Raw genomic sequence first — 242,790 nt, 5'->3', positions numbered from 1 at the left:
AAACATGTCCTTTAGGTATCTATGGAACTACCGCCGCCACAGAGTGAACGAAACAAAGATGCTACGAGGGCGGGTCAATAAGTCCGTGACTTTTTGAAGTAAATACTGGTTTTTGGATAATTTTATTTTTTATTTTTCAACGTAGTCTCCTTTGAGCTCTATACACTTTGTCCAAAGTTTCTGCAATTTTTTTATCCCTTTAAAAAAAATAGGTTTCTCGAGGTCATCAAAATAACTACCTTGGCCTTCTTTGGCGCCGATTCACCCCGAGAAACCCACTGTTTAGACTGATGTTTGGTCTCTGGTGTGTTGTGGTGGATCCACGTTTCGTCCACGGTTACAAAACGGCGCAAAATCTCGGCGCGAATTTCGGTTGAACAACGCCAAACACTCTGCGAAGTTGTCATTCGATTGCGTTTGTGAGCAAACGCGGCACCCATCTTGCGGAAAGCTTTTTCATACCCAAGTGATCATTCAAAATTGAAACCACTGAGCCACGTGATATCCCTGTGGCTTCCACTATCCCTCTCACTTTCAATCTCCGATCGGCCAACACCATGTCGTGAATTTTTTCAATCATTTCAGGTGTAGAGACCTCAACTGGGTGCCATGAACGTCCGGCATCTTCCGTACTTGTACAGCCACAACGGAATTCAGTAAACCACTTTTTACCATAGATATTGATGGTGCAGAGTCCCCATAATCTTTATCAAGCTTCACCTTGCTTTCAGTGATGGGTTTTTTTCGTAAAAAATCATGCTTAGTGAGCACACGAAATTCCGTTTTTTCCATTATGTTTTTAAATCACGCGGTAGTTGCTAAGAACGGGTGTAAAACACAAATCAAGTGACGTAACTTGTCCAAATTTTGACAGCTGTCAACTGACAGTTGCCTGTTGGCAGGAGCAATGTTGTTCTTTCAGTTAAGGGCCCGTACAGGGTGACGTGCCGCGCCAATTTTGGGTTTTCAATGCTCTTCACACAGCACACGCAGTGACACGCACACATGTAAGTTTGCACAGTGGGTCGATAAACTTTTACTCGCCAACTTTATTGACAATTATGTTCAAGTACATTTTGGGTGATTTTAGGGTAAGTAAGTATAATTCTTACTTACACTGGTAGGCACCAGGAAAGAGTAGAAATTAATAGGGGTGCCACTTTACTCTATACTCGGAACCCGATTAGCTTTCTCAAACAAATGTGGTATTTACTTGTAGAAAGGTAACTAAAAGTATTAAAGTGTAGATAATAAGTTTCGGGCATCCTCCAGCCAACTGAACCCCGACGACAAAGCAAAGTAAATACATAGTGTCGCAAAAGGGCTATACTAAGCCAAAAGGGGATGACTCAAGGGGTCATTCTGAACAACTTTTGTTCTACGAGATTTGCAAATTCGCGAAAAAAAATATTCGTTTTCCATGGTAAAAAGTCACATGTCCAACAAAGTTTCTATGAAAAAGGTTTTTTTTTTGTTAATTTCCAATACTCGTAGAGCAAAAGTTCAGAATGACCCCCTGTCTTACTCCTTTTTACCCTACTGCCGAAGGAGGAGGGTAATGTTTTTTGATTGTATGTATGTATATATGTATGTTTGTCTGTTTCTTTGTTCCCTCCTGTAGCCTAAACGGCTTGATAGATTTTGATGTATGAGGTATTGTTAGAAGCGTATTGATGGCGCGATGGCTATAGGCTATGTGACGTTCCATTAAAATGTACATAGCGCCCTCTTGAGGACATAACGTGATGATCGAAAAAATAATAATTCAACTTTGCCGTGTAAGGTATCAAATGAAAGGACTTGATTTTCACATTACAAAAATATGCATATTGAAGGTATTTAAATAACAACACCAAAATTATTGAAATAAAAAATGATCATGAACTACCTACCGACGTAAAATTTCATAAAATAAAAACAACTAAAAAGTTACAAATAAAAAAATACAATTATAAAAAACTAAAAACCTGACTGTACGCTAAAAACATGAAAACGAGTCCCAATGTTAATGGAAAGTATCGCAGGCGGGGACCAACTTGACCGCCACTCAAGGCCGTTTTCTAAGTAACATTCAGCTAAATGGTGAACCCTCTGCTGGTATAATTTGTTTATATACCGCTTTTTCAATACCTGTAAGTACGGTGGCCTGCGCCTAAAAGTATACAGGCGGAGATTTTAAAATAGCGATCTCAAGCTCACATGCTGCTCAAGCACATCCACATAAACACCACTGCTACACACATCACTCACAACACGTCCCCGGATTTATAACAGATGTAGCAGGTCCCTTCATCATCAGGGATCGCTATTTTAAAAACTCCGCATGTATACTTTTAGGCGCAGGCCACCGTACATTTTTTGGCAGCATAATATTTTTACTTAATTTTAGGGTTTCGAACGTCAAAAGAAAAAAAGCAACCGTTATAGGATCTCTTTGTTGTCCGTCTGTCTGACTGACTGTCTGTCACCGCCCTTTTTCTCAGAAACGGGTAAAGATATCAAGCTTATATTTCGCATAGATGGGGAGTACCCCAAAAAAAAAATTATGGTACTCCCTGTCCCACACAAGTAAATTGGGGCTTATATTTTTTCCAGTTATTTTGATGTGTATCCTTTTTTTTTCTTTGTTGTTTTGTATAAGTATGTGTTTCTTTTCTTTAAATCTGTATTTTTTTTGTTGTTGCTGTCTATGTGTCGAAAAAATGTATCTTTATCTTCAAATCACGCCATCTATCGTTTGTTTTTTTTGTGGCTACTGTCTATAGAAGAAATTCCGTCATTGACAATTTTACGTTACGAATTTATTTTTATTTATTTTATTTTTATTTTTACATTTTCGTGGAGAATCAACAGCATTTTGTTAATAAATAATTATTACTTATGAACACATAACAACTTGATGCCATTAACAGAATGAACTTAGTAAACCCAGTAAACCTAACACATCCAGAGGAAAAACAAAATCTCTTTCTCTCTCTCTGAAAAACATACTTAATAGCCCAAACTCGATGCTTTTAGCTATTAACATCTTTGAAATAAAATTGAGCCACCACCGTGTTACTGCCCTCATCAGATCCTCACGAGACCATACCTCAACCAGCACCAAGAGACTGTATTTTTGATCCCTAACCTAATGTTCGTGCGTATTGTCATCACTTAGATCCATTCGCTATATTCCTGCTCCTCATCAGACCTTTACGAGACTGTAATATCACGAGAATATTGCACACTATCTAATTTAATTTAATGTATTGAATATACTGGAAGAATTATGCTTCCTCAATTTCAAATCAAATTATGTTGGTGTCATAAAAGTTGAAAAAGTGCAATGACAACCAATGTGCAGTGATTTTGTATCTGTACACGATAAGATCGCGAGCTGTCAGTGCTGCCTAAACCGACGTGACCCTTCTTTGGAGGCCAGCGGCCAACTGAGTCAAACGTCACTTGTGTTTATGATTTTATAACACAGAAAGCCGCCATAGATATTTGTATGAAGATTTGAGGGAAAAAAATTGCTCAAGTTTGGGATTAATTTACACAAAATAAGTGTGTGTTTATTAAAAAACAAGGTATTTAGCGCCTAGTCCAAGCCTTTAACTTTATAATATGATAAAAATCATATGAAAATTCTTTATAATTACGACACAGTTGTTACAATACGGGAGTGTGATTGACTGGTTTTTCTTGATATTCTGAAATTAATTTACAGTTATCCATAATCATTTACTTAAATTCGAATGATTCAGCACCTAGCTAGACTCTTCAACTACCTGTGTGATTTTTTTCAAGGCTGTAGAGCATCATTTACTACATAATTCTATGACAATGCCAACCCTCGATTCCCTATTGCAGACCCTTAAGTGGCGGGAAATTATAAGTCACTGACTTATTGACCCGCCCTCGTACCATCAACCATTACTAATTACTATTTCTATGCCTTTACCATTAATTATTTTATTCGGGTATTTTTATACTGAATTTATCAAAACCTCAATACCTACATTGTGTTTGTGATGTATTTCATCAATCGTTTGTGCGAATTACGAGTATACTTCGTTTCATAAATCTCCTTCTTGTTTATGGCACACAATCGTTTCTAGAAATTAGTATTTCTGATTTATATAGATCATTATTTCACCACAGTATATATACAATATTTTGGACAGTCTCACGGTTTTTCATCAGTACATTAAATACTTATATCAATTACTTTTCTAGACAAGAATTAGTTACAGTACAAAGAAAGTTAACTCCAGTAAGTACAGCTTAATAACCAAACACATAATATATGATTTTGGGAGATTATGAAGTTATTAAGTACCTAATTATTACCAATATTCCTTAGATAATATTCCTTAGATATTTCACTACCGCGATTTTTTTAATCATTCGACAATCTTGTCGGAATTATAATTATTTTTTGTTTTTATGCAATTAGCAACAAGCAATAGATAAATGGTTCGAACCAGGTTAGTAACTTTGTAATACATTCGAAAATTACAATATTATCTTAGATAAAATGTGAACCTAATGTAATTAAGTACCATAACCTAATTAATGAAATAAGTAATTATATACCTATTATATTATTTTATATGAACATAAATATTTTTGTAACGTGTACCAGTAGTAGTTAGTATGATCGTTTATGCAATTTATTTTGCAGTAACATATACACAATATTTTATCCCATAAAAGAAAATAAAATATGTAAATTTTATTGGGATTAACGTATTATAAGAAGTAGAAATTGTAAAGTGCTTTAATTTGTTTACTAATTTATGGCTAAAGTGACATAACTTTAAATTGTTGATAAATATATATGTTATATCTATTTTAATTGGTTCTACGTACGGAGATCGATATTATATATTTAGTTAAAGATTTTTTTAGAAAAACTATTCTTTTTAAGAGGCCTATTAGTATTGGAAAAAAACTTATGTTATACTTTACAAAAAAGAAGATAAAGAGTAATTTTGTTAAAAAATATATACAGAATGGAGAATTGCGTAACCTTTTAAAGTAAGAGATTTTATGAAATATTTTTGACAGATTTGTACATTTAATTTAAGGCTGTCTTCTTTATTTCTATGTATTTAACAACTGACATATTAAAAATATATAATGTATCTTGATGATTTCATTGCAACTATACTCAAACTACTGACATATAAATATTAAAACGATGCTAAAAGTCCCATATTACTCTATTCTCTATTTACCTACATATTGGTAAAAACCTTATTACTCTCTTGAGTCCATCCAAGTTGTTATATATTTAACTTTAAATTTTGTGCAGTTACAAAGGGAAGACTTAAATATAATGATTATTAATATAATAACTGAATTAAAACCCTAAATATACATAATTATTATGTGATGTTGATGATCCACAATCTTAAACTAATCAAATGTAAATTAAAAAAGCAAAATTAAAATTGAATAAAGAAATAAGAATATTATGAAATAATTATGTCATATCGAAAATATATTATACTGTTTTTTTTAACTATTGTGAATAATTCATTGGCACGACATCAACAAAAGTAAATAATTTTCCTGTAAAAGGGGTAAGTAATAACATATATTTTGATTATTTGGCGGATGAGTATTATACCTCCAAAAAAGCTGTACAAATCATTATTATATACCTATTATATACTTTGATTGGCGGTTTTATTGACCTAAACTACTTAAATTTATATATTAATAAGTATTTGACACAAATGCGTTGGCAATTATTGGTGTTCCTGATTTTATTGTATTACGGATTTTTATAATTATATATTAACATTAAAATATTTGTAATTGTCAAAATTAATCATTAGTACTTTTTAAAAATCAAGTACAATAACAACATTAATAAATATATCAGTTTATTGATGTATAAGCGCGCTTATTTTCATATTTATGGTCACTTTTTGAATATATATCTCGATATATGGCACTTGTTTTATATATTGTATAAGTCCATTTAATTTGCTTTTCCCTAAACCTCTAATGAGTAATGTTAAAATAACAACCACTATTATACTAAGTACATAATCATTTCAGTTACTATACCATTTATGATGCTAGCCTCAACAATTTACCCCTTTCGTTAACACATCTGAGTTACTAAGTTGAGGATACACCTACATAATAAATATTTAACTATAAACAATGTTTACACATTCTGTATTGTGCATCCAAGTTATCCGCCTGGAGTCTGGTGACGATTTCATAAATGAGTACAAATACATACATAATTATGCTCAAGACTGTAATCCCTGAAGGGTTAGTCAGATGTAACTCGCAAGCGAGCCACCCGCTCGTTGTACATAATATAATTATATACTCACCTGATAAGTCACGATAAGGGGTGACTCCTCGTCATTCTGCACTACATTTTCATCAGACTGTATTTAAGAACCTTTGTGGTGTTTGATACTAATATACTTTATAGAGACATCCCTGACGCATCCACATTATCAGCTAAATTTTTAAATCTACATATATTATATAAACATAATAACATACCCATACCCATTTTCGTCAGCCTGTGTGAAACTTTTTGGCTTTTGATACCAATATACTTTATAGGGACCTATCCCTGTCGCGTCACCATTAGGGTCTTCGCACATTAAAACAACTCCACGCCAACGCGGCAGCACCTCTACTCACACTCCTTTAGTTTTTCTAGACTTTTAGTGTACGATGCGTTGGCCACTCGTTGTACACTACTTTATAATCATTTTTTGAAATTAAACCTTGAACATATGACACAGGGCTTAAATATCAATGTCTAGCATAGAGTCGAGTCACCGGTGAGTTGTTATAATGTGCGAAGTCCTTTACCGGCACAATTTATAAATCTATACAATACAATATAAACATAATAACAGTAACATTACTTCCCAACTCGGCCGTATTCTCACGTGTGGTGCGAGCCGTAGGTGCCGGGCGGGGGGCGGTAATCCGCCGGCAGGGCTGCCACTTGACGCTTAGTGAACGCGTACTTACGCACGCCGATGTTCTTGAACGTGTTGTCGCGGCGGCAACCCTCACTGTAATGTGTCATATGTGTGGAGTTAAATATGGGGATGCCAAAGCGATGTAGGTAATAACATTTCACCAAATACGTCACTATAAGAACACCATCTCTGACAAGGCAAGAAAAAGTCCATGTCTTTCTAAAAATGCAACCACGCGGAAACTATTAAATAATTCATTTTCATTTATTCTCTTCCTCATCACATCCGTACCGTACAGTAAAATATCAGATTTTCATTCCATCACATTTCACATTCGTAGCACTCACCTCCTCTGCACGTCCTTACCCTACAATAAAATTTCTATTCCTATTTTCATTCGTTCACATTTCACACTCGTCGCTCTCACCTCCTCAGTATGTCCTTGGCCTTGCCGATCTCGGTGTCGGCTAGATGGTACTGCTCTGCCAAGATGGCACTCTGCTCCATCGTCACCGACATGGCGGTGCGGTCCTTAGCGCTCTTACATGACGTGAATCTGTGGTGGGAGATCAAACTGTTAGTTCAGATGTGTATGGGCCTCCGGCACAGAATCTACCGCTAGATATAATACACATAATTTTTTTTTAAGATTTTCGTAAAGGGGTTTCGTTCTGTGTAATAGCAATTTGTGCGGCAGATTTGATTCCAATCATATTTAACCTTTTAACAGTCTTCTTGATTGTTGGAATCATGGTAGAGTAAGTTTCTGCATTATTGTGTCTTTGAGGAGCAGTAATCGATAAGGAGATCTACATAGGAAATTTCTGCGCGGTGAGGCGGCGGCAGTGTGTGTACCGCCTAAGGCCGTCGGATTCGTTGGTCCAACGGGACAAGTAACGCTTGCCTGCTGGTGGTCTCACAACTGTATCTGTAACCTCGTGTTGCGTAGTGGTCTCACCTGATCCCGTTCATCTGTCTGGTGGCGGCGGCGGCTAGCAGTAGTACGTCGGGGTCGCGCGACGCCTTGCGCGTCACCGCCGCGCGCAGCGCCTCCATCACCTCCTCTAGCGGCATGCAGCGGGGGGACGACGCTGGGGTGGGGAGTTTAATTTAAATACAGTTACAAATACGTTTTGTGTTGGAAAATATGGCTCTACTAAATCATGTGGGGGTCACCAATATCTTTAGGATAGTGTATAGCCAACGTATAGCTGGTGCTGATACATACACTCAATGGCGTCACAGTTAAATATTAGCTACTAGATGTTCCCGCGCGCTTCGCTTCGCTTTAAAAAGTTTTTCCGTTGGAATTCCGGGATAAAAAGTAACCTATGTTCTTTCCCGGGGTCTACCGTATGTATACCAAATTTAATTCAAATTCGTTCAGTAGTTTTGGCGTGAAAGAGTAACATACAAAGAGACAGACAGACACAGTTACTTTCGCATTTATAATTACCCGACTTCAAAAAAAGGAGGAGGTTCTCAATTCGTCGGGTAGTTAGGATATTGTTAGAATTCCGAAGCCACCCATTAATACCTATAATTAATTGTACCTCTCTCATTTTCGGATGGGTAAATTCGTGAAAATGTAAGCTTTGACAGACCTAAAATAAAAGAACCTGCTTTTTTTAGGTCGCCAGTCACCAAGTCAGCATTCGTGAACACTACTGTACCTCTAGCCGGGTGAGTCTTCTTATAGGGATGGTAGTACTAAGTGAGCTACAACCCGCGTCATCATTCGTGAACGGACTGTACCTCGGGCAGGGTGCGTCTTCCTATAGTGGTGGTAGTAGGTGGTGAGCCGGCCGAGGTTGTCGCAGTTGGACTGGTGCTGCAACCGGCGTCATCATTCGTGAACGGACTGTACCTCGGGCAGGGTGCGTCTTCCTATAGTGGTGGTAGTAGGTGGTGAGCCGACCGAGGTTGTCGCAGTTGGACTGGTGTTGCGGCCGGTCCTCGCCCAGCGCCGCCGCCGCCGTCGCCTTCTCGTTGATGCCCATGTTGAAGAACACGCACGTCAAAGTGAATGACAGGTGCTGGAAAGAAATGTATAGACGTGCTTAGGCGCGAATTACACAGATAAGGCATGAGGCGAAGGCGCGGCACAGGCATGTTTCCGCTTCAAAACGTTTCAATACAAAATGTAGGTAAACGGTGACGAAACGACGTGCCTGTGCCGCGCCGCTTGAGTATACTTTAGAACTTTCCGCTTCTAATCCAGTCCGATGACATAATATGACTACTCTTTATGCGTAACAAGATTAACATAATGGTGTACATAATAGGAATGCTGTTGCTGTCCTATGGTAGCAGTGTCCACTCCACTTGAATGCGATGCTTGCTTTTTTCTCGCCTGAGTTTGTCTTCTAGGGACGCAGCCTTTCAACAGCCTCAATCCTCAGGCTTCATAATCCAGTCACTACGGGCCACCAAACAACCGAAGAATATCATAAACCAGCGGATAAGGATAAAAAACATGCAAATCCATGGCTTAATTAAACCAACACCACAATGATAACTCTTACGGATATTACCTAAGCTAGCGAGCAACGTACCTGTTTGTTAGTGAACTTGTTGTAGAGTGAGTCAGACACGGGGACGTGCACGATGACCGCGCCGCGCGTCCCCGACACTTGTGGGATTCCGGTGGGGCTGCAACAATATGAAACATGGTATTAACATCTTCGGGGTGAAGCCTTCCACAGTCAAGGCCTACTCGTATACATATTCGGTCAGAAAAGTTGCGTTTAATATTTTAACATTAACTAATCATCTTGAGGAGAGGCCTTTGCCCAGCAGTGGGAAACTAAATAGGCTAATAAAAAAAAAACTAATCATCTTCTGCTGGCCCTAGCTCGTTACCAAAGAGATACACAAATAATCTAATCTAAGTGCATCGGTCTAGTTTCCAAGATCGCCAGTGTTTTTCCAATGTTAACCAGTTGTTCACCACTTCCCTACCACAAGTGATACCTGTTACGAATTGTCAATGTCAATTTCTTGTCTCTTTCATCCAAGGGTTGTCTGGTAGACCGCCTTTTGTACTCTTTTATTTATAGGTTGTCATAATGTAATTTTTCTGTAATGAAGGAACCACAATTTCTTCAGATCATCTAAAATATATCCTCACACACATAAATGTCTCCTTTTCCTTCCAATTCCTCTCACCTCTGCGAGCTCTTGACCAGCGTGAAGAGCACAGTCTGCAAGTCCTCGATGGCCACCACCATGTCGCCCCACATGGTCTTCTCTGCCAGGTACAGGCTGAGCAAACCCTCGAACCCGCACAGAGGGCCCAGACCCGAGGTCAGGAGCTTCACGATGATGTCTGTGGCCGTTGTGGAGAGCCAGCAGACGAGCCCGGTGATCGCTGTTGTTAGCTGATGGAGGGATTGTAAGGTGTTATTATTTAATGGTAGTAAAGGTTCTATGTACCTATATGGGTGGGTGGGAGGTAGACACATATAGAATAGAATATTATGTAAACAGCTGCGTCAGCTTCACAATGACGTCTGTAGCGGTGGTGGATAGCCAGCAGACCAGCCTGGTGATCGCTGTTGTTAGCTGGGGGAGGGGATGAGGTGTTATTGTTGACTGGTAGTAAAGGGGCGAGTGGGCTAGGTTCACACAAAGAAAATAATATTGGTCAAAAACTTGTGTAAAACCAAAGTTTCGGTCCTTTTTTTCCAAATTAGCGCCTTTGTCACAGATCTTTTTTACTTCTTTTTTTTTTTTTAACGTCCAAAAGTACTATTAACCCGTCAGTGAATCATAAAATTTAGGTGTTTGAGAAATGCATACAATGTACGTTTTTTGCTGACTGTACAGATTATACATATTGTGCTTACGCTGCGGTGGTACACATATCTTTTCTGACTGTACGTGACTACTCACGGCATGCGTAAAGCAGCAGTCCCGGCGCAGCTTGGTTTTCATAGAATAAATGATTTAATTTAATGTGTGCATTTGTGGTGTTTATCATCTGTCCATCTTATCAATGCTTCTTTGACATTCGCTTATGTATGGTAAGTAAAGTTGGTTTTCCTTTGCAGTCATCAAATATCTTTGGGATTTCGAATATCAAAAAAGCATTTATGTATTTTGGCTTGGCCACTGGGCCTTAAAGCCATCAAAAAATCATTTATAAAATGGACATAGTATAGTATAACAGCTGTCTGTGTCTCGCCGGTGCAACTCACGGCCTGCGTGAAGCAGCAGTCGCGGCGCAGCTGCAGCTCGGCGGCGGCGCGGGTCCACGCGGGCGCCTCGTGCCGCAGCCGCAGCGTGGCGTGGGACACCCCCAGCCGCGCCGCCAGCCACTGTGCGCGGTCGAGGAGCGTGGAGCAGTGGGATAGGAGAGCGGAGGCTGCGTCTGATGAGTCTGGAAGGAAAACGGTTGGTATTTATGAATGTTAAATCACGAATTATGTTTAAATTTTTTATGCCATCATAAGGGTCTGATTGCAAAAACGGCGATATGGTTCGCAACCTACAAATGTGCTGCTAAAAATGGGTGGCTCGCTTTGTGAGTCACCTCTGACTACGCCTTCGGGGATTACAGTCGTGAGTGCATATGTATGTATGTATGTAAGGGTCTGGTTCACCATTTCTGGTTATGGGCTATCTGTGGGATAAAAGACATGCTTTCACAGTCTAAAACATAATCACAGAGAGTGACAGCATGTCTTATCCCACAGCTAGCTATTATCCAGATATTATAAAACAGGCCCTAAATGTTATGCATTATTTCGTAGTTAGTGCACACTGATATGTCAACTAAGTTAGTGCACCACCCGCTACATCATATAATTAAATTGCGGTATAAACGTACCATTAGGTAAATAAAATTTTGCCAGCTCTTAACCAAGGGATTTTTTATAAGATAATTATAGTCCTCACCAGCATCACCCTTACACCGCTGGCCGGCGTCCACCACGGCTGCCAGAGCGGCCTCGAGCTCGCAGGGGGCGGCGGCGGGGGCGGGGGCGCGAGCGGGGAGCGGAGACGGGAGCGGGGACTGAAATGACATGGAGATGGGGTTATAATAATTTGGCAATTATTATAATTATTATAAAATGGCAATAGGCCCGCCCCCTATTACATTGGGACTAACATAACACTCTGGCGAAAAGTGGGTGCAGCAATGCATCTCTGCCTACCCCGCAAGGGAGTACATTAGTACAAGGCGTGAGTGTGTGTGTGTTTTTTTATAATAATTTGATATGATGTGTAGTGGAGTTACAATAGAATAGAAATTCTTTATTTGTACACAAAAAGCATGGACAAAATTACAAAAAACTTTATCTAAGACACATGTACAAATGGCGGTTTCATCGCTTAAAGCGATTTCATCCGACAATCTTTGGGTGGAAAGATATTTCGATGCAAATAGATGTTAATGGTAAATATAAGTTAAGCTATACAGTAACATAGACGATATATTATTATAGATTGAATAGTGTTTTGTGGACTGAGATATATGTATACATGTAATGTGTAGCTGGTAGTGGATGGGTGAGGATGATGGCCGAGGTCAGAGTGTTGTAATCTCTTTGGGAGAGGCCTTTGTCCTACAGTGGACTACTACGGCTTGATGATGATGCATGCTATTGCACTCATGGTGAAGGAAAACATCAGGTATTGTGCAACAATTTTTGTAAACCCACTCGCAGTAAACACACACTTTTTTGGTATGGTAATAGCTTTTTGATATGGCCAAAGGTTCCAGCCAGAACAAATTTTATCGTCGCGTAGTGACAAAATCGCAAATCGTCGCTTAAGGGCCCATACAGGGTGACGTGCCGCGCCAATTTTGGGTTTTCAATGCTCTTCACACAGCACACGCAGTGACACGCACACATGTAAGTTTGCACAGTGGGTCGATAAACTTTTACTCGCCAACTTTATTGACAATTATGTTCAAGTACATTTTGGGTGATTTTAGGGTAAGTAAGTATACTTAATTCTTACTTACACTGGTAGGCACCAGGAAAGAGTAGAAATTAATAGGGGTGCCACTTTACTCTATACTCGGAACCCGATTAGCTTTCTCAAACAAATGTGGTATTTACTTGTAGAAAGGTAACTACAAGTATTAAAGTGTAGATAATAAGTTTCGGGCATTCTCCAGCCAACTGAACCCCGACGACAAAGCAAAGTAAATACATAGTGTCGCAAAAGGGCTATACTAAGCCAAAAGGGGATGACTCAAGGGGTCATTCTGAACAACTTTTGTTCTACGAGATTTGCAAATTCGCGAAAAAAAATATTCGTTTTCCATGGTAAAAAGTCACATGTCCAACAAAGTTAATTTCCAAAACTCGTAGAGCAAAAGTTCAGAATGACCCCCTGTCTTACTCCTTTTTACCGGACTGCCGAAAGAGGAGGGTAATGTTTTTTGATTGTATGTATGTTTGTCTGTTTCTTTGTTCCCTCCTGTAGCCTAAAAGGCTTGATAGATTTTGATGTATGAGGTATTGTTAGAAGCGTATTGATGGCGCTATGGTTATAGGCTATGTGACGTTCCATTAAAATGAACATAGCGCCCTCTAGAGGACATAACGTGATGATCGAAAAAATAATAATTCAACTTTGCCGTGTAAGGTATCAAATGAAAGGGCTTGATTTTCACATTATAAAAATATGCATATTGAAGGTATTTAAATAACAACACCAAAATTATAGAAATAAAAAATGATCATGAACTACTGACGTAAAATTTCATAAAATAAAAACAACTAAAAAGTTACAAATAAAAAAATACAATTATAAACAAACGAAAAACCCGACTGTACGCTAAAAATATGAAAACAAGTCCCAATGTTAATGGAAAGTATCGCAGGCGGGGACCAACTTGACCGCCACTCAAGGCCGTTTTCTAAGTAACATTCAGCTTAATGGTGAACCCTCTGCTGGTCCCCGCCTACGATACTTTCCATTAACATTGGGACTTGTTTTCATATTTTTAGCGTGCAGTCGGGTTTTTTGTTTGTTTATAATTTGTTTAGTACTATATACCGCTTTTTCAATACCTGTAAGTAAAATGTACATTTTTTGGTAGCAGCATAATATTTTTACTTAATTTTAGGGTTTCGAACGTCAAAAGAAAAAAAGCAACCGTTATAGGATCTCTTTGTTGTCCGTCTGTCACCGCCCTTTTTCTCAGAAACGGGTAAAGATATCAAGCTGATATTTCGCATAGATGGGGAGTAACCCAATAAAAATATTATGGTACTCCCTGTCCCACACAAGTAAATTGGGGCTTATATTTTTTCCAGTTATTTTGATGTGTATCCTTTTTTTTCTTTGATGTTTTGTATAAGTATGTGTTTGTTTTCTTTAAATCTGTATTTTTTTTGTTGTTGCTGTCTATGTGTCGAATAAATGTATCTTTATCTTCAAATCACGCCATCTATCGTTTGTTTTTTTGTGGCTACTGTCTATAGAAGAAATTCCGTCATTGACAATTTTACGTTACGAATTTATTTTTATTTATTTTATTTTTATTTTTACATTTTCGTGGAGAACCAACAGCATTTTGTTAATAAATAATTATTACTTATGAACACATAACAACTTGATGCCATTAACAGATTGAACTTAGTAAATCCAGTAAACCTAACACATCCAGAGGAAAAATAAAATCTCTTTCTCTCTCTCTGAAAAACATACTTAATAGCCCGAACTCGATGCTTTTAGCTATTAACATCTTTGAAATAAAATTGAGCCACCACCGTGTTACTGCCCTCATCAGATCCTCACGAGACCATACCTCAACCAGCACCAAGAGACTGTATTTTTGATCCCTAACCTAATGTTCGTGCGTATTGTCATCACTTAGATCCATTCGCTATATTCCTGCTCCTCATCAGACCTTTACGAGACTGTAATGTCACGAGAATATTGCACACTATCTAATTTAATTTAATGTATTGAATATACTGGAAGAATTATGCTTCCTCAATTTCAAATCAAATTATGTTGGTGTCATAAAAGTTGAAAAAGTGCAATGACAACCAATGTGCAGTGATTTTGTATCTGTACACGATAAGATCGCGAGCTGTCAGTGCTGCCTAAACCGACGTGACCCTTCTTTGGAGGCCAGCGGCCAACTGAGTCAAACGTCACTTGTGTTTATCCTAACTCATATTATAAATGCGAAAGTAACTGTGTCTGTCTGTCTGTCTGTCTGTCTGTCTGTCTGTCTGTCTGTTACTCTTTCACGCCAAAACTACTGAACGGATTTGAATGAAATTTGGTATACATACGGTTTAGACCCTGGGAAAGAACATAGGCTACTTTTTATCCCGGAATTCCCTCGGGAAAACTTTTTAAGGCGAAGCGAAGCGCGCGGGAACAGCTAGTAGTATATATGCGAAAGTTACTGTGTCTGTCTGTCTGTCTGTCTGTTACTCTTTCACGCCAAAACTACTGAACGGATTTGAATGAAATTTGGTATACATACGGTCTAGACCCTGGGAAAGAACATAGGCTACTTTTTATCCCGGAATTCCCGCGGGAAAACTTTTTAAGGCGAAGCGAAGCTCGCGGGAACAGCTAGTGATTTTATAACACAGAAAACCGCCATAGATATTTGTATGAAGATTTGAGGGAAAAAAATTGCTCAAGTTTGGGATTAATTTACACAAAATAAGTGTGTGTTTTTTAAAAAACAAGGTATTTAGCGCCTAGTCCAAGCCTTTAACTTTATAATATGATAAAAATCATATGAAATCTCTTGATGATTACGACACAGTTGTTACAATACGGGAGTGTCATTTACTGGTTTTTTGTCATATTCTGAATTTAATTTACAGTTATCCATAAGCTTTTACTTAAATTCGAATGATTCAGCACCTAGCTAGACTCTTTAACTACCGGTGTGATTTTTTTCAAGGCTGTAGAGCATCATTTACTACATAATTCTATGACAATGCCAACCCTCGATTGCCTATTGCCGACCCTTAAGCAACAACACAACGCGCATTGACATTTGAATGCCGTTAGATGCAGCTGTAAAGTAGGCAAAAGCACTTACGCAACGAAATGTAACATATGATCCAACAGCTAACAAATAATGTTCAGTACATTATAAACATAGACATATGGTCATTATGCATAAAATTTACAATCAGAGGCAATATTTGTCAATTTATTTATGTCGCTTAGCTAATAGTTGGTTATATTGTACGCATTGTTTAGCCTTTTGTTGTTTATATAACTTAATAAACGCCAGCAATAGGTAAGCACTATAGTTGTTAACGCCTGAGGCACATACAAGACGCAATAACAAAGTTCTATGCTAAATCTGGGATTAAAGGCCAGGATATTCGCCTTCAGCTTATGCAGCACGCTAAATTATTTTGTACAAATATCATAAATAAAAGTACAAAGGTACTGGACTTAATGCTAAAAGCAATTATATTGGAACTAGCAGTTCCCGCGAGCATCGCTTCGCTTTAAAAAAAAACCCGTGGGAATACCGGGATAAAAAGTAGCCCATGTGTTAATCCAGGGTGTCAGCTAATTCCATACCAAATTTCGTTGAAACGGTTCAGCCGTTTTGACGTGAAGAAGTAACAAACATACACACATACTCACAAACTTTCGCATTTATAATATTAGTAGGATAAGTGTGTTTGTGTTACTCTATATATTATGCTTACGTTTTTTATTACGATATCTGAACTATTCTTGTTATTCGACTAGTATCGGTGATAAATACAAGTTGAGTTAGATCAGTTTGCCACCGTAGTGACAGGATTGACCAGCCATATATGGGATTATATTTTGGGGCAACTCAACAGACAAAGAGAGTGCATTTAAAGCTCAAAAAAGATGTGTCCGAGCAATTTTTAGACTAAAGCAAACTGATACATGCAAACCACATTTCAAAAAACTTAAATTGATGACATTACCAAGCTTATATATTTATGAAGTTGCAGTATTCGTCAAATCGAATTTAAATAGATTTACAACGTTAAAGAGTAGAAGGCACGAACATAAACTATGTGCGTTCTCGAGGAGGACAGCTCTCTTCGATAATAGTATATTTGGAATGTCAACAAAAATCTTTAACCACTTACCGCAAGATATAAGAGAGACGAATAATATGATACAGTTTAAAAATCAATTAAAAAAACTTCTTGTAGAAAAGACATATTATAATGTACGTGAATTTTTTGCTGACAATTTGTAATATAATATATTATGACTAGCTTTGTATTTTGTAATTTTATTATTAATGGTATGCATGCACCAAATACTCATGTAATAATATTTGTACGCCCCCAAAGGGCAGGATGTAGCTGTACTTATAATTTGTAATAACTTGCCATTTACCTACATTCATGCAAATAAAAAATATTCTATTCTATTCTATTCTATTCTATTCCATATAATGCAAGCATAGTAAAAATATGATTTTATACGTAAAGCTAAAATAATTTGCATAGACACGCAAGCGGGAGAACAAGCAAAATACTTCACAAACAACAGAAAAATTAATAAACTTTCATTAAAAAACGCTAGCAAATAGGTAAATTTCCAAGTTAAACCTCAATTAACCTTCAAATATCTAATCGAATAGGTCAATTTTATTTTTACACGTTTCCAGCATATAATTTAAGTAGTTACAGTCGTCATTTTTAGTTTCGCACAGCTTTGCCATAAGATGCTTCGCTTATTATATTACTTATTAATAAAAATCGGTTCGCACGGCAAATTCAAAAAGTTAATTCATAACGTTTTGTTTTGTTACAGCGCTACTTGCAGATGCTTTATATTATCTAAATACGCATAACCAGATATCAAATATATTCACAGCTAGACTTATGTAACATTTATGGATTTCACAATATTTCTTGCAGCTTATTTAAAAAGGATTTCAAACCTAGAGATAATAACCGCAACCATCGCCAACAATACACAAAATAGGTACAATCTCCTACAAATTTTCTTTTACCACAGCTTTATAATGAAAATCGATAGTTACCTGACCATTCCTGGGCTCTGCATCGTTCATGAGACTCTTGTACGACACCAGCTCCAGGGAAGTGGAACTCTTGAACTCGGGCTTCGGGTGACGGTCGAGCCGATTGAACGATCGATTCTGCACGCTCGTTCTAGAACGATCCACGACCTCGCTTCCAGATTCAAAATAATCGTTATGGAACTGCAACTCGTCTCCTTCTTTTATCGTTCCATCTTTGAAAACGTTCGTTGTGGTTTTATTGTTGCTTATGTTGGGGACACTGGCGGAAAGGGGCGGGGCTTCGGCGCAGGGAGAGGCGTCTTTCGAACTGCAACTTGACGCGTCGAAAGATTCGCTGTCGGCGTTCAGTTGTTCGAATTTTGAAAGTTGCTCTGTCAGTCGCTGTATTGTGGATGGCTGAAAACAAATGAAAATGGGGTTTTAACAAATTTCCATACAGTTTTTAATGTATCATCACTATCATCTATAAATTCTTAATCGCGCTCAAATTAAGAGGCAATATGAAAATACATAAGTGGAAGTTGGAAACCGAAATTACGAACGACCAGATTCCATTTTTGTATTGTTTCTTTATCTGTTGTACGTAATTGCATCATCATCTCACCTGTGTTTTCCCGTCGACGACTCCATTCTCTTTCGCCTTGTGCCACCGTACGAACGAAAGTGCCTCATCCACCGCACTTTTATTCCACAGTTGCATCAAACTCCTCGTCTTGCCGACCAACAATTCTAGGGACTCAGAAATGTCAGTTCTTGCTTCTAATTCTGCCGCCATTTTGTCAATGATTTGCGCGCTTTCGTCTCGAAGTTTCTTCGCGAGAACTATGTTGTCGTAATCTGCTTGTATCTTGCTTGCCGTGGCCGAGTTGAACGCTGCCTTTGTGCTGTTTATGTCTTTCACTTGTTGCACCAATCTGTTGGATAGATAAAAAAATGTGTTGTACACTGTGTTTATTTACTATCAATTTTTTAACATTCGTTTATTACTCACTCGTTGTTACCCGCGTTGTTACACAAATACGACCAGCCGTTCTTGAGAAACAGTGTAACTAACACGTCTTTCTTTTACATCATCATATAGATTACAGCTGCTAACTAGCGCTAGTGTCGTCGTGCCCCCACACGCCCGTGGTGCACGTACCTGATGAGGCCGCCGCTGCGCGCGTCGCGGTGCGCGGTGAAGGCGCCGGCGGTGACCGCGTGGTGCACGCCGCTGCGGCTCAGCGTGTCGTTGTGCACCCACATGCGCTGCAGGTGCAGGTTCACGGGCGCGAACTCTAGTCCGACCTCGTCTGGGGAGGAACGTGGGTTTGGTACAGTTTCATGCGTGTACCAAACGAGCGTTGTGAGTCGCGTATTCCGGAAGAGATATGTGGGCGGGTGCCCGCGCATCAGAATAAGCGAATCACAAGTCACAACTATCAAAATTACGCTCGTCTGGCCTCATCCTAAAAATTTATTGAATCAGAATCCGTAGGATATTTTTTTCCGTAGTTTGATACAGCATCACTGTGTTTTTTGATAAATCAAAATTAACCGAAAGTCGACGAGAATGGCCGATGTTAGGCTGCATGTGCCGTTATATGCTTAAAAATACCTACAAAACTCCAATATTAAAGTCAGGGACTGACTTTACTAAAAAAAACAGCATATTGGTCACAGCACCTAAATGTAACGACACCACAATACACAAACACGTACCTTTCCTACAGCTCTGTTTGAAGGTGACACTAGCCGGCAGGCTCAGAAGCGTTCTCTTCGCATGCCAGTAGTGCTTCAGCAGCGCAATATGGCAGTGCACCAGCCCTAGTTGCTTGCTCTTCCACTGCCCGTTCATCTCCCCGATTGAGAGCATCTCGTGGAGGAGGTCCTTCTCGCGCTTTATGAAGATGTCTCTGAAAGAGGGATGGTATTAAAGTTTTAATTTTTTGTTATAAGTAGAAATAATTCTTAAAACGAAATTCAAAATAAACTACTGTCCATTCGGAAAAAGGGCTCTCATATTCATGGCAAGAAACTCCTCGTCAGAGTGAATGAGTATCAAACGCCTGGTGTCAGCACCACACTCCAGAAGAAGAAACGTCTTTCTAAATTTGTTCTAAATCTCTAAATAAGACTTGCTGTGAATGTCATGTAACTGACGATGACGGTTGAAATTCTGATATTTTATCTACGACTTTGATGATTCAATATGATTAAACACATCTATGCAGCAGATGCAGTAAAAGTGCGAGTTTTTATTTGTGTTCTTATCTAAAGATTATTTGTCTGTTTTATAGCTAAACTAGCTGTGCCCGCGAGCTTCCCGTGGAAAAGATTTTCCCGTGGGAATTCCGGGATAAAAAGTAGCCTATGTTCTTTCCCAGGGTCTAGACCATATTTATACCAAATTTCATTCAAATCCGTTCAGTAGTTTTGGCGTGAAAGAGTAACAGACAGACAGACACAGTTACTTTCGCATTTATAATATTAGTTAGGATATTCGTAGACACTCACAGCATGGCGGTGGGCACGAGGAAGCAGGCCCGCGGCTCCGCGCAGACCTCGTGCACGGTGATGTCGCCTCCGAGCCCCGAGTGGAAGCGGTACGTCGCGTGCTCGCCCAGACAGAAGTTCTGACGCATCACTGTGTTCACTGACGGGAACTTCATCTGAGGGAGATGGGTGCTCGTTAGTGAATGTAGGAGAGAGACAGATTGATAGTCGTTGTGGAAATTAGAAGATTATAAATTAAGTGTTCTATTTAGTGTTTTTTAAAGGCATAGTTGGCAAACTGATCGTGATATGAACATTCTATTCTATTCTCTGTGGGGGTGTAAGTACCTGCACCTGGCTCTGTCGAGTGGAACCTTTGTGCATATCCCCAAGGTCTAAACTGCGTTCCTAAGCTTGGACCATTTCCCACCATGCTGGTCCACTGTAGGTTGGTGGGTTCACATATCTAGAAGTGCTAAATCTAGATATGCAGGTGTCCTCACGATGTTTTCCTTCACTGTAAGAGCGATGGTATACATTGTACTTAAGTTAAAAGAACTCATTGGTACATGTCAGTGCCGGGATTCGAACCCGCATCTCTTTTGCGTGAGAAGCGGGCGCTTACCCGACTGAGCTACCACCACTCCAAATGAACATTAATTCAAGACAGTTTTTTTTTCGAATAGCTTTAATAATACCTTGAGTCCAAGCCGAGGCGGTAGGGACTGCGACCGTCGATGACAGAGCACCTTCTGCGGTATGTCCACACTATTCCTGTCAGTACAGTGAGTCGGGCTCGTGCCGATGTATGACGGCTCCAGACTCCAGGCATTCAGAGTGATGAAGCCAACTGTTTTCTTGTTGTAGTTTGTTAAAGCTATCCTTAGTCTTTGGGCTTCCTGGAAGAGCATATTGTTGGCATACAGTGATAGGAAGTATAGTACATGAGGTTGAGGTTTTATCGTGCTTTTCCATCAGACATGTGCTATGCTACATTGCTATGGATGGATTTAATATCCAACAATCAAGTTCATTGGTCCACACAGGAACAATTTCGAATGACTGACATTTTTATTTTACTTTTTTTTTTTTCTTTTGCTAGCATATAGGAATATATAATAACATATTAAGGGAGGTTTGAGACATACCTGTATTGTGCTAAGTGGTACAGATGTGTACCCCATGGGTACCATGGTTTCTGATACCTTTTCTTTCACATCATAAACTATAATTTTCACCAGAGTATCACTGTTTAAACCGTCGCACGGCCTGAAGAGTATTGTCTTTGAAAATGAAGGATTACTGCATGTCTGAAAATAAATAATACATTTTTTTATTTATTTAAATTATGAAAACTTCAATTCATAAAGGAATTCAAATGAACAGTCAACCCAGGAGAGAAGACATAGCCATGTAGTTCCATTGCAAATAGTACATTGAATGAAGCTACTTACATCTACAATTTCCGTGTTTCCATATCGCACACAGAGTCCCTTAGCGAAGGTGATGTTGACAGCTATCATCGGAGATGGTGGCCGTCCGTGCGAATCACAGAGCAGGTTGTCACAGGATAGAGCCAGCTCACACAGAGGGATCTCATTCATATCTGTACATAAAAATATGTTATATAAATATAAATTTGCAGAAGAATAACAGAAACACTAAAGCCTTTTTAGGATAATAGCTGGTAAAGCTGCTGGAGTCGACGACATCATGGTGGAGCAAATAAAAGAGTTCGGCCCTGGGACTGTGTCCTGGTTACTTGCCCTTTGCAACAACTGCACTGATTCGGCAAGAATCCCTAAGCCATGGAGGAAAGCAAAAGTTGTAGCGCTCTTAAAGCCGGGTAAGCCTGCTTCTGAAACTAAGAGCTACCGACCAATATCTCTTCTGTGCCATACATATAAGCTGTTCGAAAGGCTCATCCTTAACCGTCTCACAAGCGAAATAGAGCCTAAACTTATACCTGAACAGGCTGGCTTTAGACCCGGAAAGTCCTGCACCAGTCAGACCTTGAATTTGACTCAATCCATTGAGGATGGTTTTGAAACTGGAAAGGTGACTGGTGTGGTATTTGTCGACCTATCAGCCGCCTATGACACAGTCAATATAAAGAGACTACTGGTGAAGGTCGGTGCACTCACTAACGATAACAACTTCGTCAAACTTTTAAGTGAGATGCTCCACAACCGCCGTTTCCAAGTTTGCATTAACTCGGAAAAAAGTAGATGGCGCTCTCAGAAAAATGGACTGCCTCAGGGAAGTGTGTTGGCGCCAACTCTTTTTAACATATATACCAACGACCAGCCCCGCGATGCAGGAACAGCTCGATTCCTCTACGCTGACGACCTTGCACTGGCATCGCAGGCAGCTACGTTCGAAGAAGTGGAAGGCACGTTGACTGCAGCTTTGCGGAAGCTGGGTGACTACTACAGTCAAAACGCTTTGAGGCCGAACCCATCAAAAACTCAGTCATGTGCTTTCCACCTACGCAACCACCAGGCAAATCGAGAGCTGGACATAACATGGGAAGGGGTAAAAATCCAGCACTGCTCGTCACCAAAATACCTCGGAGTGACCCTGGATAGATTCCTCACGTACAAAACTCACTGCCAAATCACCAAGAAGAAAGTCAGCTCCCGAAACAACCTTCTGCGACGGCTTACGTCTACCAGCTGGGGCGCCTCTCCGCAAGTTCTACGAACAAGTAGCTTAGCACTCTGCTTCTCAGCTGCCGAATATGCCTGCCCCATATGGGCAAGGTCCGCGCATGCTAGAGAAGTAGATGTTGCTCTTAACGACACAGTTCGTATAGTTACAGGATGCCTCAAACCGACACCGCTCCACAAACTCTACTCTCTGGCTGGGATAGCACCCCCTAGCATACGGCGTAAAGTGGCATGTTCTGTAGAGAAAGCCAAACAAGAATGCGACTCCAGACATCCACTTTACTCACATACTGCCGCACCTTCCCGCCTTAAGAGCCGCAAAGCGTTTCTAAATAGTGAGGTGTCCTTAACGGATGAAAACCCACAAAACGCAAGGCTAAGGCTCTGGGAGGAAAAGCAGCCCCAGGATCCTTTCCTACCTCTTGAGGAAAAACTTGCTCCCGGTAACAGTCTTCCCTGGCACATCTGGAAGACTCTAAATCGGTTGCGGGCAGAGGTAGGCTGCTGCAAGGACAATCTCTGTAAGTGGGGCTATACCGTTGGTACCAACCTATGCGACTGTGGTACCGCCCCCCAGACTATGGAGCATTTACTCTCCTGTCCCCTGTGCCCTTCCACCTGCACACGGGAAGACTTACTCTAGGCCAACCAGAATGCTATCAAAGTTGCTTCTTTTTGGTCTGGACAAATATAAAAAATCGCATTTCACTGACACGAAAGAAGAAGAAGGATAATAGCAAAACATTGGATTATTTTCTTCTCTTTTTAGGGTTCCGTAGCCAAAATGGCAAAAACGGAACCCTTATAGTTTCGTCATGTCCGTCTGTCCGTCTGTCCGTCTGTCCGTCTGTCACAGCCGATTTACTCGGAAACTATAAGTACTACAGTGATGAAATTTGATGGGAATATGTGTTGTATCAACCGCTACAAAAATATGACACTAAATAGTAAAAAAAAGAATTGGGGGTGGGGCCCCCCATACATGTAACTGAGGGATGAAATTTTTTTTTTCGATGTACATACCCGTGTGGGGTATCAATGGAAAGGTCTTTTAAAATGATATAAAGTTTTCTAAAAAACATTTTTCTTAAAGTGAACGGTTTTTGAGATATCAGCTCTCAAAGTCGTAAAAAGTATGTCCCCCCCCCTCTATTTTTATAACTACGGGGTATAAAATTCTAAAAAAAATAGAGGTGATGCATGCTAATTAACTCTTTCAACGATTTTTGGTTTGATCAAAGTATCTCTTATAGTTTTTGAGATAGGTTGATTTAACTGTAATTTTGCTGCTACGGAACCCTTTGTGCGCGAGCCCGACTCGCACTTGGCCGGTTTTTTCTATCTATAGTGATAAATCTCTTACTGGAGCAGTACTTCCCTATAGAGCACATAGGAGCACCCTACAGTGGTTTTACTGTATTCTATACAACTGACCATAGTCTACATATTGTTCAGGAGAAATTTGGGATCTATAGTTTATATTATGATATAAGGAGGATTATTGTGTAAAAAGAGTTCATATTGAGATTTATTTGTAATAACAAAATAATACTAGTGTAATAAGTATAAATGTCAATATAAGAGCTTACCTAAAACTATACCCCTTTGTTCCCTCCATTTAGATATATGTAGTACAGGAGGCACTTTGCTCAGCTTCTCTTTTAAGGTGGCTATTTGAGTCTTCAAGACATCGTAGGGTGCTGACTGAATAGCCTTCAGCCATAGTGTGCGTTCCGATTCCAGGAATGTAGCCATCCGGTAGCACACACCATTATCCCAAACTAGAAATAAAATAGAAGTTATCATTTTATTAACAGATAGACCAGATAGACAGATAGAAGTAAAAGCATTTATTTAATGTTGGAAATAAAACCTTATCTACTTAAAACTTTAAAGCAGGGGTCGGCAAGTAGTTTTAGGTAGAGTCCGGAAATTGGTCGAAAAATTTTAAAAGGTCCAGAAAAAAAAAACAACTGATAATAATTAAGTACAGCTATTTATTATCCAAAATTAGTGAGAAAAATTACATCGGCGGTCTTGAGCCAGGTTTTTAAAGTTTGGTTCCCGTGAAGAACAGCTAATTCGAAGAGTGTCTTCTAAGTGAGCGTCTGTTAATCTCGAACGATATTTGTTTTTCAAAAAATTCATTTTTGAAAAAGATGTTTCGCATATATATGTCGAACCAAACATAGTCGCCAAATTGATAGCAAGTTTTTTGCAATTTTGATATTTTTCTGGGACATGTTTGACCCAAAATTCTTCAGTTGGCACCTTTTTATATATTTGCAAAGACACATCTTCTTGCAGATCGATTATTTCCATTTGAAGTGACGCCTTTGGCAGATTAAATAACTTGGCAGCCACATCTGTCCATTCGGCGGCTGCATCCACTTCAAAGGGTGACTTAAGAAACAGAGATAGTTTGCCCATCTCTGCAAAGTCTTGGAACCTTGTGGCGAATTCTTTGCTAAGATCAGCCAAAAATTTTGTAAACATTACAATGTCTTCTTCAGAGTTCTCCTTATTATATTCCAGAATTGTCGGAAAATGAACAAATTCTTGCCTCGCAATATCTTTTTCGAAGATATCTAGCTTACGACGAAAAGCAGATACGCTTTGAATAAGATCAGATATTAATCTTCCATTTCCTTGTAAATCTGTGTTGAGCGCATTCAGATATTTTAAAATATCCTGTAAGAAAGCCACAACCAACATATTGCGCTTATTTTTTATAAACTCAAGGTGCTTCTTAGCTGCCTGCGTGTCTAAGTTTTGCAAGAAGGAGGTTACCTCTTCTTTTAACGACCAAAAACGTTCAATAACTTTACCTTTACTTAGCCAACGAACATTGTTGTGTTGCAGTAAGTCAGAATATGCTGAATCACATTCAAAAAGAAACTCCTTGAAATGTCGGTGCTGAAGAGCGGAATGAGATCTTATAAAATTTATTAACTTCACCAAGCTGTCCATCACTTCTTTCAGTGTATCGCTAAGTTTTCCACAAAGGGATGTCTGGTGGATAATGCATTGATATGATATTAGGCCTGAATTTTTATCCCTGATTCTCTTGACGACACCTTTTTCTTTGCCAATCATAGCTGGTGCCCCGTCAGTAGAAAGAGACACCATTTTGTCGTAACTGATGTTAGACTTAGTAATAAATTCATCAATTACCTTGAATAAATCCTCTCCTCGAGTGTTACCTTTTAACGGCAATATTGTTAGCAACTCTTCCCTAAAAGTTTTAGACTCAATGTCAAGAAATCTGACAAAAATTGACATTTGTTCATCATCAGTAATGTCACATGACTCATCAAGTGCTATGGCGTAGCAAGGTGCCTTTTGCAGAAGTTTAAGAAGAGTGATCTTAATATCAGCAGCTAAAACTTCAGTCCTTCGTGTATTGCTTCTTGCTGATAATGGAATACTTTGAATTCCAGCGATAACATCTTTTTTTTCTTCAAAAAGTGTTGTGACTACTGCCAACATACATTCCTTCACTACCTCCGAATCCGAAAATGGTTTCTGATGTTTATTAAGCGTCCAGCACACACGTAACGCTGCTTCTGTGGATTTTTCTTGGTCGCTCATGCAACGAACTAGTAATTTTGTGCTTTTATTGTAAGAACTGAGATGTGCCTGAAGTTTTTCTTTACGAGCCTCACTGCCAGGAGGGAAGCTTTTGTGGAATTGCTGATGAGTTGTTTCATAGTGTCGCTTCAAATTTCCACTTTTAACAAGAGCAACAGTTTTATTGCATATAAGGCACACTGGAACTGCTTGAGGCCTATCAGGCAGCGTAAAACAATATTGTTCAGTCCATTCTTCTAAAAACCTCCTATTTTCACTGTCCACTTTTCGCTTTTTAGGATCCATATTACACCTATATAGGTATAAAAATATTATTTATTAAACGAACGAAAACGGAAGAAATTACTAAATAAATAAACTGATTTTCCACAATTTGCGAAGCGACTGACCGAGCGAGACCGACTGGCAGTCTGTTTTCCCCCGCCGCCGCCCCCCGCGCCCTAACCGAGCGCGCCGTAGTTAGGTAAGTACGCGAAATATGAAATGCTTTCCCTCAGAATATTATGATACGTTCCCAAAAAAATATACTTACGTTCAATCTACTGATGTTTCGTGGCGAATGGCTAAATCACATGTACATACAATAACTAATTCGCGCACGCTGTTGCTACTGCATGCGGTCTCACTCTCGCTCGCGTCGTCGTCGGAGAAGCTGTAAGTAGGTACTTACCTATGAACAGAGCGCGCGCGGCGACTCGACGGCGCGGGCGGCGCGGCGGCGCGATGTTTTTGATCGACGTCGATGTTGTAAAACAGACTAATTAGATTAGGTAGGTACTAAGTTAGATTGGTTTAAAATATTACGTATTTATTTATACTTGACATTCCTACATTACAATATTTGGCGGTCCGAGGTTCAACCTTTCGCGGTCCGCAAACGGACCGCGGTCCGCCTGTTGCTGACCGTTGCTTTAAAGTATCCACACACACAGTAACATAAGACAACAAGGTTCACATATAGCTTCAGTAATGTAGACAAGCCGACCTAGTTCCACATACAAGCATAAAAGATCCGAAAGAGCAAACCATACATGAGGCTTACACAGATCACCATAAACAAATATATGACATCAACCCACTAACCTATTTGGAAAGGCCAGTGTCCGTTTTCGTCCTGGGGCTGTACCTTGACCTGGTGCCGGCCGAGGACCACCACGCCCATCGGCTCCGACAGCTGCTCCGAGCCTCGCAGGTAGAACAGCAGGTTGCCTCGGAGGCGAAACCAACGTGCTGAATATCCTAGTGAAACGTTTCGTTAAAATGTATGTTTATGTTATTCATGTTAAGGTATAAAGTTAGTGAGTTATGTAAATGTGAAAGAATATATCTTTACTTAATTATTCAATGGATTGATTCTAGAATAATAAGTAATAAGTTAAATTTTATAACAAGAATGTACTCACCCTCTGCCCTTCGAAAAAACCCATCTTGCCGTTCTTTTAACACCAATATACCTTCTCTATCAAAATTTTGAGGAGTCTGAGAAGCGATTGTAACAAGTTCTTGCTTATTAAATCTCATATTTGGGAAAATATTAATAAATACATGATCAACAATAAATTTCTACAGCACAGTCTTCACTTCAGTCAGTGTCCATAGACAACTAAGCTATGGCTAAAGTGAAAAAAAAAACACATAGATGACAGCTTGACAACATTTATTGACATACAGTAATCTGTGGATTCCGTAGAATCGAGTAAATCCTTAGAATAATAAGTTAACTTAGAACAATAGTATATTATAGTAAAACCAAAATATCTGTTCACAAGTTATAAACTGATCACGCTAAAAATATTTTTTTTATTTTGTTATTACTACATTAATTGTATATAAAGAGACAAAATTGAAGTAACAAACCAGAAAATATATGGGCATATAAATCCTGAGGACACAATGAACAAATGTACGAACGTAATAGAACACACTGAAAGACGCAGCATAATTTATTTTGCATTTTTATGATAAAGCCCTAATTAATTCTAGAACATTAACCACTTCTGTTTACAATAAATAATTTTAAAACAGTTACGTATTTAACATTAATCAGTACATGTAGATAAACAAAAAGCCATAAAAAATGTTTTTTTTTTTTATATTTTTTGTTCCATTCACTAGTCTAAGATGCTTTAGCATGTAGGGAGATTCCGTGTAAATAACGATAACGGGGAAGAAATTGTTTTATAGTCGATATTAAATTCATAATTCAGTAGGTAAGTAAATATTCATCTAAATATAGGTTTAATAATTTAATGTTTCAATAAATACTAATACAATAGGTATACGTAGTTTGTAAGATTATCACATTTATCACACAACACTAATACGAGTTTAATTTTTATAAGTAAGTACTTATCCTATAATTGTACACCAAGAAGAATAATAAAATTTAGTTTTACACAGTTTACAGTTTTACAAGTTGTAACTTACCTAATTAGGGTCCAAAAGGTGGTCTCATCACTTAAAGCGATATCTGCCACATAATCTTTGGATGGAGCGAATAATACCTACATAGAATATGATTAAGTGCAGTTTACATGTTAAAAATTAATGTAGTTTAATTTATAAATATGTATAATAACTACAAACTAACAAAAAATTCAAAAATTGTTATTTAAGTACTTAATTCGTATTTTAAAGAACCTCGAGAGAGCACGATAAAATAATATGTTTTCGTTTACATCCTGAATTAATTTATATGATTAAGTACCTATGTAATCATAGCGTATATTTGTTAGAACAGACACTATTTTGCAATATTATTGGAAGGTACTATCGATTGTGTGATCAACACAGTTCAAACTGGTATTCGGTATAGAAATTTAATGAGGGTTTCCAAGCCAAAACTGTATACATAATTATATTATTAATGCGATGTGAAATGTTGTGTAGGGTCCAGCGGCCTGGCACTGGCATCAGTTCAATCCTTACTGTAAAGACGTTTTTTTTTTTAAATGAAATTCTGTCAAAATTGTTAATTTGGTTTTGACCGTTACTAATATAAGTAGATTAAAGTTTATAATTTGGCGGAATTTACTGTGCTAGTCACGCACAGTACAAGTGCCATACAAAACAAGAATAATAATAAAGTTTATAATTTATGAATTAATCTACCTGTCCTGGGGATGAAGCGGGAGCCTTACGATCATCTGGTTTTGACTGCTGCGGTCGCTGTTGCTGACTCTCTCTCTTGACCCTTTTGCGCGCTTGTAATCGAGGCGTTTGAGGACCCTGTAGAAAAACAGAATATTGAGGGATAAATGATATTTTGATTATTGTCAAATGTTTTGCTGCGATGCGATAGTGAGTGGCCGACCTCTACTTACAAAGGTAAAAAAATATTTATTCCAGTCGCTTGATATCTTGGTCAAATTAAATGTGATTTAATTCTTACTATCTTGTTAAGTACTACTTATACTTGCCTTTTTTTCATTATGCAGGTACCTACTTAAAGTACCTATTTTTTACTTATTTACCTGTGCTGGGCCTGGAGCAGCAGCAGCAGGACGAGGCAGCAGTTGCTGCAGCTGCAACTGTAGGTGTGGCGGCAGCTGTTCCGGATGTATTACTTGTACTTGTGCCAACTGATGCGGGTGTATTATTTGTGCTTGTGGCAACGGCAACGGTTGCGGCTGTATTATTTGTACTTGAGCCAACGGTTGCAGCTGTATAAGTTGTACTTGAGGCAACGGTTCCTGCTTTATTATTTGTACTTGAGCCAACGGTTCCTGCTGTATTGGTTGTACTTGAGGCAACGGTTCCTGCTTTATTGGTACCTCTGGTGGCGAATACGGTGGCATCTTCAGAAATGCTTCCATTTCCTGGTCTATCAATTTCATTATTTGACGTGTCTGAAAGAAATTGAAGAATGTAAACTTGATGGTGATAAAATGTTTAGTTTGATTTAACGTGTTTGTGTTGGAATGTAGAGTGAATGCCTAGTGAGGCGCTAGCCTACCTAAATAATTAAAACTTGTAAGTAATTGAATACTGCCGTGGATAAATGACTTACGATAGCATCCTCTTGTTCCGTATCCGTTCCACTCGTCATGATCCGATTATATACCCAACGTAACCGCTGCCTGTTCAACATACTCATCTTCTGGGCACGTTGCAAATAGATAGCTCGCGTCTCTTCATCAGTCAAAAACATGTGCCGGTTGTCTTGTTGCACCAACATATTGGCTCTGTTGTCACCTTGCCTCATAATGTTGGCTCGATTCTCTTCTTCCCTCAACAGGTTGGCTCCATTGTTTGCTTCCATCAACATGTTGGGTCGGTTGTCATCTTGCATCAACATGTTGGCTTGGTTGTTATCTTGCATCAACATGTTGGCTTGGTTGTCTTCTTGCTTAACCATGTTGGCTCGGTTACCACCTTGCCTCAATATGTTGACATGGTTTTCACCTTGCCCCAACATGTTGGCTGGGTTATCTTCTTGCCCCAACATGTTGGCTTCGTTGTGTTCTTGCTTTACCATGTTGGCTTGGTTGCCACCTTGCCAAAACAAGTTGGCATCGAGGTGTTCTTGCCCCGGCATGATGGCTCGGTTGTCTTCATCTTTCAACATGTTGGCTTGGTTGTCTTCTTGCCTAACCATGTAGGCTCGGTTACCACTTTCCCTCAATATGTTGACATGGTTTTCACCTTGCCCCATCATTTCGGCTGGGTTATCTTCTTGCCCCAACATGTTGGCTTGGTTGTGTTCTTGCTTTACCATGTTGGCTCGGTTACCACCTTGCCTCAATATGTTGACATGGTTTCCACCTTGCCCCAACATGTTGCCTGGGTTATTTTCTTGCCCCAACATGTTGGCTTCATTGTGTTCTTGCTTTACCATGTTGGCTAGGTTGCCACCTTGCCAAAACAAGTTGGCATCGAGGTGTTCTTGCCCCGGCGTGATGGCTCGGTTCTCTTCATCTTTCAACATGTTGGCTTGGTTGTGTTCTTGCTTTACCATGTTAGCTTGGTTGCCACCTTGCCAAAACAAGTTGGCATCGAGGTGTTCTTGCCCCAGCATGATGGCTCGGTTGTCTTCATCTTTCAACATGTTGGCTTGGTTGTGTTCTTGCTTTACCATGTTGGCTCGGTTACCACCATGCCTCAACATGTTGACATGGTTTTCACATTGCCCTAACATGTTGGCTGGGTTATCTTCTTGCCCCAACATGTTGGCTTTGTTATCTTCTTGCTTAACCATGTTGGGTGGGTTATCTTCTTGCCCCAACATGTTGGCTTGGTTATCTTCCTGCTTCAACATGTTGGCTCGGTTATCAGCTAGCCGGAGCAATGGGGCTTGGTTATCATCGTTTTGCAATATTTGGACTCCGCTGTCTTCGTCGTCGGAACTTGAGATCTCAATGGTCATACAATCCCTGAAAACAAAAAGTACGATCAACCTTGTCTGCTGTTAGTACTTGGCTAAAATTGTTCAAACCAAGAACTGTCATGCAATCGGTGCGATTTTTGCAACGGTAGAGTCGTGTTAAACTTTCTTATTAGTTAGGTAATCTAAAGAGAGCCAACACCAGAATACCCCTTTTCTCAGAAACGGGTAAAGATATCAAGCTGATATTTCGCAAAGATAAACAAATTTACGGCCCCGAAAATGTAGTAAAAAATATACTTAGTTTTTTTTTTGGGTTACAGAGTACAGACCACCCAAGCCTCCCATACATGTAAAGAGGGGATGATTTTGTTTTTCCCACTGTTTCGATGGTATGGGGTATTGTTGAATAGGTCTTTCAAAAATATTATAGGTATGCTCAAACAATTTTTTGATTCAGTGATTGGTTTACGAAATAATATTAGCCCCAAGTATCCCCCCCCTCCCCTCTGCTGGCTAAATGGTTGGTCCACAAAATATAAAAAAACTCACAGATTCAGTACATAGGACGAAATTAAAACGAAAACTATCTCAGGTAGGTAAGTAGACTTTACAAGTTTACGAGTAATAGTCAATATTGTTGCAGAATTGACCATGACGTATATCGATTTATGGCAAAATATAATTTCAACTGCAAAGTTAAGTTTGTTTTTTGAGTGAGCTTATCTTTGTACGGAACCCTCAGTGCGCGAGTCCAACTCTCACTTGACCGGGTTTTTACGTGTAGGTAACTGTGTCACGATATTTAGAAAAACAGATCTAGAAATGCTGTAACTATTAGTGACTGGCTAGCCTAGCAAATGTATGCGAGCATGCTCCGAAAGGGCGTAGTTAAATAAAACTGCTACGGCGTCGTAGCAGATGAGGATGAGACTATGATGTGTGTGCGACAAATTATGTACCTACTTAGTATTAATAAACAATTAAACATCATAATCATTAATAGATCTACTAAATATGCTATTTAGGTTTTATTAGGTAAGTATGAGTGAGTTATATTTAAAATAATATTTAAAATTCTTGAAACGGACAAATTGGTGAATTTAGGATTATTAAAAACTGTGGTGCAGGCTAAAAATTATGATGATTTTGGAAGATAAATCTAACTTGTGGTATTATTATGCCGTTCCATTAAAAGAGAAATAATTACTCACTCAACCATGAGTAACACGTCGGGCGACACGCACTCTACATCCACCGCCATCGCCTCCCCAAGCTGCGCAGAACACTGAAACAAATATTAGGCAATGCTAATTAATAACATAGGTCCTTAATATATCTTGTATTTTTTACGCAAACGGTTGTTCAGTTAGTTATATCTGACAACTATGTTCCGATAAATACTTATTCAGGTAGAGACAGGGAGAGAGATTACTAGAGGTCGCAAATAGTCAAGCAATATCGAATATAATTAATTATTATTTTTCCCTAAATACACGCTAAGAACAGATTTTTTTTCATCATTTTGATTGAGGAAATAAAAAATAGTTACCTAATCAATAGAAAAAAACAATAATATTTTTCACTTACACTGGCGCCAGCTTCCTCCTTCTCAACAGGTGTGGGACGAACCCCGGCTTTCTCCGAAAGATCCATGGCGTCATCCATGGTTCTAGAACATCAAAGCTCCCGGTAATATGCACTCAACCTTACAAATGAATCGAAAAAGTAATATACCAAACTACAGCAGTTAATAAAGTTACACAGCAATGGCTGATTGATTCTCTCGGTAAATACCTACCTACGCAGTTGGCGCGCGAGCTGCGCAGTTCGCAAGGATGCGCCGACGTGCAGCCCCCGCGAACGGTCTAGCCCTCAGAGAGACCTAGCCCAGAGTAGTCTAGACCTAGCCCGGCCGCCCGGGCGTCGCGCAGGTAGGTACTGCAGGCGAGCTTTCCTAGACCAGGAGCTGTAACTACGCGTTATGAACTTGTTATAGAATCTCTAAAATAAATTATTGTGATAACTATTGTCTACGTATAAGGCCATTGAAGTTTGCAAAATCAAGTAAATAACTCTCTCCTGAAAAGCGCAAAAACTGGCTGATGATGACGTATAGGAAGGTAAGTTGAGTAACTACTTACCAAATTTCAAGTTCATCTCATAAAATATTAAGTTTTACCACCGTAAAAAATTGCCTTTTTTCTTATTAAGTATAATAAAGCAACGATACATTTTCCTTGTGGAAGAAATTCAAATATGTAAGGATGAAATAAGGTAAAAATGTCATGCGAGCGAAACGACATTTTCATATGGTTGAAGTTATTGCACGACAAAAACGCATCGTACGATCGCCAGCAAAGGACGCCACCTATGCAATGAGCAGCTCCCGGTCTGGCGGCCCGGGGGTTGCATCCACCAATCACAGCATCGCGTGCGACATAATCAATGTAGCTATAACTCAGATTCACCGGAATACCTGGGCCAGGTTGCCTAGCAATCCTTTGTTCCCAGCCAGTCACACCTCAACCAGTCACACTGTTACTCGTTAGGAATTTTATGTTAAAAATTCCCATCAGTCCACACTCTGTTACTCGTTGAAACACCTTTTTCCTTCATTCCCAACGTGTCACATACAACTGTAACACTGTTACTGGTTGGGATTATGAAATTGAAAATTCCCAACCAGTCACTGTAACACATCGCCTTCCGTCCGTCGTCACCGTGTAAAGATAAATTACCGAATTTCATAAAATGAATATAATTTCTAAAGATATTCATAATCACAACTAACTGTAGGTACTATCGAACAAAAAAGTGAGCTCCCCCTTAAGGATCATTTTCCTTTGCAGGCATCAGCTATCAATAACTCGCTTTTGACCAATGGGGTACAAGTTGACCAAAAGTTACTGTCTCTATTGCCACCACATGTGCAAACACAAAACAACATTGCATTGTCTTAAAGGTGCGAAAGTCCGAAAGCAATAAATAATACAAAGGAATAAATTTTAAATAATGGTGTTGGTTAAAAAAAAGACAGGCAAAGGGAAATTTGGGATTGCAAGGGATTTGTTTTAAAATTGGCAACTTACTTTTTTGTTCGATAGTACATATTATTTCGAAGCCAGTGCAGTACCTACATACGCACTATACTCTTGCGACATATATTTGATTATTCGGAATATTTCTTTTTTTATAACTACCTACTTGCATCGAAAACTTTTCCAACTAACGAAAATATAAATTTTCGTTAAAATAAATACCAATAAGTATCAGTATCACTGGTTGGGCATCTATCACTGAACAAATCCTAACGAGTAACGTGTGAACAGTTGGGAATTTTTTAGTTCATTTTCCCATCCAGTCACAGAGGCTGGTTTGGAATTCAGAAATAAAGCATTCCCAACGAGTAACACTCCCATCGAGTAACACTGTGACTAGATGGGACACTTTTTGTGAAGAATTCCCAACTGTATACAGTGTGACAGGTTCGTTGTGTGACTCGATGGGAACAAAGGCTAGCAATAGCCCGACGACCCTCCATTGATTTATGTTCCCCCGATGTGATGTGAATGTTTGCTTTCGACATATCAATTTTAGGCTGTCACTCACACAATATGAGTTTCGGATTGTTTCGGTTACAAAATTAAATAGGTACTTTCGGAGCAGAATTATGAATAACTATGCATTGTATTGGTAGTTATGTAGGTAAAATATTAGGATGTCACTGTCACCTATCCTCCTAGACAGGTAGGCAGTAATTTCATAGGTATAACAGAAAGGAATTTAATGATATAGAGTACTTATTAAATTGTTAACTATATATATATACAAAGTTCTAAGTTCATTAAAAATAAGTTTGGTTGGGTGAAATCGCTTTGAGTGATGTTCTGTCTTTTCTGATTTACTGCCGGTTTAATGAAACCATTGAATTAATTAAAGATACGGGGCTCAAAAAATATTTAAACTGAACGTTTTGTTTGTGTTTTTATTATTTCGATTTTAAAATATTTTGTTTAAAGAAACATTAGATATTATCGTAAGTTCAAGTTCCCCGATACTGGTTCGCCTTGTGTGTAATTTGCAAACAGAACACATATAACAAACTAGCTGTTCCCGCGCGCTTCGCTTCGCCTTAAAAAGTTTTCCCGTGGGGATTCCGGAATAAAAAGTAGCCTATGTTCTTTCCCAGGGTCTAGACCGTATGTGTACCAAATTTCATTCAAATCCGTTCAGTAGTTTTGGCGTGAAAGAGTAACAGACAGACAGACAGACAGACACAGTTACTTTCGCATTTATAATATTAGTTAGGATTAGTTAGGATTTGGATTAGGATTTGACAATAGACTTTTTTACTTTTATCTTTTTAGGGTTCCGTAGTCTGCTAGGAACCCTTAGGTATAGTTTCGTCATATCTATCTGCCCGTCTGTCGTGGACCGTTTTGCATCGATTGCCATGAAAATAGGTGGAGAGATATATACTTACTGATAATCAAAAAAATTTATTTTAAAATTATTAAAAAATGATTATTTTTAGGGTTCCGTACCTCAAAAGGATATTTTGACTATTGTCAAATATTTTGCTGCGATGCGATAATGAGTGGCCAACCTATCCAAAGGTAAAAAAATATTAATTTCAGTCGCTTGTTATCATGGTCAATTGATTCGGAAAAAAACGACTTAGTTACCCCATTGTGTGTGGTACTTATTGTTAAAAAGGTATCTTTAAATACAATAAAAATGCCTGCAAACATGTGGATCAAACCCCCCAGACTCGAGATATATTAATAGAAAGTTAAAATTAGAGTGCCCCCCCCTCTAAACTTTTGAAATACTATTAAGTAAATAATGTATGCTGTATACCTCCAAGTAAGTACATTCAATGAAAACTATAACTGACTTTGTATCATATATAGTCATTTTTATACTACCCGACCAACTTATGACGTACAGTTGCCCTAAATAAATGGTAATGTATGGATTTTTTTGGGCCAAACGGTCGGCCGATCGTATGGCTACGGATCCCTTACATGTGCGTGTCCGACACGCTCTTGGTCGGTTTTTACTATTTTATTACACTTGAGTCCTTATTTTGTAATAAAAAAAAACAGTGCTACCCTGTTTAGAACGTGTGTAAAAATAACGTAGTCTATTAAAATAATAAATACTTTCAATCGTCTATGCGGCCAGCATGGAAGGTACAAAGTATAAATCACCAGCCTAAGCACCAGCCACACTCTTTTCCGACAGAACAACGCGGCATCGATTTTTCCTCACTCATGACGGAATATTTTTGGTCTTGTCTATGACTATGATGACATATTCTCTTTGGTTGCTTTGCTTGCTGTCACTTTCGTCTTGGTTTTTTTTCTGTAATTTAGTTTGGTTGGCTTTTGATTTATCCGTATTTTTTCCATTACAATGAATTGGCCTAGTGATTTAAAGCTATGAAATCAATAAGACGTGTTTATTTAATGTCCATAAAACGATTTATGTAATAATATTATAATTATTATATGAATACAACTGAGGCGACTACCAGTACCGAATATTGTTTACCACGAAATCAAGGTATTGTTCTGGATCTTATTTATTTTAAACACTGCTATGTACACTATAAATAGAATATAATTACATCAAATAATAAAAATTATAATTGGGAATGTAACTTATCAAACAGATATTTATTGTTACATTTCATAAAGATAACCTCTTTGATCACCAAAAGCATTTTTATATTTTATGTGATTTCCATTTTATAATATTGAATTCAATGAAATCTTTATTGCATTCCATAATTAGAGTTATTTACATAAGGTGTTAAATAATAAACAAGCAATCATTATGGACCCGGGAGGGCACAGCAATTTCCTATTAGGAGAAGGAAGGAGGAGGACTTAGCATTTGCATAAATAAATACATTGAATAATTATGCTGGTGCACACCATCACCTCAATATTATACCATTTTGATGTACAAGTACTTGTTTATGGTGATGCTTTTATCAAATTAGCAATGTACTTACAACACTTAACTGTGCTCTTAGTTTAGTGTCCTCATAGATAACACAAACATAACCTACATATTTACTGATGATTGAGGCAAGACAAGAGGTGTAACATGGCATGAATTGACATTGTACAGGCTCTTTTCACCAAAAATTTGCTCCATAAGTCTTCTGCTCAGATAACTAAAGTCATAATTCTAAATCCTCTGTAAATGGAGCTACTAAAAGTAATGATTCTGAAATGTAAGACACTGGGTAGGTATATCATGTTGTAGAGTTGTTTCTTTACTCAGACCTTCCTTTAAGCAGCTGAACATACACCACTTGAGCATCCACACTTATCTATGTTTTTCGCCTTTACAGTTATCTTAATATTACCTGGTTGGTGTTCTGATACAACTAAGCAATGGATTCAGAGTAAGTCAAAGTTTTGTTCTGTTTGTTCTATTCTCTTTGGGGGTGTAGGTACCTGCACCTGGCTCTCTCGAATGGAACCTTTGTGCATATCCCCTAGGTCTAAACTGCCTTCCTAAGGTTGGACCATTTCCCACCACGCTGGTCCACTGCGGGTTGGTGGGTTCACATATCTAGATGTGCTAGCTCATTCTGTTTGTAAGAATTGTGTATTAAGAGTGGTGGTAGCTCAGTCGGGTAAGCACCCGCTTCTCACGCCAGAGATGCAGGTTCGAATTAAGTACAATGTATACTATGGCACTTACAGTGAAACCTGCATATCTAGATTTAGCACATCTAGATATTTGAACCTACCAATCCGCAGTGGACGAGCGTGGGAAACGGTCCAATTTTAGGAAGGCAGTTAACACCTTGGGAATATGCACAAAGGTTCCATTTGAGAGAGCCAGGTACACAGGTACAGGTGCTTACATCCGAACAGAGAATATAATAGAAGTATTTGAACAAAGGATAATATTGTTCTAAGTATATTTATTTTTAATAAATGTAAAACTTTCTTTATAGAGAGCAAACTAAATCAGAGAAATCTATCAAAGATGATTACAAAAGTGACGATGATAAAAAGAAGAAGAAGAAGGCCAAAAAGCATAAGAAGCGCAAAAAGGAATCTGGTGATGCTGACAGCAGCAAGAAGAGGAAAAAGTCCAAGAAAGAAAAAAGGAAGTCACCTTCACCAGACAGTGAGACTTCACTATCTGATGTGGAAGAGCTGCTGAAGCGAGCCCGTCCTCACAAGAGGGCCCCCGCCCAGACAGAGTCACACAAGTCCAAGAAACAGAAGAATGGGGAATCCTATGCTGAAAAAACTAACAGCACCACCCGCCCCAAAAGCAAATCTAAAGAGAAAGAGCCAGCACAGCCTTTAGAAATAGTATCATCAGACTCTGAGACAGAAAACTACCAAGAAGACTGTGCAAGTCCCGAGCTGGGGCTGATCGAGGACGACCTGAACCTCGAAGAGCTGATGAAGCAGAAGGAGCTGCTGCAGGCGCGCCTCGGGGCCTACTACTCAGACGAGGGGGAGCCAGCCAAGGAGGCCTCTGAAGTGATCTGCATCAAAGATAAGTCACCGCACTCAAAGAAGAGCAAAAAAGACGAGCGCAAATCGAAGCACTCCAGTAAAGACCGCAGCAAAGACCGTTCACTGGACCGGGAGCGCGAGCGGCGGCGAGAGAAGCAGCGGCGGAACGACGAGGACCTGCGCAACATCATCAACAGAGAGAGCAGGAAAGAGATGGATCGACGTCAAGAAGAAGAGAGGAAGGAGAGAGCCAGGCGGAAAATGGAGTTGGACCGAGAGAGGGATCGCAGGCGGGAGAGATCGCCGGTCAGGCGGGACCGGTCGCCCGTCCGGCGGGACCGACGCTCGCCGGACCGGCGCCGCGACTTCCGGGACAAGTCGCCGGTGCGGCGCGACCGGCGCCCGGACCGCTCGCCGGACCGGTACCACCGGATGCGGGATCGCTCTCGTGACCGCCGCTCGCGGTCTCGCAGCCGTGATAGAAGGAGACGGGTGAGTCATGCTTTAGTACCAGGTAATCAGTAAGCCTGTACATCAACAACAACCTGATTGTTGACTGACTAGGTATTACTATCACTATAACTTCACTACATAGTATTTATAGCCGCTTCCCGCATCTTGCTGTATGTATCTATGCTTAGATCTTTAAACTACACCACGGATGTTGTTTTTTAATAGATAGAATGATTTAACCTCTATGGACTCCGAGACCTCATACGATGACATAATGAAGAGACCCAACAACATATTTGAAGAAGGTGAATTTAAAGCGTGCTAGGCCGCAGGCGTACGTTGTTCATTAACATGCCTGAAAGTGGGTTTCAGGGCGAACGCGCTCCGCCTAAATGTCGTCGCTCGCGCACTAATCACTTTGTTTCCCCCGTAGTTCCTTGGTTTTTTATTTTTTTTATCAAAGACCTACGCGTAGTGCGTCACTATAAGGCTTCCACTGAAAACCAGCGCAGTGTCCTTTAAACCAACCAAAGGCGCTGCAGTAGCTGAGTGGACACCATTTTGACGACGACAGCAATCGCATTATATTTATTATTATCTATAACCATTATTTTTTTTATTATTAGATTTATATATATTTAGATTGATTAGATTAATTACCTATATTTATATTTCTTTGCATGTAAATTAATATTGCTGTCTAAGACAAATAAAGTTTTTCTTTCTTTCTAACAAAAACCGCTTTCTCGGCAGCACGCGTCGTCCAACGAGGTGGCGCAGGTGGTGGAGAGCTCGTCGGACGGGGAGCTGGACATCGACATCAACTCGGACGACGACGAAGAGACGGAGCAGCAGATCATCGAGCGGCGGCGCCAGCAGCGCGAGCAGCTCATGAAGGTACAGGAGAGTTACTCTATAGCAGTGTTTTTCAACCTGTGGGTCGCGACCCCCTGGGGGGTCGCGAAGCTTCTGTAGGGGGGTCGCCAGAGGTCGAAAAAACTGGATACTTTAGTGAAAAAAACCCCCATAAAGACAATTAATTAAATTAATATTTTATCATTAATTGAATTAATATTCGCAACAAAAAAGTATTCTATTCTATTTTATATTCTTATTCGATTTAGCGTTCATAAGCAATTTGCTCCATCCATTTTTACAGCAAACTACTAAATCTGGCCAAAATCTGTATTTTTCCCGAGAAATACTACAGAACCTACTACATACAATTAGCTCGAGTCTACTCTTACTTCCTCTTGCCTTCCACTGTAAATTATTAAATAAGAGGAGACTTTTTGGTTGATTCTTGCTTTAATAGGTCATGTTTGCTTCCAATCAGTGCAGATAAATGTTATCACGAACCGTCTTGCCTAAAAGTTAGACGAGTTTCAGCCCCCAGAGCAGGCTGGGTTTCGAATAGACCACATCCACACAGTAAGGCAGATTATACAGAAGACCGAAGAGTATAATCAGCCTTTGTGGACTATGAAAAAGCCTTCGACTCCATCGAGACCTGGGCAGTTTTGGAATCCTTGCAGAGATGCCAAATCGACTGGCGCTATATTGAGGTGTTGAGATGTCTGTACAATGCCGTTACTATGACTGTCCAAATACAGGACCACAAGACAAGACCTATCCAACTGCAACGTGGAGTGAGACAGGGGGATATGATATCTCCGAAACTGTTTACCAATGCATTCGAAGATGTCTTTAAGACGTTGGACTGGAAAGGACATGGCATATGTATAAATGGCGAGTACTTACATGTCACACCGCCGCTTCGCGGACGACATCGTTATTATGGCAAAATGTCTGCAGGAACTCAGCTAAGTGGCCTAAATGCTATTCCCGACGTGTAGGCCTCGGTATGAACTTGGACAAGACGAAAGTCATGTACAATGCTCACATCAAACCGGAGTCGGTCGCCGTTGGTGAGGCAACAATAGAAGTTGTGCAAGGATATGTGTACCTCGGGCATACTATTCGGCTAGGCAGAAGCAACTTCGACAAGGAGGCTGCAAGGCGCATCCAACTGGGTTGGGCTGTATTCGGGAAACTTCGTCACATATTCTCCCTCAGAGCCTGAACGCAAAAGTCTTCAACCAGTGCGTCCTGCCAGTGATGACGTATGGTGCAGAGACGTGGACACTGACGGTAGGACTGGTCCACCGATTTAAAGTCGCTGAGCGTGCTATGGAGAGAGCTATGCTTGGGGTTTCTCTGATGGATCGTATCAGAAATGAGGTTATCCGTCAGAGGACTAAGGTTACCGACATAGCTGTCAAAATATGCAAGCTGAAGTGGCCGTGGGCTGGTCATATCTGCCGAAGTACCGATAAACGTAGGGGTAGACGAGTTCTCGAAATTTAGGAGTCCTAAATCCTAACTATCCTAACTAATCCTAACTAATCCTAATCCTAACTAATATTATAAATGCGAAAGTAACTGTGTCTGTCTGTCTGTCTGTCTGTCTGTTACTCTTTCGCGCAAAAACTACTGAACGGATTTGAATGAAATTTGGTATACATACGTTCTAGACCCTGGGAAAGAACATAGGCTACTTTTTATCCCGGAATTCCCACGGGAAAACTTTTTAAGGCGAAGCGAAGCGCGCGGGAACAGCTAGTATTAAATATAGTGCTACCATTTAAAAGGTCCTACATTAGGACATTTTAAATTGTAGCCAAAAAAAAAAAATTTTTTTATGGCCCCCTTAAGCATACTCAAATGTTAAAAAAATCGAAGGGTCAAGGGGGTCGCGAAATATTTTTTGATACCAGGGGGGTCGCATCATGAAAAAGGTTGAAAAACACTGCTCTATAGCACTCTATAGTACCCTATACTGACGAAAAACTAACGGACAATAGCTGTCGTGCCATCGGCCCGTTTAATACAACGAGAGGGTCGTGGCTCGAGCAGCGCTGCTCCGAAACATACTTTTTCGTCATACAGCTAGGCATCAGCCATCCCAGCGCAAATACTTTTAATTTCACGACCAACTGACGGGTGATATGTAAATGTAACATGAAAAGTTCTTAACCTATAGAGATTGTTTGAACGTATCGATAAAATATTATTTGATTGGTCTATCTTCTGAATCTCACAAGATCGAACTGTTTGCCCTAACTGGTGGCATACCTATCTCTTTTGCTGACTGTACCAGTCCTCTAATGTGGAGGTGCTAATAGTTAGCAGCGGTTGCAGCTGCAGCTATTAAAAGTAACTTTAACTGACCTAAAAGATACTTTCTTTATGTGATCCTAACCTTACCACAAAATTTCAGAGACTTGGTGCAGCCAAGAACCCAGAGGAAACAAAAGAACCCGAGCCAAAGCCGGAAGAACCAGCCCAGACTGAGAAAAAAGAAGTCATTGCCATTGACAGCCCCGGCCATGAAACCCCGGACCTTATCAAGGAGACTAAAGATAAAGACGGTCAGAAAGCAACCAAAGATGTTCAAAAGTCCGAAAAACCTCACAAAGACAAAGTGAAGGATGATGATGAAGATGATGACGGGACAAATGATGGAAAGGAGAAAAGTGGTAAAGAGGAAATGTCGGGGAAGACCGGTGACTGGGACATGTTTGCTGAACAGGACAACTTTGATAGTTATGATGTAAGTGTATTTTTCAGCTATTAAACAACCTCTGCTATGTTCTAGAAAAGCTGTAGCTATCGAAGAACTTAGTTAAAGTTTACATCATTTACAAGCCCACTTGTAAATGATGTACTTTAGGATTACTTGCTTCCATTTTTTCTACTACCTAACATGCGTGTTGTTTTCAGTCTCCGACGACGGGCGTCCCACGGGCGAAGGGCCAGCTCGAAAACCCGTCTCTCACTGACAACTGGGACGACGCTGAAGGATACTACAGGTTTGTAACTTTATTGTACACACTATTAACTAATACAATAGCATTTTAAAATTCTATATCATGCTTGTCGTTGGTAATCCAGCCATTGTTGGCTATCTGTCTAGCATATTTTTGTTGTTCTAAGAAGAATCCCTTTGTCTCAAAAGATTTACACTCATATCATAATATAGTGGACTTCATTTTTCATAATATATGTTATTTTTCAAATTATAATAAGCCATTTATTATAACTGTTTCTGCTCAGCACCAATTCGGTCGTATATTTTCATAATCTAAGGAGAATATAAACATGAAAGTGTTCATAAAAATAACAATGATTACTCCCCCTCGCAACAGGGTCCGCATCGGCGAGACGCTGGACAGCCGCTACACGGTGTACGGCTACACGGGGCAGGGCGTGTTCTCCAACGTGATCCGGGCGAGAGACCAGGCAAGGGATAATACCGACGTGGCCGTCAAGATTATAAGGAATAATGAGATCATGTGAGTGCATTGTCAAGTGTTTTTGGAGATCTTAGTGGCTTGTGAAGTGAGGTAATGGTGTTGGTGGAGATTCAAGTGAGACGTTTGGTAGATGACGAAATTGAGGCTCTTCTGAGAGGCCTTCATACTTGTAGTAATACAACATACACATTTCTGGACCTTATTCCTCAAATTAATACCAATATACTGTAAGAGATCTGGTATGATCATCATCAGGCAGTATTCGTTCTCTGCTGAATATAGGCTAAGCAACGCCACAACTCTACTTAGATTTTGAATAAATCATAAAGAACTACAATGACCAAGAGTTATCTGACCTCAAAATAGCTTGCCTCACCTGGACTTCCACCTACAAATCCACCACCCTTACTCATAAACCCTCCTCCCCGCAGGCACAAGACGGGTCTACGCGAGCTAGAAGTCCTGAAGCGACTGAACGAAGCCGACCCCGAAGACAAGTTCCACTGTCTCCGCCTGTTCCGGCACTTCTTCCACAAGCGGCATCTCTGCATGGTCATGGAACCCCTGTCTATGAACCTGAGGGAGGTTCTCAAGAAGTATGGAAAGAATTCAGGGATACACATTAAAGCTGTGCGCAGTTACACGCAGCAGATTCTGCTGGCGTTGAAGCTGCTGAAGAAGACGGGAATTTTGCATGCGGGTGAGTTACTAAACATTGTTTTTATCTTTATCGACAAACTACTAAACATTTGCTTCGCCAAGGAGCGCCACAACACTGTGACTCGTAATATGCTTTTCCCATACCATCCCTATCAGACGAGATACCAATCTATAAATCTATAGATCCTATTCTCATTTACAATTCCTTTTCCAGACATAAAGCCAGACAACATCCTAGTAAACGAGAGCAAGTTAATACTAAAACTGTGCGACTTCGGCGCAGCGGGTCACGTGGGTGACAACGACATCACGCCCTATCTGGTCTCGCGGTTCTACCGAGCTCCAGAGATCATCCTCGGAGTCCCATACGACTATGGCATCGACATGTGGTCGACAGCGTGCACCGTCTACGAACTGTCCACAGGAAAGATCATGTTTAGTGGCAAATCAAACAATGAGATGCTGAAATACTTCATGGATCTGAAGGGAAAGATCCCGAATAAGATAATAAAGAAGGGCTTCTTTAAGGAGCAGCATTTTGACCAGAACTGCAACTTCTTGTATCATGACGTCGATATTGTTACTGAGAGGGTGAGTGGATATCTAATTACTTTCTTACATATATTTTTTTACTATATCTACTTCGGGTATGTATAGATGTGTAGGATGGAAGCAACTCATACTTAGTTATTCAAACAGTTAAACTAGTCTTTATCTCAGCATCAATAATCTCAAAGATAATCAACCAAAAACAGATATATTTTTTTCGTGTTTCATATCTAAGCATGAAATGCCCAGCGATAATAATGCTATGCATCATCCGACCATAAAGAAACAATAAGCATGACCCCCATCCCCATCTTAGTTCCCCTAAACTCTTCCAAAACTTCTATTCTAATCCTCACATTTCTCCCCAGGAAAAAGTGGTGGTAATGTCGAGCATAAAACCCGTGCGTGACCTGCAAGCCGAGCTGTCGCCGCCGCACCACCGCATACCGCCCGCCGAGGCCAAGAAACTGGCTCAGCTCAAGGACCTGATTGAGCGCATGCTCACACTGGACCCGGCCAAGCGAGCCTCCGTCAACCACTGCCTCACGCACCCCTTTATACAGGAGAAGATCGTGTAATTGTTCTGAGTACAACCACTGTCTCACCCACCCCTTCGTACAGGGTGGTACAGGAGAAGATCGTGTAATTGTTCTGAGTGATAGTGCGGTTGGTGAATCGAAGATCGTGTAATTATTCTGAGTGTAAGTGCGTGTGTCGGTTGGTGAATCAACGAAAAGTTTCCAGGTTTTATGCTGGCGCCACACTTGGCTATTCATATTTGTTATATTGAATGTTTCTACGCAAAAATGTACGCAAATTCGGCAATAATTTTGGTGAATATACTGACCACACATGGCAGTTTTGACAAATACGAATAGCCAAGTGGGTTGGTAGCATTATAACTTTTTAGTTTGAATTTTATCTATGGATAGTCGTTATATATGCGTCTTTAAAATGGTTTCTCTCGTTTGCACATAACGTTACGTGGAAGATTATGAAAATGGGTCGTCCGTAGCTGTCCAAAGTATAGTTTTCTATTATAGTTAAGAGACTCGCTATGGATTGTATATGTTTTAAACATTTCCATTGTCTATATCATAGCTGTGTATTGTATACTTTACGGCTGAGATTTGCGGCCAGTGTTGCATTCATTGACGTAAAAAGTTATATTTTTAATATTTGTCGAAAATAGCGTAAGTATAGGTAAGTACAGGTAAGTAGTAACTAGTAAGTCTAGTTAAGATTTTGGTTTTAATACATATCCACATTGTGTTGTGGTAGTTTACTTGCTACTACCTACTACTATCAATTTGCTAATGAGCAATTTATATTGTGTTTTAACTTTTAAGCACTCGAATGTTTTATTGTTTTAAAGTAGCAGTTAATACGCAAATAACGTGCATGGATTATGCAGCATGCCATGTGCAATTTGTGCAATACAAAATTTATCCCTCCTCCTACCGACAGAAAGAAAGACATAATAATTATGGGTTAATTATATCTTATATCCAAATTATGAATTAATAAAAAAGTCTCAATAGTTTCGGGATTGTTTATATTATATTATATCAAAGTAGAAAATGAGTAATTTAGGGCACAGCTCTGATATTTTTATTCCAATGTGGGAGAGGCCTATGTCCAGTTGTCCAGCAGTGGATGATTATTGGCTGATGATGATTACAATGTGTATTTGCTAATACAAACAACTCCCAACACGGACAGAGGCTTCTGGCTATTAACATATTTTTTTAATTTTAAAGCTTTGCATGTCATTTTTTTATATCGGAATAAAATAACGAAAGATTCCTAAAATGGCGACTTTAGCTGCTCGTTAGACGATCGCAGTGGATGTTTAGACCATGAAACGCCACGTTGTATTTTAGGCGACATTATAAATCTGCTGTCGTTTGAAAGAAGCCGATTATAGCCTAGGTCCTAGGTATAAACGTATAAATGAAATATAAACAATACACAGGAAATGTTGTAAAGTTACGTTAATCTAACTGTACAATAAGAGAGCGCCGTTTTTAAAACATCGTTATAATGATAAAATTAATCATGGGAATTATTATAAAAGACGATTGACAAATATTAATATTAAATAGATTGTCTGTTTCTTTCATTACGAGTGCACATGATTCCACAAGATTCGCATGATCTTATAAGTAGGTAATTAGGTAATGTTAAGTCAAGGTAAACACACTTAATAAAATAAAATATATTTTAGAGCCGTTGTAAATTCATAAAATAAATGAACTTCTATGGTGAATGTTATTGTAGCTGAGAGATTCTAGTTTTTTGATTGCGAGAATGCTTTTAACGAGAACATAGACTTAAGTGGTGAACTATCTGTGGTAGGTATAGTAGTTTTAAAACAAAAAAATATTGGTGTTATACTTACGTTGAACATGTAGGTAGCTCTGTAAATCTTGTTCAAAATAAAAGCTTTTAATTTAACATGGTGACTTTCGTAAATAAATTATTTAATAAAAATCTTTACTATTTTATTTTCTTTATACCTTTACTACAGTCCATCTATAAAATCGTGACTTTAAAGAATGTGATTTTGCAAAGACTTTTTACCATTATCATCAGTTATTTACTTACATTTACATACATTTAATAAATAAAATACCGTATAGCAATAACTTTTTAACGGATTTGTCCTTTAATAAATAAAATACATCGATTAAATACGGTCTGTAACAATTAGTAAGATCCACTTCCGTTTTCAGGAGTTTCTAGTTTTACTGTAACTCAGCTGGCGGTAAATAGTTTGCATACTCGTAACCGGTTGCCACGGTACCTTCTATAAATTATTTTCCAGCACTGATTAACATTATTATTTTTAACTCATTATTGCACGAGCATAAAAAATAAATTATCAGCGCTGGTTCGGCAAATGTATGAAATTTACTGATCGGCTTTGTAGCCAGAGCTCTCTATATCTGCGATATAGGTACACCCTACGCTCAGTTTAAGAACATATCTTTGTGAAAAATATAGGTAGGTACCTATGTACTTTGTAGTTGTCTTTTACCATGGGAATGGGAAGTGGTATCAAAGACCGAGATATTTATTGAACCACGATAAATGCCTGCTGGTCCACCAGAGCGGAGGATAGCGGTGCAGACGTGCGGTCGGGTGTTGATTTGGGCGTTTTATTCGGAGTTGTTATAAGGTAGTTCAAACTAACATGGTACCTACTACCTACGCGAAGGCATTCTGATCAGATATGGAATCAAAAACCCAGCACGCTTTTTAGCCATTATTCTGAGATTAATCTACTCTATGTACCACAGAGAAAGTAAATAAACTCTCGTTGTTATTGTTATTGACGTTTGACGAAAATGGTGTATTGATTTTCATTTCCCAGTTCAACAGAGTTTCCATTTTCATTTCGAAACTAACAAATTTATTAAAAATCTACTAAAACGATTGAAGTTTGTGACCAGTGAAATTATTGGCTAAACTGCAGACAGGTATGTAAGTTTTGAACGTATGGTAATCGCCCGAAACCGAAACTCCACTTTACAGAAGTTAGAATTAAGTATAGCCTTAAATAAAATACTTGTATGTAAGTAAGTACATTGTACAATATATCTTATATCCGTCGCACGGCATACATTCAAATTTTCCATTGGCCGGCAACAGCACAGCGCGCAGGAAAAACAAAGTGTATGAGAATGTACGGCTCGCTTTTCCACTCGCCGCCGCCGCTGGCGCTGCCGCCGCCGTTGGTCGGCATCGGTATTGACCGGGGCCTGCGCAGTTGCTGTCGCCAGGGTAGTAGGATTAGTAAGAAACTCTGTCGGTATACTCGGTAATCGGTACGCAGTACGGGCGCGGTTGTGTGTCGAACATGAATTGCAGCCGTGTGCATGTGTCGCCACCGGCGCGGGCGACGCAGTGGAAAACCGCGATGCCACAGTGTCGATGTCGGTACCACCGGCCAGAAGTAGGTAAGCACCTTAAATACTGAAGATATGGAATAACATTTTTGTTTTAAATCATTAACAAACTGTATTCAAACAGTTTGACATAATCACATGGCTGACCCTTTCTCCTGTTGTGGGAATTTCTATATTATGGAGTCTATGTAAGATAATTTTATATTACTTCATGTAAATAAATAGGTACTTTAACTACTTTACTTTCTTGCACTCCTTTTGCACTCCATTACTTTCTGCTCCTTGAATCTCCTGCAGGTTGACTGGCAGAAAATGCACTAAGCATTTTTCTGCTTTAAAACATTTCTCACTGAAAATCTTTTAAAGGCTGAAAAAGGCTAGGCTAGTTAACTCATGAAGGTTGTTAAGTAGGTAGGTACTCCCACTGGAATGAATTATCCAGTTATAGGTACAGGCATGTCTCAGGTAAGCAACAGCATTTTCACCAGACCACAACCTTGTTAGAGTCACTTGGCTTCTCTGGTTGGCTCAATGTATGTAATCTTAGTGCCAGATCATGCATCATGCCACTAAGGTGAGTAAGCACAGCACCTGATCCAGCAATACCTGCTCAATGAAGGACATGAGGCATTGGCAGGGACATCCTGTAGATGTTATTCTGTCATCAGCCCAGGTCTCAAGTTAACTCTTGTGGGTAGTCCAACTATGATAATGAAACATAAGGAACTCAAAACAATAATGTATGTAATCAGAGTTGCCTGTATTTGAATATGGTGGTGGCTTGCATTGCAACAAAAAAATATGTTATGAGAGTATTATAATTTCAAAGTAGTTAATAGATTCCAATAATTTTAAACTGTAGACTCTGATCTAATTAAGCTAGTTACTGTTTTTCTAGCTCAGACTTATTCAAAAATTTGGCAGTTTTGGACTTTAAATCAAAGCATACTGTACTTACATGTTTTGATTAATTCAAACCTGCTTAAAAATATCAATTTATATCCGCTAAATCCTCATTAGGTAGGTAAGTAAGTACACAAAACTGAATGAAAATCGTTTTTTTATGTCTATGCTATGTTACAGTAGGTATGTACTTATTTATACTAAAATGTTATAGGTTTCACAATTTGTTTAGTAGATTTGATCTTTGCTTCGCATCCAAGCAGAATCGCTTTTAAATCGGTTCACTTTTCAACACCCCTATTTTTCGGTTAGGTACAAACAAAAGTTCTAGTCGGCCTGAACCGACGTAGCTATGATCTATGCGTAGACGGGGTAGTGAGCGACGACGCTCTTGGTCAAAAGATTTCAGCATGAGCTGATTTCTTGTAATAGTTGTGAATTTGCAACAGCTTAATAAAGTCGCAATAGAGCGCGGTAAACTACAGTAGTCCGCGTAGTTCTAAATATTATGCTATTATTCTAGCTGTTCAAAAATCTAACGATTGTGAGCTATCATCCACTCCGTAAGTTAACAAAGTGCAACGAGATAAAATCGATAGCGCAGCAGCGCCCGGAAAGTTCGTAAACTAAAGTGGCGCCATTTGTCGTATGTAAATCGACCTCACAGCAGTTGCCCTGCCTAGTTACAGGTGGGCAGGTGCGCAGGGGGTTGCGCGCGCCCCCTCCCAGCCTCCAGTAGGTTCTATTTCTAGAAGCGGCGCGGGGGCGGGCAGATTTCTCTTTGTTCTATGTACCTGTTGAAAGCGCGTAGGGGCCAGGCCGCCCCGGGGTAGCGCGCGCAGGGGTCCCGACCCGCGGCCTGGCACCAGCCCTATATATAAAGAGGTCTGAGCTCTGCCATCACACTTTTCCGAAATCCGTCTGTCGTTCAATACCAGCCGCGATACAATATTGATCAATCGCGAGTGTAATTTAGTATCGACGTCAATCAGAGAACAAAGTAGGTAAGTTGCACGTATTGGTTAAAAAATAATTTCACATTGTTATTGCGTCCTAGCTCATCATGGCAGCCGATGGTAGAAAGCGAAGCTCCATGGCTAGTTTACCAGCGATAGAAGTTTTACAAAGAAATGTCTTTAAAGTTCCAACACATTACTCAAGGTAAGAATATTTCCACCATCTAATACCGTAATTAATAAATTATTACGACAGATAAATTAATCCTAAAAAAAAAACTTTGGTCCCCGTTCAAATTTTTTCAAACAATTTTTAGGAAACCGCGCGTTATTCCCTTTCATCTACCACACAGAAAATTACTGGAAAAAATTGAATACACAAAAGAGGAACCCGAGCCGCTGGTACGTATTTCGGTGGTTATTATTATTTTTCCATAAAATAAAAAAAAGATGTTTTTCATCTGCAAATTCCGCATAAATATTACTAGTATTTTTCCAAACTTAACCACTACACTTTTGAGCCCAGAAGTGGTCGACTCCGGCCTGATGATGATAAGTACCTAGACAGGGGCGCTAACAACACGTATTTCCTCAAAATCCCAAAAAAAAATCTTTTAGAAAAGTAATTTCTTTGCTATTCCACGTGGTAACGAACTAGTAACTGTATGTATTTAGTATTTATACACATTATAGTAAGATCTATGTATGTACTTTAGACTGGGTTTGCGGCAGCGCAAGAGGAGAGGTTCAAAAGAGAAGTCAAACCGTCGAGACTGCAGTTAGAGCCACTGAAAGTCGACGAAAGTAACTATCATTTTACTTAACTAACTAATTGTACAACTTTTATTACATTAAAAAACAGATTTAACATCACAATCATATCTACAGACTATTTTTTAATTGTTACGTAGGTATTTCAAATATTCTAATTAGGTACTTACATAAAGTTAACTCTTTCTTAGACAAAAAGAAACAGACTAAATCAAAAGTGGTACTTATTGAAGAGGAGTGTCCAACAGAGGACCCCCTAAAGATCAAACCGATCGTGGCCTCCCAGAATGAAGTTATAGCTGAAATGAGAAGGCACCCTGAGCAAGGGTTCATATACATGATATATGTCGTGCCCCCAGAGAATGTGTACTTCACTCCGTACTATCTTAAGTGAGTATTCATCACAGACATATAATAAATATGTATTCATTTTGTTTCATGTGGCGTAGGCAACTTTGTGACTAGTAAATTGGTAGTAAAATTAAAAAAAAACCGGCTAAGAGCGTGTCGGACACGCACATAAAAGGGTTCCGTAGCCATAAGATGGGCCGATTGCTTGACATTAAAAAAAAACATAATTAAGTGCACATCATAAGTTGGTAGAGTTGTATAAAAATAACTATGTAGGATACAGAGTTCGCTATAGTTTTCGTTGAAAATGAAGGTATAAAGCACATATTTTTTTTTCAGAATTATTGTAATAGTATTTCAAATGTTAAGGGGGGGGGGACGCTCTAATTTTAACTTTTGTATTAATAAGTATATATATATATATTTGTTGTATTTAAAGATACCTATTTAACGATACCCCACACGATGGGGTAAGTTGTTTTTTTTTCAAATTAACGTTTCGCTTTAAAGGATAATATTTTTTCAATAATTTTAAAAACCGATTTTAGGATTATCAGTAGGTATATATCTCGAAAGGGCGGAGAACGAGCCAGGACAGACAGACAGACATACATGACGAAACTAGGGTTCCTAGTAGACTACGGAACTCTAAATTATAAAAGGTTTTGGGCACACACACAGTTTTTATGGATTTTACAGAAGAGCTTATTGTATTGTCCTTGTAAAATTTGAGAAAATCGCAATAAACGAATCTTAACTTCATACTAAAAAGTCAAGCAGGTAGGTAGGTAATAAAAAAGTTAGTTTAACTTAACTTTGGTTTGGGTCCGTTAGCGGTAATTAGTGTAAGATCACATACCTGATGAATCGGAGTATTAACACTAATCTTCAATTCGCAGGGTGGTCCCATACGACCAAATCGACAAACACAACTACTTCACGCTCAGTCCGTGCGGCGTCACTCACTACACCAACGAAATGGTCTTCACTAAGCTAGATGCGTGGGAGCAAGAGTACAACATCTTCGTCAAACTAACCGAGGTAAGTGTTTAAATCCTTTTAAACTTAGTCGATGTGCGTATGATGAAGTGAATACATTGAATATGATGAAAGGTTAAACCTACATTAGTTGCGGGACGTTGGGAGTATACTTAGGGCCGGCGCTCACTGCCGGCACGGTATGGCATGGCAGGGCAGAGGTTTTTATTACTAATGAAGTTATTTTGAATCTTATTTCAATCAGTTTAGAATTCAAGTTACTTTATTTCGATGCCACGAAGCCGCGACGTGTCGCAGACATGGCATGACATGTCTTGCTGTTTCATTCCAAGGGATGCCACGGCGCGCCATGACATCCCGCGAGGAGTATGGGTCACTTTGGGGTCGAGTAATTATGATTGCTAGCTAGTTGAAATAAGAGTGAAACTTAGCTTCGAATACGCGCGGAGCAAAACTGATGGAAGCCAGAGTGGCTGGGCTTTCACCAGGATGCCATGGCATGCCACTGAACGCCGCGGAATGCCACTATACAACCTTCCGTGCCATGCCATACCTTGCCGGCAGTGAGCGCCGACCCTTAGATAGATCTGCCATATTATATAATAGATCATACACCGAGATAGTAGGACGACGTCATTATTACTGGTTTTATTTTCTTTTCCGCCCGTGTTATCGGTACTTACCGAGAAAATTTCATTAGGTATATAATAAATAAAAATAATAGGCTACTTGACTCTTTTTTAAAGAAAGTCTAATATGATTAACAATTGCTTTATTAGACAAAAAAAAATACTCCATAAGTTTTTTGGACCTTGCAAATCTTTAACTTAAAAGTTCTACTTTCATAAACAGGCGAAAACGGTGTGAAAATGAAAAAATCTTTATGTGTTACTGTGATCCTCACACTTGGTAACACCTGTATCGTGAGAAATCAGGTTCGAACTTACACAAAAACAAGCCGTAAAACACAGTTTGTCACGCAGGACGCAAAATCAAAAGATTTTTTGTATTAAACTTATTTAGGCATGCATATAAAAATAAAAATAATGACCTATGCCAAAATTGAAATATATATAACATATAGAATACATAGATACAAATATAAAATAAGAATAATATAATATATACAAATGATTAATAAACGCACATAAACAGGTTCTCTGCATTGAAGTAGGATGATTCGGTCAACCAGCGCAGGACTACCACTTTGGCTTCTCTAATGGATAAATGTTTGATATTACATTGCCTGGCGATTTTATTAAATATGTGAGCTGTTATAAAGTTTGCTAAACGCCTGGCAAAAGCCGCTTTCATTTTAGGCAAATGAATTTTAAACTCACGTTTCTCTAGAATGTCTACGTAATTATTTGAGTTTACAGTGTCAGCTAGTGTATGCAATTGTGAAGGATTTTAAAATAAATAACTTACGTACACTTAGAACTGCCATTTCCTCATAGAGCGTTTTTCTGGAATATCGACACAGCTTTTTCAGTAATACCTTTAAGACAGAACGTTGTGCTCTTTCGGCTGCTATCAAACTTGTTTTATGGATTGACACAGAGCAAAGTATATGGTTCTCAGTAGTTCCAGGGTAGCTACATGTCTGAGGTGCTTAAAAATGGGTACATAATCCTTCTGATTCTGGCAGACAGTGTGTTGATATGTGACTGAAAGTTTAACTTTTCATCTATTATAACACCAAGGTATTTAATCTCTTTGACATTCGCTATTCCCTCACAAACACACATGGAGTCAGTATGGTTACAGATATTTACTTTTATTTTTTTGTTCGAAGGAGTTTGCGAAGCCTGAGTAAATTCGAAATGCCAGATATTTGATTTTATTGGTATTTAGGGTTAGTAGGTTAGTCTGCAGCCATTTTGCCACCAATTCCATACCAGCTTCAGCATTTGCAAAGGTTTGGTCCCACGAGTTACCATGAAAAATGATTGCAGTATCGTCAGCATAACATTATAAATCTGCATTTGTAACGGCTAGCGAATGGATGTCGTTCATGTAGAGGATGAATCTATTGAACTGCAGTTACCAACTTTGATTGAAGAAGCAAGCTCATTTTCAGTGGTACCCAAAGTGCCCAGAGTATTATTAGCCAAATCTAGTCCAACATTAGTAAAAAAATCATCACATAATCTAAGAAATTGGGCAAGGGTAGATGTACCTGTTATGTTCAATAACTCAGCCGGTTCTTTATTTGCTCGAGAGAGACAGATTGCAGATTTCTTTAACTGCTTTCCATAGTTTTTTAGGTTGACCGCAACTGTCCTTTAATTGTTTAGATTCATATTCTGTTTTAATTTTTCGAAGTAATTTGTTGCAGAATTTTCGATATCTCTTGTATGTTATCTGGAGGTTGGATTATTTGGACTTTTTCTGGCTTTGTTATGTAGACGATCACGATGTCTTATACACCTCATTAAGCCTGGAGTAATCCATGGAGTCAAATTTAATTTCGAGCGACTGATAACTACCATTCATGTGTGTTTTTCAACGATATTCGTCAAAACCTCAGTGAATATTTTTACAGCATCGTTCACATCATTTTGGTTATAGAGTTCATTCCAGTCGGTGTTATTTAGGGCCACTTTAATAGGCTATGTCTGAAAAAATTAAACAACGCTCATAATTTTTCTGATGATAGGAATAACCCTCCGTATCATCCTAAAAAAATCTCAGATTTTTCAGATTTTATAAAAATAAAAACATTTTAAGATTCACAAAACGGGGATATGATGGAAAAAGTCCTGAAATGCCATCATATCCCCGTTTTGTGAAACTTGAAATGTTTTTATTTTTATAAAATTACTGACGCATAGGAAAAATCTGAGATTTTTCAGGATGATACGGAGGGTTATTCCTATCATTAGAAAAATTATGAGCGTTGTTAAATTTTTTCAGACATAGCCTATTGTTTCATAATAATAATCAATCAAATAATCCCTTATCAATCTTTTACGTTTAATAGATTGCACATTTAATTTCTTTGTAACCAGACCAAGCATTGTCATAGAGTGATCTGTCACATCAGTCCTATAAACTAGAGCAGTAGAAGAGCACTGGGATCTTATAAATATGTGGTCCAGACATGATTGACCTCTAGTGGTTTTGGTGATTGTTACAGGTGTCAGCCATATTTGTTTATAAATTATCACTTTGTGACGTCACAAGGGTAGAAAACTATCATTTGACTTAAACTAATGACAACGAAGAGAATATATAAAATGTCAGAGTGACATTAGTTATTTTCAACCTTTCTGACATCATATCCTGTCGTAATGGCGGATAGCGTTTTCAGCATAAATTTTTGTTTATGTATTTTTTGGTTTTGTAATTCAATTTATCTCAGTCATTTATTTCGTGAAATCGATATATTTCGGTTTTGTAAGATAAATAATACAGCAAATACTTGCTCATTTATGGCGCCAAATTTGATATACTTAAGTCAAGTAGCCTATTGAACGTTATATGCATTATGATTAGTTTGTATTGTATACTTCTCTTGAATCTAGAGCGATGCAATTACTAGGCGCCAGACCGTCGCACGACAAGGCTGTGTTATTCGCTCAATATGATGGCGACGAGATTTTTCTTTGAATTTACTTTAATCAATCCCGCAGAGCAGTCGTTTCAAATTGGCTATTCAGAATGATTTCTCCTCCATCTATAGAAATATAATCACTAAGTACTTCTTCTATAGAAGTATAATCACTAGACGACAGACTGGCGGAGAACTAGATAAGTATCGAAACTAATGATGGGATATCGATCGATATGATGGCGGCGCCATGTTTCTTAGACTTACCTTCAGTTACTGACGCAGCAGTCCTAATCAGCTGCTATTCAGGTATATTTGTTCCATTATCTATAGAAATGTTATCACTAGGCGCCACATAGACGGACTACTTGACTAGTGTGAACAAAGGGATGGAAAATTGATCAATTTCATGGAGCGAGGTTTCTCTGAATTTATTCCATTACGCCCACTTAGCAGTCTTCTTAGATTACCTATTCAGCTGCTAATCAGGTCTTATTTATCAGAATCTATAGAAAAATAAAAATATAACGCGCCAGACCGACGCCGACGCTTTCAGTATCTAGACATGTTAACAAAAGATCATGTGATATTGGCGACGAGAAGATTCTTTCAATCCGCTCCAATCACGACCTCGGGAGGTCTGGTTAGATTTCTATTCAGGTGTTATTTAAGGAACAATGAAACCTTGCTAATGGGAGCTAATGGAAAATATTATGTTTCACCTTTCATTACTAATATACCTAGAAAGGTAACAAGGCGCCAGTCTGGCGGCAAATAAGACATTTTACCTAAACAAAAGGATGGGATATTGATTGATATGATGGCGACGCCAGGTTTCCTTGAATTTGCTTCAATTACTCCCACAGGAGGTCATATGTATTAGATTTCATATTCAGGTGTTATGAATAGCAAAATGAGAATCTGCTAATGGAAACTAATGGAAGGTATTATATGTCACCTTTCTGGCGCCAGTCTGGCGAAGAACTAGAAAAGTACCTAAACAAAAGGATGGATTATTGATGAATATGATGGCGACTCCATGTTTCCTTGAATCAGGTTCATTTATGCCAATCAACTGCTATTCAAGTGATTTTTATACAGAATCGAGAGAAATGTAAAATGATACCTAGGCGCCAGAGCGACGCTCCAAGTACATAATAGACCTGCATACAAAAGACCATGGGATATTGATCGATATGATGGCGACTCCATGTTTCCTTGAATCAGGTTCATTTATGCCAATCAACTGCTATTCAAGTGATTTTTATACAGAATCTAGAGAAATATAAAATGATACCTAGGCGCCAGAGCGACGCTCCAAGTACCTAATAGACCTGCATACAAAAGACCATGGGATATTGATCGATATGATGGCGACGCAAGGTTTCTTAGAAATTGCTTCCATTAGTCGTCTCAAATTACCTAATCAGCTGCTATTCAGGTCTTATTTATCCAGACATCAGAGAGATGCAATTATTAGGCGCCAGACCGGCGGACATCTAGACATGTTAACAAAAGACTATCGGTAATGGGTATTGATGGATATCATGGCTTCTTGGAGAGATTCTTTGAATTTATTTCAATTACGCCCACGGGGGTTGTATTAGATTACTTATTCAGGTGATATTTTCAGTATAATGAGACTCCGCTAATGAGAGCTAATGGAAGGTATTACATTTCACCTTTCAGATAAAGTTCTTCAATGTTTACCGTTACTGGAAAGCCTTCTACGTATGGAGGAAGTCTATATTGTTTAGAAAGTTCAGCAAAATGCGCAATAAATTGGCTAAGAACCTTTTCACACTGACTCCGGTGCTTGGGAAGGCTCTGCTGAATATTCAGGCGATGTGTTGTGAAATGTACATGAAGAGTTTTGCCGATGTGACAATAGACATGGATACAGCTTTCTTCTATTTCATTGAACTGCAGGTTTGTATATTTATTTAAAGTAACTGGGTACTTGCTAATACAATCCAAACAATGAAAAAGTTCCACTTACTGCCATTGCCGTTCCAAATATCATTTTAACATAATCATTACTCGCGAGGGCATTAAGTATGGTATAGACATGGTATGTAGGTTCTACATGTACAATCGTGCAAATTTCTGCCTCAGACTCAGACCCTCAAGTTCTATAGGTACCTATAGCTATGCAACAGGGGTTGCAGGCATCAAACATCAGTCTTGTTTTTGTTTTGAAAAGGGTCAGACGGAAAGTTTGCGGATGCATATGTACAATATTATATTACCAGTGTGTTATGCGTTTATTGTGGTAAGCAAATCCAGACAGATAGGGTCGGGAGAGTTATCAAAAGGACCCTCGCCCTAGCACATAGGGATTAATTAGTTCACCGGCGAAATCTAGCTGGTTATTTTCGACTGTGCTCTAGGCCACCCATCTCTGCCACCCTTGCCACCCCATAGTGGTGAGTGAATATCAATTAGGGAATTTAATTGAAACATTGCAACGAGCATTCGCTGCTTTTGCCGACCTTAACTAACTGTAGTTAAAACTTACAGATGAAGCGCGTGGAAATTATGCGTGAAACGCTTACGGAATACCGCTCAGTAGTCTTGGATTTAGTCACGGCGGCTTGCCACGCGGCGCTTTATCTACAAGGGTTTATCTACGACGATAGGAACATACCACCGTTCCAGGTCATCCGTGGTAGGCCCACTGGCGGAATGTCTTACACTGAGAAAGCGAATAAGCGGAAGTACTGCGAACGTTTGGCTTGGTACGTAAAGTTTATGTATAATGTTTCAATCAGTGTTCAGTTTGCATGAAATGGTAGCTTGTACATTTGCGTCATAGACGTTACAGTTTAATTCGAGGGCGTGGACATGCGCAGAAGACAATGTTCAACCCCTTGGAGGTAAGGGGTGAGGCGCGGGAGGGGGAGGCTTGGGCCGGCTATATAACGGGGCACCGTGATGGAGCCGGTCATTCGGTATTCGCCTTCTGCATCATGCAGTCGCTTCGACTACTCTCTTACCCTTTAATCATGGGGGTTCTACATATGGCCGCCATTTTAGTGAGCTCTCGTGCACTGTTCTGTACTTATACTTGTGATATATTAACCAGGTACGGTCCTTCTTCTTTATCTTACAATTCAACATTTTGCTATTTCATATTTATATCAACTTTTAATTTGAATTTATTTATAACTGTCTTTCCTATACTTTATATAAGACTATCTTTACTTAAGTAAAGTTTGTATGATTCTTTCATTTAATTTATTTATTTTTAAATTAATTAATTTTATTTTTAAGTTAATTGATTTTATTTTAATTTTAATAATAGTCAGTACTTACATATACACAGCTTTGTTATTATAATTCTATTGGAGGAGCGCTGATGCCTGATGTACAGGTCTCTGGCCTTGTTCAGGCACAGATCCAATTTTGTAATTAGATTTAAGCTTTTTTGGAATAAATTATTTATTTATTATTTTATTATACTAATCTTCCGTAACCCTTGCAGCTTCATCAAGCTCGTGGACTACATGACCAACTATATGCTGTACCGTCTGACGCGGAGGTCCAACTACATGTTAGCGGGTCTGCTGAGGGTCCACTACGGCTTCACTCCTGAGCTCAGCTTGCTGCAGGGCACCGCAGTAGACCAGGTCTTGGAGGCGGTGCCGAGAGACACTGATACTTGCCAGGTGAGTTGATTCAATTGTTTTATTTTCAATTGTTTAAGGCTCGAGGCCCACCTTTCGGAATCGTATGCAACGGACGCGAGGCATTCAGTATTATTTGTATATAAATTAATACAAGTTGTGTGTCTACTCAAATTGGCATTGCCGACGCCGTTTCTCTATACATTGATGACCTACGATACCGATAGATGGACGCTCACCTTTAATTTAGCGGTGGACTATATGGGGTTGAAATAAATTTAGCAGCTAGTTTAGAGTAAGTTATGGAATAAATTTGGCAGCTAGTGACGCTTGATGATCAATGTCTGTTGCGAGGCGATCTCAGGTCGTAATCCATTTTCACCCTTACCTTACGTTAAGTATATGAATTTACATGGTGGGCTAATCTAGACCAAACTTTCAATTGAAAAAAAAATAATATTTCCAATAAATAAAAGGGATGCAAATTAGTACATTGACATTGGTGCGTTTGGCCTGGATTGGTCCATTCATGGCCAGTATGTAAAAGCCATATTGAAAATTCAGTCGCTGTGTTCACGATATGACATGACTTTTGTATGAATTTTCAATTTGACATTGATTGACATCCGTCCTGATCTGGTCGATGAATTTTGTATTGTGGATTTTGATGGAGCCTGAAGGGTACAGTATTACAGTAGTCGACAACTGAAGGTGGGTTTCCATCGACAAAGCGAGGCGAGACGAGGATTTAATTGAAATTTCATGAAATATTGATACTTAGAAAACTATAAATTTCCTCCTATTTCATCTGTCAAAATTTAAAAATGCCCATACAAAATTCATAATTTCTTATTTGTTGGAACACCACCAAGAGCTGATGATTATCATGATACTTACTAAAATTTAAAGGTGAATTAGATCTGTCATGTCTATTGGTTTGTTTGTTTTTACGTCTACACTGCAATTTTAGTAATAAAATTGCGAAACCTTTTGAGTTATAGTCATAACTACGTACGTAGTTGCTGTAGGTAAAGTCACGAACGTCCCCATCCATACATCCTAACTTCTTAACTAATATTATAAATGCGAAAGTAACTGTGTCTGTCTGTTACTCTTTCACGCCAAAACTACTGAACGGATTTGAATGAAATTTGGTATACATACGGTCTAGACCAGGGATGCACAGACTTATCAAGACTAGGGGCCACTCGGACAAATTATGAACTGATGGCGGGCCGCCAGAAGTATAGCTCGTAATTAAAGACAATAAAGAATTGATAATGATGTTCAAATTGAAAAAGAATTGATTTATTTTGCGAGAATCGTGGCACTGAATAGTGCTTACAATCGTTTTTTTATTTATTTGGCTGAAATTTACATGTAAAACTGCTTCCAAACATTCGTTTGCAAGGCGGTTTCGATTTTTTGTCGATTTAGTATTGAAAAGGTATGTTCACATATATAGGTACAAATTTCAGAGCAGAGTTTATACGCAACTCTTTGTATGTGTTTTATCAATCCAGCGGTAAGCAGCAATTTTCTTTCGTTGAATTTGTTGCGTAAATCTTGGTCGTTTTGAATATTGACAATTTCTTAGTGCATTGATCAGGATTTTTAAGTTCCTGGAATCCCTTTGCTTTTTTGCCAGAAAAATTCCAATTTCTTCTACTTATTAAATTAAGAAATCGTTCTTCTGTATAATACAATAAATCTCTATATTCAGTTTCGATGTCATCAAGGAACTGTTTGAATTGCCTGTGATTGAGTACTTTTCGAACATATTTTTTTAGAATTAAATATTATTTGAATGTACGACAATAATTTTTGCTGTCGGCGGGCCACCAGTATTCGATCGGCGGGCCGCATGCGGCCCGCGGGCCGCGGTCTGTGCATCCATGGTCTAGACCCTGGGAAAGAACATAGGCTACTTTTTATCCCGGAGTTCCCACGGGAAAACTTTTTAAGGCGAAGCGAAGCTCGCGGGAGCAGCTAGTTTTATAATAATACACTATTGAGCAGATTTGTTTGGAAAAGCTCCACATGCCATTGCCGTTCCATATATCACTGGAACTTTTTCATTGCTCGTGAATGTATAACAAAATAAATTATTAACTATATTATTAACATATTTTGTTTCCTGGCGATATCTAAACTATTTATTAGAGAGTGATTATACATTCTCTCTTCCCTAATATACAATTATGCTTGCGACTTATACTTAACTCTCACTTAGCTACTTCTGTTATTGTACACTAGAATTCAAAAATAAATATTAATAGGCACACTTTTGAACCTTGTCAAAACCAATCTTCACACACGCTTATAAAGTTGTTTTTAAATTTATATGTAGACAAGGTACAGTACAAGACAAAATAATGCTAACTTACATATTTATTTATGGACTCTTCTGTACATAATGTATTGATTTTCCCATCAAAATGTCGGAAAGCCTCGGTGCATTTCCGAGGCTGCGTTCGGCTCGATCGATGATCGACGCCGATCACTGTGTATATAATATTTATGCGTATTGGGTCTGTCTGTGAATCTGTGCTGCTGGGCAACACCCTCTCCCCTTAATCCCTCCATGCGAACCCCCGGGGCGAGATCGAAGGTCACTCTGTCTATATACATTGCTATGTTTACTGTCTGGAGTCTGGACCTCAGAGAATTAGCCAGTGTTTACAAAAAATAAAAGAAGTTTTCAGGCGTTTTGCATACATTTTCTGTCAAATGTTTCACGACCGTTTTCGCTAGACACAAATAACTTTTATTTCAAAAATATTTAGGTATGTATATGTTTGATTTTTTTTATTTTGTGACCAAGAGATGTTTTAATTCGAAGCGAAGCTCGCGAGCTTAAGCTTTTGTGCGTTGAAACTCATTATGTAATTTTATGCTGGCGCCCTGTGGTATCGATTTGATAATATTGATTTGATTAGACCAATCATGGTCCAATCAAATCAATATCAATACTGTCTGATTGTGTACATAATCTCAATTTGCGGTAATCCCGTCTTTAAAGCTGTCTAGACTATACTTATGGATAATAATTGTAGACATCAGACAAATCTTTTAATCCTCTTATACCTTTACCTCTCATCGTTACCTATTGGTGGGGTACTCTTGCTAATGTGAACTTGACTTTATTCATGAAGCCAAAAAGCTGCGATTGTTAAAGCGAATTAAATGATCGTGTCTATATTAAAACCAGCGGGGTTTTATGATGTACCTACTGTCTGCTCTGCTGGTCACATTATTAAGTACTTGCTTGATGTTGGATAAAAAAAGTTTCCCTCCTGTCTGCATCCCTTTGTGCTTTGCAAATTATTTGAAATGGACATGCATTTTTTTTTTTTTTTTTTTTTTTTTTTTTTTATATTTTATTGCCATCAAGTGTACATTAATGATCTTAAAATAATATAGTACTTACAACTTGATACCCATAGTGGGCACTGCAAATTCCCTTAAAGCTAGTAGGAACCAATTTCACAATAATACTAGGTTCTTATTCATAACTCTTAAATCAATAATATTAAGCTTATAATTAACTAACCAACAAAACAATAATAAAGTATTTATTTAGATCAGAACATCATATTTCTGAGCAATTTTTAGGTTCATAAATTCTTTAATGGAATAAAAGCATTTGATGGACTGACCCTTGTAATCCCTGGATCAATAATGGGGGAAAATTTAATCTGGCTCAGATTTCTAGACTTGTGTGTTGCGTCACTGGAGCCTGGAGCGCTTTTGAAATGCAAATACGATATCCGCGGCGCGCTATTTACAGCACCCTTCATTATTCACATTATGTAAAATCTGGTTACCTTTGTTGACGGCCCATTGCTCGCGGCGGTTTGATAAGATCATGCATAATTTCGCAAGACGTGTTCAATAGGTGTTTGTTCTGCCTTGATTTTATCATGTGTTTACCTGGCAATCCCATTATTCAAACGCCGTCACTCTTCCAGTGGGCGTTGTTCCAAGTGGACGCATACGTGCTCCCGACCGGCGAAGTGGAACTCAACCCGAGCGAGAAAGTCATATCCGAGTACATGGACAAGATCACCAGCTACTGGGACGAGTTCGTGAGAACTTTCCGCAACTACCTGAACGACGAGGGTCTACAGATATTCGTGCAGCCCACGATCATGGGCAAGCAGGTGGACTGGTCCGCCGGAGTGGCCCCGAACCTCTACTTCCTGATGCAGCAAGACAAGCAGCTTCTAGACGACATTGAGTTCATCCCGCTGTCCATAAAGCTGGCTTACGAGTCTGTGGGCGTATTCCTGGGTCGCATGCAAGGGTTCATGGAGAACTTTAGAGATGCCCACGAGAAAGATGTGGAGGAGATCCGTCGGGAGAGGGACTTAGCTGTGTTCAGGGCCCTGGCGGAGCAGTACATCAGGCAAATGGATCAGATCGAAGAGCTGGTGAGCTACCAACCCTTGGGCCTGCTGTTCCTGAGCCTGGTTCCCTTCCAAGAGCTGTTCCGGCCGCAGCCGCGCCGCCTGCTCGACGTCATCACGAATGTTACTCCTGAGTAAGTTGCATTTTATGTTTGAGTTTTTGTTGTTGTTTTAATCTATAGTCAATATTATAATAGCTTATTTAGTGCTGGACATAGGCGTTCGTCCTATTGACAAAATAAAACTCTGCCCTCGGCATTCCTCACCAAGCTAAGTTGGTTGGTCCCTGTAGACAACATTGTTTTCCGTTTGACCAAAAGATGGTGTGCGTTAGTCCACATTAGATACCCGGCACTATAATGATTTTGTGTATAACTACTGTAAAGATTATTGTGTCTAAAAGATTATTTCCACCTTCACCATACAAAACCTAAATTTTTTACAAACCCTCACAACTAACCCTCCCCAGGATCGGCCACGAGTGCATAGAAGAGATCGTGTCCGGCATCAAGGCCGTCAGAGAGGACATAGACAAGGAGCCGGAGACTGCAGCCGAGCTGGTGGCGTTCCACTTCATGTTAGAAGACCTGGAGGGCCGAGTGGCTCAGCTCGAGGACCGGCTCGAGTATCTACGGGAGCTGTACGACATGATGGCCGAGTTCAACATGCCCGTGCCGCCCGACGATATGACGGAGTACTTGGGTCAGTATTTGGAAGAGATGGTTGGTTGGCTTGGTTAGAGAGTTGTGATTTGTTGGATTGATATTAAATCTGATTAGCATAGAGTGTATACGATTGTTAAAACATAAAAATTATACATTATTTTTATTTACCTATTGTACAATATTGTATACGGTTTTTAATATTATGTGTATATTTAAACTAGTAAATATGTGTAATGTTAAACTAGTAAGTAAGCTGTATGACATGAAATATCGCCTCGCGTCGTCGCCTTTATTGCAAAATGTTCCTTAATTTTAGGTTTTTCTCTTGTATATCTATTATCTGAAAAGTATAGATACAAAGGCTAAAACCTACAATTGCGACTGCACTACCAAGAAACTAAACATTACCAGAACTCTACACGGAAGATTAGGAACCTGACGTCCTACGAAATATTAAAGCTCGGTGCCTTAGTGGATATGACTATTTCTTACAAATAGTTATATGCATTGAGGTAAAGATGCTACATGCCAGCAAGCGACTCCTGCGTCCCAAATCTGGCTGTTTTAGCAATAGTGAGAGCAATTCATGTTGCATTCATTGTACCTACTTAATAAAATTAAACTCATGTGAATGGTCAAATTAATTTAAGTAATATACGTAGTTACGGATAAATTTTCAAAGAAATGTATACGTTTTTGTTAAAATGTATTATTTTAGTTATTGCTAAAACGGCCAGATCCACAACACTCAAGACAACAGCCGTGCAAGAATAGCTTAGTTTCATTTTCCATATCACCGGGTTCATTGTCTTCATTCATATAGTTGGTAGAGATATTACAATGTAGGGTAATGGGGGCTGAACTGAGCAATGCTGTTTTGAAGCATCATCGAAAGATTTACCACTCATGGTCAAAAATGCTATTATATTGTGCTATTGCTGTTGTGTTATGTTCGACGTGTACTTATTTCTTTTATGTGCAATAAATAATTTTATGTGTATTTTAATTACCATGTATCTTATGTGCCATGAAATTTGCTGTGACTGTGTATTTATGTGACTCTCCCTTTTCCAACTATCTCTATCCCCTACCTCCGCTCCCTCCATTCCCCTTACTTCTATGAACTCCCATGCTGCCCTTCCCTCTGCTTGCTTTTCGTCCCATGCCCCTATCCCGTCCCATCTTCCTCCTCACTTCCATTTCCTTTTATACCTCCTGTCCCATTATTTCCCCATTCAAATACCGTCGGACAAGTAATTGTTAATTTATTATTGTTAACCTAAAGTCCCACTGCGTTGCGCCGTCGCTTGATAGAGTCAGCTCCAATAAGTCTACTTCAGCCGTCAGCCTATAGCAATCCACTACTGGACTTTGGCTTCTCCAAAGATCCATAAAATACGATGTTGTTGTTGTTGTCGTCCTAAGGTACCCAAGTGGTACAGAGGGCCTTCACGAGAGTGCGCCACGCCGTCCTGTCCTCAGCAACCGCTCAGGCCTCCGTCCAGCTCAGGCCTTGCGCTCGCAGCTCGCCGTCCACTGTGCGCAGCTATGTGTGCACAGGGCGACCGCGTCTCCGATGGCCTCCTAGCGGTTTCCACTTGAAAGCGATGCTTGCCATGTTATCGGCCCCCCTTCTTATAGTGTGACCGATCCATCTCCATTTTCGCAATGCGATTTCTTGCTCTATGGGCGACTGTTTGCACACCTTCCACAGGTCAACGTTCTGGATTGTGTTCGGCCAAAAGATGCGAAAGATCGACCTCAGGGATTTGTTGACGAACACTTGTATTTGGTTCATCAATCCCCTAGTCACTCTCCATGTTTCACAACCGAACAGCAGAACCGACTTCACCACGCAGTTGACCTGACTATGGCGCTCGGTATTCCTCTGTGTTACAGGCTGGACCACAGCGCGCTCTACTTCACGGTGTCGAAGGCTTTCTCAAAGTCTACGAACGCGAGATATAGTTCGGATTGCCATTCGACACACTGTTCTATCAGGATGCGCAGGGTGTTGGTGTGGTCAGCGCAGGAGCGGCCGGGGCGGAATCCGGCTTGCTCTTCCCTAAGAGTGGGCGTTACTTTTTTCAGCAATAGTTTTGCTTAAACTTTGGCGGCAGACGGGAGTAGAGTTATGTATGCCGCGCTAGTTATCGCACTGAGATAGATTCCCTTTTTAGGGACTTTCACTAGAAGGCCTTGCTTCCACTCGGCAGGCACCAGTCCAGTTTCCCAAATTCGGGTAAGAAGGGGATAAAGTAACGTGGCAGTTGTTGGGGCGTCAGCTTTAGCATGTCCACATGGATATTATCTATCTTCTTCTTATAGTGCCTCTCCATCATTGGAGGTTGGCAGTCAGCTTTTTGCAGCGCTCTCTATTCCTGGCTGTTTTAAAGATTTCTTCCACGGTTTTTACACCGGTCCACTCTTTGATGTTGCACAGCCACGTCAATTTTCACGTCGTAATATTATCTATACCAGGAGCTTTACCGTTCTTCAGCTGCTTAACTGCCGTGACTACTCGTATTTCAGCAGAGCTAGGCGGAGTCGTCTCAATATCCAGCAGTTTGTCGCTTCCACTGACATCTCCAGTAGGTGTAGGTTTTGCCTTGGTGCGGTCCAACACTGCTTTGAAGTACTCCGTCCATCAACCCAATTGCTCTTCAGATGTGCATAGGAGTCTGCCGGCGGAGTTAAGCGGCCTTTTTGACTTACGGGTGCCTTTTCCGTTGATGCGTTTTGTAATTTCGTACAGTTCTCGCATGTCCTTCCGATTTGCAGCAGAGTTCGCACGATCGGCTAGTTCATCGACTGCTCTTTTACGGTCGCGTCGTGCCATATGGGTATTTCTTAAAAATAACAAACAAAAAATATTTTTTTAAAACTTTTTTTTTATATTTTTTTATTAATGTTATTAGAAAGTGTATTGAAAATAATGAATTTTAATATCTTCAATCAAGCTTAACAGGCTTTGCAAGGGGTAGAAAATGAGGTGTGAAAGTATGGTTGTGACAAATTAAATTCCTTGTTTAAAATTCGACTTTATGAATGAATGGCGTAAATCTCATTTTCAATATTCCAAATCAAAGTTTTCACAGAAATAAAATTAAAGTTTGTGCCTTCAGAATAACTATAGATATATTTTTTTATAAGGTAGTTACGTCACATCCATGTTCAACATGGATGTGACATGTTAAAACATGTCACGACCATGGCCTCAAAAAGCTATGGCTGTGACTGCCATGGTTGTGACATTTTCGCACCGTGCCTGACATTATTTTAAAATTCGTCATTATTTTTGCAATTTGTTACTTTTATCTGTAAGTACATTGTTTAAGTTATAAATTACGAAAAACAAACTGACAATACAGTTGAGCTTACCTTATATAACTTGAACACGGTCTGGACAGGTTCAGAGTGTTAATTTATAAAATAAAACATAAAAAATATTATTAATTTACCATCTACCATTCATGCCGGCCAAGAAAGGGTAGGTCATACAATGTTGATATAGCAGAAAAATATGTAGTTACTTATAGCAGATACATGTCGCAAACTTCTACCCTTTTTTCAAGTGTAAATATTTCGACCCACGGCTGTGACAAAAAAAACATCAGACAAACTTTACGAAAGGTTTTGGTTTAAACTAACTTAGCTAAACAACATGAAATATATGTATTGTGATAAGTTAATTGCATATAAAATGATTATATAATGTTTTTTTGTCTGAAAAAGCACCAATTAATTCCAGAAAAATATTTTGTTGAGTAATTCGGTGAGCGGACATCGCACGGCTGTGACATTTTGGGGGGGATATTGAAATTATGAGTGCTTCCAGCTAGCCGATTCTTACGTAAGACAGTATTTTTTATAAGAATAAGAAATACCCATATGGTCGAGCGGATTGTTCAGTAACGTTCCTGCAGCTCTGCAGAACATGCTCCAGAACGGGACAACATCTCGGCTTTTGTGAGCTGTCTGCTTTCGATGGCTTGCCACAGTTCTGCAGACATCCACTCTTCTCTCCTCCGATTTGAGTACCCAAGCACTTCCTCGCCAGCTTTTGTGAACGCCGTGCGGATACGACTCCAGGACTCCTCCATCTGTTCGTCTTCGAGTTCTTCCAGTAGCTCAAATTGGTTCCGAAGAGATATCCGAAAAAATACTATGCCTCTGCGTATTTACCTCTCGCTTTTCTTTGTGTTATGACTGTTAAATGGATCAAATGAAATATCGATATTCTTAGGTGTTCAAATCATCAAAAAAATATTACGAGGCCTATCATTTCCATACAAGTAAATTAGAAGCCTCGACAGGAACCAGTTCCATACAAGTAACTTAAATTCCTCTAACGGATCGGAACCAGTACCATACAAGTAATTTTATAGATCTGGTTCCTAAACTCCAGTTCCATAGACGACCGAATGGCTATGTCCAATCAAAAATACGGTTTCGGCATTTATTATGTTTGTCTCTTTTCTCCCTTCAACCCATTCCAGGTCTGACCGTGACCCTGGTCTCGCTCTATCATAACTACGCTTACCGCATTTATATGTTTGTCTCTTTTCTCCTCTCAACCCGTTCCAGGTCTGAGTGTGATCCTGGTGTCGCTCCGGTCGTCGTGCGACGCTCGGCTGGAGTCACGGCATCTCCTGGCAGACAAGTTCGCGAGCCAGATCGGGAAAGACATCATGGCTCTCATGATGGATGTCAATGAACTGCGGGAGCAGATTGTTGTGAGTGGCTGTTTGGTATTTTTACTAGATAAAATACTTTATTTGCTAAAATTGCAAAAATAAACAGTACTAAAATGCGGTCCTATTGCTTTTAGCAATCTTTGCCAGACCTTTGTTGTAGGTGTAAAGTCATGAGTTTCAGTTTATGAAACTTGTGTAGTGCAAAAATTAATTAAAACTTTCATTACGCCGAGAGGAGTGTTTCTGAAAGCAGTAATGGAAAAACTTTTAATTTGTTAGTTTTGACATTCAAATTTACTCTCTATCGCAACTTTTGAATCAAAAGTTTTTTTTTTATTAAGTTATAAATTTTAATGTTCTAGCAACCGTGGTTGTACGACGACAAGTCCAGCATGGAGAAGGTGCTAGAAGCTCTCGACGAACTCAACGAGAAGCTGGCGGCGTGTACCGAAAGGGACAAACAGATCAGAGCCTGGCAGAAGATATTCAAGGTAATCTATGTCACTATGTAATACATATATTATATTCATTCGCGTCTTGTGAGAAGGGGTTAAAACTACATAACAGAAGGCTTAGCACGGAGTGCAATATGCATATCGCGGCTTTGAAAGCTAGTGCGACGGAAAACTTCTGTTACGTCTTGACGTGCGCGTCTTGCACCCAATGCTAAGCCTTCAGATTTTGTTAAGTCGTATTATTTAGGTCTGATTTTTCAATAGTCAGATTAGTGGTATCTGAGGAATAAAATTGTTGTTGTCGCATCTGAATGTTTGTATTAAATAGTGACAGCAACCATTTTATTCTTCAGATAACACGCCATCTGATCATTGAAAATTCTGCCCTTAAATGAAATCGGATTAAACATGACCACCTTCTGCTACTGCCGATCGAACAAAAAGGACGCCGAAGACATGTCAAGAAGAAGATGAACGAATACATAGCGCTTTCCACTTTTTCTCTTTCTCTTCCCCGTCATAATTGCGGTAGAGATTGAGTTTGAGGGAGATGCCGCTATGCTATTAGTCTCCTCAGCGTGGGACCTTGGTCTACTCAAGCAGGGATCACAGTAGTAAGTATTACGAATGAAGCTGAACGTGTATTTGTATTATTTCCATTTGTAGATTTTGTAACTACTATGTGATTCGTAATAAAGCTGATGTTATACACTCTCGAGCAATGAAAAAGTTCTAGTGACAATATCACTAAATTACTACTAGGTACCTAAACGGAGGCTAGCTTAATGACGCCCCGTCTGAACTATTGTGGTAAATATTGAGGTAAAATATTTTAAAAAGTTGGGGCCCTTATGTCGGCATTTTATAAGTGGAACTTTGTCATTGCTCGTGAGTTTATTCTTGTGAATTGTTCTTTAATAAAGGGTAGCAATAAAACGAGTGACTGTAAATTACAGTTCTAAGTGTCAAAATTAATTAATTTGGGTTATAGAATTACTAAGTGAGCGACTGACTGCGAGTGACGAGAAATCAACAGGACAGCAACTTACAAACATTAATTTGAGTTACTTAAAATACAAAATGAGCAGCTTCATAATATTTGAGCGACCTAATATTTGTTTGAGTGTCAACGTTACGTCCTGCATTTTTTTCAATATTTGGCAAATGTATTTTTTATACTGAGCGGCATTCTATCTTAAATGAAGTGTTTCGAATACAATAACCACTTTGAAAAATACACTAATGAGCAGAGTATAATAAGCTCACATTTAAAAAATAAAAATAATATGAAATTACTATTTGAAGAAACACTATTCTATTAGTTGAGAAATTTTATTATTGAAATATAAGGGTAATTAAATAAAACAATGTACTCCATAAAAATAAAGTAATATATGCATTTATTTCATGCAACTTCGACAAGGAGGCTGCAAGGCGCATCCAACTGGGTTGGGCTGCATTCGGGAAACTTGGTCACATATTCTCCTCGGCCATTCCTCAGAGCCTGAAGACAAAAGTCTTCAACCAGTGCGTCCTGCCAGTGATGACGTATGGTGCAGAGACGTGGACACTGACGGTAGGACTGGTCCACCGATTTAAAGTCGCTCAGCGTGCTATGGAGAGAGCTATGCTTGGGGTTTCTCTGATGGATCGTATCAGAAATGAGGTTATCCGTCAGAGGACTAAGGTTACCGACATAGCTGTAAAAATATGCAAGCTGAAGTGGCAGTGGGCTGGTCATATCTGCCGAAGAACCGATAACCGTTGGGGTAGACGAGTTCTTGAGTGGAGACCACGAACAGGCAAACGCAGCGTGGGACGCCCTCCTGCCCGCTGGACTGACGACCTTAGGCGGGTGGCGGGTAGTGGTTGGATGAGGAAGGCCGAGGACCGATTGTTGTGGCGCTCCTTGGGAGAGGCCTATGTCCAGCAGTGGATGATTATTGGCTGATGATGATGATGATGATGATTTATTTCAATAAAATGAACAAAAATTAAAATAAGACGCTTCAGTCAACTAAAAAAAAAACTTCTTATAAATACTAAGAAACATTGATAGGTATGAGGAGCCCTACTACTCATCGACACTGGTAAATAAGTGCGGGCTTGGACTTATTGGGCCGGCCTCGTTTTCTTTTTTGTCCAATGGGTATCATTTTTGCTTCCAGTGGTGGTGTTGTTAGTTTGAGCCGAATTGCTAGCCCCAAAACGTGATTGCATACATATCTATTAAAAAATTCGGGACAGTCGCACGATCCTTTTTGCCAGTGCATTTAAAAATCTGTAGTTTTCATTAAAAAGCGTATCAAAATAAAAAACATAAGCACTCAAATAGAATATCAGTAACCAATAATCATTAATAAAGCAGCATACAAAACTTTGCTCAAAGTGAACTTTTTAGTAGATCGCTAAGTATAACCTCACTTAGAAAAATCGAATATATCTTAATATTGAAGTTGCCCTCTCTGTATTTCCAGTCGCTCACTTAGTAATTAAGTCGCTCGGATATTTTTTTAATATCTGAAATCGATTTGTCACAGTCCACTTTTTGTAAGCTCGTACTGGATTTTATTATAAAACAATATTCGTCGTCAGTTTAGTTAATTTTTCGCTTACTCAAATTCATACCGCTCAAGTTATTAAAACTGTATGTCATCATCAGTCGCAAAGTTTTTTTTTGTTCGCTCGTTTTATAATTCCCCTTTAATAAATAAAATAGTAGACAACTTTTAGAGTGTTTTAATGAACCTTCAGCTTAAAAAATCTTCTGAATACTAACTAATCCTAACTAATATTATAAATGCGAAAGTAACTGTGTCTGTCTGTCTGTCTGTCTGTTACTCTTTCACGCCAAAACTAATTGAAATGAAATTTGGTATACAGATGGTCTAGACCCTGAGAAAGAACATAGGCTACTTTTTTATCCCGGAATTCCCACGGGATAACTTTTTAGGGCGAAGCGAAGCTCGCGGGGACAGCTAGTCATACATAATTACTAAGCAGCGTCCTCTGTCCCCTAGATTCCTCCGGCGCGGCTGGAGCAGCTCGAGGAGGCCCTGGCCGACGTGAAACTGCGACAGATGCTCTGGAAGTCTTCCAAGGAGTGGGAGGACCTTCACAACTCGTGGTATGTGTATAAATTGGATGAATTTCTAAGGTTATTGTTGGAAAAAACGTGATTCTATAGTTTATGAGCATGATTGATACTTTTGATGATTTTAAATGCTCATCAACTGGAATATTTTCTGCTAATAAAAATATGTTGTGGTTTTATTTGTCTCCCACTTATTTTTAAACTTCTTCTAGTGTAGGTGACAACCACTTGAGTTTGTAGGACTAGGGATTGTACCCGTGGCAAAAGGCCAGCCAGATTGTTAATAGTCGCTAAGAACACAAGGTGCGCCGGGCGTATGTTACTTAAAGTCGATACGTCACTCTAGATGGCTCCTTTCTTCCACCCCACATTTACAAGTATACTTATAGAAATGATATTCTCAATAATAGGTACGACGCAGATTTCCACACGCTAGACATCGAAGAAATACAGAACACAACGATGAACTACGCCAAAGTGTTCAACCAGCTCGACAAGGGACTTCCCCCCAACAAAATTGTACCCCGATGCAAAGAAACCATCGATGATATTAAAGAAAAGGTAAGATACCTACTATAAAATATTGATTTTATGACAAAGTGATCAATGTAGTGTAAATCATCCTGTGTGACCTCCAACTCAAATTCGTAAAATACCACTTAGGTACTATTTAATAAAAATTAAGTAATATAATACATATCTTGTTCAGAAGATGTACTAGTAATACGGATTGTTGATTGCTAATGCGTCGGTGGTAAGGCCGCTGGTATTTAATACGCGATTCAATTGTCACCACCAATTCTCTCTCTGACAGCTCCCAGTGATGTCCTACCTCCGCGACCCGGCGCTCAAGGCGCGCCACTGGGTGCTCATTGAGGAGATTCTCTCCACTAATCTCCCCGCGGACGAGGCGCTGTCGCTGCGGCGGCTGCAGGAGCTGGGCGCTTTCCAGCGAGCCGACCTGATCGAGCAGGTGGCGGGGCGGGCCGGCGGCGAGGCCCGGCTCGAAGCACTGCTTAAGAAGGTGGGGATCAATATTGGAAAAGTGAAAGCCATGATATGTTGCTGTTCAGGGCTGTAAAAACGGATTAATCATGATTCAAAAGGTAGATAGAAACATTAATTTGACACATTGACACACAGTAGCGAGGCCCGGCTCGAAGGACTGCTCAAAAAGGTGGGGATGGATGGTGGAGAAGCTGATGGTAACGTGGGTAAGATGGAAACTGGTCTATGTTGCTGTTCAGGGGTTCAAAAACGGGTAGATATCAATCCAAAAGGTAGGTAGAACGCCAAAATGAACTAATCTACGTGCAAAAGGTAAGAAAAAAGCATTTTTGTTTGACGCACTGTCAATAACACGGATACGATGAAAACGACAAAAACTAACAATCTAAAACCGTCAACAGGTGGAAGAGATGTGGGCATCGCTCGAGTTCCCCGTAGTCCAGCACAAAGATGCCCGTGACGTCTACATCTTAGGTGGCCTGGAAGAAATCCAGGCGTGTGTTGACGAGAGCAACATACACGTCAGCACAATACTAAGCTCCCGGAACTGCGGACCAATCAGGAGCCGAGTTGAGGAGTGGGCGAGGAATCTTGAGTTGTTTTCTAAGACTGTGGTTAGTGTTTTGTTTTGCTGTTGTAATTTTGATGTGGTAGTGTTTGCTCGTGATATTTTCTTGATCGTAAACGTATTAGTTAGGAGGAATCTGTGGTAGGATTGTGAAAAAGTCTAATCAAGGCTGTCCTATTCGATCGCTCACATCTCTGCAGAACGCCTTCTCTATCTATGGTAAATCACATAAGTACGAAACCTGTATCGACGTACAAAAACCTCACAAAACCATGATAAACATGGCGATATGATTGATGTAACGATTCTATCTACGTTTACGAGTATTTGGTGGCCTGGAAGAGATCCAGAGAGAGATCTATGTCGATATAGATGCCGTGCTACCCTGGTTTCCCAAAACTAAACACCTTCCCTTCAACAGGAAGAGTGGTCTCAATGCCAGCAGACCTGGATATACCTGGAGGTGATATTCTCTGCTCCGGACATGCAGAGGCAGCTGCCCAACGAGACCAGACTGTTCTCGATGGTCGACAAGTCCTTCAAGGATATCATGAGGAAGGTTGCTAAGGTTAGTTGACTTCAGAAGCAAAGCTGATGAACAGTTTCGCCTTTTTTGCGCAGTTGCTCCTGGCCACTATACTCTGTCCATTATATTATTGGTTTTTTGACATTCGAAATCCCATACATATGACTGCAAAGGAAAACCAAATTTACTTACCAAACATAATTAAATGTCAAAAATGCAATAACATAGTGGAAGCTCTAAAAATAGGGTTGTATCCGTAGCAGTAGGTATCAAGTAAAAGTGCTTGCTGAGACTAAAGCTCAATAAATCATGTGATGTCATCCGTATCATCCACAACCAAGAGGGCGACCGAATCAGTATTTGCCACTCCACTCTTTGAATATCGTAATCAAATGGATGGCTTCTTTTAGCGTAGCTCCGCAATTAACATCAATTAAGTTCATCTCCCTCACGGCTAGCGCCACCTATTGAGCGCAGATCGAACTTTATCAACATGTTAAGTTCATTCTCCTCTCCCAAGATGCCGCTAGCCATGCCGGCGGCCACGCAGCCCCAGCTCTACTCCACGCTCCTACGCAACAACGAGATGCTGGAGCAGATCAGCAAATGTCTGGAGGCGTATCTGGAGACCAAGCGCGCCGCCTTCCCGAGGTTCTACTTCTTGTCTAATGACGAGCTGCTGAGTATACTCGCACAGGTCAGTAAAAGATTATTTTTTATTGGAAGTTCATTTGTTGGTCACAATAATGACTAGGATCATAGAACATAAGCGAACTTAGGCACCCCCTTTCGGCTTGCCACTTTTGAATTCGTCCGCTTGAAGCAATACTGGGTCCCCCAACACTTTTAGTCAGTTTAAATTTAAATTGTTTATTTATTACCATCATTTATACATAAAGTGGTGACCCCGACGTGATAGTTAATATTTATAACTAACGTATCAGTACTTATACGTTAACGCTTTAACAGACTAGAAACCCGCACGCAGTACAACCGCATCTCCGCAAATGCTTCGACGCAATATCCAAACTGGAGTTTGGGGTCAAATTGCCAGAGTCAGAAATGGAGATCGCAGAAGATGGCACATTAGTCGAGAGAGAGATGTCATTTACTACTAGAGACAACCTACAAGCCAAACTAGCTCTTACTGCCAAGCCCGAGGATCTCACCACTGATATTGTGGCTATGCTCTCGCCTGAAGGAGAAAGGGTTTATTTAGGGAAGGTCAGTTGGAGATTATTGTTGTATTTATTCGACATGATATTTGGTATTTTAGCCAGGATTTTTTTATGTACCATGATAAATCACTTGGGAGTAATTCGATAACTTGCGACGTGAAAGACATACAATTTTACGACTTTATGTTTTCTCTACATCAGGGTCTAAAAGCCAGAGGCAATGTAGAAGACTGGCTGGGTAAAGTAGAAGAGGCAATGTTCTCATCAGTTAAGCGATGTATGAAGTATGCGCTCAAAGATTACGCGGCCAAAGCCAGGGTACAGTGGGTCAAGTACCATGCCAATCAGGTAAACACTATTTCATATGAAACTTAAATGATTTGAAAGATTTTTGTTTCTTTCCCAACTTCAAAAGTTGATTTTATTTTACCCGGATCGCTTACCAAAGCTCGCTTTTTCTGACGCTTGTATCTTACTAAGTTGGTAAGGAGGTTTTATCAGAGAGCTACGCTTTTTATTGCTTTCTATTCGGCAATGATGAGTAAATGCAACAAAATATACCTACATTAGCAAAATTCCCTTCACAGATAGTCCTAGCAGTGTCTCAAATCATGTGGGCTAAGGGTGTTCACGAGATATTCGCTTTAGAGATACCTCTCCGTATCGACACGGGTCTAATAAGTTACTTGAAGAAATGCGTAGTGGACTTGAACGACTTGGCCGCTTTGACGAGGCAGGACCTGTCACCTTTGTTCAGGAGAGTCTTGTGTGCGTTGATCACCGTGGATGTCCATGCTAGAGACACGGTCGAGCATATGGTGGAAAAACATGTGCAGAAGTCGTAAGTACCTATTCATTTACCAGTATGTTATTTCACCTACTTCCTACCATGTGAACTTACCCGTTTTACATGGTGTCAATAAATGATTTTGATTTTGACCTACATAAAATATTGAGATTGAGGAAAAATAGTCACTACATTTACTTAAAAAGTAATCGAAATAGTAGGGTAGTTAATATTTATTTATTATTTTATTGCACAATATACAGAAGTAATTATGTACAATCAGATGGACTTAATGCTAGAAGCATTTTCTACCAGTCAACCTGCAGGAGGTACAAGGAGAAACTGTATGGAGTGCAAAAAAAAAACAACACGATTTTAGAAAAAAATAACAAATAAGTGCAACAAATAAAAATAAAATCCTACACCAATTTTACAAATATTCAGCTCTGTTTTGGCTTCAATTTTTATTTCTGACTCGAATAGGTATACCTACAACATGTGAAACAAGTCAGGCTTACATATTTGAAATCTACAGTATTTTGATGCTTTTATATATAATTAGGTAAGTAAAAGCTTCTCACTCGATTCTCACTTGCGTATCACTTGCAGCACGGACTTCGAATGGCTGAAGATGATCCGCTACTATTGGGAGGAGGACATCGACAACTGCGTCGCTCGCATGTCCAGCTCCATGTATATCTATGGACATGAGTATTTAGGCGCTGCAGGTTAGTTTATTGAGAATATCCTCTGAAAACCTCCGTGTTTTTTAGAAAAATACTGGTATTTTTACTACCGAGTGATCATGATCACGCTTTGATTTACCGGATTTAAGGAGCTATTAGCACCCTCGCTACGATCAGGCGACCAAAAATTACCGGGTTTTATTCCTTGGGTAGCACAGTTTTTAAAAACACTGCAACATTATTGCACGTGTTTTGGTTTGTGCGCCATAGTTGGACACATTTATGCAGTTTGGAGGCAAGGCAAGTGACAAAATCACAGTCGCCGCGCTCCATTCTCCCAGTATATCTACTCACACATACACAATTATTCCAGGTGTCCTAGTAATAACGCCTCTAACCGACCGCTGCTACCTGTGCCTCATGGGCGCGCTGTCGCTGGAGCTGGGCGGCGCGCCGGCGGGCCCGGCCGGCACCGGCAAGACGGAGACCACCAAGGACCTGGCCAAGAGCCTCGCCGTGCAGTGCGTCGTCTTCAACTGCTCTGAAGGTGCGCTGGTGGCGGGGTGGCAATAGTGGCATTGTGAGGGTATCAATGGTAATATTGACAGGGTGTCTATAGAAAAATTGTCAGAATGTCAATCGTAACATTGTCAGGGTGTCTATAGAAACATTGGGATGGCGTCAATATAGTATTAATAGTAACATTGGAAGAATATAGTATTAATAGTGTCATAATAAAATTGGCAGGGTGTCAATAGCAACATTGTCAGGGTGTCTATTGAAACATTGGAAGTTGGGAGGGTGTCAATATGGTGTCAATAGCAACATTGGAAGCGTGTCAACAGTAACATTGTCAGGGTTTTAATTGCAACATTGTCAGGGTGTCAATAGCAAACATTGACAGGGTGTCAATATGGTGTCGATAGTAACATTGTCAGGGTGTCTAAATAATCATTGGGAGGGTGTCAATATTGACATTGCCAGGGTGTCAATATTTACATTGTCAGGGTGTCGATATAGTGTCAGTAGTAAAATTGTCAGGTTGTCAATATTAACATTGTCAGGGTGTCAATAGCAACATTGTCAGGGTGTCTATAGAAACATTGAAAGTTGGGAGGGTGTTAATAGTAACATTGGGAGGGTGTCAATAATAACATTAGGAGGATTTCAATAATAACATTGACAGGGTGTCTATAGAAACATTGGAACCTGGGAGGGTGTCAATATGGTATCAATAGTAACATTGGCAGGGTGTCAATAGTAAGGGGGTCAGTAGGTAGCATTGGCAGGCTGCCAATAGTAAGATTGGCAGGGTACAGCCTCATGAGTGCACATTATATCTGGTATCTGCTACTTTTAGGAGCTGAAGGTTGGACTATTTATGTACTGTCTGAGGCATACAACCCTGACTACTCTCAGGTATCATTGTCACCCTGAGATGGGTCAGGTTTGGTTGCCTCGGACTGTACAATGCATATACCTGCGGCACCCTTCCCGTGGTCTGTCTCCGAAAACAATGAACCTTTTCCGGATGGAGAGCAGTTTGTTAAATATTGTTTTATATGAAAGAAGCTTGTTACCGGCCGCAGAAGATATTTCTTGAAAACTAAAAAAAATTAAAAGCATAATTTTTGTTTCACATGGTTAAAATCAAATTTTGTGCCTACAGAATGAAGAATAATATAATGACGGTCTTGTGTTACCCAGGTCTGGACTACAAGATGATGGGTCGTTTCTTCTCCGGGCTGGCGACGTCTGGCGCGTGGTGTTGCTTCGACGAGTTCAACCGAATAGACGTGGAGGTGCTGTCCGTGATCGCGCAGCAACTCATCACCATCAGAAATGCTAAGGTGGCTAAATTGACCAGGTGAGTTGACTTGAAGATACAGTGTCGGTGAAGAAACCTGACCCTCTCTCAGGAGCAATGTCACTCTAGGGCCGGGTTTTTGTACAGACCACATAAGTATGGGTTCCCCAACAAGTATTGTACTGTAGTGGTGATGTAGAATGAAAGTTATGGCCGCTAAACCACTTACAAACTTAGTTTTCGTGCTTAGGCCAGTTAAAAACATTTTGTAGGCTGGTCTAAGCAGTAGTGAAAACAAAAAATATCGGTATGGCTATAATCAAAATTTACTAACTGCCAGTTTCTATAACTCTATCTATCCATAACTGGTAGTTACTTTCATACGATTTTGACATAATGAAAGGTTACAATCTGTCAAAATCGTATGAAAGTAACCACCAGTTATCGATAGATAGAGTTATAGAAACTGGCAGTAAGTCTACCCCTATCGACTTACAGCTACTCTACAGTAGTCAGTGGTATCTTAAAAATGATTGACTCGTAGAAAACTCCATCAACCGATGTATCTGCCAGGAAATCACAAGTTCCCGTTTTTATCCCCTCATTCACCCGCACCCAGGTTCATGTTCGAAGGGCGCGAGATCAAGCTGGTGAAGACATGTGCCACCTTCATCACTATGAACCCCGGGTACGCTGGTCGCACGGAGCTGCCTGACAACCTGAAGGCTCTCTTCAGGCCTATCTCCATGATGGTGCCGGACTATGGTGAGTCATGGCGTCTTCATGTGATATACTTGAGATACAACATAGAAAATTATATTTTTTAAATGTTTTGTGGAACTGCACAAAGAGCCGAGCCGGGGATAGAGCTAAACATTGGTTACGCTCGATATAATGCTCGCTGACGTTCTTATACAGGGTTATTGGTAAGTACACCAGATCCTTTCAGGAGGTGATAGAGGAAGGCATTTCCAGCCGATTGAACCCAATAATGCATTATCCGAAACTTAACCATTTCTAATATATTTAATATTTAAGGTTTTTTAAATTTTTTGCCAAAGTTTTATGTTTAAAACCGAAAATAAAAAAAAAGTTGCATCATTATTTTTTTGGTTGTTTTGCATAAGTAACACCTTAATAAACTAATTAAAATAATCAAATGTGCATTACTCGTCTTAAATTAGACATAATACCTCAAAATAGTTTACATTTTGAAAAAATATTCAAAACGCAAAAACAATAAATTAAATTAAAAAAGAATTTCATATGACATTTTTTTGTGCACTTCAGCTTAAAAACATGGTCAACTAATAAGCTTTCAAACAAGATAATTCAATATCAAATCGATTAAGGTATCACCAAGATATGGCCAAAACAACCAGCACAGACGGACGAAAATGGTAAAGTTTTGAATATTTTTTCAAAATGTTTAACTATTTTGAGGTATTATGTCTAATTTAAATCAAATAATGCACATTTGATTATTTTAATTAGTTTATTAAGGTGTTACTTATGCAAAACAACCAAAAAAAATATTGAAATGTGGCTAGTTTTTTTTATTTTCGGTTTTAAGCATAAAATTTTGGTAAAAAAATTAAAAAAACTTAAATATTAAATATCTTAGAAATGGTTAAGTTTCGGACAATGCATTATTGGGTTTAATCGACTGGAAATGCCTTCTTCTATCACCTCCTGAAAGGATCTGGTCTACTTACCAATAACCCTGTATTTTTCTGTAATACAATACAATATATCATTGGCAAGAACGCCTATTACAAGTCAACGATCAAGTCTATCAGCACAGCACCTTCTTAAGCTACTTGTGAGCTACCGTACATATTTCTACTAATTGAACACATCGCCACGCCGTCTCCGTGAGACAGAACTATACATGTATACAGGGTCTCCGTGCAAGTATGGATTTAATGAAGGGGCTGACGAAGGGACTTGTGTGTTTCCCAAAGTTGGTGGAAAACAGTACCTGAGTTAACTCATTCATTCCATCCATACTTGTACGGGTATCCTGTATACCTGACGTCGGTTTCCCACATTCATGATGACGGTATACATATAGATATGTCTCAGGAGCGCAGCATTAAATGCCGTGTGGTGGCGTGGAGCTTCAGAAGAAAGAAGACCGAAATGGTGTACGGTATGGGAGAGATAAAACTAACTTCGCCCAGTAACATTGTCATCCTGGGGGGAGTCAGTTTTCCCTTTCCTGTACCTTCGCTCAGCAACGAAATTCACAAGAAATTACCATCATCGCATCAGCCACTGGGCATAGGCATTTCACAAGGAGCCCCACAACACCGCTGACCTTTCTCAACATAAATCAATCTCTGTAATACGTTACTGAAATCCGCATTTATGGTTGTGCGCGATTATCTGGCCTTTTGTTTCAGTCAAATGCCTGGTAGTCGTGCACCATCATAATTACATACAAACATATTCAAAACCTCATTTTTTGAAGCTGGTTAAAAATATATCTTTATCACTTCTTTCAAGCATTGATCGCAGAAGTGATACTGTACTCGGAAGGGTTTGAGTCTTCGAAGGGGTTGGCCAAGAAGATGGTTCAAATGTACAAGCTGGCCAGCGAACAGCTGTCCAAGCAAGACCATTACGACTTTGGCATGAGAGCTGTGAAGAGCGTGTTGGTAAGAACGTTGGTCGAACATGTTGGTTTTTGGTTGGTGGGTAGACGTGTAGAAGCACTGCTGGATTTTGGTACAGGGTTAGAGTTGTAAGGAAATAGATGGCAACACTGGCAATTAGGACTATGTAGCCGTGTGCATTGTCACTGCCTCAGCTCAAGTTATCATAAGATAAACACAAATGAAAAAAATAGACTTTGCCATAACATTAACATAGTAGTAGGACTTATCTTGTAACTCGTAGTTATTGTGACAGCTGTTTGTCGTAGAAACTTTGTTTAGAATTACCTTTAGTAACGTATACATAGTTGAAAACTGCTGTAACATTTCAGAGGCACTTAGAAGTCACATAAACTGTGTAATAATTAGTAAATAGCAGGCCTACCTAGTACAGTATACTCTCTATGTATATACCTAATATAGGTAGGTCCTAACTTTATTTCTGAAACTGTAACTCCTGTACTATAAATTATTTTTCATGTAATACTGCATTCACATAGAGCTTATTATAGAGTGAAATTCTTCCTTATCCCCATCACTAAAACCGTCCTTCATTCCTGACCGTCCCTAGGTAATGGCGGGTGCGTTAAAGCGCGCGTCCCCGGACCAAAACGAAGAGATGACTCTGCTGTGTGCACTGAACGACAGCAACCTGCCCAAGTTCCTGTCGGCCGACGCGGTGTTGTTCGCCGGGATACTGTCGGACCTGTTCCCGGGCGTGGCGCTGCCAGCCCGGGACTATGGCGTCATGGAGGATACTATTAGTGAGTATTGATGTTGTGTGATGGTTTTAATTGATAGTAAAGGTTCAGGGAGGTATTATAAAATACGAAGTTTTCTGCCTCTAGTTCGCATAAAAGCTCTCGTTCATTCGTCTTTTGGAAGGCTACAATTTGTAGTCCTGGCTACACTGAAAAATGGTGTCTTCCATTCAGTTCACTAGAGACATTGACAGCGCTTTACTCACCCAACAGCTGACGTCACATAAAACGTAAGAACCAAAATTTTGGATAACGATACACAAGTATCTAACCAACACCTCTTACCCCACAGAACAAGTGGCTCTCTCTCGCAAGCTCCAAGTAGAAGCGTGTCAGACGCTGAAGGTGATCCAACTACACGAGACCATGGCCGTGCGCTGGGGGGTGATGTTAGTCGGACCCACTGGAGGGGGGAAGACTACTGTGCTTGATGTGAGTTTACTGTGGTCATTTGATGACGCCGTTATTGTAATTAGGGTGCGGTTAGCGGCTATTTCCGTTCAATGAAACAGAGGATCTAGATGGCCAAGCATATCCTTCTGCCAAATCCACACATTCTAATCTGTCCCGAGTAGTTCTACGTGCTATCGCTCATACCTTATACATATACCTTATAGAATATATGCTATAAAAATACTGCTGTTGTTGTCATTGTAGTCCTTTTCCCAAACATCTCCGCAAACCAGTCACCCACTTCTCCCGTCAGATCCTGGCCGACACCTACACCAGCCTCCACGAGAGGGGAGTCCCGGGAGCCGCGAACCAGCCGGTACACAAATACGTGATGAACCCCAAGAGTCTGACAATAGGAGAGCTGTACGGGGAGGTGGACTTGCAGACGCTGGAGTGGCACGACGGGGTACTGCCGCTGAGCTTGAGGACCGCTGTGCAGGTAAGACTTGGTGTGCTACAGCAACTAGGTATCTGGTATACGTATACCTAGCTTGGATTGAAAACGGTAAACGATCTTATGCCGGGAGAACGAATAAAGTGTACTTAATTTCAAAGAAGCAACGGATTTTAGGTCGACTTCAGTTAAGTAAAGTTATCTTCGTTTATCTCAGACAAGTTCCTTCCATCCTCAGAGATGCACAGAGCGTTAGCTGCGTTCAAGAGCTGTTTGGAGGAGGCCCGTTTCTAGAAGCGTCCATTGTTATGTTAAGCGGATATTTCAGCAATAGTTCCATCTCTTTCTACTTTCCCCGCAGTGCGAAGACAAGGACCACCAATGGCTGATCTGCGACGGGCCCGTGGACGCGGTGTGGATAGAGAACATGAATACCGTGTTAGACGACAACAAGATGCTCTGCCTCGCCAACTCCGAGCGGATCAAGCTCACACCTTACGTGCACATGCTGTTCGAGGTGAGTTTCTGACGCTTATACCTAATTGTTTCTGAACTAATTTCAGAAAGTATTCATTGATTTGTACGAGTAAATATGATTATAGCCATAATTGCCAGCGGTACGCCAACCTAAGGGGCTAGAGTTATCATATCTACTAGAACATACATATTTCAGTCCCTCAGTTCCCTCGCTCTGGCTGGCTAATCCTTTGTCCACGGTGACAAACCTTAGTCCAGTACTTCTAGTAAGTTTTGATATTTTATTCAAATTAGAAAACTCAGGTATTCAATAAAGCCAGCTCCTCTAGCAGTCACTATGATAAAACAAATGACAGATGAAATATTTGATGCTATATAACTTTAACTTCCAATTTCATATTTTAGGTAGCCGACCTAGCGCAAGCCTCGCCAGCCACGGTCTCCCGTTGCGGCATGGTCTACATAGACCCGGACTCGCTAGGCTATCTACCCTACGTACAGTCCTGGATAGACGCCAGTGTGGAAGCCAATCTGTTCACGGAAGAATACGCGCCGTTTGTCTATGAGCTGTTCGAGATGGCGGCAGCGGGGCTGAAGCATGTTAATGCGAAGTGTAGTGTTGGGATTCGGCAGGTGAGTGTAATTTATAGGTGTAAAAAAGGTGGAAATTTTGGTTATGTACATTTTGAAATCCCTTTCTGTCCTACATTGACAAATTCGCTCTTTATCCGCACGGGTTTGTTTTGAGTAGGATAAACCCTAATTACATTTATAATACTTTACCACAAGCAATCCCCTTCCCTAACATCCCTTCCCCACCCTCTTCGGCTAACACCTCGCCATCCCTTCCTAAAGTTGCTTTTACCTATTAATGGTTTAATTAGCAGAAGCAAATTAATTGAACTGATATATCTCATGAACACACCTCAGCACCCTCATCCCTAACCAACAAATTTCCCCAACAGGTGGACATAAGCAAAATAACCGCCATGACATGTCTCCTAAACTCCCTTCTATCGGACCCTGGCGACCGTCTCCCGGACAAGCAAGCAGTGAAGACGTTCTACGTGCATTGCTTCATATTCTGCTACGTGTGGTGTGTGGGCGGAAACGTGGTGGAGGGCAGTCGAAGGGGACTGGAAGAGGTGGTCAAGAGACAGTTTGAGGAGTTTGAGGAAGCTGAGTTGTGAGTTTTGTGGTATTCTAGGCTTTTGAAATGGTATTTTTAAGGCAGTAGTAGTCAAATTCAGGAGTCATATTGTAAGCTGATGATTTTGATCAAGGTGATGTAATTCAAATTCCTTTTTGCAGTTTCCCTCACGGCTTCAACTTTTTCGACATGTATATGGACACAAAACAGCGGCGACTGAAGGTGTGGGCCGAAATCAAACCTGACTTCGAGTACGACCCGCTCCGTCCATTCTTCGAGACGCTGGTGCCGACTATAGATACGGTCCGCTACGGGTATCTGTTTGAGAAGCTGCTGAGTGTGAACAAGCCTGTTATGATCACCGGTGATACTGGTGAGTGAAACTCTACTTTACGTGTAGATAATTACGAGTATTTTTGCATAAGCGTAGGATGGTCAATGGTCAACCAACCAATAAAAATCCTATGTAATTATATTTTATTTGTGCGTGTATTTGTTTATCTATGTAAGTATATTTAAAGTATAATAGTAGTAACGCGATCTATGATGTGTTGACATAAAGAATAATTTTTTCAGGTGTCGGTAAAACAGTGATAGTGATAGAAATACTGAATCGTATGGCTGCAACTGGCCACTACATTCCCGTGATACTGAATTTCTCTGCTCAAACGAGTAGCCAACGGACACAGGTAAGAAAAAAGCATCCTAAACAATCCTCACTAATAATAATATATTTCTTGTATGAATACTGGCAATAACAAACTGGTAACCTCTCATCGTATGTTAATTGTTGGGTTACGATTGAGATGACCAACTTTCCGTCCTTGTGTCACAATGTACTATTGTTCACAGGAAGTGATAGAACAGCGGCTAGAGAAGCGCCCGCGCAAGGCGATAGGCGCGCCCCTAGGGAAGAAAGTACTCATTTTCATCGACGACGTCAATATGCCTCGTCTCGACATGTACGGCGCACAACCCACCATTGAATTGTTGAGGTAATTACACAATTTTATTCTGCCCTTGACTGATGAAAAATAGGGGGATTATAAGGCTGATTATATTATTATGTCCGCCTTTTTGTAGTTTCGTAATTCATAGATCAAGTAGCCAGCTGTGATTGCTATATCATAGCCCTGTTCAGTTTATCAGCCGCTAGTGACCTGCCGTTTTATTCTGAGACTTTTCAAGACTGTATTTTTTTTTTAAATCTTTATTAATTTAAAAGGGCTTGGTACACAAACACAAGTGACCATGGCACCCTCATTATTACCCACACTAAATTAAGCTTATATATTTGAATTAAATCTAGCACTTAAACCGACGTTGACAATTTTATACAGTATTTTAGCCTTCTCAGAGTTTGGTCGTGCTAAAATGCTATTACGGCCACCAGTAACTTGTAAATTTTTGTTACAAACCCTCATCTCCGCCTACCTCCTTTTGGTTACAGCCCTCATTCCTGGTTGCCTGGAATAGATCGCTTTTAGCGATAAGGCCGCCTGTTGTGCTTACTCCTTTTGTTATTTAATGTATGTTGTGTGTTTTGTTCAATAAAGTTATATTGTATTGTATTGTGTTCCCCCTTACCTCCCTACAGACAGTACCTAGACTACTCCGGTCTCTACGACCGCGCCAAGCTGCACTGGAAGGCGGTGCTGGACGTGAGCTTGTGCTGCGCGTGCGCCCCCCCCGGCGGCGGGCGCCAGCCGCTGTGCGCGCGCTTCGTGCGCCATTACGCCATGTTGAACATATCGCCGCCCAGCGCTGATGCACTGCATACCATCTTCAAGGTAAGATGGAGTATACAATACTTAAATTGACAGATAGATAGACAGACGGACGCACATCAAAGCAATCCTATAAACTATAAGCGTTTCGAGCGCCGCCAAGCCATGCTTAATATGTATATCGCCGCCGAGCGCCGATGCGCTGCATACTATATTCAAGGTAAGATGATGAGGAGTATACTTACCTACAATCCTTTTATAGGTCTCGAGAGACGCGGCTCACACTATCTTCTAGGTAAGATGCCGTTTATGCAACACTGTAGATCTGCACAGACGAAAAGACGTATAGACGCACCGAAGGACAGACAAAAGCCTATCAAAGCGATACGGAACCTACGGAACGCTAAAAATACTGCCAAAGATCGATCAGGGTTACAATAGGGAATATGCAAGAGGTTCAAATAAAGGTCAAATATTATTTATAATAAACTTTGTTATTTCATAACTACGCCTCCATCAATATTTTTGATTATAATTTATTTTTGAGCAAGTAAATGAAGTTGAAAAGTCCAAAAAAACTTCGGTAAATTTTAACTTCAGAGAAACGTCACCCATTTTCTTAGGGCGGATGTGACGTCAAAATTCTTTATATATCAATCTCAGAATAATAACTTCTTAGCGTTTACGGCGGAAGTTAAATAAATGTCAAGTGTAAACAAAGAAATGTTAATGTCACCGAGTGTTTGTGATGCTCGTTGTGATCAGATACGATGGATCACATAAAAATTCTTCCAATAGATCCTAGCCTCCTATAACCTCTCCACTTCTTGTTTGATATGCTTGTTTGTTTGCAAAGTTTAGGACTTATTATATTTTTTGTTGGTAGTGTATGGGCTGCAACTAGTTGTTCTTTTGTAATGAGGCGTAAACAGCCATTCGCTAGTCAACGAGCCACTCAAATATGCTCCATATTGCAACACAATAAAATTAAATTTGTATTGTATTATTATGACATGAACATGACACAAGTTGCTCTTTCTACTTTTAGGTTATAATGGCAGTCGTTAGTATATTTCAAAAGTTATTTTTTTCTAAATTAAGTTATGGAAGAATTCTCGTAATCAGAAGAACTGGACTTACTGGACATTAAATTTATTACGCAGTATGAACGAGTAAACTGTGGCCAGCTGCGGAAAAGTTTTTATTATAAATAAAAGATAATATGTAATTCTTCAATAATGTTAATTATTGTAATTCGGGGATAATCATGTAGCATGTGAAAGAAAACATCGTGAGGAAACCTCAATATTTAGATTAAGCACATTTAGATATGTGAACCCACCAATCCGCAGTGGACCAGCGTGGTGGGAAATGGTCCAAGCTTAGGAAGGGGGTTTAGACCTTTGAGATATGCACAATGGTTCCATTCAAGAGAGCCAGGTGCAGGTTCTTACACCCCCACAGATAATAGAATAGAATGACCCACTAACCTTAGCCTCTCTTACTGAGAACCAAAGTTACAGTAAATACTTACATACAATACAAATATTACTTTATATTCATATTGCCATAATAGCGTAATATTGTGTACAAAGCTCCCATTTCAAAAGAGCTACTAGTAGCTATTTACGAGCTCCCATTACAAAACAGCCACTGGTCACACTTTATTACCATTACAAAACAGTCACTGATCACACTTTATACACTTCCTTTTTCGTTTGTTACCATGACAACATTGGTTTGTTGAAAATACAAAAGTACTCTGTGATTACTTGATTAGGTAAAAAATCTATGCCGACTGACGGGACTCATTATTCTGAGCCGTGAAATTGAAAGATTATGACGTCACACCAGCCCGCCATCCTGACGGGAATTTCAAAGTGGTCGTGATGGTTGTAATTTTTTAACTTTCTTTAAAATACCTTAAATTACTTATTTTGGCGTTGAATTTTTTTTTACTATAATAAAGTGATGTAAAACTATCCAATAAAAGTATTAAAAAAATTTGTGCATATTCCCTATTGGAGGTAACAGTACTTCCACACAGTACCCGGCGCACTCGCTACTAGTGAAGCTGCACTGGAAGGCGGTGCTGGACGTGAGCTTGTGCTACGCGTGCGCCCCCCCCGGCGGCCGGCGCCAGCCGCTGTGCGCGCGCTTCGTGCGCCATTACGTCATGTTGAACATATCGCCGCCCAGCGCTGATGCGCTGCATACTATCTTCAAGGTAAGATGGAGTATAAAATAGTTCAGGGGTCACTCCCTGAATCAACACTCAATCGGCACGCTTAATACAAAGAGATACAGTCGTAGTGGGAGTGTGATACCTTGAAGATAGAATATCATATTAGGTATAGGACCCATGCAGACCATGCAGTATACTTACAGTTAGTTGTACTTACATGCCACCTATATGCTTTAAATTATACAAAACCAATTATATGTAAGTACCTGGTCTTATTAGCGTTTCGTTTTTACCTTTTGAGGTACAGAAACCGGAAAGTGACAAATAGGGTTGATGAAAATACTACGAGCCCTATCCCGGATTAAAGATAAAACCATAGAATAACGATACTACTGTACCTACTTGTTATTCTATGATAAAACTTAATAAAAGCCACAATTCTTCTAACAATCCAATCCCTCCCACAGGCGATCCTAAAGGGCCACACAGAAGACTTCGTGACAGAAGTGTCGTCCCTCTCCGACAACATCGTGAACGCATCGGTGGAAGTGTATCAGAAGATATGTGCTGAGCTCCTCCCGACACCTGCCAAGTCTCACTACGTGTTCAACTTGAGGGACCTGTCGAAGACCATGCAAGGGGTGCTACAGGCAGATGCTGGCTACATGAGGTCTCCTACTGGCATGCTCAGGTCAGTGGTTTTACTGTCTTTGTATTTTAATGGTCTTTGTAGATTGTGAAGGCGTAAATTTTGAATTGAAGTTTGGACAGTACGGTCAGTACTTCTGAACTAGTTATATACAGTTTTGTACGGTCAGCTGCATAAGCTTTTATTTTACCTTGTCAAACTACCTACATAACAAATCGTCTATGTTTGACTTATTTATGCATTTGACTATACCTTGTCAAATTAACAAACGATTAATTTCTGAATGAATGAGTTGACAAGGTACAAAAGTGTATACCTAGTTATGGAGCTGACTGTACTGAAATAAATTGAAGTGCCTTCAGAATCGGCCTTAGTTTTGCAGAATTTATTTCAATGTTTTTACTGGAATTTTGGTAAGTACCTACACTAAACGTTTTTTTTATTATTCAAGTAGTTTTAGCAGCGTTTGTAGACTTGCTTTAGTTTATTTTTTGTGTGATTTACAAAGTGAAAATTGTGAACATTTATAAAGGACTTCATAGTGAGAAAATATGACGTGTTACGTGAAGAGCGGCGTTTTGTGACATCCGTCCAGAATTACTGTTGTATTATTCTGGATAGATATAACAACCAGAATTCTGCGCAGGTGACACAAAACACATCTGCAGCCATGAAACATGAAGAACAGAACACGGAAACTGTAAATTTTGCCTATTTTGTACTTAATAATAACCTGTTTTTTACTGTAAACTACATTTGTATTGTGTATTTAAGTTAAGTATAATCTTAAGAATTGCGCGTCCTCCTCGCGTCTGTGTTATTATAATCTCTGGTGTTCTCACTGATCAAATAACCGTATTAATGTCATATCGCGATATAGTGTATCTACGTAGATAAAGATGCCGGGCGGAGTTGGCAGCGGCGGCGACATTAGGTTTGTGCTTGCGAGACTTATAATTGTCAACCAATTAGAAGTCTTGTATGCCCAAGCTTAATGAAAAACATCTCTGAAGATTTACAAGACCTACGGACAGGAACTAAGAACTTTTAAATGTTATTTATTGTGTATTTTATTTTTTTTGTAACACTTATATAATTTTTGATTATACTTAGTGGCTAAGTTAAGAAATGACGTTAATGTATTGATATTATGTTTGGTTTAGTGCCAATTTCGCCATAGTCGGTTATCTAACCGACCTGTTATCATTCATCAATTATACGTCATCTCCATATAAAATTCAAATTCATGACAGATGTGTCAAAAGTCAACCACTGCTCCCAGGTTATGCTCTAACCGACAATGGAGAAAATGGCACTTAAGTTGATAAATTTTTTACAGTATTAACTAATTACGAACCTACCAGATTCTGTTACATTGATGGTTGGTTTTGGATTTGTCATTAATCTAAGCTAGTATAGTAGCGGATCTATGTATTATTCTCCAGGGTGATATCTACGGCGACGAACACATTAAGTGTGGGCTTGCGAGACTTATAATTGTCAACCAATTAGAAGTCTTGTATGCCCAAGCATAATGAAAATCATCTCTGAAGATTTACAATTAAGACCTACGGACAGGAACTAAGGACATTTAAATGTTATTGTGTTTTTTTATATTTTTTTGTACTTAATACACTGCCGGGCAATGAAAAAGTTCCACTCACAAAATTCCGACAACAAACGACCTCAATTTTTCCAAAGATATAATTTAAAATTGGAACGAAATATTACCGATTTTAGTTGGTAATATCCTAATGCTCTGATAAATGTTATTTAATGTTGCAGAAGACGGCATTAAGCTAGCATTTTCTGTTTAAAAGTAATTTAAGTGCTTTTCTGAGTGGAACCTTTTCATTGCCCGTGAGTGTATTTATAAAATTTTGCATACAGTGGCTAAGTTAAGAAATGGTGTAAATCTATTGATATTACGTTTGGTTTAAGAAGATATTTTTTTCACGGTACTAACTAATTATGAATTGATGGTTAATATTGGATTTGTCATTAATCTAAGGTGTACAGAGTGGTATCTACGGCGGCCAACACATTAAGTGTGGGCTTGCGAGACTTATAATTGTCAACCAATTAGAAGTCTTGTATGCCCAAGCTTAATGAAAAACATCACTGAAGATTTACAAGACCTACGGGCAGGAACTAATAAGAACTTTTAAATGTTATTTGTGTTTTTTAATTTTTTTGTAACACTTACTTATTATATTTTGGATACCTACTGGCAAATGACGTAAATCTATTGATATTATAAGAAGATATTTTTTCACGATATATTAACTAATTATGAATTGATGGTTGGTATTGGATTTGTCATTACCTCTAAGGTGTACCTACAGAGTGGTATCTACGGCGGCCAACACATTAAGTGTGGGCTTGCGAGACTTATAATTGTCAACCAATTAGAAGTCTTGTATGCCCAAGCTTAATGAAAAACAACTCTGAAGATTTAACACTACGTGCAGAAACAACGAAGTTTTAAATGTAATTGTGTTTTGTATAATATCAAATTTTGTATTTTATGTAAGTACCTACCTAAATTAATTGGTATGTATTTCGTTTTATTTAGATAAAATTTGCACAGCTTCAACTAATTACCAGCCTACCATTCTAATACATTGATGTTGGTTTTGGATTTTGTCATGTACCTGTATGTAAGCTAGCATGGTAGTGGATTTGTTCATTTCTCCACAGGTCTACAGGGTACCACAGGTGGCTATGAAGGTCATTTAGTTTGGGCTTACGTGACTCGTAATTGTTGGAAATTATGAGTCACGCGAGCTCCGACATAATGAAACATCTCTGAAGATATACTAAAGAAAAATCTGCGAACTTTTAAATCTTAATACCTTTTTGGCTTTTTTGTAATATAAATATTTGTGTGTTCGTTAAGTCTACTTATTTTTCTCAAAAACATTGAACACTAAGTGGTTAACTAATTATTCATCCATCCCATATTAACCCAGTGGTTCCAGGTGCAGTGAACGAAATTTTTTTCGAACCTAATTTTCCAGCTTAATAACATTGTATATTATTGATGTTAGTTTTATATTTTGTCGTGTATCTAAGCTATTATGGTATTGGATGTCATTATTCTACAGGTCATCGGGGTACCGCACAGGTGGCCATGGCAGTTATTTAGTTTGGGCTTGCGGGACTCCCACTGTCAAACAGTAAGAGTGTCGCGAGCTCCGACATAATGAAACATCTCTAAAGAATCTGAAGAAGCTACGTGAAGCAACTGTCAACTTTTAAATATTTTCTTGTGTTTTTTGGCATTTAAAATGCGGTTAGATATTTAAGTAAGCTAGTATGGCAGTGTCTGAATGTAAATGTATTATATAAAAGGTAAATAATTATTGTCGTTCTCATAAAATCTTACTGTCATGAAACTTCATACTCCGAAGATTGAACAAAACCAACGAAAAACACTTCGTATTTTTTGTGTATTTAATAGTTCTAAGTAAACCTTACTTACTAACTTAATCCATAGGTATCCGGTATTATCTTTTTACAAGTTTGAATGTCAATCCCATATGGCCAAACGCCTTAGTTTCAGATTTTTCCAGGTGCAGGATCGGCTCCATTTAGTTTGGGCTTGCGAGACTCCCACTGTCAAACAGTAAGAGTGTCGCGAACTCCGACATAATGATACACTCCGGAAGAACAACAAGGATCCGAGTACTTTTGTCTATTTCTATATTTTTGGTTATGACGTATTATTTATTAATTAATTATGTGATTGTATTTGTTCGATTCGGTTCAATTTGGTGGCGGAACTTTAGGTATACTACTATTTCTATGAGATTCATTATTTGTGAGTAGGTAACCTCAATGCAGTCTGCCGCCAATTTGCACCTTTATTCTCCAGGTCAACAGGTTACCCCCAGCAGCGGCTATGGCATTTAGTTTGAGCATGTGAGGCTAACGACTGATCTACAATCATTAGCCTCGCGAGCACAGGCATAATGATACATCTATGAAGATTAACAAACGAAGACACTGCATACTTTTGAATATTACTGTAACAGACTGGGGGTGTAAAACTGCAATCAAAAGTACCGTGATCTCTGACTTAGCCCCTTCTCCCACTATACGACTCTCTGGCGATGCCACAGCGACTACGACTGGCTTCGCCAGAGAGTCGCATAGTGGGAGATGGGGTTTAATGAAACATCTGAAGATCAAGATCATACATCAAGAAACAACTGCGTACTTTTAAATTCATGATGTTATTTGGTAAACTGTATTTTTGTGTATTTAATTTAAGTCTGCCTTATGTCAAAATTTTGCTTTCTATCGCATTTTGCTAGTATTTGAGTGACACTACTAACGACTATGGGCCTATCAAATTGAATTTCTTAAGCATATTATTGGTTATTATTATTGTTGTAATATTAAATATAAAATGTGAACTACTTAGTATGGTAATACTCGATAATACTCGAAGCCTTAATACTCGATAACCAACGCTTGGACTCGGTCGATACATTCACTTACCTCGGAAGCACGGTCACCCGTCAGGGAGGAGCAGATGAGGATATAGAGAGCAGGATCAAGAAGGCGAAGGCTGCGTTTGCCCAGCTCAAACCTGTTTGGGACTCGAATGTGCTCACAAGGCGGATAAAAATCTCCCTCTTCGACTCCATCGTGAAGTCCGTATTGCTCTTTGGTTGCGAAACGTGGAGAGTGACGAAAGGGCTGACGAACAAACTGCAAGTGTTCGTCAATAAGTCCCTAAGATCGATCCTGCGCGTTTTCTGGCCGAAGACAATACGTAACGAAGATCTGTGGAAGCTGTGCCGACAATCTCCCATCGGCAAGGAAATTGCGAAGCGAAAGTGGAGATGGATTGGGCACACTGTACGAAGAGGAGCTACGAATGCCGCAAACGTAGCTTTTGACTGGAGGCCACCAAATGGCAAGCGCTCCCGTGGACGCCCTGTCCAGACATGGCGCCGAAGCGTCGAAAACGAGCTGCGAGCCGCTGGACTAAGCTGGAGCGAGGCCAAAAGTACAGCCGAAGATAGGCGGAAGTGGCGGACGTTAGTGGAGACCCTCTGCACCTCTGGGGTGCCATAGGAACAACAACACTTAGTATGGTAAAGTATTTGTAGTAGATCTATGTATTATTTTATTATACTTACAGGTGAACAGGACACTTCACAGCGGCCATCACATTTAGTTTGAGCTCCTTTGGTTAATTGACTGTCCGGACAATCACTTAACCGAACGAGCTCGGACATAATTATACTTCTCTCAAGATGGAACAAAACCTACAGAAGAACACTTTTTTTTTAAATATGTGTGTGATTTTTCAAACCTGCTTTATTTTACAAGTTATTGTTAGCTGGGTTTATGTTATGTACTTGATAAAAATCGGTGCAAGATTCGTAAAGCTGACATTAATACAGTGTGGGGCAGAGAAACTTGACCACTCTAAGTAGCATTATCACTCTTGGAGGGGTAAGCTGTCTCTGCTCCAGACTGTAAAGTGTACACCAAATGTATGAAATATTAATCACGCTATAATAAAATTTGTTCTGTGTATTGGGAGGACGACTTGAAGTAGCAGTAAACGACGTTTTGATAGTTTACTTCTATTCCTTTGTAAGGAATTCTTTTGGCAGCTGGTACACGTCTTTGCTGCGACCACAATGTCATCCACCGCCAATTTGTGCCTTTATTCTCCAGGTGGACAGGGTAAACAGCGGCGGCTACATTTAGTTTGGGGTCTCGAGACTCATCCTGTCGACAGTATGAGTCTCGCGACCTCAGGCATAATGGTACTTCTCCGAGATGGGTCAACACCTAAGGATGAGATTTGATTTGGCACTACATATTTAAATCTTACCTTCTTCTTCGTACAGTAAAGGGGAAAAAAAACCTGACCCCCTCAGAAGCATTGTTACTATGAGAGAAGGTTCACGTTTATCTGCACCTGACCGTACAATATTTTATTAAGGTGTCCAGGTGGACGGTGGCTACTGTTACTGTATTATGTGTGGGTCGTTGGGACGCGTATTCTATTGTAATGAAATATGCGTCTCAACTGCTCACGCATAAGGAAACACCCTTGAAGATGAAAAAACCAGCTCAGTACAAGAAAATCAAGATCTATGCACTTTTTATTTATTTTTAAAATGCGTATTACTAGGTACTATTTCGCATTCTGGGCTTTTTATTTATATTTAAGTAAAGTGTTAATCTATATCTGCTTGTAACCTATATTTACTGTTTACTAAATGTTATAATTATTAATTTATAAAAATATATGTTTAGCTATAAATAATTTTTCCAGAACAGCAAACATTCTGCCAGAAGACGGAACAGCTCGAGTAGCAGCATCGGGCAGCACGGAGACACTAATGTAATGAGCGCGCTTTCTGCTTGCCACAGATACTATAGCTGGAAGCTCATTACTTCGGTGACTTTGTGCTGTTCCGCAATCTACAGCTACCGTCAACTCGTGACCTGATCAAGACAAGAAATATTGAAATCTGCTGTATTATTTATTTACTTGGTCTCTAGCCTCATACTGTCGACAGTATATGAGTCTCGCGACCTCAGAAATAATGATACTACTCTGAAGACGGGACAAAACCTAAGGATGAGAACTTTACCGCGTGTTTTTGTGTAATATTGGAAATTCAATAATATTTTATTGCTTATAATACTAGATATTAACTAATAACTATACCTACATTCTTAATTTCTTACTGTGTGTTTATGCATATTTGATGTGGCATCTTTAAACTAAATCTTACCTTCTTTTTCTTAAAGAAAAGCAAGATCTGCGTACTTTTTATTTATTTTCAAATGCGTTTTACTTATGTAAAGTGTTTATCTGCTTGTAACCTTTATTTACTGTCTACCGAATGTTAAAAATATTAGTCAAAAAAATTGTTGTGTTACCTATAAGTAATTTATCTAGCACAGCGAACATTCTGCCAGCAGACCGAAGAGCAGGACCGGGCAGCACAGAGACACTAATGTAATGAGCATGCTTTCTGCTTGCCACAGACACTACAGCTGGAAGCTCATTATATCTGTGTGTTTGTGCTGCACCGCAATCTACAGCTACCGACGTCAACACGTGAACTGATCAAGAATCAAGACAAGAAATATTGAAATCTGCTGCCTTGTACCTAACTGTACGAGCGGTGAAAAGTAAGTGCAAATTTGTATTGCGATAATTCGCCAATTATTCGCGAATTATACGCTATACAAATTCGTGTTTACTTTTCAATGCTAGTATGGTGAGAAAATCTGCCACAAAGCCTTTGATGTTGCTGATGAAGAATTATTTTGCAAAGCGTTTTTTATTTTTGTTTTTACTGTTGCGTCAATACTTTACTTTGTGTCTTTAGCCTGTGCATGTTTCTGCTGTATTGTTTGAGTTCATTTTTGTGCCATAAGTTCTCATTTTTTAGCATGCCTTTTGCCAATAGTGGTAGTTCAATGCAAATAGTGAAAGGGGTCAGTATTCTCTGAGCCAGAGAATACTGACCCCTTTCAGTACCTTTAGAGGTGGTAATATTTCTTTGCCTCAGACAATAAATCAATCAACAGTTATATAATTTGTTTTGACCAAACACTGACACTATTTCTTTTAATTCCAGACTGTTCTACCACGAGTGCATGCGAGTGTTCCACGACCGGCTCATCTGCGTCGAAGACCGGAGCTACTTCCTGCACCTCATGAGCGGCGTCTGTCAGAAGTACTTCCAGACTCCAGTCCTGGATCTGCCGGATGAGGCTGTCATAGAGCAACCGCCAATACTGCTGTTCGGAGACTTCATGAATCCCGCGCAACCGAAAGAGAATAGGGTGTATGGGGAGATCAATGATTTGGACAAACTTAAAGTCGTTTTGAAGGTGAGGTTCCTATTTGAAATGTTTGCGCATCACGTATTTGCATACACTATGCGTATGGTATGTTGGCAATGTTAATTAACATTGTTCCTCTTTTGGTAGGAATACCTTGACGAGTATAACGAGACAGCTCGGGCGAAGATGCATCTTGTGCTTTTCCATGTGAGTACACACTTTATAACCTTTATTCTCAACTTTGACCAGCCAAGCCAACTTCAACCAGACCAAGCTGTTTCAAGCAGACAGCTGGCTTATCACATAGCCTCAGCTCAGGAGAATTGACTCACCCACTCCCAGAAAGAAATGGGTCCCCTTACCGCACACTATGCGCTATACGTCTCTTTTTTCTTATCATTCGTTCATCAGTAGACGACCGTCTAGGCTCCTTAGATTCTTCTTTTTCTCCCTTCCCAACTCTCCCCACATCTTCCCCAGGACGTGATGGAACACGTGGTGCGAGTGTCGCGGGTGCTGCGGGCGCCGCGCGGGCACTGCCTGTTGTTGGGCCGCGGGGGCGCCGGCCGCCGCACTGTCGCTACGCTAGCTGCAAGTCTTAATCAGTGCCGGTCAGTGTGTCATGTGACGTTTTACATTTGCTGGCGTATTGAATTAACCCATCTATTCTCTTCTATTCTGAGAGGGGGCGAAGTTCCTGTACGTGGCTCTCTCGAATGGAACCTTTGCACATATCCCCTTAATTTCAGCTCAGCCAGCCTAATTAATCCATTAATATTGACAGTCTCAACTATTGCCCGTCAGTGTCAAATGTGTTATTTATTTTAAATATGCAGCTATAACCAAATAATCTGAAGCCACTTAACTACATTGACTGAAAGAGACACAGTAGGGCTTTCCAGAACCGACCATTTGCATGTAGATGAACCGACCATTTGCATATGTTTGTGATGTGATAGCGGTTTTTCTGGTTAATCAGACTGGGCTGACTTGACTGCTGTTGTTCCTCAAGGTTGTATTCTGGCACCCTTAGTTATCGTCGATATCTAAACACTTTGTTACGTCAAATCTTCTTTGCTCCTGCCGCCTGTTTTATTGAATACTATACTGATTCTTCCCCTTGTCCCCAGATGCATGGGCCTCGAGCTGAAGCGCAACTACGACACACCAGAGTTCCATGAGGACGTCCGCGCCATGTGTCTCCGCGCCGGGCTGTCCGGCGACGCGGTCTTCCTCTTCACAGACACGCAGATTGTCAAAGAAGAGTTTCTGGAAGACGTCAATAATCTGCTCAACTCAGGTACTTGTTGTCCTCAAAGTTCCCCATGTCTGACCAAAAAAGGTTTCACTCCTTTCACGCTGTAAAATTGACAATGATTTCATTACCCAGGTGAAGTGCCAAACCTCTTCGACGGAGACTCCTACGAGCAGATTCAAAATGGCTGCCGAAGTGACGCGGAGAAGGCGGGTATAAACGGCGCGGATCGCGATGCAATCTACTATTACTTCATCAATATTGTCAGATCTAGGCTGCATCTGTGCATTTGTATGAGCCCTGTCGGTGAAGCTTTCAGGTAAAATGTGTATTCATTGGTGTAGGAACAGTAGCCGGTATAGTAGAGTCTAAATATAATGCTCAATATAAAACAACTGGACGAAAATATACATAACAGCGACAACTTGGCATAATGTCTCATGCCAATTTATGAGGTGGGCATGAGACATTATGCCAAGTGTCTGATTTGTCTGATGGAGAGAACGTGCCAGAAACTTTACAACAAGTTACTTCATTGGTAGTTTATGAAGTTTGGTTTTGACCAGGTACAGTATTGGGCAAAGAAACCTGACCCCTTCCTGGAAGCATTGTCAGGTTCGGGCCTTCTTTGGACCAAAAGTAAAAATATACCTATCTGTAATTGCAGATCTACAAGCCCTTCATGATACTTACATGTATCGTTTGTTTCAGACGCCGCTGCCGCATGTTCCCCTCGCTGGTGAACTGTTGCACCGTGGACTGGTTCACCAACTGGCCGCCAGAGGCGCTGCTAGCGGTGGCGCAACAGTGTCTACAGCCGCTGAAGGATAAGGACAACATAGACAAGATCGCCAAGATATGTGTCGTCATGCATCAGGTATGTTTTGAGTTACGACTACAGGTACATAATATACATAAAATGGCATGACAATATTACCTTGTTAGTGAACATAATTATATGCGTATGAAATTAGCAATCCATGATACTGATAAGTCCAGAATAAAGATTTTCACATACTTACACAGACAAAAAAATATTATAGTACTTACCTAGTGCAAAGCGATTTTTATGTAAGATTTTTACGTTATAACAGCACCTGTTTTTTCATTTGTAATCACTGTATAATACCAATTAACCATACGTAGATGATATCATTTATTTTTACCGACACCAAATGGCAAGAATTTTATAGCAAGATGTCAGATCACTGACACCTCGGTACACAATTTTTGTCATTTTCAGAAAAAACCTACAAATGCGGACTTATATTGCGGATATTTTACGGTGTGCATAACTCAGTAGAGGTACCTTCCTTACGTTCCATGTGAAAATCGTAAATGTAACGTAAGTTTGGCGCTTCCACTCGTTATTGACGCAATGCCATGCTGTGATATACTCTCTGCTGTGACTACTCACTGATATTTCTAGCATAACTAATAGTATTTCTTGTGTGTTTTTGTGTCCTTTTATCCATATTCACTATTTCCGTAGTCCCTTCTAGTTATTGACACTATTATGGCCAATTTTTATGCTCTAAGGGTGACTTCTTACTATTACTACTACATACTTATATATTCTGTGTGTTTTTGTGTCATTCTATCCATATTCATAATATGAAACTTACCTATTTATTTATTGTTATGTGACACACATGGTATGTACAGTCTGGAGCAAAGACACCAGGCTCAGTGATATTGCAACTTCCGTGGGGCCTAGTTTCTATACCCAAGCTGTACACATAGTTGCAAATGTTGCTGTGTTGGTAAATATATTATGTTTCTGACTGTACTGTCATTCCAAAATTGTACTTGCTAATACTTTCTAGCTACGGTGGGAGGTGTGATCAACATAATGTAAAGAGTTGAAGTGGACCAGCAGGGCATTGTCAGCCTTCTTGTTTGTCCTTTCCGTTGACATGTAAGGGCGCGGCCCCATTGGTACATTGCGTTGTAAGCGCCATATATTTTGAAGAGGAGACGCATCGCAGCGCAACGCTCCAATGGGGATTCGCTCTAGACTACAGAGAAGATTGGCATCTGAACAATATGGGCGGCCTGCTGACGCTAAATTTACAAATTTTCCATCTATCGCTACCGCAAGAAATCGCGGTTTCTGCCAGATTTAACGCGATATGGATAGTTGGGACATTATATACATTATATACCTTTCACGGCGTCCAAGAAGGAGGATGGGAGACCAAGAGGCGACTAGCAAGTCGTCGGGATATAGGGTCGCTCGGGACTCCCGCAGTGAAAATCTCGCGTTTCCGTTGGGAGATTATTACCGTAGGAGCCGCCCGAGCCACCCTGCCACCTGCGAGGTGAAGATGGAAGACCACTGCATGCTGGTGCGATGGTCCAAAAGCTGTTCTAGACTAACGTATTTTTATAGGTGTAAAAAAACCTCACAAAATACGTTAGTTTGAAACCGCTCTTGAAACTCGTTTTGGGATTTTTTTGTGTGATGAAATGGTTTTTGCGATTCGCTTTTATAATCGTAGTGAGTTTGGTTTTGAATTTTTGATGTGTATTTTAAAAAACCTATAAACACCGTTTTGTAATGTTCTTTCTCTGCAGTTACTTTATTATTGTAATGTCTTTTACACTTTTGTATGTCTTTCCCCTCTGCATGAAGCATGGGTCCGTTATCAATGTACATACGCGTATCCATATCGAGTTTATCGTCATCGATAGCGGACCCGTGCTGCGGGGCCTATTTTGGTAGTTTTATGTAATTTTCTATAGATAGATGCAACTTTTTAGCACAGTCTACGCATGGTTTCAAGGTGTTCAGATGGGGCGCGTTGGGCAAACGTCATGTTCTTAAGATTTCCACATCTGAGAGCATCACGTTTAGGCCACCCCTCCTCGTTCACAACAGTTCACAGAAGACCTGTACCTGGTATGAAGAACACGATACACAGAAGAGAGAGACAGAGAATCTACAAATACAAGGTTGTCTGGGAGCGATGATTTACGCAATCAGGCCGCCCTTTGTTCTTCCTGTTTCATTTAATACGTTGATATTTTGTAATACTTTCTTTTATAATTAAAAACAAATAATATTCTAATCTACAGGGCAAAACCTAAAAGGGTCATTCTAAACAGCTTTGGTTGGTTTGAAAAATAGCAAATACCGTTTATGCAATACTTGTAAACCTAAATACCTACTGGTCTTGCAGAGATGGCACTCGCTTCCAACCAACTCCTTCAGCAGCTAAAGACCTCCGGAATCGTCGCGAGGGGCAGGGCGGGCAGTTGGGGTCAGGGCGGCGTGAAGCAGGGGCCAGGGCGGCGCCCCCAAGGTCACGAGTTCCGGATTCTAAGAATTCGTCACCCTAGGGGTATAGCCGTCTTGGTCCGCTATCTACAGTCTCGGCTAACTGTGTGAAGATATGGAAGATAATATTGATCTGTCTACTTAATGACAATTTCGTAATATTTCGATATGTTTTGTTATGATGTATTAACCGTGTTTTTTTACAGGTCTGTATTTCTGTATCTCGTATAATTTATAATATCATGCTCCACAGTCACTATCATAAAATGTACTTAATTACCTCAATGTTTTTGGTGTGTTTACCTACTTGTTGTATCTAATAAATCATGTATTTTGATCTTGTGTATTGCAATTGGTTCTAGGTATGTTATTTAATCATTTTCTTTCCCAGAGCTATAATGTTTAAGTTGCAGTCTACGTCTTCGGGGGCGCGGGCGGGCATCTAATAATTTACCATGTATTTTGATATTTGTTTGTTTTAGGTACTTGTTTAATCTTTTTCTTTCCCAAGTTCATTATTTCTAAGGTGCAGTCGACGTCTTCAATCGTCGGGCGCTGGCGGGCGGTGCGGACAGATCGTGATGGCCTTAGACTTTCGTAGATCTAAGGTCATCACGTTTTGTCCCTACCGTCCAGCCGAATCTTCTCAAGAAAGAACAAGAACAAGAAGAAGAATTAAGAAGAAAATGTACTTTAGTATTTCTATAGCTTCACCACTGGTACTTACATACCAACGAAGAAGCTAAAGTAATATCGGTGACTATCTACTAGGTGTACTGTTATCTTGTGTCGATCTTCGTTTGTAAGTTTTGTAACAGACCGGTATAGTGGCCGGCGAAGAAACCGAATCCGTCTTAGAGTGCCATCTCTTATTAGAAGGACCAGGTTTCTACGCAGTTTACTGTACCTATCCACCTATCTACTTACCAACATTTACTACCTATCTACCTAAATTTACTACCTACATCTAAATTATACTGTATAGTTTATCGCGCTTCTATCGATCACGGGAAGAGTTTGACGAAAGGGAGCGTGGCGTGACGCTCTGCAAGTCAGGACTGAGACATCTATACATGTACAGCGTCACGTCCACTTCCTCCCGGTCCATCACCCTGGCTGCTTGAACACCCCTGAAGACCAAGCCACTTGTGTGAAGAACCCTGGAGTACCAACCTACTTATTTTTGTGAATATTGTGTATTTGCCCTGGTCTAACTAATGCATTATATTTGTGTGTATTGTGTCTACGCCCTTGAGGACTAGCATGGGACGCAAGACGCTCACGTCAAGCCGTGACAAAAGTTTTCTGTCGCACTCGCTCTCCAAGCCTATCGAGGTAAATGGCGTCCGTGTCTTGCACCCAGTGCTAGGTCTTCTGGAGCACCCAACGCTGCCATACTACTTATGTTTGATTATATTATGCCTTCGCCCTGGACTTGTGTATATTGTGTCCTCTCATTACCAAATTCGCCCATACATAGGTACTGCAGTATTGCTGGACTACTTAACCCATTTTAGCACTGGAAAGCGCTCGAAGATTATGTACAGCTTTAGCGTAGTACAAATTCGTTGCACTCTCTTATGCTCGAATGGTGAGACAACGTCCCTCTGGCGCTGGAAGCTGCAACAAGAATTGTCACCCGATCGGCACGCCTAATACAACGAGATAGAGTCGAGCTTATCGCTGCGCTCCGGGGCTTCGGAAAACCTAACCTCGACTCTAACTCGCTGCTTTAAGTGGGCCAGCACGGGACTCCCAAGGCCTAATCTCCTAATACTGAGAGTTTGTGCCTTGGGAGTACTCCTGTGCTGGTCCACATTCTACTACCTCCGAAGAAGTATGAAGACGCGTGAAGTGCGAAGAATTTATCCTGGAAACTTGTGTTTGAAGCTCCGACTGCTTTTGTTCATTTATTGTGTCATCAATAATTAGTTTTGCGTTATTTGAACCACATATATAGGTACTGTGTTTATTAGGTAGGTATGTAGATATTTTTAGTTATAGTCTATGCTTATAGTGCATAATGCATTGTGCTTCATTTGATTGCGTTGAATGATTATTATTCTTACAGACAGTGCTTATTTGTATCGATTTGCGTATCATGGATTGTCGAACCGTTAAATGTATTTTTGGAGGATATTTTGAGACAAACTTAAATAAAGTACTTTATTGCTGGGCGTTTTGTATAACATTATATTTGAATTAATCACACATTCCCCACAACCCGCAATGTACCATAGTAATGTACGTCTGCCTAACACTTACACTAAACAAAGTGTGAATGCGGCTTTAGTCTTCTTTCACTCCTGAATATAACCTAACATTCACACCTAATTTACCTTTACAAAATAACATAATTTTAAGATAGTTCCACATTCATACTAAATTCAATGTTGCTTCCTGTTTAATTGAAATGCAAACTAAACTGCCTTCGGTGTTGCCAAATTTTAACCAAACATGTACTTAACGTAAATGTTATGTAAATCTGTTAAATAAACTGGTCTAAAACTGTTGCAACATTCCAGGACGTGGACTTGTCGACGGAACGTCTGCAACAGGAGATGCGGCGCTTCTACTACGTGACGCCCAGCTCATACCTCGACCTGCTGAAGCTGTACATGAGGCTGCTGGACGCGAAGCGACAGGAGATTATTAGTGGCAGGGAGAGGGTCTCTGTTGGCTTGCAGGTGGGTTCTTAGGGCGTTAAATCCACAGTGAAATAACCAAGGAATTATGTTTTGCTTACCTACATAATTTTTCTTTCCATGAACGTTTCCCCCTCAAATTTTAATTAGATACCTAGTTTGTAGATCAAACGTTCGTTCCTCCTTCTTGGTGTCTAGTCGAATCGAATCGACTATAACTACATTGTTTCAGACTCGGTTTTTAGGTGTGCCTCTTCCCTCTTCCTCTTTTTGTACATATCCGAATATCATCTTCGTCTTCGCCACCGACATGCCAATACAAACAAGAATACCCTTGCCCACAGAAACTGTACGAGACATTCTCAGTAGTGGGCGTAATGGAGGAGAAGGTTCGGTCCATGGAGCCGGTGCTGGAGCGAGCAGCACAACAGAGCCGCGAGCTGCTGGTGCGGCTGCAGGCCGAGCAGCGCGCTGCTGACGCTGCGAGACAGGCCGTGCTGCTGGATGAGGCCGAGGCCAAGGTAGGTCTACATGGAGAGAATGTTGGTAACCCTATAAAGGAACTTTTCGAAGAGTGCGGTCATGTGCAAGATCTTCCGCGTCGGTCCTCGAAATTACGAATTTTGGGTATTCGGTATATGGAAGTGATATCGTATGAGACGTCGTTCGTTGCCAAATGAATCTTATTATACATAATAGAACCTATGTATACGATACGTAGTACCTTTCAAAAGGTCCTCTACATGTTGTCCTCCGCCAAATGGCACTATACCAATTTTCAGAATAATATAATAAAAACTTTACCCCACACACTTTTACCGTCCCTTTTTTCCCAGGTTAAAGCGGAAGAAGTAAAAGAGATAGCTGACGAGGCTAAGGCGGACCTAGCTCTAGCTATGCCGGCTATGGAGGCCGCCCAGAATGCTCTGAAAGCCCTCAACAAAGCGGATATCAACGAGCTGAAAGCGTTCGTGAAACCACCGACCCTGGTGCGGTTCGTCATGGAACCCGTGTGCATATTGTTGGGAGGAAAGTGAGTTCGTTTCTATATCAATATCCAATATTAACAGCTGGCAGAGAATGCTTGCGACCCAAGCTCTAAACTCACTCTCTAAGCTTGGACCATTTCCCACCGCACTGGTCCATAAGCTTTACTTCCCAGACATAACCTTGTTATCTCATGAACGGGCCGTTGATAATGGCACTGTTGTTAACTTTATCTCTGCCAACCCAAAGATTACAGTCGAAAACCCCTCAACGGATTATGTTAGTACATAAAGTGACTATTTGTTTTCTCAAATATGCCGTTCCTCTAGGCCCGACTGGGACTCTGCCAAGAAGCTGCTAGCCGACGTCAACTTTATCAAGAACCTCGAGGAATATGACAAAGATCACATTCCTGATGCGATGCTCAAGAAACTCAAGGCGTACCTAACGAATAAGGACTTTAACCCAGATACCGTCGTCAAGGTAGGTATACTATTCTATTCTGTGTTCATATGTGTACCCCCAAAAGTCCTTCTAAAAATCATAGTTTGTGAGTAGACATAATAACATCCTTTGGTCTTAATTCTTCCTCTCTTTCCCTTCTCTATTTTGTACCATTCAACAGTTTCATTAATGCAATCTGTCTGAAGGTGTCGAAAGTCTGCCGCTCCATGGTGCTGTGGGTGCAAGCCATCGACATGTATGCCAAAGTCTTCAAAGTTGTCGAGCCCAAGATTATTAAGTAAGTGCCAGTTAGATCCTAACGTATACCTGCAAGTCTTGTAGTTTGTTAAATTGACTGTTGAATTATGGGCACACACATTTTACATATTAACAATGTAATGTCCATAGACATAAAGAAGCGGCGGCCGAGCTGAAGAGTGTGATGGCAGTTCTGCGCGCGAAGCAGAAAGAAGTCGAGGCTATTGAAGCCGCGCTTGAGAAAATGAAGGACGAACTTAAGGTCATGAGAAAGATACATTCTCTTGTTTTATTATCTGTCCATAAACAAATATGAGTCCCGCGACTATACCCACTAGTGTCAGCGCTCCGATCACTTAGACTGCAGGGTCCTCATATTTTAGATCTCCTTTAGGCCTTACTATACTATGTTTTTAATGTCATGCAAAACATAAGTATGTACGTAGGATGGTTTAATGTTAGGTTTTGTATGTACCTAGAATCTCAAAAACTATCTATCGTGCCATGAAATGCCAAGAAAAATACTAAAAAGCGCTTCCGAATTATTTCCATGGATCCATAGATCGTATTAGAGTACAATAGAGGTACATAACGTGCTTATTTCCTCCCAGACGGTCGAAGAGGAGCGGGAGCGGCTGCAAGCGGAGTGCTCGCTAGCTCGGGCTCGCCTCTCTCGCGCCGGCCAGCTCACGCACGCGCTGGCCACCGAGCAGGCGCGCTGGACCAGCAGCGTGCAGGTAATCCTAACTAATATTATAAATGCGAAAGTACTGTGTCTGTCTGTCTGTCTGTTACTCTTTCACGCCAAAACTACTGAACGGATTTGAATGAAATTTGGTATACATACGGTCTAGACCCTGGGAAAGAACATAGGCTACTTTTTATCCCGGAATTCCCACGGGTAAACTTTTTAAGGCGAAGCGAAGCGCGCGGGAACAGAACAGCTAGTAAATAATAATAAATAATTTATTGATCTAAAAACATGTAAAAATATACATCGAGTGAACACTAAAAATATGGTAACATTTGCCACCTAAACTAGGTTTAAGGCCTGTAATATAGGTGACAAATAAAGTGTAATATAGGTACATGGCAGCAGCTAGAGCAGCGTGCAGGTACATGGAACAGTGGCTCGGACGGCATAAGAGGTGGAAACTAATGAAAATCAACTAGCCGTCTTTCGTCTTTTCGCATTCCACACACTCTGTGTGTCCACGTATGGTTCTATCAGATAGCCGCCGAGGCGTGACAGCCCAACTAACATCGTAGCGTTAAAAAACTCTCATATAACTTGTATAATGGTTCCATTCGAAAATTAAAGTGTTAAGACATAGCTGTATAAGAGTGTAGGAGAGTGCTCTAACTCACTTATAACCACGAAAGAGGCCCACGATTTTGAGAGTAAAGGCTTTAGAAAGTCTGTAAAACGGTGTCATTGAAGTGTTTAAGTTATAGAAAGCCTGTAGTACGGTGTCATTGAAGTGCTAAAGTTACTATTGAAGAGCGTTTAATCACTCTCAGCTAGAACTTTTACCGGTATAGTTGTGGTTGTAGAATGGTTATTTGACTCCCTGACTCTTATTTGTTTGGTAAAAAAGGGTTAAGTGAGTATGTTACCGTTTTTCGAATACACTTTTACCATACAAGATGTATGTCTTTGAAAATAATAGTGTCAACAGCAATCATACGCGACAGTATTAGAGATTAATACTAAATAACAGTAAATATAATATATTAACTTGACTTCACATGTTTTGTGAATTGAAAATAATATGCCATTGTAATTTTACTGTAATGTATACCATATTTCCCACCTCAATTTTAATGCGCTCCGAATTTATAAAGGATTTCAAATGAAACATAAGTAAATATAAAATAGACGACTCAATTTTGTATTTTTTTGTATCCTTACTGTATGTCCATTAGTTTCATAAATCGATTGGCATGACTGGAATGACAAAATTCACATAAATAAGTAAGTATTTTAAAGCAAAATATTGTTTATCCCAGCAATTTATAGGTTAGGTCACCAATGCAAATGGCGAACCTACATTTAAGACATATAGACTCACCTAAGTCATCTATTACACTTTTTGAAATAGAACACCCTTAGCCAAGGGTATTATGCAGTTTTAGTCGATCCGCACAGTCTTGCTTAACACCGTTACTTCTACAGTCTACTTGCCAAACGCAATAAGCGTAAGTTAAGTTAACCTTAAAGATTAAAACTGCATTGTTGAGTTTTCCAACACTGTAAGAATCTTGTCTTACTGCACTCTTGACAAAATCTCTTTTATAACCAATTCCTGCAGCCTAAAGTCAATATGACACCTAAAGATTTATATGAGTATTAAAGGAAACCACTTAACAACCATAAGTGTTAACAAGTGTCAGTGAGCACTCTTGTATAGCTTTAGGTTCTAGAAACAGTTTAAACCTATAACATCTTAATTATAATTGCTTCGACTAATACCATTTTAACACTTAAACCTGCTGTTAACACTAATTTCGTTTTTTAACTCATCTTTATCGCTTTATGTTAGAACTGAGATAATTATAACACAGTTATACAGGTTAAAGTTATAAAAATAGCTGTAACTGAGGGTAAAATGTTTGTTGGGAGGGACGCTGAGATAGCGTGACGACGCCGGGTGTTTTAATACGTGTCGTCACCCTGTGGTCACTTTGATACCTCCGGAATCACCCCTTTTCGGGTTAGTTTTTGTAACATCCTGTAATAATACCAATTTCGCTTCCCAGAACGCCACAGCCCGCCTCTCCTGCGCAACAGGCGACATGCTGGTGGCGTCAGGCTTCGTGGCGTACGTGGGGGCCCTCCCGGCGCACTACCGCGACGAGATGCGGCTGGCGTGGGGCGCCCTCTGCAAGGAACTAGGCGTGCCTATTAGTGGGAGTCTTGAGTGAGTGAAATATGTGACTTACTAACAAAATGAGGTTGGAGCTATCAGCTCTGATGACGCTCTCAGATGTCGTGTCGCAATATGACTACTGCTGGTTTCTTCGCATTTCTATGGATGTATCGTGGAAGTGTCTTATCGCTAGCCGCCCAAGTAAACTCATGGAAATAGATGTACTACTCTGTGTAAAAAGTATCGAGATTTATCAATAAAATACAAAATGTTTGTTATTCATCCAAATTTATTTTATTACCTTCAAAGTATGCTCTTTTAGAATCGATACATATATGCCAACAAATTATCCAATCATCATATTTTATACGCTGTTTCCAGAGTTGTGTTTAGTACTCACAGCGGAAGTATTAGACAATCAGATAGTATCCAGTAGCCAATAATGTTTGCTCATGCGGACCCAAATACCTTAATAAACATCTCTTCCCCTCAGCCTGGTCTCGATAATGTCGGACGAGTACACGGTGGGGCGGTGGCAGGCGCAGGGGCTCCCACGGGACGCGGTGTCGGCGGAGAACGGGCTGCTGGTCACGAGCGCGGGACGCCGTCCGCTCTGCATCGACCCTCAGGAACAGGTAATACAGGTTTCTGATGGGGTAAAATATGGTGATGTAGGGATAGGGATAGCTGCCATTAATGTTAAAATGTGTATTTTTCTGTCACCTAGGCCTATAGCACGGGGGGCAAGATGTCTGTATCTGACTCTCCTATTCTGACTGTCCTAAATGTTTTACCCTTGATTAAAGAGCATTTTTAATGCCACGATGTGTGTATAGGGCCCAGCTGAAAACCAGCGGTGCGACCTTATTATCTGTATTAGGACATGCTTAGCTGGTCCCTTTGTGCTACTCTAGTCAGCAACCTTTCTTTATAGTTTTCTCTATTTCTCGTTATTGCTAGTGCGGCCATCAAACATTAAATTCCTTCATCTAAATCCATCCCTCGTCAGGCAAACCGCTGGATCCGCAACATGGAGACCCCGCACGGGCTGCTCGTGACGTCACTCTCCGACCCCAACTACTTGCGAGTGCTGGAGCGAGGCATCCGTCTGGGGCTGCCCGTGCTGATCGAGCAAGTGCCTGATACACTGGAGCCCACTCTAGCCCCCGTGCTTATGACGCAGACTTATACACTGGTAGGCAAGCTTCTTCTTATGCCTAGTATCCACTTTGGGCGAATGAGCCGCTCAAGTGGAGACGCCTGAGCACACCAAATCCGAGCGCGCTGAGGCGTCTCCACTTCAGCGGCTGAGCAGTTGAGCATGCTCAAAGGCATACAAGGCTTTAGAGTGGTTAAAGAATAGCGTGTTTGTCGTGACGTATACGGTTAATTCGGCGTACTAGCTTATTGGTGCACTAAAATTGTACGCTTCAAAAAAATGCGCTAAGACATATTTTGGTGTGTTGCCAGTCTGATGAGGCGGACCTTCACACAGGTATACTTTGTAAAATATAGGAAGAACCCTAGGACGCCAATTGACTGATGCTTATACCTGGGGAATAAAGTTAATTAAAACCAACAAAATATGATATAACTATAATGTGTATTGATTTGACCGCTGTCTACGATATGTAAAATATATCCTTCCCTTCTTATCCTGGTATGTAAGTACCACTAAATTTTTTTGTCAGTCGTGAATTCCATAAATGTATATTGTAACACCCCCTTTTGCAGTAACAATTTTAAAAGGCGGGCCATCTTGTGTTAGGAGTAAGGATTCCCTTACTCCGAACACAAATTCCAATGGCCCGCCTTGAGTAAGCGAATGTTTTGTGTTTAGCCACCTCTCTCAAAACATTCCCCTGCCCAGGCCGGCCGTCTGCTGATCCGCTTGGGTGACTCGGACATAGAATACGACCCGGCGTTCCGTCTGTACCTGACTACCAAGCTGAACAACCCCCACTACCTGCCTGAAGTCTGCGTGCAGGTCACGCTCGTCAACTTCACTGTGACGCAACTGGGGCTCGAGGAGCAACTGCTTGCGTGAGTCACTTGCGTCTTATTTGTAAATAGTATAGTTGTGTCTACCTTTACTACCAGGGGGCCGTGAGTTACCTGCGTCTCACTTGCTACTATATGATGATATGATGATAACATTCAAATACAATATTCATATAGTGTGTCGAATACATCTGGAAGCTCACCAACAAAAATCCACTCTGGGTTATTCTTTAAGTACACCAGACACCTATCAAACTTATAACCCCACCCTCGGTCGTCTTATAACAACGCAATAATGAAAAATATTATATTTAGTTATTAGTTATATTATTGGACGTAAATTAAGTATTTATCGATGGTCAAAACATCAGTACCAACACCACATTACTCCCCCTTCTCCCCCCAGCGACGTAGTGCGTCTAGAACGGCCGGAGCTCGAAGCTCAGCGTACGGAGCTCATAGAACGCATCAACGCGGACCGCGGCACCCTGAGACAGCTCGAGGACAAGACGCTGCGCCTGCTGAACGCCTCCTCGGGGAATATATTAGATGATGAGGAGCTGATTGATACGCTTAATGAGAGCAAGGTATGGAGGTTTGAGAGTAAAAAATGAGCTTTTTGTTTAGGGTGCAGGCTTGTATGTAGGAGGCATTCTAAAGAGGGAGAATGACAGTACCCCGTAAAACTGCTCTAGACGATAAGATCCACAAGATTACTTGAATAGATAAAAGAAACATTGAGGAATCCTCAGTAGTAAGTCAAGTTTCTTTCACTATAATATGACCCTATAAATGTTTTAGGGGCAACGCTGCGTTGAGCGAACGCTCGTCAATGCTTCCATTTCGGAACAAAAATCAGTACCTTCTTTTCTCTATTCCCCTGTGACAGGAAACATCCGAAATAATCTCCGTGCGTCTAGAAGAGAGCGAGTCGACGGCGCGCGTCACTGCCGCGGCGCGCGAGCGGTACCGCGAGGCTGCCTCGCGAGGCGCCCGGTTGTACCTGGCCGTGGCGCTGCTGGCGGACGTGGACCCCATGTACCAGTACTCGCTGTTGTACTACAACCAGGTCAGTGTGAAGGGCTGCGACACACAAACACGATACGACATACTCGCAGGTGTTCAATGGGAGAGAGCGAGAGAGTGGCACGACGCGACGTCGTATCGTTTTTATGTGTGCCGGCCCTAAGTAAAGGCTTGTACATAAAATTGCGTTGTGATGTCCCATAGTAAAAATGTGCAACTGTTTTGACAGTTTTTCAGGGCAGGAGGTACTGTCGCAGGTTTTTGCGATGCGACATCACATCGCAACGCAGTTTTGTGTAAGCTCTAAGAGGCTAATGACTGCCTGATGATGGTTGGTATTGTAGGCTTCAAAGCCTCTGCCAAGGTTGCTTGGTGTTGATTCACCCTATTTTGCCTGGGAGCAAACGCTTTGCCTTTACGACGGCTGGTGATCGTGAAATACTTGGAATGGAAATTTACCTAAAAATATAAGGAAATTGACGAAGTATGAGTGAATTTACAAGCTTGGAAAAAATATACCTACCAGAATTTTTTGAACTTTCTCGTGACTATAAGAGCTAGGGCTTCCTTCCTATTACCGTCCTGCCGTCACCCTACTAACTACACCTTCCCCATCCAGGTGTTCAACCAAGTGATAATGACGAGCGAAAAGTCTGACATCCTCGAACAACGCCTGGCGATCCTGCTGAGAGAGATAACTCTCGCAGTCTACCGCAACGTGTCTCGCGGCTTGTTCGAACGACACAAGCTCGTGTTTAGCTTGTTGCTGAACATGGCTATAGTGTTGAGTAATGGGGAAGTCACGCAGGAACAGTGGGACTTTCTGTTGCGAGGCGCGGCTGGGAGTAAAGTGGTGAGTTTCTACATTTTGTCTTATGATTAGAGTGATTTGACCGTTGGATAAGCGGTTTCTTGTGTGTATGGGAAGTGTTTCGTCCTGTGTCAAGTTTTGTCATTGTTGTGCAATGATGGTCATAGCTGGACATAGGCCTCTCATACATCATAGTTTCAATCGCATACGTCCAATCAGGACGAAACATTTTAGGTACTACATCTTTAGTTCTATGGCAGTCTCAAAACAGCTTATGCTTTTTAAAACTTAAATTGGTAATTATAAATAAGGAATTTATACATCAGAAACATACACTTTGAAAGTACATGTAAAAAGGTTTTCGATTGGTGCTCCGATTAAGAGTTAAAAAAGGATCAGGTAAATTGTTAGTTCCATAATTAGTTTCCAATCCACGCATCAGACATCGCCCCATCAACTTACACCCACTGTTCCCAGGTGCCTCCCAAGAAGCCTCCCCTAGAGGCCATGACAGACGGCATGTGGCTGGCGGTCCATCACCTCGACGAGATGGAGCCGCGCTTCGCCGGCCTGGCGCACGACTGTCTCAGGAAGATACGTGTGACTGTGGGGGCGTTCTCTGTGGTGACTATACACTGATTATGTATGATGTATGATGTCTTGATGCTGGGCAAAAGGGCACTCTATGGAACTTCCACCTATCATACAGAGAAACAATCTGCAAATGCGTTAAGGATCAATCATAATGCTTTCTAGGTCTTTTCGTTACTTTATCTGTACTCCTCGCCTTTAAATTAAGTTTATTTTGAAATTATTTACATTGTAAAACGGTTTTTATCAATCACCTAAAAAAAGGATTCGACAGCTTTAAAAAACTACCATGCCTTCTATCTTACTACATTTTTTTGTGCTTTATTTATTGACTTAAAAAAAATGACCCTTTCGACATCACAAATAAACCCACTCTCCCCAGGACATCCACATCGACAAGTCCTCGTCCTCCCCACCAGCTAAGGACTGGAACTCGCTGCCTCCGTTTCACAAGCTGATGCTGCTCCGGTGTCTTCGTGAGGAGAAGCTAGTGTTCGCAGTAGCACAGTATGTAGCCGCCAGCCTCGGGCGGCAGTTCGTGGAGAGCCCGCCGGTGCAGCTGAACACCCTGTAAGTGACCGTTGCCTGAGGATACAGGGTGGAAAAGAGATGCTCTCGAAAATAAAAAGCACGTGATCTACGGATTAATCTGATAATCTTTACCTTTCCCAAAGGGACTGATCCTCGGAAATCAGCTTTTTCCGATCTCAAAATATGAAAAACAGATGCTTATACAGACATTTTGTATGATCAAAAAATCACTTCCAGTTCCAATGGTATGTTTCTTAAAGAAAATAGTGCTATTTGAAAAGTAGACTACCTAGTTACATGGAAAAAATCAGGAGCATCTCATTTACACCCTGTTTGTAACTATGCATTTAAAAATTGCTTTTGTGAGTCGATACTCTACCAAATCAGCACGATACACACATGTATCGTGTTGACGCCGTTTATCGATACAGTATATCGTATTGGGTTCCGTTCTATCGATACACATATCGATAAGGCACGGTCTCGCTACGGACACGCTTTTTGACTATATTATTGAAGACAGGTTAGCATGACTGTGACTGTGTCAGATGTCTCCACATATTCATTTACCTGTTCCAGTTACAAGGACACATCGAGCTCAACCCCGCTAGTCTTCGTGTTGAGTCCTGGATCAGACCCGTTCTCATCGTTCCAGCGGTTTGCGGAGGAGGCGGGGATGCGCGGGCGAGTCGCCAGCGTCTCACTCGGGCAGGGGCAGGGCCCGGTGGCCGAGAAGATGATACAGGCTGCCCGGGGGAAGGGCGACTGGGTGTTCTTACAGGTGATGGAGTAGGCTTTTATGGTTAGGTATGGCTGTTTGAAGATTTTCACTGATTAATTTGGGTTTAAGTTCTGGGATACTTCATCGGATCTGAATACTTTACCGTATCTAGGCTTATAATTGGGCGAGATGCTAGACTTTGAGGACACCAATAGTCCAATATCCCAATCCCTATTCTATTGTAATGATCTAAGCACTTATTTATTTATCGGTGACCAAGACAAAGCTAGGTTAGGTAACAGTTAGTTATGAAATGTTAGTTATGGGATTAGCCAGTCAGATTAGCTGTCATTCAATGCCCTTTCCAGGGTGCGCTGATGTACAAACTCACTAGTAAGCCCATGGACTCACGACAATCTATTTCCCTCAGAACTGTCACCTGGCCGCGTCATGGATGCCGACGCTCGAGCTCATAGTGATAGGCATGACCCAGGACCCTGGCTCGCTAGACCCTGGGTTCAGACTGTTCCTCAGCTCCATGCCCACGCCAACCTTCCCCGTGGCTGTGCTGCAGAACTCTGTCAAAGTAACCAACGAACCGCCCAAAGGACTGAAGGCCAATGTGAAGAGGTCTTTTGTGGACATGGACGTGGATTTCTTTGAGAATCATGGTGAGTTTAGTTAATGTATTTCTATGGATGTATCTTTGATCGTCATGTCTAGGTACCATATGTGTGGACTAGATCCATAGGACTTGATCGGACGCAGGTTCATATCCGGCTCGTAGGACCATGTAAAAGTCCAGATCAAATAGTCGTGACGTTGACATAAGTCCTCTAATCTAATATGTATTCCTACTCATAACTCATGTAACTATACCCAAATTCTGTAACATTAAGAGTGCGTTGCACCATTTAACTTTAACTATTACAAACGTCACATCGTCTGTCAAAGCATCGGTTAAGCGAAAAATTGGTTGCACCATTCAACTATGGTTAAAATGACGTCATAACTTTAACGATAACCATAACCACCCAATGTTGGCCGGTTATTGCTTTTGTTAAAGTCATGTAGCTGTCAAACGCATTGTATAACCTCAAAGTAACAATATTACGTACAAATATTAATATTAATAATTCTTATCATGTCGCTTCTACGTGAAATAGAGCTTGAAACAAGTTCCTCAGAAATTGAGATTGAGGTGGAGTAAGTACGGAACTTACGAAATATTAAGAGAAAGGTGTACTTTCAGAGAACTGATAGATTCGCAACTTGGGATGAGAACTCGTTCTTGGATAGGTTCCAGAACTCAAAAATGTGGCTCGTGTGTTGGCTTTAAAACTAGAACCTTTCTTACTGCCTCCAACGACGAAGTAAGTACCAATGCGCCTATTATTATGTTGTAGGTGTAATGATCATCTTCACCACCAAATAAGCGTCCATTTCTAGCCATGGGCTCTCCCAAGGAGCGAAGCAACACTGTGCCCTCGGCCTTCCTTATACAGCCACTACCAGCTACCGGCCGGCTGCCGGTCCAGCGCAGCAATCTAATATCAATGTAACCTACGTAACTCTTTAATTGAATAACCTTGTTTTCAGAAATTTTGCAATCACTCAAATACAGCAATTTATCAATGAAAATAAGGACAGAACTAAGAAGAGTGCAGCCCATTATAGTGGCTACGCCATAGCTGCATAATACATATATTATGTAACAAAATGAGAGACCCTGTACCACCAGCTAGGTTTTTTTTTATGATGATTCATCATCTGATGAAGAGGAACCTGTCTATGCAGTTAACAGGAATGTTAATAAAAATAAAATATTTCAATAGATTACATCGTTAGTTTTAATTTTGTATAATTTCAACTTCATCAGCCAATAATCATCCACTGCTAGACATAGGCCTCTTCCAAGGAGCGCCACAACACTCGGTCCTCGGCCTTCCTCATCCAACCACTACCCGCCACCCGCCTAAGGTCATCAGTCCAGCGGGCAGGAGGGCGTCCCACGCTGCGTTTACCTGCTCGTTTCAACTTGTTAAGAATTAATTAATAATAAACCTGAGTCTACTTTGTCGCGGGTTTTATTGATGATAATCTTTTGGTCAATATTTGGAGGAATAACAGACTTAGGTCCTATGACATGTTGACTTTGAGTGCTTTGACAGAGAATGACGGCTACAATGTACTCTGTGACGGCTTCAGTCCGACAGCTAGATTTGGTATTGCCCTACATAAAAACGTTTCCCACAATAACTTTAGGGATAATTATGTCTCAAACGAATAGCAACCCTAATAACATTAACAATGACGAACGAAGTGATGGTGCAACGCGTTGCAGTAAAATGTTAACTGTAACGACTCTGTCATTGCTAAGTTTAACCTTAACTATTACGATAACCGGGATGTTGATGCAACCCACCCTAAATGATTTTTACTTTTATTTTTCTGCAACTTTAAATCTTATGACACTAAATATACCCTTACCCTTTAGCACATCAATCTAGATATGTGAACCCACCAACCCGCATTGGACGTGTGGGAAATGCAGTTTTCAGGGAAGGAAGGCAGTTTAGACCTAGGGGATATGCACAAAGGTTCCATTCAAGAGAGCCAGGTGCAGGTACTTACACCCCCACAGAGAATAGAATAGAATAGAATACCCTTATGCTAACTGACCCCTTAAAAAACATGTTAATTCCACCGAAACTCATGACAATATTATCCTGTCTTACCATTCCAGTCCTCGGCCAAGAGTGGCGCACACTCCTCTTCGGCATATGTCTGTTCCACGGCGTCGTGCAAGAGCGCAAGAAGTTTGGCGCCCTCGGCTGGAACATAGCGTACGAGTTCAACGACACCGACCGCGACTGCGCACTGATGAACCTGCGCATGTTCTGCGAGGCCGGCGTGGTGCCGTGGGACGCCCTCGAGTATATTACCAGTGAGATATGGTTGTTATTTTGCTTAGTGTGTAGGATTGGCATAGTGGTTAGATAAGAGATTATTGTCCAGGGTGCGCCTATAGGGTCAGGTGATCATGTGACATCACTTCTCTCCTGGCTCCTTTCCCGAAAACGTAGAAGGTGATCTTTCAGGAAGACAGATACCGTATTGTACCGCGCCTTTCCAGAAGTGTATTTCTAGCAGTGAATGGGTTAGGTCAATGTTTCGTAGATGAATTTTGTGGGCGGGTAAATTTGATAGCAGCGTTGCTTTTGTTACATATAGCTTTGATCTGCTGATTAAGATAGCTCTTCTCTATGTCTGTCTACAATTAATCTAAAAAACCTCCAGGTCAAATAACCTACGGCGGTCGAGTGACAGACGCGTGGGACCAGCGTTGCCTCACCACAATATTGAAGAAATTCTTCTCCCCGCCTACCCTCGAGGATGACTACACCTACTCGCCTTCCGGGGTGTATTACTGCCCTAGGGCGGAAAAAATAGTGGACTATAGGAAGTATATTGATCGGTTACCAGATATTGAAGATCCGGAGGTGTTTGGCATGCATGAGAATGCTAATATCGCTTTTGAGGTAAGGAATATAGTTTTTTTCCGAGATAGGTAACTAGTTCCTAGTTTCATTATTTTTTGACTCAATTTTGTAAATGTACAAACCTAGCTACTTATAAAGGTACCTAATATTTAAACAAAAACGTTTATTATTATTATTATTTATTAGATTAACTTTTTTGTCTTTCGTTAGTGTAGGCAACGAATAAACTTCTTTATTACCTTCTAACTAACTTCTTCCACCCTCCAGCACAAAGAAACCTGGTCCCTCATCCACACAATCCTGCTGGTCCAACCTCGCAGCGCGGGGGGCGCGGGGGACGCGGGGGACGCGGCGTGGCGCGTGTGCGACAGCATACGAGCCGCGCTGCCGACCAGAGTGGACGCGGAGAAGATCAGCCCGGGGCTGTTGGAGACCGATGCTATGGGACAGGTAATATCCATCCTGTAGCACAAGGAGACCTAACTGTCTACGCTGCACTGGTCCGTTATCGTCGTCGACAAACTCTTTCGCTGTTTTTATCGCCAATTGCGATAACATATCTACGTCGATAGCAGACCCGTGCAGGGGGACTGGTCGCTGAGACACAAGACACTAGCAGTACAAGACTGCCGACCAGGGTGGACGCGGAGAAGATCAGCCCGGGGCTATTGGAGACCGATGCTATGGAACAGGTAATGTAGTTGTAGTTGAACAGTTATTTTCAATCCTACAGCACAAGAAGACCTACTGTCCCCGCTGCACTTGCTTGTCCGGCTTGTCCCGAGGCGAGGCGATTACGTTACGAATCCCATTAGTATGCGTTGCAGTAGGGAGTTTCATACAAATAATACTGAACGCCTTGAGTTGATATGGTTGCGTTCCCTTTCCGAGTTGGTATAAATTATGTGCAGAGACCATTAAATAACGCTTGACCGTATTTATTTGAAACATTAGGAGACAAAGTGATTGTTAAATAAAACTTATGTCTTCACTCCAGATGCACTCTCTGACGACGGTGCTCCTCCACGAGACGGATCGCTTCAACTCGCTGCTGCGAGTCATCCATTCCACGCTCAACGAACTGCAGAAAGCTATTAAGGTACTATACTTTAAACGCCCTGCTGATCACTGGAAGAACGTTTAACATTGGTAGAGACTTCTTTCTATATCAATAAACTTTCCTTCTACCTGCGATCCGAGCAACAGTAGAGGCTACCAAACCAAACCTTTTCCCACATTATTCACCGCCGTACTCTATTTCCACCATCCCTACTTCCCAGGGCGTGGTGGTGATGTCGGAACAACTCGAGGAAGTGTTCGCTTCATTCTGCGACAACCGCGTGCCGGCCCCCTGGCGGCGGCGCGGGTACAACTCGCTCAAGACGCTCGGCAGCTGGACCCACGACTTGGTGCTGAGGATACACTACATTGAGGTATAGTTGACCAAGTTATTAGCATGGTTTGTGCATAAGTTGAAAGTTTGGACAGATTTGATCTCTCTTTCTTGCGCCAAGTTAAAACCGTAAAATTGGTATCTGGCTGGTGGTAGCGCACGTAAACAAAGTTCATACGCACTTACAAGTATTGTAGACGATTTTATCATAGATTTTCGAAGCAATGCAATGGAATATCTACAATTAATATAACTCACAAGACACAATAAATTGATGTCGATTGTGAAAGCACAAATTCTAAATTTAAAAAAAATAAAAAAATTAAAAAGTCTTTATTGACACCATACTTAGTGCTGTCGAAATCATTATTTAGATTTTGAATATTTACAAAAAACGTGCCTGCGGAACTTCTGAAACTAAGCTACTCCGTTAAACCTCAACCCACGTCCCCCCACAGAAGTGGCTGACCGAGGGTCTCCAGCCCAGCAGCTGGGTCTCCGGGCTCTTCTTCCCGCAAGGCCTGCTCACGGGCGCGCTGCAGGCCTACGCGAGGAGGTACCGCGTGCCCATCGACGCGCTCAGCTTCGACTTCGTGCCGACCAGGGTGTTTGTCGCACAGGATGATGTGTATCGGCGGGAGAAGGGGGATAAGGTTTGTGAGATAGTATATGCAGGTGTTGGTAAAGTGGTGACTCAGGTCATAAAACACTTTATTTCAGAACGTCTGGGATTTCGTAAAAAAATACCTACATACTAAACTACTTATCATAGTAAAGTCACGTGATCAACACAGTTTCTATGGACAACTAATCTTTTTCTCATGAATTTTTAGAAGTCGTAGATGATGATCCCCTGAGTCAGCCTTTCCTGGCTTACTATACCTTTTTGTACAGCCAGAATGTATGTATGTAACAATGAGCCTGAAGTGCTAAAACTAGTAAAATTGCTCTTGCTAAACACATAACTAACATTATACTTTTGTGTTATATTTCGCTTCTAATTCTACACATACTGTTTCCTCAGGCGTCGGCGTCGTCAACAGCGGTATCATCACCGTCGGTTTACGGCGGGCTGGCCCCGGCGGCAGACGGGATCCACGTGCACGGGCTGTTCCTAGACGCCGGCCGCTGGGACGCCGCGCGGGACCTCCTGGTTGACCCGCTACCAGGTCAGACTTGACATGACTTTGTCTATCCTCAAGAGAGCCAGAGACATCATACGATGATATAATGGGGACACCCACGACAGGGTTCAGAGAAAAGACAAAGCAGCAGTCTGCAGTCTGAAAGATGTGAAATTTTTGGGGTCTGCGCTTCAGGAGGCTATTCTAATACTAATGTAGTCCAGCTAGTGTTTGTCAAGCAAGCTGAAGCTGAAGTGGCAGTGGGCTGGTCATATCTGCCGAAGAACCGATAACCGTTGGGGCATACGAGTTCACGAGTGGAGACCACGAACAGGCAAACGCAGCGTGGATGCCGCGACTTTAGGCGGGTAGCCGGTAGTGGCTGGATTAGGAAGACCGAGGACCGAGTGTTGTGGCGCTCCTTGGGAGAGGCCTATGTCCAATAGTGGATGATTATTGGCTGTTGGATAGTGTTTGTCATAGTCAATAGTCAGTCGGGTTTTGTTTTGAAACGGTGCACCGGCTTATTATTGTTATCCAGGTTGGAATTTTATCGGAGAACTTGCCGACGTAAGATCACAGTAGTGATTAAATTCCACCCCGTGTAGCTAGTACCTAAGGTTAGGTGCATTCAGGATACCGAACCGAAGCTGTGACAAAAATTTGCTGTCAATGAACTTTCTAACAACCCTTGCTTCCCAGGTCAAATGAACCCTCCCCTGCCAGTGTTCTGGTTCAAGCCGGTGCGTTCTCTCCCGAAGCCCGACCCCCGCTACGAGGCCCCGCTATACAAGACAGCGGAGCGGGCGGGGGTACTGTCCACGACGGGTCACAGCACCAACTTCGTACTGGCTGTCCTACTGGCCAGCGCGCAGCTGCCCGACTACTGGATCATTCGAGGCACGGCGCTGTTGACGCAAGTTACTGATTAGTGTTGTAGTGTTGAGGCTGAAGGCTAGTAGGCAAAATGTTGGCCGTAAAGTGAGTTAGCGGTTTACTATACCGAATGGTGACGATACGCTCGCTAGTCTAGTAACGGGCGAACAGTTTACCTACTAGGAACGCAGCCTTGACTTGCAAATTATTCGCCTGCATATAGCCTGATATTGCATATTCGTTCGATGTGAATATTATATTGAGTTTGTAATCGAGCTTTCTTGACTTGTAACGTGCCTACCATTATGTATGTTAATATATTATGTATATTTAGATAATGAAGTTACTTTGTAGGATTTTAATATAAATATTATTATAGTAATTATTATATAAATGTTTTTATAAAATTCGATTAATGAATTATGATAATCCCAATGTAAACAATAAGTTTTTCTGTTATACATAGAAATGATGAATGACTGGATTAAGTTAATTTTAAAGAGTATGGGTAAATTTGTTTAATGTGGTAGGGTGTAGCGTTTATGAATGCCAATTAAAACTCAAAAATACATGATTTCGTTTTATTCAAACTAATGAATCAGTTTTTTTCTTAAAGAAGTTAAACACTTTTTATTTGAAACTGATTTATTAAAAACTGGTTAAACTTTTGGTTTTGCACATTTCAATTGATTGAATTACCTATATATAAGTTGGATATATAGAATAACTTTTGAAAACCCTGTGTGGAGCGTCTTCAAACTGGATCACTTAATACTAACTCACTACTAACACACATAATTTTAATTCAAAGACTTCCATGCATTAATATAAAAATATGTTTATTATGTATTGCCAAATTGATCGATACTTGTAACAAACCCATAAGCGACTTGCGTCGGCAACCATTTTACTTTACACCCGGTCCACACAGGTCCACTAATACCTACGTCACATAATATATGTAGATATCCTTTACGAGTGTAAGTGAATTCATATATCACAGTATTTACTTCACTGTTAAACTTTTACACAATTTTTATATTGGTGTTTAAACTTTAGTAGTTTACCTAAATTACATTTTTATTAGTCCTAACTTTAGTAGACAAATTAAAAGACCTAGACCAGAGTTCTTTCCCTAACTAACGATTTGCTAATACAGTTCGCGTCACAGAAGATTACAGTCGCATTAATGTTACAATCTTTAATCACCCCAACCTGGCTCCCTATCGCGAACTTGTTATGACAAAGATTTTCGCTTTATTTTTATTGAATTTGACACTAATAATTTCGTTTCTTTGTTACTACGTTTTTACTTCGCGATAGGGCCCCTGCTCTCTGCAGACATCTGTACTATAATAACGAGACCACATGCAATAATACAAGTCATAATGTCCATAAAAATAGTTATAATGTCCATAGAATTAGAGGAAAATCAAATTTAATATGTCACACCTATCAGAGAATCTTATATCGGAGTTTGTAAAATGACACACAATCTTTGATGCCTATGCAAGGCCGAATCTTATGAAATTTAGTTTGTGTCGTATATTAAGCTAGCGGCCACAAGCTAACATTCATATACAATTTTGGCCCTCTTAATTGTTGGTTTACCAACACTACTTTAAAGGTAATGGATCGATTGATCAGCAAAACCTTAGACTAACAGCAAAAGACAGGTCGGGGGATCCCTAGAAGTCCAGACTATTGTGATACTATAGTATTTAAACTAGCCAAACAATTTACACGGATTCATATTAATACAACTGTAGACATACACTGATTGGTCAACATATTGAGAAATAATTTAATCCTTAAACTCATCTGTATCGCCTAATCTTACACAATTTAGCATCACTAGGTTCAGCGTCGCTAGTTCTATACAGAGAACTGATGATACAAATACGCCTCAAGCTTACAACAAATATTTCCAATGGTTTAATTTAGATACGCAGCATCCGTGCCACTACTGTTACATAATTACTGTGTAAATAATCCTGCAATGTCTTACATAAGAACTAAAGTACTTACTACAGTACAAAAACAGAAATTGCTAGGTACATTGAAAAGAGTTATAATTTACATATTATTATTGAAAAGATTTATAATTTATTTTTACAAAATAAAACATTATAAAAAAAACAAAAAAATTGTATCCTTATAAGACTGACCGTGTAATGTTAATCTTAAAAATGACTGTATAATGCGAAGATGCGACATAAATTCGAGGATTGGTCTCGACCCGTGACCCGTGACCGGCGCTCGGCGGGGCGGCGTGGAGCGCGGAGACATCTAGCTGTCTCTTTCCCTCGCTCCACTCGCCGGCGACGCAGCGAGGCCGTCCCACTCGCCCGTCGCAGGCCCCGCCCCCCCGAGCGCCCCTCCCGCCATCATCCGACCAACAATTCACAAAACACAATCGACATCAACCGCGTCGAACCAGAGTTAACAACTATAAAACTTATCAGCTCAATGCATCTGTACAGATTGTGTCAACTTAATTAAACGCTAGCCCTATTTGAAACAGTGTGTGTAATTAACATTTTGTTTTATACATTTACAAATGAACACTATTGTAACCGGCTAGTCAGTTCTGCGCATGCGCGAACAGTGCGCACGTAGCCGCAGCCGCCGCGGCCGCCCGACCGCGCCCTCGCTCCCGCTATCTTAACCTACATCGTAAAAGAATAATATTTCAACATACACAATAGTATTTTCACTAGTCCAGAAATTTAAAGAGTTATCAAATTGCTTAGGCAAACACAGTCCATGCAAACACACCGTCGAATTGTAATTTCATCGGCAGCCAAGCCTCGGCCTGGCGAATCTCAACTTACTCTAACACCAATTCACACCACACACCTAAATAGCGAGAACGATCATTCGATCTAGTTTACAACTTTACATAGATAAAGAGCGGAATGAACAATGTATAGCGTTGAGGGGCATGGAGAAGGTCCCGGCGAGCGGGGGGAAGGCGGTGGGCGAGGCGGGCGCGGGGAGGTGAAGCGGCGGGGGGGTGGACGCCACCCCCCACCACGTCCCCTAGTCGTCCGACATGAACGAGTTCTGGGACTTCAGCTCCTCCAGCCGCGAGATCTGCTGTCGCAGGTACATTATTCTGTGGACAAAAAATACAGACTTAATATTGTGCTCGTGAGTATTCTTTGGTAAACCGTCGCTCTGGCAGAATTTATTGAGATGAAAATTTGGAAACTGTTGCATTTGAATATGGTAAACAAAGATATAAAAAAATGGTACGCTGTGTGTGGCCCTAGCAATTCTAGTAATAGACTTGCAGAAAGTATTGAAAGAGTGGTCAATCAATTCGCCTGAGCCTCTAGTAAGAGTTTTGCAATTTACGAAAACGAACAAGGCTTCGGTTTTCTTCTGTCATCTGCATACATTATAAGTCAAAAGTTTCATGATAATTTTCGCTAGAGGTGCCACTTTGTATGCGAGAAAACGTAAACTTTTATTAGTCTTCGACAAACTATCACACCCTGGGTAGAGGCCAAGGGGGCTGTACTTGAGCCCCGTCTAGTAAAGGTTTTGTTATTTTTGAAAACTAAAAAAGTTTACGTTTTCTCCTGAAATCTGCATTCATTATCTATCAAAAGTTTCATGATAGTTTCCGCAAGAGGCGCCACTTAGTATGAGAGAACTCAAACTTTTATAGTTTTCGCCAAACTGTCAAACCTGTAGACATAGTATAGATTTTTTAGATTGTCGGAAACTATAAAAGTTTACGTTTTCTCGCATACAAAGTGGCACCTCTAGCGAAAACTATCATAAAACTTTTGACTTATAATCTATGCAGATGACAGAAGAAAACGTAAACTTTAATTTTTTTTAAATTGCAAAACCTTTACTAGACGGGCTGTACTTGACCCCCTGTACTAGACATATTGATGACCAAAGTTCAAAGTGCGGCTATCTATCTTTATTGCATATAATAAAGATGATGATAGCAAACAATAAACCTGTTTTTGGACTTATCACCGTGGTATTGGCCCGTCAACTTAGGAACCTCGTTGACTGAGTCCTATGACTTTTCACTGACAAATCGTCGTGCCTGATAAATAAAGTTCATTTTCATTTCAAAAATAACAAATCACGAACAAAATGTTTGAAATCATAACAATATGGCATATGCTATCATTTACAAAGTATATACGACGAATCGACGATTTTATTACAAAACAATATTTTGGTTGCATTTTATAATAAAGGGGTAAAGATCACACGATCAACCCTACACCTATAGTCATAAAACTCACTTCTGCTCGTGCAGCGTGGCGGAGATCTCGGTGTGGCGCACCAGCGAGCGCGTGCACTTGAGCTCGGCGGACACGCGCGTGCACTGCAGGCAGCCCAGCTGGTACGCGTCCTCCGTGAACTTGTTAGCCTGCAATATAGTGCAGAGGTTACATTTTGTCGCTCTGTAGGGTGTGTGTTCTTATCGTGTCGACGACAAACCAACAAAGTCGCTAAATAATACATGCCCAGAACTGAGCCACTGATACTGCACCGCTGGTAGCGGTCATGAGATCTTCCCGCGTACAGGTGTAGGGACACGCGGGGCATGAAGTAGGGTAGTTAGCTTCCCGCGTAGGGTGTTACAAAAGGGTTTACTAAGCTGAAACCTACGAGTGCAGCATGTCATATATCTAAGCCCAATAATAAAATCAGCTGCACACGTAGATCGGCTTTGTATACCCTTTTTGCAACGCTCTGTAATGGGTGTTACAAAAAGGGTATGTAAAGGTAAGCAGAATGAGGATTATCCTGAACGTTATACTGTGGCATTTCTTAACGCATCCATAGCAGACAAAAGTGGTAACCATTATAAGCGAGCCTACGGATAATGTCAATAGATATAGGTAGAATCATATGGGTAGTAATGAGGAGTGCAAGGGGAGATAGTCTTGTTTTAATTGATTACTACTAATATGTATTATAAACGCAAAAGTTTGTAAGTATAAACGTTTGTTACTCTTTTACATTAAATCTAATAAACAAATTTTGTTGTTTTTTTTTTGCTAATATACTACCGATATCTTAACACATTTTGGCTACCCTAAGTTAACCCCAAAATTCCACGGAATAAACAGAGAAGAAATGGCAAAAGAAACTCTGTGTTGGCAACACCGACACAAAGTTATATTTTTAATATGTATTTTGTCGTCTTGCAACTACTTCTCTTTTTCTCTACCTACCAACCGACGTGTGTTCATATTGTTATTCTGTAATAATTAAATAAAAGGACAATAATCTATTCTATTAACTGCCAGTTTCTATATCTCTATCTATCCATAACTGGTATAGTGCCACAATCTTATCTGTTCCGGTGGTCAAAATGTGAACTAAAGAGATGTCATTGTCAAACGACATTTCATACTCTGTGCGTTATTTGAGTTGTCAATTTCTGCGAAGAGGCTGACGCTACGTTATTTAATTTGTTTTGTGATTTTCTGGGTGAAATAATGCCAAAAGCGCTGAAAAGTGATGCAAGAAAAGTAATACTAGATATATTGGCTTTTATGCAGGAAGAATAACGTATTCCGGCGCCTTTAATTCCGTTTGAAAAATTGGAAGAACGAGTTGCAGCGGCTACAGGTTAGTGTTGCCAAATATGACGAATAATTTTACCCATATATTCACATGTAATTTTATTAATATTTTCCCGAGAGACCCGTACCCCAGCAGTGGGGACGGGATGGGTCGTGATGAAAGTATATAATCTTTATTTTTCTTTGATTACAGGTGTGAGTGACGCTGCGTACCTATACCTTAGGCAGTATACCAAGCAGAATTTCTCGCACCTGCAGTGATTTTAGACGAAATAATGATGATTAATGACATCTTCTTCTTCCCCTACAAGTATCAAGGGTTGGCTGGAAGAAATGGATTGTTGGCAATTAGCCTTTGTACATTGTCTGAATTTCTTTTAATTTTATGCTCTTGTTTCTTGTTACTTTAGAAAATGTAAAATAAAGTGTTCATAAATAAATAATAATTAAGTACTTAACAGTTTTTTTAAGTCTATCTATCTCGTTATTCCCACGACCCACAGATATTAACTACCTATATCATTGTAAAATCTAGATTTAATGTCTTATATCAGAACATAATCAGAATCAGAACTAATTTTATTTCTGTTCGCCGTGGACAATTTTTTTATACTTACAACAAATGTCGTTTGATATATTACATAAATATCCTCTTTCATTTACTATCGACCCTATATTTTTATTTATCTACACTTATGAATGTACCTAATTATAACAATAGGTAATAGCAGAAATGCATTGTCGTTTAAACCACGGCAAAATTTAATCTATGGCATCACTGGATGCGACGCCGTCACCGGAACAGATAAGATTGTGGCACTATAGTTACTTTGATACGATTTTGACATAATCAAAAGTAACAATCTGTCAAAATTGTATGAAAGTAACTACCAGTTACGGATAGATAGAGTTATAGAAACTGGCAGTTACAAATACAAATACAAAAGCCATTTATTTCCAAATAGTTAAGTTATTTTCAAACATGCATCATATATATAACAAAATTCTGAATTTACAACTTACAACTATTATTATTAATTATTTCATTTTTTAATTATTAATTATATAAGTATTCATTTATTCAGATAATATCATTAAGATTAAATAATTAAGATATAATTTATATTAAAGGTGTAGTGCATGCATTAATTAAATAAACATAATGTTTTATTTGGTCACCCATAGTTGGGTATAGGCCTCCTCCATAGTTTGCCAATCTCGTCGGTCCTTAGCTCGTCTTGTCCAGGTATTGCCGGCTATCTCCACGATGTCGTCGCACCAGCGTCTCTTCGGGCGCCCAGGTGGTCTGGTCGTGTCTCTCGGGTACCAGTGGAGAATGCGCTCGCTCCATCGTCCATCAGTGGTCCTTGCTACGTGCCCGGCCCATTTCCATTTTAGTCTGCAGAGCATATCTACTGCATCTGTTATTTTGGTTATGCGTCGTATTTCTGCATTTTTGACTCTGTCTTGAAGTTTTAGCCCGAGCATGGATCTCTCTGTAGCCCTTTGGAATGTAATAATTTTACGTACTATGTTTTTTGTAAGTGACCATGTCTGACATCCGTATAATAATGCGGGTAGGATGGTGTTATCCATTATTTTTTTCTTAAGATTTACTGGCAGGTTGCTTTTGAAGACATCTTTGTTTGACCAATATCTCTTCCACGCTGAAGCTATTCTTCTGTCAATTTCTTTGTTCATGGGATTTTGAAATGATATAGTCTGACCTAAGTATATATAATCTGGTACATAATCTATGATGCCGCTATCTATGTAGATGGGCTTCGTTATTCCGTTTGTCATTACTTTGGTTTTTGTCGGGTTCATGTAGAGGCCTACTTTCTGACTTTCGGTATCAAGCTTGGTTAGCATTGCCTGTATATCTTCGTGATTTTCCGCTAAAATGACGATGTCATCTGCAAATCTCAAGTGTGTAAGTCTCTCGCCGTTAATGTTGATTCCGAAGCTTTGGTCCTCAATATTCATATTCCTGAATATAGTTTCAAGGAGAGCCGTAAATAATTTAGGAGAAATTGGGTCTCCTTGTTTTACACCTCTATTTATAGGGAATGTTGTGCCTACTCTCTCTAATTTGACTTTTGCTTGCGTTTCTTCGTATATGGTCTGTAGAATGTTAATATACTTTGTGTGTATACCTTGTTATCTTAGACAGTTCCAGACGCATTCATGTGAAATCGAGTCAAATGCCTTCGTGTAGTCCACAAACGCCAGGTATAGTATCTTGTTGTGCTCTACAAATTTCTCCATAACTTGGGTGACTGTGAATATATGGTCAGTAGTTGAGAATCCTTTTCGAAACCCAGCTTGCTCTCTTGGCTGTTGTTCTTCTAGCTGTGCGGACATTCTGTTAAGCAGTACTTTTGAAAATAGTTTATAGATTGTTGGTAGAAGACATATAGGTCTGTAGTTGTCGATCAACAACGGGTCTCCTTTTTTGTATATCAAGGTGATAATCGATTCTTTCCAATCATTGGGTATTTTTTCCTGGATTATTATGCTATTAAATAATTTGGTCAGGTGAGGAGTAAGTGGTTCTACCATTGCTTTGATAATATCATTAGTTATCCCATCTTCACCCGAACTCTTTTCTTTTTTGAGTTGTTCAATTGCATTTTCCACCTCTCTATTTAAGATACTAGGAACAGTTTCGTCGGTTAAAAAATCTAATTCCGATAGAGTGCTTGAAATTGGTTCATCTTTGTTGGAGTATAGATTTCTGTAGAAGGAAGTTGCTTCTTCTAAAATTTCTTGCCTATTAGTGATATTTTTAGATAAGGAAGTAATCCATTCTTTGCCTTTACCAAATCTTTTAATTGTGTGTTTTGTAGAGCTCCTTATTTCTAGTTCTTTTTCCAAAGTCTCTAATTTCTTCTTGTTCTTTACTTCTTTAATTTTCTTACTAATTTTCTTATAGAGCCTTTTTAATGTTTTTTTCTGTTCCGGTGTTCTCTGGCTAACGTTTTTTAATCTATGTCTTTCTTCAATAAGAATTTTTATTTCTTCTGTAATAAAATTCATGTCTTTAGTGTTCTCTTTATCCACTGGTAGATCTTCTACACATCCTTTGATGGTCTGGATAGTTTTTTTATAGGTTTCGTCTATATCTTCTGAATAGATGGTATGCATAATTTCTTTAGCCATATTTTTTAAGGACTCAGCCTCAATCTCTGTGAAGTTTTTGGATTTAACCGTGAACTTTGTTCTATTTCTTCTTATATTTGTATCCAGGCTGTATGTAATTCTAACAAGTCTGTGATCGCTTGGGAATTTTGTATTGATAACTTCATTATTTTGAACTTTTTCTCTGGTTTTCACTAATATGAAGTCGATTTCATTCTTGTGTTTTCCGTCCGGTGAGATCCATGTCCATTTTTGTTTTTCATTTTTTTTTAATAGTGTATTCGTTATGTGCAACTGATATTGAAAGCAAAAGTTGATAAGAATGCTTCCTCTTTCATTTCTATCGCCGTATCCATTAGGACCACATATTAAGTATTCTTCTTTGGTTGGCCAGCCTATTTTAGCGTTGAAGTCTCCCATTAATATTGTGTCCCTATTTGTCCCTTTCAATGCACTTTCAATATCTTTATAGAATAAACTTATTTCTTTATCTGTTGCTTTTTCTGTCGGAGCATATACTTGTATTATGTTTAATGTAGTGTGTTCAAACTTTAAATCAATTCTTGCAACTCTATCTGAGTATGCTATAAAGTCTTGTATATTGTTTTTCAGGTGAGGTTTAATCATAAAGCCAATGCCATTTCTTCCCTTCTTAATACCTTTGTACATTATAATGTATTTTTCTTTTTGTATCATAGAGTGGCCTTCTATTTTAACTTCTGAAATTCCCAATACATCCCAATTAATTTTTTCTAGGGCATATTCTAATTCAATCAGTCGATTTTCTGCTTTAAGAGATCTTGTGTTGTAAGTGCATATTTTTAGTTTTGATTCGTATTTTTCTTTTGTGTCTTTGATTTTATTTATGGAGGGTTCTGGTCTACTGCTCCCGCGGGGACCGGCCGTATTGGGAGAGGTACTGGTTTTGCCAGTAGCAATATTATTTTGTGTTTGTCTTTTATAGTTTTTGTCAGTTTTCCTTGATATGTGTGCTTGCGTTTTTATTTGTGGGGGGATTCTTTTATCTATTAAATCTATTTGCTATGCTGCATCTTTTTTCCCTTTTAGATATGAGGTTATAGTCAGTCTGTTTGATGTTTCTGGTTGCTGTTTTGATTTTTTGGGGGCTTGCCTTGTATTCAAATTTGGTAGTTTATCCCCTTCTTTCGTTTCGGGGCTCTGAGAGAGACTTCTCTTATTTGATTTGTTTGTTACAACTAAACGATCGTAGACAATCCTTGCCTTGTTGCCTTTATTTATTTCGTCTTGTAACTGAGATTGCAAGGATTTTCTTTTTTCTAATATTTTCCTGGGGTAGTCTTCAGTTATGTAAGCTCCGATATCTTCTAATTTTTTCTTGCTTTTTATAATTTTTATCTTTTTGCCTAGTGTATTTAGTCCGAAAAGAATTGGCCTTGGGCGATCGTGTGTAAGTTTTCCGATACGTCTTACAAAATCAATTTCATTTTTATCACAATCTATGTTCAGAGTATTTCTAATTGTATCCTTTACAAGTATTTCTAATTCCTCGTATGATTTTTCTTTTTCTTTCATTCCAAACAAAATCAGATTTTTCTGTCTCGAATGTTTCTCGAGGATATCAAGTCTTTTTTCATTTTCTTCATTAATATTTTTCAAATGTTCCATTTCCTCTGTGAGTTGACAAATTTTTGCATCCAATTTTTCGTTTATATTTAGAAGTATTCTGTTTTCCGACTCTTGCATCTTTTCAAACATATCTTTGCCTATTTTCAATCTAAAATCTTCTAGTAGGTTTTTAAAGTCTTCACTATTCATGTTGATATCCGGAAAATTTAATAGATTTCTTCAAAAATGTCTCTACCAAATCTTTTAGGAGACTCTACAATTTTCTGTGCGTGGTCTCTACAATACTTTGGTTGTCTCTACAATTAATGTAAGTTGTCTCTACAATATTTCTTAGGAAGCTCTACAATTTTTTAGCGCCACCTAGTGGGCAGTAGCGGCACCTCTTGGAATTCTTATTGGCAAGGAAATATTTTGATGAAGTTAATATTGTGTTCTGCAAACAGATGTCGTGATTTTGTTTACTTGATTTGATGATCTTGCCACTCAAAAAATAATCACTTTCTTTGTAAATACCTTGATTCTGAGATCCTATTTACTTCTTTTCATGTGTTCCTGTCTTGAGTAATATTGGATTCTAGCTATGTAGCTATTGATTTTCAGTATTTTTGTTTTGAATTGAGCACTGTTCTAGCGACCGTTAGGTCCACTAGGAATTTTTGATTTTTCCTTTTTTCACTTTATTTAGAGCACTTGGATACACTTGTAGGTATGAATAACGCACTTTTTTATATTATAAAGATCGATTGTTGTTATAATAGCCGTTATTTACTATTTTTATTAATTTAAAGACTCGAGAGCTTTGAAAATTAAACTGACAGCCACCAGTGTTGCCAGGTATCTCTGGCAGTTAATCAGCGTTATTAATCAATCAATCCCAATCCCGCTTCGCTACACTGTGCAAGTGGTACCTGTTTCTCGAGCAGGTCGGCGGGCCAGCCGGTGACGTGCGCCGTGAGGTCCGAGCGCACGTAGTTCACCAGCGAGGGCGTCAGCATGGGCGCCGCGTGCAGCGCGCTGCCCACCACTGACGAGTAGCTGCCCAGCGATTCCACTGAGGGCAAGTGTGTTAATGAGACGGGTGTCATGTTAATGATTATATCGTGGGAGGATATTAGCTGTCAAATGGGTGTCCATGAGAGATTGTATCGGGGAGGAAACTAAGCTGAAGCGAAACTAAATGCTGAATTGAAATCGTATCGGTTCAAAACTTTAAAGCAGCCAAAGGATAACTGACGAGTAGCTGCCCAGCGATTCCACTGTGGGGAGGGTGTAATGTTAATTATTATTTCGTGGGAGGATATTAGCTGAAACTAAACTAAATGCTCTTTAAACTGTGTCTACTAACAATCTCTGAGTCTTGTTACTTGAATAAATGAATTTAATAATTAAATTATTATTAATCGCATCGTGGACGATAGGCGTGACTACAAAAGCAGCCAAAGGATAACCACCGACGAGTAGCTTCCCCGCGATTCCACTGTTGGGGAGGGGTGGTCGTAATAAGATATTGTGTTAGGGGGAGAACTAAGGTAAAGCTGGAGGGTCGTGACAATTAAAGCAGTCAAAGGATATGTGCTCTAGCTCCCCTGTGATTGCACTGTGAGCGGTATGTTAGAATATGAGATTGTGTCAGGGAGAGAACTAAGGTAAAGCTGGAGGGTCGTGACTATTAAAGCAACCAAAAGATAACTGGGCTCTAGCTCCCCTGTGATTCTACTGTGGGGGGTCAGACGGCTTAATTACAGTTTGTATGGAGGTGGGAACTGTAATAAAGCTAAACTAAATGCTGAATTGAAATCGCCAAGGAGGTTTATGACTATAAAGCAGCCAAAGGATAACTGATGAGTAGCTGCCCAGCGATTCCACTGTGGGCGGTCAGATGGCTTAATTAGAGATTAGGTGGGAACTATGCTAAAGCTTTAACTAATCCATAGAGGGGAAAGGCTATAAAAGCAGCCAAAGAATAAGGACAAACAAGTAGCTGCCCAACGATTCCACTGTTGGGGGGTGAAATGTGTGCTAATGGGAAATTGTATTGCGGAGGGAACTATGCTAATTGATCTTAGGGCAATCGCGGGGGCGGGTATTTCGACCTAATGTATGATGATAAAAGATGTTCATGGTTCTCGCTCATTATGACGGACTGCTGACCAAGACTCGCTCGTGTGTGATTTATACGATGCAGCCGACATTTTATGCAATAAACGTATAAAATAGCCCTTGCGGTCTGTCATAATAGTGATTCTATTTAACTATATTCATAGAGAGGATATTGATTGATATTTAATTCGAGGCAGCCAAGAATGGCTGCCTCGAATTAAACTTGATCATTGCTTGAAACCATTTAGCACTGTTACGATGAATGGAAACATAATCTGCTGACACACCTAGATGTGTGACTAACCAACGTACAGTAGACCTGCATATTATAGACGAATCAATCCCCAATACGTTATGGTTCCTGAGCAAATACCATCAAAAGAAACTGTCTGTAACTTATTAAGTGCTGGATAAGAATCAGAAACAATGGTACAAGTCAGCCGCATAAGTAGCTGTACACATTTGTACCTTGCAACTCACAAACTGCCTATTCAAACATTGTCAGTTTGTTATGTAGCTAGTTTGACAAGGAACAAAAGTGTATAGCTACTTATGCAGCTGACCGTACCATCGGTTCTGATCCAGCACTTCCTTATACACGCAGTACTAACAAAAATGCTCGTTATCCTAACTGATATTATAAATGCGAAAGTAACTGTGTCTGTCTGTCTGTCTGTTACTCTTTCACGCCAAAAGTACTGAACGGATTTAAATGAAATTTGGTATACATATGGTATAGACCCTGGGAAAAAACATAGGCTACTTTTAATCCCGGAATTCCCACGGGAAAACTTTTTAAACAGCTAGTTTTCAATAAAAACTCACTCTTTCTAGGCAGCACATTGTCCAGATGCAGCGGCGGCGCGTGGGGGTCCACGTTCTCCGAGTGCGTGGGCGTGGGGGGCCCCGCGTCCCGGTGCGGGGAGCCCGCGTCCGCGCTGCCCGGCGACGCGCCGCCGTTGTTGGACACGATGCGGGGCAGCGCCGCCGCTAGCAGCGAGCCGCTCTGTGGGATGGGCAGTTGGTTAGGATTGTGTTGGATTAACCTCTCACATTACATCCCGCGAAATCAACGAAAAATCTATTGTGTCTGGATTACTAATGGGTCACCGGGACGTGAGAAGTAAAACCAAATTTTGACGGCATAAATTTACCGTGAGTGCATTTGAATACATTTTATGAACCTTGCCATCAATTATGGGAGATGATAATAAGCTATTTATTAACCCTGATTTGTGATGGGAAGAATAAAGTTATACTTTGTAAAATATAGCACAAGTCTCATAACAAATCTGTAAATCAATCAATTTTATTTAACGTCAAAGGACTCATGCTATATTACACAAAGTATAGTTATAGTTGTCGGGGTAGATATATAGTATTATAAGGGCCTCGACTTCGTTTTGTGGATACCAGTGCGGATGCCCGTCGCAGTGCTATGGAGTATATTGGCTACCGCGGTGAGGCACACACGACAGGCATCATCTCCAGCAGCTCAACGCAGCTTCGTCACAAAACTCACAGGCTGATTAGAATTGTCAAGTACGACGACAGGCGGCACGGCGGCGGGCTCGGCGCCGCGGGCGTCCCGCGCCCCGTAGGACACCTCCGACAGCGGCGTGCTGCGGTCCGGCGAGATGTCCATGTCTTGCAGAGATTGACCATCTGCGGAGAGGGAGCAATGATTGAGGTTCTTATGGGTTACTGCTTGGAAAAAGTTGTTAACGTCGTTGTTAAGGTCTCAGCATTTCATCAGTATCAGACATCACGCATCCACTGCCAAATCGGACATAGGCCCATAGTGTTTAATGATAATGCAATACGTAGAGTACTCATAACAATAGTTTTGTCATAAAATGTATCTATTATGTAGTATGATCGGATAAAGATTGTCCTCTTGTGTTCCAGATTAGGGATAAAATAATTGATGATGATGATACCAGATAGCTCACGGACTAATGCCATGTCATCCTGTTCGTATGTTTTTCAATACTCCTTCTCTCTCCCACTTTAATTTGTGGCGACCGCCTTTTCATATTGTTCCTATATATGGACTTATTCAGTGGCCGAATAAGATAGGCCTAGGGCAGTTATATGGAGCAGTAGGCTATTGATATTACATAAATGACTCACCCTCATGCGCCGAGTGCTTTGGTCTATTTCTGTCATGGCCGTCGTCTTCCCGCGCACTGCTGGAGTTCCAATACCTGTCCGAGCCGCTGTTCTTTTTGCTTGCCTTTTCTGTCTCCCGCCCTGTCCGCGAACTTGATCTCTTGTCGTGATCTATTGAAATGGGTAAAATGGAAAGCATAAAATTAGTACAAGTATATTCCAATTAGTCATTAGGGCCTATTCAAACTAGTTATCCGCTGCCGCTGTGGATTTGGGTAATATGTACTTACAAATGTCAATAGTGGTAATGAAGTTTAGCGCTAGCGGTAGTGGATAGCTCTGCCGTTTGATAGGCCCTTGGCCGGATTAACAGCAGATTCAACGATTGGGCAACTGATACACAGTATCGCCAACTCAAACGCCAAACTCACAGTAAGAATAGTATTTGTACTGGACGCAGCTGGATATTTAAATAACTCTTAGGAGGAATGAAATGAGATCAGTCCTGTCAAAACACTTAGCCAGGATTGATGGCACAGCTTCATAAGGATACTTTCATGACATAAAATATATAAATACAAATGTGCACAAATCGCATTGCATAGTTTTAGGATATCATTTAGCACTACGGGTGGTAGACATTTACACAAGCAACACGGAAAAGCAGTCGCATAATAGCTATCTTAGGCAATCATAAATATTATTTATTTACTACGCTACAACAACAAACACTCAGATCTAGGTTTTATGATAGACCTAAATAGAAGGCCTAATGCCATTGTTTAAGCACATCCAACAGTGAGAATTAATCCCTCGGAATCGAACCTGGGGAGGCCTAACTGCTTTTTTCACTAATCTTTAAGAAAAAAAAAAAACACGCACTCACGCCTTGTACTCCCTTGCGGGGTAGGCAGAGGTGCATTGCTGCACTTACTTTTCACCAGAGTGTTATGTTAGTCCCAATGTAATAGGGGGCGGGCCTATTGCCATTTTATGGGCACATCCAAGACCCGAGAACAAATATCTGTGTTTAAACAAATATCTGCCCCAGCCGGGAATCGAACCCGGGACAATCGGCTCAGTAGTCAGGGTCACTAACCACTACGCCATTCGGTCGTCTAATCTTTAAGTACTTAATAGTTATACAACCTAATGATCTGTACATATTAAAAGTGTATGAGAGTAAAATGTAATAGGAATAATACATATACTAAGAATGGCTAATGCTCTCTAAAATTCGCTTGCTTGTTTTTGTTTTTAGTATTCAAGCCATGTTTGATTACTTTTTTACGCCTTGGTATAGGTTAGTATTTATTCAGCTTATGGAAAATAATTGAAGTTTTCCTTACTTCCTAAAATAACTCACTAATACAATAATATTTTAGAAACATGAAATAATGTTATTGAATTTGTGACAGTATCTCCAATAGTGAAAGAACTATTATGCAGTACGCCAGTCGAACACAATCTAGACTGTTTCTACTATCTTATCAGAAAGATCATTTCAATGATAAGTATTCTGCAACAACAGAAGTTACAACTTTCTGGGAAATGAGAGCACAGAAACGTTTGTAAACATTAAACAATTAAAACACTTATTTATATTTATTTTATAACCATACCAAAATAGATGGAAACCATTTAATCCTCTGTGCGATACTGTTTTATCACCTAAATAAGCTATTTATTTGCGGGTTAATTTAGGTCATCCTCCAGTCTGGGACCTTCGACCAATAGCCTGTGGTAGAGGCGTATAATGCGATGATCTGATGATGAGGAGTCCAAGTACAGTGTTGTGGTGCTCTTTGGCAGACGCCTATGTCCAGCAGTGGACGATTATATGTTGATGATCAAGATGTAAGGAAGGCAGTTTAATCTAAACTGCTTCTCTTTCAGACAGTGGCAGCAGTCTTAAGTTCAGACAATATAATATGGCTACTTTTCTTTACCCATTTTAATTGTAGAAAGCCGTTAAGCTAAATATAAATAGAATACATTAACCCCAGGCCACTGCCAGTCACAAGCCTTCAATGAAAAGTGTTGGGATACTTCTTTTATAGTTATGTTTATAAAGCAACATTCATACAAACAACTGAATATACACTCGCCACAAAAGCAATAAAGTAAGTTTAAACAATGAACACCCCACAAATAAAACTTATATTATGATACACAAAGTTTTCTCTCATTGTACATTGCCTACAGGGTTATTACATAATACTTGGCTCTTTTGCTAAATTGTTTCTATGACCTATAATGATAGTAGTGAACTTAATATAATAAGGTAAAAACAAATTTTATGGTTTTTTTTAAAGGCTGAAATCGAAATGTTAGAAAAGTGGCCGGTAGTGCCTAGATGGAATAGGCCAAGCACAGAGTGTTGCGCTCCTTGGTGAGGCCTAAGCTATGTCCAGCAGTGGACGATTACGATGATGTTGACGAATGATTGTTCATCATCAGACGCACAGCACACCTAATGTAGGCAGCCGAGAAGTAGCATAACTAACTTCATAGTCACGTCGACGCTTTAGTACCTACTTAAGACTGCATAATCTCATAATCTTTTACAGATATCACTACTAATAATGTTAGAAACTTCAACACCTACAGGATATGGTTACGCGTCTAATAAATTCAAACCGTACGCATCTACGCACGAAGAAGATTTACATCTCAAGTCCAACGAACCGACGCGGGCGATTGTTTATGAAACAAGTGCAAGAGTATACTGTAGAGAGATGCGCAAGCATAATTAAACAACAACACTTACTGTTCCTAGATGAATATGATGAATCTTTGGATGAGGTCCGCCGTGCGTCCCAGTCCCTGGGCTTCTCCCATTGTGACACTTCGCTGACGCAGTTGTAGTAATACTTCTTCCCTGATGAGCTGATGTGCTCGGACCACTCGTTGGCCGTCGCCGCGCTGTGCTCTGCTGCGCTGTTCCCGCTTCTCTTCTCGTATTTGTTACTCCTACTAACGCTATTGTTTAGGGTGCCGCGACTCTTCTTGTCGGGGTCACCACTCCGCTCGTGGTTGCTTCTCTCGCGCTCGTTGTCTCTACGCTTCTCCTTGGGTGATCTGACGCTGTCTGGAAGTGGAAAGCGGTTGGGTTGGTTAAGGAGAGGATATTCGAACATTAGGTACAGTTTTACTTTAGAGGGTGGTATAATTGCAGTCTTGATTTGCGCCTACAGGGAATTAAATTAAATGTACATATTTCAAACTAAACCCAGTAATGATTGGTTAACCAACTGTAGTACAAAACATTTTGTACTATTTTTGCCAATGGCGAATTCCATAAAACGCGGTGACTGGCCTCATGACCTGTCCATTTCTGGACATAGGCCTTTTTAAAGGAGGTTGTATCGGAGAGAAAATTCTAATATTTTAAGCTCCTCGCAGTGAATCTTAGGTTTAACCTGCAAATTCTAAGTTTATCTTCCATACCTAACATTCGCCATATCGTATACGAATTCATCTCACAGTTAATTTATCTCACACATCTTAGAAGCGGCAGCGTCATGCGCTTGCTGGCTATTTCTACAGGTGTTATATCATTTACATAGTAAATTATCTTCATGATAAGATCTTTACCGACTAACATATCGAACCTCGTCGCCAAAGTTCACATAGTTAAATGTGTCGAAGCTACTGACATGGCCTACTAGGCAGCTCAACTCTATACAGCTATGTACAGACATCAAAGTAGATAATAATATGTATGCGACCCCAGGAGGCATCTGCACTCGGTATGAGCCGGCACGAAGTCGAAGGTGTGGCAGCACCATTCAGACTTTAAACCTTCTCTATGACCCTATGTTCCTGATCCCAGGACTTGATGATAAGGATGCCACCCCAGTGCAAACAGTTTGAACCTAAGACTGATGGGTGGAAGATAGGTGAATCAAATAATAACAAACTCGATAGTTTAAGTATATGTCACATATACACCCAACAGTAAATCATAAAATTAAAGTGTTTGTCTACAGCGGCATTAATATCTATTTTGCTAACTGTACACAACTATCCTACAATAAAGTTTCAAGCTGGAGAAGTTACAAACACCGGAGACGCGACATTTCCTCCGGCGCGACAGCTAAGTGAGAGCTAGATAAACAACTGGCCCAACACTGATATAAACTTAGGTCCCAACTTGAACACTAACTGTAAGATGAATAAGTTAACGTGTTAGAGACTGTTAAATTGTGACGGTGATGTTGGTTGAGTGGTTTTACATTGTCCGTATGTAATTGAGTGAACTAAAATGAGAGCTATGGTATTAATAAAATTTCAATTCAATACTATGGCTGTAAATTAAGTACAGTGAGCGCAAAACTCGCATACTCAAAATAGATGCCGCTAGCTTAGTAATCAGCAAACAGTTTACCTACTGGCAGCCTAAGGTTACCTACAGCCTAAGGTTACAGCTTGATTATAAATTATTGAATAAAAAGTTTGATACTAAGATGTTTGCAGTTATCTAAAGCTTAACTCAATACTGGCATCACCTGGACTCATAATACTCATATACTGGCTCTATTTAGCTATTATCAAAAAAAAGTTTCATGCAACTATTTACTTTGATTAACTAGATGTGCAGTTAATATTCAGCTATCTTTGGTTTAAAGGCATAAGCTTAATATTGATAACACAATAAATATAATTTAATGTTCTTGTTTACTTATAGCAATAAAATGTAGTCCATTAAATAGATACATGTATGCATACTAGAATGAGTACATGAGTGATTTGCTGTAAAGATATTTTCTCTAATTTAAACTATAACAAAATAGATTTTTATGATGATTTTCATTTTAAAATTAAATTGTCCTCTATTAGGTGTGAGTTATAAAACTGCAATATTTATAAACAATTATTCAATCTATTGATTGATTCTTTAATTCTTTAGTTATTTATACAAACAAGGGTGGAGAACATGTATTATTTTATTAAAAAGCTCATTGCATCAATTAGGATGGGGACAAGAGCACAGGAGAAAGAGAACAACAGTAATTATGAGGGAACATTAGTACTTATGTATCTAATGAGCAGGTAAGTATAAATATTGCAGACTTAGCCTGAGACTGAGTGAGGACAGTCACAAATTAAATATTATTGCAAATTCCTAATGTAACTAATGATTTAATACCTATGAGCCAAGTCCATGCTCGAAATAAATGATTTTATTAAGTCAGTCAACTAATTAATATTTTAGTTTAATTAAGATATATTTCAATCCCCATGCTTATTTGGGGAAGCCAATTAATTTGAATGAATAAATGAAAATGTGTAAATTGGACTACAGAATAATCATATCATTTAAGATACTGATGAAGATTAGATGTGCATTTAGAAGTAGATGTTCAATACAAAAGACAGGAATTTATATTGAGCAGAAGTATTTTAAAGTAATGTAAAAAACATAAAAATAACTTATAAATTACAAGTATTTTATAATAATATTCAGTTACTTCACCTAAGGAAAGTTTTAAATACCAATACAATGATAAGTTACATACTAACATTGTTTATAGTATGTGTGTTTACATTGTATTGTTATAAACATATACATATAAGTCACCAAAGCTGAAACTTTACAGTAATAAAGTGATTAGATAAAGTTAAACATACCTGTGTACTTATCCCTAGAAGTTTTATAGTCTCTCTCCCTCTCCTTGTCACTTCCCTTGTGCACATATGAGTTCCTCGAAGATGTGTACGTCCTTTCATCTGGGCAGTGACTGTAGTGGTGGTGGCCATGCCCGGAATGGCCGGTGTGGCCGTGTCCATGGGACGCCACATTGCCATTCGGTGACACAAGAGGAGAGTAGTGACTCTCCGAGGACACATATTCCCCGGCAGCCCTTCTTTCACTCTTGTACTTCTGTGTACGAAAGAATAATACCTTAATGCATCTTTGTTGACATAGTGCAATATGGTAACTACTAAGTCAACACAAGTCACCAAGACATCATTGTGAAGAATGCTATGGGCCAACACAGTATACAATTTGATGTTTGCTATGTTGATTTCAATCAAAATCATAATTTTAAACTACAATACATGTTTAGGTGATTTAGAGTTAGTGAAAAGCGCCAATATCATCCGAATAGAGACCAACAATATGAAGAACTTGTTCAGGTGGACTAAACGACGATGATTGCGGCCGTTTCACAACAGAGGTACCTAGGTACTTAATTGAAGCCAGGGCTAACCATATTTCGGATAGTGCTCCTAAGCAGCACTGCATTACCGAGGTCGTAGTGAAATATTTATCTTACCTGATACGGATGGGTTTGATGCTTCTCAAAGTACCTGAAAACACACAAAACTTTCTATTAGTATTTCAATGCAAATTACGGTAAATCTATCAATCGGCGACCGCCATCTAAAGACTGCTGTAATGAAGCATTTAGTTCAAATATCCTACCCATCGCTTATTCGCTGCGGTTTCCTTGCATGCATTACCATCAATGCAATTGTACGATTTATTGCGGCCCCGGTAATAAAAAGCAATAAGACCACTGTTTTAGTACAGTTTCATAAAATTTCAGCCGTGGTATATCTTGATGGACGCCATGTCACATTCACACATCCCAATACAAGTTGAACTAAAGCTGCGTTCCAAAATTTTCATACATTTTAGGGTCAGTATTTGGGACAGTAAATTCCTTTTTCCGAAGATTATATACATTTGAGATATTTTTATTTATTTATGTTTAATGAGTGTTTACTTAAGTTGCAAACACAAACACAATCACAAAATACAGTGCAGCGCCGCTTCTGCCCTTGCGTCTATCAGACTGTATTGCGTAGCCTGGCGCGGACTCGAGACATAGGTAGATTTAGATTATGGCCAGTGACTGGCGCCGCCGCCGAAATCGACTGCGCCGCTGTGACTCAGCACTGGATTTTTCTTAAGCTGCGTACAGACCGGCCCAACTTACGAACGGATTTCGTTGGCCTTCGTTGCTGCAATCTGTCCTGTATTATGTATGATAAATATCCATCGTTGGGATAACCGTTGGCGTTCGTTGGGCGTTCGTTGGCCCGGGGTGTGTACGCAGCTTTACACTGACTTGACAAACTTGTGTGGCTCAAAAGGACACGTATCCAGGGCCGTTAAACCTAATATAAAAAAAAGACAAACTTGTGGTCAACGTGAAAACTACCCACTACCCGCTACACAAAGTCCTTGGCTACTATATGGCTACTACTGACTCCAACTGACTCGGTCATGGATAAGTTGTACGTTACGTACAACGCTCAGGTACAACGTAATCCATGCTCTAGAAGCGGGCACTGCCTGTCAAAATCAAATCCTTGTCGATAGGCTCGTAGTAGCGTAGCTGACGCATAACCCCTTGGAATGTTTACTGTACCTGCCACTGTCCCGTGTACTGTACTGGGTAAGAGAATTAAATTTATTTACCGTATTACTGTTTGCCGAGCGATTTATATCGCAAAGATATTGTTGTGTGTTTGACCCTTTGTCGTGGTCTTTCTTTGATAATGGGTCCCGTGTCCTGTAACCCGTACGTATTTTCAGTATATTGTGCATCGTTCAACTGTATCATCGACACCGACATCGACATATACTATTGATTGTTCTCGTAGCGAAATATCGATTTTCTGACAGATGAATGCAGATGAAAAGTACACAACACTAATAACCTAACTTTTTTCCTTTGAAAAGTGACAAATTAGGTGAAGTGAACAGCCGCTTCTAAATCGTTAAAATTAACGAAGAAGCACACAACCGATCATTAAAATGGCAAAGCTCGTAGATATGGAACTCAAAAAAGCTTTTGGAGAACTTCAGCACAAAATGGTGGAGACAAGTGAAAGGGTCCATATCATAGATTCTAAAATTGAAGTTTTTGAGCGTCTTACTCATCGCATTGAGATGACTGAGCGAACAATGAGCACTTTACCACCAGAAACTAAAACTTACGAGTCCGTGGGAAGAATGTTCCTCCTCACAGACCTCGAGGAAGTAAAGAAGAGCTTGGCCAACCGAAAGTCCCTTGTAGCAGCCCGAAGCAAGGAACTAGAGAAAAACAAACAATATCTCGAGAAGAACTTAGAGGAATTCGAAGGCACTATTAGAGAAATGGTCAAACAGCGCAAGTGTCAGAACGAAGCTCAATAACAGTTCATTTGCCCCTTTACTTCAAGCCAATGCTTGACTTATTTTAATGTAACAAGTAATGAGCCTTCCACAAGATCGTTATTAGTATGTATTAATAGAATGTTAATTTTTTTATTAAATAACCTAACCTAATTCATTGATCAAGCAATAAGTCATTAATATCTCTATATTATGTAGGTAGGTTGTAAAAGATGTCTTTCTAGAATTTTTACCCAATTATTAGGTCATTTGTCAAACAACAAAGGGGAAGCAAAAGTTTATTTATTTTCTGTGTTCTACCCTAGATAATGTTTAAGTGAGTAGGAAATTGCCAAAAGATCTTGGGTTTCCCATTCTGGAAAGATGCCTTTTATAAACTGTTATTTAAATCATATATTATATTCAGCATAACCTAGTTTATTGATAAACCATTAATTGATAGTGTATTTTTTATATTTATGTATACAGGAGTATGGAGTACATCCTTTACAGGAAACATGATGTTTATAATTCACCTCCAATAGGTAATGTTATTACTTAGCTAATTCATTATTAGAGAGTGGCAGTATGCACTGAATAATGGTAAATACAAAATATTTAACAATTTGTGAATTCAAGAAAGTTTTGAGTTACTGAATGTTTCTGTGTGAGTTTCAATAAATTTGTGCTTTGAGAGTAAAACTTAGTTAATACCAAGAGGGTTATGTTATTTTGAGTTGCCATACATGTGCATACCCACTCCAAGCTGATGTTTAAATGTTGTGTCTTATTTATAGAGATAATTATAACTATGTTAACAGAATAACCTGTATGTAAGAGTGCCTATTTCATACAAAGTAAGCAATAATTGTACTATTGTAGTTTCTTACTACACTTTATAAAGCTTAGATTTTAATGAGATGTGAAGGGATATCATAGATTTAATTGGCCACTCAGACTTGAAAGGGGGGATTTGAATCGAGGGTGTTTAACTGTAGGTGATTAAAGTGCTTTTAAATTGAAATAATTACTGCCGTCTTGTCTAATAAACTAGGTTATACTTTTAGTATCATTTTTTTGCTGTGCACTTCTTATTGTAAAGAGTTTAGGCGACACAAATTAGAATGTATATCAAAGGAAGTTTTTATGCTACTTTAAAAAGTACTATTTGCAGAAGAATGTAAGAATTGTTGTGTAATTTTTTTACAAAGCAATATTTTTTGGAACTCTGGTAGTGCTTTGCTAAATTAAATATACTCACATAATAAATAGTGCATTTTATTTTGTCCCTTATAATTAGGGTCTCATAGGGACATAAATTAGACTATTAGTTAAACGCGTAGTATTGAGTAGGTCAATACTACGCGTTAGTATATAATATGAATCATCTGAGTTTGATCGACCTATCTAATATGTAACTAACTTTTATTGGGGTGTTATGGTGTTATAAATGAGGTTGGCACATACAAGAGGCACTGAGGAAAAAAAACACTATAGAAGGGTGGGCTTGCCACTTATAATGGCGGTTCCTAGATGGCGCTGTAATCATTATTTTCAATATGGGCCATGTACGAAGAAATATAATAACGATTTATAAATAATAGGATCCTATTGTTCTTTGTGCCCGTTTAGGGTCTGCCGAAAAGCATCAGTGGGTGCAACCTCAAGAATCACTACTCATATCATCATTATTCAATACTCGTCATAACACGGTGGTACTAGTTATCTATAGGGTACTATGGTGCTAGTGTCGAAATGAAAATGCTAAATCATCCATGAATTAAACTTTATCTTAAAATATACATAGGTACTTATTAAAATATTTACAATGCATTAATAATTTGAAAATTATAGTCAAAATTAAGATATTTTGCCTGCTAGAAGAGGACAGACAGTAAAATTTAAAACAATAAAAAATATTTTTGTCGGTACTTTTTAGGTAAACCAAGGAATAAAATATGCAGATAATGGCTCCTTTTATAGTATCAAAATACAAAACTTTTTTTTCATTTTTGCCATTACAAAGAAATATATTCATTAGTTCAAGACAGATTTCGTGAAATTATTTTTAAACATACAGTGAAATCTAAACTTTATAGAAACTGTAGGTAACTATCTAAGAAAACACGTAAAATTTTACATTATTGCACTAAAACAACATGAATGAACATACTCAAAATGCAATGGTGCTTTCACATCAATAGGGCCGGGAATAAAGGTCGTTTTAGGACTCGTAGGGTTAAAAGTGGGCATCTCTAGTTAGTGTGGACTATGTTTGTGGAATACGACGAGTTACAAATACAATTTGTCTATCCGTAATTACTGTACCTATTATATAAAATCTCTCACCTAACACATGGACATGAGATATAATAACTCTTTTGCATATTAGTTGGTTCGAGGCGAACGTGCCCCGTATTCTTAACACCACGAAAAATGTAAAACCAACATAATATTGTCACACTTTTCTATTGTGTCGGCCCCACCAGTCAACCTATCTAACAGTTCAGTAACAAACCTTGCAAGAAAGGCAATAAATAATCTGTAAGTATGTAATAATAAGAAATAAAGTATTATCTACCTCCATCGGTACTTTCTTATTTAACATTAATTTGTATATCTTTTGAGTATAAAGATTTCAATATACAATACATACACTAAAACGGTCTACAGATCAACTACAAACATAACTTAAATAGAAATATTTTACTTTAAGCTTATTTGTTACATTAAATTACTACATGAAAACATTGATAATAATTATTTACAAAAAAACATTAATAATAAATACACTTACGCGTCCAAATATAACTAGGTATATTTTCGTCTATCCTCAGAGTCAGGGACCAGTAAAACTTAACAGCAATTGATCTACATCGAGTTACTGGCGTCAAATTATATAGAAATATACATTACATTACTTCCACTGGGACTGGATCGCCCACTTCAGATTCGCATAAACATTTATTTAACTAACAACATCAATTAAGTATATTTCTAACTTAACATGACATAGCAGTAAAATAATAATAATTAGAAAGCAAGTGGCGTATTATAAAATAAAACAATATTGTATAAAATAGATTATTAACTAGTCATTGTGACTTTACTGTTGTATATTAAAATAATAAGCACTTAATGATAAATCGATTATTTATCAGTATACGCTCACTAATAAACTCAGCATAATAATGAAAGTAAAAATGAGTAAATTACAATACTAAATTAACAAATTAATAAGTATTACTCGCATCCACTGATCACAGGTTATGATTAAATTAAAATCACAAATAATAAAAAATAAAATTACATTTATAAAACTTGTCATGTCACTAGAAACTAACGCAATAAAATAGTCACTGTAGGTAGTCAACACTGTTAAACTGTCCGTGAGGGGTATTCGCCTGCCGTGCTACTGATCGCATAGATAGCAGTAGTGGTGGTGCTAGTGGCGGCGCAGCAGGTGCTAGAGCCAGGCGGGGCGGTCGTAGGGCTGGCGCGCGGCGAGGGGCGCGGGGTAGGGGGGCGCGTACAGCCCCATGAGCAGCTCCTCCTGGTGCCGCTGCAGGTACTGCTGGTACAGCGGCGACCCCTCGCCCACGAACCCGTACCCGCGCTGCAGCGAGCGGCCCAGCTTGTCCTCGCGCTGCGCCACCGCCGCCGCCGCCATGTAGTTGGCCGTGATGAACGGGTTGGTCGAGTTGCGGAAGTCCTCGATGGAGAAGCTGTTGTCGCCGTACAGCGCGCCGCCCAGCGCCATGTTGGGCGACGCGGCGAAGTTGAAGGCGGAGCCGGCCACCATGCTGGCCATGCTGGTCTTGACGGAGGCGAGCGGGTCGGCGGGCGCGGCCGAGTAGCCCTGCGGCAGGCTCATGGGCGTCGGCTTCGGTTCCGACGTGCGTTTGCGCTTCGGCTTGGCTTTAGAGTCGACGGGCGCGGCGTGGGATGAGTGCGCAGCGTGGGACATGCTGGCCGCGGCGTGGGACATGCTGGCGGCAGCGTGGGACATGCTGGCGGCGTGGGCCGTGTGCGCCGCGTGGGCCATGCTCGTGGCATGAGCCATGCTCGTAGCATGAGCCATGCTGGTCGCATGTGCCTTGTGAGCAGCATGCGGAGTGTGTGACGCGTGTGAGGTGTGCACAGCATGTGACGCGTGCGAGGTGTGTGCCGCGTGCGGAGTGTGGGACGAGTGTGCGTGCGAGGTGTGCGCCGAGTGCGAGTGCGCGGCGGCGGGCTTGCACTCCTTGCCCAGCGGCGCGGCGGGCGGCGCGTACTGCGCGGGCGCGTCTTTACCGAACATCTGCGCCATCTGGTAGCCCTTGTCGTAGGCGGGCGGGAAGCCCAAGTATCGCTCGTCGTAGCGGTCCAGCATCTGCGTGTAGGGCGGCTTGTACTGCATGGAGCCTACTAGCGGGTGGTTCTGGATGAGCTTGTCCTGCTTCTTGGCGGGCTCGGGCGCGGGCTGCTTGAGCCGCGGGTTGGGGATGCGCAGCTCGGCCGGGTAGCCGTGGTAGGGCACGCTCTTGTTGTAGTTGAGCGGCGCGTCGGGCTTGCGCGGCTCGCTGTAGCCGGAGTAGTCGGACGGGGCGTCCTTGCGCTGGCCAGGAAGCTTCCAGTTGCCGTAGTCTAGGGCCGTGGACGGCGCGGAGTACATCTTCTTGTTGACGGCGTCGATGTCGTTGAGCTGGTAGTTCGGCTGGTGTTGGTCGTACTCGTGGGCCAGTAAATGCGCCAGGTTCAAATCAGCGGACTGAGTGTGGGCGGGCGGGATCGCGCCCTTCTGCATCGACTTGAGCAGGTTCTGGTTGTTGAGGCCGAGGTTCATGGCGATGGCGTCGATCTCGTAGCCCTTGGGCGGGTGCGCGGGCTGGGCGGGCGGCGCGGGCTGGGCGGGCGGCTTGCGGTACTCCTCGGCGCGCCGCTCCAGCTCCGGGTTCATGTAGCCCATGTTCACCATGTCCACGTTGTCGTTCTTGGTCAATCCGATCGGCTTGTTCGCGTCCATTATGCCAGTGTTGTCTATCTTCTTGGGCTCGTCATACACAGGCGGTGCTGGCGGCGGCTCTCTGCTCTCCTTGAGGCGGTCCATGTACTCGGGCGGCTTGCTGAGCCCCGCCTTGTTCTCCGGCTTGTCTGCCAGCGCGGCCGCGATCTCGTCCACGGAGTGCATCTGCATCTTCTGGTAATTGCCCTTGCTGGGTTCAGGCGGCGGCGTCAGCTTCGGCTCCGGGGTCTTCTCTTCTGGTGCTTGGTCGAGCTCGTTGTAAGTGCGCTTCTTGACGGGGAACACGGGGGCCGGGGCGGGGGCGGGGGGCGCGGGGAGCGAGTCCGGGCCGAGCGCCGTGTAGTCCTCGTGCACGCGCGGCCTCACGCCCGCCCCTCGCGCCTCGTAGTATGGTGGAGGCTGAGCCTGACCATACGTGGGCAGCGGACTCTTGTTATGATCCACGAAGTAGTTGGGCGTGGCCGACGCATTAGCATACACATGCGGGGAGTAGGGCGAGTACGGCGACTGCGGCGGGTCGCGCGGGCTGCAACTCTTGTCGGGGCTGCTTTTGATCGACGTCGTATCTTGATAAAACCCGGCTCTGACGGTTCCGTTGATGATCGGGTAGGTGATCTTCTGGAAGTCGTCGCGAGGGGAGGCTGGGGAGCGCAGTAGGGGGGAGGACAGGGCCACGTGGTGCCGCGGGGAGTCCAGGTCCTGGCTGAAGGAGGAGCGCTCGGAGACGGAGCTGCCGGTGGACGCGCGCCGAGTGCGAGCCACCTCCGCGCCCGCCTCCGCGTCCGGCGGGGAGTCGTACTTGGCCTTCGGACTGCTGATCTTATTCTCCTCCTTCGTTGGTTCCTGTTTGTCTTCCTCGCCGTCTTCGGGCTTCTTCTTGGTCGTGGCTGACGGCGGAGTGCTTTTGGGAGTCCCGAAGGCCTTGAGCCAGGCGCTGAGGTTGGGCGTGGCTTTCTCTTGGCTCGGCTTGACGATAATAGGCTCGGTTTCCACGTTTTTGTCCTCTTTAGCTGGAGCGGCCGGCGCGACCTCTTCCGCTGGTTTCACCTCAACAGGTTCCTTTTCCTCCTTCTTCTCTTCGCTCTTGGTCGAGACCGACGCGTTGCTGCTCTCAGACTTTTCTTCGTCTTTGCTGTCCGCGAAATTGTGATCGTTCCCGAGCGTAAACTCTACGGTTTGCAACACTGAGCCGAGACTGAGCTTAGGACTGGACTCTTCAGCGCGGGCCGTCTCCTTCACTTTATTCACGACTCCCACTGGCACATCCTCCTCTACTTTCTCCCTCTCGACATTCTTGTTGTTGGTGATCAGATTGCCTTTGCTCTTCCCGGGCTGGAGGCGGTCGATGGTGCGTTGTATTTGGCTGCGCTTCAGCAGTTTGGGTTCCCTAGACGAGGGTCGTTTCCTGTTGAGTTCCCTACGTGAGAGCAAGGAGCGGTTATCTGTGGGGTCGTCGTCGGGGGTCGCCGGGGGCGAGGCGGGGGACGCGGCGCGGGGGGCGCCCAGCGGGGGGTCGTCCAGCCACTTGCTGATATCCTTCACAGCTTGTTCTAGCGCTTCAGTGGCCGACTCGTTCTTAGCGGAGGCTTGTTTCTTGTTGACCTTCTTGCACGGTTTGCTGGACTTTTTCTCATCTTCTTCGTCGTCTGTAAAGTCGGGATCATCTCGCTCCTCCTTGCTTTCTTTCTCACGCTCTTTCTCCTTATCTTTTTCCTTTTCTTTCTCCTTCTCCTTATCTTTCTCCTTTGTATCTCCATCCTTCTTCGCCTTCCCCTTTTCCGGAGTAAACAAGCCTTTGAACGGCGACGTGGACTTGTACTTCTCATTCTTAGCCTTCAGCTTCTCGATGGTTTCTCGCAGTTTCTGGTTCTTTTCCTTCTCGGCCGGGAGATTCTTGTGTTTGTCTTTAGCCTTGGCATCGCAGAGCGTGTCGAAGGCGTCTTTAGCTGCGGTGCGGCGGCGTTCCTTTATCTTGTCGTATTTGTCCTTGAAGAAGTCTGGGTCGAGGTCGGGGACGGGTGTGGGGGACGGGGAGGGGGAGGGGGAGGGGGTAGGCGAGTGCGTGTGTATGGAGGGGAGGGGGCTGGCGCTGCGGCCACGGGGGGAGCTCTCTATGGACGGCGGGTCGGGTTCTTTCTCTACGGGCGGCTTTTCATCATGCCGCCTTTTCTTCTTGGACTTCTTATCCTTGCCGTGTCTTCGGGAATGCTTGGAGCCCTTGCCCCGGGGTGATTTGTCCTTTTTATGTTCACGTGAGTGCTTCCCGTGGCGGTGGTGGCCCTTACGCTTCTTCTTCGTCTTGCCTTCCTTGGACTTGCGTCGAGATTCCTTCTCCGTTGAAGCGGAGGGCAGGGGCTCCTCCTCTGGTGCCAGTTCCGAGCTTGACTTCGCTTCCGTCGCTGACGTGGTGTCTGAAATGATATAATTCTAAGTCAGTTTCGTATGCTCAGGTGCTGGAGTCGCAGCATGGCGGCCATAAAGGCCGCGTGAACATGCTACAGATTCATACTCAAGATTTAGTACTGCTATTTAATAATAATAGTCTTCATTCGAATTTGCAATCTAACAGAGTACCCTGTATTTTAAGAACCAGTGCCTTCCTAGTCATTGAAAATGACTATTGCTTATAAAAGAGTAGTTTGTATAAAATTCACGTTGATCAGGAAAAAACTATTTACACAATGAATAAAAGCGTTGGTGCTTCAGTTTTTGTGTAAAACGTAACAAAAAAAAACACACACATACACACTCACGCCTTGTACTAATGTACTCCCTTGCGGGGTAGGCAGAGGTGCATTGTTGCACCCACTTTTCGCCAGAGTGTTATGTTAGTCCCAATGTAATAGGGGGCGGGCCTATTGCCATTTTACGGGCACATCCAAGACCCGAAAACAAATATCTGTGTTTAAACAAATATCTGCCCCAGCCGGGAATCGAACCCGGGACCTTCGGATCAGTAGTCAGGGTCACTAACCACTACGCCATTCGGTCGTTTCACTAACCACGAAAAGGTAACGTAAAATCTTCCCAACATACCGGCATCCGAGTGTGATTTCCGCTTCTTCCTCTTATGGCTGGGCTCCGCATCGGTATTCTTCAGCTTGTGCTTCCTCGGAGGCGTCGGCAGCTGGAACTCGACGGCGATCTCCTCGTCCGACGACGACACGCGGTGAATGTACTTCTCGGTGAGACGGTCGAACGCCGCTTGCAGGTTGTCCACCATTATTGTGTACTCTGGAATGTGATGGTGAGGTTTTGAGTTGAGTAAGTAGATAAAATTATACATGACTCTATGAATTTCCATGTAATTAACAAACAGATAGGTATATGCAGTAGCATTACCAGGATTTGAACAAAGCACACTTTACATTACACGGCAGTGACATATTAATGAACATCAAATTAAGAGCCTGGAGCCCTGAACACATCGCAGTTCATACGACGCAATCAAGGAATCAAGAATTTGCACTCCAAATGCAAGATATTTAGATTTGTTTTCCACTCACCATTATCCTGCCCATTGTAAAGCCGGCAGTTGTTAACAATCAGCTTGAAGTCCGCTTTGAACATGGAGAAGTCAGTGTAGAACCCCGAGTCCAGTCTTTCCTCCATCTTGTGGAGATCCATGGGCCTCCGTATCACCGCATAATAGTTGGGAGCATACTCTTCTTCGACGGGGTCCATGAAGGGCCAGGCATCCTCGTGGTTCGACAACTGTTCTAGAACCTTGTACATGTCTGTTTGGATGTCCTCTTCCGTCTGGCTGAAACTGGGAGCAGGGTTGAGTTATTGGATACATGAGTACTGTGGTTACTACGTTAACTCGACTATAGTAGAAACAAAACCAATATAACAACCATTTCTTATGTTAAAGTTGAATAAAGTATGTGAGACTGAACTGTCTATTATATACCACTTACATCTGCGAGGTTTTGAGTTTCTTCCTCGTGCTGTTAGTGGGTTCTTCAGTGTCAGGTATGAGGATCTGCCCGGTGGCACTGGCTAGCGAGTTGTTAGTCTTTCTGCCGGGCTTGGCGGGTGGTTCTGGGGGAGGTTCGCCTTTGTTGGTAGCGGAGGAGTTTTTTGACCGCTTACTGCTCGCCCCCTTTTCCACCTTTACCACTTTGCGAGGCATCTCTTTTTCGCTCGCAGAGCTGTCTGACGAATCGGACGACTCGGATTTTGATCTGTTGGAAATTAGAATAGAATAGAGTATAATAGAATAGAATATTAAAAAAACAGAAAACTATACGTAGTATTTTAACAATCAACTCTTAATGTTAAAGGTAGGCGAAATACTGCTCTGAACTAGGAAATATCAGAGTTTTTCCTGTGTTTCAGATTAAAAAGTTGTAATACTCGTATTAATTGGTGCTCAGGTAACGCTTGTGGAAATAGAGTGTTCTAAATTAAATGGGTAATGAAAATTGATGGAAACAAACAATATTTAGTCCTAGCTGAGTATAAAAAAATAAGGCAGTATTGACGGCGTATCTTCCATAAAATACAAACACAACCCGTAATAGTCCACAGCAATACAGGCCTCCTCCATGACTAAAGGATTTTAGCCATTATCTCCACGCTTGGCAAACGACAGGCAGATATCACAGTTTTGTTTTTGTTTTCAATTCTATGCAGACAATAGGCCGAAGTGATTCTCACAAAGGCTTTCACTGGATTTTCCAATATAGTGAGCCGAAATACTACGGCACCGTTTGCACTACACTCATTTACATTTTTCTGTCAGGGCTATACACCTGTGGGACACACTGCCTTTGGAAATTCGTAGTGTATTCTTTTACAGCTTTCGAAAGATAAGTTTGATGTATTTACGTGTTATTCATATAAAAGTTTTTGAGTATGAATGGATGTTTTTTACTCTTTCACAGGAAAACGTGTGGACCAATTTGATTTTTTAGCATTGAGTAAGCAGACATCGTAAATTAACCATGGTAAAGCTTATCAAATAATAATTTATCTGAGCAAACAAAAACTACAAACCGAAGCATGTTTTTCAGCTCTAGACTTTCTTGCACCAATTCTTCTTCTACTCGTAGAATATATAAGAGCTCTGTTTCTTTCCGAGACTTTCATCAAGAATTCACGTTCAGACAAATTAAAAAAAAAAAAAAACTTTCATCTATGCGTTAAATACCTGATCAAGTTGCGTCTCTTAGCCCTGTTCTCGCGTGCCTGGTCCTTCCTTGCTTCCTGGCTGTCGTCTTGGCTCTTGGAGTCGTCTCCCGTCTTGCTATCTTCCTCCTTCTCCTTGATCTTCTGCAGCACTCGGCTGGACGTACGCCGCGGGGCCAGCTCCAGCAACCTTGGGGTAGAGGGGGTGGTCAGATGGGTGTGATTAGTGGTGGAATGGATTTAGCGGCACTTCGAACGGTAGGTTTGTGAAAGATGTGTTTAATGGTGGAATGGATTTAGCGGCACTTCGAAGGATAGGTTTGTGAAAGACGTGTTTAATGGTGGAATGGATTTGACGGCGGTTCGAGGAAGTTGAATGCGCTCGTGATTGTGTAGGTGGTTTCAGAAGTGTTAAAAAGATAGCCGGCAATATACTTGCCATTTGCAATAATACATGTGCTACTAATATGTATAGAGTTGTAGAATAGTGGGCATAGTTTGTGGGGTAACTTTAGCAAGCATAAAATGTGTGATGCACATTATGGTAAATAATTAAATGCGCACAGCTTTTTGCAGGTGGCGCCACTGAATTTCGCACGCTCACAACCAGCTTTGTGTGGAAATAGGAAATTCGCAACGAATCCTGTCCCTACAGCATGTCATATTTATCTACATAGATAAACGATACTATATCACGATCTGCGTTAATCACATAATTGGTGAGATGTATACGAGTTTATCTCCGTAGATAAACATGTCATGCCGCGATCTCTGGCACTGAAGTTTCTTAAAGTTTGAGCCACACACATCGCGATGATATTCGCACAATAAAACTTCAAATTCGCCCAGCACTAGCCACTACACATTATAAACAAACACATCACAATATTAAATAATTATATTTTTTGTAAAAACAAGCGAGTACCGTTTCCTTTTCATCTTCCCTTTACGTGGGGGCATGTCGAAAATACTACGAAAGCCGGTAGTTAATGTCAATAAGTTTTCCCTCAATCACGACCGTTGAGCGTGGGGGCTGAGGGTTGACTGGGGATGAACGGTGCGCGAGACAGGTACATCGCGATACCTGTCATCTGCGCATGTTTACCGGCTTTGTAACGTAGTGCATTCATCTCTAACTTTTGCCGGCTTTTTAGTAGCTGTATGTGTAATGTGTTTTAAACGTTAGCTTTTCCGTTTTGACTTATAAATCTTGTAATTATGTCGTGTATGTTACATTCCAAGGTTCAATTTACAGTAAATGCCCAAATTGCATTCGCATTTATATTGTTATCACCAAAAAATATTATTTTCTCTGTTAAATTAGTCACAGTTACGCTCGCCAAGTGCAGAGAAGGAAAGCTTTAGGTAATATAAATACCTACGACCAGCCTCGGCCGGGAATCGAACCCGGGATACTGGGCACAGCAGTCCGAGACTATAACCACTGCGCCATCCGATCGTTATCACATCAGCGTCCGTAGGTGGACCAGTTGACTTGTGTTAATGATGATGATACATTCGCGAGCTAAGAAATGCAGTAGGTATTTGAAAGGAAGAGTTTAATACCGCTAACTTTGCAACAAGTTTTCAAACAAATGCCAACACCAGAAGAAGTTTAGTAAGGCAACAATTATTACTTTATTACTTAAGGGATTTTTCTTCAGTATAATTCAGGGATATCAGTTAAAGTTTACCATCTTTTATCCATTGCTTTTACAATGTTACGTTGTTTTGCTCTATATTTAGATACCTATACATAGGTACTAATAATGTTAATACTGTTTTTCAATGACGTAAATGCCATCTATTGTATTGACTCTTGAATAAGAAACTGATACTAGTTACTTAGTTGAAAACGGGCTGAAAAGAAGCTAAGTATATCAGAACAATGACTAGATGTATCCCTTTGAAGTTTGATAAGGATATAAAAGATCTAGAGCACAACAATAGGAAGTCTTCAGTGTGTATATTTTTCAGGGCTGAACAAACAATGATGATAAGAGCATAATGGAAAATTACTTAGATCCCCTTTAGCGACAGCCTCAGTAATAGGATATGTGTCACCAGGGCCCTGCAATGTATTGTGAAATACATTCTAAAGCCAGGTACAGGTTAAAGCAATGCAACATGCAAAGTTACATGAAAGTTGGACGCAGCGCGCATTAGCTGAGCATCAAGTACTCGCTACTGTTTCCGAAATACCTTTCTTTTCCAAATAGTCATAGACCAAAGGACAAATTAAGGCATTATGATAACAGTCACACTTCACTTTTAATATCGACCAATATAGAGATGCCCAGCAAGCAAGCAAGAGAGCAAGAGTGTCAATATTGATTGAAATCATATCTCAGTTTGACCTATTATCTAATGCTATTTGAAATCAACGAGTAGCATACTCGAATTTGACTTTCTGTCTAACACAAATACACTTTCAGTATCACGATGAAGCTCGCATATCTCTTGTAAACTGAAAGTTCGTTCTATGAATTCGGGGGTTCGAATCTTGTTGCATTGCAAGATTCAACCCGACAATGTTGAAGGCAAACGCTTTCAAGGTGTGTTAGTGGTTTTACGTTGCATGTTGCATTACATTAGTGTGAACCCGGCTTAACGTGTCGCATCAGGGTCGTTATAGGAACTGCCGTTCGGATGCCGTAAGCTTTGATAAGGTCTGACAGCTGTTCCGAGAAAGTGATGGAGGACAATTATATAGGGTGCCCGCACATGACCGACAATCGGTGCCTCAGTTTTTGTAGGTAAGTATGTAAATCAGAAAAAAAAATCGTCACGATTATCTGTACGAGACCTTAGGATGTTCCCACATGATCGGTAAACGGTGATAGACTTTCTGTAGGTGGTATATAGAACGTACTGATTTCAATAGTGCAACGTGCGTTTAAGTGTGCGTTCGTCGGTCTGAAATACATTAACGTAAAAAAAGAAAAATCCCGATTATCTGTAGTAGGTAAGTACAAAAGTCGGTAGTTTGCGGGCAACCTAATGTCGTAAACGCGTCAAAGCATCATAATGACGTCATATAACTATTTTCGGTTCAATTCAAAAGTATAACTAAAAGTTTTTGTAAGAAATTCCGAATTTTGCTACGGGCTTTCCAGAAGTAAATGTGAGGTTTCATACTTTCATAGTTATGTATGAACATTGAACGGTATCCAAAATGATAACTATGTAATGTAATATACCTATCGAAGAAAAAAAATGTTATTAGAATTTATGTACTCTCAGAAATGGAACACCCAGTTTGAATATGAATCCACATCAAATATTTTATTTCATTTAAGTAAATCCATGGATAGGAACGACGATGAAATCGACCTGTAATGTTGCATGTAAGATTATACAGAGTGCAAATTTATCATTGTTCGATTCGAAAGCTGTATTAGACATACAGGTCACTTCATGAAAGGTGGCGCTTTCCACAGTATGTGAGGGAGCGCACGAATATATAGCACAAGAATTTGTACTCAGTACAGGACCTCAATTTAATATCAAAACTGCCAATTACATGTTTTTTTTAATAAGAAACTGGCTGTTTCAGCGAGCTTTGCTTCGCATTAAAAAGTTTTCCCGTGGGCATTCCGGGATAAGAAGTAGCCTATTTTCTTTCTGAAGATCTAGACCGTCTGTATACCAAATTACATTCAAATCCGTTTAATAGTCTTGGCGTGAAAGAGTAACAGACAGACAGACAGACACAGTTACTTTCACATTTATAATATTAGTTGGGATTGCTGTTTAATCCCTCAGATATTTGATCTACTGTTGGCTCGATCACTGATAAAACCCCACCCTGTATTACGTAGTTGATAAACTGATCGATAGGCGGTGGATTAAATAAATATTGCAAATCGGTACAGCGGCCGGCTATTGTTAGATTATCGATTTAATAAACTGTACGTGTAATGCACCCCTCGACGCCTCTTCACCGTATATCAAGGAAACACGGAAAGCTTAGATTACCAATATAAGAAGCAGATGGAGTATCAGTGCAAAAGACACGTTTCGACAAATAACACCTACTTCTACCACTAATCACTTATTTTGAATTAGTTCGGTTAGAAGATTTGTGACTTTATTCATGGTACAACGGTTGTCATTATGTTGAACTTGAATCTTCTTCTTATAGTGCCTCTCCATCATTGAAGGTTGGCAGTCAGCTCTTTGCAGCGCTCTCTATTCCTGGCTGTTTTAAATAATTCTTCCACGGTTTTTACACCGGTCCACTCTTTGATGTTGCACAGCCACGTCAATTTTCTCCTTCCAGGCCTTCTCTTTCCTTCCACTTTGCCCATTATTATGGTATGTAGCAGCTGGTATCGTTTATTACGCAAAACGTGTCCTAAGTAGGCTACTTTGCGCTGCTTAATGGTACGCACGAGTTCCACTTGCTTATGCATTCGTTTCAGAACTTCGACATTGGTGACTTTATCGGTCCAACTGATTCGAAGCATGCGTCGGTAACACCACATCTCGAAAGCTTCAAGTTTTTTCTTGAAGTTTTCCTTTATGGTCCATGACTCGCACCCATAAAGAACTTGAATCGGTTTGTCAGTAAACAAAATGCTGACAGATTTTGCTTTGTATTTGTATGTTACAAACCATATTTGTCGTATATTGTCAATCTAATACGGAAAGGGAGGATTTTAAAATTGATCTTTAAAGGTCTTAGTTCAGGCGCAGGCTAAGCCGACAATGGGAAAGCACGCTCATGTCGTATGTCCTTTGTGTCCCGCCGGTGAGACATGTAATCCTATTGCGAGGGCAGTGGGTGGCAAGTATAGACGTACTCTATGTATAGATCGATGTACCGAGACGCAGTAGACAGCGTTCAGTCAGTTGCATAAACCACAACAAATACAGTCACGCCTTGTACAGTCAATTTTATAAGTAGGTATACACTTTTGTACCTTTTACAAACTCACAAACTGTCTGTTTATTCATTCAAATATTGACCGTTTGTTCGTTATACACTAGGTACAAAAACGTTGACTGTACTAACTATATAATGTACCTTTAAGTACCTTACTGGGTAGGATGAGATGCATTCATCGTGATCATAAGCCACATCCACTGCTGGACTTAGGCCTTTCCCTATCAAGGAACGCCAAAAGACAGGTCCTCGGACTTCCTCATTTAGTCGCTACCTAGCTTCGTAGAGGGGTGAACTCTTGGCATACTAAACTGATACAGTCGGCGGCAACCAGTTTGTCTACTGGAGACGCAGCCTAAACATTTTAGGTTCTGGTATAGTTGAGAGAAAATTTAAATATTTACATCCATATACACACTATTTGAACAATTACGACAAAAATATTAAAGGTAATTATTTAATAAGTTTTGTGTAGTCGCTTTATATGAGTTATGCAGAGATAGCGTGGTTCAATATCAATTTTATTATGATCTGATCACCAAGCAGTAATTGAGAGTTATTGTTGGACTTATTGTATATTGATGGAGTGAGCAAAGGTCGAATGATATGCCTGCAGTGTCGGTAGTGACTATACACGTATTATAGCACCTTATCAAGTATTTTCTATTACACAAAACTAAATAAATTAATTTTTACCATACCTTCTGTTATTGAATATAAAATATGGTAACCAGCATGCATAAAGGTGCTTTTAGATATGGCGCGGCAGCTACATAAATTATAAGTAGATAAAGGTTTGCACACACGTGCCGCGCAATATGTAGCCGCACCTTTAAAATCCAAGGAATAATATCAAAGAGAGTAATAACCGAGACGAAATCAATAATACTGGAAGAAGTGTGTCTATTTTAAAACAGAATCTCTTAACAATCTAATAACTGCCCACGCCTAGTCGCGACGCCTCCGCGCAACGCCATCGCTTTTAAAACATAATTAAATTATACATGCAATTTTATTAATTGTAGACTGAATCTACATAAATTTTTATGTTTCATTAAACCCAACAAGCTACTTTTTACATATTAAGGTCCAATTAAACAACTATCTTTCCATTAAGAGATTATTAGTATAATCATTCCCCTTTTTTGTATGTTACATATAGGAAAAAGTGAAGGATTTTAAAACTACATACCTTTTTCGTTGCAAGCGTTCCTTCTCTAGGAAGAGCCTTGGTATTTCCGGCAAGAAGTTCTGTGACAAGGACCGGAAGAGCTCTTTCTCCACCTTGCTGGATGCCTTGCTGAACTTCTCCGTCAGGTGGGTCCAGTCCTCCTCGGTGAAGCAAACCACTTGCCACACCCGCTCCGAGTCCTCATCATCCAGCCAGTCATCCCCGTAGAACCACCCGCGTTTTTTGCCGTCTTTGCCTTTCTTTTTCTTGCTCTTGCCCTTCGGTTTCTTTATGATGTCCTCCCTGTATAACCTCGTGCCGTAGAAGTACCAGTAGGCGGAGTCGTTGTCATCCCATCTGGAATTGATGTAACATGATGTTAGTGTCATGTGTCTGTAACACAGTCATTTTCATACCTAATATAATCAAGTTAAGGAGAACTTGAGTATAGAATGCAGAGCTGTTGTGAAATGGAAAAATGGAATTCATACTATTGTGTGTATTTTGTTTCATACTAAATTTTTTTATGTTCTACAAGATTTCTTGTTTTTTAGTGTAAATAAATGGAATGAATTAATATGAATGAATGAAAATAATATTACTGTAGTATTTTACATACCCCAGAGGCTCAACCCTCAGGCTTTCAGCTTCAAGGTTCTTGAACAAGTCAAAGACATCCTCCCCGTCCAGGCGAAAGTCGCACAAAGCATAGAGGATCTCAACTTTGGTCCGGAGTGGCAAGAACTGAAAGTCAATGTCAGTATTGAAGGGGTTGTATCTTCCGGTCTCCTGACATTTTTGCCTGAAGAGTCGCCTCAGGTACATCTGAAATAGACAATAGGTTATAATCAAAAGCTGATTCAGGTATGTCCTTATGCCAGGAATGGATAAACTAACCATAATTATTATAAGATTAATATAACAAGTATCAACTACCTAATTCCAAATAGCAACATCAGCAATTTATAAAAAAATTGTTACTAAAGGTAATGTTACATTAGATCAGATTACAAAGACTTATTCACAGTGACCAATAAAAGTAGGTAAGTATTTAAGATTTTAGATTGATTTGTCAGTCCCAGTTAACCTCAGTTACTCGCACACCATGTTCCTACATTAATAGACATCAATATGGCAAAGTGGTGCAGAAGTTGATAATATATTCAATTAAGCAGCTATTGCCATAACAGACTGGCAGGATTTACCTTTAATTGCACTATTTTGATAAAGTCATCACCTATTCAATGAATTCAAGTTATCTATCACAGAAGATCAAGTAGCCAATAGGCTTCTAAGCAATCAAGTAGTATATAATTCATAATAAATAACATAAACCATGTGTATTTACCTGATAATTGAACGCCGAGATATCATTGTTGCCCAAACAGCCATTTAGAAGGCGAACTATGAGCTCTGTCAGAAGGGAGCTGGCTGACTCCTCAGTACCATCAGTGAGCAGGGCCTCCTCAAGTTCCTTCAACAACAACACACGATTGAGCACCCGTGCGGGCCACACACAACACAATCAACATCAACACGACACCACACTCACCTCTATATCAAAATCTAGCAGATTGAATGCTGTCCTGAACAAGGAACAAAAGTACGCGATGCTGGGCACTTCCCACCATGATTGAATATCTAGAAACCGTGAGAAATTCATTCAGATATCACTCTATAGTCCACCCATCATTGAGAAAAGTCGAAATCAAAAAACCGAAATTACAGAAACCCACCTAAAATTCCTATGAAAGATGGAAACATAACCTAAAACGCTTTATTTGCACAGTCGAGACTTTGAAACCTAGCCAAAACGGCTCCCCATTGCTTTCTTGATTTTTGTACCAATTTGATTAAGTTGAATAGAATTTAACAAAGATTTAAACGGTGAAGACGCGATTATGCGTTGTGTATTGCGACACAAACGCCATAACAGTCAAGAGCGCTGTTCAAGTAATAAATGAACAAGTAGGCACAAAAACTTTTACTCTTTTGTGCAATACTTTAATTATTTACCTTCCATTTTCTTAATTATTTGTCATGGTTGAATTAGTCTTTAAACGTTTATTTTAATTTAAGGGACACAAAACGATTGAAAAGCTATAGCGGAAGTTTATTCATTTTTAAATTTATGCTGCTATGGCAACTCTGATAATAGTAAACTAAAGCTCGGTAGAAGGACATTTTCAAACTATCACACAGCGGCGGCGTTCAGTATCCAGCCACGCACACACGCCCCGATGATATTCATAGTGTTCACCCATGAGGCCCATCCACGAAAAGGCAACGCTTTGATCGTAAAGTTGTATATATTTTAGCCATTATTTTGGCGATCAAAGCGAGGCAGTTATTATTCTAAGATGGTGTTATTTCATTATTATTTTTAGTTATTTTAAATTATTAATACCGTCTGCTATGCGAGTATGCCCAAGGTCTAAAATGCCTTTGAACTTGAAACATTTTTCACCACGCTGGTACACAGCGGGTTTATGGCTTCATATATTATCAAGATACCTACAACCTACTACCTACCTACCTGTAGTTATGCAGGTTTCCTCACAATGTTTTCCTTTACCATAAGAGCGAGCATTGTAGTGTAGGTGTCACTAATCAATCTATAAATCAAACTCTAACTCCTTATTCCACGGTCGAAAGTTTCTCAATGGCAACACTAAAAAAAGTAATAATTTTGAGTTGGGGTTGCCATGTTAGTGAATTCTGAAAGCTGAAATATTTTTTCTATTTTGTTAAATTTATAAAATTATTATTTAGTTATTTGGTTTTTTTGTACACAAAATGAAGTGAGCAATTTTTTAGTGGGACCTTTAAATATTTGGTAAGTTCATAGGATGGTCGTGATGTAATTCTTGTTTAAATCTACATAATAACTATGTCGCCGTACGCCTTCGGAGAGGCGTTGAAGAAAAACATTTTATTTAATTATTGTCTGTTAGATCTATTGAAGGCTCTTTGATAAAACTACAAACCAAAGCACTTAGTAAACCGGTAATGTGATCAGGTTCCATACATAATCGCTTCAAACGCAATAAGTACCTAAATTTTGCTTTTTAAACTGATAAATATTTATTGAATTTTTGCATAAATAGTCACTTTCAGCCCTTTATTTTGAGTGTTCCCGGTGCTTAATTTAAACTGCAGAATCTTGGTTTTTATATAGACGCGGTGATATATTCATAATAATCTTAAAAACTGATTTAAAATTATTCTGATACATCAACTATTCTACCAATTTTCATGTAGTTCAGACCATTTAATAAGATACATTTATGAAACTGATAATCACTGTAGAAGAGCAGCAGCACTGCAGTCCCCTCACCACATTCTTTGATATTCTATGACTGTGAATATCTGATTAATTTGGTAACAATATGGTGATGGATTCTTAAAACTTCATTATGTTATACCCATTTTATCTGATAATGTACCTTTCTTTTTACATTAAGTTGTTCTTAAATATGAACTAGCCATTTGCAATGCTTAAGAGGGTTTCATTTATAATAAAAGTAGCATCTTCAAATCTGGATCTAAAAACCATACTTAAAAACTGGTGAGTGAGATTTCACATTAAAATGTGTTTTTCATACAGCAGGCACATTAAGCAGGACAGAAGATAATGCTCCTGAGCCAAGATGCCGAGGGATATTGTCGGCGACAGTCTAGCTGTCCTCCGTATTGTTGAGGTTAGTTATTAATTTATTATCCAAGTTGGTCACTTGTGATTCTTGCTTTTACTGATTAAGTTATCTGAGCCTCGATTCTGGTGTCTTTTTAGATAATTAACTTTCATAATGATTTCTTATGGTAGATGCAGAATACATGATCAAAGGATTTTATAGCCTTATAAAATTTATCTAAATCTGAAATCATGTGGCTAAATTCACAGTAGATAAAATATGTGTAGGCAGTTGGCCTATGGATATATTCAACACTTAATTACTTATTGGCTTTTGTTTGTGATATCTTGCTTAGCTTATTGTGCATGTGCATGTAGGAAAGAAATATAGTTTTTTAAATCTTAACCCTCGAAATTATCTTGGAAAACAGTGGAATTAGATCCTAGAACTCTAGGTCTAGATAGGTCTTCCCTTTTCCTGTGGTTAGATGCATCACATAATAAAATTGTGTTTGTAATTCATAGTCTTGGTCAGTAGTTGGTCAGTTAGGTCAACAAACACAAATGTGTGCTATGAAAGCAATGTTTTTTACTATAAGTGTAGTAGGTTTTAACAGCATTATTGTGGTTATGTGTTCAATTATAAATGTCATAATCCAGCAATGATATCATTGTCATCACAAATACCTCCTGTCTGAATAAAGGAGTGGGCTGATTCTGTTTTAACAAGAAACCTGACTGATCTAATATATGGACTTGTGTATTGCAATAATTGAATTTTTTTTTATTCAACCTAAAATGTACAGTGTCATAAATTGCGTTAGTATAAATTCAGTAGCATAGAAATATCCAACCATGTACGGTCAGCTTCATAAGGAGCTACACTTTTGTTCCTTGTCAAACTAAGGAACAGTCTCAACAAATTAATAGGTGAGGGGTTGTGAGTGTTAAAAGCTATTTTTGTTACTTATGAAGTTGACTGTACAATGTGTACAAGTGTACGGTCTGCTGCATAAGTAGCTATACACACACTTCTGTACCTTGTCAAACTGACGAACCGCCAATGTTTCAATGAATTGATAGTGTGTTAAGATGAAGGTACCTACAAGATCAAGTCGAACTGGTTTTCAACTACACGTACCTAAAGCTAACACTAACTATAGGCAAAATAGTTTCTTTGTACGGGTGAGTAGACAGTTCAATGCTATGGCAAATGAGATTGACTTTTTTAACTGTAGTTTATTATCGTTGAAAAGAAATTTGGCATCGGAGTACTTTGGTTCCCAGACAAACGATTAGCTTTAGTATTCTTTATTAAAATAACAATATAAGTTCTTATTCTCACTGTTAGCGTAATTTAATTCTTGTAATTGTTAATTGCGTAGTTTTACGAAATGTGTAAATTAGACTTACCATAACTGTTTTTCTTTTTGTAATAATTTACTACCATATGCGAAAACTATTAAATGGCTCTTAGATGCATCATATAAATGTAAACTAGTTTAAGATAGCTGTAAGTTTTCCGAATACGATAAAATAAAATAAAAAAATAGGCGGTTTCAGATTGACAAGGTACCAAAGTGTATAGCTACTTATGCAGCTGACCGTACACATTTGTATAACCTGAAGTGAACATCACCCTACAACTATGTTCCCCACAGCATGAAGACGAGGAGACGTGGTCTCTAGAAGAGAAGCCGTGCTGCGACCGACACCAGCGGGAGCGCGCGGGAGGCCAGCATGACTGCACCTGCTACTACAACTACGCGTATGTACTACACTATGTATAACATTCAACAAGATGGAAATCAGTAGGATAGGTTGCTAACCTCTGCCAGGACTCTAGAAGTCGGCACTTGATGAAAAATATAGCATTCAAGTATATTTGCTATTAGACTAGCTTTTCAAGCGAGGTTCAAAAGGTGGGAATATTTCTGTGGGAATTCCGGGATGAAAAGTAGCCTATATGCAGGGTATAATAAGAATTGGTCGTGGAAAGAGTAACAACTCCATACGTCCGTAGCTACTTAAAATATTAATTTGATCTTCCACATTTGAATACAATAGCTTAAGAAGGGTTGAAATTTTAAGAGTATGCCCGTATGAGAATAGAACATGATCCGAATCCATTGATTGGCTGTCTATGAGGGCAGGATCACGTAATAATAAGGATGGATATGTATAATTTTCTGTTTATCATTGCCATTGATTAAGGGCGTCTTTCACAACAAAGTTAAATAAAATTAAATCTATGACCTCTTGCTCTGACATTATACTGTCAGAGCAAGAGACAAACTATTTAATTTTATTTAACTTCGTTGTGCAAGACACCCTTAATGTATAAATAATCATCAAGTTAATACCAGACAATATAACTTTATTGAACGTAGAAAATACAATAAAAATGTAACAGACTAAAACATTATACAATAGGTAGGCGGTATTATATGCCTATGTTATGTCGTTATGTATAGTATTGTATAGGCCTCCAGTCTTAAAATAGACCATACCTACAACTGTAGCATTGTTGATGAAAAAAGTCAATATCCATGACCTATTGCTCTTGTAATGGCGGCAAGTATAGTGCGATCTATTGCCGCGATCCGTGATTTCATTCTTGAGCCATATACTCATAATCGTTAGGTATGTAACCCACATCAGCTCTTCCTAGATAATTTGTGTGACCAGCGGACACTATAAACACATTACAGGACCTAAGTCCAACAGGAACAGAAAATCATGGCAGCTTATCATAGTGTAATACCTAAACTTATTGGTAATTTTCAGTCAGCCATTCTATAAATTTACCTGTTTACCTGGTCAATTTATCAAATCCCTACTTATTAAATAGGCTATCTTCATCCCCGCCGGCGAAGAGAGAAGTAAATCGATTTAGGTGTTTCTGTTTCGCAACCGTCGAACCTCGCGAAACAAAACTTGAAGACGTAAAAGTACAACTTTTGGTTCTGCCCGTTTCCAATAGTTTAGACTGGAATCCGTCGGTTCATTTGCTCTCCCGACGTCTCCCGATCAAGACGAATCTGAACTAAAAACGGACAGGACACCTCGTTAGAAAAGAAAGGTTCTACAAACAAAACAATCAGCTCATTAACACTAACAAGCGAACTGATAACAATAACAAAGGAGATTTATTAAGCTTTCAGTCAAAACAAGAATGGGGAATAATTTTTTGTAATTACTTTCCTCGGCTCAGTTTTATTTTCTCTCCCTCCTACACTCATTAACGTGTTAACCCTTTGACAGTCTCAACGAGGGTGCGAGCACCCGGCCGAAAGATCCAGTCTATCAATACAAGACGCAGAGCCTGCCGGCAGCGGCCTCCATGAGCCAAACGTGGGACGAGGTGATCTGCTCGGCGATGCGAGTGTCTCCAGAGGACATAGCCAACCAGCTCACACTGCTGGACCTGGAGTGCTTCAGGGGCATCAAGGCGCAAGAGTTGACTACGTGCGCGTGGAATAAGCTGAACAAGTTGACGGTGGCTCCTAATGTGGTGGCGTTTACGAAACGGTTTAATAGGGTGAGTTTATTTTATTTTATTTTATAATTGTCGAGTCGCTAACAGCCATTCATTACACAGTAAAGTATGAGTATGAGTTTATGTTTGTTGTTTTTTGTGTGGCCGTCGTGGTTAAAGTTTATGAAATAGTCAAAGTACCTAATACTTCAAAATCAAGAGTCTTTTGCTAGACATAATTTTATTTCTGTTCTAAGCCTAATATTAACCTGATAATTAGGTATAACATTACTTAATTTTCTAAAGTTTGTACACGAAGCCCTAAAATCATTTCAATCGTCTACAACTTCCACTGTTCAATTTAAATTGTTACGAATAAGTAACAATTAACATTGAACAGTTCAAGTTTGACCTGATAGGTCTTCTTCTAGCAGTTTCTTATTGTTGTTGGATTGCTTACGTAGTTCTGCGTCGGTATTGCTTTACACTTCAGAGTTTTCAGGCGTATTCTATGGAACAATTTAATAAAGTATTATTAGTTAAAATAAACGAAAATTTTTGATTCAATTTGCATGTGTAAGCAAACTCTTTAGCTAGATTAGCAAGTATAGTAAAGGTTCTGTCACCGTAGTCAAATAATTTGCCAGTCATGTCTATCCGTTCCTCAGCCACTTGCCCAAGCAGATAGACCGAAACACACACCAAACTTACCAAACCCAGTCACCATTAACCAAAAACAAAAGACAACACAGATACAATCAATAAATTTTCTTCATCATTTCATAGGTAAGCTTCTGGACAGTGCAAGAGATCCTGAACGGGCAGTCTATGAAGGCTCGGGCTGAAACCCTTGCTCACTTCATCAAGGTGGGCAAGAAGTTGCTCGACCTCAACAATCTGCACTCGCTCTTCGCCGTGGTGTCGGCGCTGCAGAGTGCCAGCATTTATAGGTGAGTTTTACTGCCTTTGGTGTGGAAACTTACTGCGCTACCATAAAAAACTTTAAACACTATTTAACAAGTGTTTAAAACTAAATTTGACAGATTTTGTACGCGTTTGACAGCACTAAACACCCGTTAAATACTGCTTATTTTTTTGTGGTAAAGCCCTTTGATTCTAGATGTATCCCTAAGTACATAAACGGCTCACGTGGGTACAAATGTACAGCGAAATCCGAGTGGCTACGTCTGACGTCTGACTATCCTTTCGGGGATACCAGTTGTGAGTGGTGCCAGATATGTACTGTGCTTGTAATGTGGATGTGAAAGATTAAATTAAATTTGCGATTTTAAATAGAGTAGCTGGCAAGGAAACGCATCCCAATGCACACAAAATACTCACCCGTACAAATAGATAGAGAGAGAGAGATAGATAGAGCAATGTCAAAGACCGATAAGATTGGTCTATCTTTTTCAATATGTTTTTTTCATAGCTCGACGGTTATGGTCAATAAAGATAACAGAAATAGGGGAGTACACTGGTTTATCTATCAACTATCAATCACATCACATTAATGTGGCATATGTATTCCCGTGTAAAATACAATGCTATTAATGTATAAATACGATAATTTTATGAATGATTTATTTCACAGTCAATTAGTAAATGAAAGCAAAACAAAAAGAGCGGAAGTGCCCCTGAACCAGTTTTTGCTCATTGACGGTAGATAACAACAATAGTGGTGCGGACCATTCTAGTAAATCCATACTGTCGTTTTTACAGATGTTGTCTCGCTTCCTCTATGTGCTTTCCTGGTGCCAAAAAGAGACAAAATACGACATACAGCGTTTGTGATTTGCATTCTGTACTTTAGCGAGGAGTATTGAGTTATCATATCGGAAATGAGTAGTGCTTGTTGAATGGATTCGTGATTCATGTGGTCATAGTAATTTGTGGGACCGAAAAGTTTGTTGTTGAATAAATCAAGATAAAGTAAGCATTTTATTAAAAGTTTAAAAAATATTTAGGCAACTGTTCATGATTCAACATAATCATCATGGGAATCGAGAGATGCCATTATTTCAATAATAATGATACCATAAACCAGTGTTGGTTTGGTTAGTAATAAAAATATTTAGGCAACTGTTCATGATTCAACATAATCATCATGTTGAATCTGTGCTGTTCAATCCCTCAACTCCTTCGTACCTCAAAGAGCGTTTTATTTTTAAAAACCAACCAGACGACAGACCAATGAGATCCTCACAAATGCGTCTATTGAATTTCCCATCGCATACTACTGAGTTCTACAGCAACTCATTTACTGTTACTGCTATAAGACTGTGGAATGCATTACCACTAAATATCCGTTTTGCCAAGACAATTATAGCATTCAAAAATCAGGTAAAAGAACATTATCTTTCCTCAATCTTGCAATAGTACCTAAGTATATATAATATAAATCTAGATAACTATTTCCTCTGCCTTTTTGTATATCTTGTATGTATGTATTTAAGTATTTATTATAAAAATTGTGAATGTTTACTACTATATTTGTACACCTTCCCACCTTATTCTTTAAGTCATTCCTCCACCCAAAGGTTGCCTGGAAGAGATCGCTTTTAGCGATAAGGCCGCCTATTGCTTTAACTCCACTGTATAAATTGTTATTTGTGTTATTTTTAGTCAATAAAGTAGTATTCTATTCTATTCTATTCTATCATGGGAATCGAGAGATGCCATTATTTCAATAATAATGATACCATAAACCAAACCAATACCACATACTTATGAGTCTTATGACCGAATGGTTACACCATAGTAGCGGTGTGTAATTGACTCCATGCCTACTAAAGACTACTCGTAATCATAACTATAACTGTATGTACATACTATGCTACATAAGCAATGGAAGCTTGCTTTATACATGAGATATTCGAGACTTTTAAAGTCCGATCCGATAACGCTTACTTTGCAAAAAATATGGCAGGCTTATTTTCTTTAAAAGGTTCAATTTACAATCAATATTTTATGCCCTTATAAACAGTTTTTGGTGTTGCCCTTGTTTCTGTTGTAGAATGTGTTCTACGAATCATCACACTATTATTTAATTTTCATATCATAACTAATAACTAATATTATAAATGCGAAAGTAACTGTGTCTGTCTGTTTGTTACTCTTTCACGCCAAAACTACTGAACGGATTTGAATGAAATTTGGTACACATACGGTATAGACCCTGGGAAAGAACATAGGCTACTTTCTATCCCGGAATTCCCACGGGAAAACTTTTTAAGGCGAAGCAAAGCTCGCGGGTTCAGCTAGTATGCTATATGTGCCGGCATTTTTCATAAGACAGATACTTTATAGTGGACCATTCTATTTCCAGATTGACGAAGACCTGGGCGCTGTTGTCTAAGAAAGACAAGCAGCAGTTCGACCGGCTGGCCGAGTTGTTCGGGGAAAAGGACAACTGGACCGCGCTACGGGACTACCTGCGGAGCATCTCGCTGCCATGCATACCTTATCTCGGTAAGTTTTATAAAAGTTCCTAGCTTGAGGTGCCCATAGACCTAGTATATACTTACGCTAGTATTTACTAACCCCCAAATTCATAGAGCTTTTTGATACTTTACAATAGGTTTAAAATTGACGTTGTAATATACGAATTTCAACTTTTTGACTGACGTAAAGAGTCGAAACTATTGTGTTTCGAAGTCGATTTAAACCTTGTTTTAAATTTATAATACGGTCTATGAATTTGAGGGTAAGTCTATGGAGGTGCCACGACATGGCCATGTCAAAAGTTTTGCGTCGCGCTCACTCACATCGCGCGGCCTTGAGAGCGAGCACGACGGAAAGCTTTTGTCACGTCTTGCAGAGCGCGTCTTACGACCCGTGAATAATGACCAATTGGGTCACCCCCTTTCAGCTTAATTTTTTAACATCCTGTATATGCGCTTTATTGCAAACCTGTAACTATAACTTACATATGTACGTCCGGCGCACCATGGGCAGTCAGCGACTGACAACTAATCGGACTGGGTGACTTTTCGCCACGGTGGCATACCCTAACTACCAACTACTGCCAAACAACTCTTCTACAAAACATTTCATCGCTATACATCGAAATGCAAATGTAAAAAACTCGTCCTTTTCAGCAAAATAAGAGATTCTATAACATGCATTGTGACGCATAGGGAAACACGCTTCACACGCGAAAGGTCGCGGGTTCAACTCCAGATAATGATTGTGATGATGATATTCAATACACACGGGTCAACCCGAGACCTTCCTTTTATAGTCTTGATTTACATGATCCTACACGTTCCAAGTATAGTTCGACGCGACGGCAAACGATAATAATGACAAAGGCACTCACGAGCAATGAAAAAGTTCCAGTGACTTAGCAATAAATTACTTAGGCCCGGGTCTCCTATTACGCGCCGTAGGTCGCGTCCAGCGTCACGCCGTAGGCCGCGTCACGATGCTCACTATAGAAATGTACTGATGCGGTCTCCCTCACACGCCGACGTTGGCGCGTAGACGTAGTGAGCATCGTGATGTGGCCTACGGCGTGACGCTGGACGCGACCTACGGCGAAAAATAGGAGACCCGGGCCTTACCCGGGCCTAACAACTATATAAAAACGTTAATATTCTGAATTCTATATTTTTAAAAGTTGGGGCCGTTTGTTTGATATTTTGTGGGTGGAATTTTGTCATTTCTCGTGACTGTAGCTTTACATGACTACAGTTAGCTGTAGATTTGTAAATAATTTACGTTTTTGTTGGGGAGAAGCCAATGCGTGTCTGACTTTACCCATTACGAAACGATTTTCAAGTCTATTATTTATCTACTATCTAGTGTGTTTGTACTATTTTGCTTGCGTTCAGTTACTATTGGAAACAATGTAGGTTATCTATTTTGAACTCCAATACATATACAATGAATAATGCATTTGAAATGTTAGTTGTTGTAGTCTTTTTGTTGTTATTGTTATTGTAAAACGTAGGTAGTCTTCAAACAATGATGGAAATGATTGTAGGTAAAGATATACATGTGCGCATTTGGAATCTAGAATTACGTATTATGCCTATGGTTTTGCGCACGCCATTGCTGCCTCTTCCAAGGAGCGCCACAACTATCTGTCCTTTTCCTCCGTTATCCAGCCCAGGCTGGAGCACGAACAGACGAACGTTTGGCTTTTCGTGGTCTCCACTGCGGAACGAGATCATGTCTACCTTCTGTTGATTCTTAGGCAGATCCTCTACACTACAGGATATAGATTCAGATACATTCGTTCACGCTTCTTTCTAATAATGATTATGAAGCAATTTAAACGTAAATATAAATAAAGTATGCAGGTCGGCATATATATCACAATCCAAAGAGGTACTCCTCATATTTCTCTTTTCATTAACGCCAAAACACTTTGTTCTCATCAACACGATTTTATAGAGCGTGAGAAGTCTACTTCTCCGTTTATTCCCTACTGGACATGCCGCTACATGTGTACAATTCCTTACCTTAATCCGTTATACTAATTAGTCTTAACCCTACACTTCCAGGCATATTCCTGACGGACCTAGTCTACATCGACATAGCGCATCCGGCGGGGTCTCCGCATCGGGTGGCCAAGATGGCGGTAGTTCTGAAGGCTCTCGAGAGGTACCAGACATCGGAGTACGACATCGCGCCGATACCCACCGTGGCCAACTACCTCAACAGCGTCCGGTATATAGAGGAGCTGCAGAAGTTTCTGGAGGACGATCAGTATAAGTGAGTGAAGGGTTGATTTCATTTTCTGTTAATAAAGCGTCATTATCAGATCGCAATGGATAACTGCTGTCCAAAGGCGTCTCTTAAAGGGCGCTACAGTCAGTCCAAGTGCTTCTTCATCCAGATAATAGCTGCTAGCAGCCTAGTAAGATATTACTACTAAAATATTTAATTTGTTTAAGTGTTTCACATTTCGCTCTTTGGGTGGATGTGCATAATCCCAACTCTCCACAACAAGGGGTTCTCTCTTTAAAAATGGCAATGTCTGTAACCATTAAATATCGCCCCATATGTAAATTGGAAACCCTAACACCACTTTTTATCCTCTTTCCCAGATTATCACTAAAACTGGAGCCCCCGTCGCCTGTAAGCAGCTGTATAGGCTCTAAAGAGTCCGTCAAAGAGATAGCCCCTCAAGGCAGCTCAACCCCTTACTCCCTGTCACCCTCACACAGGCAAGGATCAGGGTCCCTAAGAATCCACGGGACCTATAACCAGTCTAAGTTCGTGCTGACGCATAGGAAATGCCGCTCTTTGGGATCCAAGTACGTATTTTTTCTGTGTACTAGGCAAAAAGGTTAGGTTTTTTGAGTGCGTTTTGGAGCTGTCAGTTTGAGCTCAATGGGGCTGATTATGTAGTTTTGATAGTTAAATATGCTGTTGATTACAACCGGAATTATGTTTATGATGATAGCGTTCATTCAAATGGGGTTTGAAAGCTTTGAATAAAAAAATGACTTCAAAAACAGTCCTATTGCGATTTTCATATTGACGGCTCTAAATGTGCTTTTAGTAAAACAAAACTGCATCATACATAAATGTTGTTCCTAGTCTGTGGCATTCATTTAAATAGTTCGCGTGGTAATTCATGTCCCACCATGACTTCTGTAGCACATAATACAGAGGTTCTATTTTGTTGTTTACAGCAAAATATTATTAGCTAATTGGTCTACTGTTTAATTAGTTTTAGACGAAGGCTAATTACGAGTAAACGTCTGAAAGAACGATTACGATACGATAAGAACAGTAGGTACTTTACCTTTTCTCGCATACAAAGTGGCGCCTGTAGTGGAAAAGAGCATCAAATTATTGAGGTGACAGAAGAATACATAAACTATTTTCAAGCACTTACGTAAATTACTAAAACCGTACTAAACGTAGAATACCTTATAGAAGCCGTACCTACATGTAGGATCTATAATAATTTCTGAACGTAGTGTAATAGAATTATTGTCTATGATCTATGATGTTAACTTTTTTATATAGCTCTCTTGAATATTGGCGTTTAGCAAGAAATATTGTTCTGTCGATTCATGGGTTTTTAATAAATTAAATAACGTTTATTTAAGTGCACCTGCGGTTTTATTTTCATCCCACAACTTTTGGGGGCTCGTCCGGGATGGAAATAAGCCAAAGGTGCTGAAGATGTTGTAAATAAGGTGTAAATAGGGTAGCGTGTTGGTGGCGATTCCCACACAGCAAAGATGGCGGCGTACTAGAAGGAACATTATTGTGAAAATTCGGTGAAAATTATAAATTAATGAAGGTGAAATTAAGGTGGACATAAAAGCATAGAAGGTGATATATTTGAATACGGTGAAAGGTGTATACGTAATGGCTGATAAAGATGACACGATGCCGGCGGCGGGACAACCTTTGTTGCACAACATCGAGGCAACAATACCGCGGTTCTCGGGAGCGGACCCGACGTACACGGCGGCAAGGTGGGTGGAGGAGATAAACGACAATGCGGAGGTGTTCGCCTGGTCACCTTCACAGAAGCTGTTGATGGCGCGAAGGGCACTGACTGGGGTGGCAGGTCTGTGGCTCCGCTCTGAAAAAACATTTAAAACCTTCGAAGAACTGCAGAAGGCCCTGCTAAAGGAGTTCCCCGATGAAGTGAACACGAAGGATATTCACGAGCTGATGACCAATCGAAAGAAAAAACGGGACGAAAGCTGCTATGAGTACATGTTAATTATGAAGGAGCTGGGGAAGCGGGGTAAATTCCCGGACTACGTGGCGATACAATACATAGTAGATGGCATCGTCGACTTTGAGACGAACAAAGTCATGCTGTACGGAGTATCTACCTACTCTGTACTCAAGGAGAGGTTGCAGATCTACGAAACGATGAAGAAGAACTCCGCCAAGAATAACCATCCGGCGGCGACAACTATGGCAAAAAGGACAGGTGCAGCGGTAGCGGCGAGAAACACTCCCACACCACCTCAAAGGAGATGTTTCCAGTGTGGAGACGTGAACCATTTCGCCAGCGATTGCAAAAACGGGGTGAAATGCTACAAGTGCAATCAGTTCGGCCATATTGCTCCGCATTGTCATGCAACTTCAAATACAACATCAATGGCAGAGCATCGAGGCCGTGAGGTTGGTACGAGCGGAACACAGCCACGACGGTCGATGTGCGTGACAGCGACGACGGCGGCGGCGGCGGCGGCGCACGATAATACAGATGGTGGTCAAGTTGGCAGCACTGCAACAGTCTGTGGATGTTTTGACACTTCTGACGTGAGTAGTGATGACAGTTGTCAAACCCCTATGAGTTGTCAAACTTTTGTAAACAAACTTCGAAAACAAAACATGTCGGTAAAGTTTATTCAGATTGGTGATAAAAAGTTAGAATGTTTGGTAGATTCCGGTAGCGATTTAAATTTAATAACTGAAGATGTGTTTCCGATGATGACGGTGAATAATTATGTAAAAGAAAAGGTTGAGATGTCTGGCCTAGGTTGTTCCAAAGTTTCGTCTTTAGGCAAGTTTAACTCTGTACTAGAAATAGACGGAAATTGTTATGAGTTACTGTTTTATATTGTTCCTAAAGATGCAATGCCTTATAAAATGATTTTAGGTCAACCTTTCTTGGACAAAACAATGGTTATTTTTGATAAAGGGTCAGTGAATATTATACCTCAGGGTGAGTACCAATTCCTACAATGTTTGGTTTCAGATGAATCAAATGTAACACCAATAGCTTATGTACCAGATCCTGAAATAAGACTGAAAACTGAACAACTAGTGAATAATTACAAGCCTGTACAAACAAAAGAAGCCCCAATTGAGATGCGAATAATTTTAAAAGATGATATCCCAGTTGCCCAGCGGCCAAGGCGACTGTCATTTAAAGAGCAAGAGGATGTTGATAACCAAATAGGTGAGTGGTTGGATAAGGGCATAATAAAGCCAAGTTTCTCGGAGTATGCTAGTCCTCTGGTCTTAGTAAAAAGGAAGAATGGTAAACTAAGAGTTTGTGTGGATTATCGTCGTGTCAATGATAAGATGGTGAAAGATGAATTTCCATTACCGATTATTGAGGATCATATTGACAAGCTGCAGAAGGCTAAGGTGTACAGCAAGATCGATTTAAAAGATGCGTTCTTCCATTTGAGAATAAAAGATGAGTGTACAAAGTACACAGCCTTTGTGACACATAACGGACAGTACGAGTTCACGAGAGCACCATTTGGATTATCAATATGCCCGAACTATTTCACACGTTTTATCACTATCATTTTCAGGGAGCTGATCAATAAGGGATATGTTATGGTCTTCATCGACGATGTCATTATACCAGCAACTGATTACAAGGAGGCTTTGGAGAGATTGACCGAGGTGTTAAAGGTGGCTGCTGAATATGGTCTGCAGATAAACTGGAACAAGTGTGAGCTACTAACAACTAAAGTAGAATATCTTGGATATGTAATAGAAGACGGAACAATCAGACCATCACCAGACAAGACGGATGCTGTGATGAACTTCCCGAAGCCCAAAACCGTGAAGCAGGTGCAGAGCTACATAGGATTGACATCCTATTTCAGAAAATTTATTGAAGGATATGCTGTTATAGCCAGACCACTGACGGAGCTGTTGAAGAATGATGTGCCATTTCATTTTGGTGAAGAGGAAGAAAAAGCATTTCAAGATCTGAAAAAGAAGTTGTGTGAGTATCCAATTTTGAAGATCTTTAATCCTGCTCTCCAGACAGAATTACATACAGATGCCTCTCAGCAAGCAATATCCGCTATACTCATGCAGAAAGATCCTAATGACAACACCATGCATCCTGTATATTACATGAGTAAGAAGACAACAGATTCTGAAAAGAAGTATACAAGTTATGAGCTGGAGGCCTTAGCAATCATTGAAGGTGTAAAGAAGTTTAGAAAATATCTGTTGGGCATTCCATTCAAGATTGTTACAGATTGCTTAGCATTTGAGATGACACTTAAGAAGAAGGACTTAACTACGAGGGTGGCAAGATGGGTTTTGTTACTGCAAGACTATGATTACACAGTAGAACACAGGTCCGGTTCAAAGATGAGACATGTTGATGCCTTGAGTCGGAACCCATGCATTGCCGTAGTTACGAGTGGTATTCACAACCAAATAAGACTGGCGCAGCAATCAGATGATGGTGTAAAGGCTATAATGGAGGTGGTTCAGACTAAACCTTATGCTGATTACTATGAACATAATGGTTTGCTATACAAAGGTGATAGAGGACAGATAGTCATACCAAAAGGAATGGAAATAGATATAATAAGAAGAACACATGCAATTGGGCATTTCGCTAAGAGGAAAATGTTAGACATGATCGATAAAGACTACTTTATTAAAGATTTGGCACGGAAGATAGATGAGTTTATAGTAACGTGTATCCCATGCATACTAGCATCGAAGAAAGAAGGCAAACAAGAAGGTTACTTAAATAGCATTGAGAAGGCAAGTATACCACTAAGTACGCTACATATTGATCATATAGGACCACTTTCTGAGACGAAGAAGCAATACAACTATATATTGACTGTGGTTGATGCCTTTACCAAGTTTGTATGGTTATTCCCCACCAAAGGAACCACAGCAAAGGAGACGTTAGATAAGATGCTCATCCACCAACAGACATTTGGAAATGCTGACAGAATCATATCAGATAGAGGAGCTGCCTTTACTAGTAATGACTTTGCAGAGTACTGTAATCGTGAGAATATCCAACACATTCAAATAACAACTGGAGTTCCTCGAGGAAACGGGCAAGTGGAAAGGATTCATAGAATTATAGTTTCAGTTTTAACTAAGCTATGCATAGAAGATGAAAAGTTATGGTATAGACATGTAAGCAGTGTGCAAAGGATGATTAACAGTACATATCAGCGAAGTGTGGGCATGAGTCCGTATGAGTTACTCATTGGTACAAAAATGAGACAGAAGGAAGATGTAGAGTTACTTAAATTACTACAAGAAGAAGAACATAAAGAATTTATGGATAGTAGAGATAAGAACCGTGAGATGGCTAAGATTCAGATAATGAAGTTGCAGGAAGAAAATCGACGTAGTTACAACAAGAAAAGGAAAGAGAGTGTCAAGTATGGCGTTGGTGACTTGGTAGCTATCAAACGGACACAGTTTGGGACTAGCATGAAACTGAGAGCAAAGTACCTTGGTCCATACAAAGTTATAAAGGTGAAAGGCAAAGACCGCTATGATGTGCAGAAGGCGGATAGCTCTGCAGAAGGGCCATACAACACATCTACGGCTGCAGACTGCATGAAGCCATGGCCTATGACCTTAGGTTATTAATAGTTAGGTATGATCCTTGTGTGTATTTTATTCACTGAAAGTTCATGTTTTCAGGGGATCTGTTTTTGTTTATGTAATTTTAAAGGCATTGCATCAACCGGGTTTAATTTTATATTTTGTGTTTTGCATAATGTACAGTTTTAGTAAAAAATTGCGTCAGGCAGGAGTTAATTTTATGTTTGTCGTTAAGTAAATTTTGTAAAGATTGCATCAGGAAGGATGTTTTGCGTTATGTTAAATATAGTAGGTATATTGTGTTAAGTTAAATGTAGTACAATGTAAAGGATGTTCTTTATTGATGAAATGTTACCTATTTACATTGTCGTGCTAAGTATTTTTGTTGTTAAGTTTATATTTTGTTAAGTATTAAGTAAAATTTACTGAAAGTTGCAGATTTTATATTTTTATAAAAAGTTTTCAAAATGATGTTTAAAGGTAGAGTACTTTATAAAATTTGTTTTTCATAGTCTGAGGGCAGACTATCTGCAGGATGGCCGAGCTGTAGGATCTATAATAATTTCTGAACGTAGTGTAATAGAATTATTGTCTATGATCTATGATGTTAACTTTTTTATATAGCTCTCTTGAATATTGGCGTTTAGCAAGAAATATTGTTCTGTCGATTCATGGGTTTTTAATAAATTAAATACAAGGATACAATAATAGCTAAACAGTGACATGAATTATTACGCTAACTACAATAATAAAAGATATATGTGTTTAGAATTGACCCTACTATGACGGCAATAGAATAATTAATGTTCTAGTGAATATGTTTGGCTGATGTGTTAGGTATAAGTACTTACTAAGAAACATATTAGTAGTTTCTAACTATAAGAAAATTCAACCAAGCTATATTAAGTTACGTACTCCCGTCTTAAATCTAGCATCGATTTACTTGTCAAAGATTTTTCATTAAGCCAATCGATGTTGGAACAAGACCTCACACAGTCAAATCGTTACCGACAAGTCTCATATAACGAGTGGTTCTATAGTAAAAATATGCATATTCGTATGATCTCATATTACCGGATTAAATGTATTTTAATGTGTCTTTTTATAAGATTCATCCCTCCTATCAAAAGCGCTAAATCTATTTACATCAATAAATAATCTCTAAACTGTTATATGAGATGAGGCAGACATGATAGATTTAAAATAAAAACAACGTATTATTTTGTTTCTACGACTTAAGATAGTCTCCGGTTTTGGCATTTGCATTATAATCCGTTTTATTTCCTAGAAACAAAATAATACTGAGCGCTCGATTGATCAGACAGCGTTGACAAATTGTGAATGTAAAACCTAAAACATAATCATATTCGTTTAGTAATAATGCTAAGCTGAGTGGGTTGCATTAGTCCCTATCGCTATCTCCCTCTCTCATCTGCTAGTCTAGACTCCAGGTCGAGTACTAGGCAACCTGCTCCAGCTACCGTGGCTAACATCACCTTTCTCCCTCTATCATTTCTAAACCTAGGTTTCGTAGTACGAGCTTGCCAAGAAATTTTCACAAGGTCAATTTTGGTGTTGGGTGAGTCTACATTGAGTGTTCTGGGCACTGCCTGGCCGTATGTTGGTAGACTTGTCGCCATAAGTACCGCATGCTTTGTATGGAAGTAGTTGTGACTTTGTCAAAATCAGAAATTACAGTATTTTGCTCTTTGCTATCGTTTGTATGGCGTTAGTTACCCACAGCTGGTGTAGTAACACTTTTTAACCCCAGATGGAAACATTTTGGCGTCATCGGTATGCTCGTAGCATGATATGCAAGACTCGCAAGACAAGACATATAAAAACAAAACACTCGCTTATCTCGTGGCTTAAGGTAAAACTTTTATTATGTCCTGTTGTGCCGTTATTTAAAATTAAAATGTAAACAGAGTTTGATTTTGACAAAGTAACATGATGAGGTCAATACATAAGTATCGTATACATATATTATGTAAAATGCATTGTTGTGTATTTGCTTCGTTGTATTTATGTACCAATGTATTTGAGGCATGACGATAGGTTGGAAACTTAGCAAGATAGAGTAAAATCACCTTATATATAAGTATTTTATAATTATGTATATGTCGTATGGGAAAATAGGAAACCTTACGCAAAACATACACGTATAAATAATGCTATAATAATAAATAATAGTATAATGTAAAGCTAAGGTTCCCTAAACTGGTCAAAATAACCGCATTTGGAATTTTGAAGCTGTGTAACATGGATGGTACGTTATGAATATCGTTGCACTTTACTTTATAACCTAACTAACCGAAACAATTACTAAACACCGCATAAACTTGGAACGGTTGAACTAAATTTGACAATGAAGCATATTTTGATAAATTGATTCAAATAACATAAAAAAATCGCATGGGAATCAGGAAAACAATGCTTGCAGAATGAATGGGAAACTGGAAAGCCCTTGTCATTGGGTGCATATATTAGTAGACATGAATGCTCCCTGATTCGCTGGAACCATTCTATGGTTTGCCAAAGATTTTAATCTCCTTAGGTACACATCATGGTTTCCTTTATAATTTCTTGGTACTGTAAAAACCTTTAGTAGATTACTGAATATTATATAGTGTAGGTGGATACATTCATTTTACCTAACATCACGTATTAAATATATTTTTAGTATTAATCTTAAAGTTTAGTACAGATTGATGAGCTTGTATATTATTATATGTAGGTGGAAATTGAACACAATGCTTAGTACATACTTAATTAAACTTTAGTAGATTTAAGTAGGGTTATCTTTACAAACCAGAATATTTTCATATTATTTGCTTATATTTTTTTTATTTAACTATTATTTGACGCTTCTGCATATAATTTTACAGTAAATAGCATTTCCTGTTTTATTAAATGTATTTAATAATATTAAACTTGCAAACAATTTCGATTCACTATAAACAATTTCCAAGTAGACTATCAAACCATAAACATTTCTAAACATGAACATTAAATGTATTCATGTAAGTATTAATTGCTATGGCCAGCAAACTTCACTTTAAGAACAAAATCTTTAGTTGTTAAACTCAAACATTACTAAAAACTTGAAACACAACATTGTTTTGAGGGGTTTTGTGACATTGGTGAAAAATCGAAGTTTATTACCTATATTTGTTGGCTTTGCATGCAAGCATTTAATTTGGCTTTGTAAATACGAAACGTAATCGATAATTTAATACCAATTGGCATGCTGCATTATCTACAATAAGTAAAGCAAAAATTATAAAAGCTACTATAAAATATGTAATGTAAGTCATAGTCATAGATAGAATTCGTCATTTAAATCTCTTTGTAGGCATTAATAGTATATTTTAGGTTTCCTTCGATTGTATTGTACTAATTAGTAAGTGATGTGTACAAATATTAAACTGGTTTCCATTTCCATGTTACAACCAGTGCTTAGACGAAATAATAGGCTATGTATTAAATCACGCTTAGTTATATATTACATACACCTCGCTCTTTCGAAGAGTAATACAGAATAATGCCTACTACAAATACAGTTGGTAAATTGTCAGAGCCAGACGTATATCTACATAAAGTACCTGACCTTTTACCTTTACTATACCAAAACCCTAGCCACCATCATGTCTAAAGCGACTCAAATTACCTTTTAGTAACTGGGAAATTGAGATGTTCTCTTATTTCTATGTAAACTCCTTACATTTATATGGAGAAACACTTATATGGAGAAATCCTCCAAATAAGTCGTACATATAAAGAAACAATATGAAAATGGCGACCTGACTCGGGCTATCTCGCTCTATTCGTATTCACATCAATACTCCTACTCCCTCTAATGGTACGGTGGCCATTTACCCATTGTTTCCTAATCTGGGCGGCCCAATATACAGTCAAAATATGGGAGTTAGTAGTAAAAATCTTCCAAGAGGTAAGCCACTTTAGAACCTTAATAGCATCGCTATTAGACATGGCGGTACCTGGATGCCTGAAATATTTTTCTTGTAATCTTTTCATATGACAAAGTTCCCTCCTTCCAGTATCTTCGGCAAGAGTCACACAGATGAGAAAATGGATGAGAAGACACCGGCCGGTTCTGTGAATCTTCTTGATGACACTCTGCTGGAGTCACCCACGTCTGTGCCTCATGATAAGATGTCCATATCTTTGCCTCAGAGGTAAGCTCTACTGTAGTGTGTTAAGGGGTTATAAAGGAACTTACCAGACCTTAGAAGTTTATGATAAAGAAAGAAAGTGGATCCTGCATAAAAAGTGGAATGGACAACATTTCAAAAAATTAAAGCTGCTATAAATCGAAAACCATTTCGAGATTTAGGTCTAAAGGCCCCAAAAAAAATGTTTTTGTATTTTTTGGATGTATCATTTTTGAGAAAATCATAAAATAGTAAAAAAGTGCTGATGACGTCATGCATCAGGTGCGATGCATTTTGGTGATCAAAGCCTATGGATTTAAAAACAAAGTAACTGTCACTTTCATTTTTGATTGACGTTGACGTTTTATCGTGACGTTGTTGTTTATTTGGGTAATTTTCATTAATTCTGTTCTGACACTTTCTGACTATTTTTTTTATTTATTATTAAGAGATGACCTCTATATAATATGGCCCAGAGCATGCCACCGCCTACACAGCTGAAAAAATGCTTCTGCTTATTTTTTTACATGATAAGTACCTACTTTCCATCATCAGAAATATCAAGGTCATTTGAAAATGACCCATTTGTTGGTTGGCATGTAAACAAAGTTTAAATGTCACTTGTCAGTGTCATTTATGTTTTTTTTCGAGACTCAGGCAATAGACAAAAATAAAAATTGAGCCTAATATGTGATGTCACTTCCGGTTTTAAAATAATTAACTTTAAAGTTAAAAATAACATGCAAAAATTTATGTATATACAAAATAAAAAAATACGTGTCCACTAATTTTCTATAAACTTTCCGAATAACTAATAAAAATATAGGGTAAAGAAAATGAAATGTTGTCCATTATAATGATCGAAATTGGTTCCATATTTTTTACATATATACAAAAATCTTTCCTCCTTCGCCGCATCGCTTTCAAGCGTTTCCCGTGGGTATTCTGACCTAAAGGTAGTCTATAGAATTCAGGGATAATAATGGTGAAATCTGTTCATTACTGGAGTCTATTCAGTAAAAACAAATATTCAAATGATTCTTCTGCATACTTATATCCCATTCCACGGGGACAGATCCCTTATTACATTCGAATAAGGGTAATGTTTGTTTGTATCAGATGTCTTTCCCCGTGGAATGGGATATAATAAGATGTATATTTCCTACAACAACAATACCCGACCAAACCCAACCCACCATAACCTCACCCATTCTCCTCACCAGCATACTCCTCAAATCAGAAGCATTAGAGTGTGACTTGGAGGGCTGCGTCCGCCGGAAGACCCTCATGAAGGAAGGTCGCAAGCCGTCGCTGTCGTCATGGCAACGGTACTGGCTGCAGATATCCGGGAACGTGCTGACCTTCTTCAGCTCTAAGAGCTTTAAAGGGTACGTATTGTGTAAAGAGAGGGCCAGCATTTTGGCACATTATATAGATGTGAGCAAATAAGCGTAAAAAAATGATGATGGAAAAGGTTCCAAACTCAGCATAATGCTATGGTGTGAATTAGGAGAATGGTGAAATGATTTTTTTAAAAGTAACCCGCAGAAAAAAATCGATACGACTCACGTACGTTTGTTTGCTTATTGAATTGTATTTATAATAGTTCTCTGCTCGTATAAATTTTATTCCTTTCCATATGGTACCCAGTATATAGATTATACCGTATTAATGAAGTCCACATTACAGGTGCAATAGAAGCGATTTCCGGACGGAGCGGTGCAAAATCCTGTCACTAGAAGGCTGGTCCGCTACGTACATGGAGGGCGATTCTTCGGACATGTTCCAACTTGCCAACCACCACACGAGCACGCTGTATAAGTTCAAGTAAGAATTTCATCCTGTTTCTCTGTAGATTTACGTAAAATTGTCAGAAATATTTCACTGTATCGTGTTTTGGGCTGATAGACTGATTGATGAAGTATGTTACCTGCTCCTGTCTTTTTCTTCCTGTCTAAGACTGAATCATACTTACAACTGAATACCACATACATTAATTCACATGTTAAGGCCTATTCAGACACGTGAAATATGTTATTGGTCGGTTGCGAAACTTCTATCTATACAATTAGACTTCGTTTCACTAAAGAACACCTAAATGGATATGTAGATAGCTCATTCTACACCTTTGCATTTATGAACCAATGATGAGAAACCAATCGGAGCTTGAATAGCAACGAGCACCAATGGCGTCTCTCGGTTTTGAATTATTCCACACCCGTCATTAGTCTATTGCGGCTAGGACGCACCGAATCCTGCATTATCATTGGTTAATAAAAAAAGATGGCCGCCAATTTGTTCTTCTTTAATATTGTACAACGAATATGCATTCAAACACACATACACTTTAATCACAGCTATCTATCTAACTCTTTCTTCCATTCTTTGTTATCTTTCAGAACTGGATCTGAAAGCGCGGCGAGACTTTGGGTGTCAAAGATCGATAATGTCAGAAATATGACAGTGAAGCCCTTACCCGTCAACCTCATGTCATTCGAATAGTTACTTTATGTACAGTAGGTTAAGTTCTCATTCCTTATCTGGCCGCTTTACTCTGAAAAAGACATATGAATGTATTATTAGGTCTCGAATGAAAGGTAAACGTCCACCTATCGTACGTATCAATCAAACCAAACGGATTGTCATAAATATCGAGAAACGGCGGCGGCAATGCCGATGAAGTGGACGCACTTGTGTGAATTTCTGTGCGAAGAATACTGAATGCGATGCGTCCGTTGCATACGATGAGGAAAGTTGGACGCTTACCTTAAGGTGATTATGTCTTTCTCATGGTGTATTTATGTTTGTAAATAAGTGAACTTGGCTGCTAGTCTCGAATAGATATTTTGTATGAATCGTACCACATTTGGAGGCGGTCAGATGTGGAACACTTGCCATTGTGTTAATTATAGTCAATGTTACTTTGATCTGTTCCGTAGAGATTCCGTATTTGGATGCATGTTTGCGTAAGGAATTATGAGAAATGAGTTATAATGTAAAGAAGGTATATTAAATTTGCAAAAGTCGTAGAACAAAAGTTGTGCAGGATTGGTGGTACCACTTTTGCAAAACCTTGTTTATTTCATTGATACATTATATTCTAATAATAGAAATTTAAATACTTACCCTAAGGGGTATCCAATGCATCTTCTAAACTTACCTAAACATGAATCCAAATATAATTGTAATCTCTTCTGGTCATCCGCTATTTATCCTCCTATAGAAAACGTATAGATCTATTCACCTATTATTTCAGTCCTGTCCTGTGTATAAACAAATTTGGGCAAAGTTAATAGCTACATAAATTTGAATTCTAATAGGTATATTTGATGTCGATTCAGAAGGCAGAAATTCTAAATTTAGTGCTGTCAAAACCTTAATTTCTTTGTTTAAAATTCGACTCTATGATTGTTTCCGTAAATGTCATTTTATGCTAGCTTGTTTTTAGTTTGACAGCGTTAAAATTATAGAATTTCTGCCTTCAGAATCGACATCATTGGCCTTCTAATTTTACTATTGGTTGAAAATGTAATATTACTGCTAGAAGACTTGTATAAGTAAGTCGATAACATAATGTTATGTTATTATTTTTTTATAAATAGTATGCGTTACCATACAAACGTAATTAATTATTATATTGCATTGCATATCGATATTGTGCGTTTTTTAAACTGGCGTACTAGTTGAGGTCTAAAATATTCCGTTAATTTTCATATTATGTAATGTGGTCTTGTTTTAATTGAAGGTATGATATTATCTTCAATAGCTACATAATTATATGTATTTTTACAAATAAGCTACACTGCACCATATGCTACAATGTAAACGGATTACCTATACAGTAAAATTCCTAGGTACTGGATTTTATGCTAATATTTAACCCCCCCACCCGACCATTTCTATGTTAATAATTAAATTCACAATTTCATGGCTTACCCTTACTGTGATGAAACCTTCTTATCCACCTTTTAATAAGCATTTAAATAACATTTGTGGTCCAGCTGTTTTAAAGTTAAATACAGACACAGCGAGGCGCCTATCACTTACAACACTTCTCTTTTCGGTCGGGGGTGTTAAAAACCATGTTATAAATTAAACGTGATAGAACCTTTTACATAATGGTAATTTTTATCCACGCAACAGTCAATTGAATAGTTCGTAATCCAATCTAGAATAACATTTTTATATAAATTTACCATTTTAACTAATGTACAAAAATTACCTATTTTATACATTAAAAAGCGTAAATTTATTTCAAGCAAGCTTTAAAACGGTGTAAACTTTTATTTCATAAATTATAACAGTAGACTGTTTTAAAAAGACAACGATGGAATTAAAAACATTATTCATATTAACTTCTCTTTACACTGCTTCCTTGGGCCAGAAACGCAACTTGCTGGATTATGATTATATTTTACAACACCCTGTATATAGATTCTGCTTTATGTATTATGATCGATCGGTGTAAATAGAATTACTTTTATATCGCCCGAACAAAGCTTATTAGGTTTTTATTATGTTGGTGCTTCTTAAACTGTAGTTACCTATCGGTTCTTTAGAACTCAAAACAGTTTCAACGAAAAATCTATCTTTGGCCGTCCGAAATAAATAGACTGGTTACTTTTTTTTAATGTAAAAAGATGCTGTTCATTCATATAATGTTGCAAAAGATTTGCAGCTCGCAAAGTTTAATTCCCTGTGTATTATTCAAATGATTATTTAAATTACGTTATTCATTCACGAAACCTCTAGTAGTATAATTATAATTACATTCACGAGCAATGAAAAAGTTCAACTTTCAAAATGCCAAACCCAAATGACCCCAATTTTTAAACACATTTAATTTAAAATTTGAACAAAATATACGAACGTTTTTAGTTGTTAATATTATGATGCGCAGTTCAATTTACTTCAATATTGCAGACGGCGTCATCAAGTTAGTCTTTTCCGTTTAAATAGGAGTAATCTTGTGTTATAGTTACTGGAATTATTTCATTGCTTGCGAGTGTGTTGGCCTGGCGCTCGTACTGATCAAAGTCAATAACAATGTGTGTATGACTGTATGGTATGTGTGTGTAATATCTGCCAACTCCGATTAAAATCCTTTACTATCTAATTAACGCTCCTCTATACTGTTCAAATTCAATTCCTCGAAAAGCATAGTACAAAAATTTTAGTAACTACACTTTTTTTTCAAGAATTTGTAGATCGTCTATAAAATTATCACAGAATGCTTCTACTAGTATCATAATTTTACATAAATACGTATATCTTCCAAGTATGGAATTTGGTATTTTGACATCTTTAGTTAGTTGTTTTTTATGGGATTTTTTCAAAATGACGACTGCATGAGTGAATTACATAATTATGATTTATCTATCAAAAGTATGATGTACTTATGCACTTAAAGGCAGCAATTTCGGCTTGTGTATGGTGAATCTATAGAGGTCCTATTCTCACTGAAAAGACTTTGGTATGTATAAGACGAGACACTTATGAAATCGTATAGGACACATTCGTTTTCAATTATCCTAACGTGATTATGATACGAAGCAAATAATAATACCTTGACAATATGAAAAATTACAATAAGAAGAACAAATATTGTAAGATGTTTAGCGGTCGTACGAATGTTTGTAGATTCACGGGGGTGTTTTTAGCTTATAGCGAGCGTATATTTACACTAATGGATCAATTAAACGCATGACCGATCGACCCGACAATCGATTGGTCGACCCTATCAACGATATGCCACTCGATAGTATCCGTAGCTCATTTACTGCTTTACTCTCGGCAGTAAGGCCGTGTCCGCACCGCGAATATTTTTCCGCGCGAATTATATTCCGCGATAGAAGTTCGCTTGTTGCGATTTTTTTTCTGCTAGTGCGGATAATCTTATAGTATTCGATGTGTTACAGAATTGCGAATTAATTCCGCGCGCAAAAATATTCGCGGTGCGGACACGGCCTAACGAAACTAATGATAATGACTGTCTAACTAAGTTTATCGACGGCCGGTGAGACTGCTCAGTGAAATATAGTACTGGGCCCGTATTCATGGAAGGCCTATGATATGCTAAGAATGTTTGCCTATTCACCATAAAAGAACTGAAATTAAACCTAATATAGACAAGAAAACAACTACAATAAATATAGAGTGACATAATGAATAATATGTCTTATGAAAGTGTGCAACGGACAGATGAAACTATAGATTATCCAAATTTTAAATATTTAGAATTTAATATTTAAATAAAATAAATAAATAAATATGTGGGGACATCTCACACACGGCCATCCGACTCCAAGCTAGGCAGAACCTGTGTTATGGGTGTCGGACAGCTGATATATCTACACAAATACATAGATAGATAGATACTAAATATAAATATCAACACCCAAGACCCGAGTACAAATATCTGTCTTTAAACAAATATCTGCCCCAGCCGGGAATCGAACCCGGGACCATCGGCTCAGTAGTCAGGTCACTAACCACTACGCCATTCGGTCGTCAAATTATTATAAACAAACATATTTAACTGAAAACGGTTTACCATAGATTCCGCTAGAGCCGCCATTAGCTGGCGTAGTTATAATTAGTACATAATAAGGTGCATATCTCATTTTATTAAGTCTTATGGTATTTTGCTTTCGTATTATGTATATTAGTAATTTTACAGAGTGTCTGATTTATTACTGGCTGGACCACTGTCTAGAAATAGATTGTAATACTAGCAGTTTTAGTAGATATAATGTAGGTACAGTGCTCCAAAATTGATAATGCGCATAGAAATATTTGACAGATCGGTTGTTTTCGATTATGTGACACATGATATTGACTCCTATTTCTTTCGAACAAGGTGCAAAATGCAAATGTTTTTTTAAGGCTCTTACGATCTAATGATTTGGGTGTGAAGATCTGCATGTGCATTATTAATTTTGGACAAGTGTAAGTAATGTAAATGTCAGAACAGCTAGAAATTTGCGCATAGCAATCAATATGTATAGGCTGTATCAATGTTAGGCTGTGTCCGCACAGCGATATTTCACCGCGCGATATTACCTAATTCCCGCGATACTCGATTTTTACCGCCAGTGCGGATACTCGTATAGGTAATATTCAATGTGTTACAGAATTGCGAGAAAAAAACCACACGGTGAAATATCGCTGTGCGGACACACCTTATATAAAATGTATCCACATTTCTTACGGGATCGGCTATTACAGTCACTCTGTAAAATTCGACCGTTTAAATTAATTTCGCCTAAACATGCCTTTTATTATACATACATATTTGTATAGAAATATGCAGTGATAATAATAATATTAGTAATTTGTCATACTACCCGCATTTAAGACAACATAGATGTAACGAGATCACAAAAAAGTGAAAGAACACATATTTGGTATTTTATGAAGAATATTTTTTTACCAAAATTCTTTATGGCCTGTAAAATTTGGAATGTAAATATTATAAGTGTTTTCCGTATATTTGTGGTCAAAACTATCGGGCCCTAATGTTTTAGAATTTTTGTACTGTACGTGTAGCTATGTTTTATATTTGTTTATCTCTATTAATATCATTGTAGTACTATGCATGCGTTATTGTAATGTTAATTCACGCCACATACTTAATTTGTAGGTAGTGCTGGAGGGTTACTTTAGCTCTACTAAAAAGAAACAAACGAGAGCTGTGAAGCAATCGATACATTTAATACGATGACATAGAGTCGTGGTTAGAGCAGAAGCATTTTTCTAAAGCTCAGATTAAAAATATACAATCATTTGTATGTTGTTAATCTAAGAGCTAAAGTGACCCCCCTGTTTCGGTGGAACCTACTGAAGGCACCTATGTAGCCGAGATGGCAACAACATGACAAAAGAAAATGATCTGTGAAAATATATTTGACGAGACAAACACGTATTTATATTATAATATAGTTAAGTTTTATAAAAGATAGATACTGTTTTTGCTGTTTGCAGTATGAGGCTAGAGAATTTTATATCTCATTATTAGTTACGAGCGAAATAAATAATGCACTGTGAATCTTCTGTTGTTTCTTCTGGTCCACCAATCTACAATTTATATGTAATAGGTATGTAATATTTTATTTCGTATCTATTGCACCCATATTATAATAATATGTACTTACTTATTTGTATATATGTAACATGTTCCATGTTATTTTTAGGCGATCATTGCCGGGTGTAGCGGAATAGATGGCGGATCCGGTGGTGCATTTTTGATGAACTCCTGTCTCCGGGATGCGCAGGGGCTGTGACGAGGCGAGCTCCGGCGACCGCTGCGCTGCAGTTGTGGGGTACCATACATACCTACACACACACAGTCACACATACTCACCCCTAACCGACAATGGTGTAGGCTGGCTAAAATCCTTTTTACCATTCTACAGTCTCACCCGCATTAGGCCCCGAGGATATTGATTCAATCAGTCTTATTTAGATACTTCAATAATATAGTTAAATACAAGCATCCCAGGTTTTCATCCGATTGATCCGACATGATTTTTATCATGAATGATTATTGCCTTACGGGAAATTTGGACGATTTCTCACCGATTCTCGGGGTTTCTTGGTCTCATTTGACTTCCATATCATAAAAGGCTATTATGAGTTGCCGTGGCTTCTATGCTGTGCGTCAGTTTTGCGCGTTGTCATCCAAATCTAGTTCGGGTAAGTGTTTTTTTTATTAGTAGGTATTAATCGAAATAGATGCCCAAAACGGAAAATAAAAAAAAAAAAAAAACATACTAGATAGTTATGGGTATTTTTTGTAAGGCCTTTGTCTTGACAAACGAGAAATTGTCCTGCAATACCATTGAAAATGAAATACGTTAGAGTTGTGAACGCGTGTTTAGCTCAGAACCTCAGAACTTCGTATTTTTATCGTAAGCTGGAGAGACCCGTGAGGCCAGACCTTAGTGTTTCTTTTCCTCATTGCTTTCAGCCAATCCACAGGGAAACCAACGCGTACATAAAAACTCAAAACGTAACTTTTTAAGTTTAGAGACTTGGGCATTTTTGATAAAAGTACGTTCCGCTTACCAGAGTCTTTTATACATATAAAACACTTTTCGAAATAAAGATATACCTACCTACCTACGGTATTATTTTAGATCATTATATTTAGGATCAAACTAAACAGTTAGGTAGGTAAGTAAATTCGATGATTAATCGCAAATTGTTCAATTGTGTAGGGAATAAAAACGATCTTCTGTAAGCTACTTACGTACTTTAGCATTTAGGGTCTCGGAATTATTTTAGATTTAAACCATTACTTATTGATGATAGGTAGATACCTACATATTACAAAGAAACCAATATTTTCTAAATTGTATTGGGAATGGGAATAAAACTGTATATCCGCTTCTTGTCTTGTTTCAAATAATAAATTCAAATTGTTTAAATCAATAATCGAAACATATAATAATTTGCAGACCTATTTTTTTACTTGTTGGTTAAAAACAATACTTACCGCGATCCCCACTACATTTATGTTATGGGTCGATTACATCTAACATATCTAACGATTCGAGTACAGTGGCGAGTCAGTGTCCTCGGTCACTAGTTCACTTGCTAGCCGTTGATTGGTCGAGGATACTGTCTCACCACTGTACTCGTTAGTAATGAGTCCACGGACTCGTGTAATCGACCCATAAACACATAACTACCTCCGAGATTCGAGCAGTCCATGTCCCGGTCGATGAATTAAGCACAGTTTGTTTAAACACACGAACCATGCCCGGAGAAAAATGACCTTAATTATCTAATTCCCAATCTGAACAACTTTCGTCAAGATCTCAGGATCTAATCCTACGGTCAGAAATGATATTTTAATCTCGAACAACTTTCCTTAAATAACCCATGCACGGACGGAAATATTTTTTTTAGATCTTGGACACAGTTTGATAACACATTCTCTTTCATCTTGAGGGTTAAATACAATAGACATATTTCTTGTACTCAGTAATGCCGACGGAAATGAAATTCTCCCCGCGGCCCAATAAAGATCGAGCCTGTCCATTTTGTACTCTATATCACAAGAAAACCCAGGAGTCCGCCGCCTCTATACCTAATAGTAGCGAGTCCCTGGAGCTAGCGCGCTGGCTTCAGTGAAAACTTTCCATTTTATTTAATGAGATTCATTATTCATCGCGGCTTCACCTTGGCTCGTCGGGGGAGACGGGAGGTTGCGCCGCAGACGACACGTGATGCGGAGAAAATGTGGAATAACGGGGACTCGGGTGTGCTACCACTCTTATTCTAGAGGGAGAAAAGGGGAATCGTAGAACAACGGGGAATAATCTTTCAGTTTTTCTCAATAGTAGGACGATTTGATCCTTTTTCACCAAGTGGTTACTAAATTCAGATGCCGTGGACGCAAGGTTCAATGCTGGATAGTTATTTATATTTTCTTGGAAAATAACATATTTTTTACATAAGTACCTAACTACTGCTATGAAATTGCCTTATGTAAAACCGTGGGGTCCGAAACACGCATACTTTAATGTACCTACTTAGGCAATTCAATTCCTTCCTTTATACATAAATACTTAAAAACCCAGATTTTAATAATATAACTTTTTTTTTCAAATAAGTAATTTCAGCCTACTTATTCATAATATGTACACCTACCTACACCTATATACCTACGCTACCTATATTTGAAACGGCCAAATCGATAAAACACCGTAAATAACCCTATCGATCTTATCACACCACAATCAACAAAGCGCTAAAATCTATAAACCCAAACCCAATCATTCCTTTTGTTTCCTAGTTACACCTACGCTACGTGTCACGTAAAAAATCCCGCGAATCTCTCCCATATTTTATCCTATGCAAAGTTGGCATTGTCGGTCTTTATTTAACATGAAAATAAATGTATCCGCCCGATTGGACGCGATCAATGAACACCCGATTACCGAGAATATTCAACAGCGAATTCGATATTTAAATAATCTGCCTCAGCTATGGTCTTAATTCGTTTCAAATATTCGTCAGCAACTTTTTTTGCGAAGATTTTCCCGAAGTAATTAGGAGATAAATAGTAGCCTCTGGTATCAATGCTTATGTACCGATTAGATACCAACAATGGTATACTTACATATTTTTTTTTCCAAATTGCAATAAAATCATTACAATCCGTTTACACCTTTTCGTAAAGACAGAACTTATGAAGCCGCTCTTTTTCCGAGACCGGTTTAAAAATATTGATCTACCTATCGCACCCATATAATTTTTTACGCACTTATTTAATGTTCTACGACGTATTTTAAATTATTTGTGTTGGCATTTTCGTGCCGCCCGTCGCGCGTCGCAGCTTCTGACTTGGATAAACAATAAAATAGGTACACCTCCTTGGTTTTATAAAACTTTATTAGGTTTACCGACCTAAATTATGTTAGATAATTGAATTTATTAAAATAATAAAAACATATACCTACTTTAAAAAACACTGATTACACATCACTTTTCCACAAAAATCCTTCAAAAATGTTAACATTAATTACAAAATAAAACTTTGTCGACACTTAAAATTCGGAAGCAAGCAATTACCGCTCGCTATTTCACTCTCTCCCAGTACGTATCTAGTTTGAAGATTCATTCATCCTTTCCTGATTAAAGGCGATGGGAGGTGCAAAGGGGACAGTCGGCCGCAAGTGTCTTGATGGCGCCTGGGCAGCGTAATGTGGACCTTATGGGGGGATGGATAAGGAGTCGAAAAGGGGCCAGCACAGTTAGGCCGTTATAGCAGTTTTGGTGGAATTGTGGGCGGGGTATCGATCGGCGCGCGCGGCGTGCGCTCCGGGGCCGCTGGTAAACAGAGCTGGTGTGGTGTCAGGCACTGGAGCCCGCGCCGCGAAGACATGCTCGCGCTCTCCGCCCTGCTCGCGTGCGCCGCGCTCGCCCTCGCGAGGCCTCCTGGTAAGTCTCACTGAACTGAACACTATCGACCGACACCACCTTATCATCACCACTTCCTGGACGATGCGAATTTATTGTACCGCTCGGCGCGATGCTAGTGTGCAGCCGCCTCGGCCACCTGTTACTTGCCTGTGGCTGACGAGCGTGACTGGCTGTGTGCTTGTTGTGACTGCTTGTGTGACGTGGCGCCTTATCAGATTATTCGTTTCATTAATATGTATCGAGTGAGTACGTTTTTTTTCGCTAAACAAGGTCGCGGATAGGCTCAGAAATTCGAGGGCAAAAGCATTTTTAAATGTCCTGTAATTTCTGTAATTATTTTTTTAAGTCCACTTAACCCCCTTTTATTATAATAATGGCTGCTTGTGGCTAAACATGCGAGCATAATTACTTGAAAAATATAAAAAGTGTCACCACAAACATCGCTGAAATGTATTTATTAACTACCTATTCCCAGGCCATTAGTGCAAATAATAACTAGATACCTCACCAAGCCCATTAGCAGGTGTAGGTGGGTGTATTAATGCTAACAAAAGGTGTAGGTGCTAGAATGAGTTTATAAATAAAGCTGCTTGAGTGATCTTGACGCCTCCGCCCGACGTCTAGACGAGGGCTGTGAGCTCGGGCAGACTCTATTTTACTTGTTTTATTACTCTATTGTACGCACCTGGTAAAAAAATAAAGATATCAAATAAGTAACAAAATCTAAAGTTATTATTACAAAGGTTTTAAAAAGGTACCTATACGTTTCAGAAGGTTAGAAATAGGCGAGAATAACGCCCTTATTGACAAAACAGTTTTATAGCTAAAACGTCCTATACTTAAAAAAAAAACTGAATAAGAGGGTAAGAAAAAGTAAGAACAGATATTATGATTTGTCAAAAGTCTGAAAAATATCGATTATTTTTTAAGGTAGCGCCGCCGCCCATGGAAAAAAAACATAACATCTGTTTGAAAGCGTTTTTCCCAAAACTGCTAATTATATTTTTTAGAACCTACATCTCAATACCCAGTAAGTTAAACCCCTTTACCTAAAATTATTAGCTAACATGGAGCTAATGACGTTTCTCCCAGAAACGGCCGTTTTTTTAAATAAAAGTAAAAGTATCTACTTAAATATATAAGTATAACATTAAAAAACACTAAAACAGCTTAATAATAAAGTCAATCACATTTTATAATTCATAACGACGTATTTATCGTCCATTTATGGGAGACACTTATCTCGTTGCATAGTCCCAGAGGAGCCTGGAAAGTTCTAGACGTGTTATAAACCTATTTAGAAAGTAGCTCTTTCACAGCCACGCTGCGCCGTAAAATTACTCTCTGAGGGAATTCTAGGATGAAAAGTAGCCTATGTATGTCTCTCTCCTATCGTTAGAAAGACAAGATATACGAATATTAATAGGTAGGTACTTAAGTACATCATACATATAATTCATATCAGGAATGTGTAGCCAAATGATCGAAAAAACTGACGGTTTACTACGAATAGGTAGTAGGTATATGTAGGTACTCACCTGAACTAAGCATCTCCCAAGGTGCAGCCAAAAAGTCGCTCAACATATTTACTTTACCTCCCACGATTTTCGTCAAAAAAGCATTTCCCGTGGGTGTGTGAATCCGGATAGAAAGTTATCCTGTGGCACTCATTTTTATTAGCTTTTTATTAGTAAGATAAATTTCAAAATCGTCCTAGCCATATTCAACGAAATCTCAAAACTAGCAGTAGTTATACTTATGAACGAACAATTTTCTCACACACATGCATGTTTTACATTAAATTTTAACATTTACCTATCAGCTATCATTAAAAACTTAAATATTATATGATAGAAACTCACTAACTACACAGTTTAAGTTTTAATATTAGCCAAAACCTTCTTATATTACTTACCTATATTTTTAAGCCCGGAAATATTTCTTTTCATCCGACTTTGAATTAAAATTTTAGCTGAAATAGATGATTCCGGTTACTCAATTTTACCGCTATAGGAAATTAGAAACTGTCTACAGCAATCTAATATCGCAATTTCTGTTTTACTTCAAAGTTTTTCCGCTTTGGGTAAACAAGTTCAAATAAAACATTATCAATCGCCCAATATCGAACGAGCTTTATTGGACACAAATGTGAATTTCCCTTACTGAATTCCGTTTAAAAATGTTTAAAGAAAATGGGTATTTATTGGAGCTGTAAATGAATTCGTCGCTATTAAATATTTACCCCAATGGTTGCGTCGTTGGACTTATAATGGAAGTCACGGCCTGTGACATGAAATTACCTGAATACCCTCAACATGGCATTACCTCTTCATTAAATGAACTATGTTATTCCCGCTGTCACCTATAATTATATGCTGTCGCCGCAACGCCAACGACGACGGCCCTCACAATTAAGTTGGAGAAATTACGAATTACTGTGTAATTTACAGACATTTCACGGGTCCTATGTTGATTATCCACCTCCAGTTTTTAAGCGCAGCTTTTTCATTAGGTTTTTGTTATAATTAATGTTCTCACTGTAATATGTACATAATTATGTAGGTACTTTGTTAATTATATAGGTACCTATTTATTAAATAGGAAATCAGTATTTCATATTTTCCAACTCTCTACAAACTTTTTACTGAACCACAACAGAGTACCAGCCAGCTCGCTCTGACCGCGAACATAATTATTTCATGGAGCTATTGATTTTATATTGAAGTTCTACACTAAATGCAAATATCTATAAAACAAACGCGAATTCAATTCTAAGCTAGGAGGCGCACAGATTTATAACAATGTAATATTCGTTATATTTTACCGTATAGGTACATACATTGTTAGGAAAGGTTTAACACAATTGCAATCTAACTCCCGGTCATATTTACAAAAGCCACAAAGGCAGACTAGCAAATTGTAACACCTTGTGTTCAAACATAACTCGAAATGCAAAGTGCTTAGCGAGTCTATTCTGTTCTAGTGTTTGTTCATAATTTCATTGCTTTCGACCGTGGGACGGCCTTCGCTCGCCTCCTGGCTTTTGTCAGAGCGATGTTCGCGGCTAGTTAGGGGAAGTTGGTATAATGTGATCCCAATTCTAGGCTTTCATAATGATTAGAATTAGACAGAAAAAATATTTCATTATGATTAGAATTAGGCAGAAATATTAGCGTTTGTATTTGCGATAACTGGTCAACGGCGGACGGACGTACCTACAACGGCGACATGACCTGACTATATCGTAAAATCACGAGACTTAACCTAGACCCAACAATAAAACTTCAATATTTTTCTCTTTTACCTGTTGTCAAAGATGCATGTAAGCCGTTTAGCAGCCGCCGGCTATGAAATAGCTGAACGGGCCTAAAGATTGGATGAACGGCTTAGCCCACTCGATACGGAGCTGTCGAAATTCAATTTAAAATGTTTGATGGTCACAAGTTTATTTTATATTTTGTGTACTTTTGATACAGCTAAACTGCAGAAAAAATATTGAAATCAATTTGGCTGTACAAGTGTACAGAGAACTACCTAGGTACAGCAGGTAGCAGCCAAATAAAATTCATTTTTATTTTTGTATTTATTAGTGTGTCAAAGAACCTGATACAACAAATGCAAAAAGAAAACTTTGCTGTTATAGTAGTATTAATTTAGAGCTACAAAGTATAGGCCTCTGGATTCAGCAATCGTAATTACAGAGATTATTAAATCTTTACGATCTAGTTCTGGTTAGTTCGAGGTTGAGTGAGTCGCAACCATCAACACGGCCGTATTACGACTATTACTTAATATTACCTAGTGGAGCAATAAACAGTTAGCACCAAACACCAGCAGGAAACCTCAAAAGTTGCAGTAGCACTCCGTATAGAAAGACCACAATGTAGAAAGTGTTGCGAGTCCACAACGCTCAGCTTGTGTGAAAATTGTTTACAAAGTTACACGGTTTTACGGTCCTGAACGGGAAAAGGTTCTCGTAATTCACAAAAAGATGACCCGCATACGCTTTTTAGTTGCTCCTTTACCACATTTTGGTCCTTTAGCACGAGAGTTTCGGAGAAAATGTCGGACTACATTTTGAATTACGCTTCAAAAGTAGGTTATGTAGAAGTACCTACCTGTGTAACTCGATTTGTTTTGCGTGGCCTGCGTGAGGAACAAAATGTATCTCGGCCACCGTCACTTGGAGATTTCCACTAATGGGATCGATGCTCATGGCGGAAAAGGAAGTAAGCATTACATTTATGTGATTTATTCTTATTTGCCAGTCTCAATTTTTCCCTCGACTCTTTTACTTTGCGAAAATTGCGCGGTGGGTGCTAGGAAATACGATTAGTTAGGAACGGAGCGCTGAGAAAACGGCGATGGCTGAATAAGAAAGTACTTCTAGGGTACTCTACGTCAATAGTGCCTATAGATAGGCAAGAGAGTATTTAATGAAAATGAGGATTATCTATACAAGTTTAAACCCTTTTTTTAGAAAATCAATTGGTTAGAAATCTATGTAATTCATTCATTAACTACATTTTAAAACTCATCATCATCATCATTGGCCACAACATCTTGATCAGATGATAGTTGCAGCGTCAATTCATTCGACGGGAAGAGGTTTGGGCGCATCTTTTTCTATGGCTGTATAGAGTCCTATTGCAAATCGACACTTTCTGCCAGATAGCAGAAAATGCAAAAATAATATGTTTCTACAATAGTTTCGAGGGAGACCGAGACGTCAAAGGACCATTAGTCATATGTATGCTAGGTGTTGCAATATGCTTCGATCATTCATAGAAGATCCTGTCACTTAGTCCAACATCTGAAACTAACTGATGATCGCGGCACGGACAAGGAGTAATCGGTGCTGTTCGCTAGTTTCGGAACCCGAGACTGTTCCAAACATGACTACCTTCGAATATGAGATCGATGGTCGCACAACTGATGAGGATCATCGATTCCCGAGTGATGACGTTGATGACGTATCGGTTACCAACTTGGGAGGCTCGATCAATCATTCGACTTGACACCATAGGCTGAACACAAGCAACCAAACACTAGGTATTACCGTGATAAGCTAGCTGGGGCCGCTACACGGGTTCGTTACGAAACTCGTTTGGTACACGTCCCACCAATCTTAGCGCCGTATTTATGACGAATCGCGATAAAGTGACGTTAATCTAGGTCGATAATAAACCCGTTTATCGTCAGCTGAAGTACATAAGTGTACGGATACTTATAATAACACAAAACATTTTTAATAATAATTATACTATCGTAATAGTTATTACTTATATTTTATTAATTTCTATGCTATGACTATGCTAGCTATATTTACAAAGATGTGTTGAAATTTAATACATGCTTTCATGTTAAATCAGTACATATCTAGGTAACGTACAATAGGTCTGTGTTTTCATTGACATCAACTTGTCATATTCACACATTGATAACACCATTAGATCCTACGCACTCGGGCCACGCGAACGATGACGTCACTTGACCCATTTCCGGACGAAATTTGATCCCACTACCGACCTTCAGTAGATGTTTGCGTAAGCAGAAATTATTAATACACATGTACATATTGGACTCTTTATTTCATTTATGACCTGGATTATACAGGGTTGAAAAAAAGGTATACAGTAAGCCTAAAGTAGGTCATTCTGAAAAACTTTTACAAAAAAATAAGCTTTTACACAGAAACTTTGTTGTTCACGTGACTTTTACTTTATTGAGGAAATCGTCGCAAATAAATAAAAAAACTTGTTTTTGTTGCAAAATTGTAGACCAGGTATCCAATTTCATAGATGAATACACTAATGATAGACTTCCCTTTTTACCGTTTCCCAGTGCACTGTCACTTCACATTCCAACACGAATTCACTATGAAAATGGTTTCGAGTCTGAGTTGGGTTGAGTCTGGTTTGTGTCGAGAGACACACAAGAAGCTAAATAAAAAATATCGGTGCCATAGTTAAAAAACCGTACAAGTATTTGGACTCGCGCACTGAGGGCTCCGTACAAGTCTACTTAACTGAGACAGTTTTCCTTTTCATTTCGCCATATGTACTACATCCGTGTTTTTTCATATTTTTTGGACCAACCATTTAGCCCGCAGGGGGGGACACACTTGTAACAATAATTTGCATTTTGAATCTTAATATTTCGTAAACCAATCACTGAATCAAAAAATGGTTGCGCGTACCTACTATATTTTTGAAAGATTTATTCAGCGATACCCCACACCATCCAAACAACGGGAAAAAAATGATACCTTTACCTGTTTCTGTGAAAAAGGATGGTGTCAGACAGACAGACGGACAACAAAGTGATCCTAGTTATAAGAGTTCCTTTTTTCCTAGCAACGAAATAACATTTACGATTAGTGTCTAATTCAATGCATTTTTAATCCGAAAATCGTTGTTAAAACAAGTTCGTGGAAGGTACACACGTATACATATATACTTGAGTACTTACGTATAATTTTAAATCCATCCACATTAAATTTTACATCAAAATAAAATATCCAACATTTGCCAGAACTAGGCCATCAAATGGCAACATTTCCTTGTTACTCACACAGCTCACAGCTACATACGTTAACGTATGGCTTGTTGTCAGTTTGAAGCTCGGGACATGAAAGCCCCACTTAGCGGAAGTGCGGGCCGCGACACGTCTTGTATCGTCTGCTAGCCTGGTACCTGGAAGCTGTACAGAACCCTTAGCATGAATTTTCATCGTGAAAGTGACATGAAATTACTCGATGTATTTTGTAGGGAAATTTTAGTTATGCTACCGACCACCAGGGGCGCTGTTCATATTTTCATAAAAAAATACTCGATGAATTCTACTTCACGTTCACGATGAAAATTCATGCTTAGGGGTCAGATCTCTACTGTGGTACCTAAGTACCTGAGTGTCTAGAGGTAGAATATTCGATAAATGACCTTAATAGTAGCTTGACCTGAAAGGGTCTAGAAAGCTCCTACGGTTTCGGTTAAGAAATTGAGTGGCAAGTTAGATGTTTCGTGTTTATCGATAATAGTGTAGTTACAGAACTGTACCGTAATCAAACTTTTCTGAGATTTGACCGAAAACTTTGTAAAAGATTCAAGCAGTTGTATGATAAAAATCATCTATCGAAATTTTGAAGAGGGTTTTGGAGTACCTAATGTCCTATCGTATAGTTTTGAGATTCTGTAATTGTTCAAAATTAAATACTATTTTTTGTGCGAACTTACCTACAGAAAAACTCGCACTTTGTCAATGATGATGCAAAATTATTTCTACATTAAAATAGTTTTCTACGCGATTTCCATAAACAATACAATAATGAGTCCCTCCGGATCTCGGCCAGCTCAGACGTATAATCTAATAGATTCTGCTTGCGCACTTCGAGATTCCAGCTTCATTATTTATTTCCACTCCACTCGAGACAATCTCCAAGTTATTGCTAACTGCGTTCGAAACTTCATAAGTGCTTGTCAATAATACTTAAATGTTTGTAATAACATTACGGAGTAACTTGCGCTAAGGTAAGAAGACCATTTGTAACCCACACACATCAGTGAGTTGAAGAAAATCTGATTCTGTTGTAAGTATCGGGATCTCAAAAAATAAATAAATTAGAAATTCAAATTTTAAGCATATTATACTCTTTTTTTGTTATGATTTGATTAAGTACCTAATTAAATATAGCAGATTTTTACTTAACACTCTTACGGTCCGGTCTGTATCCAGTTAAACCATCGTGTTTGTGGTAGTCGATTTATTGTACTAACAACGTGCAAGAGCAATACTGGGCTATGCATATTTAAAATCATCATTATTTCGTAAAAAATCAAAAGGAGTTGAATCCATGTTTAATACTCAAATAAATGTAGGTACTGGTACTTTATCTATTTCCGTTTTCTGCACTTATTGGCCATTACCATCCAACCATAGAGCAAACTCACTCAACCATATAACAAGGAGTTTGCTGCCGCCTCCGTGCATTTTGCACGACCAATGGCTGCGTTGCATGACGGATGAAGATTGATGAGTCAAATGGCCACAGTACAGCGGCTATAATACACTAGCTGACCCGCCGCGGGCTTCGCTTCGCCTTAGAATGTTTTGCTTCTCATGAAGGAAGTTCTCTAGTCCCTAATATTTAATGTAATCCGTGGACAGCCAAGCCTTTTATTCATTGCTATATTATTTGGCACGTATCTAGTCCGTGATCAGCTTTCAAAGTGTTAATTCTAGTTTTCATACAAATGTTTTTTCCTAGCTAACTCCCGTTCCCGTGGGTATTTTGGATTATGATGTTGTAACCAACCTTAAAGTTTACTAAGGTACCTGCATGCCAAATTTGAAGCGTCAAACTAAAGCGGTTTAGATTTATCATACAAAATGATTTTCCCGCTAAGTTTCGATCCCGTGGGATTTTAGGAATTCCTTTCTTAGTGCAACTCTACGGTAGGTACGTAAGCTACGTCCGTCCCTTTCAAATCTCAAGTGCCTACGTTTAGCCGTTTCTAGGCTGTGCCTTGATGTCTGTCAGTCGGGTTTCCCTCATCTCACATAAACTTTATTGCCCAAAACTCGTTTCGCATAACTCGTATGGTCTAAACTTTTTTGGCCGAATCATCACTTCGTCAAGACTTATGTATTAAGATAATATTAATGGAAACAAGATAATACCTATATGAAAACTAATTTGAGCAAACAAGACTGGTGATTTAAGATTGTGTCAAAAGAGTTTTAGGCGAAACGAGACTTTGACCAAACGGTACTATGCAATACGAGATTAGGCAAATAAATCTTAGGCCAAAAATGGTAGAACCCTGTCAGTCTGTTTCTCCTCTTACATAATATTATTAAAATTTATAGATTCGTAACTATAAATAAAATCTTCTTATCGGCACCAAAAGACCCCATTTTTAAAAACGTTAACCTAAGTATTTTTGTTTAAACTATTTACGTTTTTAGTTGGTAATAGGTAAGTATATGATGAGAACCTATATTCAATGGTAAATAGTTTGACCTAGGTCTACTTTTGCCTTAATTACTGTAAATTATTTCCAGCACTACACCAGATTTCCAATAAATGATAAACCTTTATTTTATCTTTTGAAGCGCAGTAATTTAATTTAATTTAACCTTTTCATGAAACATGAAACGTCGAAATTAAATTGACATCGAAATAAATTGACACATCAACATCAACTTTGCCGATTGCTAGTTGGATGGAGAGTATTTTGTAAATCCAAATTAGCACTGAAATTAATATTTATTGCTTACAACGAATATCAGTATTTTATTGCATCTGAATACCTGAAATAAGTTTGTCATTTTGGCTCAAAGGAAACGACTTTGGGACTCAAAATGTATTGAATTTTACACTGATTACTTCGTACCTAAATGATACTCCATTTTGACTTTGCTATTTTTAGGGGCCGGGCCCCTGATTGTTAGAAGTAGTAGCAATGGTCAGTTATTGAGAAAACTTCACCAGTCACACTATCGTGGTGTCACATCACCGCTGAGGAAGCAGTCGGTGGCACATTCAGCGCTATCAGCCTCATTGAGGTCACGCGCTATCTCTGCCGCCGTCTGTGCAGGAAGTACACTCGCTGGCACGAGCGGTGTACAGTCAACTAAATAAAATTATTTCTATAAACCACCAACAAGGGTCACCTCCTTCTCATCGCAAAAAAATTTTTTTTTCATCTCCATAGATACTTTGTTAAGAATAAAGTGTTCTTGAAGCCGGCTTCACACAGATAATAGAGAATTATCTTGTTCTCCGAGACAACTCGGATGACGTTATAAGTACTATCCGAATATAATCCTGTTGATCAGTTGAACCCGCGTCCAGCAGGCAAACAGTTTAGTAGTAACTGTGTAACAGCGGTGGCATATCGAGTGTTTTCCTCACACTTGGCAAATTATGTATTTACTGCGGCGCGCGGCGTTAAAAAAAGATGAAAAGAAAGAAAATACGTTTATTTCACACACACAAAAACAACTATAAAAAATAAGTATTAAAAGCGAAATGACCATGAGTGTTGCGTCCCGGTGCTGAAACGGGTTCTATCGTAGCTTAGCTTGATGCTATGGGAGGCCACAGCGCTGGTTTTCGAGTACTTTACCTACTGTAGGTCTAGTACAGGTTCGATAGATTGACGAAAACTATGAAAGTTTACGTTCTCTCGCATACAAAGTGGCGCCTCTAATGGAAACTATCATATAACTTTTAACAGATAATGTATGCAGGAGACAGATGAAAACCAAAACTTTTTACGTTTACGTAAATTGTAAAACCCGTACTAGAGGCTCTGTGAACGCAGTGTTAATGTAAATACAGCGAATATCTGCGAATGGAAGCCGTCTGCGACTGACATCTCGACTCGGATTGACAGTGTTGTGCTGAATGCGAATTAAATTTATGGAAATGCGAGCATAACCGTACCCTGAACCAGTAAACACACCGTGAAATACGTCAATCTGCCAAAAATTTTGACATTTGGTTAAAATATACAAAATTATTATGTACATAATGGTAAGTAAATATCATTCTTAATTGATGTTATGGTAGGTAAAAATAACTATGGATAAAAACACCGGTCCTTAGATATGCAGTTTATATTTATATAGATTTTATTTATTTATTATGGTTCACCAACATTTGTTACATCAAAACTATTACAATTCTATAATTAAATACAAACTAGATGCACAAACAATTATAGGTAAACACTGCATGCACAAAATAAAAAAAAATCCTCAATTTAGTGGCTACTTAAAATAAATTTAACTACTTAACTAGATTAGTACCATAAAATAGTATATAAGTACCTATATATTATTTGTGGTAATACCGTGAACATACCTAGGCGGTAATTAAAATTAATGAATCATATTTAGTAAGTACCTACCTACCTGCCAAATATTTTCTCAAGGGTTTTTATAAAATAGGTACTTATTTTTGCAATGTGCAATTTTCCGGAGAAAAATATGTTTTCTAAACGCAAATCAAAGCTTCAGCGTCAATATATATAAAACTCTTATCTCGCTTAAAACACCGAGTTCCAACTAATACGGGAACACAGCACAAACATGTTAGAGGGTGATTATGAGGTAGAGGCCAACATGCTTACTATGCTACAGAGACAAGAGTAAACACTAGGGATGCCCGAATTTCTGCCTTGAATCGATCTTTTCGATCTTAACTCCGTGAATCGATATTAATCTAAATTGAATCGATTTAATCGTACTGCAAAGTTTCGTTTTCTGTTGATACGATTTTTTCATACAATCTTCTCTGAGCCCATAGCATAAATTCGTCGTGAACGTTAAGTAAAATTCATCGAGTAGTTTTGTATGAAAATTTAAGTTCTGCTACCGACCGGCTGGGGCGCTGTTCATATTTTCATACTAAATTCTCTCTCTGCATACGATTCGATCTACCTGCAGATCGCATTGCATTGAATCGATTCAAAAGATCGGTAGATCGTATTGCAGTAATCGATCTTCCAAAAGAGTCACTTATGGAAACCAGTTACAGAAAAGTATTATGTCCCATTTTTTACCAATTGTAAAGTTAGCGTGACAGCACTCTAAATGTGTCTATCCAGTCTGAAAGTTATGTCACAAACAGGCTCCGCATATCCTTTGTGGGCGATATTCACATGATTGTGGCACAATGTTGTTGTGTAATGAACGTTTCATGTTAAATATTCACGGCGATTAAACACCGAATCTCTCTTTTGAAGTCAAACATGATATTTATTGCGACATTTTGGTGTCAGCCTAATGTTTCAATCAATTTAATATGATTTTATGAGTGGGTATTTCGTACATAATATACTTAGATATTATAGTGATATAAGGTATTTAGCTGCTCCTATAATAAAACTAATTTAGATACGAGTAGATAGATACATACATATTCTTTATTTGCACACAAAAACATGGCAAAAATTACAAAAAACTTAATCCAACACATAATTATATACAAATGGCCTTATCGCTTAATGCGAATTTAACTAAAGAAAAAAAAACTGAAACTCAGGTAGCCGATGCCCTTGCAAATGTATAAGTATCATTTCTCAGTTATACAGGATGTTTCAATTTAACTTCACACCGATCGAGAGTTCTCGAGACAGCAGCTAGCAGCTTCCGTGATATTTGAAGTTATTGCTTCGGAACTTCTGCCGCTAAGTAAACTTCGGGGTTAGTCTAGCTTAAGGAATACGACTGTAAGAACATCTCACAGAGTCAGCACGGGAAAAAAATACCCAAAGAATTAAAAAAACCGGCCAAGCGCGAGTTGGACTCGCGCACTTAGGGTTCCGTACAAGTCTACTTACTCGAGATAATTTCGTGTCCTACCATACCACAATTTTTTTTTCAATATTACATTTTGTTACTTTTTTTTGGGGCCGTCAATTTGTATATCTATGCGAAATATCAGCTTGATATCTTTACCCGTTTCTGAGAACATGGGTGGCGACAGACAGACAGACGGATAGACAACAAAATGATCCTATAAGAGTACTTTTTTCTTTAGGTACTGAACCTTAAAAAAACCCGTTTCAGTCTCTGCAAAAGGCGTCTAGGTCATGCAAACTTTGCAACGGGTAAAGTATATATGGGGACCTCACATTGAAAAATTGGCTGGAAGGTTGAGCTCCGCAGCTTTTGCTGTACGGAAAATTAGACAACTGACCGACGTTGAAACCGTCAGATTAGTTTACTTTAGTTATTTCCACAGCTTATTATCGTATGGCATTTTGCTTTGGGGTAGAGCAGGTGATATTGAAACTATATTTGTATTACAGAAAAGAGCCATCCGCTCTATATACAAACTTGGTTCCAGGGATTCATTGAGAGAACTATTTAAAGAAATTAACATCCTTACAGTTCCATGTCAGTTCATTTTTTCCAATTTAATGTATGTACGAAAGAATATTTCAACTTTTGATGCAATTGGCAGTAATCATGACATTAATACTAGGAACAAGCACAAGCTGGCTTTTCCAGCGATGCGTCTAGCGAAAGTTAATAAATCGTTTTTAGGGTACTGTATTAGATGTTTTTAATAAGCTTCCAACAGAAGATACTCAATCAAATGCCAGAGAATAAGTTTAAGTGTTACATTAAAGAGAAACTCTGTAAAAAAGCTTATTATAAAATTGATGATTACTTAGAGGACGTTAATGCATGGCTGTGATAAATAGTTAGCTCTGCTCATATTATTATAATTATTATTATTAAGCTTATAAGTATTGTATACTAACTAGTATTAAGTCTTTTTTTTGAAATGATGGCTCAGGAGTTTCTTGCCTCCGTTCTTCTCCTTAGACAGAAAGAGCCCCCCTTATCCGAACGGAGAGTAGTTTGTAAAAATTGACGTTCATCAGAAAATTTTATATTTTTACGATGAATAAAAAAAATTGAGTTTGAGTTTGAGAGTTTGAGTATGGTTGATTTTTTTCTTCAACTGGTATCCCGAAATTCCCGAAATTAATTAAGAAGTTACGAATAATAATTGTTGTCACAGTAAACTTTTTTGGTGTTGGCAATTCAGTTGCTAGGTTAGCTTCGTTGGAATCGAGTTGTGGTTAGCGCAGAGAGCTCTGAAACATAGTTTTTGTGATGCTAGAGTGGTCCACTCAGTGGACCCTCGTTCCCGGCCCGGCTGCCCAAAGCTTATTAGTTTCATGTTTCAAATGCTCTCGGGATATTTGGTTCCAGTTATTAGTGGGCTCCTGTTTCAGAAATACGTATTTAGATTATACAGGTAGTAACAGAGGGAAACCAATGATATTCTATAACACAGTAATTATTATATCACTGAGAAAAATAGGGAGAAACAGTATTCGTTTAGATGAGCTTTGGTTCCACAAGTAAGCTAAAGAACTTTGGAATAATCCATATGGATAATTTAAGGGTCAGGGGGTGATTCTCTAAGTAGACGAACGAACGGGCGCGGATTGTCACGCAATCGGCACGCTTAGTACAATGAGATAGAGCCGTGGTTGGCGCAGTCATTTAGTTTTTCCGAAGGTTCGGACCGCTTTCCCCCCAGTTTCGACAGAGCGGAAAACAACTCGTAGAATCACTCGCATATCCTCCGTTTCGTAAATAGGCACATACTAATGATTTGCCTCAGTAACTTAAATGTACGTGAATACGAGTACAATGCCAAGCAATGAAAAAGTTTCACTTCGCAAAATTTTGACACAAAATGAGGCAATTATTGTTAAAAAAAATAATTTTAAATTTGAACCAAAAATTAACGATTTTAGCTGGTAGCATTCTGATGCGCTGTTAACATAATGTACTTTAGGTGGTGCTATTTTCACTGGAACTTTTCATTGATAGTGTAATATGGTACCGTTGACCATATTACACTACCACCTTTCTTTAAAATTTAAATTGTTTTTAATAACACATGTTTACAAGGACTCATGCTCCACTGGACTCGCTATTTTCCCGACAAGCTGTTTCATATTTTATGATAACCTGTCGCATCCAAAACCTTATTGACACAATTATGTATGCTGAATTAATTCACAACGCATTTAGGTACAGGGTGGAGAATTATCCGTGTTCAGACCGTCTCGGTGTTGTTAACAAACTATTTTATTTCATCATCTTTTTTCTTCCATCGTTTATTGCAAACTTTTTTTTTAATATGCGGGGAAATCTCACACACGGCCATCCGAGCCCAAGCTAGGCAGAACCTGTGTTATGGGTGTCGGACAGCTGATATATTTACACATATACATGCTGCAGCTAGATAATAGGTAGTTGTAGAGTTTTAGTGATACAAACTCGAAATTAATAACGAAATTTATATGAATAAGGTGTAAAAATCTATGGCTTAACGAATAGCAATTATTTATAGAGCTCGAATATCAAAATCAGTGAAATACTCGGTAAATGGATTACGGAAACAAGGGACTACTTACATCTTTATGAGTAAAAAAACTGCTGTTCGTTTATTCTTTATCTCCTTATATTTATATTTAATATGTATCTATCTATGTATTTGTGTAGATATATCAGTTCAGTTGTCCGATACCCATAACACAGGCTCTGCGTAGCTTGGGGTCGGATGGCCGTGTGTGAGTTGTCCCCACATATCCTTAGTCTCCTTACTCAGTTTCCGTTCCAGTCACTGATAAATTTCCCCCCTGTACAAATGAACTAAACTAAGCTTGTCCGTGATAATCAGCGAGGTGAGAGAACACGGACCGACACGTCTCGGATGCACCATCCGCATTCACTCGGAAACTCTTACACATAATAATGTACTCGGAAGATAACATCATTAACACATGCTCAAGGACCACTGAGACCAAGGGCAATGAAAAGGTTCCACTGAGAAAAACACCAAATTACTCCTAAAGGGAAAATGCTAGCTTAACGACGCCTTCTGCAACATTGAAGTACATTTAACAAAGCATCAGGATACTACCAACAAAAACAATAACATTTTGTTATTAAAAAAAAAAAAATATTTGAAAAAATTGGGTTCGTTTGGTCACGACACTTTGTGAGTGGAACTATTTCATTGCCCGTGAGTGTATTTACTAACTGACGCTTTCAACAACTCTATCTATCGATAACTGGTAGTTACTTTCATACTATTTTGACATATGTGAAGTTTCAATCTTTTAAAACCGTATGAAAGTAACTACCAGTTATCGATAGATAGAGTTATTGAAACTGGCAGTTAGTCCATTAAGCTAAGCGTCCACCAAACGGATTGTTATAAATGTATGGAGAAACGGCGTCGGCAATGTCGGTGAAGTGGACTCATGTACGTGAATTTCTATACAAATAATACTGAATGCGATGCGTCCGTTGCGTACAATACCGAAAGGACCTCACTCCACAAATGCGGAGTCTAAATGAGCGAAGCGACGTTCTTTCAACAACCAATAGTATTTCGTTATTCATAAGTACATCTCATCTACGCTAAGCTCCATAGCAAACACCCGTCTGTCAGCTGGGGGGTATACATACGTATCTTTTTGGCTGACTGTACCTACCTAAGGCCCGGGTCTCCTATTTACGCCATAGGTCGAGTACAGCGTCACGCCGTAGGCCGCGTCACGATGCTCCCTACGTCTACGCGCCAACGTCGGCGTGTGAGGGAGACCGCATCAGTACATTTCTATATTGAGCATCGTGACGCGGCCTACGGCGTGACGCTGGACGCGACCTACGGCGTAAATAGGAGACCCGGGCCTAAGTTAGCCTTTAACCTTTTCATGGTACGGAACCTTTCACGATCGCGTCCGGCCCGTACTATTTGTCTACTTTTAATCCGGACCCCGGATGGATTTGTACAAAAAATACAATTTCATTCCACATCTTGTTTGATCGACGAATGAGAGTGCAACTCAAACTCAGCCGTCGCTCCCATGGCGAATACGAGCGAAACTTTAGAAAACTGATTGTTATTCGGAAAATTTCAACTCCCGAGTTGGGAAGTGGGCTGTCATAAGTTAGTCGTGTATGTGTAGTGGTATATTCAACGTAACATTTAACGTACAGAAGAAATACAGCTAAAGTAATTTAAGTGTACCTTGTCTGTCTCATTTACAGTCACGGGCATTTAAAAAGTTCCATTGAGAAAATCATCAAGTTACTCCTAAGAAACTAACTCATAACGCCATCTGTAATATTTAATTACATATAACGGCGCATCAGAACATTAACAACTAAAAACATATTTTTTTGTTAAAATTTCTTATGAAATGTTTAAAAATATTGGGGAAATTTGGAGTCTGCATTTTGTAAGTGCAACTGTTTCTTTGCACGTGAGTGTACTTTTTATCAATGACGGAAGAGTATAATGATAATGGTATAGCTGTTTAAGATCAGTGAAGGCTATACAGTTTTCAATACTATAATAATTATATTATTATAACAGCGCATCAGAATATATCTACCAACCAAACATGTAAATCCTAACTAATATTATAAATGCGAAAGTAACTGTGTCTGTCTGTCTGTCTGTTACTCTTTCACGCCAAAACTACTGAACGGATTTGAATGAAATTTGGTATACATAGGGTCTAGACCCTGGGAAAGAACATAGGCTACTTTTTATCCCGGAATTCACACGGGAAAACTTTTTAAGGCTAAGCGAAGCGCGTGGGCACAGCTAGTATTGTATAAAAATTTCAATTCAATGTACTAAAAAGGCCATTTACTGTAGGTATTTTGTAAGTGGATCTTTTTCATTGCTCGCGAGTGTGTGTTGGGCGAGCCGGCCGCGCCATGTTATCTCACATCGTCAAATAAACACTTGTAATATCGCGGTTCGCGGTCGATAGATTGTGAATGGTTAAATACAAAGTAGGTATTTACTGCTCGTATATTCAGAGGATAGCCCTGGAAAAACTTCGGTTTAGACCAGACGGGCAGGTCAAGTGAAAACGAAATAACATTTGCGGAAATGGTTGTCAAAACCAGTCGCCGTTTCGCTACTGAATCCGACATATTTGCCACTAATATTGCATATTATACCATCTATACGAACCTACATACATAGATACGTATTGAAAGCAATTTTATTAACACATTCTCCGCATAAGCCGTCGCTGACCGTAAAATAGAAAGGATTTTGTGCAGTTTCCATTCCCTCTCGTTCCAACTAAAACTGTCGTATTTATTTACATAGCACCACACCAAAGGCTGCAATAAAAAGCAAAATCGGCTTGAACGCGATTTTAGACGGCACAAAACCAGCAGCATTGAAAAACCGATCACAAAGGGACGGAAAAACAAAGACAAAAAATTTGGTTTGATTGGTTCTTTGTGAAAAATAACGTGTTAACAACTCGATAGCTGGGAGAATAGGATTCGATTTCGCCAGGTTTAGAGATACTCGTCGTATTTACTTAGGTGTTCGTTGTCTAATGGTTTTTTTATTATACCTGTCAGTGTTAAATATAATTATAGTGCCACAAACGTATCTGTTCCGGTGACAGCGAACTAAATTGATGCATATCTCATTACTTACTAATGAATTGTATATTTTAAAACATTAGATGGGTTTATTAACACCGCAAGAGCGAAATAACAATACGATCAAACTTAAAATCTTATAGAATTAAGAAATATTAGAGATTTATTTGAGCTGTCACCGGAACAGATAAGTTTGTGGCACTATACACTTGTTAAACACACTTTGATGTTTATCGCGCAGTCAAAACATAGTGACAATTATCGCAGTACTCGTAATACCCAAGTGTGTCATATTCAATGAATATCTTTGTCAAAACAAATTCACGATAGGGGGCCTGTGAAACTCACAGTAACCGTTGCAAACTATTTATATCAACAAGTGCTTGTGTAATAATAACTTTAATTTCCTTTCACTTATGAAATGAGTACCTTAAATAAATCACTAATACCATCTAAACTGTTGAAGTTAAGCGAAATACAAAATTTCCTCAAGTTTTTTCGTGTACTTAGCCAGACAAGCGGTGGATCAGCAAGCCGCCAACTGTATGGGACAAAGCTTTGGGGTGGTTCGCTGCATGTCATCAAACTCGATTATACAACTTGACAAAATGAAAAGCTTCCTGCCAGCTTTTGTTCAAAGCGAGAGTTGAGCTTTAAACGGATTACCGCTAGCATGCATGATCCAACCTCGCCAACTGTCAAATGAATAGGGATATTTAAATCAGTTTGTTCAAAGTTAATTTTGGTAGAAAAAATTAAATAATAAATGTGCCAAATATTACCTAATGATATTTAAGTAGGGTAAATTTTACCAAACGCAAATCAAGCAAATTTTTATGAGAATCTGACACATTTATATGATATTTTTTTCATAGAATTACCTATATCTATAATAATATGACTTACTAACATTTTCATCAAAAGTGAGCCAGTTTAGACCAACTCGAAGCTACAATGAGAAATATATCGTTACGAAAAGATTGTGCACCTGGGACACTTGGTCCTCGTAAATCGAAGAATGCCTTTTCTACTGAAATTTACAGACCTTCAATACATAACAATAATGTCACCGGCATGGATAATAAGCATCCTTAAAAAGGGAAAGGTATTCAACTTTATTTTGAGAATATGGCACAAAGGTTACGAAATGTGTCATTTGTGATTCATGTGTTTTAAAACGGCGAATAAAAGTAGCGGTATTTGAAATTGGCACGTCAATCTCAAGCCAGCCCCAACCCCAACAAAGCATTGTGATAAAATTCTATTCGACTTTCAGAAATTATGATATATGGTTAGGTAAGTCACAAAGAATACTATATAAGTACTTATGTATACTTAGGTACTTAAATATTAGACGAGCACTATATTCTTACAACTTTAAACCACGTAGCGAATAATTTGGGCATTGATATATTTAATACAAGCATTCTTAAGGCGAGAAATATTCTAAGTTGTACCTTTTTTGATGTCTAAGAGTTTATGTATTATATATTTTCACAATGTTATTGTTATTAAACATCTTTGTAGCTTTACATATATACAGTTTAGTACGTTTGATTAGGCGTAGATAATATGTTAATGTACCTATAAGAAGATAATATGTTATTGGTTAAGGCGTATTGTAACTTTTCTATGAATAAGGGGGTAAGTATGTAAGTAGTTTATAATGAGAGCATGTCTGCCGATAAACTGTTTTAACAGTTTGGCGGAATATTTCTGTATTTTTCGTGTTTATTATGATAAATAAATTTTTTAAAAATCAAAAATCAATCAACCTACCTACTTTAGTTTGCTACTTTGTAAATATTAATTATTAAGTTGTTTCTATCAGTGGAAATTTGTAAAAGGCCTTTTACTGCTCATTCTATTGTTAAACCATAAAATTGTGCTGTGAGTTTTCCTAAAATAAAATAAATAAGTAAATAAATAAATTCTCAAAATTTTACAAAAGATGGCACAACCTACACTTACCGAAGTTTTGTTCAATTTACTTATAGGTACTTGATGTTCTTTTTTTAAGTTTTAATTAGTAAATATTGCCAAAAAATACATCCTTATGCGTCCTTTCATTAGCTATGTACTTATTTTTGTCGGTACTTTGACGTACAATGAATTTCTGGAAATTTCTATTCTCTATCACTGTCTCGTTCGTTTGACCCATACCCTCACGGGCACCCTGTATAGCATTGAGGAATTGTTACAAGGTTTGTACACTGTTTCTGTTTACGTGAACGGACAAATAAAACGGATCAAGTATTCAAATTGCTCGATTAGACCAGAGTCGATGGTCACTGGTCAGGCCGGCGCTCATTAAACTGAATTTACTGAAAGTTCTTGATCCAGTTTCCAGTTGACCCTAAAAGCTATTTTTGTTTATCGTACATGGTTGTAACAGTTGAATTGCCGTGAATTGTTAAATAGTTGTTTCTGTAGTTGAGTGGGCAGTTATTGCATTATAAATGAAGAGTTAAGTGAATTTCATTGATCTTTTGATGTAATATCACGGCCGGTGGGTGGCGTGCCCTGTTTGCTCACAGGGTAAACATACGTTATTAGGTTATTGGAGTTCGTTAGTGACGTCAATATAGGGCAAATTGCAAATCTTTGTGATACTTTCTGAGCTTTTTTGCCATAACTTTAGACTTAACACTATAGTCATATATAGGCTGTTTGAATTGTAACTTATCGTTGAACGCTTTGCCCCTGATTTGTTCGGTGAGCCGAGTTTAAGTTTAGATGATTTATGTTAATTTCAACACTTGTCGTCATTTACCTACCGGTATGTCCAAAGATTTTCTAGACATTTTTAATTCGTTTTTCGTGAGCAATTGTACTAAGTAACACATACATAGTTACAAACTGCCATTCTAGTTTTACAATTCTAACTTAGAAACGGTGAAGATTAGAATACTTGTTGCGCTAATAACTTGTTGTGGTATTGACACTTGTTTCTGTTGATCAGATCTGTCGGACTCAACATCTGATATGAAGATACAAAATGTGGATCCTGTGTACCTATTTCGAACTTGTTTTGACAAAGATTTTCGGATTAATTTGACAATAATTTATAAGGGCTGATTTTTTAATATATATAGTCAGATAAACGTTATCTGAGGAATAATGCTGATGCTGTCACATCTGCATATTTGTATTAGACAGTGACAGCAACAATTTTATTCCGCAGATAACGTTTATCTGACCGTTGAAAAATCAGCCCTAAGTAAATGTTAATTTGCTTTGTATTCGCGATTCGCGATAGGGCCCCTCATTGACGGTACCGCTGTTAACTACCATATGTACAACCCGACGTAAAACACAAAACATAAGACTAGATCGTAGAGGTAGAATTTACTGGCTTATAAAAGTTTCCAAGATACTCATCCGCCATTCCGCCAACGTCAGAAGCCGAACAATGGATGGCTCTTTTATGAACATGTCGACACGACGGAAATATTGAATTTCAAATTACGTTTCCCATACATACCTGCATGTATTTTAAGCTGCTGAAAAGCCCAGTTGTTCAGTCTACTTGAAACAAGAAAGCTTCAACAATGTACGTAACCTTTTATAAAAAAAAAGTTATAAGAACATTAGTTTCCGGAAAAAAATTACGTTCGGTATGTTCTGTATTTTGATTATACGACCTAGATCGCAAAGACCCCTAAAATTTGTAAACAGGCCAACATTTTCTCATTGTATGCGTGACTTTAGTGTCACTGCTTGTCATTAAGTGCATGAAAAATGTTCCATCGTACGAAAATTTTGGTATAAAATCAAACGTCGTATAGGGCGATTAGGGCGTGAGTGTTTATGTTATGCTAACCGAATCGATTAGGCAATCAGCTATTGATGGCGTTCCGTGGCCACGTCGGCAAATCTACGTGAGGACCACGAGACGAGAGCGGCTAATGAACCACCCGCAGAATGCTAATACGACCGAAGCCTGAAGGCTCCAGCTTGCTCCCGAAACCGCGGCTCTATCCCACTGTATTACAGGCACCTATTGAATAGCGGGGTAGCTGTATAGCGGATTCCAATGCGGTTTAATGCTTTCCCGGATTAATAAAGAACGGTTAATTGGAAGTGAGGAGGCATAATTGGAGACAGTGCAGAGTTGTAGTGCAGTTACAGTTATGCAGATTGAGGTGCTATGGAAGAGGAACTTGTCTAAGGATACAATAAAGATTCAATATTTTAGTAGTTACAAACAAAGAAATGCGCCCAAGCACTACTTTATTCCTATTTATTCCGTAATCACTGAAATAATCTAACTTGGGTTTATTGCGAAGTCTAAACGAAGTAACATTTGCGAAGTAATTCGTGTCAAATTAAATACATATTGAATCCGAAAATGGTTGTCAACCCAAGTTCGCGATAGGGGGGGGGGGTGATGTGTGAATATAATTTCATTTGAAATCCAGGCGACAAATGAGATTGATAAATAGATAGAGTACTTGTACTTACTCTTTATTTGTACATCAAGAAATAAATATAAATTTTACCAAACTATGGTGCAAAAGGCGGTCTTATCGCTTATAGCGATCTCTTCTATTCGGTATTCTACATAGACGATGTGATTGTTGCAGGAGCCCGCATGGACAACGCGGCGCCTCTGCTGGGCCCGTACATGGAGCCCCCCCGCGCTGAAGCCGTTCGCCAGGCGTTCCGCGAGTACATCCTGCCGCAATACGTGGAGGAGCCCCGAGACCCGCCGCCCAGCCAGTACGACTGGCTGACCAGGGTAAGTGAAAGAAGAAGTCTGCAGATTAGCCCAGTGCACGAGAGTCGAGGCGGCTTCTCTCATTTCCTATGTTTGCTACAATGAGAGCTCAGGTTGACGCTCAAGGCAAAGTAGTGGCGAAGTCGCGGCGCGGACAAGGTGCAGGTTAGGCGAGAACTTGACATACATAAATGAGATACCCCGGGCCCTGAAGCCGCCGCGACGTCGCCGCGACGTCGCCTCGACTCCAGCAAGCAGCAAAACGCGGTGCGATGAGAAAAATGCCCGCGACGTTTTTATGACAGCAAGTTAAGAATAAGTTGGCAAATTGTTCGAGGCTCAGCTGAGTTTGCGGTGGGTGAATCGGTTTAATATGCCACGCCTAGTTTTAACAGTTTGCTAGTTTTATTCTCATTCTATGTACACAATTTGCAGCGTGACAATGGCCTTGTGACGGGCTAACAGTTTGTCTATTGGAAACGCAGCTTAAACCCCTGATTACACCTACCGTGTAGAGTGACCCCTCGGCCGATCACTCGATCAATTGCTAACCGTTAATTGGTCGAGGATCGCCCGAGGATACTGTCTTCTCACTCTACTTAGTAGGTGTAATGAGGGTAGGTAACTAGGTATAAACTAGGGTCTTTGCGCGTCATAATACTCTTGTGAACGCTCCTCCTCGCGTATTATACTGTATAATGCATCTAATGACGTAATCTGATACTTAATTAGAAGCTTCGCGTCATAATTAAGGTCACAGCATACACTGAACGTACTGAAGTGCATATTATTAAAACTGCAAGGGCAAAGCTATTGAACAGGTCAAGGAGAGATGATGATGTTCCCTTTTCGAGATAAGTACACTCACGAGCACTGAAAAAGTTGCAGACGAGCGTTATTAAGCTAGCCTTTTCCACACAAACACACACACACGCACTCACGCCTTGTACTAATGTACTCCCTTGCGGGGTAGGCAGAGGTGCATTGCTGCACCCACTTTTCGCCAGAGTGTTATGTTAGTCCCAATGTAATAGGGGGCGGGCCTATTGCCATTTTACGGGCACATCTAAGACCTGAGAAAAAATATCTGTGTTTAAACAAATATCTGCCCCAGCCGGGAATCGAACCCGGGACCATCGGCTCAGTAGTCAGGGTCACTAACCACTACGCCATTCGGTCGTCTTTTCCGTTAACAAGTAATTTGGTGTCACTGAGTCATTGAAACTATTTCGTGGTTCGTAAGTGTAGTAAGTTAAGATTGTATAATATTGTATAATACCAGTTGTGTCAGAACCAGTAGGTAAAACATAAATGAAATTCGTGAAACCTAAATGCATAATAGGTTTGATAAACCAGAAGTGATACCTACTGCAACTTGGTCAATGGTAAGAAATAGATATAAGGTACTTAACATAATCAAAATCTGTTATTTTTTTCGAATATGGTGGTTTAGCTACCCTCCTATGGGTCTCTCCAACGTTAACTTAAGACAGTTAACTCAAGTAGAAATAAGAAATTTCGTTAATTAACGTAGACTCCACGCACTAATTGCTCTCCTTAAAGAGCGCACATTTCACCGTAAATGACCTAGGTCAGGCTTTGCTGAATACCTGGCATTATCCCCATTGTCTAGGTGATCTAGATCAGTCTTTGTAACTAAATGGGTGCTTTGATAGTTGAATGTCACGAAATATAGGCCGAAATAATATCGGGTATCACGATCTTGTTATATGAGCCTGGCCATGACTATGGTAGCTAAAAGCTCAGAAATAAGTGTTACTAAGGTATTGAGATAAAAAAGTTATCTTATTTCGAGCTTCTCTGGCCTTCTATCTAAGTACTTATTATTTCAATGTACCTTGAGTAAGTAATCACGGGTATTATAGGTATTGTACAAACGTCGACCACAAACAACTTCCATCACCATTGAATTTCCATCCTCCTGTGGAGTTCAAAATTACGCAATTGACTAGTTATACTAACAATCTGCACTAAGTTGAATAGTTCGTTACGATATAACGCAGCCGATAGTTTCCCGCTGTTCGAGATATCTAGACCTTGCACATCTAATTGAGCTAGTACATAACTAGTAGAACTTTAAATGAGACGCATAAAACCCGTGCGCATAAACCTATTATGCGGTCTAACAATTGTTTACGACACAAAGACGCCCCGCAGAGAGCATCCGACGTATTACGCTGCAGGTAAACGTGAAATGCTGTTTCAATATGGCCACATGAGCTTATTTCATTAGCGCTATCATATCATCATTAATTTCAACATTTTACAGCGGCGAAATTGTACTGCGAATTGTTTAAAATGTTCATGACATTTTGTAGTTGTGAATTTAATATTAAATGAAGAGCTGGCGTTTCTACAGGCGAATGTTATTTGACGGGCGATGTGGAAATGCACGTACAGAATACGAGTATAGTAAGCGAAGCAAAATTCTAGTGTGTTTGGTGCATTTTGGTGCAAGAGGTGGTGCGAGAATTATAAAAATAATACTACGAACACTTTCACACATTTAAAAGTTCGAAAACACACAAAACATAATAATGAGCCTAGCGTACAAAAGACAAAGTGATAAAACCCCAGTGGAAAGGAAGATAAATAACAGCTGAAACGCCATTAAGATTATTACACATTTTGCAATTAATAACTTCGTCGAGCTTTCGAGCTTAGTCATAATAAATTTCGTTTCAAAATTTAAATCAGAAAAAAACAGATGGATTTAATAATTATGAGCTAAGATTCATTTGAAGTGCAAATAAATTAATGATGTTGATCGTAGAAAGTCCCTGTAACAGCTGAATAATTAAAAGTCGACTGTAGATTCTAGGCAGGTAGGCAGAAGGTAGGCAGGTATACTAGGCGGCAGTCAGCAAAATAACCACCACACTCAAGTAAAAAGAACGAAACATAAGTAATTCATGCCTAGTATTACTTTTTTGTGAAATTACGAATTTAACTATAATTTGTAAAAAACTAATCTTGACACAAAGTTATTTTTACTTGCCACCTTTGCGTTACTCTACCTATTACCTCAAATGAAGAATTTCTTTTCAGTCATACAAAAACCAGAATAAATATTTCGTAAAAGCTATATATCCTTTACACGTCTTATCCCCGGGATAAGATCCAGGAACTCTATACTGACGAAAAACGAACGAACGAGAGTTGTCAATCGGCACGAATAATATAATACAACGAGATACAGTCACGCAGCAGCCACCCGAAGCTTCGTTTTTTGTCATATAGAGTGCCCCCTGTTGCACAGTCAGATGGTGTATTTTGCATGAATTCAGCAAACCTGATGCGCAGTAGAAAGGTGAGCTTACTCGTATCACGTGGCGATTTTCCTTAGATGTAACACGTGTACAGTTAGGCTGTGTGTCCACTGTCCACATATTTGCAATAAGCAGGTTGAGCTGTTGACCAGCTACCAGCTTTGACCTATAAAAAGGTGTTCTCATTATTATTCTCGAGTTATGCTTTGTGTCAGACTTTTGCCTAATTGAATATCGTAAGAAATACGTTCAGTAACAAATACTGCTTAATGCTTACTAACTAAAAAAAAACTATGTTATCCGTGTCTTCTGGCGTCTTATAATAATTATATAACAGTTGAGCTTCTAAGCGCGTGTTTCACATTGTCTTTGTAATGACTATCTGTGGGATAAAAGTCATGCTGTCACAGTCTAAAACATGATTACAGAGAGTGACAGCATGTATTTTATCACAGGTAAACATTAATTCAGACATTGTAAAACAGGCCCTTACAATAATAAAAACTATAGTCAGAAGATGTAGTTGAGTGGAAGTTATTAGTTTGCGTAAACTAGCACAACTTACACGTGGAGAAGCAGCCTTAGGGTGCGGTCTGCCGTTATAGTCAGTAGTTACTAGTGCTGAAAAACTATCGATACTCTCACGAGCTAACTAAGTAGTAAAATAAAGACTTAATGACACCCAAGGTACATAGGTAATACTTCTCTATTATGAACAAAGCTTCAAAAATAATTGTTAAAGGCCTGAAACACAACAGAAAGTAAAATTCATCGTGAACGGAACATTATCCCATTAAAGGCAAAGCAAAATTGTCAATTATATGAATATGGTTATAATTACTGATAACAATAATTATACTATACCTGATTGTTATAATACGGCACCACACACCCCACTGGTTAAATCAACTTCGACAAGCAGTGGTAAGATCAACTTCGACAAGCAGTTTTTTAAGCTCTTAGATTATCGATAATTTTCCATCGACCACAGGCAGCACTAGCAAGTACAGGATAAGTAAGGATAACGGCCAAGCACGGGGCACACTGGGTCCGGTGCTCTCGGGAGAATCAGTGAAGTGAGCGCGTTGCCGATCTCACTGCTGAACGGAAAAGTTTAGGATTTCATTTCGTGAGTGATATACGAGTGTGAGTACAGTGTGCCGTGGATGAAGAGGTAAGGGCATATGGTTGATTTTTGCATAATTTATTATTATTTAGGTGAGTGTGCAGTGCATTCTTAAAGCAGGGAAGTTTTGATTTTGTCATCAAAATAGACTCACGAGCAATGAAATAATATATAATATAATATAATAATATAATATAATATAATATGTGGGGACATCTCACACACGGCCATCCGACCCCAAGCTAGGCAGATCCTGTGTTATGGGTGTCGGACAGCTGATATATCTACACAAATACATAGATAGATAGATACTAAATATAAATAGTTCCAGTGAACTTCAATATTGTAGGCAAGACTACTATATTGAAGTACTTACATTTAATAGCGCATCAGAATATTACCAACTAAAAACTTAAAGAGTAAAGTAAAGTTTCGGCATTTTGTACTTATGTGGAACTTTTCATTTTTCGCGAGTGTAGGTGAAATTTTAGCCTCGCCTCCTTTTATCATAGTCGCGACGTGGTATAAATAAGCAAGTGTAAAAACAAGGAAAAACTTACATTCATACTTATTGTTATTTCAGGATCTAAATATCATAAAGTAGGACAAAGTGGAATGAAATTTTCCTCATATTCTTCGTATCTGCTGACATTAGGGTATAAACGCGAGCGACCAACTCATTTTTCATACAAAAATGTTCTAGCGATGTGATTATTTTGTTGTAAACAGAGTAACATAAATGTTTTGTTGAAACTTTATTACATTTTCTTAGGCCCGATTCACACACTGTTTAGAAACAGTGTAAGTAGACCCCTTCGGCCGCCGACGAAACCACGCTACGTAACCAGTATCGTGGAAAGAATTATTTTTCTTGCTACGAAACCAGTTACGTACATAGTGTTTTATTCTTCCTACGAAACTGATTTCGTAGAAAGACCTTAGTACTTATATTGCTAGGCTTCTTATACAAGGATACATGCAGTTGAGCGGTATATCAATTTTGTAAAAATGAGTGTTTATTCTTATGAAAAAACCTTTAAAACTCACTTTAACCCCGCAATGTAGCCACGCAATAAACAGAGTGTGTATCTATAAGCATAAGTAGGTTTTTACATTTTCTAGCACAAAATGAATGTATGCTGGTACAAATTTAGTTTAAATCTCGGTAATCTCACATTATTTACATTTATATCTGAAATTCAGGGGCTTAAATCGTGTTCATAAATTGTGAAAGTTAAGTTAATATTTACTTAAACACGATGCAAATGTAATGTACTTAGATTCTAAATGACAAACATTTATTTATCAAACCAGAATATTTCACGTATTTAAAAGACAACATTTTAGGAAAATTCCGCTTTAAATTGTTCATGGAATATAGATGGATTATTTTCGACTACGCTGTACGGTGTCGGACGTAGATTCGCTGACCACAGCTAACTGCAGTTCATTGCTACGACGATGACGCAAATGACTTAATTCTATTTATATCTGCATTCTTTACATACATATTCATTTTAATTGCAATCATAACTAACTAATGTGCAGTTCATATTACTAAATTAATCAAAATTAAATTTTCTATGTATAAGTACTTTAAATAATTTGAGTACGTGTATTGTGTTGTGGTGATTATATTATGTATTAAAAACTAGATAGTAATATTGTCACGGATCTTTCATGTACTTACAACCTACAAATTAAGGTAACACATCGTACATATGCAATGCGTCTCAAAGCGAAATCTTTGTATTTATAAACATAAGAATACTTTCAATTGCAAGTTCGACGTGATGTCTAGAGATTACATCCGTAACACGGATCTCAATCACAGATGTAACTTACGTCTTTGTCTCCCGCTGAAACAGACATCGAATCTATTCTCTGCAACCGGAAATAACTTTGTTTCTCTCTCACACAGGAGATTGATCGTCTGAACCTGCTCGAGTCTGCCGAAGACTTTGACACTTACGAATTCAACAAGCAAGACGAGCCCGTAGACTTCTACAACCGGGACCCATCCGGCCCGGATTACCCGGCAGACAGCCCGGATATCAAGAGAGACTCGGAGATAGAACCGGAGACTGATAAAACGGATAAAACGCAGCAAACCCAGATAGACAGTAACGAAATCGATTCCAAGACTAAAGACTACGAGGGGAAGGAGGTTTTCGCGTTAACCCCGCTCGACGAGGGATACTTCAAGAGTGTGAAGCCACAGACCGCCCCGCCGGCCACTGGTGAGTTTTATAATTTTATAAATGTTGTAATGAAATTTGTAATAGAGTAAACGAGTTTACGGACGCGGATATCATAATAAATAACACAGTTTAAAAATAATGTTAATTTCATATGAACCGTATGACGGTTTTTTTTGTCAATTTTGCAGCTTTGTAAAATATTTTATGGCTACATAGGTTTGGGTTAGGTAAATGTGTGTGTTGGGTCAATCCTGAAAGACACCTTTTCAATTACCCTGCAGTTGTGGAGAAGGATCATGTCCAAAGGGGTCACTTTCTAAATCGACGAACGAATGAAAAAGAATAGTCAAGCAATCGGCACGTTAAAAACAAGATAAAGTCGTGCATGTGTTGATCCAAAGTTTCAGAAGTGAAAAATGAAAACTTCTGCCACCAAAAAATCCCTCTCTATTTACTTTTTCAATGTATTTTTGCATTTTATTTACTAGTCTCCACAGTCCAGCTGCAACAGTGTGTAAAAAGAAACTATAAAATATAAAATGTGTAGAGTTTAGCACCGCCCGCTCGCATTGTGCAAAAGCAATGCATTGTCACGGACGGAAATCTTTTACAAACTAGAAAAATAGCGGTGCAATATTGAATATTCATAATATTGAGTTATTCATACAAAATGAGATGCACAAAGGGAGCGCTAGTTACTGAGCTCGAGCAGAATTCATAATTTTTATCAACAGTTTTTTCATTAAATATTTTCCGTTTTCGTAGTTTAAAAATCTTAGTGAAAAACTTTTTTATTGAATTACGAGTATATTTTTTACCGAAGTGTACTTTTTATAGCAGAAATACTACACTCTATGATATTTAAGTTTAAATGCCGAATAACTGAGACTTTAGGTAACGTATTACATTTACATTTGTATCTTGGAAACTCTACACTCTCGAGCAATGAAAATTACAGGGTAATACATATTTTGATGCGCTGTTAAATGGACTTCAATATTGCAGACGGCGCCATTAAGCTAGAAGCTAGCCTTTTCCGTTTAGTAGTAATTTGTTATATGTACTTTGGAACTTTTTCATTGCCCGTGAGTGTATTATACAACCTTCTAGAATCTACAAGCTGCACTATTCTTCATCGCGATGTTTTCCTTCACCGGACTAAAGTAGGTACCGCCGCCGCCGTTGTAGTCGCCTGCCGTTAATTCAAACACATATTGACTTGACTATCGGACGGGGGCACCCTGTGTGTCTAGTTAGCTATGCACACAGCCCGCATGCGGGACGTAGACTTAGCTGTACAGGGTGGAGTTTTATCAGTGACCGACCTGATGGTAGGTAGGTAGGAAAAGCGTAAAAGAAGAATGTAAGATTGCAGAAATACTGTTAGTATACCACTGGTAAACACACTGTACAAGTGTACACACCGAATCGTACGACATCTAAACGTAACGTAAGTAAATCATTTCAAAGCATCGCAGTTGGTCTTCAATTGGTGGAAAGTTCCACAATCCATTGACTTTCAATATGTATGTGACTAAAACTTTTTCAATTAATTATTACGCTTATGGTTATATTGCTCGCATTTCCAGAGCTTCCATTGCAGTCTTTTCTTATTGTCATTAATTGAGTCTAGCCGATATTTTGTGCATCTTATGGGATGCGGGTGCATTATATTCGAGTCGTTCACTGATAAATATCCACCCTACTAGTCTATATGCGGGCTGGCCAGCACGTGGTGTATTGTGTGTATTCATGGCGGGTGCATTCATGAGGCCATGTTCGCTATTGCCGTTTATAACTCTATGGTAAAGATATTCGGAGCGTGAGGCCGTTATTATTAGGAGGTGAATGGCTGTTTCTGACTGTTTGAGCTTCAGGATTTGGGTAACGGTTCAGTATACGTATGTAATGGGTTGACTGTTGAGTACAGTTCAGTAGCTCTTTTGTTTGTAATCTGTGGGCCATTGCTACTCGGTTACGGCATTGGTTAAGTGCCAATTACTCCATTGTCGGTTATCTAACCGACCAAGGATTGGTTCATCAACATACGTCATCTCCATATAAAGTGCTTGACAGATGTATCAAAAGTCAACCACTAATACCTGGTTATGCTCTAACCAACTATGGAGAAATTGGCACTAAGCTTATCGTGGGTGTAACGCGTAAAGGTAAGCGTCTACCTTTCGGCATCGTTCCCAACGGACGCATTATTGAAAGGAAAACTATCTCAGGTAAGTAGTCTTACACGGAACCCTCAGTGCGCGAGTCCAACTCGCACTTGGCACAACTTTTTTTCTTGAAATTAGATATTTGGAAAGCAAACCTTCTACCAATAAACCAGGTCATAATTATTCTACCGAATTATAGTTACATAACAATTCCAAACATTACAGATAAATTCAACACTAAACACTATTTAGCGTTAGTGCTAACATCGGATATTTCAAAAGTGAAAGTGAACTGCATGAATACCTACACTGAAATGTTCAATCATTCATTATATTCAGTGACTCACGCATCAAATACACTCACGGGCAATGAAAAGGTTCCACTGAGAAAATCACTAAATTACTACTAAACGGAAAAAGCTAGCTTAATGACTCCTTCTGCAACATTGATTGAAGTACAATTAACAGAGCATCAGGATCAGGATATTACCAACTAAAACCAATAATATTTTGTTAAAATTTTAAATTAAATGTTTGAAAAAATTGGGCATTTTGTGAGTGGAACTTTTTTATTGCCGCTATGATAGCTCAGTGGGGTCTTTTCACGAGACAAATGCGGGTTTGAATTCCTTTATAGAACCAATTATAGTAACGGTGAAGGATATTGTGAAGAAAATGCGCATTTATATGTATTATAGAGTTTAGGACACCTAGATGGTTGACCAAATGGACCAGCTGGTTTGAAAATGGCCGCCAATTGATACAAAATCTTCTGATCTTTTAGAGTTTTCTGAAACTTATATGAAAATCTGTTCATAATTATTCTAATTATGATTTTGAAAACTGATTTCCGAAGCAGCTTTGTGAAAGACGGCAAAAGTGATAAAACGCCTTTAAACAGCGTGACTATTTTTTTAATTATCGGCGGTAATTAGCCTTAGTAATAAAATTAATAACAGCTATCAAAATACGAACAACATTCACACCAATTGCTAAATTCACCAAGGTCTCGCTGAACGCCCCGTCCAATCCGAAGCTCCGAAAGCCGAGAAGAAGCCGGCTCCAGAAGACGGTCCACCAATCGCGATCCACCGCCGAGACAAGGAGGTGGCCAGGGCGCTGGTGCTGCAGCCACAGAGGCAGATACGCCAGAACCCCAACCTCAGCCCCAAGAGCAAGACCCTGGTCGCTGAGAGTCTTGACAAGCTGCGACTCGGCACGTGAGTATGCCTGATGTGACGAAGAGAATCTTAAGGCTGATGGTATTTTGTAAAGGAGATTTGCGTTGAATTGTTGGTTTAGGATTAGGGAGTTTGATGCTTAGCACGGTACAAAAGACGTGACTAATGTTGTGGTCGCACTCGCTTTCGATTTGTGAATGAGCGCGACGCAAAACTTTTGTCACGTTTTGCTGGTATGCCCGTCTTGCACCCGTGCTAGGCCTTCAGGCTTCCTTCAGGTGTAACATTGCAGATTTAAAGATGTGTTGATTGATACGATTTGTTTTATCTTTAAGTAGCCAGTGATGTGGGTTGTGCGGTTAAAGTGGTGTTTCTTTTTTATTAATTCTTAATTATTTAACAAAAAAGCATCAATTGCTACCAGTAAAAAAATCTAAACATTAATAAGTTTTCAAAAACATTTATCGTTTCCGATGAAAAGTTTATTACTTTCCTCCTATTATAATAAATACGTTCACTAGTAAGCAGAAGTGGTGGGCGGGAATCCTACCCGAGATACCCCACTATGAGTTAATTGGCTTATATAAGGTATTCTCGTGATAACTTTAATTACTTGATTAACAATAATTTCCATAAATTGATTTTCCTTTGAGGTAATTAAGTGTACTCGTATTGTACAGTTGCTCTGAATTATTAAAATTGTTATTGTTATGATCGATATTCCTCGTATGTGTCAAACATCAGGTAACTTTTAAACGTTTCAGTTTTGGTTTGGTCGCCGAAGTTGTTATTATGTTTTAATAATAGTTTGGGTTGTTTTCAAATTAAGTAATTCAACTTTGTAAGGATTTACACCACTTTAATCTGGAGGCCTATCGTGAAGTCAAAACGAAGTAATAATTAGTGTCAATTCAATTCAACATATTGAATCTGAAAATGGTTATCTAAAATAGTTCGCGATTGTAACGTACACTGGCGATGGTTTTCTGGAGAAATACATTATAGTTGATATGTTTATTTTATGTGGAAGGTTTGTAACCTAAAAATTTGCATGTTTCATTAATTTCCATTATTGTTTGTAAATTGATTTCATTACGATTGGTGTCTGTTGATTGGTTAATTTGGTATCTTTTTTCTCAATATGGCATGGCATTTAAAAGTGAAAATGTTTTCAAAATTGTATACGTTTCATTTATTTTAATTTTGTTTATTGTGTAATTGGCACTTTGTACCACTTTTATTCTTTTATCCTAAGTTTTAATTACGATTGGATTTGTATTATATGAGGTGTAATGACCGTAAATATAATATATATGAGCTTTTATATGCTCCTGTGCGCTGTGTGTACAACATACACTACATATTAATAACCAGTATCTTGTGCCTGTGTGTAAAGTAGTTACGCAAAGAGACGCTAAAATATATAACTATTCATATATAAATATATACTGTATATATACGTGTAAAAATGAATGTGTAGCCTGAGTAGATAAGCCACTGTTCATCCACAGGCCTGGTAAGGACTACCGAATGCCGGTGTCATTACTGCCAGCCAACCTGCGATGGTTGAAAATATCACATCCTGATGATGAGGAAGCGAGGTGACCCTCAAGACATACCCTATCACAACTAGACCTCACCCCAGACCCACATAAGTGTTAGATGCGCATGAGAAAAAAAAATACTCTAGATTTTTTCAAGCTATCACCCGTTTTGTGGATTCTCCAGTGTGAATGCGTGACTCATAGCACAACACTGTCTTGTGAGTTTGTGTTGCTATAACATACTTAGATTTTAAGATCATCTGATTAAAAAAAACACCATACTTACTTACTTGATTTTTTTACGATAGTTTCCCCTGTTTTTGCTAATGAAGACAAACTTAAAGTGGACCCTGGATACGATAGAGTTTTCTGTTGACACAAGGCGAGGTACGCGGGCCTTTGTTCGATCTTGTTTGAAGCATGCTCCTACCCATTGCTGTTGTTCTCCCCACCATTGAAGTACAATGTTCTAACTAGAAAGGACACACGAATGACTACATAATATATTTCCCGCTGTGCGATGCGTAATGCGTATGCGAAATAAGTATCAACTTTCAAATCTTATTTAAAATTTAGGTCTGTCAAAAAAAAACCATTAGAATGTTGGCTTTGTAATTAACGGTGTATCTCATTTTTGTCAACAAAATTTAAGTTCTGACAGTGCTAAGTTATAAATTTGTGCCTACAGAATCGGCTCCATTGGCTGCAGTTGGCGTGTTTATTCTAGTTAACATGTATTTCAATGAGACCCTTGGAAGGCTTGAAGTGTTATTGAATGTTGATTGTGTAGTGAAGTCGTGAGTAGTCGTGGTGGCATGTGGTAGTCGTTACCCCGAGACTGTGAACCTGTAGGTATATATTGTATTTACAAAGGCTGGCATGAATTATACCTCTAGTACATCCCTTTTAAAACCAACTGACTTGAAGAATAGTATATGTATAAGTAGATATTATTTATAAAATGTGTTGGTAAATATGTTTTAATCAAGATAACGAGATGGTAAGCAACGCTTACGGTTCTGCTGAAGCTTGAAATGGGTTCGATTCCTGACCGAGATCGACAACTTGTGTGTGTGCGCTTGGCACGTAATTTTTAGTTCTTATTTAAAGTTTCCAAAATAATTCACAAATTACGTAGGTACTAGGTACCTACGTGTTGAAGAGTTACATGTTTAATGCATTAACTTCTCTAAGTAAGTACTACGAAGTGGATTGTAGTATGTAAATGACGTTTAAGTAAAGAAGTTAGAGTTCCCAATCCCTTCATCATCGTGACAAAACCTAGTCTAGGCATTAAATAATTAGCGAAACATAAAAATACAGATTTAAACTACACAACTATTGATTTTGCAGCGTTTGTATTTAAAAACAAGGTAAAACAGGTAAAATACATCACGTTTCAGAATTTCCAAAACCATAAAGGTATTTATTAATAATTTCCGACAGACAACAGTATAACGGTATAACTATAGGTTTGCTTAGATTTCCTATGGCCCGTTCAGCATTGCCAAGACAAATAACTATCATCATTAATCACAATCAATAAAGGTTAAACAAAACTGGAGTGTCGCACCATCACTGTTTGATCACCAAAATGCATTGTTCACGGATTCACCAACACAGTCATGTCACGACCAATTGACGAGAAATTCACCAATTACTGAACAATTACACAAATTACATGAGCCATCAGTTTCGCCAATTATTCGTCAAGCCTGTAATCACTGCAACTAAAGTAGTAAAAACCCCGTTTTTGCTGATTTTATTATCTATCAGCAGTCCGTATACTTACATACCTAAGTGTACCTCCCATGCAAAAAAAGCCAGCAAAATTTATATTCCAAACATGCATAACCATTTTCATCGCAATTATTTTTTCATCGGTGGTTCTCACTCACTTGTCAAGATTTAAGCTCAATATCAAATTGCTCTTTCTACTTTGTCATGTCACGCCACGCGACAAAAATTTAATCGTTGTGACAAAGATCAGAAGCTTGCATTTGAGTTTTGTGAAGAAAAATTTTGTAAGTAAGTAAGTACCTGTACTTACAACATTTTATTAAAAAATAAACAATTTACAATAAAAAAAAACCGTTCTGTTGGCATGATAACTTTCCATAATATTCTGGAAACTATTTACCAGTTAAGTTAACTATCACTTTACAACTTACAAAAACAAAAAACAAACTATTTTTCAAATACCAGAATCATTCGCCACTGCATCAGGAATCAGGCAGCAATCATTATCTAAAATAACCTAAAAAACTAATACAAGTCACGCAATATCCAGGTCCCACGGAGAGGAGCCAGCCCCAGGGCACAGCCACCCGGGCGAGTCCACTGCGACTGAATCGGTCGAGTCCATGTTTGGCGTCACCATCATGGCCGCCACCGGCGCGGCTCTTGCCATCGCTGTCATCGGCTTCGCTATCGGCTGGTACACGTAAGTGAAAAGGATATTATTGTATTCATATGAATGTAAATGTGTGTTTATTCGATTTAAAACCCTTGGAAGGAGACAGGTGCCCCAGCAGTGGAGACGCCCCAGACGTGATGGATTGTCATGATGTTTATTCGACATGTCGAAAATATTGGTTGGGTTGTTGCGCGGTATGGTTATACATTTGGTTAAACTATGGGGTGCACAAAACTGTAAACATTGGTAGTGGTTTGAAGAGTTACACAGCTGATAAGTAGGTATAGGTACTATTATCTCTATTATTTAAAAGGCAGAATCGAGTAAACAGGACGTGTATTTATAAATATTAGGTACACAGTGTATAATTACACTGTGTACCTAATATTTATAAATACACGTATTATGACGTAAACATATATTATGACGTTTTAAGCGACTGGCTCTCATTTCTTTGGCGGGTATTTCGCAGTCCATGTACCAATATTTAAATTTTGCTTATACCTCGTAACATTATAGAAAACTAGTTTTAATGTGTTTCACAACAACATCTGGGAATAACACAACGTATTATGTGTGTATAACGTTGAGGTTTGTGCCAGTTCGGAACTCGCGAGAGTGTTGTGGTTCACACTCTCGAACTTTCCAAGTGGGTTCGCAGCTTCTCCCGGCAATTTACATATTATATACATAATATATTACTACCTACGACATAGTTCCGTAAGTTTACTTCAAGGTAACAGTGTTTATGCAGCTATTTTATATATTTTTCGTGCAATTACGTTTGGGTTTATCTGAAAATAGATAATAACGCTTCGAATTTATGTTATTTTCTTTGATGAGCATCGATATTTTTTGATAACAATCTAAACAGTAGATATTCACATATTTTGTCATATAAATGATATTAGTGTAAGTGTAAGTACCTTTTATTTACGTAGCCTAGAAAACGAACCGTTGATATTTTAACAGCAGTTCAAATAAAGTGCCGAGTCCGTATGATTTCTATCTTTACTGCAAACGGACATTTTATTTAAAATGCAAAGAGTTTCCACTGAACTGTAAACAAAATAATATCATTTCAGTTAATGTTTCTTTTATGTGGAAAACGCAATATTCTTTGAGACGGCGAATGAAAGTCCCCAAGTATTTTTTGCGCAAACTTGAAATTAAATTCCTTGCGGGCCGCGTGGCTCATCTCTGAAGACTGCTCGTGTATACAGGGACGTTTCAAAGGAACCTCCAGCTAATAGTTTGACGACATATTACTTTCTTAACGTTTTATAAAATGTTTCTCGACGATGTAAACAGTCACAAGTGGGTTTACGATGAGTTTATTGCTGCAATTTTCTTTGCTGCTGATACTACTTAGAACTACTTAATTGAATTTAGCTACGTAAGTACTTATAATTAAAAATGTTTACTTATATGTTTTCCAATGGAGTTTATCATTATTAAAGTATCAGTTCTAGTCATACATTATGACTACTACATATCTACATACGTAAGGAATTGTTGAAAAAAAAGGTTTTTTTTCCAAAAAGTAGGCTAATTATATTGTCTACCTCTGATGTACAGGAACCCCATCACGAATTCGAAACTAAATAGGTAATCATAAATATTTTCTTAAACACATACAAACATACTTTTTAAATAAGTACGGAGGTTTTTATTTACTGTCACGGGTCTCACCGATACAATATTGAACTGTCCAAGAAGTTAGCGTAAAGCGAACAGAATGTAGGTTGCGAAGTTAAGCCGCTCACCTTTCTTTGAAACCTTACGTCTATTCCATTGACACGGGACAAAAAGCTTTCTTGAACTACACCGAGCTTTTATAGAGCTTTCACGACCGCCACAACTACGTAAACTAGTATTAGCTATTTATTTCTTGACTCTTTACGGCTTATGTACAGTCAACAAAATAAATCCGCAGCACGAGGGTTACTCTATCTATACAGACGAAAAATTAATGAAAATTAGCATTAAAGTTTAAGCGCTCGAGTGCTCTGAAACTTCGTTTTTGGTCTTTGAGAGTGACCCCAGAAACATGGTATCACATAATACACTGGGCTACACAAAAATAGGTATTGAATTAATTTTTTGTTCTACTTACGTAAGTACAATAAGTAGTTTTTGAAAAAGTGGTATTCTGGGTCGATACACAGACACGTTATCCTTAAATAACACGGATCTTTTTGGTTGGGGGTTAAAATGGAATATATCGTTCACACGTGAGTTTAAGGATCAAACTGTTCACTTTGAACTGCTCTTACATATTTATCTCAGTCAGACTGTACTCAGGAGACTTGTTGTCAATAAGAGCGGCCCGCTGAGACAAAAGGGGTTGAGTACCGCTTTATCACGATTTCCAATAGCTGCCTTTTATTGTTGGGTGGCCGGGATGCTCATAGTAAAAAGACTATCAGCAAAATGTCTATATAGGTTGTTGCGAAAAGGTACAATAAGCCAGAAAGGAAGTGACTCAGGGGCATTCTCGAAATATTTTGTTTTACGACTTTTGAAAATTCGCCGTGGATACTTTGGAACATTTACCAATTTTCCAACACCATTAATTACAATTATATTGTGACAGGAAAATAGAAGGCCAATAGCCAGGCTCTAATAGGTACTTCATTAGAATAATATAAACAAATACAATACAGCCTGTATAGATAAGAGAAGTGGAGTCTAGATCTCTGGAATATTAAGTTTACCTAGCTATCTTGAAGTTAGCTTCTTCGGATCTCAAGCTATGATAGACATTACCGTCCCCGCTCCGCTATAAACTAATTTGAGACACTCTCAACTAAGTTCCTCCCGTAAATTATATTCTATTACATTATAGAGTTCACTTTCACTTTATTTTATTCGTTATTTTATTTGTTTATTTGGATTTTAAATACATATTAGACCCCCCGCAGACTGCAGACTTTTAGTCGGCCGATACATAATCGTTGAATGTGCGCACTACCATACATCTCCATACTGATTAAGAGCCCGACCAAACTATCGGCCGACTAAAAGTCTGCAGTCTGCGGGGGGTATTTCTTATGACATAAGTCAGTCTAATAAAACCAACGGGTCTCTAGCGTTCGCGTGAACATACTTGGGCACTGGAACCAACTCCTGCGCAGTTACGAAGAAATTTCCACGGTGATCTGTTCCCCCTAAAGATAAACGTCCACCAACCGGTATACTACGTACCTATCGGACCAAACGGTTTGACGTAAATATATGGAGAAACGGCGGCGTCGACAATGCCGATAAAGTGGACGCACTTGTGTGAATTTCTATACAAAGAATAGGTACTAAATGCGATGCGACCGTTGCGTATGATGTACTATCTAGCGAAAGGTAGACTAGACTTACCTTGTCAGCAAACTGTCAATGTATCCAACATCCGCGATGACGGCTACTCACCCTATCACCCTACTTTCTCTCCCCAGTCTGTCCAAGAAGGCCAAAGCGGCTGCTGACGTAGACTACCCTGCGTATGGGGTGACCGGCCCCACCATGGACACCTCCGGAGACCGCAAGCTGGCCCACTCGGCGCACATGTACCACTACCAGCACCAGAAGCAGCAGATCATCGCCATGGAGAGGTCTGTGATAAAATGAAAAAGAAAATTAAAATTTTAATGTTCACAATCTTTGAAAACATAATTTAGAATTCAAACAAAATATTAATGTTTCTAGTTGGTAACTTTTTTATGCCCTGTTACTGAACTTCAATATTGCAGACGGTGTCATTGGCTTGGTTTTTCCGTTTAGAACTAAATTGGAGCTATTGTGTGAACTTTTTCATTGCTCGCGGGACATCTTAGGTTTTTTAAAGGTATTTTTTATTATTATTTTGGTGCCTTTGGTGGTGGTAGTACATTGTTACCCAAGCAGTGAAACTAAATAAGGGTTTCATCCGAGCTTAACACTTTGTCCTTCATTACAAATACGAGGAAGGTAGACAAAATGCTTTCCATCAAAATAATGTATTTTACACAAATTGTTTATTTAGCTAAATATGGCCCTCGACTTAAAATAATTCATTCTGCATTCCGGAAAAGACACGCAAAGCAAAGCAGGCTTCAGAAACATCCGGAGAACAATTCTTTACAAGTCTTGAGTTATGTTGTCTCTCCGTACCAGAGTTCCACTTAACAAGATGAAATTTCTACAATATAGCTCTACAAGCTTTTCATATCTTCAAACGGAAATATGAAACGTAGTGTTTTGTTGCTGTAAATAAAAGCTATTTAACCTTTACAAAGTTTTTGTTTAAAATTTAACTCTTATTTTTATATAATATTATCAGTGCCTATATTGTGGGGTTGAATAACTTTTATATAACTAATATATTTTAGTTTATATCCTTTGTTGTCGTTCAAATAGAGCGCGAATCGTGATCATTACGCGTGTAAGCGATGCGACGATTCGCAGACAAACATTTATGTTCTAGCGACCCAGCTCGGCTTACCTTCTTAACACCCTGTATATTTGGGTTTACATAATATAAAGGGTGATGTATTTTGACCAGGAACGGCATGGAACAGCGCAAGGGCTCTCTCACCGACCCGGAGTCTGAGGAGGAGAACGAGGAGGGAGACTACACCGTATACGAGTGCCCTGGATTCGCTACCGTGAGTATATTTCATTGATATGGTAATATTGACGAAAAAAGAGGTGTGTTATAAGTTTAAGATGACTGTATATTTGTGTATATTTGTCGGTCTGTGGTGGTGGTAGCTCCCGAACGGCAGGATAGATTTTCGTTTTGTTTTGATAGGATGATATGGAATTCTACCGCGAGTGCTTTTAGCCAGATTTTTTCTTAATCGGTTAAGCTATTCGAAAATTATGCGCCTAGTGTTGAATGGTGAGGGTTTTTAGCGTTGGTTAGGTTATATTATATTCATTTAAGACTCCCAGGACGCTCCACCACATAAACACGATACGATCTCGGGTCTCTCTCTCTCTCCCATTGAACACCTGCGAGTGGGAGACGTTTTTACGACGCGGCGACGCGGTGTCGTGTCGTGTTTATGAGTGTGTGGGAACCCTAACTTCGCCGGGAGCGTTTCGCCAGTAGGACAGTTCTTTATTTATTATCTCCTTACTGACCGACTCACAGAAATAATTTCAATGGGTATTATGTATGAACTGTTTGAAAAATATTTTTTGCTTAAAAAACTTTGTTCTAACATCTATTTTAATGTCAGAATCTATCACCATCTCCACAAATCGATGGCAGCGGCAATCTAGCCTCCGATATTGGTAGATTATCCGCCGGATTATCTGCTCCGGCGGCCACTAGCTCAGCCGTGGCTAATTTAAGCCGATTTTACACTGATTAATAGAGACATCGCGCAGCCATTAGCGACATGATAAATCAGAACTGCCGGACTGATCGCCTAAAATTCACTCCAATAAAGGAGAATATCGATGCAAATATCACGTAATTTCGAAGCAAATGATTCAATTTGAAAGCGGACATGTTTTATGCATTTAGAACTTAAAGTGGAAATGTCGGTTTGGATTAATGTAACTCGACAGTCAATAATTTGAGGGTACTTTCTTGAATGGACACTTTGGACAGGAGGGTGACTCTATACTGACGAAAAACTAAGGCCCGGGTCTCCTATTTACTCCGTAGGTCGCGTCAAGTGTCACTGCCGTAGGCCGCGTCACAATGCTCATTATGTCTACGCGCCAACGTCGGCGTGTGAGGGAGACCGCATCAGTACATTTCTATAGCGAGCATCGTGACGCGGCCTACGGCGTGACGCTGGACGCGAACTACGGCGTAAATAGGAGACCAAGGCCTAAAGAACGGGAGCTGTCGTCCAATCGGCACGTTTAATACAACGACATTGGGTCGGGGCTGCAGCAGCGCTGGGAAACTTAGTTTTCGTCATATAGAGTGACCCCCGGTTCGGACTGTCTATTCAGTCTGTCAATTAAGCTTGGATGTTAGAGTGTGACAACGCTAACTTGGCAATTGTTGAAATACAATACAACCGTAGCTAAACAGAAAGAAATTCAATCGACACAGTACGTATGACTAAAACGAGTACTACGAAAGGCTACGAGCTGCTACGAGGCGTAGCAAACCATTTAACTTGTCATATTTAGGTGGAATTTCACCTAACGCTAAATGTATTTAGTCACATTTCAAGTGTCCAAAATATATTTAAAATTTGATTTAAACACAATTTTAAATATGTTTTGCTTTTGGTAAAAGTGGCCCTTAATATTGCAAAACTTTGATTTTTTTTAACTTATGACGTAGGTAATTGTTCGATAAAAGTGGCGATTTGTTTGTTTATGTGAAAGAACCTCAAGGACGCCGCGCCTCTCGGCACTCCTTCTCAAATATTTTAACAAAGGAGCGAAACAAATATACGTAACAGAAAATATTTTAGAAACAACCGGGAAATAAATTCAAAACAAAATAAAGAATAGGTACCGTACAACTATGGCCAGGTGTAACAGTTTACAGTGTAGCAGTTTTTTTATTATTTGAAAGGGTCCGAAATCTAGTTTGACCAGCGTCCTAAGTAACGTAAACCATGGAAGTAATAAGTACTTACGTAAGTACTTATTACTTCCATGCGTAAAACAGATTGATGCTTGCACTTGCCAAAATTACCTATCCTCTGTTTTTAGACCCTCACTTTCGCGGCAGTAAGCAAAAAACTCTCACTAATGTACACAGTGCAGGGGGATTACTCTACAGGGTGTTGCAAAATTGGTATACTAAGCCGAAACCTACATGTGCAGCATGGTATATCTAAGCCCGAAACTGAAGTCAGAATATGGAAATTCGCGAAAAAAAAAGCCATAGTAAAAGTCACGTGACCAACAAAGTTTCTATGGAAAATGAAATTTTTTTTTCGCGAATTTTCAAATTCTGATTTCAGTTTCGGGCTTAAATATACCATGCTGCACATGTAGGTTTCGGCTTAGTATACCCTTTTTGCAACACCCTGTATACTGACGAAAAACGAACGAAAGAGAGGTCGTGCAATCGGCACGAGATACAGAACTCCGAATTTACACTTTTGACAGTACAGTGCGACAAACCTATCTGTTCCGGTGAGAACAAATTAAATTAGTCCATATCTCGTTACTCACTAATAAATTATATATTGATATAGATTAGATGGATTTATTTAAACCACAAGGGTAAATTACCATTACGGTAGAACTTAACATCCTAGAGAATTAAGAAATATTAGAAATTTACGTGAACTCTAACCGGAACAGATAAGTTTGTGGCACTGTATGTAGGTTTAAACTGGTCGTTGCGAATTTCGACTTCTTGACTGACGTAATGAGACGAAACTCGTGGGTTCAAACTCAATTTTAATAACCATGTTGTAAACAATAGGGGCTACAAATTTGAGGGTTAATTTTTCGTGATATATGTAGTGACCCCCAGAGTAAAGCCAGCACGTACGCTGGGAGCAAATGGCAGTCGTCTACGCTGTACGCTAGCCGAGCGAGCGTCGCATTAGAACAGTTTTTAGGTCATTCGCAGCTTTACGATACGCTTCGGAGTGACAAATCGTGTTCGGATGTGAAACATGCGGCATTGCTTTTATTTGTGCGGCATGTTGGATGGGTGGGACGTATAGGGATCGTGTGATTATGATGAAGACCGGATAGTGCATAGGTTGCAGGGGGTTGTTATGCCGAAGGTCTCGGGTTCGATCCCCGACCGGGGCAAATATTTGTTTAAAGACATAGTACATACCTATTTTAATTTTACTAACCAATTGAAATATTTTACATCGCAGACTGGTGACATGGAGGTGAAGAACCCGATGTTCAACGAGGACCCTACTCCGACTCCTGGCAAGGTGGAGCTGGTCAAGCCCCAGCCCAAGGAGTAGTTCCCAGCGCCTGCCGCCAGCGTCGCCCCACCTCGCTTGCAGGCCAACGGATCCTTCGCATTCTTCCTACTAGCTAGCTACATCATTGAAGTACTGCTACTTTATTTTTTTCACTGGTATCGTAATCGTAACCGTACGTGAGATTGGTATGAATTATACTATGAGCGGTAAGCTCGCTCGCTCGCCAGACAGCGAGATAATAATTGTGTCTTTGTTTCACTTTCTCTCACGACTCACGATATGTGTGCGAGGGAGAAGTTAATTCAACTGCCGCTGCAAACGCATAAAATAATACGTAGCTAAAATTGTTCACTTTACTCGTAGATCGGAGTCATATTACATTAATATATAAAAGTATAATATATATAGGAAATAAATTAGCAGCATTTTCAAAATAGATCCAAATCTAGCGTTATATCGAATGAACCGACTGAGCCTGGAGGTGGGGCCGCCAGATGCCATCGGATTTAAACATCGGATTTAAACATTTCATCCCATTTGTCCGAACAAGTCATTAGCTTATAGAGTTAGTAAATGAGATTCATGTTTTCCCCATAGATAAATATATCGAGTTGCTTTCTCACATAGTCTATCAAGTGTACTTTTAGTTCGAATCTACATAGATATCTTGAATGTAATGCCTATATGTATAGATGTTATATTTACTGTAGTTGTTTCGAAATAAAAGACGGCCAAATTGTATTATTGATGTATTGATGAAGGTATATTGGGAATGAGGACTTCGTATTGATAGATAGAATGCAGGACAAGAAAATTTTAGAAACGGTAATATGATAAGATTTAGCTTTTTCCGAAATTACTTATTAAGTTACATTATATATGCAGTTAGTTGAAATTATCTTGAAGCCTATTGATAAATGAAAACTGCTTTGTTACTAATTCCGTAATATATATATTTACCAAACTTTTAACGACTACAACTAAGCGTTGTTTTATATATTTATGAATTGTTTCCAATTTAAAATTGAAAGAATCTAAATATAAGATATATATTTTCTCTGTTACATAATGAAAGCGTTCAGATTTTATTATAATATATTATGTTGGCCTAATAGTTATTATTATGTAAGATTTGCTTTACAAAAAATGAATGTGTTAATAAATATATGTATATAAACCTATTTTCAACAATAGTTTATTTTTTAAGTAATATTTATTGTATATTGAATAGGAACATCCCAGGCATCGCTATTTATTATTATAATATTAAATTATAATATTATATTTTTATGTATCTAGTTTTAACTATCATTCATAAGTTTATGTTACTATGTACTGCACATCCTCTTAAAAAATTGCCTTTATTATTAATTTAAATATATATTAGCGAGAACATACCTACCTATGAATTCAATTCTTTAAAACTAGTCAATTGTGTTGAATTTTTTATATTTTGTATTTAGCCCCTTTTATAAACGTTTACCTTTACATATATACACGCTTTTCGTGAAATATAATATTATGTATTTTACCTAATTATAAAATCTACTCTTTATTCATGTTACTTAAGTATCTATATGTATACAACGTACTTACCTTTGAAGCTATATAATATAACTTTCAAGTGACATATCTATACTACCAAGAATTTCATTATCTTTGGCATATTGCCAGCCATTGTAAAATAGAATTTAATTACTTACCTTGATTATATATACCTACAGTTACATAATTGAAACAAAGTTATATATTACCGATTGCATTTTATCTATTTGTCGTTGAAAATGAAATGATTAAGTTTAACATTAATGTCACCGTTGTTTCACAATTGTGCCTAGCTATAGCAACACATATAAATGATGTATTTATTTCTAGAATAAACGTGAAACGAATTATATATGTATATGTAAGATTTCAAAGATCTTAACTCCATATTTATAGTCTTCAAG

At 39.3% G+C, this 242,790-nt stretch overlaps 9 protein-coding genes across 16 annotated transcripts; 5 read left to right on the top strand and 4 right to left on the bottom strand.

The window, feature by feature from the left end:
* Positions 1 to 4,444: 4,444 nt before the first annotated feature.
* Positions 4,445 to 28,276, bottom strand: LOC125491201 (inositol polyphosphate-4-phosphatase type I A-like). The gene is made up of 19 exons (XM_048632601.1): positions 28,088 to 28,276; positions 27,768 to 27,923; positions 24,683 to 24,874; positions 21,879 to 22,030; positions 21,573 to 21,734; positions 21,123 to 21,323; positions 20,446 to 20,600; positions 19,651 to 19,844; positions 19,091 to 19,241; positions 18,554 to 18,863; positions 17,950 to 18,345; positions 11,856 to 11,973; positions 11,156 to 11,337; positions 10,125 to 10,336; positions 9,512 to 9,608; positions 8,824 to 8,992; positions 7,915 to 8,047; positions 7,384 to 7,512; positions 4,445 to 7,049 (listed from the first exon to the last, which is right to left on the bottom strand). The coding sequence occupies exons 1-19, from the start codon at positions 28,203 to 28,205 to the stop codon at positions 6,917 to 6,919; spliced, it is 3,360 nt and encodes a 1,119-aa protein (XP_048488558.1). The 5' UTR covers positions 28,206 to 28,276; the 3' UTR covers positions 4,445 to 6,916.
* A 48-nt stretch (positions 28,277 to 28,324) lies between these two features.
* LOC125491200 (bromodomain-containing protein DDB_G0280777-like) lies at positions 28,325 to 34,088 on the bottom strand. Of its 3 annotated transcripts, XM_048632600.1 has the most exons (7): positions 33,809 to 34,088; positions 33,598 to 33,679; positions 33,222 to 33,295; positions 30,694 to 32,056; positions 30,158 to 30,532; positions 29,796 to 29,912; positions 28,325 to 29,611 (listed from the first exon to the last, which is right to left on the bottom strand). In XM_048632600.1, the coding sequence occupies exons 2-7, from the start codon at positions 33,673 to 33,675 to the stop codon at positions 29,609 to 29,611; spliced, it is 2,010 nt and encodes a 669-aa protein (XP_048488557.1). In that variant the 5' UTR covers positions 33,676 to 33,679; positions 33,809 to 34,088; the 3' UTR covers positions 28,325 to 29,608. The 3 variants fall into 3 exon arrangements, with proteins under 3 accessions (XP_048488557.1, XP_048488555.1, XP_048488556.1); XM_048632598.1 differs by lacking the exon at positions 28,325 to 29,611 and having other exon boundaries at positions 29,765 to 29,912; XM_048632599.1 differs by lacking the exons at positions 28,325 to 29,611; positions 33,809 to 34,088 and having other exon boundaries at positions 29,765 to 29,912; positions 33,598 to 33,800.
* A 3,255-nt stretch (positions 34,089 to 37,343) lies between these two features.
* On the top strand, positions 37,344 to 46,776 carry LOC125491228 (serine/threonine-protein kinase PRP4 homolog). Its single transcript, XM_048632709.1, has 11 exons — positions 37,344 to 37,578; positions 38,378 to 38,431; positions 38,993 to 40,001; positions 40,716 to 40,859; positions 43,243 to 43,575; positions 43,746 to 43,834; positions 44,171 to 44,317; positions 44,710 to 44,978; positions 45,153 to 45,529; positions 45,856 to 46,056; positions 46,125 to 46,776. Exons 2-11 carry the CDS (start codon positions 38,421 to 38,423, stop codon positions 46,131 to 46,133), a joined length of 2,589 nt encoding a protein of 862 aa, XP_048488666.1. The 5' UTR covers positions 37,344 to 37,578; positions 38,378 to 38,420; the 3' UTR covers positions 46,134 to 46,776.
* A 4,235-nt stretch (positions 46,777 to 51,011) lies between these two features.
* Positions 51,012 to 123,415, top strand: LOC105382715 (dynein axonemal heavy chain 6). The gene is made up of 69 exons (XM_048632418.1): positions 51,012 to 51,462; positions 51,575 to 51,659; positions 51,974 to 52,061; positions 52,220 to 52,418; positions 53,279 to 53,420; positions 58,621 to 58,860; positions 59,452 to 59,669; positions 60,416 to 60,599; positions 64,529 to 65,100; positions 65,436 to 65,668; positions 70,219 to 70,367; positions 70,691 to 70,819; positions 73,804 to 73,910; positions 74,288 to 74,438; positions 74,692 to 74,901; positions 75,287 to 75,499; positions 75,875 to 76,021; positions 76,500 to 76,676; positions 76,949 to 77,203; positions 77,359 to 77,505; positions 77,745 to 77,998; positions 78,554 to 78,672; positions 79,004 to 79,177; positions 80,338 to 80,497; positions 81,057 to 81,202; positions 82,946 to 83,097; positions 83,666 to 83,858; positions 84,148 to 84,287; positions 84,562 to 84,747; positions 85,064 to 85,219; positions 85,585 to 85,812; positions 86,145 to 86,365; positions 86,491 to 86,702; positions 86,906 to 87,018; positions 87,182 to 87,324; positions 87,927 to 88,119; positions 90,709 to 90,932; positions 98,519 to 98,774; positions 98,874 to 98,933; positions 99,207 to 99,337; positions 99,857 to 100,026; positions 100,117 to 100,300; positions 100,693 to 100,858; positions 105,787 to 105,948; positions 106,251 to 106,427; positions 106,743 to 106,939; positions 107,223 to 107,376; positions 107,544 to 107,635; positions 107,746 to 107,857; positions 108,207 to 108,332; positions 110,356 to 110,516; positions 110,959 to 111,100; positions 111,475 to 111,660; positions 112,336 to 112,508; positions 112,873 to 113,053; positions 113,356 to 113,535; positions 114,112 to 114,345; positions 114,781 to 114,927; positions 115,277 to 115,464; positions 116,005 to 116,206; positions 116,577 to 116,817; positions 118,893 to 119,093; positions 119,447 to 119,688; positions 119,917 to 120,099; positions 120,647 to 120,748; positions 120,930 to 121,082; positions 121,501 to 121,695; positions 122,067 to 122,211; positions 122,869 to 123,415. The coding sequence occupies exons 1-69, from the start codon at positions 51,365 to 51,367 to the stop codon at positions 123,096 to 123,098; spliced, it is 12,231 nt and encodes a 4,076-aa protein (XP_048488375.1). The 5' UTR covers positions 51,012 to 51,364; the 3' UTR covers positions 123,099 to 123,415.
* A 194-nt stretch (positions 123,416 to 123,609) lies between these two features.
* Positions 123,610 to 144,167, bottom strand: LOC105382685 (WW domain-containing adapter protein with coiled-coil homolog). The gene is made up of 10 exons (XM_048632417.1): positions 144,007 to 144,167; positions 143,858 to 143,891; positions 143,208 to 143,460; positions 140,344 to 140,664; positions 137,595 to 137,744; positions 136,984 to 137,126; positions 136,287 to 136,467; positions 134,270 to 134,412; positions 127,320 to 127,447; positions 123,610 to 126,160 (listed from the first exon to the last, which is right to left on the bottom strand). The coding sequence occupies exons 1-10, from the start codon at positions 144,045 to 144,047 to the stop codon at positions 126,085 to 126,087; spliced, it is 1,470 nt and encodes a 489-aa protein (XP_048488374.1). The 5' UTR covers positions 144,048 to 144,167; the 3' UTR covers positions 123,610 to 126,084.
* Positions 144,168 to 145,224: 1,057 nt separating this feature from the next.
* On the top strand, positions 145,225 to 145,875 carry LOC125491167 (prefoldin subunit 1). The gene has a single exon (XM_048632438.1). It carries the CDS (start codon positions 145,348 to 145,350, stop codon positions 145,726 to 145,728), a length of 381 nt encoding a protein of 126 aa, XP_048488395.1. The 5' UTR covers positions 145,225 to 145,347; the 3' UTR covers positions 145,729 to 145,875.
* Positions 145,876 to 147,455: 1,580 nt separating this feature from the next.
* LOC105382714 lies at positions 147,456 to 164,022 on the bottom strand. 2 transcript variants are annotated; one of them, XM_048632437.1, is made up of 10 exons: positions 163,900 to 164,022; positions 163,436 to 163,524; positions 163,232 to 163,357; positions 162,503 to 162,708; positions 161,905 to 162,240; positions 155,847 to 156,014; positions 154,612 to 154,878; positions 154,198 to 154,460; positions 153,728 to 153,925; positions 147,456 to 153,102 (listed from the first exon to the last, which is right to left on the bottom strand). In XM_048632437.1, exons 1-10 carry the CDS (start codon positions 163,904 to 163,906, stop codon positions 149,153 to 149,155), a joined length of 5,610 nt encoding a protein of 1,869 aa, XP_048488394.1. In that variant the 5' UTR covers positions 163,907 to 164,022; the 3' UTR covers positions 147,456 to 149,152. The 2 variants fall into 2 exon arrangements, with proteins under 2 accessions (XP_048488394.1, XP_048488393.1); XM_048632436.1 differs by lacking the exon at positions 163,900 to 164,022 and adding an exon at positions 163,620 to 163,856.
* Positions 164,023 to 164,581: 559 nt separating this feature from the next.
* On the top strand, positions 164,582 to 187,818 carry LOC105382683 (ras-specific guanine nucleotide-releasing factor RalGPS1). Of its 2 annotated transcripts, none has more exons than XM_048632608.1 (13): positions 164,582 to 164,719; positions 165,491 to 165,584; positions 167,179 to 167,285; positions 168,782 to 169,058; positions 169,782 to 169,945; positions 172,324 to 172,466; positions 174,506 to 174,716; positions 175,052 to 175,261; positions 181,792 to 181,845; positions 184,328 to 184,465; positions 185,665 to 185,829; positions 186,131 to 186,268; positions 186,841 to 187,817. In XM_048632608.1, exons 2-13 carry the CDS (start codon positions 165,534 to 165,536, stop codon positions 186,941 to 186,943), a joined length of 1,761 nt encoding a protein of 586 aa, XP_048488565.1. In that variant the 5' UTR covers positions 164,582 to 164,719; positions 165,491 to 165,533; the 3' UTR covers positions 186,944 to 187,817. The 2 variants fall into 2 exon arrangements, with proteins under 2 accessions (XP_048488565.1, XP_048488566.1); XM_048632609.1 differs by lacking the exon at positions 164,582 to 164,719 and adding an exon at positions 164,766 to 164,889 and having other exon boundaries at positions 186,841 to 187,818.
* An 8,019-nt stretch (positions 187,819 to 195,837) lies between these two features.
* On the top strand, positions 195,838 to 242,115 carry LOC105382682 (protein cab-1). 4 transcript variants are annotated; one of them, XM_048632720.1, is made up of 9 exons: positions 195,838 to 196,390; positions 218,929 to 219,083; positions 225,400 to 225,718; positions 228,854 to 229,067; positions 230,540 to 230,629; positions 232,863 to 233,015; positions 236,438 to 236,593; positions 237,523 to 237,625; positions 240,785 to 242,115. In XM_048632720.1, the coding sequence occupies exons 1-9, from the start codon at positions 196,333 to 196,335 to the stop codon at positions 240,878 to 240,880; spliced, it is 1,344 nt and encodes a 447-aa protein (XP_048488677.1). In that variant the 5' UTR covers positions 195,838 to 196,332; the 3' UTR covers positions 240,881 to 242,115. The 4 variants fall into 4 exon arrangements, with proteins under 4 accessions (XP_048488677.1, XP_048488678.1, XP_048488681.1 ...); XM_048632721.1 differs by having other exon boundaries at positions 195,838 to 196,618; XM_048632724.1 differs by having other exon boundaries at positions 195,840 to 196,614; positions 240,785 to 242,114.
* The last annotated feature ends 675 nt before the right edge of the window (positions 242,116 to 242,790 follow it).

This window comes from Plutella xylostella, chromosome Z (assembly GCF_932276165.1).
Source record: "Plutella xylostella chromosome Z, ilPluXylo3.1, whole genome shotgun sequence".
Classification (NCBI taxonomy): domain Eukaryota; kingdom Metazoa; phylum Arthropoda; class Insecta; order Lepidoptera; family Plutellidae; genus Plutella; species Plutella xylostella.
This window is presented reverse-complemented; position numbering and strand designations above follow the sequence as displayed.

What these genes read in the sequence shown, in the direction of transcription:
- LOC125491201 (XM_048632601.1), bottom strand. Translation starts at nt 28,205, where the DNA reads ATGAGATTTAATAAGCAAGAACTTGTTACAATCGCTTCTCAGACTCCT. An exon ending in ACACTGGCCTTTCCAAATAG is followed by an intron (nt 24,875 to 27,767) that starts GTTAGTGGGTTG and finishes TTTTATTTCTAG; the next exon opens with TTTGGGATAATGGTGTGTGC. An exon ending in CAGAGCCCAGGAATGGTCAG is followed by an intron (nt 11,974 to 17,949) that starts GTAACTATCGAT and finishes ATGTCATTTCAG; the next exon opens with TCCCCGCTCCCGTCTCCGCT.
- LOC125491200 (XM_048632598.1), bottom strand. Translation starts at nt 33,675, where the DNA reads ATGGATGACGCCATGGATCTTTCGGAGAAAGCCGGGGTTCGTCCCACA. An exon ending in AGGAGGAAGCTGGCGCCAGT is followed by an intron (nt 33,296 to 33,597) that starts GTAAGTGAAAAA and finishes TATTTGTTTCAG; the next exon opens with TGTTCTGCGCAGCTTGGGGA. An exon ending in GACGTGTTACTCATGGTTGA is followed by an intron (nt 32,057 to 33,221) that starts GTGAGTAATTAT and finishes TTTTGTTTTCAG; the next exon opens with GGATTGTATGACCATTGAGA.
- LOC125491228 (XM_048632709.1), top strand. An exon ending in GCCGTGATAGAAGGAGACGG is followed by an intron (nt 40,002 to 40,715) that starts GTGAGTCATGCT and finishes CTTTCTCGGCAG; the next exon opens with CACGCGTCGTCCAACGAGGT. An exon ending in GACGGGAATTTTGCATGCGG is followed by an intron (nt 44,979 to 45,152) that starts GTGAGTTACTAA and finishes TTCCTTTTCCAG; the next exon opens with ACATAAAGCCAGACAACATC.
- LOC105382715 (XM_048632418.1), top strand. Translation starts at nt 51,365, where the DNA reads ATGGCAGCCGATGGTAGAAAGCGAAGCTCCATGGCTAGTTTACCAGCG. An exon ending in AAAGGGTTTATTTAGGGAAG is followed by an intron (nt 77,204 to 77,358) that starts GTCAGTTGGAGA and finishes TCTCTACATCAG; the next exon opens with GGTCTAAAAGCCAGAGGCAA. An exon ending in GAAAAACATGTGCAGAAGTC is followed by an intron (nt 77,999 to 78,553) that starts GTAAGTACCTAT and finishes TATCACTTGCAG; the next exon opens with CACGGACTTCGAATGGCTGA.
- LOC105382685 (XM_048632417.1), bottom strand. Translation starts at nt 144,047, where the DNA reads ATGGTAATGCATGCAAGGAAACCGCAGCGAATAAGCGATGG. An exon ending in TTGACAATTCTAATCAGCCT is followed by an intron (nt 136,468 to 136,983) that starts GTGAGTTTTGTG and finishes CCCATCCCACAG; the next exon opens with AGCGGCTCGCTGCTAGCGGC. An exon ending in GCCACGCTGCACGAGCAGAA is followed by an intron (nt 126,161 to 127,319) that starts GTGAGTTTTATG and finishes TTTTGTCCACAG; the next exon opens with AATAATGTACCTGCGACAGC.
- LOC125491167 (XM_048632438.1), top strand. Translation starts at nt 145,348, where the DNA reads ATGGCAAAGCTCGTAGATATGGAACTCAAAAAAGCTTTTGGAGAACTT.
- LOC105382714 (XM_048632436.1), bottom strand. Translation starts at nt 163,647, where the DNA reads ATGTTTCCATCTTTCATAGGAATTTTAG. An exon ending in AAACTCAAAACCTCGCAGAT is followed by an intron (nt 154,461 to 154,611) that starts GTAAGTGGTATA and finishes CCCTGCTCCCAG; the next exon opens with TTTCAGCCAGACGGAAGAGG. An exon ending in TTACAATGGGCAGGATAATG is followed by an intron (nt 153,926 to 154,197) that starts GTGAGTGGAAAA and finishes ATCACATTCCAG; the next exon opens with AGTACACAATAATGGTGGAC.
- LOC105382683 (XM_048632609.1), top strand. Translation starts at nt 165,534, where the DNA reads ATGCCGAGGGATATTGTCGGCGACAGTCTAGCTGTCCTCCGTATTGTT. An exon ending in CAGAGTGCCAGCATTTATAG is followed by an intron (nt 169,946 to 172,323) that starts GTGAGTTTTACT and finishes TTCTATTTCCAG; the next exon opens with ATTGACGAAGACCTGGGCGC. An exon ending in AGCTCTAAGAGCTTTAAAGG is followed by an intron (nt 185,830 to 186,130) that starts GTACGTATTGTG and finishes TCCACATTACAG; the next exon opens with GTGCAATAGAAGCGATTTCC.
- LOC105382682 (XM_048632720.1), top strand. Translation starts at nt 196,333, where the DNA reads ATGCTCGCGCTCTCCGCCCTGCTCGCGTGCGCCGCGCTCGCCCTCGCG. An exon ending in CGCCCTCGCGAGGCCTCCTG is followed by an intron (nt 196,391 to 218,928) that starts GTAAGTCTCACT and finishes TGATTGTTGCAG; the next exon opens with GAGCCCGCATGGACAACGCG. An exon ending in CCTGATGATGAGGAAGCGAG is followed by an intron (nt 230,630 to 232,862) that starts GTGACCCTCAAG and finishes CGCAATATCCAG; the next exon opens with GTCCCACGGAGAGGAGCCAG.